General features: G+C 38.4%; 10 protein-coding genes and 1 long non-coding RNA gene across 12 annotated transcripts in view; 8 read left to right on the top strand and 3 right to left on the bottom strand.

The window, feature by feature from the left end:
- The first annotated feature begins 8,545 nt into the window (after positions 1 to 8,545).
- On the top strand, positions 8,546 to 10,707 carry LOC115925543. The gene is made up of 2 exons (XR_004064778.1): positions 8,546 to 8,942; positions 10,019 to 10,707. It is a non-coding gene; the product is annotated as an uncharacterized LOC115925543 (long non-coding RNA).
- An 11,224-nt stretch (positions 10,708 to 21,931) lies between these two features.
- On the bottom strand, positions 21,932 to 48,411 carry LOC105445051. Of its 2 annotated transcripts, none has more exons than XM_030989635.1 (9): positions 48,310 to 48,411; positions 44,135 to 44,446; positions 41,802 to 42,648; positions 40,901 to 41,008; positions 40,179 to 40,322; positions 30,665 to 30,864; positions 27,503 to 27,578; positions 27,041 to 27,166; positions 21,932 to 26,618 (listed from the first exon to the last, which is right to left on the bottom strand). In XM_030989635.1, exons 2-9 carry the CDS (start codon positions 44,431 to 44,433, stop codon positions 26,517 to 26,519), a joined length of 1,902 nt encoding a protein of 633 aa, XP_030845495.1. In that variant the 5' UTR covers positions 44,434 to 44,446; positions 48,310 to 48,411; the 3' UTR covers positions 21,932 to 26,516. The 2 variants fall into 2 exon arrangements, with proteins under 2 accessions (XP_030845495.1, XP_030845496.1); XM_030989636.1 differs by having other exon boundaries at positions 44,135 to 44,437.
- Positions 48,412 to 48,695: 284 nt separating this feature from the next.
- LOC579912 (serine--tRNA ligase, mitochondrial) lies at positions 48,696 to 59,486 on the top strand. The gene is made up of 15 exons (XM_780003.4): positions 48,696 to 49,171; positions 49,755 to 49,856; positions 50,286 to 50,360; positions 50,878 to 50,952; positions 51,652 to 51,743; positions 52,755 to 52,902; positions 53,406 to 53,441; positions 54,065 to 54,131; positions 54,549 to 54,594; positions 55,047 to 55,084; positions 55,691 to 55,737; positions 56,713 to 56,822; positions 57,890 to 57,983; positions 58,351 to 58,464; positions 58,942 to 59,486. The coding sequence occupies exons 1-15, from the start codon at positions 48,797 to 48,799 to the stop codon at positions 59,026 to 59,028; spliced, it is 1,506 nt and encodes a 501-aa protein (XP_785096.3). The 5' UTR covers positions 48,696 to 48,796; the 3' UTR covers positions 59,029 to 59,486.
- A 1,224-nt stretch (positions 59,487 to 60,710) lies between these two features.
- On the bottom strand, positions 60,711 to 84,036 carry LOC579852. The gene is made up of 16 exons (XM_030989634.1): positions 83,814 to 84,036; positions 78,375 to 78,653; positions 77,783 to 77,988; positions 76,524 to 76,854; positions 74,816 to 75,013; positions 73,741 to 73,861; positions 72,884 to 73,149; positions 71,817 to 71,976; positions 70,159 to 70,817; positions 68,425 to 68,565; positions 65,943 to 66,146; positions 64,967 to 65,031; positions 64,617 to 64,755; positions 63,979 to 64,173; positions 63,273 to 63,363; positions 60,711 to 62,319 (listed from the first exon to the last, which is right to left on the bottom strand). Exons 2-16 carry the CDS (start codon positions 78,630 to 78,632, stop codon positions 62,168 to 62,170), a joined length of 3,186 nt encoding a protein of 1,061 aa, XP_030845494.1. The 5' UTR covers positions 78,633 to 78,653; positions 83,814 to 84,036; the 3' UTR covers positions 60,711 to 62,167.
- Positions 84,037 to 109,622: 25,586 nt separating this feature from the next.
- Positions 109,623 to 139,597, top strand: LOC105437152 (probable GPI-anchored adhesin-like protein PGA18; the record flags this gene model as incomplete). Its single annotated transcript, XM_030989633.1, has 11 exons — positions 109,623 to 109,906; positions 116,832 to 116,949; positions 117,315 to 117,506; positions 121,224 to 121,330; positions 128,766 to 128,988; positions 130,132 to 130,167; positions 130,754 to 130,885; positions 135,042 to 135,148; positions 137,448 to 137,673; positions 138,879 to 138,914; positions 139,497 to 139,597. Coding segments are annotated over exons 2-11 (1,227 nt in total), but the record flags the coding sequence as incomplete, so codon positions are not given.
- Positions 139,598 to 151,644: 12,047 nt separating this feature from the next.
- On the top strand, positions 151,645 to 166,654 carry LOC100892911 (mucin-2). Its single transcript, XM_030988892.1, has 13 exons — positions 151,645 to 151,741; positions 152,251 to 152,367; positions 152,837 to 153,045; positions 153,616 to 153,720; positions 154,350 to 154,511; positions 155,581 to 155,734; positions 156,356 to 156,535; positions 157,351 to 157,553; positions 158,093 to 158,273; positions 158,828 to 159,586; positions 159,825 to 160,088; positions 164,002 to 164,108; positions 166,394 to 166,654. The coding sequence occupies exons 2-13, from the start codon at positions 152,346 to 152,348 to the stop codon at positions 166,652 to 166,654; spliced, it is 2,607 nt and encodes an 868-aa protein (XP_030844752.1). The 5' UTR covers positions 151,645 to 151,741; positions 152,251 to 152,345.
- A 5,486-nt stretch (positions 166,655 to 172,140) lies between these two features.
- On the top strand, positions 172,141 to 218,209 carry LOC100890582 (mucin-like protein). The gene is made up of 39 exons (XM_030988891.1): positions 172,141 to 172,288; positions 173,623 to 173,799; positions 175,125 to 175,298; positions 175,555 to 175,773; positions 177,367 to 177,604; positions 178,098 to 178,253; positions 179,326 to 179,442; positions 180,677 to 180,882; positions 181,505 to 181,595; positions 181,868 to 182,071; positions 182,217 to 182,330; positions 183,583 to 183,831; positions 184,911 to 185,099; positions 188,204 to 188,388; positions 189,200 to 189,383; positions 189,924 to 190,049; positions 190,841 to 190,936; positions 191,807 to 191,938; positions 192,922 to 193,050; positions 194,218 to 194,321; positions 196,200 to 196,416; positions 197,079 to 197,201; positions 198,422 to 198,541; positions 199,835 to 199,960; positions 200,493 to 200,615; positions 200,947 to 201,072; positions 201,524 to 201,655; positions 202,389 to 202,448; positions 202,948 to 203,007; positions 203,399 to 203,458; positions 204,645 to 204,725; positions 206,128 to 206,187; positions 207,614 to 207,720; positions 208,926 to 209,148; positions 209,979 to 210,017; positions 211,991 to 212,126; positions 213,772 to 213,934; positions 214,629 to 214,673; positions 216,191 to 218,209. Exons 1-39 carry the CDS (start codon positions 172,226 to 172,228, stop codon positions 216,221 to 216,223), a joined length of 5,187 nt encoding a protein of 1,728 aa, XP_030844751.1. The 5' UTR covers positions 172,141 to 172,225; the 3' UTR covers positions 216,224 to 218,209.
- Positions 218,210 to 232,289: 14,080 nt separating this feature from the next.
- LOC105437904 lies at positions 232,290 to 233,452 on the top strand. The gene is made up of 2 exons (XM_011665053.1): positions 232,290 to 232,569; positions 233,223 to 233,452. Exons 1-2 carry the CDS (start codon positions 232,290 to 232,292, stop codon positions 233,450 to 233,452), a joined length of 510 nt encoding a protein of 169 aa, XP_011663355.1.
- Positions 233,453 to 250,413: 16,961 nt separating this feature from the next.
- LOC586054 (KICSTOR complex protein ITFG2-like) lies at positions 250,414 to 265,708 on the bottom strand. The gene is made up of 14 exons (XM_030988889.1): positions 265,549 to 265,708; positions 264,430 to 264,525; positions 263,718 to 263,759; positions 263,311 to 263,406; positions 261,882 to 262,020; positions 261,162 to 261,250; positions 258,845 to 258,907; positions 258,232 to 258,371; positions 257,191 to 257,297; positions 256,236 to 256,301; positions 255,652 to 255,740; positions 252,790 to 252,907; positions 251,492 to 251,662; positions 250,414 to 250,540 (listed from the first exon to the last, which is right to left on the bottom strand). The coding sequence occupies exons 1-14, from the start codon at positions 265,642 to 265,644 to the stop codon at positions 250,452 to 250,454; spliced, it is 1,401 nt and encodes a 466-aa protein (XP_030844749.1). The 5' UTR covers positions 265,645 to 265,708; the 3' UTR covers positions 250,414 to 250,451.
- Positions 265,709 to 266,011: 303 nt separating this feature from the next.
- Positions 266,012 to 282,933, top strand: LOC594228 (cytosolic non-specific dipeptidase). The gene is made up of 13 exons (XM_030989630.1): positions 266,012 to 266,165; positions 268,031 to 268,154; positions 270,474 to 270,644; positions 271,291 to 271,446; positions 272,642 to 272,722; positions 274,123 to 274,196; positions 274,788 to 274,862; positions 275,381 to 275,525; positions 276,489 to 276,588; positions 277,534 to 277,705; positions 278,050 to 278,135; positions 280,197 to 280,363; positions 280,840 to 282,933. Exons 1-13 carry the CDS (start codon positions 266,134 to 266,136, stop codon positions 280,882 to 280,884), a joined length of 1,428 nt encoding a protein of 475 aa, XP_030845490.1. The 5' UTR covers positions 266,012 to 266,133; the 3' UTR covers positions 280,885 to 282,933.
- A 3,140-nt stretch (positions 282,934 to 286,073) lies between these two features.
- Positions 286,074 to 288,358, top strand: part of LOC115925540 — an 8,830-nt gene continuing 6,545 nt past the window's right edge. Inside the window, exon 1 of the mRNA XM_030989629.1 lies at positions 286,074 to 286,242. The gene's annotated coding sequence lies outside the window, so the exon portion shown is untranslated. The remainder of the gene's footprint in view (positions 286,243 to 288,358) is intronic.

The raw sequence follows: 288,358 nt of genomic DNA, 5'->3' as shown, positions 1-288,358 counted from the left end.
AACATTATTTGTGTAGGTGTTTTGCTTCATGGGAAACGATATGGATTCAAATTTCATTGATATGAACAGTCATTTAACGACATGACATTAGTCGAGCCTACAAGCTGCAATTGCAACTTGACGTGCTCCCGGGCAAAGGGGAGGGGACAGTACCCATGCCGATCCCTAGGTCAGGAGTGCAATGACCGATGCACATGTGGTACCAAAAAAGAAAAATGCACAAACAAAGCTGCATCTGAATCAGGAAGTAAACGAATATGTATTTGTAATCAAGAACCGTCTTGGAAGTCATACATTCAGGGCCCTACAATGCCCAAGATCTCAAACTAATGAGCATCCAGAAGGTATACATAAGACCGATACAGAGGGATATTGAGATTGTATCAGATCAACCCCCTGCAACTGATAATTCACTGCCTTGCTGCAACTGTGGACAACTTATACCCACTAGTGAAATCAGAGCACACAGTAAAATCTGTAATTTTGTGGCACGTTTCTATAACACGCAGAGAGCCTGAGTTACCAGGACAGGATCCTTTGGAAATGAAGGATGGAAATGTTGGCCCCACTCGACACAGTGGCAGGACGTTCATGTCGCAAGCAAATCATCCTGCAACATCTCAGATTAATGTTAATTAATTTATTAATGATATTTTGGGACTATTGATAATGGAAGTATTTCTTAGGATAAGTTATATTTCCTAACCATGCTTCACCTAATATTATGAAGCAGATCTTTGTACATGTTTCCAAAAGAATGTAAGTGTAAAGTAAATATTTTTAATCATCATAATGTGTCTGCTTTTCCTTTCGAAAATTATCTCAGAAAAATGAAGAAAACAGTAAGAAAACCAACACAATATGCACTACATACCCTTGAAATGAGAGTAGAATCAGTGAATATATAGTAAACAGTTATTTCAGGTGAAAAATAACAAGAGTTGTGTTTTTAATACCCAGTATGAAGGTGCAAGGAAGTATGATTAATTGACCATTATTCCCTTCATCCTCACAGGTGTCTTTCTGAAAGATATCGGGGGGCCGGTCCGTGACGGACTGCGTCGCCAGGGTCCTGCTGGCTATAATCGAACCGACATTAGCCAAACGCTACAATTGGATGGGGCAGAGGGGGAAGCTGAAGCTTTCCATTTACTTCTATAAATAGATGAATAGCTACGTCAGAAAGATAATAGGTATCCAGATGAGGCCTGCACACTACAGGTGCAGGCACTGCCAGTATCGGAGCACGATACAAGAACTGCCACGGATACACAAGCTGGAAACACATAGGCAGACGAGGGGACCTCACACTCTGCCTACAGCCCCGAGGTACAAGAAACACCACAGACAACATCACAAGTCTCTAAAGTCTCTCAAGGATCTTCTGCCCGGGCGTCTGTTTGACCTAAAGCATTAGATATAGTACGAAAAGCATCATGGAAAGGTACTTATGAAGACCAGCTCTTGCCCTCTGATGAAGCTCTACGTTTACATTGGTTACGAAGCTGTTGGGTCAGCACTGTGTGGAGTATGGCTAGAACACATGAATTTGATTATCCTGATATTTCAAAATATGGATTTAAAGAGTGTCGTAATGATGGGGAAGTGAGTGTTGAATTTGAATGGGATTCAATTGCCAATATGCAACGTACAAAAGAAAATGTGTTATACCTCACATGTGGTTGCAATTGTTCAAAAAAGCAAATGTATTAACCGCCAATGTAAATGTAGAAAAGCTAATAATCTTTGTGGTCCAGGGTGTAGGTGTAAGAATTGTGAGAACATATCACATACTCATCCTGTAGAAACTGGAGATGATGATAATGCTGAAGACATGTATAATGTTTATGATAGTGATGACGACAGTGAGAGTGTCATGAATGACATCTTATCAGAATTGGATAATTCAGAAACTGAATATTTGTGATGCACATAGGCAGACAAGGGGACCTCTGACTCTGACTACAGCCCCGAGGTACAGGAAACATAGGCATCACAAGTCATCTTCAAAGGATCTTTTGCCCGGGCGTTAGCCAACAAGGGTGGTGTTGGCCACCCCAGGCAGGCCACCCCGCATACCAGTTCGTTTGTGCGGAGGGGTGACGAACTATATCGACCCTGGCCGTTTTGCGGATGTTAAGATTCCGGACAGCCCCCAGTTCCACATGGCGGTGGGGATCCATCCTAAACACGCATCCAAAGTGGGAGAGCGCGACGTGAATAGAGTGGCAAGCCTTGTATGTGGCAGTGGCGTGGCGGCCATTGGTGAGATGGGGCTGGACTTCACTGTTCGGTCTGACCGTTGGCCAGCACAGTTGTGTCTGGTGGGGCACGGACGAGTCCTTGTCCTCCATCTGGAAGGGGCAGAGGGGGAACTAAAGCTCTCTGCCTTGAAAGCCATTGTTGGCATTATCTTTGGTAAATATATAACTTGTCATACCTCCACAAGGTTCATTGTATCTCTTGAGGAAGGCATTGAGGAAAGCAAAACTCCATCACTAACAGGTTTATTATCATGGAAAGAAAAGGTAATTAACCCCAATTACAATTAAATGTAGGATATAATTTTCCAGTATTTCACTCGAGTACAGTGTCACCGCAGTGGAGTTAGGTGCAACGATTCAAACACCATTGTTGCTGGGAGACAGACAGTTGCACCACTTTTCTATTGTAACAACCACTTCATATACCAGAAGATACTACACAGATATCCAGATGGGAGCACCATAATTATTAAGTTCAGACCAACTAAGATAGTTAAGGTATATCTACCATTTATAATCCCTAGTTTATTATCTTTCCATCAATGGAAATTATACGTGTAAAGCACCAGAAGAGGAATACATTACATCTAATGAGTCGTTCTCACGCAGTGGAGATCCGTATCGTGGAGAGGGTGGTGATTTCATCACGGAGGCCGAAAACAGAACACTAAAGTCCAATCTTTCTCCAGGGATCCCAACTGTAAAGAGTTGGGTAGCGTCAAGTCGTTGCGCTAAACCCTTGGCCGATAACAGGAAATGTGTCTTACAAAGAACAGGGGTTCAAGATCCTGGCAATGAAGGAAGCTCGATCTTCAACCATGAGTTTGAGGTCCAGGCCATACGAAGACACATCAGAGAATCTGATGACCAGCGTATACAGCTCAATGCAGCATATCCATGGTATTTGCAACAAAAAACGGTTCATGGACAAGGCCAGACACATGAGATTTGAAAAGAACTACTTCTGATTCGAGAACCACACCTGGTGCAAAGCTGTTAATTAGGAGATGGGTTAGTCCATACTTTCCTAAAGGCTATCAAGGGGTTAGAATTCTATTTGATCAATCCGAGTCACAGGGTGTATCACCAAAAGGCATTGAAAGGACAAGGAGGGATAGAACTGAGCAAGAGGAAGATGTATATGATACAGTGCTTCTCCTAAGAATTGGGTGAACATTTTGAAAGTGAGGAAAACTAAACACATGCTTATTAGGTATCATCTACCCATATCAGTCTTTTGTCACATCAGGTGGTTTTCATGTTGGATGCGAATCTACAAGTGATTGGAGTGGAGCAGTTGTCAATGTGCATGGTGTAGAGAGGCACCACATTTTTCATAATCACAAGGAAACTGACACTCAGATCTTGCTGCATGTTCTTGATACTGTATGTACATGTGCTAATATTCTTGTGTATTCCATTGATCGTGACATTGGTATTATTGGCTTCCTTTAGATTTAAAGAACAAACATGTGACAGTACAATTCAGTGCGAGAGCAGGAAATGACAGATATCTGATGTTGAATAATTTGCAGTCGGCATGTGATAAAGATGCTGACTTAACTCAGTTAATTAACGATGTTATTGATGTGAAGAAATGTATTCAAGTGCTTTATATATGTAGTGGTTGTGATTTTGTGTCATATTTTGCAAATCTTGGCAAAAATGTCTTCTTTAAGGTTTTTTTTTCCAATATACAATTAGCATCACCCCCATCACAGCAAACTATGGCGGGTGAAGTTTACAACTGAAGAAAAGGATGCAGTCGTAGTGGTTGTGATTTTGTATCATATTTTGCAAATCTTGGCAAAAATGTATTCTTTAAGTTTTTTTTCCCTAAATGCATATTTTGTGTCGGGTAATATGAATGACTCAAGACCTGGACAGTTGCCACATACTTCACTTTCAGCAGATAAATGAATTGAAAGGTCAAGAAGAGATGAAGACTCTGGTACAGCAGTGGAAGAGAAGAATTGTCTCGTTCAACTTGTTTCGGAGAGAGTAAATGTCGTCGAATCTAAGAGGAGGGATTTCGCAATGGTGTCCCACAAATCAAGTGCCTGGGAAGAAATTTCCAAAAAGTTTTATGCCCAGATGATGATACTGTACTTCCTCAGAATTGGTCCAAATGTTTACTTGTCTCCCAAATCCTGGGATTGAAGAAGACTGAACAATTGGCAAACCACATGGGTCACCCCTTCAACCACCACCACCTCCAACCATGGACCTACAGGACTCCTTCGAAGAGGCCCGTTGGAGGCACCAACGGACTCAATCTACTCAGACCGACATCAGCATGGAGGACATGCTACGGCACTACAGGGACTAATTCCCTAATCATCTGTGGTGCCATGAGGGAACAGCTCGTTTGCAGGCACAATGTCCTCGTGAACTGCACTCCGGGTGGGACTTGCGCCCACGTGGACAGAGTACCACAGTGAAATGCCAGTTGTGTGGCAAAGTTTTCCATTTACTTATGCAACACCGAGCCCCTCCTTGGTAAATACAATAGCAATGTTGCTATGGGGTAATAAACAAGTTACAAACCATGTTTAATTGTTGTGTCAATTTAACAAAATATTGATTGTGTATGTTCCTCACACAATCATGGATCTCAGAAGGATATTAGTTGAACAGCGTTCAATCGGAGTTGCCCTTATTTATGGGAAGGATTACCAACTTTCAATGCTTCAATTGTTTTGTACTACTACTAATTTTTTAACTTACTTTGGGTTATTTACACAACCATGGAGGATCTCAGGCAGAGGGTGCTCCGTGGATTACATCGTCCAATCGGGATGGTCATTACTACCGAACAAAATCAATTTATTATCCTTAGATATTATTGTTTATTTCAACATTTTGTCATTTCTTGTTCAACCTATGAGGAATTTTTATTTTTTTATATTTTATTATTGAGCATCAGTTTAAGGTGTCTTGCAAAGCTTTCAGGGAATCCGACCCAACTCGGTTGAACTAGACCAACCCGTAGACGATACAACCGGCAATGAATCGGATATTGTCGCGGAGGTACCGTGAATGTTCCTCCCGCGAGGTATGGGTGAGCGGGGCGTGTCCCGCTCCCTGTTTACTCGCAGAGGAAAGTGACGAACTATTGGAGGACGAGGGGGTGCCGGGGGAACGCTTGTTATGCATGTTATGATCAATGAATCATTCGGTAGTGACAATGCATGGAAAAGAGAGGAACTTATTGGAGCGTCATGCATCTGACCTAGAATGATTAATGAAATGCTAGGATCTGATATGTTTTACTTCCTTTTTTGTAATGATAAATGTATCTCTAAGGCATGGCGTTCTGGTTGACAGCATATAGTATGAAATAAGTCTCCGCGGAGCAGAGGAATTCCTGTTTTGTGAAGGAGCTGGGGGTCCTGATATTCGGGTCGGACTGTCTAAGGACCAGCTCCTTGGAAGGAAAAGTCTGCCCCCGATTTAAAGATCGTCCAGTGAAGGCAGCACTGCCCGGTGCAGGACTCAAGGCCTTGTAAGGTGGGATGTTTGTATTTGTTGTACAACTTTTAAAAACAAATTTAATATCAACTGCTATCCAACCTAGGAAAGTGAATATGCAAGTATTCTAGTTCTTTCAGAAGATTAGGCAGTTTGCGTGCATTTATATTTTAAAGTAGTTCATTAGCATTAACATATTTCTTTTTCCTCAACAGATCCAGAGGTGGAAGGTCTCACTCTAGACGATTTCTTACAATTCTTTTGTGGGGTGAGGTGACCCCCTCTTGGAAGGTTCAACCCAGTGCCGACTCTCCTTTTTTATAACGAGAGGCTGCCTGCTGTGTCCACATGTGCACTTGAGCTCCGCGTTTCAAGGAAGTGCACTTCTGTTGGATCATTCATTGGCGACATGGTGTTTGGCATCAAAAATGCTCATGGCTTTGGTCAGGTGTAAAGTGTCTGTGTTGGGCCAGGGTTGGCTAAGATGGTATCAGCACTGACTGGTGCATTTAAGAACTTGTCCTCTTTAAGAGGAATGCCCTCAAAACTTCTGAAATTTATAGGAACTGCAAAAAGATCAGGTGATCTGACCTTAAGGGAATGGTTTGATGAGTTTGAGGACTATAGTCAATACTATAAACTGCAAGGGAGGGAGAAAGCAGGTCACCGACTTTACAAGGTTTCACTTTCTTCCATCGGAATGCCAAACTGTGGATGTCCAGACTGGCAACGGTCGAGGCTCCCATGCAAACACACGTTGATGGATATGCATGGGAGAAATTTCCTTGGGAAATATAGCCAGTCACCATATTTCACCCTGGATAGTACTGTAGGCAGTTTTGTCTCTGATACCGATGCCAATGAACCATGTCTTGGGATCGAGAAAGGTGCAAGGAAGTATGATTAATTGACTATTATTCCCTTCATCCTCACAGGTGTCTTTCTTGAAGATATCGGGGGGCCGGTCCGTGACGGACTGCGTCGCCAGGGTCCTGCTGGCTATAATCGAACCGACATTAGCCAAACGCTACAATTGGAAGGGGCAGAGAGGAAGCTGAAGCTCTCTGCCTTGAAAGCCATTGTTGGCATTATCTTTGGTAACTATATAACTTGTCATACCTTCACAAGGTTCATTGTATCTCTTGAGGAAGGCATTGAGAAAAGCAAAACTCCATTACTAACAGGTTTATTATCATGGAAAGAAAAGGTAATTAACCCCAATTACAATTAAATGTATGATATAATTTACAGTATTTAACTGGAGTACAGTGTCACCCCAGTAGAGTTAGGTGTAACGATCCACACGCCATTGTTGCTGGGAGACAAGACAGTTGCACAACTTTTCTATTGTAACAACCACTTCATATACCAGAAGATATTGCTCAGATATCTTTTGTGGCATTCTTCATACCTCTAGAAACAGCAAAAAAAGGAAAGATCGCCTAAGCAGAAGTTGTCCAGGTCAGGAACCACCACCTACAGTAGCAGAAATACACATCCAGAATGCCTCGAGGGGGGGGGGGGGGGGGGGAATCCCCGAGAAAATGACAGTGGCCGAGGCCAGAACTGGACGCATAGTCAATGATATGCTCGTTATTCAGGTGAGGTTTTTTCCAAGGGGAGAGGAAGCTTGTTGTCGAAATAACTAATTGCTTTCAAATCATTCGATTTCATTTTTATTTATTTATCTAGTAAATTTATTATCATTAACACATGCTTATTAGGTATCTCTCGCACAAGATTTTAGACCTTGTATCATCTATATCAGTCTTTTGTCACATCAGGTGGTTTTCATGTTGGATGTGAATCTAGAAGTAATTGGAGTGGAGCAGTCGTCAATGTGCATGGTGTAGAGAGGCACCACATTTTTCATAATCACAAGGAAAATGACACTCCGATCTTGCTGCATGTTTTTGATAATGTTTTTGTATGTTCCATTGATCATGAAATTGGTATTATTGGTTTCCTTTAGATTTAAAGAACAAACATGTGACAGTACAATTCAGTGCAAGAGCAGGAAATGACAGATATCTGATGTTGAATAATTTGCAGTCGGCATCTGATAAAGATGCTGACTTAGCTCAGTTAATTAACAATGTTATTGATGTGAAGAAATGTATTCAAGTGCTTTATAAATGTAGTGGTTGTGATTTTGTGTCATATTTTGCGAATCTTGGCAAAAATGTATTCTTTAAGGTATTTTTTCAATATACAATTAGCAACACCCCCATCACAGCAAACCACGGCGGGTAAAGTTTTAGATTTAAGAAAAGGAAGCAGTCATAATCCTATAGCAGGGGAATATGTCCTCTAATTTAACAAGTAAAGGATGCCTTAAAACAGAACAAATATTTGGTGAAGAAATGTATTCAAGTGCTTTATATATGGGTCATTCCATCGGGTTGGGTCTTTTCAGCATTTTCACGTGTTTGAATGTTTAGAAGCTATTTACTCAAATTTGAATGTATTTTTAGAAAAATAAAAGTATGTTATATTGAAGAGTAATGTAGTACAGAATAAATAAACATGAAAACAGAAACTTCTTCATATTTTTTTTTTGGTGAGAGTTTTACTACCGATGTCTCAGCGATTTTGAGGGTGAAAGTTGTGACATGAAAACATGTCATTTTCATGAACTTATTTCTGGAAAAAAGTTCATCATAATGCAATGTTTCCTACTTAAAACATGTCACCTTTAGTACCCCTACTATGTCTGAGAAGCTCAAGTGAAATGTGCAAAAAATCGGCAAGTTATTTCATATTGAAAAAACACAATACCTACGTTACCAACGATGTCCTAAGCACTTTTTTCGTAACGGCGGTAATTCTAGCATTTTACACAAATTTAGCAGGATATTTTCTCAGAAAGTTTCATCTTATTAGGAAGGTACAACCCCTCATGAACATATGTAGAAAGAATGATGATTAAATCGGTCGGTAAATATAAGAAAACAATTAATTTACCGCGAAAATCGGGCGCGATGTCCTTCGTAATTTGGTAACGTAGGTGTGAAATTACGGTGTTTGAGATATAAACCAGCCCGCTAGCTTCAGTTTTCGGTGTTAAAATGACCTGCTAGTTATTCACGAATGCGCAGAACATGTTTTTTGCTGGACTGCGACGACCTACCCCTACAGTGCAACCACAAACGTGAAGATGTCTTTGTAACGTGGTGCAGCCATTTTCGCCCGTCAGCGCCCAAATTGGTACGTAATATGTTTTTAAAGTTATTTTTATGGCCCGAATTATTATCATGGACAATGAAATTCCATGTTTTAAAAATGTAATTCCGTTTTAAATTGTGTTATTTTCAACTTAAACCGGTTTTCAAACCATCACATGTGAGTGAATATTTTACTGTTGTCCCACATACTGATATATGTGTTATAACGAAACATGCAAAATCAATGCCGGACTTTTACCCTTAAAAAGCTAGTTTCTTAAACAGAAATTGAATTTAGTTATAAGAATCCCGTAAATAATGATATTCATGATGTTCCTACACCTCAGATTTTTTCTGACAAGTTTTAAATTAATTAATATTATTTATATGGTGCCATTAATTGTCATTGAACAATGATGGCTAAGCCTAACGAAAAACACAAGTTATCGAACATTGCTTCCTTCAAGTTAGGAAGTTCAATCTGAGACCCGAAATACACAACTTTTTGGGCACAAAAGGGGGTTGAGGGTTGGGGTTGAGATAGAGAAGAATGGGTTAAAGGGGGAGGGCACCCCCCCCCCTCCGATTCAATTAAAATTGGATACATAATAATGTAATGAGCCTTTTTTTTTTAATATAATTTTTTTTTTATTTTTATTTTTTTATAAATTAAATAATCATTGATCTGGCTCCCCTTCCCCCTCATCCAAAGGTTGAAGTGAGGGATAAGGGGCTTCAACACCTTCCCCCCTCCAAATAATGATAAATAACAAATATAATTTTTTAACAAAAATTTATAATTCAACACAAATATTAAACTTAAAAGTAAAATCAAAACAAACAACCAATAATAATACCTACTTCTATTTGGGCATGCAACGAGCCAAAAGTGAGGAACTCCCTATCCATCTTGCAATCCTCTGTCTAGTTGTTCCATCCTTAATTCTTACAATTTGATTTTACAACAGATCTAGATAGAAGTACTTGATAATTGCAAACACAACACACGTTTGAAATGAAAAATCACAGAAACAGTTTACAGTTTTGTTTTATTTTTATCTCATTTAATATTCTTTACTCATTGGTTTTTATTTATTTCTTTTCATGCATATTTATTAGATTGCTGCATCCATTTCATTCATGGCTCCTATACCTCCCTTGAGGATTCAGCTCCGGCAGAGATCAAGAGAGCAGGCAAAATGACCAGTCATTGAAACCTTCCTGGAAAACAAAGATCTTTCCAATCTAATCACTATTTTGAAGAAGATATAAAGTTGATCATTGATATCTATCAATATACCTCTTGTATGAATACTGTTTTTTAATTTACTGATCAAGGGATAAAATATATTTCAGATGACATTTGATGTAGTCTGTCATTTTTCAATGAGTATAAGAGGATAGTTACTCTAATATCATACTGATGTTACTCGGACATGATGTCCGTGTAACATAGGTAACTGGAGGTGTTGAGGTGAATATAGACCATAAATCTTGCAGGTTTCCTTTCAATTGTGTTATCATCTCATTAAATATGTTTCATGCATCAATTAATTAGCACATTTCATGGAATGTAGCCAAGATTTTCTATGCAAGAGAAAAGATTACCCTTTAGAAAAAAACATGATCTGAAGATTGCTAGTTCCTCATTTGTTTCATGTTTATAAATTGATGTAATGTTGCTGTGTTCAAGTTTTAAGTATTCTAAACTATTGCTCCCATCATCTAAATGTTTTCCACACACAAAAAAGTGGAGTACAGACTGTGACAAAGTTTCAGATCAGAAAATAAATGAGCAAGTAAAAAAAGATGTCCTTGTAACGTTGGTTTTTTGGTGTGTCTGTTTTTTCATTTTAAATGAAAGTGTGCGAAGGAATACACACAATTCCAGTGGAATCTATTGAAGAATGGGTGTTAAAAACAGGATATAACAATAAACAAATTATTCAACAACTCTGAATTTTGAACCTTCATGTCACAATTTATGACCCAACCCGATGGAATGACCCATATATATGTAGTGGTTGTGATTTTGTGTCATATTTTGCAAATCTTGGCAAAAATGTATTCTTTAAGTTTTTTTCTCCAATATAAGTTTTTTGTGCTGGGCAATATGAATGACTCCACACCTGGACAGTTGCCACAGACTTCACTTTCAGCAGATAATAAATGAACTGAAAGGTGAAGAAGAGATGAAGACTCTGGTACAGCAGTGGAAGAGAAGAATTGTCTTGTTCAACTGGTTTCGGAGAGAGTAAATGTCGTCGAATCTAAGAGGAACGATTTCCAAATGGTGTCCCACAAATCAAGTGCCTGGGAAGAAATTTCAAAAAAGTTTCATGCCCAGATGATGATACTTTACTTCCTCAGAATTGGTCCAAATGTTTACATGTCTCCCAAATCCTGGGATTGAAGAAGACTGAGCAATTGGCAAACCACATGGGTTACCCCTGCCACCACCACCACCACCAAAGTCCTCAAAGGAATCCTTCTCACCACTTCTTTCTTTAACTGTGCTTTTGTTGATCTGTCTTCAAGCTATTGTACGTACAGTGACCTATATTTGAGTGATGGACTGCACCTCAATTTCTTCGGAAAGCAGATATTTGCAGAGGAAGTAAAGAAGGCAATAATTAAATGTATATACGTGCGCCGTTCAAGTTGTGCTAACAAGTATATTCCAGCGGAACTGAAGAAGTTGTGGACACCCCTACCACCACCATCAAAGTCCTCAAAGGAATCCTTGGAGGAGGCCCGTTGGAGGCACTTACGGACCAAATCATCCCAGACCAACATCAGCATGTAGGACATGCTACGGCACTACAGGGACTAAAGAGCACTAGTTGTTCCCGTAACAACTGCAGGTAAAACAGTATACTTCGGCCAACTTATGTCAAAAGTTAACAGACGAATGAGGACATACAAAGTGCCTGAGTTCCTTTGGGCCACCATTTAAAAAAAAACAGTGAGATTTTTTAATCAAAATTCATTTCAATATTTGTTAAGCCTCCAAGGAAAAGCTGATATGTAAAAGGAAGAAACTATGCAAAGGCCTGTCGATGGAAACTGACAAGGAGACTGAAACTGGGAGAGGGAAACGTAGGAAGAAGGCGAGGACTTATTCCTCATCAGAGTCTGAGATGGATGTTGACAGCTGAAGAGGAACGGTAAACCAACTCCAAGCCTAAAGACCAGAAGCCCCGCTCTTGACGTCACCCTCCGACCGATAGAGCTTTTACCATCTATAGCTGAGCATCTTTCATCTATAGCTGAGCATCTTTCATCTATAGCTGAGCATCTTTCATTTGTAGCTGAGCATCATCCATCTATAGCTGAGCATCGTTTATTATAGCTGAGCATCGTATATATATATCGCTGAGCATCCAGTCCGTATCCAGTACTTCTAATATAAGGTGAGTTAACGAGGTATAGTATACCGTTAATGCCCTGTGTATCCTTTCTGTCATTTCATACCATTTCATCGCCCCGTAAGTAAACGGTGGTTTAACTCCACCATCATCCATTATCTTTCACTAACCACTGATTTTACAGCAACCGTCCCAACAAAGGTGTGAATATGTGTAATATGAACAGCCCTAGCGGCCAACTTATGTCAAAGGTTAACAAACGAATGCGGACATACAAAGGGCCTACATATTTTTAAAAACACATACTGCTATGGATCTAATATCGAAGCAACGTAACTGAATTTTATTTTTAGACCAGCGAAACTCTTAAACTAAGAGAGTCTGAGGACCTTGCAGAGCACATGTCACATACACAGAAGGCCTATTACAAGGGGGCTCAGACAAGAGCAAAACACGTCAGGACGCTTTAGTCTACTTCTATTAAATTATTATATTATAAATAAACCCTTTAAACAAATATAATGATTTGATATGCAATAAGTTCACTTTATGATAAATGTATCTCTAGGGCACGGGGTTCTGGTTGACAGCATAAAGTATGAAATAGTCTCTGCGGAGCAAAGGAATTCAAGGTTCGTGAAGGAGCTAGGGGTGCTGATATTCGGGTCGGACCGTCTAAGTACCAGCTCCTTGGAGGGGAAAGTCTGCCCCCGATTCAAAGATCGTCCAGTGAAGGCAGCACTGCCAGGTACAGGACTCAAGGCCTTGAAAGGTGAGATGTTTGTATCTGTTGTGCAGCTTTAAAACAAAGAATTTAATGTCCACTAATATCCAACCTAGGAAAGTGAATATGAAAGTGAAGTATTCTAGTTCTTTCAGAAGATTAGGCAGTTTTTGTACATTTATATTTCAAAGTACCTAATTAGCATGAACATATTTCTTTTTCTTTTTATCAATAGGTCCTGAGGTTGAAGGCCTCACCCTAGAGGATTTTTTGCAGTTTTTTTGTGGAGCAAGGTGCCCCCCTCTTGGAGGGTTCAACCCAGGAGGCCCAGGAGGCTGCCTGCTGTATCAACTTGTGCACTTGAGCTCCGCGTTTCAAGAAAATGCACTTCTGTTGGATCATTCATTGGCGACATGGTGTTTGGCATCAAAAATGCTCATGGCTTTGGTCAGGTGTAAAGTGTTTGTGCTGGTCCAGGGATAGCTAAGATGGTAGCAGCACTGACTGGTGCATTTAAGAACTTGTCCTCTTCAAGAGGAATGTCCTCAAAACTTCTAAAGTTTAGAGGAACTGCAAAAAGACCAGGTTATCTGACCTTAAGGGAATGGTTTGAGGACTATGTATGTCATTTTGTTGATTGCAGGTGATATTTACTTCAGTTCTACATCGCCTTGATGCACTGTGGGGACATGTTGATGAATTCAACAATTTATTTCACGCTATCGTCCATGAAGAAGGCGGCAAATGGATTGACATATCATCGCAGATCGACCCTAATGATTTGTCGCTGTACAGCAACAGAGATAGTATACACCTTTCAAACGACGGAGTAGCAGTTTTCATGGCGCAACTGGACAAGGAAATTAGCAAACCTGTACAACCACGAGCAAACATTCCCACTTGTTTAATCCCGAGGCTATGGACGCGGCCAAAGGCACGACGCTCCAAAAAAGGTCTGTTTAAATTTTGTATAGGGCTTCACTTTGAATTAGTATGCATGATTTACACTTCAATTTACACTTTAATTCAAGAGAAACTGCAAAAAAGACCAGGTTATCCGACCTTAAGGGAATGGTTTGAGGACTATAGTGAATACTATAAACTGCAAGGGAAGGAGAAAGCAGGTCACCGACTTTACAAGGTTTCACTTTCTTCCATCGGAATGCCAAACTGTGGATGTCCAGACTGGCAACGGTCGAGGCTCCCATGCAAACACATGTTTGCTATCCTCACACACATTGATGGATATGCATGGGAGAAGTTGCCCGAGAAATATCGCCAGTCACCCTATTTTACACTGGATGATGCTGTAGACAGCTTTGTCTCCGATACTGATGCCCATGAACCATGTGTTGGGATCGAGGAAGTAGGTGAAGGGGACACTCCTTGCATTCCCCTGCCAACGAGGAAGTCGAAGTTACGAACAGCTGCAGTCGTGTGCAGGAAAAAGCTGCAACTGCTGACCAGCTTCACCTTCCTCTGCAAGTACGAAGAAATCTTAGAAGAACTGAGGCAGAAGACTGAAGATGCCCTCACCTTTATGCGCGAGAACGTTCCCATGGATGAAGAAATGCCGCTCTTGAGCTTCAAACCACATCAGGGAAAGAAACCCGACCGAAACAATCAGTGTACAAGAACATTCCAAAGAGAAGAAAAAAAAGAATGGAATGTGAATGGTGTACCAGACACGTAGCGACGGAACAGAAGAGACGAAATACGACATGGACAGATGGACCTTGTGTCAGCTACCGGTTGGACGCGGTGAAGAGACATGAAAGAGGGACCGTCCACCAACAGTTGGCAAGGCACGAAAGGGAGGTTGCGGTGATCGTCGACAGGGGAGAGATTGGCACCGCCTTGCAACTTCCCGTCTCACTGAACAGGAAGGCTTTCATTGCCGCACTACGAGCCATGTACTGGATCGTCAAAAATGAGATTACACAAGTGAGCAATCAAAACAAGAATTTGTTGATCTACTCGCTGAGGCCGTGCGTGCCCAGAGACTGGAGGAGGTCAAACGCAGCCTCTTTAATTCACTGCTGATACATGAATCAACAGACATGTCAAATTATTAGCACTTGATTATGCACATTTTGAGACATACAGCCTTGTTGACCAAGACCTTCCCGCGCTACATTGCAAGAAATGTGTACATAGCGCTAGTGTTTGACTCTGATGTAAATGAATCCTGTCTCCATGAAGACTTTAAGGAGTATGTCACAAGGGTGGAGAGAAGACTGATCTCCAAGGCCTTGTTAGACTTTGATTTAATGACAGCAGCTGACATTGACAACCTCATGCAAGTCTTCATGGCATGCGACTTCCATGCTATCCCCTCAAAAGGGGAGGTCAGGGCGCAACTGCTGGCGATTGCCGATTTGTTGTTCGTGTAGAAGCCAGGATCAATCTACCGCCTTAGAAGGCAAGGCATACCAGAGGAGCACATCCTGACCTTCTGGTCCCAACTGTCAATCGATGACATTTCAACATTACTGAAGGCTCAGAAGCCTACTCCCAGGAGAGTGTCTGCTGCCATCACCACCGGCGAATTAGACCTGAACGACAACCAGGACAGAGTGGTATATTTTCTGAGGCAGTACATCATTAGTATGCGGGCAGAAGAGTTGCAGGACTTTCTACAGTTCTGCACTGGATCAATCCCCATGCCACTTGATGGGATCAAGGTGTGCTTCAACAAAAGCTTTGGTTCTCTGAGGAGACCCATTGCCCACACATACAGCAATGTGCGATGACAGACATTTCAAATGGAAAAGCGGACACCATCTTCGAGGCCATCCAGGTCCTTCTAGAGCTGAAAGGCTTTCCATTAGACAAGCTAGCGGGCTTTGGGTCTGATGGAGCTAGCGTGATGGTGGGAAGGCAGAATGGGATAGGTTGATGGATTTGTCTTTTGCCATTAAAAAAAATTCAATTGACTAACCAAGCATGACGCTAGTACATTCATTGTGGACGTCATGTCAAGCAACTGCCAGAACTGTGGCCAGAGTTGCTCCTTTCTTTATTTGATATCAATATGATACAAAAGTGATGGATGTAAATGTAATTTTTGATGTCATTTTCATTACTCAGATATTATGCGACCACTTCCAAGTTCAACAACAAGACCTGCGAGCAGGAAACTGACAAGGAAACAGAAACTGGGAGACGGAAGCGAAGGAAGAAGGCAAAGACTTATTACTCATCAGAGTCCGAGATGTCAAAGGTTAACAAACCAATGCTGACATACAAAGGGCCTGAGTTTCTTTGGGCCACTGTCCAATTATGTTAATTCAACCAGCTGGAGTGGGATGGGTCACGTGTCCAGAAGAACAAGGTGAGAGTGGCTATACCACATATGCTGGATGTGCCACTATAGGATGGAAGTGTACAGGAGAACAAGCTTGTAAATGTGCTGATAAGGTGTCCGTCTCAGCCACTTAAGAGCTGAAGAAGATTCCATTCAACACTGGGGAGAGGAAATGCAAAATAATACCAGATTAGGTAACCAAAATAATTATACCAGTAGATAATTATGTTATGTTTGTTATGTATTTTTGTTTTGTGTTTGCTGTTGTTACTTTTAGTCATTGATAGCATTTTACATATATATTTTCTCTTCTTCATACCAGAATAGAGGAGTTGATTCGCATGAGGCCTATCCGATGCCAAGCTATGACCCTGAGAGGCCACCAATGCTCTCGGGATGGGAGAAGACGCCATGTCTTGATGTATTGCACACAACACTGTAAGTACAATCATACAGGGTTAACAAAATTTGTTTTGTGTTTGCTGTTGTTACTTTTAGTCACTGATAGCATTTACATTAGCATTTTACATATATATTTTATCTTCTTCATACCAGAATAGAGGAGTTGATTCGCATGAGGCCTATCCGATGCCAAGCTATGACCAGGAGAGGCCACCAGTGCTCCCGGGATGGCAAAAGACGCCATGTACTGGATCGTGAAAAATGAGATTACACAAGTGAGCAACAAAGCAAGAATTTGTGGAACTACTCGCCGAGGCCATACGTGCCCATAGACTGGAGGAGGTCAAACACAGCCCAAATCTCTCCTTAAAGAAAGTTCAAATGCTGTGTAACCACATAACAGTGAGTTCAAATATAATAATTCATCTAAAAATGTAATTATATCAGCTGATAATGAAAGTGATGTTAAGAAAGCATCTGGTAAATTTTTGTGGAGTGTTTCACAATGAAATTTATGAAACTATCGATATCGAAATATAAAGAATTCTTGCAAGAATTTTCTTTTGGTTTTCTTTACAGGACAGCCAGGAATTTCCAGACATTGATCCTGACATTGACATAGATCTCCTGGTACTTTAAATGGGACTTTTGAGAAAGGACAATTTGGAGTCAACTTTAGTGGATTTCTCGGTTGCTGTTGAGTTCTTATAAAAGTGGATTTCTGACTTTCAACTATCACTTTACGTACAACTTCTGGATCAGCTTGGCATTTCAGTCCCATGCCTTCTGTTTCATGTTTATTTTTCTACAATTCCTGTAAATAAGTCACTTGATTTAACCAACAAAACAGTTCAGACACTACTGAAAACACTCAGAGCTACATTCGAACATTCATTACTCAATCTTTCAAATAAAACTATTCTAATGATCGGGGGGGGGGGGGGGGGGGGGGGGGGTCATCTAGGCAATTTTCTTTGGTTTGGGTTTTACGTTGATACCGACACCAACATTGCAAAAAAAAATGGCTTCGTACCTCGAGAATTAAAAGAGAAAAGAAAAATAATTCCTTTGCAGGGAGCGGAGAGGTTTTGGTATAACGTCGACACCGACACAGCGAAAAATGCCTTCGTACCTCCAGAATTAAAAGAGAAAAGAAAAATAATTCCTTTGGAGGGAGTGGAGAGGTTTTGGTTTTACTTAGACACCGACACCAACACCGTAAAAAAATGCCTTCGTTCCTCGAGAATTAAAAGAGAAAAGGAAAGGAATTCCATTGGAGGGAGTGGTTTTGCGCAACACAGACACCTAAATCGGATCAACATGGCGGCGACACAGACACCAACATTGAATCCACATGGCGCTGACTCGAGCACAGGTGTAGCTTGATAGCTCTCTGCCTACACCCATTATTGTACTGTGAAGGATTTTGAGCCATACAGCCTTGTTGACCAAGACCTTCCCGAGCTACATTGCAAAGAGTGTCTACATAGCATTAGTGTTTAACTCGGATGTAAACGAATCCTGTCTTCTTGAAGATCGTAAGGAGTATGTCGTCACAAGGCCAGAGAGACTGAAGTCCATGATGACCTGGATGGTCAAGGTTTGTACACTGTATACATGTATGCAAGACTGTTTATAATTGTGAAGTGCATGCCCCAGTAGGCCCACATTATCCTGGCTAGATGATCGAGTTGTCCCCAGGAAGAGGTTTCTATACCTACGAGTCTGTGCTAAGGAAGGCAGACCGAAAAAAGAGTGCCACGGCCAGCTACCTCCTCTCGGCCTTTAAATCCCCAGAGGAGTTAGCAGGCCTCAAGTCCCTTAAAGATGTGGAGGAGATCTTGACTGACAGTATTGTGGGAGTGTGAAAATATCATGTTTTTAGAAGGAATTTCATTTCTAACACATTAAATGTTAATAATGGTTGGAGGGTTTAATAATGCTAAACATGATTTTTTTTTCTTAATATTGACCAGAGTTTACTAACATGTGTACAACCTGTCAATATTCATGCTTCCAATAGTACATTTAATTTGAATTTTATTATTATATATGAGGGATGGACTCTTGCATAAGGACTATACTCCTTTTTAGCTCATCCCTTCACTCTCATTATGTTATGGTTTTTTGTTTGGATGTACATTTATGTATGATATGTTTATTCTGTATTTGTTAATGTGACTATTGTATATATTCTGTATTTTTAATGATGAGTGTAAATAAAAGAATTTTCCAGGACGAACTGGGCATACTATGACAAAGATCCCTGGGGAAAACAAAGCTCTTCTCTTTGGAGGGTTATCACTAAAAGAGACACTGATTACAACAAAGTGTAAGTCCTGCAAGGATGGTAGATTTTACATCTTGGATTTTGAACCAATGGAAGCATACATGTCAAAGTTCCTCTGATCCAAGCCAAGGCGGACCATTCGGCAACCTTGATTGAAGAAGATATGAAATATTCTGTAGTGATAATTGGAGGGCTTGTGTTTGATGGCCCCTTCCTAACTCATCGTGAACCCCTTCACCATGTAATAATTCTATCAATGGACAAAGACTTGAGTAACTTCACATTGCAAGAAATAGAATTGGAGTCGAATACCCCAAATATAGACGTTTTCCTTTCATCATATGCTGCTGTGTGTACATCAAATAGAAAAGACATCATTGTTTCAGGTGGCATTCAATCTAGCAGCAAAAAAAATCACAGATATGAAGAAGCCTTGTATTGCATCTAGTGAAAAGTTCAGTTGATTAGATAGACAAAAATCTAAAAAGCCCCAAAATAACTTGGGTTTTGGAAAATGGTGCTCAAACTTATTTTGAAACTTTTGAATGGAAGCATGTCAAAGTTCCTCTGATCCAAGCCAAGGCATACCAGGTTTTGGTTTTATGTCGAGACAGACAGCAATTTTTGGCATATCTTTTGGTGGAACCATTTAAAAATTTTGCTCTAAAAGGGCTTGGAAAAACCCTCAAGCAACGTTCAAATATGCAAAAAGCTTGCCCGATCGGGCAGAGATCTTGCAAATCACAATTGCCCCGTGCTATCGGACAGGCGATTCATCGGAGCCTGCACAGATTTATGTGTACATTCATTCATTCATATGCACATGTATTTTCTGTGTGTACAGTGATAATGATTGGTGACTCACATTTTCCATTTCATTCGCAGATTGTAAAGGGAACAACAAGAGGCAAACAACAAGTCAAAGTAATGTTCCTTGATAATTTAAGAGAGGAACTATTTGTAGAGACTGACCAAGTGACTAAACTACCAAGAGCCATGCCGAAAGGAGAAAAAAGGAGGAAAAAGGAGGCATTCCGACAGGCCAAAGCAGAAGAGACCAGAAGAAAGGTAAAAATTACTTTTATCCTATGTCTGTCACAGAATCCCGATTGCTCTAAACTCTGGGAGAAATCCATCAATAAATAAAGCTGTTAGAGCGCAAAAAAGAATGTCAGCCAAAAATGACCTTTGACCCTAAAAAGACAGAACACTTGGGGTAGCACCACCAAAAACTCTACGCAGGTATATATCACCAAGATACACCATCCATCCCAAATTTGGGAGAAATCCGTAAAGAGTAAGATGAATGAGTACATTTAGACTGTGGAAAATGAGACATACTTTTCAAGCTTTTGGCAAACAACCGTACAATTCTTCTATTACTGACCATGTGCAATTATTTTCCACAAATCAAATCACTTTTAATTTAGACTTTCTCATGAATTTATGTCTGATTGTCTACTAAACTTCTACAGTGAGACAACAGGGGTGTAACTCTATGTTTGTTCAACCAAAATCATGATTTTATATCTTCCTTTTTTCCAAGTCATGTTCTTTGATGAATTCAACGAGGTTGTGAGCTTACACATTGACAAAATTACTGCACTCCCTCGAGCCTGGTGACTGACATTTTCCATTTCATTCGCAGGTAGTTGAAGCAACATCAAGAAAAGTTAAAGTCATATACTTCCTGAACTGGATGAGGTTGTGTACTTAAACATTCACAAAATTGTGCCACTCCCTGCAGTCTTGCCAAAAAGTACAAAGGCTAAAAAAAAAAGGGCATTCAAGCAAGCAAAAAAAGAACTTACAAAGACATCAAAAGAAGAAGCACCAGTGATGTCAGTAGAACCTGCAGAGATGTCAGCAGAACCTACAGAGACGTCAGCACCAGGGACGTCAACAGAACCTACAACGGAGTCCGCTAGGGCACTGGAAACTATTCTCTCAACCAAAATTTCAGGTCTTCTAGAGGAAGAACTGCCCTGTCAGAAAACATGCATTTCATTAAAAATTAAAGTGTCAGCGGCCATAGCGGACTAGTCTTCCGCAGACCCAAATTTTCCTTACTCCATCATATATATGCCCTACAATCCATGGGGGGAACTTAAAACGGAACTTAAAACGGAACTTAAAACCACGCGCGACACACTTCCAATGCAGAAATGTCCATTCATCATGCTGTTTTTTCCATACAAGCAGAAATTTTTTTTGGTGGTTATTTAGGTAGTATCAGCATTTCATTGTTTTAGAGAATATTTTCTTTTCAAGTATGTTTTAAATTTAGTTTTCTTTTGAATTTGTGATCAAATCACCATTTTAGGGCAGCTGTTTGACGTGCAGTATGTAAAAAAAAAAAAAAGAAAAAAAAAAGTATTTTATGAAGAAAAAACGTTATACCGTAATTAGGAGGAAAAAACGGAGTAATTCCGGCAAAAACAGAATCGTTGGCAGCTTTGGTCAGTGTCCTAGATGATATCACCAACACAACTACCAGTGGTAGTCCACCTCAACCACCTACTATGAGACCGTCACAGTCAGCAACACTGAACATGAGGAACCAGCAAACAGTGCAGCCGCAGTACATATTTCATAGCTGTACTGTTAACATTTACCACAACTAAGAAGGAGTGAGAAAAGTCTTGTACATGCGTTATTGTTTTACATTTTCGTGTTTTAAATTGTTGCTGCTGTTAACTATTTGGTGAAACTTTCCTTGGAAAACCTTGTTGAACTTTAGGATGAACTCCTTGAAAAAACTTTCTTGAACTTTTGAATGTACTCCTTGAAAACTTTCTTGAACTTTTGGATGAACTCCTTGAAAAACTTTGTTGAACTTTTGGATGCATCAGGATCAGTGATACATGTATATAGACTAGACTAGGTATAGGCAATAGGTAAGTTACAACTTTTTCTTTTATTTTTTTAATTTCTTTTTGAATGTGAATGTGAATGTCCAAGGAATAGTACAGGTGGAAGGGATATAAAACAAATATACAATGACTCATTCTCGGAACAAGCTAAAACTAATGCACTCAGGAACATCAAAAGTACTATTTCCCTTGGGCCGATGGCCCTCGGGAGAATAATACTATTTGATGTTCCTTTGATGCGAATAGCTTCAGCTAGATCCTCGATTGTCATTGTATATTTGTATAATATTGGCCTCTCTCTCTCTCTCTGAAGAGACAAATAAAAGGTTAGAATTATCATCATGGCATTTTGGGTTTAAATATTGTCTGTTTGAACAATTCAAACATTCAATTGCGTTTGCCATATGAAATCATGCAAACAACAAGAAAAGGAAATTATTATCATTTTAACGGTGCAGAATAGAGGAAACGCCAGGACCGGAAACAATAGCCACTTCTGTTCTGAACTGAACTCTGTGGTACAAAATGTTGAGCGCCTCGGGACATACGAGAGACTCAGAGAACGTATGTTACGGGTATCCGCATCAGTGAATGCATTATTACTTCATTTAAACACATAGAGACCTGCACCACCTCAAGTCACATTGTGTCATCGTGTATTGCTAAGTTTGTGGGAAATGGGAAGAACCGGGTCGAGAACTTAGTGGCTCTTATAAATCAGGACTTTCGTCCGAGCCGCCCTTTCATTCCGCCGGAGGTGGAGAGAGCCATTAGAGCTCAAATAGAGTTTGAGGGATAGCCAATGCCGTCTTCTCTTTCTCAATAACTGAAAAACAGCTCCGTTTTGTCGTGGAGAATCGGTTTGGAATTGCCGATATGACCACTATATTTCGGCCGGCATCCAGAAGAACCACCAACCGCTGTTTAGGAGGATTAAACCTCAGAAGAAATATATTTACGCAATTAAATAATGAAGAGTTTGATATATATGTCAGATATCATTGGCGCTTTCCAAACGGTGGTTGGAGAACAATGCCGTCATTGGTAAGAAGGTTACTAAATATTTAAAAAAGTGTAAATGTTTCCCCTACATCCCCCACCCCGCTCTAGAGACTGATACAGAGGTTTCTGATTTTTTTAAATTTGTTTGTACTTTCCTTTCGAATCTCCTCATGTGGGGGCAGGCCTGCCGGGTACAATTATTTATGTTTGTAGTCATTTATACTTGATGTTTCAGATTAAATTATTTTATATGCAACAAACTTATAACATTGTGTATTAATTTTGTTCACATACCTAGCTGCTTCCATATAAAATGGTCTTCCTTATTCGTTTTTACCCCAGATGTTGTGTGGCACGCAGACATGTATGTCGATCCAAGCCACTTGATAACAGAGAGGAGAGGGCAAATCTGCCAGGTATTGGCCAATTTCTTCATCGGTGTGAAGTAATTATTTTGATGGTCCAGAGGAGAGTAGAGGAAGCTTCGGGACCTGACGCAATAGCCACCTCCATCCGTGATCTCAACAATGTGGTTCGAAATGTTGAGCGTCTTGGGACGTACGAGAGACTTAGAGGCAGTATGTTACGAGTAACATTATCAGTAAATGGTCTTTTGGCGACTATAAACACATATACAATGTAAACCTGCTCCACCTCAGGTCACTTTATGTCCTCGGCTATCAGATGGTCGGAGAGGTGCCCCCCCCCCCCGTTATAATATAACTCAAGTAGAAAATCAGTTTAGGATTGCTGACATGACCAATATTTTTCATCCTGCATCCAGACGAACCGTCAACCGCCGTTTAGGATTAAACCTCAGAAGAAATACATTTACGCAATTAAATAATGAAGAGTTCGATATCCATGTCAGAGGATATCATCGGCGCTTTCCAAACGATGGTTGGAGAACAATGCTGTCATTGTTAAGAAGTCTTTTCTTTATAATATCCAGGATTGATGGAATAGTTTTCGCATTCTTTTGTAAAAATGGGAAATTGATTTTTTTTTGTAACTCTATATATATACAGAGAAGTAAGGTTATGACATTTTATCTTTTATCGATTATTCATACCAACTGTTCAAGAACTGTTCTACGTTCGAAATTGGGAACTTCAGCAATTCTTGGCTTTCTTGCTTTTTTTCCAATTTCATTAAATGTTCAGTTATGTTTGTAATAATTTGTTCTTTCTTTGAAAACAATTAAAAATTCTTGTGTAGACTTGGCATCTAAGAACTAGTTGCAGAATTTTAGATCAAATGCTGCGTTTTGTATCAAACATGTTGGTGTTTTAGATGTGTAGTCGAGCTATTGTGCGAAGTCATTGTAATACTTGCCATTTTATGGAGAAACAGATTGGTGTTATCTATTTTGTTGTTGCTGTTTGTTGACTATAGTTTATTGTTAATAAAATGTATTTTGTGAAATACAAAAAAAAAAAGTATATATGAAGCTCGCGAGAGAGTGAGAGCATCACTACGAAGAATAGACCCAGCTGGAGTGGCACTACGCTGAGGCAGGACGGTTCAAAGAAAGAGGTACCGTGTACCTGGAGCCAACTGTTTGTGGCACATAGGGTATTGGAATTGTTATCTTAGTCGTCTTAATAAACTTCAACTTTCCTGATTTAGCCTAAATGTTAACTAATGCTAAAAGTGCAGGTCTGCATCGCATGATTTTTGAGATGTTCATTACATCCTTAACAGGACATGTGGAGTTGCTATTGCCCCAGGAACTGAAGAAGTAGTCAAGTAACTCATAAAACAAATGGAGGAGCACCAACAGATGCGAGGCCTCAATCTCACCATTGATCGGCTGTACACGTCAATCCCAATCGCAGAATGGTTAATTGAAAAAGGAATAACAGTCACAGACACAATACAAATAAAGAGAAAGGGGTTACCTCAAGAAATGAAGACGACTGATGGACGAGAGGAACACATGCCGAGTAAATGGAAGCAGCACCATCGAAGATGAATTCACAACTATAGGGTGATCTTTCCATTTCACTATTGATTTAGGCATTTATCTATTAGGGTTACTATGTATTCCTAACGTCAATTGCAAAGATTTTCTTGAATGGTCCACGTATACTATGGAGTTTGGGGTCTTCTTCTCTCTCTGATGGGAGGAAGGAGAAATGTCATTCTCACTAAAGAAATTTCACTTTAATTTTGAATTTTTTGTTTCTGTTATGTTTTTCCTGTTATAATTTTTGATATTTTCTTATAATATAATAATGTATATGTTATATGTAGAATTGTTAAGGGTCATTTTCAATAAGCCAATTAGTGCTTTTCATGATCCTGCCACTATTATTCATATGTTATTGATTTGTAAATTGTTTTTAAAGTGGAAATAAATTGAATTGAATTGAATAGAACCGTACCTCTTCTGAGAGAACTCCACTGGTTGCCAGTCCGTCAACAAATTTCATTCAAATCTTGTTAATTGTGTATAAATCATTAAGTGGTCAAGCTCCTAGTTACATAACAGAATTACTTCAACTGAAAGTCCAGTCACACAGTCGTAGCCTGCCCAGTTCCACAGATAAATTATTGTTCCAGATTCCTGATGGCAAAACTTAAGTAACTCTTGGGGACGCCATAGCTGCCCCCACACTACGGAATAGCTTGCAAATAGAAATACCAAGCTCTCCATCTGTCAATGTCTTCAAATTAAAAACATATTTGTTCAATTGAGAGAGTCTATTTTATAGAATTTAGTAAAAAAGGAGCTCTAAACCAGCACAGCTGAATATGTATCGTATATAAGCTGCGCTATATCTATGTCTCAAAGTGTCGACCCTCTGCTTTCCTCAGGAGATCACGCAGCTCCATTCCATCAAGCCTGTTCATTGGATAGAAGCCTCCGTATTAACTTGACTTATATGAACGCTATGCCGCAAAGATCACAATAAATTATTATTGATTGCAACATTCCATATTCATTGATGAGCGGACAATAAACGACTGGTCTTAATCTGTCAATAATAACATAAATCGAAGTTTATATAACTTGTAAATCATTCATATTGTTGTGTGAACCATAATTACAGCACAGACTATTATAAATACCCGGATATAGGGTTATTCAAACAAGTGCTTTCAAAGTACAATAACCTGTCTGTGTCATTTATCACTGTGTAACATTAATTTAAATACGAACCTGGTATTACACAAGTTTAAACACCAAGACAATTGTTTACATGAAAATAGATCTACGGATCAACAGACTTGCTTCTGGCTGGCGTCACTAGCTGTTTTTTATTTTCAGATCCTTGTTAGCATTTCAAATCATTATCACAGACGCATCTTAAATATTGGTGTTACAGATAATGTTAACATAAAACCAGACATTTACACAAGGCTACAGGAGGTAAGATAAACAAATATAAAACATTGAGAAATTGGTTTCATTAGATCTAATAGGTCTATGGATCAACAGACTTGCTTCTGGCGTCACTATTGGTTTTGGTTTTCAGATCCTCTTGTACATTTCAAATCGTTACCACCGACACATCTCAAATATTGGTGTTACAGATAATGTTGACGTAAAAACAGACATTTATACTGAGAAAACGGTTACACATATATAAAACTATAGCTCTATGAAGATTTATAATCTTTTAACTTCACCAGCTGTTTACGTTCTCAGGTCTTGATCTTCTTCAGGGCCAGTTGACAAGCTTTCTTGAGGAACGTCTGATTGACCTCAACTGACCTCTGCAGGTGGATCACATGATCAGGAGTCATCTGCAATGACATAATCACAACAATGGCATAATGAATATAGAATTCATAAGTTTTCGGTTTCACTATGTGTGTAGCCCTGAAAAGAATTGTTGGGTTTGAAAGGGGATAGAAAAGAAATTTTTGATGGAGAACACTCCACCCCCCCCCCCCTTAAATTAATATGGTGACACCCTTTATATAGCTGCAACTTCTACCATCATTGTCTCACTGTTTAATTCTGGTACATGCCCTGTTAAAATAATATGATACCCATTCCCAATGTAGCGAAAAACACCAGCATCATTGCTTCATTTGTTTATTGTAATTGACGACAGCCAGAAACATTTATCCCTCCCCCCCCCCCCTAACGCAAAGTAGTCTTGTGACACCAACTAGCGATGTTATTATACCAAGCTTAAATTACACAGCCATGAACAGCTCACCTGTGTATTGCACTTATTGATGACAGCCAGAAGCAATTTGGCAAACCTCTTGCATTTTGACTGGGATGTTCCATTCTGTCCAAGGGATGCACACAGAAGACCAAGGAGGGACGAATCCAACTCCAGCTAAAAGCAATCAAACAATTGTTGTGGTTCAAATTATTTGGAGTCATCACGTAACTACTTTCCACTATCTAGCAACAAAAAAAAAGCAAGTCATTGGCCTTTGCTAGGTCCCTCTCAGTGCATGTCACAGTTCAGTAGATGGAATTTGGTAAGTGTAGAAAATCTTCTTTACCTCTAGGAAGAAGAGGGCCATTATATCAATGGCTCTGAATAAAGCGTATCATCCGTATTCTTTTTGAGTAATTATCATTAGCAATTATTGCCAGAGCATGCATAATAAAATCTGAACATTAAATGATATTGCTCATTGTTGCACTGGCTGGGATCAGTATTTACCTTCATATCCAGCAGATTTTGGACGAAGCCACTGACCATTTCTGACCAGACTAAGTCAGGACAGACGAGCAGACTCCTGAAATAACAAAAGAAATAAACAAACAAATTTGACAATGCTATTTTACATGTTCACTCTATGATTCTCTTATCATTTGAATTTAATCTCTTACTTTCATTATTTATACATTTGTTCATCTAATTTTGAACCTTAAAGACAATAGTTTGTTATACCAATTTCCACAACATCGTCAACCATTTAATTATAGATAATAACTAAATATCACATGTAGGAGACAGCAATAGTAAGCAGGATTTCAGGCGTTTTCACATTACTGTAAATCTCCGTGTATAAGGCGCACCTGTGTATAAGGTGCACCCCTATTTTGAAGACAAAAAAAAAAAAAATCTGTCATCTTTAGTTTTAAAGAGAAGGTTGAGTTCTGGGAAGAGGTAAAAAATAATTTGTGAGCGTTATCATTCTTATTATGCAAGTGCAGGGCGCGACAAACCCGCTTGCCCGACGTCCCGGGGCAACCAAATTGAGCCGTCGGGCAAGTAAATCAAATTATCACTTGCCCGATTCGGGCAAGTGATACTTTTACAGTAATTTCCTAGTGTCCAAGAACTCTACCATTCACCCGTCAACTTCTTACCCGTCGTCAAAATCCAGAAGCAAAAAAGCGATCGTTCCGATTTCGAAAAAACTTCACAGACAGCTAGCCAGCTCAGCTAGCTCAGCGCGCATGCAACAGTGACACTTCAAGCCATGAATGCCGCTCCGCCTCCGGCTCCACGCACGGCCGGCCGTGAGCTAGCTAGAGACAGCTAGCGCGATCGTACCAGCTGCGAGCTTATTCGCGCTCTCTCTCTCTAGCTCTGCAGGCCGCACCGACAGGCCTTTGCTATTCTCTGATTGCCGATTGGTTGAATCACGCCAAATATGACGTCATTATTCTAGGGAAATGAACACGTGCGAATCGGAATGGAATAAACAACAGGGATTTTCTAGTAAGTACAAAAAGTCAAATGTTTGATATTTATTCATAATGACTGTTAATGATTGTGAACATATTATTTAAAACTCGCTGCTCATATAAATCAGATGAATGTTTTTGTCTCGTTTTCAATTTATTACTGCGGTCTCAAGATCCGACCGAGCGAGTCATTTTGATAATAGTATCGAGACCCCCAGAATATAAGCCGTTGTTGTTTTGTTTTCATGGTTTTAGCGACGTTGTTTAGTCTAGTTTTCGCATACTTATCCGAGATTTATCGTAAAATATCTTCAATATTATTATTTAGTAAGAATTTACAAATTTTGGCATGATATTTATAGCAGTGAATGATGAAATAAAAATGTCCGTACTTTATTAAAAATAGTTGATTACCCATTATTTACATGACGTTTCTTGATGGAAGAGTTGACCCAAATTATTAACAGCTGAAAATTAGCCTACGTTTCCAAATGACAGCGGCTTGCACAGACACACATGTGATGTTGCACCATGGTACATGTGGCTACCATTAATGACATGTTTGTATCATATTTTTTACAACAGGGTCATTATGCTTTTTTACATGACTGAATATTAAAAACTTAAACCTGCTTGAACCATTCTACCTTGCCGAGATTCATGTGAATCTGATTATTTATGGAGAATCAATAAAATGCGTTTTTTAAACCTTCAACCATCCTTTGTTGACCATTTTCTTTGACAAATTAGGTTATTATTCAGTACAGTTACACTGTACATGTATGTGCATTAATTTGCTATCTAAAACACTGACTTATCATTACGAGATAATAAATGCTTTAACCTCGAGTCCTTTTTCGCTTTAAAGTTTTGGGCAAGTGGAAATATTGTTTGGGCAAGTAAATTGAAAACCCACTTGCCCGACAGGGCAAGTGGTGAAAAAAATTCTTGTAGCACCCTGCAAGTGTGGAAGAACATTAGATAAGACATGTTCCCTGAAAAGCATGGCTCTTCAAATGCCTTCATATTCTAAATATGTCATGTAACATCGTAAAAATCGGGGGTAGGTTTTTTTTCGCTACGTGTTCGCGTAGTCCCATATACATCTTTCTGTGTACGGTGTTTGTAACTTTACCAAGACTTGGTCAAATTTCTTATCATTTTGATGATTCCAGAACCTTGCAATACACACAAATTCTTATATGCTAGATGATCAACCTTTTCTGATCGATTCCACACCGTTTCTTTCACAATGCAATCGCATGACCAGAACTCAACTTCATCTTTAAAACCAACATTATTAATAGGTCTAACTTAGTTCCAATCGGCAAGGTTTTGTTGCCACTACGGAGATCTAAAAACAATAATTATCTGCAAGGTTTTGTTGCCCCTCCGGAGATCTAAAAACAATAATTATCGGCAAGATTGTATTGCCCCTCCGGAGCTCTAAAAACAATCATAATCGGCAAGGTTTTGTTGCCCCTACGGAGATCTAAAAACAATCATTATCGGCAAGATTGTATTGCCCCTACGGAGCTCTAAAAACAATCATTATCGGCAAGGTTTTGTTGCCCCTACGGAGCTCTAAAAACAATCATTATCGGCAAGATTGTATTGCCCCTACGGAGCTCTAAAAACAATCATTATCAGCAAGGTTTTGTTGCCCCTACGGAGCTCTAAAAACAATCATTATCGGCAAGGTTTTGTTGCCCCTACGGAGCTCTAAAAACAATCATTATTGGCAAGACTTTGTTGCCCCTTCGGTTAAATGTTTGGCACAAAAAACGTAATGACTCGGGCTTATAAAACACCACTAAACAGTAGCATTTTGAGGACTCAAAATATCCTGTACCTGTGTATAAGGTGCACCCCCAACTTTTGATTTTTTGCAGACGGAAAAAAAGTGTGCCTTATACACAGAGATTTACGGTACTCTCTTTCTGAAGACTTAAAAATAAAACTCTGTACTTCAGTAGTGACCAGACATTTGCTCCTGTGACAATTGCTCTTGGCTTTATTTATTCAAAGATATAGGGTTAGGGTTGTAATTGGGTTAGGGTTGTGGGTTAGGGTTGTAGGTTTAGGTATAGTGTTAGGTCCAGGGTTGAAGTTCAGGAAAACCGAATATTGAGTGATTGTTGCAGGAGCAAGTGTCGTAAAACAACTTCAAAACCGAACGGTTGCTCACCGGAGTAGATACGCTCTGTGGTCATTGACCAAAGCCTCTTTGGCCACTTTGGACACAAGGTCATACTGGACGGAAGATGCCTCAGAGTGGACGATACAAGGTGCTAGGGCTCCCTCTACAGCTGGCTTGGGAAAGGCTTGGGTGAAGTTGACAACAGCCGAGTTCAAGGCTCTTGGTGCCCTCTGTGTTAAAGATGTCATCTAGAAAAATATTAAAGCAAAAAAGAAGAAACTAGATGGAATTTTGACTGCGCGCAGTCGAAAATGATGCCTCCGCCATAGAGCAATTTAAACAAGTTTGGAGTTTAAATCTCCAGTGGTTCTTGAGATATCATAACAATCTCAATGTATGGAATTTCATAAGTTGACCTCTGTGACCCTTGACCTTTGACCTACGTGCTCCAAAATCTAATCAGATTGTCTTCCTATGGTGATACACACTATCATTAAGTTTGAAGTTTAAATCTCCAGTGGTTCTTGAGATATTATGATATGGTGATACATACTATCATTAAGTTTGAAGTGAAAATTCTCCAGTGGTTCTTGAGATATCGCGATAACGATCTCAATGTATGGAATTTCATAAGTTGACCTCTGTGACCCTTGACCTTTGACCTACGTGCTCCAAAATCTAATCAGATTGTCTTCCTATGGTGATACACACTATCATTAAGTTTGAAGTTTAAATCTCCAGTGGTTCTTGGGATATTATGATAACAATCTCAATGTATGGAATTTCATAAGTTGACCTCTGTGACCCTTGACCTTTGACCTACGTGCTCCAAAATCTAATCAGATCGTCTTCCTATGGTGATACATACTATCCTTAAGTTTGAAGTTTTTACATCTCCAGTGGTTCTTGAGATATCATAACGATCTCAATGTATGGAATTTCATAAGTTGACCTCTATGACCCTTGACCTTTGACCTACGTGCTCCAAAATGTAATCAGATTGTTTTCCTATAGTGATACACACTATCACTAAGTTTGAAGTTTAAATCTCCAGTGGTTCTTGAGATATCATGATAACAATCTCAATGTATGGAATTTCATAAGTTGACCTCTATGACCCTTGACCTTTGACCTACGTGCTCCAAAATGTAATCAGATTGTTTTCCTATAGTGATACACACTATCACTAAGTTTGAAGTTTAAATCTCCAGTGGTTCTTGATATATCATGATAACAATCTCAATGTATGGAATTTCATAAGTTGACCTCTGTGACCCTTGACCTTTGACCTACGTGCTCCAAAATCTAATCAGATCGTCTTCCTATGGTGATACATACTATCCTTAAGTTTGAAGTCTAAATCTTGAATGGTTCTTGAGATATCGCGCTAACAAACTCAATACAAGGAATTTCATAAGTTGACCTCTGTGACCTGTGACCTTTGACCTACGTACTCCAAAATCTAATCAGATCGTCTTCCTATGGTGATAAATACTATTCCCGAGTCTTAAGTTTAAATCTTAAATGGTTCTTGAGATATTGTGATAACGGTCGAACGGGACGGACGTACGGACGGACAACCCGAAAACATGATGCCTCCGGCACCACCTTCGGTGGCAGAGGCATAAAAAGAGCATCTGTCTGGGCATGCCGTTCACCTACAATTTAAGGGGCAGGCCCAGTAGGCTCATCATTCACAGGTCACCATCTCCCAGCCAAAAATTAACTAAAATAAGCCCTAAACTACATACATATAATAAAAAAGAGCATCTCCTAGCCAAAAATTAACTAAAATAAGCCCTAATCTATATACAGGTACAAAAATTTAAAAATTAAGAAATAAAACGGTTGTCTGGGCCTGGTTGGCTCTTCATTCACAAGCCACAATCTCCCAACTAGGAATTAACATTAATAAGCCCTAACCTACATACACTGTACATACAATAAAAAAGTGCATCTGACTAAACATGCCGTTCACCTACAGTTTAAGGGGAGGGACCCGGTAGGCTCATCATTCACAGGTCACCATCTCCCAGCCAAAAATTAACTACAATAAGCCCTAGTCTACAGTACATACATACAATAAAAAAGAGCATTTGACAGGGCGTGCCGTTCACCTACGGTTTAAGGGGCAGGACCCGGTAGGCTTATCATTCACAGGTCACCATCTCCCAGCCAAAAATTAACTAAAATAAGCCCTAACCTACATACATACAATAAAAAAAAGAGCATCTACACTGTAACTGGGTGTGCCGTTCACCTACAATTTAAGGGGCAGGCCCGGTAGGCTCATCATTCACAGGTCACCATCTCCCAGCCAAAAATTAACTACAATAAGCCCTAGTCTACAGTACATACATACAATAAAAAAAGAGCATTTGACTGGGCGTGCCGTTCACCTACAATTTAAGGGGCAGGCCCGGTAGGCTCATCATTCACAGGTCACCATCTCCCAGCCAAAAATTAACTACAATAGGCCCTAACCTAAATACATTCATACATACAATAAAAAAGAGCATTTGACTGGGCGTGCCGTTCCACTGCCGTTTAAGGGGCAGGCCTGGTAGGCTCATCATTCACAGGTCACCATCTCCCAACCAAAACTCAACTACATCATCATCATCATCGTTTAGAGTCCATTTGTCCCACTTAGTGTGGTTGGACATTTCATTTCTTTAATGGCCGCCTGCCAAGCTTTCCTGTCTGTGGGATCCACACGACCGACACCCGATGTTTTGGCATCCTCTTCGATGGCTTCCTTCCAAGTGTTCCTGGGTCTCCCACGAGGTCTTCTTCCGGTGACCGGGAAGTTTAGAGCCCTCTGGAGCCAGTGTGTTGCCTTTCTTCTTGCCACATGTCCAAACCATCTAAGTCTATTCATCCTCATAACCTGTGCCACCCCCATCAATCCCATTGATTGAAGGAGGACTTTGTTCTTCTTTCTCTCATGAAGTGATACCCTGCGCATCCACCTCACCATCCTCATCTCAGCTTTCTCCATTCGCTGTTCACTGGATGATTTCATTGCCCATGTTTCGTTCCCATACGTCATGCATTTTCTAACACAGGCATCATACACCTTCCCTTTCACTCTTAACGGGGTCGCCCTTGAGGTGAGGAAAGGAAAGAGTTCACGAAACTTTTTCCAAGCACTTTGGATTCTTGCAGTCACAGTACAATAACTACGATAACTACAATAACTACAATAAGTCCTAACCTACATACATACAATAAAAAAGAGCATCTGGCTGGGCATGCCGTTCACCTACGGTTTAAGGGGCACGGCCCGGTAGGCTCATCATTTACAGGTCACCATCTCCCAGCCAAAAATTAACTACAATAGGCCCTAACCTAAATACATTCATACATACTATAAAAGAAGAGCATTTGACTGGGCGTGCCGTTCACCTACAATTTAAGGGGCAGGCCCGGTAGGCTCATCATTCACAGGTCACCATCTCCCAGCCAAAAATTAACTACAATAAGCCCCAACCTACATACATATAATAAAAAAGAGCATCTCCTAGCCAAAAATTAACTAAAATAAGCCCTAATCTACATACAGGTACAAACATTTAAAAATTAAGAAATAAAACGGTTGTCTGGGCCTGGTTGGCTCTTCATTCACAAGCCACAATCTCCCAACTAGGAATTAACATCAATGAGCCCTAACCTACATACACTGTACATACAATAAAAAAAGAGCATCTGACTAAACATGCCGTTCACCTACAGTTTAAGGGGCGGGACCCGGTAGGCTCATCATTCACAGGTCACCATCTCCCAGCCAAAATTAACTACAATAAGCCCTAGTCTACAGTACATACATACAATAAAAAAAGAGCATTTGACTGGGCATGCCGTTCACCTACAATTTAAGGGGCAGGCCCGGTAGGCTCATCATTCACAGGTCACCATCTCCCAGCCAAAAATTAACTACAATAAGCCCTAACCTACATACATACAATAATAAAAGAGCATCTACACTGTAACTGGGTGTGCCGTTCACCTACAATTTAAGGGGCAGGCCCGGTAGGCTTATCATTCACAGGTCACCATCTCCCAGCCAAAAATTAACTTAAATAAGCTTTAAACTACATACATACAATAAAAAAAGAGCATTTGACTGGGCGTGCTGTTCACCTACAATTTAAGGGGCAGGCCCAGTAGGCTCATCATTCACAAGTCACCATCTCCCAGCCAAAAATTAACTACAATAAGCCCTAGTCTACAGTACATACAATAAAAAAAAAAGAGCATCTAACTGGGTGTGCCGTTCACCTACAATTTAAGGGGCAGGCCCGGTAGGCTCATCATTCACAGGTCACCATCTCCCAGCCAAAAACTAACTAAAATAAGCCCTAAACTACATACATACAATAAAAAAGAGCATCTCCTAGCCAAAAATTAACTAAAGTAAGCCCTAATCTACATACAGGTACAAACATTTAAAAATTAAGAAATAAAAACGGTTGTCTCGGCCTGGTTGGCTCTTCATTCACAAGCCACAATCTCCCAACTAGGAATTAACATCAATAAGCCCTAACCTACATACACTGTACATACAATAAAAAAAGAGCATCTGACTAAACATGCCGTTCACCTACAGTTTAAGGGGCGGGACCCGGTAGGCTCATCATTCACAGGTCACCATCTCCCAGCCAAAATTAACTACAATAAGCCCTAGTCTACAGTACATACATACAATCAAAAAGAGCATTTGACTGGGCGTGCCGTTCACCTACAGTTTAAGGGGCAGGACCCGGTAGGCTTATCATTCACAGGTCACCATCTCCCAGCCAAAAATTAACTACAATAAGCCCTAACCTACATACATACAATAAAAAAAGAGCATCTAACTGGGTGTGCCGTTCACCTACAATTTAAGGGGCAGGCCCGGTAGGCTCATCATTCACAGGTCACCATCTCCCAGCTAAAAAATAACTAAACTAAGCCCTAAACTACATACATACAATAAAAAAAGAGCATCTCCTAGCCAAAAATTAAATAAAATAAGCCCTAATCTACATACAGGTACAAACATTTAAAAATTAAGAAATAAAACGGTTGTCTGGGCCTGGTTGGCTCTTCATTCACAAGCCACAATCTCCCAACTAGGAATTAACATCAATAAGCCCTAACCTACATACACTGTACATACAATAAAAAAAGAGCATCTGACTAAACATGCCGTTCACCTACAGTTTAAGGGGCGGGACCCGGTAGGCTCATCATTCACAGGTCACCATCTCCCAGCCAAAATTAACTACAATAAGCCCTAGTCTACAGTACATACAATAAAAAAAAAGAGCATCTAACTGGGTGTGCCGTTCACCTACAATTTAAGGGGCAGGCCCGGTAGGCTCATCATTCACAGGTCACCATCTCCCAGCCAAAAACTAACTAAAATAAGCCCTAAACTACATACATACAATAAAAAAAGAGCATCTAACTGGGTGTGCCGTTCACCTACAATTTAAGGGGCAGGCCTGGTAGGCTCATCATTCACAGGTCACCATCTCCCAGCCAAAAATTAACTACAATACAAAGGGTACATGTAGGCCCTAACCTAAATACATTCATACATACTATAAAAAAAAGAAATTTGACTGGGCGTGCTGTTCACCTACAATTTAAGGGGCAGGCCCGGTAGGCTCATCATTCACAGGTCACCATCTCCCAGCCAAAAATGAACTAAAATAAGCCGTAAACTACATACATAAAATAAAAAAAGAGCATCTAACTGGGTGTGCCGTTCACCTACAATTTAAGGGGCAGGCCCGGTAGGCTCATCATTCACAGGTCACCATCTCCCAGCCAAAAATTAACTAAAATAAGCCCTAAACTACATACATACAATAAAAAAAGAGCATCTAACTGGGTGTGCCGTTCACCTACAATTTAAGGGGCAGGCCCGTTAGGCTCATTATTCACAGGTCACCATCTCCCAGCCAAAAATTAACTAAAATAAGCCCTAAACTACATACATACAATAAAAAAAGAGCATCCAACTGGGTGTGCCGTTCACCTACAATTTAAGGGGCAGGCCCGGTAGGCTCATCATTCACAGGTCACCATCTCCCAGCCAAAAATTAACTAAAATAAGCCCTAAACTACATACATACAATAAAAAAAGAGCATTTGACTGGGCGTGCCGTTCACCTACAATTTAAGGGGCAGGCCCAGTAGGCTCATCATTCACAGGTCACCATCTCCCAGCCAAAAATTAACTAAAATAAGCCCTAAACTACATACATACAATAAAAAAAGAGCATCTAACTGGGTGTGCCGTTCACCTACATTTTAAGGGGCAGGCCCGGTAGGCTCATCATTCACAGGTCACCATCTCCCAGCCAAAAACTAACTAAAATAAGCCCTAAACTACATACATACAATAAAAAAAGAGCATTTGACTGGGCGTGCCGTTCACCTACAATTTAAGGGGCAGGCCCAGTAGGCTCATCATTCACAGGTCACCATCTCCCAGCCAAAAACTAACTTAAAGGTAAAGACCAGTAATGGTCATGCGATTGCATTGTGAAAGAAACGTTGTGGAATCGATCAGAAAAGGTTGATCATCTAGCATCTAGCATCTGCAAGGTTCTGGAATCATCAAAATGATAAGAAATTTGGCCCATTCTTCGTAAAGTTACAAGCACTATACACAGAAAGATGTATATGGGACTACCCTATCTCTCTCACCAGACCATGAGAGAGATAAATTTACCAAATATATGAATTAGTAGGCAGTTTCCCGGCAAATTTTTTATCATCATGTATTAGTCAAAACATATTCTTTCACATGATTGGTAATGAGAGCTTCCATTTCATTTTTTGAAATTGGGGCGTTGCCAATACTGGTCTTTACCTTTAAATAAGCCCTAAACTACATACATACAATAAAAAAAGAGCATTTGACTGGGTGTGCCGTTCACCTACAATTTAAGGGGCAGGCCCGGTAGGCTCATCATTCACAGGTCACCATCTCCCAGCCAAAAATTAACTACAATAAGCCCTAACCTCCATACATACAATAAAACTAGATGGAATTTTGACTGCGCGCAGTCGAAAATGATGCCTCCGCCATAGTGCAATTTAAACTAGAGAGTTACTTGACCTATTGTGACCTAAGGTCAAGCCGAAAATTGAGAAACTTGTCATTTTGTGTACAAAATGAATGGCAAAGTGAAGTTTCTAGTTTGGTCTATAAATCAGCATAATTTTACTCTTTAGAGTTTAGTTATCATTTATTCAAGCAAAATATTGATACGTAACAACCTCAAGTATCAGAAGTCCTAAAACAATACAATACATAAGATTAAGAATTAATAACAATAGAATACAAAAGAAGTTCATAAAACAATGAAATACATAAGAATTGAAATAGACATGGACAATTTTTTTATGTGATAATGCCCGATAGGCTTTTTAGAAACTTTTTGCCACAAAATCAACTCTGTAAAAGCTTTATTTATGTAATTGTTAATAAAAATCATTATTCATGAATTTGATTTGCATAAATTAGCATAATTGATAAAATAAGTAATTTTCAGCAAAATTATAGTGAGGTCTCTTCCTTTATGCAATTGCATAAATTAGCATAATTGATAAAATAAGCAATTTTCAGCAAAATAATAGTGAGGTCTCTTCCTTTGCGCAATTTCTCAAGACGCGTGCCAAATTTCGAGGCATTCAGCCCCTCCCCCCCCCAGTCAGGGAGGTGCTCAAAATAGCCCAGTTAAGTACGGGTTAAGTAACGGAACATATTTCAAGTGGTTCTTGACATATTATGACAAGTCCTATACATGTAGTCTGAATTTTTCAAGTTGACCTCTATGACTTTTGACATACATGTACTCCAAAATCTAATCTGATCGTTTTCCTATGGTGATATACTATCCTTAAGTTTGAAGTTTAAAATCTCAAATGGTTCTTGAGATATCACGATAACGAGCTGAAAGACATGGAATTTCACAAGTTGACCTCTGTGACCCTTGACCTACGTGCTCCAAAATCTAAACAGATCGTCTTCCTATGGTGATACATACTATCATTAAGTTTGAAGTGAAAATTCTCCAGTGGTTCTTGAGATATCGCGATAACGATCTCAATGTATGGAATTTCATAAGTTGACCTCTGTGACCCTTGACCTTTGACCTACGTGCTCCAAAATCTAATCAGATTGTCTTCCTATGGTGATACATACTATCCTTAAGTTTGAAGTTTTTACATCTCCAGTGGTTCTTGAGATATCATGATAACAATCTCAATGTATGGAATTTCATAAGTTGACCTCTATGACCCTTGACCTTTGACCTACGTGCTCCAAAATGTAATCAGATTGTTTTCCTATAGTGATACACACTATCACTAAGTTTGAAGTTTAAATCTCCAGTGGTTCTTGAGATATCATGATAACAATCTCAATGTATGGAATATCATAAGTTGACCTCTGTGACCCTTGACCTTTGACATACGTGCTCCAAAATCTAATCAGATCGTCTTCCTATGGTGATACATACTATCCTTAAGTTTGAAGTTTAAATCTCAAATGGTTCTTGAGATATCGCGCTAACAAACTCCATACAAGGAATTTCATAAGTTGACCTCTGTGACCTGTGACCTTTGACCTACGTACTCCAAAATCTAATCAGATCGTCTTCCTATGGTGATAAATACTATTCCCGAGTCTTAAGTTTAAATCTTAAATGGTTCTTGAGATATTGTGATAACGGTCAAACGGGACGGACGTTCGGACGGACAACCCGAAAACATGATGCCTCCGGCACCACCTTCGGTGGCGGAGGCATAAAAAAGTACTTAGCATATAAATCATTCAAGTTCAAGTGTATCTTTTTATTTCCACACATCTCAATTTTTTTTAAAAGGTTGTAAGTGCGAAACATTGTACAATTGAAAACACAAGTATTAATGTCCAGGATTATAACATCTTAATAACCATATGCAATATAGCCTGTATCATCAAATGATGAAAAATAACAAAGTATTCTTGTTTGTTTCAAGCTGAAACATCATTAACAATTATTCAAGGAATCTTTACCTTCCAAATCTCCTCTGATCTTCTTCATGTCACTTTTCTAATCCGAATCATTTTCTTTGGAACTACAATCTATTCTTACATGGGCTACTTTGAATGCCCTGCATGCCTCTCCTTGATTTTAGGTTTAGCCACGAAGCCATTTTACTGTTGAACATATCATTGATGATTGTATTACACTTCTTATTATTTTTGTTGCTCATATCGAGGGGTCAGTGACACAAAGACTTAACTCCATTTTGAGAAAAAGTGGTTTATGTGTCACTGAGCACTTGGGCCTTGAGAAGTCAAGTCTCTGTTTTACTAGCCATTGACTTCAATGGGGTGTTGGGTGGAGTTAAGTCTTTGTGTTTCCTGAACATTTTGATATCAAATACTCATTTTGGCAAAATATGGAGTTACGTCTTTGTGTCACTCAACCCTCGATATGTAGTTTTTTTTTAAAGTCACATTTATATGATCGTTTGTGAAATAAAGATACAATAAAATGAAATGGAAATTTACCTTGTCCAAGAAAAGTTCCTTGGCCAGAATCCCTGTAGCTGTATAACTGAACAGATCGGCTTTTGGGGTGATACTCTGACATACGACAGGCAAGGTTGATAGATCAATGGCACTCATATCTATGTAGACACATACCTCTGAGAGCTGTAGAGGATATAGAGAGAGAGAGAGAGAGAGAGAGAGGGGGGAGGGAGGGAGGGAGGGAGGGAGAGAGAGAGGGGGTGAGGGAGAGAGGAAGAGAGGTAGAGAGAAAATAAGAGAGAGAGGGGAAGAGAGAAAGGAAGAGAGAGAATGAAGAATGAGAGAGAGAGAGAGGGGGAGAGAGTTGTCATTTTTTAATGGTAATGGAAAGCAGAGTAAGACCTTCAAGTATCTTCACAAAATGACAAATGGTAAAACACGAAAGAATGGGCGCTCACAATTTTTTCCCCAGTTTAGTTCTATAAACCTCAGATGGAAAACACTGGATTCCCCTGAATTGAAGGTCCCATGCATAGAAGAGTATACACTTTACATATAAAAACCAATAAATTCTTTGTACAAGAGAAAGTTATAAATCCCAAGTATTCGTCAAAGAATTACACAACTATATCAACATGTGTAGGGTTGCCTGTAATTCTTTTTAGATATTGGAAAACTGAACCAGTCTACCAGAACCTTTTTTTCTCTCGCAGAGATGCAAGAGTAAACAAAGATCAGCCAAATAACATTGACTAAATTACCTGAGCTGATGTACAAGTAGCCATAAACCTGAGAGCTTCTTTGCAGAGCTCTGTATGTCCTGTACTCCCTTCGCTGTGCCATGCTGACTTCAATGCATCTAGCTGCATCTGAAAAAGCAAAACAAAAATGATGATGTTGTAACTGAAGACTAATTCTAAGAAAATATCATTATGGAGGAACATAGTAGTGGGCTCTCATGAGGAATTTGACACCATTCAGGTGTCAATAACTAGGATCAGCTTTTAGTTTTATGACTAACAGGCCTTATGTCATACTTTGCATTTTCAACCAATCGCCCCATATGGAAAGTCATTACCTTACATTTCCCTCAACCGAAGACTCTTAGATAGCCCGAAGGAGATTTCTACGGGAAGACTTCTACACCCATTAATGGTATTTCCACTGAGTATGGTCTCGGCGAATTATGACCCACTGCAAATGGAAACTGACGACCATCTCCCTTTAACATTAAAGGGATCGCTTAAAAATGCAATGTTAAATCTGAGATGCATGGCCCTACGTGTTATCAGTGTCTGTGATATGGTGTTACATTGAAGCCCTAAAAAAAATTCCGCTTCAAAATGACCAAGAAGTGCCTCAAAGGTAAAAACCTTTGAGACTGGTTATACCATACTCGTTTTCCCCAATAGACTGTAGTGTTGTGAAAGCCGTTTGGCAAACGCAAAATTTGATTTTGATTTTCAATCATAAATATCTTGATAATCAGACAGGTGATCGGCTTGTAAAAGTCATGAGGTTCCTGACTGGCCTAAAGGTTTACAATTATCATTGCAGCATGTTCTAAATCAAGAATTTTGTTAAAGGATCTGAGACAAAGTTACCGGATCCCTTTAAAGACACTTATCTACCTTTAACTGAATAGCTTGGTACTAAACAAACCTTTACGTCAGGACCAAGTTCTTTGATGAATTTCATTTCTTCACTGTCCACAGGGATACCCTTGGTAACATCATCATCTGCATTCACAGCCTTTTCCTCCCCCTCCATGACATCATCAACATGGCCACTACCACTCCTGCTCTTCACTCTACTACCCTCCCCTCCCTCATGAAGTTCACACTCTTCTACTATCCTATCTAGCACTTGATCATCCAGTACAGGGGGAGGTTGAACAAGGGCCTCCTTGGCGTTTCCTCCACCAGCATCTTGCTTCAATCTCTTTGGTCTATGGAGGTCCGGCCCAGACTGATCTTGTTCGGCTAGCAAGTCAAATGGATGGTTTGCTTGATTCTGCTGAAACTCATCCTTGGAAGTTCTTTTGGGAAGTTTTGTCAAGTTGCCTTTGGCCTTAGTTCGAATCCCATCTGCAATGCCACTCTCTCTGAAATGTTCCACGAAGCATCGGAACCCGCTGGACCCTGGTGCCATATTTGACAACAATCCTATACTGTCATTGCTAACAGCCCCATCCCCTTGCCGACGATTCTCCACCTCGGAGACCGACTCGCAGACTTTCCTGAACAGTCCTTTAGACCGCTCCGACAAGAACCCTGCTTTCATTGGTACGACCTTTGATCTCTGGCTGTGAGGTTTGGGGAGGAATGTTGCAATGTGATTTTGCAGTTCATGTAGATGGAACTGCATCCAGTGGTCAGTGAGGCGGCCATCTTGGATGCACCTGGTCAGCTTCTGTAGAAGAGGAAGTGGTATTTCTGATGCATGATGGGAGATCACAGCTAGGAGAGTTCGCTGGAGCTGCATGGGTAGTCGGAAGAATCTGTAGGTCCTTCAAGTGAATTACAGCAGGAAAAAAAGAGGGATAAGCAACTCCATAAATTAAATTGATAAAGAATTGACTGAACCCTATGTTAACTGGGGGGGGGGGGGGGGGGTCAATTTGACCCCCCCCCCCCCCGTAGAAATTTCGAGACTACTCCGAAACCGCGGCAGATATAACATTTTCCTTTCATGACTTTTTACTTTCGAGTCTTACGCATCTTTTAAAACAATTTTTTGGAAAATCGGACCTACGGTTACAAGGTCACGTGACCTTTTGTCTTTGCATGTCAGCCCGAAAATCGCTCATTTTCGTGATTTGTGTACAAAACATATGTAAAAGTCATTTTTCCTAAAACTAGATAAAACATTGGTTATTCAGTCTTGTTTAAAGTGTAGATGTTTTTTGGGGGGTCAAAATAGTTGAATTGTAGTTATAAATGAAATAAAACAACAAAAACAATAAAATACATAAGTTAAAAAAACAATGAAATACATAAGAAATTATAAAAACAAGAGATAAGGAATAACCTAGCTCTTCCAATTTTTTGTGTTATATTATTATTCCAAATGGTGTAATAAATATATATAGTGAAAAAGAATACTTAAATATGAATAATCTATGATTTGTGGGCAGAAATGTGGATTGTATGACCTTATTTGCATAAATAACCATAAATATGCAAATGAGTGAATTTTTCAAAAATTTGAAATTACCATAGTATTCTATACACTTCACTTGACATGCATGCAAATTTTCGCGGCGATCGGCGGTGAAACGGCCCCCCCCCCCCCAGTAAAAACCTGGTCTGAAATAGCCCAGTTAAGATAGGGTTAAATGTCTCAACATAAAAAACAAACATCCAACAGAAACCTTTGAATAAAAGATTTGCTCATTTAATGTAAAACTATAACATCATAAAGAAAGGATAAGTACTGGTGTTCCCAAGTTGAAGTAAAGCTTATTTGTTTATAGCAAATGAAGAAGTAAAAAAAAAAAAAAAAATCAATTTTTAAAATTATCTTAACTGTTTAAAATCACTCACGACTTCACCAGTCCCAGACCTGCCAACCTCTGGACTTCAAAAACTGTATTCTTAAATCCCTAAAGTTGTATTTTACTGACAAAAGTTGTATTCTTAAAAATAAACACGGACTGTTACGCGGATCAATGCCTCTTACAGTTCCTACATACAGGAAGAAATTTGTTTTAATGGATCATTGGTTGAATATGCATGATTTCGTCACGACTGGTGTGGTCAATGAACCACTGAACATCCCCAAATTGCAGATGTGAGATGCTTGTAGGATACTTTACAGGAGAGAATGGGCTATTTGCCATTGAAAATGGCACACAAACACACAAAAAAAAAATATATATATTAAAAAAAAAAAAAAAAAAAAAGAAAAAAAACACTTCTAAAAATCGTACGAAATACGATAAAATTGTACTGGTTGGCAGCTCTGAGATGTACGACCTACAAGATAAATCTTACCCTTCTAACGATGTTGCCCCATCCTGCCTTGTATCATCCACTGCTACCAATGAGCCCAGAAGCCCAAACCAATCCGGGGCCGCCTGAATGCAAGGAGAGGTTGATGGAAATAACGTCTTTTCGCCATGGCAACTGCCTCCTTCCATTTTCTGGAGCCATCTTTCTGCTCCCTCCGTTCCGCAGCTGTTGAAATCCGGCTGTTCGGCTGTGAGGAGGTCATGCCAGTTAGGAGGGAAGAGGTGTAGGACATCTCTAGTGTTCATCTCAACAGAGTTCTTGCTTTGGGTTGTATTTTTCATCTGGCTGCATCATCTGATAAACAAACAGGATATTGAAAACATTTATTTTCAACATGTATCAACAAAAGATATTTTGCCTTGAATGAAAATAATGCAAAAAATGAGAATTCCCTCTAAATTTTTCTCAAGTAGATATTACCATCTAGTCAGGACAGATCCAGAGACAAATTGTAAAATATTACACATTTTACAATACATAATTAAAATCATATTTCTGATTTAAAATATAAAAAAATGTCAGCGGCCATCTTGAAAAATAGCCCGACTGTCAGGGGAAATGTACAGAGCGGCCATTTTGAGCGGCTATTTTGAAGAAGAAGAAGAAAAAAAAAAAGGGCCTCCTCCTTCCTATTTTTCAAAAAAACAGGACGATAAACATGTTTTTGTTCTATTTGGTTTAAGAAAGATAACGACTTTCAAATGATGACCAAAAGGCATTATCTGAACAATTGAAAAGATGAGTTCATTTTTGTTATGTTTACAACTGTAAGTAACAGGGGTGATATAGAGCACTAACCGGTAGACCCTACATAATTTTTTTTTTTTTTTCCCCCTCAACCACGCCTCCCCAATCCCCCCCACCCTAGCCTCTTGTCGATGCCCTCGCGCTGTTGGAGTCTCTAAATTCTGACGAGCGAAGCGAGTCAGAGAAACCGAGGCGCTTGCGCGGAGGGCCTCTTGACAAGTGATCTGAATTATATATTCATGAGACCCGATTTCCTACTGAATTATGCATGTCTAGATCGCAGCGATTGTGTGTGTGTACGTGTGTGTTCGGGATTGCCCAACTAGGCTAGTCTGCAAGCACAGACCCTAATTTGACACTTTATCAAAAAATCATTGTGCCTTGAGAGAAGCCTAGCCCAGTTATCTACTGGTACCTACTGGTTGTACCAATATAGGTCAGGAGCAGCTATAGTACGTGGCATATGGTAGTCTTATAGTGCACACTCTCTTGTACGACTGACCAGGGTTTGTGCTTGCAGACTACAACTAGGCGGCCAGTCTCGCTCTCACAGAGGGAATTCGCACGGAGCGGTAGATATTACGTCATAGTAGCTCTCTCTGATTGGATGACTTTCACCGAACTCTGCTGGGTCGGAATATTCGCCAAACAAAGTAAAACATAAGAAATTCAGATCACTTGTCAAGAGGCCCTCCGCGCAAGCGCCTCGGTTTCTCTGACTCCAGGCCTTCCAGGGAATAATTTTCCTCAAATTTTTTGATTAGCAATTTCAGCCGATGGATAAATATTTCAAATGAAACTCTGTCCATTTCTATGGAAGAAAATTGCTACACAAAAGATATTTTGTATAGCAGTCATGCAAAAATGCATAGCAAATTGCGATGCGATACCAGGAAAATTATTCCCTGGACTCGCTTCGCTCGTCAGAATTTAGAGACTCCAACAGCGCGAGGGCATCGACAAGAGGCTACCCCCACCCTTGAGTAAAAAAGTAAAAAAGAAAAAAAGAAGGATTTGGAGGGAGGGGGGGGGGGGGAATGGCATCTAACAATCTTCCCCCTTTGGAGTAAGACAAATTGGGAAATACTAGGGAAAAATAGAGAAAATAAGGGAAAAACAGAGAAAAATTGGGTAAAAAAAATCAGGATAAAATCAGGAAGATAAAAGAAGAAAAAAAATTGGGTGAAGAAAAAAAATTGGGTAAAAAAAAAAAAACTGCTTTTTAAAGGGAAAGTCCACCCTGAAATTAAGTTAGTTTTAATAGGAGTAGAAAAATAAGAGAAACAAGTCAGTGAAAGTTTGAGCAAATTCCGATTAAAAATAAGGAAGTTAGGATATTTTAAGTTGTGATCAATCAAACACAAATTGGCAACTCTATGACGTAAAATGCGAGCTCAACTTCCATTTGCTTAGTACTAAAAAAATCTAAAATTTTCATTTTCCCTCAAGAAAAATTTTAACCATACATGCACCCTAAATATGTTTCTATACTCCCCCTGCAAGGAACAAATATATATTCCGTCATCAATAACGAAGAAAACATGATTTTATGGAATATTATGCACAAAGCAAATGAAGGAGAGCTCGTATAATACGTCACAGAGTTGCCAATGCCAATTTGTACTTGATTGATCACAACTTCAATAATTCATAACTTTCTTATTTTCATTCAGAATTTGCTCAAACTTTCACTCACCTGATTTTCTTATTATTCTGCCTCTATCGAAACAAACTTATTTTGGGGGTGGACTTTCCCTTTAATTTTATATAATAAGTAGGGAATCTCAACCCTGGAGTTACGGGTAAAAGCAGGTGCGTACGCAGGGTTAACCCCGTCCTTTGGTATTTGTTATGTGTGTATTTTGGAGGAAAACCTCCCCCCCCCCCCCCCCCTTTAGTAATTTAAAAAAAAAAAAAAAAAATTATACCAATGGCTGACCTAAAAAAGTTGACCTCCCCCCCCCCCCAACGGAGCAAAATGTCAAATTTTCAAATTTCGAGACCCCAAAAAAGTGGGCGCTAGTGTAGTTTCGTATCCATTTTTTTAAGCAGTTTTTTTACCAGTTTAATATCCATTCTTAGCAAAGGAATTTTAGCCCAATTTTTTCCTCATTTTAATCATAATCATATATTGCATTTACCACCTGAATTTGGATCACATCCGACATCGGAAAGCCTCCGTTTAGGGCTTCGATGTCGACGTCGTCGCTCAGTACCGTCTCCGCGCTATAGCTTTGCAACGCAAACTTAAGCTATCAGTCTAAAATTATGCAAACTTCGCGTATGCTTTATGGTATTACGCACATGCACGATACCATAAATTATACGAGAAGCTTGCATAATTTTAGACTGATAGCTTCAGTTTGAGTTGCAAAGCTATAGCGCGGAGACGGTACTGAGCGACGACGTCGACATCGAAGCCCTAAACGGAGGCTTCCCGATGTCGGATGTGATCCAAATTCAGGTGGTAAATGCAATATATGATTATCAGGGGATTATGATTAAAATTAGGAAAAAATTGGGCTAAAATTCCTTTGCTAAGAATGGATATGAAACTGCTAAAAAATGGACACAAAACTACAGTAGCGCCAAAAAGTGTCCTCTTACCCTCCCCGCTTATTCAGCGGCTGGCCGAGTTGTGCGAAATTTTCGGCCCGATTTCAAAATGTTAAAACCCCCCGCCTTGAAAATATCCTGGGTACGCGTCTGGATCAAAGTCTTGATATAATTCAAAATTAGCGCCACTAAATTCTAAGCCCTCGACTTTCTACTAATTTCTATTTCCTAATAATAGACTATTTTTTTCTTTCTATTTTGTCAAAAATCTATTTATTGCACATGCAGCATGCATCATTTCCATTCAATGAAAATGGCAAAAACTTGCAGAAAAAAGCAATTCCACAGAATTTCAACATGAACTAGCCAAGAACTTGTGCTCACCATCTGACCATCTAAGGCCTAACTTAGAGTCTACACAAATAATAAATCACTGAACAGAATTCAATCAATTCACAAGTCCACTTTCCTGCAAACTCTCACTAGTTTCAGCCAGCACAGTGCACTACCACCACTGGCACCAGTAATTAGCCGCAACGCAAGGGCAGCTCTCGCCCGAGGTTCCGCTTGGATGCCGAGGCACAACAACAAAAACAACGACCACGTGCACAAAATCCTGCAGAGTCAGCGGATCTTCAGCGCAAGCAAGATGACAGTCTTTCATCGGGCAACGCGAGCATGGCCTATTGGGTAGCTGAACGCTGTGCTACACGTGCATGCTAGGGATCCTCACACACTGACATCTTCACAAATTTTTCAAGCATTCACACTGATATAACGAAATATTGCAATATTAAACATGCAAGATATGTAAATGAAAGAATGGAGAGAGCCTTGATAAAAGACTTACTTACCTAAATTTGATAAATCAATTACTGAAAAGTGTAATTTCTGCAATTTTATCTCTCCGACTCGACGGCGTGGTTTGAAAGTTAGCGCCGCATCAATCCAGGTATAACGTAGCTGATCGAGTGCTAACAATATTTAGTGCATTCCTCCGCCCGCTGCTTTTCCTACGCCTAGCTAGCTAACCTACAAAGTAGTTCTAGACTAGATATATCTACCCCCCCCCCCCCCAATAAACACATTGAGAAATGGCTCACAATTCATGAAATATTTTCCATGAATCGAATATCTCATTGCTTAATGCTAACTAACATTTGGAAAAATAAAGTTCAAAAACTAATTTAAAAAGAAGTAATTTGTACATGTATTATCACTTCCTGGGTAATCTGTTGAGTGTTGTGTAATCATCCCCGGCAATCATCCACGACTCGAATCTAGGCCTAGTTCACAGTCAAATAACATTTTATTCATTACATTTATATTCATTCTTTAAGGATGGAAATGTGTGTAAAGCTTAGATCTTTTGATGTAGCACGACGAATAAACTCATACATGCATATTCGCAAGATGCACTATTCCGTCATGTCGGTCAGGAATTCTGCTCCTTCTCAACGGAACGACGATAGACTGCCATGCCTGGAGGTTCGGCGACATCGGGGAGCTGGACTCCGTAACGAAAAGGGTGTGACTGTAGCTCCTCGTCGTTGTTCGTCCACTTCTTTATACACTCCTCCAGCAGAAGGAGAAAATGTTCCATTTGTTTTGAAACCTGAATTAGATTTTAACGCATTGCTTCGAGACGGAGAGAAGTTCGAGAAGAGTATTGAAGCAAGGAATATGGAGCTGGAGGGCATCAATATTCCAGAAATGGTGTGTTTATTTACTTCTGAATTTAGAATTGCAATTGAATTTCAACCGAGTTCTGTAACAAAAGGAAAATACATGGTGTGATGATGTATGATGCCTGGTGATGATGATGAATATAATGGAGATGAGATGATGATAATCATACATTTTAATCATATGATAATGATGAAGATGATGAATTATAAAAGATTAGGAAGAAGCAGCAGAAGGAGAAGGAGGAGGAGGAGAAGAAGAAGAAGGAGGAGGAGGAGGAGCTATAACTATAAGAGGAGGAGGAATAATTACAAATAACAAGAAGAAGAAGATGAATGAGATACAAAGAGAAAGGACTGATTTTATAACGAGTAATATAACTTTCTTAGACTAAAAATTAAGATAAGATCTGTATTCTTAATATACTGACACATTACATAATCAATAATCTGATGATCTAGAAACATTCAAGATCTAATAGATAGAAATTTCCAAATTTAATTCTGTGTCTTATGAAAAGGATCATAATTAAAATAAACAGTTCAGTAATTAATAATAGTTCAATAAAGCTCTGGAAAACATTTTTGTTTTAATTCTCTTTTGTATTTTTTAGATTTCTATCTGGAAGGAGGTTTGTGATCTTGAAGAACAGAAGAATCAGATGGAGAGAAAGAAAAAAGCCCTCAACACAAGAGCCAAAGAACTCAGTAAACAGGTGACGGCTGGTGTTCTGGCATATCCAGGATTAGGTTTAAAACTTTAAAAAAACATGGGGGTGGGGGGGTAATTTTAAGTGTTTGTGAACAAATAAATTTGTCTAAACAAAATCTAAACTTTTTGGGAGAGGGCATATTTTGGTATGTATTATAGCTATGGCGCATATAGGGTTGTAAAGAAGGGGTTGGCACTAGTTAAGGCTAGTTGTGTGCCCCCCCCCCCCCCATCCCCAAAAGGGGGAGGGGTGGGGAAGGGGGAGAGTGAGAGAGAAGAAAGAAAACAAATCTCTACTCCTGGGTTTAATGGGTTGATGAATGATCAAAGCTTCACATTTTTCTACACACTATAACTTAATTGACTATGCATTTTCAATCTAATGTGAATGAAAATGAAAATAAAGTATTCTCGATTTGTGTTTCTCTTTCAGAAAGGGGGATCTGTGACCAAAGAGAAAGTCCAACTAGAGGGCCGGAAAATCAGAGAGGAAGTGAAAAGTTTAAATGTAAGTTGCTAATAACTCAGTGTTATTTAGGGTACGCATATGCGTGTTCCCAGCACCCCCCCCCCCTTTTCAGCATAAGTTCAGTGTAAAGTCAATACGGGTAGATCTTTTTCTTTGTTACGATCCAGAGATTTTGGGAACCCGCATGTGGTCCCTCCGTTCCCGGAATGGGGGGGGGGGGGTGGGGGGTCGGGGCTAAAACTAACTTGTACCTGTTGATCATGCAGATAATCTGCTCATCTAGCAGCATTTGTGAGAATAAAACTTTAATTTCTCTCTGGTAAACCATGAGTTGTATTAGATTGTATTCCAGAGGTTTAAAGTAAATTATTACACCAGAATCATATTCAATTTTAATTTGTTTATGTTAATTCAAAAATTTGTTTTTGTGGCCCTGACCATATATTTGCTTTGTATGTACTCTATTTTTATTTTTGTACGTTTTGCCTTGACATGTTCATGGTTCAATAAATTCAATTCAATTCAATGGATGACCATAATTTTTGTTAATTCGCAGACTTCCCTGAATGGCCTGATGAACAGATTATATCCTCTAGCCCTGGCTTTGCCCAATTCTCTACACAATGCCGTGGTGAGCAAATGATTAACATATGATTTAGCTTTGTTACAAATTCCTCTTCTTCTCTTCTATTGTTAATCTTCACAGGGCTATGCAGCCTATCACAAAGATCTGTAGAAAGATTACCAATTTTTTTAATTTTTTTTATTTATTTATTTATTTATTTTTTTTTTTTTGGGGGGGGGGGGGGGTTGATGGTTTGTTTAACCTGTTTAATCTGTGAGGCAAAACGCTGAAAAATGACAACGACTCAGGTTTTTACGGGAGTGTCAGTTTATTTCAGAGTCATAACCATCAAGGGCAATGCACTCTGTCTTTGATGAACAAATCTTTACTCCTTCCACAGCTCTATTCCGTTCTTCTTTCCTAGACTCCGTGAAAACTGTACATGATAAAGCATAACAGGAATGCATGATAAGTATGTGTTCATGAATATAAAGTTCACAATATTATAGCTATTCTATTAAATCAAAAGCATTGTCTGAATTCAGTGTCTAGCTCCTTTCCATGTTTGCTTGTAAATCTTATATTTTACTTCATAATTCTCGTTCGAGAATATATGAGAACGCGCATGCGAAGACCATCGAAATCCAACAATGATGATCTATTATAAATGTACAGCATAAAAATCCTTTCAATGACAGATATGGTCAATGCTAAATGACATCATACAATACCTTTTCTGAATGGTTTTACTTCTTTTTCATTTAGCCTGTTGGTGATGAGAATGTTGTGAAAGAAACAGTTGGAGATGGACTTGTATCACTAGAGTCTAGAAAAGAACACCCGTCTATCTCTACACAGTAAGTATTCAATAGAGATTACACAACTCAATTTGTAAGGTGGTTAGTGTTGAAAATGGTATGCAATAAAACGAGTTTTAACTTGCTGATAGACAGTAGTTTGCTATTGTTATTCACAAACTTGTATATTCAAAATGGAGTAGTAGACATAATAACTGCAAAAGTAGTTGTAGTAGAAGAAGTAATAGTAGCAAAAAAGGTGGGGGTAGTCGGCACTATACTTCATAATTTTCACCTTTGCAAATTGTATGGACACTTGCTGTAAATAACAGGGAGGTAATGTGGAGGGTGGGGGAGGGTGGCAAAGAGTTATGTATCAATTGTAAATACAATTGTAAGTGTTCCCAATGTTCTGCATGTGCTCTATATTTTCATTGTTTTTGTAATGCCCTTCTGTTTTTTTAAGTCTTTATGGAACCACTCCTGCATTAGTTTAACCCATGGAATACTGAACTCTCTCGTCATGAAACTTATAAGCTATTGAAATCATTGCATTTGCTTGGCTATTAGTAACTTTGTCATAGAAGTCAATTGCCACAGTTGTTATTGGTAAACAGTTTATGAAACGGGGCCCATGTTCCCATGCAATATGGCTTAAAGGGATTGGGTATCATTGTCTCAGATTCTGAAACAAAATCCTGGATTTAGCTCATGCTGCAATGATAATCATAAACCTTTAGGTCAGTCAGGAACCCCATGACTTTTCCCAGCTTATCTTCTGTCTGATTATCAAGATATTTATGATTGGAAATCGAAGATTAAAAATTTGTTTTCCCAACGGTTTTTATAACACTACAGTCTATTGGGGTGAATGAGTATGGTAAAAACTGGTCACTCAAAGATGTTTAATTTTTTGAGGCACTTCATGATCATTTCGAAGCGCAATTTTGTTTAGGGCTTCAATATTACACCATATCACAGACACTGATAATACATAGGGCCATGCATCTCATATTTTAAATTGTTAAAGAATGCCTTTAAAGAGTAATGTCACTATTTCTTTCCTTACAGTCACCCTATGGTTCACCCAGGCTACTGTTACACTGAGGGAGAGCTGGTCATCAAGGAATTAGACCTCGTTTTATCGGCTGCATCTCATCTCACATCCAATGGCTTTACTAGATTCGCTATGCCTGATATGTATAAACCACTTTTAAGGGTAAGCTTAATGATGATAATAATAGTGATACTGATTAATAATGACCATACTAAGCCCATAGTATCAGCACTGTCCCAGGCTGACAATGTTCTTGTATTATACCCGCCGAACAGCCAAGCCAATTGACAATCTAGTTTAAAAGAGTACATAATAATAATATGTATCTTGTTTAACCAGGATAGCCTCATCATTATTAATACTGTTCCGTGAGGGCCATATTATTACCCTGGCTTTAGCTGAGCTACCATGATATGGTGCTCAAGCATTCAAGGAGCTTCTTCCTACCAGGTACCCATTTACAACACCTGAGTGGAGAGTGGCAAATGTAGATTAATATCTTGCCAAAGGCATTAGCCCGGGATGGGATTTGAACCCTGTACCTTGTGATCTACAGTCATGTGTCTTATCTACTAGACCCCTACACCTCTGAACACCTCTTTGTATGAAGCTTATGTGTTCTCATAGTTTTTTAATTTCTTTTTAATATATTCCTTTATTGACAGGAAGCTCTAGGCTTGAATGCTGAGGAATTTAATGAGGTAAGAGTATTATTGAAAGTGTTTGGACCAGAATTTGTCATTATCTTGAGATGCAATCTGGGGTTGAACTACACAGTTGCATTGATCTCGCAACATTAGATGTAGGAGAAATTACAAATACATTTCATAAAAGTAACATGATTAATATTTGATTCATTTTGTGATAAGTAGAGGAAGTTTACAGTCAAACATATCTTAGTAGACACCTGTCTGTAAAGACCACCTGTCTGTGGTGGCCACCTACACTATCTTGCTCTATGATTTATTGTAGAACACATCGTAGAACCTGTCTAGAAAGACCACTCGTGTCAAAGGATAATCATTTCTGTTTCTGTTGCATAGCTGTAATGACTGTATCGTACTATTCAACAGTGGAACGCCCTCCCTCTTGAGGTTGTCCTGGATCCAAGACAGGGGGGAAGTCATTTCCGGCAACATTTTTAATGGCACTATGTACACCTTTCACCTGCACATCTTGGCATCCCCATGTCCCCACGCATATACACTTACACATCTGTAAGAATCTTTAGCAGTGAAGGAGGCACATTATCCTTCACTGACCTAGCCCTTATTATTTCAAACACTGATTGCTTTCCTTTGACTTTACTTCAAATTTTGTATAGACATATGCGATTCAAACGCGTGAGAACCTCATGCACCTGGCTGGTACATCACCCATGGGCTTCCTAGGTAAGTTAGCAACATCTTAAAGGAACTGACCACCTCATGATTTCAAAATATATATCGGTATCAGATATTTGTTCATTAATCTTTCGTCATAAAAAGACTAGGCTTTTTTCAGAGGTTAAAAGGCTGGATGGGGGAATAGGTAGGGGGTGCATGATTGTCCTCTCAAGATCTCGGCCATAGAAGGATTGATCGCTACTACATTTTGCCCAAGTTACATCAAGAGCAAGAGTGTTTCGTAAGGGGTTACATTAACAATACTGAAATTATAACATTTCAATTTAGTCTTAAGTAAAAAGCAATAATTTGATGACAATTGTTTTGAAACGATCAAGATTTTTGGTTGTAAAGCAACAATTTGAAATTGGATTGTCCTTTCTAAAATGTTTCATCAATCTTACTGCTTCATCCACTTCACAGCTTACTACATGAACTCAGTACTAGAAGCCAGCGATCTCCCTCAAAGGTTGGTATAAAACATTTTTCTTTTGTGTGTGTATGTTTGGGATTTATTTTCAAAAATTTGGCCAGAAACATTTTATTTGCACTTCTTAGGGATTGGTACTAATTTTATGAAATATGAAACAAAGTATGATTCTTTTCATTTGGGATGTACTGTTATCTGTATGATGATGTGGGCTTCACGTTTGACAAACATGCAAGAATATTGAAAACATATTTTGTAACTTTAGAAATGCACTAATTAACAAGTTATAAAACTATATTGATATGACACACAACGCTCATATATCATTTTTTTTAATCCAAGCTTTAGAAAAAATACATTTTAGGTCATAAATAGTATTTTTGACTGCTGAACATTTTAATATTTTCTACTGCTATTAAACAAAAGTGCATTTTATGGAATTAAAAGTATGACTAATTGGTTGATTTGGTTTTTCTTTTCATGATCTGCAGGTGTTTTGCAGTGGGAAGACATTACAATGCAGCTGCAGGTTAGTATTTGTGGTGTATAAAGGGTAGCTTGGCGAAATGTAATGGAGCGAAAAGACAATTCTGTAACACAAAAGATGTATATGGGACCAAACTTGTGGCATAGAAATCGGGCCTCATTTTTAAGCTGTTGTCATATTTAAATATGAAGGCATATGAAGAGCCATGCTTTTCAGTGGACATTTTAACTCTGATGTTCTTCCACACTTGCATAATAACAATGATAATGCTCACAAATTATTTTCACCTCTCCCCAGAACTCAACCTTCTCTTAGATGTTTGAATATTGTTTATGAAATTAATTAGAATACTTGATTCCAAATCTGTACATGTAGCATTGAGAGTATTTAAAGACCGTCAATACTACTGGGCCAGAAGGGATTAGACCACCCAGCGAGGTCACTGACAGCTGGCTATCTTATTGACTCAGCTCTCAACTAACATTAGAAAAAGAGGATCATGGGGGACCAAGAGGCACCGATAGGGGAAGTTTTCTGTATAGAGGGAGCAAGTAGCTACAAGTAGGACAGTAGGGCTTTAAGACATTCATAACGACTACATTAGCCGAAATATGTGTTAAAGATTATTTTCTCTTCACTTTCTCCCAGAATCTGCAAAATTTCAGGGCCTTCATCACCAATACCAGGATTCCAGGGTGAGTTTATTAAAATTGTTGAACTTTATCAAATTTTCATTTTTTGTTAATTTTTTTCACATTCCAGTTAAAAAACATGCAAATACAAAATAATGTACTGTTGTACATCATAAAGTACAAATGAATACATACATAAAGAGAAAAACAAGTAAGTGACAAAGGGGAAATGATGACTATAGATGACAAACCAGTATGAGGAGGGGGAAAAACAAAAGCAAATTTGCTAGTCAGGGTAATTAATCCCCCAAATAATTATATTTAATGATTTGTATTGCCATAGTTTCTTCCAGCTCAGTAGTACTCAAAATTCCTTAGTTTGCGCCTCCTCAATCAACTCATTTCAAGAACATTTTTTCCTCCAGATCTTTTTATCACATGCTCATCCAGTCACTTTTATGACTTCATCTATCTACTGAATTCACTGTTTATGATGTGCAAAAAAGATTTAGGGCCCTGTTTTATAAAAATTGTTTTCAATAACAAATGCTGAATGTCTATGACAAATTAGCTCTCAGCCAATCAGATGCCACAATTTCAGTAGCTTTTAACAGTTATTGTTACTTGTTATTGATAACATGTTTTATGAAACAGGAACCTGATAATACCTGAATATGTCAGGCATTTGTAACATGAATTTTAGCCAGATAGATGATAAATTATAGGTATTGGAGATTCAGAATATGACATAAACTTCTTAGCTCCATCACCAAACGCCAGTTTTTGCTATTGTTGCAAATATGTGACGTTGTCATGGATTTTATGGCAATATGATGTCTCATGTTTCACTGGACAAAGAAACAAACACATAAAAATACCAACAAATATGCAGTCAATCAACAAACAATCAAACAAACAAACAAATAAACAAACAAACAATCAATCAAATAAACAAACACAAAAATAACCGTAAACAAACACACACATGAACGAATAAGGTAATGATTATTTATGCTGCTGCTTTCTAATTCTTAACAGCTTGAAATCTTTGGAGTGAGTGAAGGAGCAGAGGATTCAAGCAACGCTCTCTTATTTCAGTATCTCCACATTGTCACTGATCTCATCTCGACCTTTGACCTTCCATTCAGGTTAGTGGCTTTCTAAAAATGGACGTTAAAGATAAACTCCAGTACTGGTAAAAAATAAATGATAATTCTCACAGAATCAAACGAAACTTACACTGAATGTTCAAGATTACAAATAAATGACATGTGCCAAACAATTTTGGAAGAAAATGTATACTGGCTGAGTAATGAGCATAGAAAGACAAGGAAGTCAAGGTAGTACTAGCCCCGACACCATGTGTGTTGTCCCATATATAGCTTTCTATGTGAGTGCTTGTTACTTTACCAAGACTCGGTCAAATTTATTATGATTTTGATGACTCCAGAACCTTGCAGTGCACAGCAATACTTACATGCTACATGATCAACTGTTTCTGATCCTTTTTACACCTTTTCTTTCACAATGCAATCGCATTACCAGTACTAAAGTTTATCTTTATCCACCCCCTCCCCCCTCTTACTGATCTCATCTCAATATTTGTTATTCCTTTCAGGTCTTGAAGTGTTCTTTATCCAAAAAAGGGGGAGGGGAGAAAATACAAAAGGCATTCACAGTGTAATGTGTAAAAAAAAGGCTATTTCTGTTGAACGTGTGCCCCTTTGTTCACTGTAGATTACAGACAAAAATCTCTCTCTCTCTGTCTTGATAACTTCATATCTTGTTAAAAATATCTTGTTAAAGCATGATTCAATTTTTTTAACAAAAGTCATTGCAAAAAATGTAAAGATTGGAGATTAGATACAAATTTATATGATGTTTATATTTTGAACAATTAGTGGTTTGATATTTTGTATAATTAATGGTTTCATTTAGAATTTTAATGATTATTTGTCCAGATTCATGGTTCGAAATGGATTAGATTATTGATTTTTAAATTTGATTGAGTAATTGGTAGAGATATAATATGTTAGAAGTGTTCCCATGCCAAGCCTCTTCAGTGGATTCTGTAAAACAGTGTACATAGCAATTTGCTATTCTAGTTACTGTCATAATCATCATTTCTATTGTCTATAAAAAAAATATCATTATTTCACTTTAGCTAACAAATGCATTCAAACTCAAAGTAACAATGGATTGTTTTTTTTAACAGGGTTGTGGAGGTGTCTAGTAGGAATCTTCTCCCTTGCATGCATAGACAGATGGCAGTAGAGCTCTGGATACCCAGTGAGAGAAACTATATTGAGGTATGTCAAATATTCAGAAACGGTAATTGTTCATTGTAATTCTTAATCCTCATTCTATTAGTACCTCCACAGCTCTTTACTTTAAATGAATGCCAAGTGGGTTGAAAATTGACAAGGCAAGACAAGGTTCAAGACTGGAAATGGAGGAAAAACACCATTACATATGAATACCGGTACTCGTACAATATGTACATGTCCTTGTAAGTACGAATAGTTAATTTATATTTTGTGTTCTGGGCCTGGAGCCAGAACGTCTTAACCTTTATTCAAAAGCGTGTTTCTCAACAGATGATTTGTTAGTTAATTTGGTCAGGATATTTCTGTATGAAGTCTGGCATAATCTGTGTTGACGTTCTCACGATTTCAGGTAGCCAATGTGTGTAACTGCACAGATTTCATCAGCCGTCGTCTGAAGATCCGCTATCCCACCAACCCAAGAGAGAGCGCTGCGCAGAGCAGGAAACGCAGCTTTGGACATACAGTGAGTTATTTCATGTTTTATTATCCAATACAGCAATTATTCATGGATAAGTCGAGAATTCATTGTTGTTCATGTGTAAAGCTTTAACATTGGAATTCTCGTATTTACACATTGCCTTTTGAGGGATGATTTGATGTCTTCTAACAAATTATTTTGAGTGAAAGTGCAAGACCCACCCCCCCCCCCACACACACACATACCATCCTCCCCCCACACACACACATACCATCCTCCCCCTTTCATAAATGTTGAATATCTGAACAAAATTATTGTACAGTACTTAAAGTTCATATTTCCAAGGATGCTAACAGCTTTCCATAATTGTTAAGTCCAACTTAGAGACAAGTTCAACTTCAGATCTTTGTGAAACGCCCTCCTTGTATAGCACTGTAGTAGCTCAGTGTGCTCTATGAATACTTTTTGGTTGAACTTGTTGCTTCTGGTCTGACCTCTTCACAATTCTTTGTTTACTTTCAGATCCATGGCACAGCCTTGAAAACATCCGTGCTCCTGTCGGCCATGTTGGATTACGGGGCACTGGATTTGAAAGAAGCAAAGTCATGATGCTAACACTCGGGACCTGTTTCACAAAGCCTTTATTCAATGACAAATGACAAAAATCAGTGACAAATCTGTTGGTAACCAATCAGAAGCAAGGATTTCACTAGCTTATAACAGAAACTGTCATTTGTCACTGATGACAAGTTTTGTTAAATGCCCCCCCTGGACTGCATCCTCCTCTGCAGTCTCTGTGGAAGATTTGATAACTGCATATGTACATTTATATATTTATATTTTTATATGTACATTGTAAATTTTTATAACCCGTTTTTTTGTGTTTTCTTTTTACTGAAATAAAATGGATCAATCAATCAAAATATAGAAGTAAGTTGTAAATTCATTGTTGCTCTGTTTTGTTGTTATCTCAGGTTTAAAGCTAAAGACCAGTTATGGTCATGCGATTGCATTGTGAAAGAAACATTGTGAAATCGATCAGAAAAGGTTGATCATCTAGCATAGATGTACTGCAAGGTTCTGGAATCATCAAAATGATAAGAAATTTGGCCAAGTCTTCATAAAGTTAGAATCACTGTCCACAGAAAGATGTATATGGGACTACACACACGTGCGCGACACGTGCATTTGTATCTCTCAACAGGCAAGAGATACACTAATTTACCAAATATATCAATTAGTAGGCGGTTTCCCGTCAACATTTTTATCATCATGTATTATTCAAAACATATTCTTTCACATGATTGGTAATAAGAGCTTCCATTTCATTTTTTTTTTAAATTGGAGCGTTTCCAATACTGGTCTTTACCTTTAAAGGCAAGAAAATATATTATTGTTAGATTTTCTAACTACTGGGTCAAGTCAATATCAGTGAGTCGAGATGTAGAATTTACATTTGTTATTATACGCTAGTAATAAGTAGATCATATTTTCAATTGAATTGTAAATTCTTTGTTGCTCCGTTTTGGTTGGTTAACTAGGTTAAATGGCAATACTTATATTGGTTTGACCACCTGTATTTTGGTATTTTTGGAAGTTTCATGTATATCTCAAAACTTATGATTGTTTTCAAAGGTTGGCCTGAAGTAATTGAATGAGCCGTGTCATCATTTCCATTTTTGTACGAAACAAGTTGCTCACAATTCAGTGCAAGATTGCGTGTAGTGACAGAGCTGAAGAATTGCCATCACATTTAAACCAGGAAATAAATATTGCCTTACGCACCATGGTGGTGGAGACATAAAAGAGACTGAAAACTGTACTGTTATCTGGCATTATATCCTCAATGAATTTGGTTCTTAATATCAGGTATCGATGATCACAAGCAGTGCCACGCGAATGAGAGAAAGAGAGAGAAAGAGAGAGCAAGAGAGAGAAGAAACAGATATAATGAAAGATACAGGAGAGTGCTAGAGAGAGAAACAGAGAGCGAGGTATAAAGAACGGTTGGACTTTGAGACTGGAGAGAACAGGTGATAAAGAACAAAAGAGAAATAAAGAGAGGAAAGTTAAAAAGAGAGATTGAGAGGAGACAGAGTGAGGAAAAGAGAAATGAGAGCAAAATGAGGAAATCTAAAGTAGACCTCTGACAAAACCCTCAAATAATATGACACTAGCTTAAAAAAGTCAAACAGGACTAAAAAAAATCCACTCCTTTAAAACACTTGTCATCACTATAAACATTTTCTCACAACATATTTTTAAGAACAAGAAGACAAATGAGCCAATAGTAATGGTTTATATCAAAGTGACATGAATACTTATTTAATAGACATCAAAATATCCTTTACTGTACAAAATGACGTTAGAAATATATCCCTGTTAAAATATCCAATAGAAAATGAGGTTGCCTAGGAAATGTTAGAGAAAGTGTCACCGCTCGTCATATAGTACAAAAATTAGAGGTGCATGTATATTGAATGTCATTTACAACCAAATTAATTTTTGGGTGTTTCATCAACATTTGTCCACCGACAACTGTCAGCACTGATTAAAAAGCTCTATAACGAGCTCTGACAAATTGTCAGTGGACTTTAAAATACTGGCTGTGAGTCAGGAATTTCAGCTCCCATTGTGTGTATGCCTTTTCTACATGCACATACATTGTATTTGAGTGGTAATATATCAAAAAGTGTGCTATAGAAACTCTTCTCATTATTATTATAATTAATGCTATCATCATCATTATCAATTAAATCCAGAATAATAAACAAGTGTGGATTAGAACTTAATTTTAATGTTATAAAAAGCTTTCAGTAAAACAAGTAAGTTTAACTGGTCCTACTTCTTTGCATTCTATTGCAGCCTATTTGAAATAACCTAATTACAATATGCTCAGAATGATGAGAGGACCTAAAGCCGTCGACCGTCTAGTTGCTTACTTACAAGCATTTATGCTTTCTTAGCAGTCAGGTAAAATAACCACCATCACCACCACCACCATATGCAGCGTTTTTTTATTTCAAGATGCAGAAAATTCAACCACATAACCCCTACACTTATTGCACTACTCTGGCTTTATGTAAAACAAAGAATGGAATACAATTGAATTTATTACCATAGAAGGCAATGCATGGATCTGTCCCCTATGTATATTTCAGACATGCCAACCCCTTATACTGCCCTTCCTCGACAAAACAGCATAACTGACATTTTAGTGCTTTAAAGATAGGAAGAAACATGCATTTCAATTTGCTATTAAAAGTGTTTTAACGTTTTTATTCAGTGTTGACTTATCAAAATAGGCCATTACAGGATGTTTTATTAAAACCCTGAATTTTGGTTTAACATGTGGAACTTGAAGTTCTGAGTCACCCACACTAAATAACTCAATTTTGAAAGAGATGTCAGTAATGCCGTTTTGTCATGGAAGGGCAGAATAGTCCTTGAGCGAATCTGCGATCAACAGGTAAATATCTTCTTGAGAGTCCTTGAACAAGTTCTCTGCTTGGCGATAAACAATTCACTGCTTCTGCACCTAGGTTGTGGAACAGTCTTCCTCAGTATCTTCGCTCTTATTACCTGCTATCCACTTTCAAAACCCATCTAAAGACATACCTATTCCACAATGCTTACAACTAGCCACTACCCCATACCTGCAAACATTTGAATATAAGAATTAGGAATTTCTAGCAGGGGTCTGCCTAACCCAGTCTTTCCCATTCCGTTGTTTGTAGTGGAATGGAAATTAGCAGTACACAATCTCAGAAGACATATTGTCGAGAAGACCTGCATCGTCTGAGTCATCGAGTAAGGCAAGTTCAGCTTTCACAATGTGCAGCAGATCTTCACGTATCAGGTTTTCATTGAATCGAGTGATGGCTTTGTCAAAGTCTGGATCTGGGGGGAGCAGATAAAACGGAAGTGAAGGAATGAAAGAAATTAGAAATAGAGAAATTTGACACAAACACAACAAATATGCTAAACTATTATTATATTGAGGTTTATTCAATTGTATTTCTACAGTGTAGAAATTATGGTTCATTCCTGCTGCAGCAAAAAAAAGGTATAAAAGGTAACATCATCAACTGATTTATTTCCCAGCACTTAAAGATATTATGTCCCTTATGCAGCCAACATCAAATCAAATTCTATAGAACTTTGCAGGAATTATGAATATGTCATGTATGTCCTATCTGTGAAATTTAAACATTAGCAGTGTCCTAGTATTCAAATTATGCAAGGAAACCCATTTACTTTCTAGACTTCACTGTCAGACACTATTGAGTGACTGACTGACATCTTTTTTTCTTTGGTAATATCATACATAAAATGAGCTGTAACTGGTACACGAGCATTTGTCTACATCAATAACCCACTACTTGCAATGGCCAAAATTAAACTGATTTAATCTATGTGCAGCATAAAACACATGACCATTCGATACAAGAGTCTGAAACCAGATTACCGTATTACTTACTGGCTCTATAGCTCCTAAGTCGATTTGACAACTAATAGTCATTATTTTCCCACTTGAAGACATTTTCAAGCCCCACCTTTTTTAGGGAAGTTCTAAATTAGCATTATCTTTCAAATGCCATTGGAATTTAACCTTTTCATTATTTTGACCTGCAAATGGGACATAGTACCTTTAAAGATGGTTTGAAAATCTAAGATTTGTTCTTTTAGAAGCATCTATCTTAAACATCACAGAATACATGTTAATCTGGTCTGTTTGGAATTGTAATACACCCATAGCTCAGCAATAATTATTGAAAATTATGATGATGATCAAAATGATGATGACAATTACAAGTTCAAAGCAAAATGCTATGTATTACAGGAGAACTTACTGAACAGGCTCAGCATTGGAATGAATCGCAAAACATCATGGCTGCCTCCTTGGTGAAGCTCCTTCATTCTCTCATACACCCTCTGGAAATTCTGAAATTAAGTGAGACACACACCGGCACAACAATAATTACCAATCCTTTATTTAAATAATGTTATTGTGGTACAAAAATTACAGGTACATGTATATTTAATGTCATTTATACCCAGTTTCAAGTTTCAATGCAAATTTTAATTTTTACTTGTAATATGAAAGTGAAAGGCTTGCCTTTTTTTGGTTACAGATTTGCTTTTACCTCTATCTACCTACTACTATGGTTATTTCTTTCCCATGGCATCTAGGTGTACTTCCATCAATAAACCAAAAACTTACTATACTGCATTATTATAATACAATTTTTATATTCCTTTCATTTTAAACAAAAATTTGCAGTATATTGTCAAAAAACATTTCCGTTGGTATTTCTGACATCAAGTTTTGCAATATCCATGAACAAAAATGTATAATCAAGTGAATTGCTCTTCAAAATTATTGTCCTTTTTACTGAATAACATCTATGACAAATGTAATAGATTCATTATGTGTGTAAGAGAAGAGAATTTGTTAATAGGGGAATTCCAAAACAAAACTATCAGGAATTCTCTTGTTAATGCCTATCTTGCTAGACTCATGACAAATTAAGACTTACCTCCCCAAACTCAACATACCTGTTCTATCTGAGGGTTAGGATGAAACCCAGCGCAGTTGATTAGAACTCGAGGTGCAGTCAGCACATCCGACCTTTGACCCCTGACTAGGGTCAGGAGGTCAAAGGCCTGTGACAAGATGTAGACGATGCATGCAGAGAACCTTGTGAGCAGACCAGGCACCCATATGTGGAGGGACCCACCTGCTTGGAGCTCCTGTCAAATTCAAGTAGAAAGGTTTGTAAAGAGAAGGGAATTTGTTAACAGTTGGAATATTTAGGATCTGCATGTGTACACGGATCCCCTGTTTAAAATTCAAATTTTCTGGGGGTCAAAAGTGAACATTTAGGAACAATGTCATCCCAGGAGCCAACATGTTTTGCAATACGTAGATTTAGGGTGAACGTCTGATTGAAATATACATTAAATAATTTTTTTCAAGTAGAGGGCAAATGGGAGGGGACCTCGCAAGATACCTCACACAGTTGCCAATTCATGTTTGATTGATCACGATTGATCGCCCCTTCAAATATCTACAATTTTCTTATTTTTAATTGGTTGTTGCTCAAACTTTCACAAATTTGTTTCTCCATTTTTCTCCTTTTATTAAAACCAACTTAATACCAGGGTAGACTTCCTCTTTAGACTGATAATCATACCTTGATAGCAAGCAGGCAAGCAGAAATGAAATCTTGCTTCGTCTCCAGTTCACCCGCAGTAGGTTCCGTCTCTCTGGCAATGCATGATGGGAGCAGCTTGAAGAAAAAAGACTTGAATCTTCTCTTTCCATCAGCCTCCCTATTGAATACGATAACATAAAATGGAAAATAAAAAATGTTTACAAGTAATATATAAATGTGCAGGATAATATTCAAACAAGAATAGAATACAGTTATAAAATCACAAAGTTTTTAAAAGTTGATCTATACATTTTAGCTGTAAACAAATATTTCTGTTAGGTGATTGGTACATTTTAAATGTCATATTTGAAGAAAAAAAGGTCTCTTACCTTTCAAGCAAGTGTTGGATATCCCCAAACATCTCTCCTCTGGGGTTATTATCTCTGCAGCTTTTCTGTGAACAAATTAGCATTAATAGAATTATTTTGACAAATCTAGAGCAAACATATGACATTTTCTTGTTAAATAGGAGGGCATTAAGGATGACTGTCATACCAATTACAGAATACAGAACATTGTTGAATATAAATTGATAATAATAGCTCACCTACTATAAGTATACTCTACTTGCTACTGTAATGGCGCTGTGATGAAAACAAATTCCTAACAGTGCTAATTTACAGACACACAGTAACAAAAATATTCAAAAGCCCCTGAAAACAAGTGCATCTTCAACAAAACTTTGAAGATATCAACAGATGAGGCTCTTCTTATGTCTAGTGGTAGGCTATTCCAAAGCTTTGGAGTGGCGCAACTGAAAGGGCAATCTCCAAGAGTTACTTTTATTTGTTTTTGTGTGAGGTAGCTTTAGAAGGAGTTTGTCCTCTGTACCCTGTAACTTATGCACATGTAGACGTGATTTAAAAGATAATAATATTTTTGAATCAGACATTGTACATTGAATGAGAAAATGTACAGACAACAAGTTTTCTTCAAATTACAATTTCTCTTAACAATGTCCAAAACAATGTCTAAAACATTATTCCTAGGTAAGTTGCCTCCAGTCAGTAGCTGAATATATGTACAAGTCATATTCTTTGTATGTTGGCTAAAGGCTTGATCAGATATGGCGCGGTAAACCACCACAAGAAAGCCGCCACGATTCATTTACATGTAAATGAATGGCAACTGCGTGAAACAAAGGACTTGCATGTATTCACTGAGCTCTGTGTTTAGTATAAGATATATACAGAAATTTGAAGCATATAAACTTCATAAAAACGATAAAAAACGCCATGGTTTTTTCTTGTCATATCTGAACGAGCCTTAAAAAGCAAATAGATAAATACATATTTAAACAATTACAATGACTGCGTTGTGGGTGGATGCCAGCTGATCGAGCAAGTCCAGTTCCTGTTTGTTCACTCCAGAGCAGCACCATGATTCCTCTTGACCTGAGCTTGGGACAGGTCGCTTGGAGAGGAGACCTTCAATGACTTCATATATTTGGGGTGAAAGGTCACATTGAGGATGACCTTTTACATTGTGTCCAGTAGACTGCTGAAGAACCTGTACATAAGAATCAGAACGAATATTTAAAAGGTAATCGGGAGTACAAGTACAGTCAACCTGTATATAAAGGCCACTCAAGGGAGAAAGTGGTCTTCATAGGCAGGTGGTCTTTATGTAAAGATTTCTGTAATACAATATACATGTATCTATAGCATTTCAAGTGTAACTAGATGGAATTCGACTGCGTGCAGTCGAAAATGATGCCTCCGTCATAGAGCAATTTTACAAACCGAAACGGAAGAAATTTTTCAAATTCAAGTTCAATTGTAATCCATTAACATGTTCTCAGAATATCGTGATTACAAGCAATTTCTCATATACATATATGACCCTTTGATCTTTGACCTCATGACCCTAAAATCTACTCAGTTCATTGGCTCTGCAAGATTTCCTGAGTTAAATAGTAATCCATCTGTCAGTTCTAATGAGAATATGTCCACAAGCTATTTTGGCATACATAATGAGCCCATGACCTTTGATCTTATGAACCATTCATTGGCTCTGCAAGATACATAAATGATCTAAGTTTGGCAGGAATCCATCAATCTGTTCTAATGATAATACGATCACAAGCTATTTTTGCATACATAATGAGCCGCATGACCTTGACCTTTACCTCATGACCCCAAAATCTAATCAGTTCATCAGCTCTGCAAGTAACATACATGACCTAAGTTTGGCAGGAATCCATCAATCGGTTCTTGAGATAAGGCGATCACGAGCTGTTTTGCATACACAATGTGCGCTGTGACCTTTGACCTCGTGACCCCAAAATCTAATCAGTTCATTGGCTTTGCAAGATACATACATGACCAAAGTTTGGCAGGAATCCATCAATCGGTTCTTCAGATAACGCGATCACAAGCTGTTTTTGCATACATAATGAGCCCTGTGACCTTTGACCTCGTGACCCCAAAATCTAATCAGTTCATCAGCTCTGCAAGATACATACATGACCAAAGTTTGGCAGGAATCCATCAATCGGTTCTTCAGATAACGCGATCACAAGCTGTTTTTGCATACATAATGAGCCCTGTGACCTTTGACCTCGTGACCCCAAAATCTAATCAGTTCATCAGCTCTGCAAGATACATACATGACCAAAGTTTGGCAGGAATCCATCAATCGGTTGTTCAGATAACGCGATCACAAGCTGTTTTTGCATACATAATGAGCCCTGTGACCTTTGACCTTTGACCTCGTGACCCAAAATGTAATCAGATTGTTTTCCTTATAGTGATACACACTATCACTAAGTTTAAAGTTTAAATCTCCAGTGGTTCTTGAGATATCATGATAACAATCTCAATGTATGGAATTTCATAAGTTGACCTCTGTGACCCTTGACCTTTGACATACGTGCTCCAAAATCTAATCAGATCGTCTTCCTATGGTGATACATACTATCCTTAAGTTTGAAGTTTAAATCTCGAATGGTTCTTGAGATATCGCGCTAACAAACTCAATACAAGGAATTTCATAAGTTGACCTCTGTGACCTGTGACCTTTGACCTACGTACTCCAAAATCTAATCAGATCGTCTTCCTATGGTGATAAATACTATTCCCGAGTCTTAAGTTTAAATCTTAAATGGTTCTTGAGATATTGTGATAACGGTCAAATGGGACGTACGGACGGACGGACGGACGTACGGACGGACAACCCGAAAACATGATGCCTCCGGCACCACCTTCGGTGGCGGAGGCATAACAAACAATGTGATCTTTATAAACAGGTGGTCACTAAAGCAGGTTTTACTGTATTGACAGATAATGAAAGGCAACCTAATTGGCAAAATGTATATGAGAATAAAAATGGTGAAGACAGATGGTGGAAAAGAACAAGGAAGGAATTGAGGGTGGTAGAGAGGGAAGGAAGAGAGGGAAAGGGAAAGAAAGAGGGCAAAAATCACAAAGGTGGGAGAAAGGAAAGAAGTGAAGGGAGAAAGGGAAGAAAAGAGAGAGAGAAAAGAGGAAGGAGGTAGAAGAGGAAGAGAAGGAGGAGGGGAGAGGGAGATGGAGGAAGAAGATACAAAGGAGAGAGATGCAAAATATAAGGGGAGGAGGGAAAGGAGTAGGAGGGAGGGAGGAACGGGGAGACATAGAAGGAAAAAGAGAGGGAGAGAGAAGGAGGAGACAACTTAAAGGATACACAAAAAGGAGCTAAAAATTATTTAACAAGATCTTCATGATTTCGGTATCAGTGAATATGATGGCTAGTGTGTTAAACACAAATAATGACAAAGTAAAGATAATTTAGCAGAGAATTGCCAAACCTGAGCGTTGGTCCGTACACTCCTCCACTTATCCAGTAACGGCATCTGACAGAACGGCGACATGAATACTGCCCTCACTGGGTGACCTGTCACTATTTTCCATGACCCTAGACTATCTAAATCATGTTTTCCTGGTGTAATCTGCAAAGTTTCAGAACAGGAATTTCATGACGTGTAGCTGTTAGGCAAATATTAGCAAAAAATTAAATAGCACATATTCATGTTGTCTTTCTTACCACACACACACAAAAAACACACACACACGTACATGTACACCCCCCCCCCACATACACTCACACAAAGAAAAAACTAGATGGAACTTCGAATGCGCGCAGTCGAAAAAGATGCCTCCGTCATAGAGCAAGTTTACAAACCAAAACAGAAGAAATTTTTCAAATTCAAGTTCAATTGTAATCCATTAACAGGTTCTCAGAATATGGTGATTACAAGCGATTTCTCATATACATATATGACCCTTTGACCTCATGACCCTAAAATCTACTCAGTTCATTGGCTCTGCAAGATGTCCTGAGTTAAATAGTTATCCATCTGTCAGTTCTAATGAGAATGCGTTCACAAGCTATTTTTGCATACATAATGAGCCCATGACATTTGACCTTTGACCTCATGACCCAAGAATCTACTCGGTTCATTGGCTCTGCAAAATACATACATGATCTAAGTTTGGCAGGAATCCATCAATCTGTTCTAATGATAATGCGATCACAAGCTATTTTTGCATACATAATGAGCCGCATGACCTTTGACCTTGACCTCATGACCCTCAAAATCTAATCAGTTCATCGGCTCTGCAAGTAACATACATGACCTAAGTTTGGCAGGAATCCATCAATCGGTTCTTGAGATAACGCGATCACGAGCTGTTTTTGCATACATAATGAGCCCTGTGACCTTTGACCTCATGACCCCAAAATCTAATCAGTTCATCGGCTCTGCAAGATACATACATGACCAAAGTTTGGCAGGAATCCATCAATCGGTTCTTCAGATAACGCGATCACAAGCTGTTTTTGCATACATAATGAGCCCTGTGACCTTTGACCTCGTGACCCCAAAATCTAATCAGTTCATCGGCTCTGCAAGATACATACATGACCAAAGTTTGGCAGGAATCCATCAATCGGTTCTTGAGATTAAAGCGATCACGAGCTGTTTTTGCATACATAATGAGCCATGTGACCTTTGACCTTTGACCTCGTGACCCCAAAATCTAATCAGTTCATCGGCTCTGCAAGTAACATACATGACCTAAGTTTGGCAGGAATCCATCAATCGGTTCTTGAGATAACGCGATCACGAGCTGTTTTTGCATACATAATGAGCTTGTGACCTTCGACCTTTGACCTCGTGACCCCAAAATCTAATCAGTTCATTGGCTCTGCAAGATACATACATAACAAAAGTTTGGCAGGAATCCATTGATCGGTTCTTCAGATAACGCGATCACGAGAACGGGACGTACGGACGGACGTACACTCGGACGGACGTACGGACTGACGGACGGACGGACAACCAGAAAACATAATGCCTCCGGCTACTTCGTAACGGAGGCATAAAAACTTGATCCTGAACTGCTTACAGGACAACTAAATCAATCCAAATAAATTTTCCACCATACTATACATACATTTAAATCTTCAACATGTAAAACACAGAATGGCTAACAAATGAAAGGGATGAAATCCTCTAAATGTTTCTGTATACTACACTTACCCATGGAATTTGTACAGTGAATATTTCAGATGACCTGCCCTCTGTAGTCTCATTTGTAGTTGACCTTTGACCCCCAACTGCACCATCCAGCACATGCTGTTTCTCACCACCAACATTTGGGTCTTCACTTAACTCCATCTTCGAATGAATACAGAGAGCACATACTGTTTTAGCAATTCGACTGTAGTCTGAATGACTGACCCTAACACTAGCATCTTCGGCAAGGTGTGACCAAGCACATTCTTGTAAGGAAGTAGTGCTTATAGTTGGAGTTGTTTCTGGAGAGCCTACATCCATTGCTGCAACGTCCCCCACGATCCCCGCTACACCAACACTTGCTTGCACCGATGACGTTTGCACTGGATTCAATGTCCTTTGTTCATGATCACAGACCTCCATTGCACTTTCATGCCTTCCAACATGGCCGCCATCCCCATGACAACGCACAGCAGAGCTTGGCTGGTCACAATGAATTGCTTGTATAGTTGGACCAGTGTTCTCTGGCCCTGGTCCTGATCCTAGTCCTAGACCATCTCCACCTCCTCCGAGTCTTGCATCGCCTGCATTGGTCTGGTGGGAGTCACCTCCTTCAAGTTCTGAAGAATCCAGTTGGTCGGAAACAGAGACTGAACTACGCATTTTCTTTGGACTGGACCCTCCTAATAAAAGAGAATAAAACAAAAGAAGCAATGTTTTCCAGACTTAATCAGCAAAACCCATTAAATGGAGGTGTTTGAAGTTTGGGATTGTTATTTTAATTACTACGATACATGTGTTGTAATTCATAGTTTCCCTACATTTCACAAGATTGAAGCAATTTTCAGAACACCAAAGATTTGTAAGTTGACAAAAATCAGTCACAGTACAGTGAGTTCAAGAAGGAGATTTTGAAATAAGAATTTGATGAAAATGACCAACTTTACTATTCAGAAGTGACAGATTGAGTGATAGACAAACTATAGACACATATTGGTGCCTTAAGGAATTAAAAAAAGAGATAAACCAAGGCAGATAATTCCCAAGTCACACCATGAAACTTGACTCCAAATATATATCACGAGAACAATACAGAAATTGAATAATCAGTTGATTGATTGATTATTTGAACTGATTTATTGATTAAAATAGCGGCCAGAGGGTGAAACAAATTAAATTTACAACCAACGAAATTTAAAAATACATCCGTATATAATACATTGAAAATTGGTTCAATAAAATACAGTAATAAGCACAGTAATATACAAAATATGAATGATATTGCACACAAAAAAAAATCAACAGGGAAATGATGGACAAGACGAAGCTTGAAATAAAAGAAGAGTAATAAAAATCATTTAAATCCCCACTGCATTGCTAATTAGCTACTTGCGCCCTCTTTATACCAAACAATGCCTAAGCGGTGACAGTTGGTCCCCCATGGTCCCCTTTTTCTTATGTTAATTCAGACTTGATTTGATGAGATAACCACCTGTCAGTGACCTTGCAGGGAGGTCTAACCCCTCCTGGCAGAACTAGTGCAATGGGGCTTTAAAGAAAAAACAATTTCAAATTTTATTTAGACAAGTATGAAAGTTAAAATAGTCAGGTGTTCACAGTTCAGATTCATTGGCAGTACATTTACATCAATCAGCTTTGGATGAAAGGTTTGGAGGACTTACTCTGACTATCTCCCCCTAGACCAGCCTTGTATCCTTGTTGCTGGAGGTCCCTAAGGATCGACTGGAGATGCTCCTTCCATGACCGATGCCCTACCTCCCCCCTATCATCAAGGCTGCCATGGAGACGGTGCCACATGTTCTTTTTAAACATCGAACAGGCCTGATCATGGCAGGGAGAAAATGAATATCAGAACAATATAATTTCAAGGCCGTAGGCACTTTACAGGTATAGACCCGTTTTGGAAACGCCCCCCTCTCAAAAAATGAAATGGAAGCTCTTATTACCAATCACGTAAAAGAATATGATTTGACTAATATGTGATGATACAAATTTTGCTGGGAAACCACCTACTAATTGATATATTTGGTAAATTATCGAATACACTTCAATATTGAACATTTGGGCATATATTTCTGTTTTTTGGCAAGTTTAGATTGAAGTAATATTGCCATCTAAACCTCTGAAGGCAATATTTAAACAGTATTGAATGGATATTTTGCAGCCAAAACCCTTGAACTGCAATTTTGCCACTTCCGGTCTATATCTTTAAGCTGCAAAATTTGAATATTTTCGAATTTTTAGATACAAACTAGCTTGTTCTTTCACTTCAAATTAAAAAAAAATTGTTACTCAGGGAATAATTTTCCTGGTATCGCATCGCAATTTGCTACGCATTTTTGCATGACTGCTATACAAAATATCTTTTGTGTAGCAGTTTTCTTCCATAATCAAAAAATTTGAGGAAAATTATTCCCTGTTACTTGTGAAGATAGATGCCGCGCGATGTTTGCTAGCAGAACAATGAAACAAAGTGACATAATTGGAAATTTGCCACACAAAAGAATGCTTGCGATACAAACTGTAGCTTTGATGGCAATGAAAGGGGGAAGTTAAAATTGACATTTATTTTTTATAAGCACACAACCCCAACAAACATTAGTTACACAAATATCCTTTGAATTTTAATGATATTCAAGTATGACCCCTATTACAGTGTATGTAGATCTTCTACTGGATCTAGCCTCACTAATACATGAATGCACATTTTAAATCGTTTTTTTTTTACCTTTGAGCCATAATTTGGCATGAGTTTCTGGTGTTTCCTTGCGACCCTCAGACGACATCTCTTGATGAACATCTCAACGCACTGCGCCCTCACCCTGTCGATGCGTTGCCGTGACGACGGGTCCATATTAGGGTAAAGCTGCAGATTCTCTTCGATGGCCGCCACCTGATAGTTGGTGAACTTCAGGCTGCATTTCTCCAGCTGGGTCACAAAGGACTCGGGAAGGTGGGCGGGGCTAAAGAGGGGTGTCTTTCCAACATCGGGTCCTGCAGCCGAGACAAGAGAATTGGGGCTAAAATGAATAATGATGGCATTTGATTTAAAATCATATCTTAGTCTTTTGGAGTATAGTGGCAAACTTCTAAGTAAATTCTCAAAATTTCTACTACAACTACTACTACTTCTACTACTACTACTACTACTACTACTACTACTACTACTACTATTATGACTGCATCCGACAAATACCTGTGAAGTATGGAGTAGCTCTCTTTGCTTTTCTGAGTGTAAACATCTGTTTTGTGGAGTATACAACAAAAAGTATTAAAAAACAGCAGGGCAGGCAGACAGGAAACAGATAGAAATGTATAACATGCCCTGGGACCGAGAAAGAGAGAGGGAAAAGAGGAGAGAGAGAAAGAGAGATAGAGAGAGAGAGAAAGAGAAAGAGGAGAAAGAGAGAGAGGGAGAAAGAGAGAGGGAGAAAGCGAAAGGGAGAAAGAGAGAGGGAGAAAGAAAGAGGGAGAAAGACAAAGAAAGAAGGAACTGGTATAGGAGAGAGAGATAGCAGAGAAAAAAAATGGGGGGGGGGGGGGGAGAAAAGGCTATGGTAACACAATATTTCTTGTGTTTCTTACCAAAGTGTTGTAGCAGTGTGTCCAGCTGTGGCTGCAAGTGATCTCTGCCGAGATATGATTTGCACATGACATACACCTCAGAATTACCTGCTTTACTACAGGCTGGCTTCAAAACGGTGACCTGAGAGAAAAAGATGGAGATTAACACAAAAAAAGAGAGACCGAAAGATGTAAATTAGATAAAAAGATGAAGTTGCAGTCTGTGCTCTTTAAAGCCCTTTTGCACTACTTATAGCTATTTGCACCCTGTATATAGCAAACAACGCCTAATCGGTGCCTGTTGGTCCCCCATCATCCTTTTTTTTTAATGTTAATTGAGAGCTGATTTGATGAGATAACCACCTGTCAGTGACCTTGCAGGGAGGTCTAATCCCCTCTGGCCAAACTAGTACAGGCGGGCTTTAATATTAGAGGTCTGTCTAGAGGTGTCATAGTCAAGGGGATAAATCAATGGACTATGAACCCTGTGGTACATGACTTGCATCTTTGTCATGGCAGGAAACTTCTTTGGCAAGACATTGATCAAAATGTGCGACTCTCAACCCCGGTGAGGTAAATATGTAATAATAATAATAATAATAGCTCGTTCTTATATAGCGCTTTTCAGGACCGGAGGCCCTCACAAAGCGCTTTACAGATAAGTATATTATTACCCCAGTCATTGGATTCAGGCTTACCCGCACACAATGTATGCACATTCTCCACTCCCTGGGGAGCATTCCAGCCAGGCGTCATTTTTACATGCGCACACTTGCTAATCTAACCACATTAGCTTTCGCATCCTACCGGGTACCCATTTAACACCTGGGTGGAGAGTGGTACCTGGTAGGAAGAAATTTCTTTCAGGTTTCCATACCTTTTTAGGGTAGCTCAGCTATTAAAAGCTGATATGGTAATATGATACCTTGTGAAGCGCAGGAGATAATACCTTTGTTTAATAGGATGACTCATTATCATCATTCACAATGAAACCCTGAGAAATCAACATGTATGGTTATGAAAACAATTATTGATCGAACACAAGGAGATATTTTACAAAATGATACATAAATGCATAACAGGTACATGTCGATACCTCTTTGAAAGCGATATTGAGTAGGTTCATAAGGCACGCTGTATTGGCATTGTACATGGTGAACATCTTGACGAGGAAAGCGCCCTCTGGTGCCAAGAGTTTGAGAGCTGTAAGGGACTGGCAGAAGACAAGCGGAAAGACTCGGTGCTCCTGGTGTTCAGGATCATCCTGACAGTTTACACTGCCATCGGCCGTCACCTAAGAGGGAGACAAACGAAAAAGAGGAATTGAATTAAATACATAGATTGAAGTTGGCCTTAGTTGCATTTACTCCAAATTTATTTCATCAAAGACATGGATATAGGGTTGGGTAAAGGGTTATGATCGAGTTTCCAGAGTTTAAGTGTGTGTGTATGTAATTTGGTTTTTACAGACATGTATCAATCAGATATTGTTACTTATGTCTTTGGAGCGACCTTTAATGTCATCATCCATAAGACTCAGTTTCAAACTGGGATCCACCTGAGCCACTTATAGGCAAAGAGAAAGAGCTGACCAAGTGAACGTACCGCTAGACCAACTCGCATCCCCTAGGTTAAGGGCTAGATTTAGGTTTAACGTTAGGTCCAATTTAAGAACGGGTTAGTGTACTATACTACCTTCAGAGTACCTGTCGCCGGTACTATTCTGGCACCATCTAATTCACAATTACACAAACCTCCCAGAGATCAGAGAGCAAGTAGTTTGGCTCAAAAGATGTAATTTGAAGAAACATCCCTCCTGCGGGTCAACATAAGACCTGTCTGCCATAAAGTTGGTTTTTCAAGGGGTTATCTTGTCATCTTGAAAGGACCGAGTTTGAACAGGCTTAGAAACTTTGATTATTTGCACAGCAGCCTCTAAGTGTCTATAAACAGAATCTAACTGAGCATCTCCTTGAACTTTCAATTGTTCCTGGAGACCCTGTAATTTCGACTCCACATTTGCCTTTGTGTTCTATGTTGAAGTATGCCTATTATGCGAAGTCAAGTCTTGTACGATTTCCTCTCATTGTCAGACTGAACATCCCTATCCTGCCTTTTGCTTAACGCCCTAACCACAAGGTGCACATGTTTCACTAACCGCCTCATCTACACTCATGCACACATACCTGACATTCCTTGCATGATAGAGGACATGCAGCTGAACGAGTCTCACTCTCTTCTTGTCTATCCACGACATATGAACGGTTCCTATCAGAAGAAACCCCTCCCACCTCTTTGCGTGAAGCTCTTTCACATCATCGCAGCTGAGTTTTCTACTGAACCAATGCCTGCTATCAGTGTCATTGATGCGTCTAGTTTTTTAAACCTTTTTTGCAGTTTCACAAGTCTATCAAAAGTCTTGTTTTTCACATATTGCATGAGAAGAGTCGAACATTTGTCCACCCTACGATTAGCAAAGCCTTTCATGTAGATGTACTTCGGTACTTTGTGAAATGCCTCTACATTGTGTTAATCCGAGAACCCTTTCTATAGCACACCGCCTATTGTTGCTTTCTCTCTGCATAGTCTCTGAAATACGCCCCAAACCGACTAGTAGCATCATCCAAATTCAGGTAATTTGTTACCTGCTCTAACAATTCACTATAGAGAACATTGATGGAGAAGCTCACCATAAACAGAGTTTAAATGAGAGATACACCCCTAAAGAACAATTCTCACAAATTCCTTGATCCGAGTAGTACTGTGATCTGCATAAGAAAAAGTGGTATTAATTAGATACTTACAAGATGAACGGTTCCATTCATCTCCTGCTGAATTAGTCTTTCCAGTCCAGCCAAATTGGCTGCACTCATCACATCGCCCGTGTTGTCATCTCCAAAATACCAGCAATCAGGAGTCTGGAGAATGAGTCTATCGTCCACTATGGTGCAATCGGCTGTGTTGGTCTCACAGTGCGGGTTTAGACTTGTTCCCAGCCACTTCCACTGAATAATCTCCTTGTCCTTGTGAGTTTTGATGTAGTGGTTGAGGCTAGAGATGAAAGCTCCTGGTGCCTCACATATATGAAGGGAGTGAAGAGTACCAGAGTTCAAGGCTGAATCCGGGATAAGATGTCTACAAAGCAGAATAGCAAAAAACAAAAAAAGGAAAAGATTGACAATCTTATAAATTGGTGAAGGTTTTTGGCTCTCATAGGAGGGTTCCTGTATTCAAAACTTGCTTGGACAAGGTATTTTATGTTGATTTGTCCCTCTCGACCCGGGGGTATTAAGTGGGAACCTGCCAATTATGTAACAATGCTGGTGTGAAACTGATTGCAAATTTTACAGAAAAAGCAGTGTCATTACTGAATCTATCCTGGGTATTGAAATAGGACCAAATTCAACCAGTCCACCTTTCATTCTTGAGTTTTGAAAAACAAAAACAAACATTAAATTTACGAGGGCAATTAATAATTTAGTTGTTGATTATACCTAAAAATATGATATCGTTTCTTAAACTCTCATATGACAAGAAAAAGTATGCTTGGTAGTCTTTTAAAGCCTATCTGCACGAGTTTGGCCAGGAGGAATTAGACCTCCCTGTGTGGTCACTGGCAGGTTGTTATCTCATCAAATCAGCTCTCAATTAACATAAGAAATAGGGGACCATGGGGGATTAATGGATACTGCTTAGGCATTGTTGGCTATATAGAGGGTGCAAGTAGCTAAAAGTAGTGCAGTCCCATTTTAAGAAGTGAATTGGTTTAAATACCTAGTAGCCAGTATCTCAAGAAACTTGCTCCATCATGCCTATGAGTACCAAGCTCAATATAAAACTGATTCTTAATTAAGCTCCACTATTTTTCTGTTGTTAATAATAATAATAATAATAGTTTGTCCTTATATAGCGCATTTCAGGACCGCAGGCCCTCTCAATGGGCTTTACAGATATATATTGTGCATTTCGCTTTGATTGGCAAAAGCTTACTGACAAATGGATATAATGAGCTAGATAGAGTGTGATTTAATAGTAGTCTTTTTAGAAGTGAATTGGTTCATACCTAGTAGCCAGTATCTCATGGAACTTGCTCCATGCCTGGGTACCAAGCTCAATATGAAATCGTTTCTTCAGCTCCGTGATCACGAGACCACCTCGGTGTGTGGATCCAGTATGGGTATGCCACTCCAGGATCTCCTTATCGCTAAGGCGTTCCTGGGTCAACCTCAACTTTGACCTCAGGTCGCTCAAACCTTCATTCCAGTCATCCTGGGTTTAAAAACAAAAAGAGCGTCATCGATTTTGATTCTCTTGAGGACAACAATTTTGTATTTTGTATTATTCAAATCTTTTAAAAAGAGCAAACAATGACAAAATGAAAGACAAAGAACAGACTTTATGATGATCTAATATAAATTAAATCTCATAATTCTTGTTATCAAGGAAATTGATTTCTTATTGACAAGTAAAATCGTTCCCCTCGTAAGAAAATCAACATTGTTTGTCATAATCAGGCCAATTAATCTTAACAGCTCTGTACAAATGTTTGAGGGGTATAACTCTGAGTCAAACTCTGCAAACAATTTAATAGTAGCCCTTTGTTTTTCTACTTCGTTAAAAAAGAATCTGCCTGGGAAACAAGGAATCAATTTTACCGGCGATGCAGATTCCGGGGAAAAGAATAAATTCTCTTTATTTGGCAGTGTCCATGGGGGTTCCGTCTTTTGAAAAGTGAATGCTTTGCTGAAGAGTGCATCGACCTCACTCTGCTCTGGGTTTGTTTTCTGATTACCCCTTCCACGACCTCTGTTGTTATGACGATAACCCTGGCCACGCCTGTTGTGATGGTGCTCTGGATGTTGCTGATGACTTCTTTCTCCTAACTGAAGTGGGTTGTGCTCGTTGCTAGACATCTTATATTAGAACATCAGATTCTGTTCAGAATTGAAAGACTATGTTTTAAAGCAGGCTTGGACAACATATTGAAAAATATAACAGCGCTTTCGTTAAATAGGAAACCATTAAATGATACGCAAATTAGCAGTTCATTGCGTCGCACGCATTACAAGAATATCGATCAACATGATTAATGATCTACAATAACAAAAATACAATTAATTGCAGAGAAATTCAAGTGAGGTACCATGTCACGAATCAAACTCCATGACAGTCTTATCTATCCACAACCAAGCAATAAGTTTAAAATAAATTTTCATTTTTCATAGACGAACTTAAAGCCCCACTGTACTATAGCTACTTATACCCTATATAGCAAACAATGCCTAATCGGTGCCTGTCGGCCCCCATTATGATCCTCTTTTTCTTTTGTTAATTGAGAGCTGATTTGATTCTAGGATAACCACCTGTCAATGACCTTGCAGGGAGGTCTAATCCCCACTGGCGAAACTAATCTAGTACAGATTAGGCTTGGGCGGTTCCCTTGTTGATGAGAACCGACTCCGGTTCCCACTCTCGGCCTCGGTTCCAAGTGGAATCGACTCCCGCTGGCTGCCATATACAGTACATGCTGTAAAGGCCACACACACACACACACACACCAGGGAGGTGTTTACACACTGTATGTTATGTACTGTGCATGTCGGCTCCACTCAGCAGTGGCACCGATAGCAACAGATGATTTTCTGAGATATTTTTTTGGAAAACTTTACTTTTAAAAATGAGTATCAAAAGTATGAATGTATGTGTGACTTGTGTGTGTAAATTGATGTTTTGTTTATATCTGTTTCGTCTCATGATATCTCTACAATTACATGCAAACAATATATAAAGAAGATCAAAGTGCAGACCTTCATAAACAGTTATGAAATGATTTATTTTACTACTTTCGATCAAATCGAGAAAAAAACATTACCACTGCTAATAAAGTAATTAATTATTTAATAACTCATGGCAACTTGGCAACAATGTAAACAAACAAAAACATGTTAGGTCTAATTTAAATTCTAAACTTCAACATAGAATGATGGAATAATCAACTCGTACTTACACTGCTAAAATGTAAGAAATGCAGAACAATTATTTCCAATATTACGGTAAACAATCCATTATGTAAAACTAAAGATTCTGATTCCCTGCCTAAAATAAATGGAATGTATCCGAAACATGCCTGGTCCGCTGGCTCTCCTCCCAGGGACCAACCTTTATCTGAGAGCTAAGTGTAAATAACTCATGCTCACATGGCCGCCCGCCCGCCCAATGCCACCCAAAAACTTTAATGACCCCAGCCCCAGCTCGTGGCACTCCATTCCCATGGTTACTACTAACCACGTGCTTTCTAAACAACAGATAACAGCGCTAGATCTTAGTTTCAGAATAACTAGTCTGCATTTTCAGCCACTATTAGAGATTGCGCTAATGCCACAGCGAGAGGGGACACTTGACTTGCCTGAATTATTCTTATTTGTTTAAATACCCCCAAAAAGAACACAAGACAAAGAGATGTAGATCTGCAAAACTTATTCTTGAGACGAAAATAATAACAGAAGGGGATGCTAGAGGGGGAGAGAAAGGGAGAAGGGGGAGATGTTGACCTGCCACATTTATTCTTGTAAGGAAAACAAAATAACTGAAGGAAACAAGATAAAGGGGGAGGGGGAATGTACATGTAAATTGTAGACCTGTCAAACTTATTTTTAAGAAGAATAAAACTTGATGAGGAGAATTCAAGGGAGAGAAAGGAGGAGGAAATTGTGAGTTGTGTGATTTAGTTTATTTGAGGAAGAAAACTAAACGTCTGATGTCTAGGGGAAGGGGAGACTAGGGATAGAGAGAGAGAGAGAGAGAGAGCAAACACAAAGTCACATAAATCAGTGTGCGCACGAGAGAAAACATGAATCAACTCCTTGATCACACGCTCCAAGAGGAGAGAAAATGGGGCCATTGTTCCAAGACTCTTGCGCAATTCACCAAAGGTCAAACGTTCAGCTGGGGGGGGGGGGGGGGGGGGGGGGGCAGTTACAGACAACATGCAGCAGTGATGCACAGTACTACGAAGGAGGTACACACACAAATGTGTGTATCAAAACAGCATGCTGCTAGTGCGCCCATCGCTCGCATGCATTCTGCTTTGACAGAGCTGATTTTGTTCATTCTCTGTGCTGTGGAATCGACACCAGTTCGTTCGGGCAATGTTCCTTCGTTCACTTTTGCAAAGTATCTCTTTGAATTTTGGTGCTGTGGAGTCGACTCCAGCGCTAAAGACTCGGTTCTTTTCTTGGAACCGAGTCTCCTTTTCTCGGAACCGACGTGCTCGAGTAATCGACTCTCTAGAGATTGGAGTCGACTCCTCGGTTCTGGATTTCAGAATCGGTTAGAGTCGGGTACTCGGCTCTCGCTCCCAAGCCTAGTACAGATGGGCTTTGAATTAAACTTTAAGTTGAAATTGAGATTAGTTGAGACTTGAGTCTTGAGATTACTCATCATGATCATAATACGACAGGTTTGGAGTCGCGACAGATGGTTTTGTGAAACAGTTTGTCACTGAGCGGACAGGTCAAACAGCAGCGTTGAAAATGAAATGTTGTTGATTTTGTAGTTGTACTTATGATGGTTTCATGAACGATAATAATTGATTTCTTAACTGAAATTTTAAAAGGAACATGTTGATTGTTATAATAGTTTTAGTAAAATTTAAAGAAATAAATAACACCCATTCAATATCATCACATTCATGGCAGTTACTTCACATCTATTTCTCCCAGGCATTGGTAATAATTATACAAATCATTGCATTGATTTATATGTTTTCCAGAGCCACAGCCACAGCCAGGCGCGGATCCAGGGGGGGGGGGCGAGCGGGCCTTGGCCCCCCCCCCCCCCCCCCCCCCCGCAAAAAAAAAAAAAAAAAAAAAAAAAGAGAGAAGAAGGAAAAGAAGGGAGAAAGGGAAAAAGGAGAAAAAGGGAAAGAAAGGAGAGGAAGAAGAAAAGTAAAGGGGGAAGAAGGAGATCGGGGGGGGGGGGGGGGGGGCCGAAAGGGCATTGCCTCCCAGGCTGTTAACCCCCCCCCCCCCCCAATCAAAAAAAAATAAGAGAGAAGGAAGGAAAGAGAAAGAAAAACAAGGAAAAGAGGAGATACTGGCGTACTGATAGAGGGGGGGGGGGGGGGGGGCTTGGGGGAAATCAAATTCAAACGTGGTTGATTTCTGATTCCACAACGGTGTATTACAAATAATGCTGAAATGACATAATTTCCGAAATTTTTCCTCACTTTTTAGTAAATTATACGTTTGTATGTGTTTGTTGGAAAATAAAAAAATTCCTAAATTTACAACCAGGCAAAAAATATGATTCTTGAGATTCCTACATTTCAGGGCCCGAGGTACGGCGGGGATCGAGAGCTTCGAGGCATCAAAATATGCTTATCTGACCGTGATTAAATGCCTAAAACCCCTAAGCTTCAGGGGGGTTTGCCCCCTGGATTCCATCTAGGGCCCTACGGCGGGCCCTTAGATGATCATCTGACGGTAATTTAATGCCTAAAACCCCTGATTTTTTGGGCTCCGCCCCCTGGACCCCACGCCAAATAGTGACTTGCCAGTGTCACAAAATAATAAGGTATACACAAAAATATCATTAAACGCCTAAAACCCCTGAGCTTCCGGGGCTGGCTCCGCCGCCTCGACCCCACCTCTTTGAAATTCAGACAAGGATTAAAGAGTATAGAGAACGGTACAACGCATTGTTTTCTTTCTCTAATAATAAAACGTCAAAGCCTCGCGCAGGAGGGGAGGAGGGGGGGGGGGGGACTGAATTGAGACGAGGATTCAGAGGCGAGAACGGTAATACGAATCTTTAATTATTTGATGAAACGTAAAAGCTTATGCACTTCGCGCGGGATGGAGGGGGAACTAAATTCCGATGAGGATTATTTTTGAGAACAGTACAATGAATCGTCTTCTTCTCTAATGATTAAATGAAACGTAAAAGCTTCCGCGCTCCGCACGGGAGGGGGGGGGAACTGAATTCAGACGAGGATTAAGAGTCGAGAACTGTACAACAAATCGTCTTCTTTCTCTAATGATTTAATGAAACGTAGAAGCTTCCGTGCTTCGCGCAGGAGGGGGAGGGGAGGAACTGAATTTATACAAGGATTAAGAGTCGAGAACTGTACAACGAATCGTCTTCTTCTCTAATGATTAAATGAAGATTAAAAGCTTCCGCGCTTCGCCTTCGTACAACGAATCGTCTTCTTCTCTAATGATTAAATGAAGATTAAAAGCTTCCGCGCTTCGCGCAGGAGGGGGGGGGGAACTGAAATCAGACGAGGATAAAGGGTCGAGAACGGTACAACGAATCGTCTTCTTTCTAATCTTTCTAAAATAGTTTAATAAAACGTCAACGCTTCCGCGCTTCGCGCAGGAGGGGAGGGGGGGAGCTGAATTTAGACAAGGATTAAGAGTCGAGAACTGTACAACGAATCGTCTTCTTTCTCTAATAATTTAATAAATCGTAAAATTTTCCGCGCTTCGCGCGGGAGGGAAAAACTAAATTCAAACGAGAATTATTTTCGAGAACGGTACAACGAATCGTCTTCTTCCTTTAATAGTTTAATAAAACGTCAAAGCTTCCGCGCTTCGCGCAGGAGGGGGAGGGGGAGCTGAATTTAGACAAGGATTAAGAGTCGAGAACTTTACAACGAATCGTCTTTTTCTCTAATAATTTAATAAATCGTAAAATGTTCCGCGCTTCGCGCGGGAGGAGAAAAACTAAATTCAGATGAGAATTATTTTTGAGAACGGTACAACGAATCATCTTCTTTCTCTAATAATATAATGAAACGTCAAAGCCTGGGAGGGGGAAACTCGCCCCCCCCCCCCCCCCCCGCAATACGTCACTGTTGGTCACCATAACGTACCAATATTTGGCTCTCATAATTTCAAATTTGGGCCCCCCCCCCCCTAAGAAATCCTGGATCCGCACCTGGCCACAGCCACAGGATATCGTTTGGACTTGAGTTTGATCATATCGTGTTGATCATCGTAATTGCAATGCCAAATGCACTGGCGCTGGCAATGCAGCACAGCTGCATGCACTGCACTTGTCTTGTAATATGCCATGCGAGATCAGATCCTCACCTATAATTTAGTATACAACACGGCACCTTGACTTTGCATCCTTTTCCATCAACTAGAGAGTTTGAGTTCAATTTCAGCAGTATCAAGTTCGGCAGGCCCTCAGCTTATCTCATCCCTCCGAGTACGAGTTATGTCGAGGCTAGTAACTTCTTGGTCGAGGATAGGAAGGGGATTTCCCTCCATGCACGCAAATCTAGACGACGCATGCAGTAGATTTGTTTTAACGCAGAGGGCTCACTAGCAGTATTGCATTATTGTGTGCATGTGAGCTGGGGCCGGTGTAGGTCATCGTTCCCAAATTGTAAAACCATTGAGACGAATATACTCGTATCGTGCTCATGAAAGTTATGTAATTAGTATTCATTTATGTACCGACAATACATTTATCTGATACACAGGTTCTTCTCAAGAGGGCAAACAAAAGGTATTCATGAAGCACCTCCATCACTTCGACAGTGATTATTCTAAAATGCACAAGTGCATGGGACGTATCCATAGTGTAAAAGATCTGTGGCTTATTGATGACCAACAAAGCGTCCGACGTGTCTAACTGGTGACACACATATTATAGGCAAGTCATAAAACACAGTCATTTCTGCATAAATTTGTTATACGTTTATGATTTCTGGGACTGAAATTGATAATCTGTTTGAGCTTATTAATTTCTTCCCCACCCCACGTCGACTTAATTTCGAACCCGGGTGAACGAGTAGAAATCCCACACTGTATTTCCACCCCAACCACTCTGAACATGAGATGACAAAGAAATTATTCTACAGGGGCATATATAAGCGTAACAATCCATTAGCAAAGGTTAACAAATTACCGATGTTACATGCAATATCACGGAATAATACATGCATTAGGATCGAGGATTCGTCTCTCTACAGCGACAAGTTAAGCCCCATTGGTGAAAATCTTTGCCTGCATGGGCAGTATACAGGCAATATTTAATTATTTTGTTTTCTTCGTAGGCACTATTCCATGAATGCTTGAATGTATAAAGAAAAAGAATAGATACAAAAATGGGCGAGGATTCGTTGGTTAATCATTTTGTCCGATACAGAAAAGTGCCCCTATAACATGGACTTTGCCTTTTGCCACAAGCCTAAATTAATTTGCATTGGCGAAGTGGCATATTTAGGAAATTACTAACACAATTAAGAATAGGTCTTATTTTCCCTGAGGATACTTCTTTTCTCGTTTAGATTGATATCTTGTCAGCAGACGTTGGTCCGGGGCTCGGATTCGAACCCTCAAACCTTGGATGTTGTCCTAGGGGGTATTTGTCCTAGAGGGTGGTTACCCTAGGGGCGGTTATCCTAGGGGTGGTTGTCAAGGGGGTAGGTGTCCTAGAACCGCTATTAATGTACACAAAGTGACAGTTTCCGCTTTGGGGGGGGGGGGGGGTTAAGTTTGTTTTATTTTTATTTTTCATCTTCCTTCTGTCCGTCGGTCTCTTCTATGAAGAAAAAACACATACACCAACAGCAGAAGGATTCACAGAGCATCATTTGGGGCGCATTGTCTACCGGGGTCGCCCATATTTACAGAACTTTAAGCTATGCTTACCTGAATCCATGGACCCAGCCTACTTCTGCTACCCATTGAACGTCTCCTCTCTCTCTCTCTTCTTCTCTCTCTCTCTCTCTCTCTCTCTCTCCCTCTCTCTCTCTCTCTCTCCCTCTCTCTCTCTGTCCCGGCCCCTACATATTACATTGTGCTCTGATTGATTGACGTTGCTACTTGTTAAAAACATCGCACGATATTTAAAACGATATTATCATTAACCGCATGGTTGATCATGTCACAGATCTTTTGAAAAGTGAGTGACATTATGCGGAATGTAAATTCACGCTCCCCCCCCCCCCCCACTCTTTTGAACCGAACAATCCTTTACAAATTATGTTTATTTGCTCGTGCAAGTAAATTCTTATCGAACGGAAACATGATCCTCATTGTACGTGTATAATAATTGTCTGTTACACCAGGGACTTGGGATACAACTAACAACTAACAAGTCCCTGGTTACACATATCTTATAACACCCACGCCTTCAGAGACAAAAAGGCATTTACTGTAAGAGAAAATATATGAATCTAATGCTTTACTGGCTCCAACCAGATGTATCGTTTAAAAATTCAATTCATCATGGCGCCATATAAACAGGCACGTAGCCACGGGGGGAGGCACGTGTCCCCCTAAAATGTCCAAGATCGGTTGAACTTTTTTAGACCCCTCTTTTTACCTCGATCGATTACATGTATGTACACAGGGGCGGCGATTTCTTTTCATGACCGGGGGGGGGGGGGGGGAAGACGAAATGCGAGGAAAAATTTGTATTCCATTGGTATCACCAGTGGCATAATGAGCAAAATACTTTTTTTTTGGAGGGGGGGGGGGGGGCAGAAGACAAAAATCCGCGTCACCACCACTCTTACGCGTTACATGCAGGTCCCGCGAAACGTTTTTTCAAAGTGGGGGGGGGGGGGGGGCTAAAGTATTTACGATCAGGTAGGGTGTAGCGTAAATTGGCGTGGGATCTAGGGGCAAAAGCCCAGGCGGAGGTCAAGGGCGGAGCCCCCGGAAGCTCAGGGGTTTTAGGCATTTAATTACGTTCAGATGAGCATATTTTTGACACCTAATTAGTGAAACTGGAAGGTCATTAATTGTGGGGTTCAGTCGGCTGAGCCTCATGAATCTAATGGGCTTTAGGCATTAAATTACGGTCAGATGAGCATTCAGGGACCCACCCTGAGGCCCTTGGTGGGGTCCAGAGCCCCCGGAAGCTGGGGGTTTTGGGCAGTTAATTACAGTCAGATGAACATATTTTGATACCTTATTTGTGACACTGGAAGGACAATAATTGGCGTGGGATCCAGGGTGCGGAGCCCCAAAAATTTCAGGGGTTTAGGCATTAAATTACGGTCAGATGAGCATCCAGGGTCCCGTCTATGGCCACTGCAGGGGACAAAGCCTCCGCAAGCTCAGATTTTTTAAGGCCTTTAATAGGTCGGATGAGCATATTTTGAAACCTTATTTGTGACACTGGCAGGCCACTGTTCTTTCTTTCTTTCTTTCTATTTATCTTTGGAGGGGGAGGGGGGCTCGAGCCCCCGAGCCCTGCCGCTCCGTGGGCCCCGACATGTAGGCTTCTTAATAAGCATATGTTTTGCCTGACTGTAAATTTGGGAATTTTTCGTTGTCCAACAAACCCAACAAAAACGTATAATTTACACAAAAGTGAGGAAACATCACGAAAAATCATGTCATTTCAGCAACATTTGTAAATCACGGGTATCGAATTAGAAATAAAACAAGTTTGAGTTTTATTCGAGGGAGGCAAATGCCCCCTCCCCATCAGTACGCTAGTGGGTATCACGGTGATACCAACGGAATACAGATTTTCTACAATATTTACTTGTACATTCTAAAGGATATTATGCGAAGGTCGCGTAGCGACTGAGCTAGAAGATTTTTGCATTTTTATAAGTCTAAACGCTGCACTCTTGGGCCCTCCAGAGCCTAAAGTGTGTTGCAGTCTTTAGTTAGTATTCGCAATACATTTTCTTTATGCACTTTTTCAAATTTAAGGGGGGGGGGACGATCCCCCCTAAAAAATTGAGGGGGGGGGGACGTGTCCCCCCGTCCCCCCGGGATCGCCGCCCCTGTATGTATGATATAACTGTATGTCACCAGCATTAAGATGATATTTAATACCATGATGTCAGACGATATCTCGAAAAGGAAGAGTATAGATTGAGTATCATATAGGTCCTATTATTGATCCATGACGGAGCCAAATTCGAAGGCTGTGGGATTTGCCGGCAATGCCAACATAGACGTCATTTTGTATTTGTCCGTCTGTTGTCTGTTAAGGCATTGTTTCACGAAATCGTCATAAGTACAAGTTCACCGATATCCCAGTGAAACGATTGTTATTTTTAATATACGCGTTTCATTGGGATGTCAGCGAACTTGATATTATGACGGTTACGTGATGATAAGTGTACACTTGACAATTTTGTCTCACAAAAATGTCGATCAACATCATTCGGAGCACACATAATAGGTAACATTCGAAGTCTTTAAGACAGATCAACCACCGTACTATTAATTCATGCTTTTGTTATGTGCCATTTTGATTTACGTCATATTTTGCTTTCTGGTCTCCCTTCTTCACAAATTCAAAGACTACAACCTAATCATCCAGAGCTTCAAGAGAATATTCGGATAATAGAGTTACATGGACCATGTCAGCTTACCACGTGAATAACTGAATAGAACACCATCAAAATACAATTATTTTTTAACTGGGGTAAACTGGGAACGCCTAGTCAGAATAAGAACATAAACTAATGAATACCTTGTGCTTGCGGTGAGGAGAGCAAACAACAATACGTCGCGAGAGTCATGGATTTGGCAAGTTTGAACTGTTTGAACTGAAATAAATATCAATTACTAGCAGCTGTATTAATATATATATGAATATATATATGCCAATATATTTTGGAGTGCTGCTGATCTCTTTCAGAACAGGGTTTTATTTGTTTAGGATTAAGCGATCTTTGTTTTCCCTTTACATCGGCAACTGTTCGAGTTTTTATGGATGATTATTGAATGTTAGATTTTGCATGGTGGTTTATGGTTTCATCATGTTGAAAGTCCTGGAAAAGAATATTGGGTTTGATAGGGAATAGAAAAGAAGAAAGAGAGAGAGAGAGAGAGAGGGGGAGGGGGGAGAGGGGGGGGGGGGGGCGTGGGTATTCTTTTGGTTCCTCCTACTACACGCGACACTGCCATTGAATCCATGCATTTATTTTGTTTTTGAAAAGAAAAATGATAATAGCATGAAGAAAAAATGCAGGACAGAAAAAGAATGAAATGTAGAATGTAGAGTCGGCTATTAAACTGTTCTTGGGGACAAGGGGATGCATCTCTTCGGAAAATGTCTAACATTTTCAAAATATTAGTCAGCCCACCCCCCCCCCCCCCCTTTCCCCTCACCACAGGGAATGTTATGTCATAAATTTTAAAATGGAAAGGAAAACATATATGAAGATATCAAATTAGGTTAAGAAGGACCTAATATAACAATATACATATGTTCAAGGTTATATTATGTGTTTACAAAGTCACTGTGTGCGTGTGCTTCAGTGTATGTTCGCGTGCCTGGGCAATGTCGGTGCCTGGTAAAGACCACCTCCTACACGCCCCCTTTCCCCCTCGTCATTAGGGACTTTTAGATTTGCGTGGACTGATACGTAAGACGTCCATTCAAGGCAGTGCATTAAAAGGACGTCGATCGTAGCAATCCCCATTGTCTTCGTGCGAATCTAAAAGTCCCTAATATGAATAGTGCGGGCACATACGAAAGGGGAGGGATTAACGCCAATTATGGAACACTCTACAAACTTCAGCGCGATACAAATTAGGGTTGGAGCTAGCACTGAATTCGAAAGCTCATTTAAGGTTTGTGCTGTACAGGATCTAGCGGGATTTCACTTAATCTACATGCTGACTCTGGTTTTAGAATTTTTGGGGTACTTGTTAAATTTCCATCATCAGTGCATGCGAGGAAAGCTTTGGACGTGCCTTTACCGTGGGAAGCATTGTTTTGGAGGCATCCTCTTAAAGTAGGAATTGGTAAGCATCACAATAATTAAAATAATGATAATGACGATGATGTTACTATCATTATTACTACTATAGTCAGACCTGTCTGTAAAGATAAATACTACTACTACTAATACAATATTGATAATTATATTAGATATGTTAATAATTGTACTACTACTACTACTTATAGTAACAATGTTGATGATATAAATAAATTAATAATACTTTTAACGATAGGTATTTTTATAGTGCGCATTTTTGACAATTTGTTTTGTTATACTACTACTACTACTACTACTACTACTATTCGTTGTTTTACTACTACTACTACTACTACTACTTCTGCTACCATTTCTCCTACTACTATTACTGCTACTTCTACTACTACTACTACTACTACTACTACTACTACTACTTCTACGTACTTCTGAAACTTGCTGTACTTATTCAAGCTTTGTTCTCAAATGTACTTACTGCTTATTACATGGAAATCATTGTGTATATTTTTAAAAGATTCTCATTTACTTTTTAGCTTTTAGTCTCATTTATATATATGAATACAAAAGAAACAAATGAAAATAAAGGATATTTTTCTTCTTAGAACTAATTTAAAGATGTTAAGTGATTGTAAGAGACGATTCTGGAATAAAAGTATAGAGATCAGAGATTAAAACAACAGGACATTTCAAGCGGTATTTTAAGAGAAGAAAAAATAAGGCGAGTCAAAAGAAAAAAATAAAGATAAACATGGAATTTTGTTAAAAATAAAGACGGTATAGAGAAACTAGAGGGAGAGAGAGAGAGAGAGATGGCGAGGGTAAAGAACTAATATTAATTTTTTCCTTCATTTTCTGTTATTTAAAGAAAGTAAGAGAGAGACGATACAAATACGGGGTTAATAGGATAGAACAACCGCGAACTGGAGAAAGGGAGAGAGAGGTGAGAGAGCAAAAGAAAGACCAATTCTTATTTAATAATTTCGGTACAGAATATTGTACAGGCTGGTAGCAGGCAGCGAGAGTTTGAACGACCGATAAGATAGATAGTGGTGGTTATTTTACATGAAAGATAAGAAAGCAATGAATGCTTGTTAGTAAGCAACCAGAAGACCGACGGATTTAGGTCCTCTCCGAGGGACCTGGTAATGAGGATTAATGCCTTACCAAAGGGCACTAGCGCATTGCCTTGGTTTCGAACCCGGGTCACCGGATTACGAGACCACTGCTCTACCAACTGAGCTATCGCGCCTCCTAAGAGTGGCAATGACATAATACAAATGATTTTGCAGATAATTAACAAATTAAAAAGTAACATTTAAGCCCACGTCTGTAAAGATATTAAAACAAAAAGAGGAAGGAAAACACATTATGTTTCTGGATTTCTTATTTTGGATTATAGGACAATTACCCCCTGAGGCCCCCCTCCGTTTCGAAGACAATTCTCCGCAGGAATATTACCCCCATGAACAATTACACCCACTCGAACATTACCCCCTCGGACAATCACACCCCTCCCCGAGGACAAATACCCGGCGAGGAAAATTACCCCCCCCCCCCCTCAAAAAATTATTTTCTTGAACATCACCTCACGATGATACAGCTCCGAAACTGGGTTTTTTCTGAGCGTTCTGAGTCGTCATTTTTTAAGCTAGATTCCAGAATTATTGATGATTTCTAAGAAAATGCATTGTCATGTTTGGAATCTCCGTCAAAAATGATTCTACATGTCTTTTTTCCATTTTTTTTCAGCCCGTTTTGCTTACAGTGTCCCTTTAACTGTCTCATGCAAATGCCTTTGTGTAGAAAATGAAAGGGGTAAAAGTGGGTCAGATCAAAGTGTGTCAGGTAGGTCAGAAAGAAGTGATAAAAATGGAAAACCCATCATTATATAGATAAGTATTTGATTTCACTCTGTCTTTTTTTTAAATTACAATTGCAACACCTCGTGCGTTGTTTATGCCATGATTAAAGAATATCGTACTTTTCTATTCATTTCGTTTTATGTGCTCTATGTCTTTTCCCAGGAATCGTGTGATTCGTGCTTTTGCATCGCAAAGGTTTGGTTCGCTGTAACTCCGCGATCGAAACTCAGACAAAATCTGAACTAGCTCAGCATTTTTCTTTGCTTGCTGTTTGGGACCATCTGCTTTCTTGTCGCAGATCTCCCTCCCCTTGCATATAGTGTCAGTGAGGGCACTTTCTGTACAAGAAAAGAGGCATTTACAAAGGAAAATATAAATTTAAGTGACATTTTATTTTTCTCGACATTGGAATAAAGTCCTAGATTGTCAAAATGATGATTACACTATCAAGAATGATTTCAATATTTTTTCTCTCTTTTCATGGTCAAATATATTGCTTAAACATCTTATTTTGCATTTTAGTGTAATGGCTTGAATATTCATTATATAGAGGGAGGAAACGAAATACCAAAGGGTTTTAAGGACAATCTAATAATGAAATTCTGGAAAGGCCTTTAATGAGTAACCCCATTATATCAACTATGACTCCGAGCGAGCGTAGCGAGCTAATCTTCGGGGGGGAAAAAATCGCTTTGAATGGAAAACAGGGATCATATCAGAAGGAAAAAGGGTACTTAATATGTCGGGAACAGGTCACTGCTCGCACCTGAAAAGAGGCACTCATAACAGAACGAAGCACTCATTTATAACATTGGAACAGGGGCGCTTATTTAAAGAAAAGGGACTTTTGTTGAGGGTAAAGGGCCACCTATCAGATTTTGATAAGAGCATTTATTCATGGTGAAAAATGAAATTTATGAGAAGGAGAAGGGGCGTTTATCAGAAGGGAAAAGGGCAATGAATTGAAAGGAAACTGAGCAGCTATCAGATTTGATATGGGAATTTATCATAAGTGAAAGGGGCATTCATGAGAAGGAGAATTGACTCTTATTAAAGCCCCACTGCACTATTTATAACTACTTGCTCCCTAATCGGTGCCTGTTGGTCCCTCATCATCCTGTTTTTCTTATGTTAATTGAGAGCTGATTTGATGAGATAACCATCTGCCAGTGACCTTGCAGGGAGGTCTACTCCCCTGGCCAAACTAGTACACGCGGGCTTTAAGAGAAATGGTGTTATTTATATTATGTGTATACAAAGTCACTGTGTGCATGTGGGTGTGTGTGTGTGCGTGTGTGTGTGTGTGTGCTTCAGTGTATGTTCGTGCGAGCAATGTCGGTGCCTGATAAACTTACCAAGAAAAAAGGGAACGCATCGAAATAAAACGGGCACTTATCAAAAGTGAAAAGGGGCACTTATTAAAAGGGGAAGGGGCACTTCATACAAAGGAAAATTGGCACTAGTCAGAGTAAAAGGGGCTACTTTACTATGTAAAAAAGGGTCAATTTAAGGGTTCTTATAGCGCCGCGTCTTTATAGTATGTATGTATACTGTACATTGACGCGTGTGGTGTGAGCGCTAAAGTAAGGCAATGAAACTCGGATTTAATAGTCAATGGTAATGACACGACACAATTTGTAATAAAATCAAGTTCCAAGGATCTAGGATATGTGATTTATATATCAAATTATGCTTTTTTTTAAATTCATTCACTGATTATTATGCATCATTTGTTAATTTTCCACGTCAACATTTATAAATTTTACACAAAGGAGGGTATAACATTAAAAATCCCTCGCATTCATAGATAATCGTTGTTGTTGTTTTAATACGCCGCTTTCATTTGTAATTATTTACCCAAAAAAAGACACTGGTAGAAATCAGGGAGTTGGAAGGATTTTCCTGTGGAAACACAGCGAAACAGATATACATACACTTAAAGTAGTCTTGTAATGATTAAATACTGTAGCTGAAACAAAAACAAGTCTGAGATCCTACTCTACAATTCTACTAATGGCGATCATTTCAAACTTACTATCTTCAAAAAGTCTTACCTGCTCACAAACTCATGTCCATCATCAAAACCTAAGTCCATAACATTAGGGATATTTAGATTGAGTGGACGAGAACGGCGTGAACGTCCACTGGTCGTGCGTGTCCATGGGAAGCCGTTTTAACATATATTCCTAAAAATTAGATTCCTGATATAAAGAAATGATATTCTGTAAAACAATGGTAACTCTTGATATCAAGAAATGATTTTCTATTGTATAGCAATGGTAATTCTTGTTATCAAGATATATGAGTAAATGTTAAAACGACTTAAAGGTATTACAAAGTTTTAGTATGGGGTCATGAATTTGGTTCAAATGAACACATTGGAAGCATATGCGTTCATACAATATTAATTGATCGTTGTCGTAGTTGAAATCGAGTCTAAAGTTATGAAATTGTAAATAATAAACTCTTTATGTTGTATAGCTCCCTCTCAAGGTCAAGATATTAATTTAGCTATGAAACAATGTTTCTTGACTAAAATCGACAGATTAGCTATTCCCGTTTAGATATTATATATCACAACTACATATTCTGAGATTTTCATGGTCGCAGTTACCATTGTACGGCCGTAGGCGCTATTTGAAATTTCACAAAATTTACCGGGAGCACCGGTAAAATTTTATATTTAATTTTTCTCGAAAGCAGAAGTGTTTTAGGGGCTAATTTTTGTAGTGCTTATAATACATCCACAGGGGCATTCAAATATATCAAAATTGTAAAGAATCACTACCCACCCAATTTTCAAAATTTCCCAAAACGTTGTATTACCTTTAATATAGACACGCATGATCAATGGACGTTCACGCCGATATCGTCCACTCAATCTAAAAGTCCCTTTTGAACAAAAACGAGTTGACCTTGTTCATTTTATATACAAGGAAAGTCCAATCATAAGGTTCCGAGATCACTTTGAGCAACAGTTTTAGCTGCGTGTCCCTCAAAGCAGTTAATATTTGAACATCCAGACAGTGTGTGTCTGGATAGTTTATGTATCCGGGCAGTTGATTTAAAACAGCAATTTGAAGAGTTTACAAGCAATATTTCTTAAATCTTCTACGACTTATGTTTGAAAATATTATGAAGGACAAATATCATGAAGGCTAGTGCTATTTTATGAGAACTTTCGGTAAAATCCGAAGGCAAAAGAGAGGTCTTTATGTACGTTAGGTGACCGGACACTTGTTATTTGGTTATATACCCCTATTTTGTATGGTTCAAGGCATGGGCACACAGAAGATTTTTTTTCTCTCTAGGGGACCGGGGGGAAATTCAATGAATTATTGAAAATTTATTGCATTTTTTATTTTTTATTTGTGGGAACTACCCCCTACCCTAGCCCCCGCTGCGTACATGCAGTCATGGTTCAGTGGCAAAGCAATGGCCTCGTAATTGTGAGGCCCCAGGATCAAAACCGTGTCGATATGTCATATTAGTGCCCTTTTATGGGGCATTAGTCCTCATTATTGTCATTTATGACTTAAGGGCGTAGGTCCCCTAGTTGATAAGCATATTAGCATACACATGCTTTAGCAGTCACGCAAAACAAACACTGGCAAATTATTATTCAATAAAATCTGAGAATGTATACTAGTATTTGGTCCATTAGGAATAAATCAGCCAATTGTTTACGGAATTTTGTAACAAAATTGACACACCTTTTTGCCGAAAAAAATATATACCCACAAACAATATGTTTTTTTTCTATTGATGATTGATGAGCATGGGTGGATCTTAAAGAAAGTTAACAGTAATCTGAATTAACTCCTGTATTTTGATGGAACAGTGCAATTGAAAATGGTATTTCGGACGTACAGTAACATTTTCCGTAAACAATGTGAACCCTCATTTAACCCACCAGAACAATAAATTAATGAGATTGTTTATGGTTTGAATAAGCTTATTAGTTACTCCAAGTCATTAAATTAAAAGAAAATATAATTTTATTGTAGTAGCGCTTATATTAGATATATACTCAAAATTTGAAAAAGTTGTCTCATTTTCCGTAAACAATGTTGTAACGTCCGAAACAACTTTCAATTTGAAGTAGCAGAAAATATATGAACTGCAGGACCTATCTTTCATAATTTTTTTAAAACATTTCATGGCGCCTACCCACCCCAAAAAAAAAAATTGCAATACATCATTACAATACTATTTTATAGTTAAAACCATTTTTCCGTTAACAGTTGTAACGTCCGAAACAAAAAATACCAAATAAATGATGATAATCCATATTTGAGGGTATCTGGAGTAAATAAATCATTATGAAATAAGTTATTATAAGTCTTAACACAAGTCAAAACACAAATCAGGTCTTTCAAATCCAATAATTTTGTGTAAGCTCAAGAAAAGTGTTTCGGACGTTACACTATTTGATTGTTAACACAAAGTTTGCAAATTTCAACTAATTTTCGATCATATGTGCAAGTTACGATTTCACAATGCACATTCCGGTTAAAAACACTATTTTGATAATTTCATTTAGATCTAAATATACAAATATGAAGAAATATGATTTAAAAAAAAAATCAAATTTCCGTAAAATATCTGAATTTTCTGCAAAATTGACTTATAAAACATAAAATATTGAAGCCACACATAGTGATGCAAGGCATGGCTGGCTGCTTTAGTATATCCTTAATTGTAATTTATCAGAAAAAATCTCAATTAAAGTGACTCATACAAAATATTCAGCCATTTTAACAGCACTTTCTGGTATGCTGTTAGCACGTTTCGGATGTTACATTAAACTGTTAACAGACATTTCATAATTTAATTAGTTCAAATGAGGGGCAAAGATAGATGCGAGAATAGCAAATTTCAATTTTTCAACCTCACCTCTTGCTATTTACATTGCTGCTTGTTTGCAAATCATCAGGTTTTCATTTTTACAGAGGTTGTTCCAAATTATGTCATATAACCAAAGATTGTATGGTCCATCTAAACTATTTCGTAGGTTACAAAAGCTCAAAATCACCCACTTAAATAAGCAATACCCAGTGTACATGTACCATGACACAGGTATGATACAGGTATATAAAGTTGATAAAATCAAGCAAATTAAAACGTTTTTCTAAAAATGTATGGGAAATATGGATTTTCATTTGAAAATACCTTTTAAAAAGGGCACTCAGTACACGTAACTAATCCGTGTAGAAAGTACATACACTGTACATGTATAAAAGAAAACGACATTACCATTAATACCTTATTTAATGATCCTAAACATATACATGTAGTATATTCCTCAAATGTATGCATACATACAAAATGTATAAGCTAGTGTGAATTAAAAATGGGCTGTCCGTTTGTTGTTGTTTTGTTCCCCCCCCCCCCCCTCTACGAAATGTCAAATTTGGGGTGCGGCTCTGCGGCCTTATCGCTGGCAAATACGGTACATGTTTAACCTAGACTGTATATTGTTTGTCACCTGTGATATCGGCACAGCAAGAGTTAAGATCAACCAACCAACCAACTAATCAATCCATCCATTCATCAATCGGTCATCAAGTAAATAAATAAATAAATACTTATTTAAGAGCATTAAAAAATGTTGTCGTTTGAAACGGCCTCCTAATACAAATAGTGGTAAAGGAAAATGTCTCTTTCTCAAGATGTACATGAATTAGGATTCACATATTTCTTGTTACAATAGCTTGCGTTGCCATAAAGCAGCATTTGTTAACCGGGGTGTCACATATATCTATAAGCCCTTAGGGTACCCTGAGAGAATTTAAGGACGTTTTTAAACAAATGTTTTTATTTTTTAATACAGACGATTCCATGAAACCCAACATTAGAAACTGCTAGAGTACAAACTATTTCATGAGGAAATAGCATTTAATAGATTATAAAATGTATTCATTCCTCGCTCAAAACCTTTAGAAAAATGACGATTTCAGGCATTGAAGTGCCTGAATACCTCCATTTTTTTTGAGCAACGAGGTGGCATAATTTATATTATATCTCTTCTATCGAAAGTACAATTTTACCATGCTCGTCCTCTTTATCGCTTTCAACATTAAGAAACAGGGTAATAAGCCAGTTCATAGTTGCAGTTTGAGCTTGAGCAGATAAAGGTCATTGCAGACCAAACTGTGAAACACACGGAGACAAAATACCGGATTCGTGCTCTCAAAAGTTATGTAATCATTATTCAATTATGCACACAGTGCAATCCATGATACACAGGTTGAAGTATTCTTTGAAGAGGGGGAAACAAGGGCTATTTTACAGTCATGTAGCACCTCCATTGCTGTAGGAGTGATTATTTCAAATGTACGAAGTGGGACCTTATACATAACGTTTTTAGAAGGAAACTAGATGGAATTTGACTGCGCGCAGTAAAAAATGATGCCTCCGTCATAGAGCAATTTTACAAACCAAAACAGAAGAAATTTTTCGATTTCAAGTTCAATTGTAATCCATTAACAGGTTCTCAGAATATCGTGATTACAAGCAATTTCTCATATACATATAATATATGTATATGACCCTTTGATCTTTGACCTCATTCATGACCCTAAAATCTACTTAGTTCATTGGCTCTGCAAGATGTCCTGAGTTAAATAGTAATCCATCTGTCAGTTCTAATGAGAATGCGTTCACAAGCTATTTTTGCATACATAATGAGCCCATGACCTTTGACCTTTGACCTTATGAACCAAGAATCAACTCAGTTCATTGGCCCTGCAAGTAGCATACATGACCTAATTTTGGCAGGAATCCATCAATCGGTTCTTGAGATAACGCGATCACAAGCTGTTTTTGCATACATAATGTGCGCTGTGGCCTTTGACCTTTGACCTCGTGACCCCAAAATCTAATCAGTTCATTGGCTTTGCAAGTAACATACCTAAGTTTGGCAGCAATCCATCAATCGGTTCTTGAGATAACGCGATCACAAGCTGTTTTTGCATACATAATGAGCCCTGTGACCTTTGACCTTTAACCTCGTGACCCCAAAATCTAATCAGTTCTTTGGCTTTGCAAGATACATACATGACCAAAGTTTGGCAGGAATCCATCAATCGGTTCTTCAGATAACGCGATCACGAACTGTTTTTGCATACATAATGAGCCCTGTGACCTTTGACCTTTGACCTCGTAACCCCAAAATCTAATCAGTTCATCGGCTCTGCAAGATCCATACATGACCAAAGTTTGGCAGGAATCCATCAATTGGTTCTTCAGATAACGCGATCACGAGAACGGGATGTACGTATACAGACGTACGTACGGACGGACAACCCGAAAACATAATGCCTCCGGCTACTTCGTAACGGAGGCATAAAAAACAAATAACAACGTATCATTGGTGTGTATTCAAAATTACAAATATGAAGTAACATGTCACTTCTTTCTAAAAAATACCCTGACCCTAGACACATGTAGCAGCTCCGTGCCCAGCCAAACCTCAAGGAATACTTTTTGTCTTGGTTTCAATTGAGTGGAGTCTTTATGTAGAATCGCTCTAGCTAGCCCCTCTTCTCACGACATTAAAGTTGATTGTTCAATAAATGAGAAATTCCGATGGCCTTGGTGCAAAAGATGGTTTGAATCAGGGACTATTTCAGATCAAAAGAATATTTTGATAATAGAGACACAAGGAAAAATGTACTGCATACCCCAACACCTTGTCAGCTTGAGATATGAATGACTTATTTGTTCAAAAATCAATTGATCATCATCAACTAACTGGGGCAAACTGGGAACACCTAGTCAGAATTGTGATATACCACATAGTTCAATGAATACCTTTTGGCCCGAATTCACAAAGCAAGGTTTGAGCTCAGACCAAGGTTTGAGCTCAAACCTCCTTTTGTTTCGCCAAACCTCTTTTTGTTCTTTACAAACCAGGTTTGTAAACAACGCGTAAAACGAGTCATATGACGTACGAAAACCAAGGTTTGTCGACAAACCTCCTTTGTGAATTCGGGCCATTACGTGCATCCGGCGTGGAAAAAAAGTACATTGTGACCGATTTGGGAAGGTTTCGAGTGTTTACCACCTGTACCACCTCTGGCATTAAGCAATAGATATTTATGTATGTGAGTGTTGGTAAAGCATGTGTATGCTTGAAGTAAGCAACATGGGAACCGAGGGCTTCAAGTCCTCCTCGAGGGACTTGATATTGACATTGGATTGTATGCCCTACCTAATAAGACCCCTAGCACCGCGACCAGGTTTCGAACCCTGAACCTCCCGGTTAAGAGAGCATTGTCTAACCATCTGAGATGCTGAGACTTGAGCGAGTGGGGAAAGGGCAAGTTTTTAGGGTAGTGAGGAGAAACATTTGCTAAGAAACGTGCTTTATATCTAATAACATTAGTGAGTTAGACTATTGCTGTTCTCTTATTATACCTCCTCCCTGCTCTTAAAGCCCCATTGTACTACCTATAGCTTCTTGCGCCCTCTATATTGTAAAGAGTGCATATTCGGTGACCATTGGTCCCTCATAGTACCCCCTTTCTTATGTTAATTGAGAGCTAATTTGATGAGATAACCACCCGTCAGTGACCATACAGGGAGGTCTAATCACTTCTGGTCTAACTAGTGCAGATTGGCTTTTAGTGCTGTCATCTCTGATGTATATCTGGATTTGCCCAACAAGTTTCAAATACTAACAGTAACAGTAATATCCATTTGCCAATATCTTTTGGAGTGCTGCTCATCTCTTTCAGAACACGGATTTATTTTAGAGCTGAAGTGCTTACTGAATGTTAGGTTTTGCATTGTGGTTTCCGGTTTCATCATATTGTTAGTCCTAAAAAGCAATGTTGGGTTTCAGCGTGAATAGAAAAGAAGAAAGAGAGAGAGAGAGAGAGAGAGGGAGAGAGAGAGGGGGTATTTTTCCGGTTCGTCCTACTACACGCGTTGCTGTTAAAAGGGTGCGAGCATAACAATTCGATGCATTGAAAATGTTTTCAATAGATATGAATAACGTGACGTTACTAGAAAGACAAATAAGAAAAGAAAAGAAAAACATGAAATGTGGAGACAGCTATTCAACTGTTCATAGGGGACGGGAGACGCCTCTCCTTGAGAAATTTAAAAAATATTAGCAATCCCCCTACCCTCCCCCCCTTCCTCCCCTCACCTTCACCACATGGAATGTAATGAAATAAGTGTTAAAATAGACAGGAAAACATATATTAAGATATTAACAATTAAAAAAGGTTGAGAACGACCTAATATATAAATATATATAAGTACAAGACAAGTCTTTATTATGTGTATACAAAGTCACTGTGTGGAGATGTGTGTATGGATGCGTGCGTGTGTGTGTGTGTGTGTGCAGGCGCGTACGCAGGTGGGGGTTTAAACCCACCCCCCTTTAACTTTTTTTGCTGTGTATGTTTTGAAGGAACCCCCCTTCTTTTATTTATTTTTTGAATTAAAAAAAAAGATAAAAAAAAAAAAGTGGTAATGGGTAACCCAAAAAAGCCGACCCTACCCCCCCACCCAAGGCCGATTGACCAAATTTTCAAATTTTTGGGACCAAAAAAAATAATATATATCCTCTTACCCACATTTTTAACCCCCCCCCCCCCCCCCCCCCCCCCCCCCCCCCCTTGAAAAAAATCATGCGTACGCGTGTGCTCCTGTGTAAGTTCGCGCGAGCAATATCGGTGCCACGATCCACTAAACCCTTTGAAATTTACACAAAGAAGGGTGTAACATTAAAAATTCCTCGCATTCTTAAAGAAAATGAGATTTGGTTTACGTTATTTTTAAGTTTTTACACACAAAAGAACACTGGTGGAAACAGAGCGAAACAGATATACAATCACGTACAGTAGACTTATATTGATTAAATACTGTAGCTGAATCAAAAACAAGTTTCAGATCTTAGTCTACATTTCTACCAATTGTGATCATTTCAAACTTGGCCCGAATTCACAAAGGAGGTTTGTCGACAAACCTTGGTTTTCGTACGTCATATGACGCGTTTTACGCGTTTTTTACAAACCTGGTTTGTAAAGAACAAAAGGAGGTTTGAGCTCAAACCTTGCTTTCAGGGGCGTCGCTAGACCTTTTTCAGTGGGGGGGGGGGGGGGGGTGTAGAGGCCAACGATTACCGACAAAACTAGCCACCAATTACCGACAAAATTAAATTTCCAATATCTACAAATTCAACCCTATAAACCTGGGGCCGAAGGCTAAATTGTTTTTCCTATGGACTATTTATAGTACTTGCATATGCGCAAAATGGTCATTTTCCTCAAAGACATAAATATACGAATTATTTCTTCAATTTAGTCAGCATCATAGCTATACATTTTAATGCAGGCGCGGAGCTAGGATCTTATTTTGAGGGAGGGGCGGTAGTGATCAAGAGAATCACTTAAAAGCGCGCTCATTAGGGGGGTGTGGGTGATGGGCCTCCCGCGCGAAGCGCGGAAGCTTAGACGTTTCCTAAAATTATTAGGAAAAGAAGACGATTAATTGTACCGTTTTCGACTGGTAATCCTTGGTTGAATGAAGTCCCCCCCCCTCCCGCGCAAAGCGCGAAAGCTTTGACGTTTTATTAAATTATTATAAAAAAAGAAGACGATTTGCTGTACCGTTCTCGACTGTTTATCCTTTTCTGAATTCAGTATCCCCCCCTCCCGAGCAAAGCGCGGAAGCTTTGACATTTCATTAAATCATGAGAAAAAGCAGACGATTCGGTGTACTATTCTCGACTCTTAATCCTTATCTGAATGAAGCTTCCCCTCCCGCGCGAAGCGCGAAAGTTTTGACGTTTCATTAAATTATTAGAGAAAGAAGACGATTCGTCGTACCGTTTTTGACTCTTAATAAGCCCTATTTATCTGAATTCAGTTTCCCCCTGTCGCGCAAAGCGCGAAAGCTTTGACGTTTCCTCATATCATTAGAGAAAGGACACGATTCGTTGTACCGTTTTCGACTCTATATAAGCCCTATTAATTTTGTCTGAATTCAGTTTCCCCCTCTCGCGCGAAGCGCGGAAGCTTTGACGTTTCCTTAAATTATTAGAGAAAGAACACGATTCGTTGTATCGTTTTCGACTCTAAATGAGCCCTATTAATTTTTGTCTGAATCCAGTATCCCCCTCTCGCGCGAAGCGCGGAAGCCTTGACGTTTCCTTAAATTATTAGAGAAAGAACACGATTCATTGTACCGTTCTCGACTCTTATTAAGCCCTATTCATCTGAATCAATTTCCCCCACTCGCGCGAAGCGCGAAAGCTTTGACGTGTCCTCATATCATTAGAGAAAGGACACGATTCGTTGTACCGTTTTCGACTCTAAATAAGCTCTATTAATTTTGTCTGAATTCAGTTTCCCCCTCTCGCGCGAAGCGCGAAAGCTTTGACGTTTCCTCATATCATTAGAGAAAGGACACGATTCGTTGTACCGTTTTCGACTCTAAATAAGCCCTATTAATTTTGTCTGAATTCAGTTTCCCCCTCTCGCGCGAAGCGCGAAAGCTTTGACGTTTCCTCATATTATTAGAGAAAGGACACGATTCGTTGTACCGTTTTCGACTCTAAATAAGCCCTATTAATTTTGTCTGAATTCAGTTTCCCCCTCTCGCGCGAAGCGCGGAAGCTTTGACGATTCCTTAAATTATTAGAGAAAGAACACGATTCGTACTACTGCTTTTGACTCTAAATAAGCCCTATTGATTTTGTCTGAATCCAGTTTCCCCCTCTCGCGCGAAGCGCGGAAGCTTTAACGTTTCCTTAAATCTTTAGAGAAAGAAGACGATTCGTCGTACCGTTCTCGACTCGTCTAGATGAAGTTTTCCCCTTCCGCGCGAAGCGCGGAATTTTTTGGCGTTTCATCACAATATAGAGAAAGGAAGACGATTTCTCGTACCGTCTTCGAATCTTATTAAGCCCTATTCATCTGAATTCAGTTTCCCCCTTTGACGTTTCCTCAAATTATTAGAGAAAGAACACGATTCGTTGTACCGTTTTCGACTTTTAGTAAGCCCTATTTGTTTGAATTCAGTTTCCCACTTTCGCGCGAAGCGCGAAAGCTTTGACATTTCCTTACATTATTAGAGAAAGAAGACGATTCGTTGTACCGTTGTCGACTCGTCTAAATGAAGTTTCCCCTTCCGCGCGAAGCGCGGAATTTTTGGCGTTTCATCACAATATAAAGAAAGGAAGACGATTTGTCGTACCGTTGTTGACTCTTAAACCTTGTTTGAATTTAGTTTCCCCGAAAATTTTAAACCTCTGATTTCTTTAGCTGATATTATAGGAAAGTGAAACTTTGAGAAAATACAAGTATTGTAGTTGTAGTCACTCTCGAAGTCGTCACAGCGGATAAGAAGTCACAGTTCGTAGGGAAAAAAACTTGTCGGCCGACCGACAATATACATCTCACCGACTTCAAACTTCTGCATTGATAAATTATAGTACACGAGGATCGAGCAAGAATACCGACACAGCTGACCCGACACAGCAACATATTTACCCGTGTCTTTCTTGATCCCTCGACGAGACGACTCCACCTAACATCCACCTTTTCTCTTTTACTCCCACTCCTCCACTCTCAGACTCTTACCTCCCCTCTCTCTCCTCTTTTTCATTCCCCGTTTCTTTTGTTTCCCTTTCACTCTTTTTTCTTCTTTTTTTTCCTTTTCTTTCTTTTCTTTCTTTTCCTTTCTTTCCTCTCCTCCCTCTTTTCTTTTTTTTCTCTTTCTTTCTTCTCTTTTCTTTCCTTTCTTTCCTTTCTTTCCTTTCTTTTCCTTTCTTTCTTTTCTTTTCCTTTTCTTTTTTTCTTTTCTTTCCCTTTCCCTCTCTTTTTCCCCTCTCTTTTTTTCCCTCTCTTTTTTTCCCCTCTCTTTTTTCCCTCTCTTTTTTTCCCTCTCTTTTTTCCCCTCCCCCTTTTCTCTTTTTTCCCGACGGCAGCGCAATTTTACCGACAATATCCTGACAGGTGGGGGGGTGTCGCACCCCCCACACCCCCCCTTTGGCGACGCCCCTGCTTGCTTTGTGAATTCGGGCCAATATCTTCAAAACGTCTCACCTGCTCATAAACTTTTCCGATGTCCATCACTCCTTCTGTTTACTACCGTGGAGAGCGCGATGGTGTCTGTGCGTTATGTAGGTACTCTATGTGCGTGTAGGGGAGGGGGGGGGGGTGTGCACGTTGCCCACGTTGCCCCCTCTCTCAGTGTTTAGGTTGATGTATTCAAAAGAACAAATATTCCTCATACATCAAAGCAGAAAATCTATCAGCATAAATTATAGTGCCAAGTGAATATAAAATCTAGTGTTATTTTTTTTCACTGCAGACTTCTATTAACTTATCAGTATGAATAAATAACTAATTAATATGTTGACTTGGTCGTTCAGGTAAACTAATACATGTGCATTTGTGTTCCTAGGAATATAAAAAAAGAAGTATCTCTTAAGAATTGAGAAATATCCTTGATATGATCAAAAGAAAATCCACCAACATAATTATAGCGCTATTGATAATGAAAACTAATTTTAATTCCCTATACGATACCGCACTTTTTGGGGGGGGGGGGGGGGGGGGGGCGGTGTTCGGAATCTGACCGGGTCTTATTTTATCGGTTCAATGTTCCCTACACTTGCTGCCAGCCGCCGAGGGTGGAGTGTTTTAGCATATTCGTACGCCTAGTCTAAGAACATAATTCAGTTTTCACGCTAAGCATACTAGGGACTTTTAGATTTGCACGTCGACATTTTTATGTACTCCTATTTTAAGAACATTTTACCAGATAGTTTTAATAATTATTTCACTTCAAATTGTACAATTCATAGCCATAGTACCAGAAATTCAAATCACTTAAGATTGCCGTTATATAAATATAGTTTCTCTCAAACAACAATTTCTTACACTGGTGTAAAATCCTGGAATTCAATACCTGTAGAGACTAGAGATTAAGAACAGTCCGACACTCTCTAATTTTAAACGTAAATTTAAACTGTATATTTTACATAAAAATGATTCACAAATGTATAGTGGTACAATATAATTTTTTTGTTTGCCTGTTTAATTTGCCAACTGAATTTTGTTTTATCATGTACTGTACGTCGCTATTGTTTGTGGGTTTTTTGTTTGTTTTTGTTTTTTTAGTTTGTTTTTTATATATAAAATATCCAAAATATCTACTATTGTTCTGGGGATTAGCCTCGACAGGCCCCTGGCCTTTGTTGGTCCCCCCACATGTTTTTTAAATTTTATATCTACATGTATTTAGTTGTTCTTTGTTTATAGATTTTAGATTTTGTTCGCTATTTGTTTCCCTTAATATTATTGTTTGTTAATTGTGTATTTTTTATATGTCTGAACATGTATGTATACTTGTTTTTTATGAACCACATGTGAAAATAAAACTTGAACTTGGACGTCACCTAAATGAACTGCGCATGCGTCACGTCGTCTCCTTGGTCGACTATCAGAATCGAGAGCTTGGTAGAGCTTGAGCTTCCCCTGAAACCCGATTATAACCGTTACTGTAACTGAATCAAAGCACATATATCGGCGTAATAAGATGAGCAATTTCATATCCGATTCTACATCCACCTCATTATCCATATATACAGTACTAGTAATCTGAAGAGGGAGAGGGTTGCAAAGAGTGCGATTGAACCCCCTTTTTTTCCCTTCTATTTGTGTTTTGTTTTGCCTTAGTGTAGGTCCATGCACGACGGTGCTGTTTAATAATTCAGATTTAGTTCAATACTTGGTTAAAAATACACTATGTAGAATTATAATAATACAAGCAAACAATTTCATGCTTGATTTCAAATGTTGACTTTCTCCTAGTTTCATTTGAAATGCAAAAATTGTCTACCCCATCGAGAAAAGCAAAGTTATCGAAATCACTCACACAATTGTTTACTTGTATTATATTTGAGTCTATATAGTGTATTTTGTTATCACGTAAATACTTTTGTAAAAAAATCGTGCACCCGGGCTTCGATGCATCATTTGGAATAAATAAACCATTATAATAGTACAATGTCTCTGATTTGTTCCAGCCTCCGGGCCAGAACCGCTGACAATGGATATCCGACGAATCACGCCAGCTCTTTCATGGGTCATGCTAGTACTCTTTATGGTAAGTTGAAATTTCAAAATATTTTTTTGATGCTTTAAGCTGCTAATTCCCAGTTTGTCTAATGCTCATTTTGTCAACTATCCATTTGGTCCAATAATCATGTAATCATGAATAATAATCACTAATGATTATTAGACCTTATAGATGGTAGACGAAATGGGCATTAGACATACTGGGAATTAGACTAACTGGTTATTGGACTAAATGAACAATAAACCAAATGGGAGGTAGACTAATTTGATATGGGACCATATGTGAATTATTACAAATGACTATTAGTCTAAGTAGTCATTAGACCGAATGATAAGTAGACGAAATGATTATTAGATCATGTGGATAGTAGACGAACTGGTTGTAGACCAAATGGGATTCCCCCCATTAAAGTCCTCAGTCGTGAATACAATGGTATGTCGCAGTAATCGCCATGTAAGACATCTCCTCGGAATATGTGAATGGGACTGTGAACGCAACCTTTCATGGAATTAATCGACCGTCTACTTTCAAATCAAGTTTTTGGGCGGGTCTGAATATTGATTTTGTTTACTGGAAGCAGAGTATTGTTAACAAAATTTGACTTGTATAATTTTAATATTTTTATTACGGAATAATTCTTACTAGCTTATTTTGTCATTAAAATTTGTTTTGAGACTGACTTTGTCCTGGAAAGCAAGTTTCCAGATTAATTTTGCTGTCTATCTTCCAGGTAGTTTGCAAATTCTGTCAGTTTGAAAATGAAGGCGTGGTTCTTTATTGTATATACCTCTATTATGTGTGTGGGGAGGAGGCTTTGGCGGGTTCGAGATTTTTGCTTTCTTTTTCTACAATTACTGTACTTAAGTTCACCATGCAATATTTGAGAGCTTGAAAGAATTAAGAAAAAGACACGAAAACATTGATAGCACTGTTTAATGTTATGATTGCGTTCAATAATCTTATCTCGTAACATTATTTCCTTTCTGAGACTAATCTCTCATTTCTTTCTTCTCTCTATAGTGACATTTCTTTCACAGTCTCTCCCTCTCTGTTCACTTTCCGACCTTCTCTTTCTTTGTAAAAAAATAACAGGATCTTTTATGCACTTGATATGTGTTATTAGTCAATTTTTTTTCTTTATGTGGTGATTAGTCAATTGTTATGGTTTGCATGGTTAATTTTGGTGCTCTTAAATGAATTAAAATGCATGCTGTTTTCCAACAATTTTTCTATTGCTTCTTACTATTATCTTTATTACTAGAAATGATCTTCTGGTGATATGTGCCTCAAAAATATATTATATAATAAAGTATATTATAATTATAGTTATCACATAAAACCCTGGTTTCATCAACCTCACTTGGAACAAACAAGTTATTCCATTACCTCCAATCTTGAAATCCCAATTTGCGATTTAAAACAAAAATATGTCTACTCTTTTCGAACTGGGCCGTGTTTCATAAACCTGTTATCCCAAAAATATATGATAATTGTTAAAAAAAGCTACTGATATCCTCGCATTTAATTGGCCATTAGCAGATTTGTGATAGCCCTGTGGCAGTTGCTATTGACAATAAGCAAATAATTACCGTTGGTGAAGGTGATGGGACAAACTATCACTTCCGAGGCGATCTGGATGTAGCTATCTTTCCGAAGCGAAGCTGAGGAAAGATAGCGTATACATTCTGATCGACGAGGAAGTGATAGTTTGCCATTGCCTGAAACCAAAAGGGGATTATTTGTATTATATTCCACATCTAAAACAATTTAACTACAAAAAGAAAAGAACGTGTATGCATCTACATAAAAGACACCGAGGCCCAAATTCACACAAAAAAAGTTTAAGTTTAACCCATAGAGATATATACTACTAAAATGAACTCCAAAAAATACAAAATCGGGCAGCTCGAATAATAAATAATACCCCTTGGGATTCATCGGGAAGCTACAACCTTAATAAACTTGGATGGGATACGCTTGAACAGAAAAGGAAAGAAAATATCGCTTTAATGACTTTCAATATACTTAATAAAAAAGCCCCTTCTTATTTAATTGATAAATTTTCGCACAGAGAAAAACCATATAATACGAGAAGTGGCAATCTATGTGTCAAGACAATCCAGCCTAAAACGGATAGTACCAAACGCACATTTGTGTACAGAGGCGCTTGCCTATGGAACTCACTACCACACGAAGTACAAGCTGCACAAACCAAGTACAGTTTCACAACAGGACTTAAAAGAATAACATACTATGCTCAAATATGTCTATGAACTTTCGAATGTTTCCTTAATATTTTTGATGTGTCCATTTATATGTTGTTAAAATTTATATTGTTGTGTATGCAGGCTAGGGTATTTTCAAATTTCCATATGATATAATGTAGTTTCATTTCATTTTATCCGGAAATAATTAAATAATAGAGTTTCATATGTTGTGTTTGTTATTTTTATTCACTTTCAAGTGTTCTTTTACTGACTGAAATAAAATAAAATTGTAATCATATCATAATGCAGTATCTTGACCAGCCACATTTAATTTTATTTGTTTATACATCATTTCTGGCAGTTTATATGCACTAGTAACAATTTGTATTACCTATTTTAATTTGAAGTATATTTACAGTACTTTTGTTTGATTATTGTTATTCATATAAATATACTTTTTCGGCAATACTATTCTATCGTTATTTTTTTAGATATTGGTTATATAATACATGCGCGCGAGCATGCGTTCGAGACTCGCCAAAAGACACCACAGTGTTCCATATGTTTTCTTGTTTATTTTGGTGATAAATAACACTTTCAGAAAATACATGATCAAACTATTGCTTGCTCGCTTCGCAGACTAGCCCCCCCCCCATCCCCTACCACCCCTCCCGCCCGACGTCAATGCTTATTGTACCAGTACGGCCTTGTCAGTATTGGTATGTTGAGTTGAAAAAACGTTCAGCGAAATTTCCGACCCCCCCCCCCCCCCCCCCCCTATTGGAAAATCCTGGATCCGCGCCTGGTATTTCATCCCCATAAATCAGTGGGTTCTACAGCGGTAGGAACACAGAACCGAACCAGGGATATTTAAACTCACATATCCCTGACAGAACTAAACCTCTAAACTTGTGAATGATGATCTTAGCCAGTTTTTTTTAATGCAATTCAGATATAACCAGGGCTGTCAACCCTCCCGCATTGCATTTGGAGGGATCGAGGCTCATGCACGCCACCACGCTCATTCTCCCGCCGCCCCAAAAGCTCGTAGCGGGGAAACTCCCACCACCACGCCTTCCTCCCGCTCTCCTGCCAGCGTTATTTTTTCGGCTGTATAACACCAAAAGAAGGATACAGAAGAAGAAAAACAAAAAAAGCTTACATGTTCGTTCAAGTCAATGCAGAACAGCCTTCGTGAAGGAATAATGTACGCAAGCACCGAGAAAAAGAAAAGAAATTACCGCATGGGTCTTACTTTTTCGTAACACAACGTATGAGCAATTTCTTCAACACATTCTCGGGTAAGTTAGCATCGTGCTTTGTAGACCGAAAGCTTCAGTCTCTATAATCGTCGGTTGTTCCACTGAGACTACGTCTGGCTCCACTAGACCTCCGGTTACAGAGACTGAACGATCGCCTATATATGTTGAAGATATCACGGCTAGATTTTAGCCGTTAAATTATAGGCCTCTCCCCACAAACATGACAAACTTGCCACGGCCGTATTGTTATGCCCCCAAAATCCCCCAAAATCCCCCAAAATGTCATTTTACCTCGTGTATATCCAATTTTAAATTAGGCCTAGGCTATACATTGGTTCCACTTACCGGGAGGAAACACCGTGATAACGCCATTACGAACGTGTAGATGGCGCACATGTGGAACAACCGACGATTATAGAGACTGAAGCTTTCGGTCTACGTGCTTTGCTGCAGTGGCATCAGTTGATGTAAGCCCGCTCGCCTGGCCTGCCAAAATGAGCGAGTGAGTGTGATCGTTGACTTCTGCATGTAGTCTACTTAGCCTGACTTTGGCTCGAGCATAGCATATTTTAATGTAAATCATTACACAAGATATGTTCTCAAAAGTGATTTCAATTCTTATATTCCATTGTCTTGATTGGCTTGGTTTAAAGGGTCATTCTTGCCATTCCAATTTAATTGTTGCAGTCAACAGGGGGGGGGGGGGGGGGGGGGTGGAGTGGATCTAACTCCAGGAAGCTCCGACGTGGACACCGAAGGTGTCGGAGCTTTAGAGGCTGCATAGGAAAACTATTCAAACAGCGGGTTGGCCGGGCGACGTCTCAAAATATGCAAAGGGATTAATTACAATTTTGACTTAATTAGGAGGTTGCTCGACTCCTCTGGGCATCTCGCAGGCCGCTTGAAATTATAATTTGAAGAAGTCTTCGATGGGAGTAATTCTTCGTCCTACCCCGACGATTCTTCCATGCATGTTGTATCGTCGATAGGCCTACTAGTCCGGCAGCCAAATCCAGATTATTGGCCTAACCTTGTTTTAGGGTCTATAGTTTTTTTTTCAATGGATTATGATTGCCTAAACCTTCTATTTGAAGAATCCGATTGCTGACACTCTGTCAGCCTTGAGCAATTTAAGATATGTGACGTCATACAAAATGGCCGCCAAAGTACATGATTTTTCTCTAAAAATGTATAATAAATATAAAACAAGGATTTTTCTACAATTTTGGGCTGCCAAATGTCTGTATCTCTCTAGGACCATCACTACAAATTGTTTCGTGATGTTGCACGGCCATAGATGACAAGCTAATTTGCATATTTTGAAATAGCGCCCTCTATAAATATATTAATTTTGCATAAAAATAGGTGTGCCAGCCAAATGCCAATTTCTTAGATCTACGTCACGTTAAACACATATTATATGCTTCGTATGCATGAAATAATTACGATTGTGCTGCATTTATCTTACATATTTTTTGGTCTAAATTAAGATACATGTAAAGAAACCAAGATCTACAAGAGAATCAGTGAAAAGTGATTTTACGGTACATTATTAATAATAATAATAATAATAATCTGGTTTTTTATATAGCGCTCAATACACCGATCCAACGATGTACCTAAGCGCTTTACAGATATATTATTACCCCGGTCATCGGATTCAGGCTTACCCGCACACAATGTGTGCACATTTTCCACTCCCTGGGGAGCATTCCAGCCAGTCGCCATTTTACAGGCGCACACTTGCTCGTTCAACCACATGAACGTTCGCATCCTACCGGGTACCCATTTAACACCTGGGTGGAGAGTAGCAAGTGCAGGTAAATATCTTGCCAAAGGATATTAGTGCCGTGTCGGGATTCGAACCCTCGACCTTCGCATCTACAGTCAAGCGCCTTAAACCACTCGACCACGACACTCCCATTGTTCCATTCATAAGCTTTTTTTTAGACCAGCATTGATCCAGCGTCAGTGAATGATGATAAAGCATTTGGCATCTGTACCGGACAGATGCATGAGTTTTAACAGAAGTTACCTGGTGGATTCTATGACACAATTTCCAAGAAAGTCTACAACGGGTACCTGACAGAAATTGTCAGCCCAGACACCAACTGTAAACCAAAGTGTTTCTGGAGTTTCATAAACGGCAAGCGATGCGATGCTTCAGGGTTGGCTCCATTGAAATAATCTAATGGAAAGACTTACTCAGATAGCCTCTCAAAGGCGAACATTCTAAGTAATCAGTTTTCATCCATCTTCAACTGCAATGAAGATATGACTAGTCTGAGAGACAAAAGACGAAGCCCCTACCCAACTATGGATCACATTACTATCTTGCCACCAGGGGTTCTGAAGATCCTGTCTGAGCTTGATGTTCATAAAGCCACTGGTCCTGACCAAATCCCAGCCAGACTTCTGACCACCAAACTGACATCTGTGTTCCCTCTATTCTTCCAAGCCTCCTTAACCAGAGCGTGCATACCTGATAAATGGAAGATGGCTATATATATTGATCCCATCTTCAAGAAAGGTGACCGTAGCAAGCCAGATAACTACAAAGCTGTCTCTCAGACGTCAGTAACCTGTGAAGTACTGGAGCACATCGTTCTTAGCAGCAACATGAACCACCTTGAAAGCCACAACATATTGTCTGATGCACAACATTGCTTTCGAAAGAAGCGATCCTGCGTCTCACAGCTTGTCCTTGCTGTCCTGGACCTTGCCAAAGGCATCGATGCCAGAGACCAATTGGACATGACACTCCTTGGTTTCTCCAAAGCATTTGACAAGGTTCCCCATGGAAGGCTAGCTGTTACACAAGCTCTAATTCTATGGAATCTGGGAACCCACACATGCTTGGTTTTCTGGCTTCCTGAGTTACAGGACCCAGCAGGTGTTACTGGAAGGACCCATCTCCAACACCAGCCAAGTAACATCTGGCATCCCGCAAGGCAGCGTTATCGGCCAGATGCTGTTTCTCCTCTTCCTCAATGATCTGCCACCGTACCTCTCCCCAAACCCAACAGTCAGGCTCTTTGCTGACGATGGCATGCTATACAGCAACATCAAGACATAGGAAGATGCCTAACGTTTCCAAGAGGATCTTGACTCACTGCAACGCTGGGAGCGTGATTGGCTGATGGAATTCATCCCACATAAATGTCAGGTTCTACATGTCACCAATAAACGCAAATCTATCATCAAATTCACGGACAGACCCTAGATGACAAAAATATAGCAAAGTATCGAGGTGTTGAGTCGCAGAAAAACCTCAGCTGGAACCCACATATCAACATTATCAGCAAATACTCCAACTCCACCCGTGCCTTTCTTCAAAGAAATATCCAACCATGTCCTAGAAAAGTTAAATAATTGTGCTACGATACTCGCCTTCAACCAATCATGGAGTATGCCATCATCATAATTATATGGGACCCTAACACTCAAACAATTAGCAATCATCAAGAAGCTTGAAATGGGTCAACGGCGCTATGTCCGCTCCTTCTGCAATGACCACTGCAGGACAAGCAAAGTAGAAGCCATCCTGAACCAGCTCAAGTGGCCAACATTACAAGAACGCAGGGTACAGGCTCAGGTGGTGATGATCTTTCGCATCAACAACCCGCTGAAAGACTTTCCACATACTTTCCTCACTCCATTAACATCCCTGCACAGAGGGCATTCCAAGAAGATTATTGTTCATTTTGCCTGAATGCTTGTCTAAAAGAGGAGCTTCTTCCCGGATACAATAAGACTCTGGAACTCCCTCCCTTTGAACACCGTCAATTGTACCTCTGTTTAACAGCTTCAAGCAAGAGTTTCTTGCTGTGCAGCTCCTGCTATGACTAAACAGTCAAATCCTAGAGAGGCAGTTGCAGACAAATTTCATGTGTGTCTGTGCTGTTGAAGCCGTGGCTAGCTGCCGTCTTTGTTGTCTTTTCTCCTCCCACTGTTCTACTCTCTTCTGATCACTCCTCTGTATACATGTCTTCACAGCGCATCTCCATTTGGGGCAGTCTGAAGCATAGGCTTCCCATTTTGTAGGGTTGATTTCACTGGCCTCCATATCCCTCTTGCACACATCCATGAAGCGAAGGCCAGGTCTTCTAACAGTCCTGGTTCTGGTCGCTAACTTTCCGTACAAGATGTCTTTTGAAATGCGGCCGTCTTCCATTCGACTGACATGACCAAGCCGTCTCAGCCGTCGTTGTGATAGAAGAGCGTAGATGGTCATCATCCCTCCTAATTTTTGAGGACATCCTTGTTTGGAATGTGGTCCTGCCATTTGATGCCTAGCTAGGATTCGCCTCAAGTAGCGGAAATGGAAAACATTCAAACGGCGCTCCTGACTTGCATACAGGGTTCACAACTCACTGCCATATAGGAGAGTGCTGAGCACATAGGCCTGGTAGATCTTCATTTTCGTGTCGGTGGTTTATAGTAAAGTGTTCTTCCAGGCCTGCTTTGAGTGTCTAGCCATCTTGGTTGCTGCCTTGCCAATGTGAACGTTGAGCTCGAGATCAAGGGAGAGGTTGCTTAATACATGGAGCCGAGGTAGGTGAAGTTTTCAACCACTTGGAGGGTGTAGTTTAATTAACATTGGAGGATTCGAAAGTCTATGACACCAAGTTGATCTACTCTAGAGTAATAGGACTGCAGGCAAGTTGAAGATATGTCAATATCAAGAATATTTTGTCATGGAAGCTTTCACCAGGTCAAAGGCGAACTTGAAGAATTTGACAAAGGTTGACGTGTCACTTGAACAACCTTGTACAGCCCGTTTGATGGTTGTGCTCTACTCTGTATCAAAATCTGATGATCTTTGGTTGGTGTGCCACCAGGGTTTCTAGAAGTCATGACGAATCGAGAGTCATCCAAAAGAGTCTTCCCACCTCATTGCTTCCCTCCCAGAAACTACTGACAACAAACTACAGTTGATCAACATCATATACCGGTATGCGTGATTCTGCAGAATGATGAGGTGTTCAGAAATAGGCAAAAGCACAAGCTGGTCATTACCGGTCAAGATGAGGTATCTGTTGAAATGATACCAGGCAGCGATGTCATGCCAAGGGAAGATCTTTCCATAACACATGAAGAAGCAGACAACATCATAGTACAGCAAGCGATTCAAATTGCTGCTAATGAGAAAAGGTATGTTAGGGTCGTGGCTGTTAGGGTTAGGGTCCATCATTATGTACATGAATAACTTAGAACGCCAATGATCATGGAGTCATCAAAGAGCGAACTGTTATTGACATTCCTGCCACTGTACACAAGTTAGGAGATATCATTCCATCGATGTTGGCAGGACATGCGTTGAGGGGATGCGACACTATTGGAGCATACTTTGGGATTGAAAAGGGTACATGCATTGCTGAAAGTGATGAAGCAGAAGATTTGACTCCCTTTGGACTCAGTTGGCAAGAGAGCTCATCTGCAAACATGTGTGTGGAAGCACGCCTTGCAGTCACGACCCACATCATTGGATCCTACAAAGTATGGCTATGCAAACGAAGAGGAAACTAAATCCCTGATCCCTGTCACAGTACTTACAAATGTACAACTCGCACCGGACAACATATTAAGGTTAATACGGTGCACTTGTGCGAGTGGAAGCCTATGTAAATCATCACGGTGCCAATGCAACAAAGCAAAACTAGCATGCACAATTTTCTGTGGTTTTCGCGCCTCTGTCGAGTGTTATAACGATCAAACTGAAGCAGCAAATGATAGCCATTGGAAGGTAACCATGTTTGGTCATTTTGGGTGGATATTTCGCTTTATTAAACTCATAAATTCCCTTGTAAGAGAGGAACCTTTTCATGATAGGTTCATATAAAAGTATGTATTACCTCAAAATACAAATCAAATTTCGGAATGCTGTCACTGAAAACGGGCATTTAACCATATGGCACCTCATATCTATGGGACAGAGAGCATGAAATTCTAGCTTGTTTTCTTCAAGTATTAAAGATAAAGACCAGTTATGGTCATGCGATTGCATTGTGAAAGAAACGTTGTGGAATCGATCAGAAAAGGTTGATCATCTAGCTTATAAGTATTTGTGTGTACTGCAAGGTTCTGGAATCATCAAAACGATTAGAAATTTGGCCCAGTCTTGGTAAAGTTACAAGCACTGTACACAGAAGGATGTATATGGGATAACGCGACACGTGCGCGATATCTATCAGGTCTAAATATATATAATAATTTACCAAATATATCAATTAGTAGGCGGTTTCTCAGCAAAATTTGTATCATCACGTATTAGTCAAAACATATTCTTTCACATGATTGGTGATAAGAGCTTCCATTTCATTTTTTGAGAGGGGGGGGGGGGGCGTTTCCAAAACTGATCTTTACCTTTAAAGTACAAAATAACAAAAAAATCACACCAAAATGTGGTGCACAATTTTTACTAATTGTATTCAGTGCGTGTGACTTATACAAAATTTTAATTTCATGTTAGAAATTGGCATTTGGCCATCATTTAAAATTTGCAAGTTAACGTGTCTATAGAGGGCGCCAATCTAAATTATGCAAATTTACATGCCATTTTTTATCATTCAACATCGTCAATTTTTATTTAGTGATGATCCTAGAAAAAAAATCAAGATATTTGACTGACATTTAATGTAGCAAAATACTGTAAACAATTTTGTTATCATTAATTTTGGTAAAAAAGGGTATTTTGGCGGCCATTTTGTGTGACGTCACATATCTCAAATTGCTCAAGGCTGACAGAGTGTCAGCAATCGGATTCTTCAAATTGATGGTCTAAGGAACTATAATCCAAAAAAAAAAAAACTATAGACCCTAAAACAAGGTATATCGAGATGGCTGCCGGACTATACGCACGGTTTCATATTTGCTGCGCCGGCCGCTACCGCGCATGAAAAGTTTATATTCTAAGCCCCGGAGCTGCTCGAAATGAATGCTTTTAACATTATTTTCTGTATAGGTACCATCATGTACAGCTCGATCTACAACACCTGGAACAACACCTGTCACAATGCCAGCTACAACACCAGGAACAACACCTGCAACAACTCCGGGGACGACACCAGGTACTACACCAGGTTAGTTCAAGTTTTGGTATGGGTATAAAGCTAGACACCATGGGCGTAGATCTGTAATTGATACCTATTGTTCAGGGGGGGGGGGGATGATCTATTCATTCATCCCCCCCTGAACAATAGGTATTACGTAAGGATTGACGCCCATGCTAGACACGCTATGGTACTTACAAGGATTGAGATTCTATGAATGTCATGTGGTTTTTGCCTCTGTAAGCAGCTTTGAGTATATTTTACAACTAATATATGGAATTTCCGATGCCACATGGCAACTAATTATCAAGTAAACTTAGCGCAGAAATTTTGACTATAGGATGTATAGTTCTTTTATAGTATTGCGTTTAACATCCCCCCCCCCCCCTTCTCAGGAACAACACTGGGAACAACGCCAGCTACAACACCAGGAACAACGCCAGGAACAACATCCGGAACAACTCAAGGAACCACACCAGGTACTACACCAGGAACATCGCCTGGAACAACAGCCGGAACAACCCCTGGAACGACACCTGGAATAACACCTGAAACAACACCTGGAACAACTCCGGGAACCACACCAGGTACTACACCAGGTAATTTCAAGTTTTTTTGTGAGTCTAAAGCTAGACACACTATGGTACTTACAAGGATTTGGGTTCTCTGTATATCATGTGGTTATTGCCTCTGTAAGTAGCTTTGAATATTTGTTACACCTAATGTATGGAATTTCCGATGCTACACGGCAACTGATAATCAAGTAAACTAAGCGCAGACAATTTACTATAGGTGTGTAGTTCCTTTATATTATTGCGTTTAACATATTTTTCCGTCTCAGGAACAACCCCAGGAACAACACCTGGAACAACGGCTGGAACAACATCCGGAACAACCCCTGGAACGACACCTGGAACAAATCCAGGAACCACACCAAGTACTTCACCAGCTACTACACCAGCTACCACACCAGCTACTACACCAGCTAGTACACCAGGTACTACACCAGCTAGTACACCACCTAGTACACCAGCTACTACACCAGCTAGTACACCAGCTAGTACACCAGCTACCACACCAGCTAGTACACCAGCTACTACACCAGCTAGTACACCAGCCACTACACCAGCTACCACACCAGCTAGTACACCAGCTACTACACCAGCTAGTACACCAGCCACTACACCAGCTACTACACCAGCTAGTACACCAGCTACCACACCAGCTAGTACACCAGCTACCACACCAGCTAGTACACCAGCTACTACACCAGCTACTACACCAGCTAGTACACCAGCTAGTACACCAGGTACTACACCAGCTAGTACACCACCTAGTACACCAGCTACTACACCAGCTAGTACACCAGCTAGTACACCAGCTACCACACCAGCTAGTACACCAGCTACTACACCAGCTACTACACCAGCTACTACACCAGCTACTACACCAGCTAGTACACCAGCTACCACACCAGCTACCACACCAGCTAGTACACCAGCTAGTACACCAGGTACTACACCAGCTAGTACACCACCTAGTACACCAGCTACTACACCAGCTAGTACACCAGCTAGTACACCAGCTACCACACCAGCTAGTACACCAGCTACTACACCAGCTATTACACCAGCCACTACACCAGCTACCACACCAGCTAGTACACCAGCTACTACACCAGCTAGTACACCAGCCACTACACCAGCTACTACACCAGCTAGTACACCAGCTACCACACCAGCTAGTACACCAGCTACCACACCAGCTAGTACACCAGCTACTACACCAGCTACTACACCAGCTAGTACACCAGCTAGTACACCAGGTACTACACCAGCTAGTACACCACCTAGTACACCAGCTACTACACCAGCTAGTACACCAGCTAGTACACCAGCTACCACACAAGCTAGTACACCAGCTACTACACCAGCTACTACACCAGCTACTACACCAGCTACTACACCAGCTAGTACACCAGCTACCACACCAGCTAGTACACCACCTAGTACACCAGCCACTACACCAGCTACTACACCAGCTACTAGCTGGTGTACTAGCTGGTGTAGTACTACACCAGCTAGTACACCAGTTACCACACCAGCTAGTACACCAGCTAGTACACCAGCTAGTACACCAGCCACTACATCAGCTACTACACCAGCTACTAGCTGGTGTACTAGCTGGTGTAGTACTACACCAGCTAGTACACCAGCTAGTACACCAGCTACTACACCAGCTACTACACCAGCTACTACACCAGCTAGTACACCAGCTAGTACACCAGCTAGTACACCAGCTAGTACACCAGCTAGTATACCAGCTACTACACCAGCTAGTACACCAGTTAGTACACCAGCTACTACACAAGCTACTACACCAGCTAGTACACCAGCTAGTACACCAGCTAGTACACCAGCTACTACACCAGCTAGTACACCAGCTACTACACCAGCTACTACATTAGCTTCTACACCAGCTGCTACACCAGGCACAACATCGGGTTAGTTCAATTTTTGGTGTGGGTATAAAGCTAGACACACTATAGTACCTACAAGGATTTGGGTTCTCTGAATATCATGTGATTATTGCCTCTGTAAGTAGCTTTGAATATTTGTTACACCTAATATATGGAATTTCCGATGCCACATGGCAACTGATAATCGAGTAAACTAAGCGCAGACATTTTACTATAGGTGTGTAGTTCTTTTATATTATTGCGTTTAACATATTTTTCCGTCTCAGGAACAACCCAAGGAACAACACCTGGAACAACCCCTGGAACAACATCCGGAACAACCCCTGGAACGACACCTGGAACAACACCTGGAACAACTCCGGGAACCACACCAGGTACTTCACCAGCTACTACACCAGCTACTACACCAGCTACTACACCAGGTACTACACCAGGTACTTCACCGGGTTAGTTCAAGTTTTGTTGTGGGTATAAAGCTAGACACACTATGGTACTTACAAGGATTAGGGCTCTCTGAATATCATGTCGTTATTGCCTCTGTAAGTAGCTTTGAATATTTGTTACACCTAATATATGGAATTTCCGATGCCACACGGCAACTGATAATCGAGTAAACTAAGCGCAGACATTTTACCATAGGTGTATAGCTCTTTTATATTATTGCATTTAACATATTTTTCTGTCTCAGGAACAACACCGGGAACAACACCTGGAACAACGCCTGGAACAACATCCGGAACAACACCTGGAACAACGCTTGGAACAACATCCGGAACAACCCCTGGAACAACACCTGGAACAACTCCGGGAACCACACCAGGTACTTCACCAGCTACTACACCAGCTACTACACCAGCTACTACACCAGGCACAACATCAGGTTAGTTCAAGTTTTGTTGTGGGTATAAAGCTAGACACACTATAGTACTTCGGAGAATTTGGGTTCTCTGAATGTCCTGCGTCACTTCCAGTATTTGTTACAACTAATTCATAGAATTTTTGATGCCACACAGCAACTGATAATCGAGTAAACTAACCGCAGACATTTTACCATAGGTGTATAGTTCTCTTATAGTATTGCGTTTAACATTTTTTGTCCTCTCAGGAACAACACTGGGAACAACCCCGGGAACAACACCAGATACTACACCAGGCACAACATCCGGAACAACACCTGTAACAACGCCAGCTACAACACCAGGAACAACACCTGAAACAACTCCGGGATCAACTCCGGGGACCACACCAGGTACTACACCGAGTTAGTTCAAGTTTTGTTGTTGGTATGAAGCTAGACACACTATGGTACTTTATAGGATTTGGGTTTTCTAAATCGTTAGGGTGCGAAAGTTAATGTAAAAAGGTGACTATATATCTGAAATGATTCTTAAATTGATGTGCATTGTTATTTGCAGAATATTATTTGAATTCATATCTGGGGAAATAATGCTGTTAGCGACTTGATCGGTTGTGTGTGGGGTTAGGGTTTTGGCTACACTTTTGTCTCAGGTTAGGTTTAGAATTAAGGTTATTGTTTAGGTTGCAATATGGGTTTCTGCGCAATAAATTCAGTGACTGGGGTAATAATGCTGTTAGCGCCTTGGTCGGTTGGATGTGGGGTAGGGTCTTGGCTTCAGTTGTTAGGTTATGGTTTAGGTTGCAATTAGGGTTTTCGGGCAATTATTATTATTATGATGATGATGACGATGATGATGATGATGATTATGATTATGATGATTATTATCGTTGCCATTATATCTACTAATCATTATTACTATTATTCATTATAATATCATTATTTACTGATTTCTTCCTTCAATTTCAGATGTTGTGATTTTTATGGTCATCACCTTCAACAACACATACCAGATTGATCTCGCAAACTCATCGTCTTCTGCGTTCATCAATTTGGCCAATGCTCTGTGCGACAGCGTGAGTTTTATAACACATTTTAACCTCTCAGTTTCAGTTTATTGTTACATATTTCATATACATTTTAAGTTAAGCAAACCAAATGGAGACAAAAATCAGAAAGTGAGTACCTCATATCAATTTGTCTGAATGCATTGAATAAAAGTTTGAACTAAAAAAAAGATTGAATTGGAAAAGAAGAGTGAAATATGGAGTGGCCAATGTAGAAAGCCATGCCTGTGTGTTTAATATAGGCCCCAAATTGTAGTAAATTTCATCCCAAAAATTGTTTGTTTTAAGAGACGAGTAATGAATGACAATCACAGCAATATAATTTGTGTTCGAAAAAAGGGCAATGATAAAGTCTTTTTTATCACAACAATGTAACAAACTAGACTTTAATTCGTCACTTTGACGAATTAGGTGATACGTATGCTAATGGTTTACATAATAAAGAATGCATTACACGATATCATATTATTTCATGAAATGCTTCATCCATTAAGATCTATCCATATGTCAAGTTTAAATTGTGTCCCCTTGATCATTATGGATCTAGGGAAGATAGATTGAAAAAATATGACCATTGACCCTGCGCAGTAACCAGTTACACCTTTGACTCTAATTTACATCATGAAGATAACATTTTGACGATTTTATCTTATTCAAAGAAATGAAAATGTAATTGATAAATGATTATCATCATTATGATAATGATGATCATGATGATCATGATGAAGATCATAATCATGAGCGGGATCCTGACATCTTATTGACAAAATGAGGGGTGATTTAGATAGCACATAGTCTTAGCTACAGCATACTCAAAAATCAACAAAATCCAAGCAGAAATAACGGCGATATTGCTCGCAAAAGACAGGAATGTAGAATCCAGATTTGAGAAAAAATTATCTCCCACAGGGATTACACGCAAAAAGTAATGGATTAAGTGAAAATAGGGAAACAATAAAGTAAATAGGGTTGTTTATTACATTATTTGCGATTCTACGTGTTCGAATAATTAAAGGAGATGGTACAGTGAAAGGTCAACAAGAAAAAAAAAGTTCAGAATTTTTTTTTGGGAGACACCCGGACTCGAACCCGGGATCTCAAGGTCGGAAGTCAAGTGCGTTACCGATATACCAAAACATTTCCCATAGCGATTACACGTAAACGAAAATGGAATTCTAAAATCCCACTTTGCAAGTAAAATATGAGCATGATCCCGGCATATGATCGAAAAATGAAGTACACATTGGAGATAGCTCATTGTCTCAGCTACAACATACTCGAAGCTCACCGAAAAAAAAGTCAAAACAACGGAGATGTTGCTCGCGAAAGACGGAAATGTAGAATGCAGTTTTGAGAAATAGTCATGTCCCATAGACAATACACGCAAAATGTGAAAAATCGACATGCCTCCTTTAATTGCAAAAATACGCCATGATACCTTTGTCAAACAGGAAAATTGTGTACACCATATTTGTAAGAAATTATCTCAGCTACAACATATCAAAATTTTGAAGAAAAACAATCAATATTTTTAGAGATACAATCAATTTTCCAAAAATATGCAAACGTCATAATATGCAAATTTAAATTTTGAGTTCGGAGGCCATTATGATGACATCATGAGTTAATTGAGGATCAAATGAGACATGAAATCATATCTCCAACTCATGATCTATCAACATATGAAAACATATTGGGAGTTCATATCTATTCTGAAGAGTTACAATGAATTTTGTATAGGTATGTTTTTGCCCATATATTGTGGATAAAGATAACGCAGATCTGCGCGCGCTGTCAACTTTGACGGACGCTCATTGCGTTATTAAAAGGTGAACAAATTATCAAAATGCTTGGAAAAATGTGCCAAATACGCTGAAATAGAAAATTTGGCAATTCTATGTTACAAAATGCTAGTGCGCAGAAAAAACGCGCGCGCATGCGCGTGTGCATGATTTTTTGTCAAATACTCCAAAAGACCTAAAACGTATGCAAAAAAAATTTGAGATGATTTAGAGCATTTTTAATTTTTGCGCGCGCGGACGAACGCGCCCGCGCGCATTTGCGCACGTTTATTGACCTGAAATTGACCGGACGAATATTGATCTTATTCATGATAAATATGAATGAAAAATTACTTTCCGTTATGAAGATATGATCATAAGTTGATTTTCACAAAATGGCGCCTAGATGACGTCATAATGAATTTGAGTCTTTGAAAAGTCACGCAGTTCTAAGTTAGACTAAGATCTATCATCATGGCAAGTTTCATGATAATGGCTTTATTCAGTCTTGAGATATCCTGCGAACAAATTCGAGGAAGAATAATAATAAACTAGATTTGTAATACTTGTTTGGAACAAGTATAGGTGGGCTGGTCCAACTAAAATTTGAGACAAAATGAAGGGCACATTTGAGATATCTTATCGTCTCAGCTACAACAAACTCGAAGTACAGCGTAAACGAAGCTAAAACGACGTAGATATTACTCGCGAAAGACGGGAATGTAGAATCGAGTTTTGAAAAAAAGTCATGTCCCATAGAGAATACACGCTAAATGTGAAAAATTGACATGCCTCCTTTAATCGCAAAAATACGCCATGATGCCTTTGTCAAAATAAAGAATAATTAGAACTGCATCTGTAGAAAATTGTCTCAGCTAGAACGTATCAAAATTTGTAAGAAAATCGATCAATATTTACAGAGATACAATCAATTTTCTATAAATATGCTGACGTCATAATATGCAAATTGGAATTTTGAGTTCGGAGGCCATTATGATGACGTCATGAGTTAATTGAGAATCAAATGAGACATGAACAAATATCTCCGAATCATACTCTATTAAAATATGAAAAAAATTGGCGTCACCTTGCATTCTAAAGAGCTACAATGTATTTTGTATAGGCATGTTTTTGCCCATATATGCTATGTATTACAAGAGCTCGCGCGCACGGAAATTTTGTTTAACGGTCGATCATTCCGTTTTTAATAGTCATAAAGAAACAACCATGGCATCTATTTGTTTGTAAAAATATGTAGAATATTATGAAGAAAAAAAAATGGCGATTCTATGTTGTGTAATAGTTTTACGCGCGAAAACGCGCGCGCATGTGCGTGTGCGCGATTTTTTATAAAATGCTTAAAATGGCCTCAAACGTATGCAAAATGATTTTGAGACGATTTTGAGCATTTTAAAATTTTGCGCGCGCATTGACGCGCGGACGTATGCGCACGCGCGCGTTCTTTGACCTGAAATTGACCGGACGGATATTGACCTTGATCATGATAAATATGAATGAGAAATAACTTTTGGTTATGAAGATATGATCATAAGTTGATTTTCGTAAAATTTTACAAAATGGCGCCTAGATGACGTCATCAGTAATGTTTAATGTTGAAAACGTTATTGTGCTTTGTACATATGCCTATACATATGTGTGCTAAATTTCAAGGCTTTTGATTGAGCCATTTTCAAGTTATCCTGCCAACAAAAAAGTGGTTAGAAATAAGAAAAATAAATAATAAATAAATAAATAAATAAAGGCAATTCTAACGAAATTATAAGGTGGTCTGTACGTTATACAGCCCACCTGATAAACTAGACTTTAATTCGTCACTTTGACGAATTAGGTGATACGTATGCTAATGGTTTACATAATAAAGAATGCATTACACGATATCATATTATTTCATGAAATGCTTCATCCATTAAGATCTATCCATATGTCAAGTTTAAATTGTGTCCCCTTGATCATTATGGATCTAGGGAAGATAGATTGAAAAAATATGACCATTGACCCTGCGCAGTAACCAGTTACACCTTTGACTCTAATTTACATCATGAAGATAACATTTTGACGATTTTATCTTATTCAAAGAAATGAAAATGTAATTGATAAATGATTATCATCATTATGATAATGATGATCATGATGATCATGATGAAGATCATAATCATGAGCGGGATCCTGACATCTTATTGACAAAATGAGGGGTGATTTAGATAGCACATAGTCTTAGCTACAGCATACTCAAAAATCAACAAAATCCAAGCAGAAATAACGGCGATATTGCTCGCAAAAGACAGGAATGTAGACTCCAGATTTTAGAAAAAGTCATCTCCCATAGGGATTACACGCAAAAAGTAATGGATTAAGTGAAAATAGGGTAATAATAAAGTAAAAAGGGTTATTTATGACATTATTTGCGAATCTACGTGTTTAAATAATCAAAGGAGATGGTACAGTGAAGGTCAAAAGGAAAAAAAGTGAAGAAAAAAAAAAGTGTTGGAGACACCCAGACTCGAACCAGGGATCTCGAGGTTGGAAGTCAAGTGCGTTACCGATATACCAAAACATCTCCCGTAGCGATTACACGTAAACGGGAAATGGAATTCAGAAATCCTACTTTGCAAGTGAAATATGAGCATGATCCCGGCATCTAATCGAAAAAAAAAAAACACTTTTGATAGCTCATTGTCTCAGCTACAACATATCCAAAGCTCAGCAAAAACGAAGCTAAAACAACGGAGATTTTGCTCGCGAAAGACAGGAGTGTAGAATCCAGTTTTGAGAAAAAGTCATGTCCCATAGAGAATACACGCAAAATGCGAAAAATTGACATGCCTCCTTTAATCGCAAAAATACACCATGATAGTTTTGTCAAAAATAAAAATTGTGAATATTACATTTGTAGAAAATTGTCTCAGCTAGAACTTATTAAAAAATTAAATTAAAAAAAGAAAATTGATCCATATTTACAGAGATACAATCAATTTTCCAAAAATATGCTGACGTCATAATATGCAAATGAAAATTTTGAGTTTGGAGGCCATTATGATGACGTCATGAGTTAATTGAGGATCAAATGAGACATGAAATCATATCTCCGACTCATAATCTATCCAAATATGAAAAAATATTAGGAGTTTCTATCTATTTTAAAGAGTTACAATGAATTTTATATAGGCATGTTTTTGCCCATGTATTGTGGATAAAGATAACGCAAATCCGCGCGTGCTGTCAACTTTGACGGACGCTCATTGCGTTAATAAAAGGTGAACAAATTATCAAAATGCTTGGAAAAATGTACCAAATATGATGACAGAAAAAAATCGGCGATTCTATGTTGCAAAATGCCAGTACGCGCGAAAACGCGCGCGCATGCGCGTGTGCGTAATTTTTTTATCAAATGCTCCATATGGCCTGAAACGTATGCAAAAAAAATTTGGGATAATTTAGAGCATTTTTAATTTTTGCGCGCGCGTAAACGCGCGGACGAGCGCGCACGCGCGCATTTACGCACGTTTATTGACCTAAAATTGACCGGACGGGTATTGATCTTAATCATGATAAATATGAATGAAAAATTACTATTCGTTATAAAGATATGATTATTAGTTGATTTTCACAAAATGGCGCCTGGATGACGTCACGATGACTTTGAGTCTTTGAAAATTCACGCAGTTCTAAGTTAGACTAAGATCTATCATCATTGAAAGTTTCATGATAATGGCTTGATTCAGTCTTGAGATATCCTGCGAACAAAATCGAGGAAGAATACTAGGAATAAAAATCTTGACGAAATCAATAGGTGATACGTAGACTTCGTTACGTATCACCTAATAAAAATCTTGACGAAATCAATAGGTGATACGTAGACTTCGTTACGTATCACCTAATAAATAAATAAATAAATAAATAATAATAATAAAAATCTTGACGAAATCAAAAGGTGATACGTCTACGTACGTATCACCTAATTAATGTGTTATAATAAAACTGCATTACCTGTACAAACTTGCATTACCTACATACATTTGCATTACTTGTACATGAAAATATTGCAACAGAACTTATCTGACGTATTTTGATTTGATTTGATTTGATTTTGTTCACTATGTCCATATCTATCATCATAGGTTTATGAATTCACATGACATTATATAGGATGACCCCACCTCCCCCAAAACGCACATGTGATCTGTAATTTATTTTTATGCCTCTGTTACGAAGTAGCCGGAGGCATTATGTTTTTGGGTTGTCCGTCCGCCCGTCCCGTTCTCGTGATTGCGTTATCTCAAGAATCGATTGATGGATTCCTGCCACACTTGGGTCATGTATATCTGGCAGAGCTAATGAGCTGATTAGATTTCGGGGTCACGAGGTCAAAGGTCAAAGGTGACAGGGTTCATTATGTATGCAAAAATAGCTTGTGATCACATTATCAATAGAACTGATAGACGGATTACCGTTACCGTCAATCTCAAAACATGTATTTATCTTGCAGAGCCGATGAACTGAGTAGATTTTGGGGTCTTGAGGTCAAAGATAAAAGGGGCATGAAAAATAGCTTGTAATCACGATATTCTGAGAACCTGTTAATGGATTACAATTAAACTTGATTTTTAAAAATTACTTCTGTTTTGGTTTGTGCAATCGCTCATTGGTGGAGGCATCTTTTTCGACTGCGCGCAGTCGAAGTTCCATCTAGTTTAATTTTTTTTTTATTGGGGGGGGGGGAAGATTTCCAAATGAAATGATAGCAAGATCGTCAATTTGATTAAGGTATTTTGTTGTTTTGGGCACTATTTGCTACTTTGCAACAAAAGTGATGCTAATACAAAAAAGAAAGGTGCCTATATGACAGCTTCCCACACAATCAGCTGTGGTGTTAATGTTGTCGTCATGTTTTAACCGTTAGTGAATAAAGACATATCATTTTCAGGGGACATTTCTACTATGAGTTTCTTCTAAATTGACATACTAAGAAAGAATGAGAAAGTAAAAAAAATATTTTCCACCTTTACCAGAAATCAAAATTCTCTAAAATAAACTTTCCTTGGATAGAAATGGAACTCGGTGTAAACAATAATGCAAAAAATAAATCGGCTACCATGCAATGAGCATGCTGTAATAAAGTTTAGTAGCGTTCTTCAAAAAATGAAATACATTTTCATTCTCACTCACTCAAAGTCTAAAAAGTTGCCATTCACTGCATGATGAATATTAATAATCATAATACAATTTTTAGACCTTATGTATGGTAGACAAAATGGATGAACTTGGAATTAGACTAACTGGTTATTAGACTAAATGGAGATTAGACTAACTGATTATTGGTAGATGGGCCGGGTGTAGATCATATGGGAAGAGACTTATTGGGGAGTAGACGAACTGGCCCAATGGCAACTCAACGCTCGCCAGCCTGATGGCATGGTATTGAAATGCACAACCCGCAGTTTTTCCTTCCCGACCAAGATAGCTCAACCTGGCTAGTAAATATTAATACTTGTTGTAAATACATGTACTATACAAATATATGAAACTGATAAGAAATGGAAACATAACTCTTTAACTTAAAACAAAAAGATTATGAAATATCGGTCATGCAAAACTTTAGTGACTATTGTATAGCTTTTGGGGTGTTTTTTTTCCCTATACAGTTGATCGATTATTTCCAGAGCCTGACGAATGGCGTTATCATATGCGAAGTATTACGGTTCACAAGTAGCAGTATAGTGGCAGAAGTTAACTTGACCTTCCCTGCTAACAGCGCCTCCCAGGCACAGAACATCATGACTAATGTCGGAAACGTTACCGCGATGGATATAGGAAACATTATAGTCAACAATGAAACATACTTCACAATCGCCGTCAGCTCAAATGGTAAGATCGATTTTTTAAACCTATTCCTCACTTTTTGATCTTGGAAGAGTATTTTGGCAGCTTTTTTTTTCTTCCTTGTAATAATAATAACGCAAGTGTTTGCTTCAAATTTTCGCTATCTGATAACACAGAGCTAAGTGAATTACGGGTAGGACATACGTTTTGCGCAGTTATATATCATGTACACGTTAGTGTGAGAGACACTGTCACGGTTTACCTCTTCATACCTGAACGAACCTTTAACGACTGGGGCATTGTGTCACGAAACCGTCATTGAAATGCGTGTAGATTTTCAATACACACGTTACGTTTTAATGGCATCTCGTTGAACTTGTACTTATGACGTTTCATGAAGCAAGGCTTAGTATGATAATTCAAATACTGAACTTCTTTTTATTTGTACCTGTATAATACTCACTTATCTTACAATTATAATACATGTGAAAGGTAAATTAATATTTTGTTCCCAATGTAATCGTTTGGTGACTATAATATACTAATCAGTAATTGATTAATACGACTGCCAATCAATGTGAATGAATTTGAACCATTATTGTTATTATGGGTATTTAGCGCCACCTGTGCCAGAGAGGCGTAAGGCGAACTGAGTCACTGCACTCGGGTCTCTCCTCCCACTACAAAGGGGTTTTCCCCTACTCTTATACGAATAGTGCAATGAGTTCTTTTCTTGTCAATGTGGCAGTTCTCCTCTACACAGGGCCTCCATTTAAAATCTTATTCGAGAGACTAGAGTACTTTACGCATTAGTTTGCGTCCATGAAACAGGGGAGGTGCACGTTAACGTGTTATTTATCCACCTGCCTGGAATGGATTGGACCTCCTAGATCTTTGGTTGGACCGGCATAAGCTTTACCGACTGATTCAGAAGAAGAAGTAGTTGTTATTATTAGTATATATAGTTGCTGTTAGTATTTGTGATCATCTGTGCCAGGGAGGGGGAAAGCACACTATATAATAATAGTTAGAGTAGTAATTGGAGCGCCTTGAGCACCATGTATTGTCGATATGTGCGCTATATAAATATCCAATATTATTATTATTATAAGCTTATCTGAACCTCGGCTTCTTGGTGTATTCTTCTCATTGTATTTATCCTTTTTTTTTCTTCTTTTCATTCAACAGTTGAGCCTACTACCATGCAAACAGAGACAACAACAGGTAGGCACACTAAATGTTTTTTAGCCTTCTATTTTCTATTTTCTTCTTTTTTTCTTCTTCATCTTCATCTCCCTCTTTTATTTTTTATTTTTCCTTTTCTTATATACCGTATTTTCTTTCTTTTTTTCCCCTTTTTTTTCTTCTTCTTCAACTTCTTGTATCTCTTTTTCTTTTCATATTTCTTCTCACTTTCCTTCTTTTTTCCTTCTTGTTTCTCTTCTTCTGTCCTACCTTTTCATAATTTCGCCATTTGTTTTTTTCTTTCTTCTATTTTCTTCTTTAGATTCATCTTTGCACTCTTTTCACTCTTTTATGAGTCTTGTTATGGTTCATACCAGACCATTAGTAGTAATAGTATTGGAAACAGTAATACTGGTATAAGTGGTAGCAGTTGTTGTAATGGTGATAGAAGAAGAATTTAAAAAGAAGAGGTAGTATAGTAGTAGTAGATGATGGGGTCGTGGTACAAGAAGTGATAATAATCGAAATAAACGGCAACTGATAATCGAGTAAACTATGCACAGACATTTTACTATAGGTGTATAGCTCTTTTATAGTATTGCTTTTAACATTTTTTCCCTCTCAGGAACAACACTGGGGACAACCCTGGGAACAACACCAGGAACAACGCCAGGAACGACACCCAGAACAACACCTGTGACTTTGCCAGATACAACACCTGGAACAACACCTGGAACAACACCAGGCACAACACCAGGTACTACACCAGGCACAACACCTGGTACTACACCAGGCACAACACCAGGTTAGGTCAAGTTTTGTTTGGGGTTTAAAGCTAGACACACTACTGTACTTTCAAGGAGTTGGGTTCTCTGAATGTCATGCGGTCATTGCCTCTCTAAAAAGTTTGAACATTTGTCACACCTAATATATGTCTTTTCCAATGCCAAACAGCAACTCATAATCAAGTAAACTAAGCGAACAAATCTTGAATATATTTTAGTTCTATATTAATACATATAACTTTTGATTTTTTCCCTCAGGAACAACTCCAGGAACAACGCCTGGAACGACACCGGGAACAACACCTGGAACAACACCTGTGACAACGCCAGCTACAACACCTGGAACAACACCTGGAACAACACCAGGCACAACACCAGGTACTACACCAGGCACAACACCTGGTACTACACCAGGCACAACACCAGGCACAACACTAGATACTACACCTGGCACAACACCAGGTTAGCTCAAGTTTTGTTTGGGGTTTAAAGCTAGACACACTACTGTACTTTCAAGGAGTTGGGTTCTCTGAATGCCATGTGGTCATTGCCTCTGTAAGAAGTTTGAACATTTGTCACACCTCATATAAGTCATTTCCAATGCCAAGCAGCAACAAATAATCAAGTAAACTAAGCGCAGAAATCTTGAATATAGGTAGAATTTTTTTTAGTAATGAATAAAACAATTATTCTTTCCCTCAGGAACAACTCCAGGAATAACATCTGGAACAACTCCAGCTACAACACCAGCTACAACACCAGGAACAACACCAGGAACGACACCCGGAACAACACCTGGAACAACACCTGTGACAACGCCAGCTACAACACCTGGAACAACACCTGGAACAACACCAGGCACAACACTAGGTTAGGTCAAGTTTTGTTTGGGGTTTAAAGCTAGACACACTACTGTACTTTCAAGGAGTTGGGTTCTCTGAATGTCATGTCGTCATTGCCTCTGTAGGAAGTTTGAACATTTGTCACACCTAATATATGTCAGTTCCAATGCCAAACAGCAACTGATAATCAAGTAAACTAAGCGCAGAAATCTTGATTATAGGTGGAAAGTTTTTTAGTAATGAGTAAAACAATTATTCTTTCCCTCAGGAACAACTCCAGGAACAACATCTGGAACAACTCCAGCTACAACACCAGGAACAACGCCAGGAACGACACCCGGAACAACACCTGGAACAACACCTGTGACAACGCCAGCTACAACACCTGGAACAACACCTGGAACAACACTAGGTACTACACCAGGCACAACACCAGGTAAGTTCAAGTTTTGTTTGGGGTTTAAAGCTAAACACACTACTGTACTGTCAAGGAGTTGGGTTCTCTGAATGTCATGTGGTCATTGCCTCTGTAGGAAGTTTGAACATTTGTCACACCTAATATATGTCTTTTCCAATGCCAAACAGCAACCAATAGTCAAGTAAACTAAGCGCAGAAATCTTGATTATAGGTGGAAAGTTTTTTAGTAATGAGTAAAACAATTATTCTTTCCCTCAGGAACAACTCCAGGAACAACTCCTGGAACAACTCCAGCTACAACACCAGCTACAACACCAGGAACAACGCCAGGAACGACACCCGGAACAACACCTGGAACAACACCTGTGACAACACCTGTGACAACGCCAACTACAACACCTGGAACAACACCTGGAACAACACCAGGCACAACACTAGGTTAGGTCAAGTTTTGTTTGGGGTTTAAAGCTAGACACACTACTGTACTTTCAAGGAGTTGGGTTCTCTGAATGTCATGTGGTCATTTGTCACACCTAATATATGTCATTTCCAATGCCAAGCAGCAACTGATAATCACGTAAACTAAGCGCAGAAATCTTGAATATAGGTGGAAAGTTTTTTAGTAATGAATAAAACAATTATTCTTTCCCTCAGGAACAACTCCAGGAACAACACCTGGAACAACTCCAGCTACAACACCAGCTACAACACCAGGAACAACGCCAGGAACGACACCCGGAACAACACCTGGAACAACACCTGTGACAACGCCAGCTACAACACCTGGAACAACACCAGGCACAACACTAGGTACCACACCAGGCACAACACCAGGTTAGGTCAAGTTTTGTTTGGGGTTTAAAGCTACACACACTACTGTACTTTCAAGGAGTTGGGTTCTCTGAATGTCATGTGGTCATTGCCTCTGTAGGAAGTTTGAACATTTTTCACACCTAATATATGTCTTTTCCAATGCCAAACAGCAACCAATAATCAAGTAAACTAAGCGCAGAAATCATGATTATAGGTGGAAAGTTTTTTAGTAATGAGTAAAACAATTATTCTTTCCCTCAGGAACAACTCCAGGAACAACATCTGGAACAACTCCAGCTACAACACCAGGAACAACGCCAGGAACGACACCCGGAACAACACCTGGAACAACACCTGTGACAACGCCAGCTACAACACCTGGAACAACACCTGGAACAACACTAGGTACTACACCAGGCACAACACCAGGTAAGTTCAAGTTTTGTTTGGGGTTTAAAGCTAAACACACTACTGTACTGTCAAGGAGTTGGGTTCTCTGAATGTCATGTGGTCATTGCCTCTGTAGGAAGTTTGAACATTTGTCACACCTAATATATGTCTTTTCCAATGCCAAACAGCAACCAATAATCAAGTAAACTAAGCGCAGAAATCTTGATTATAGGTGGAAAGTTTTTTAGTAATGAGTAAAACAATTATTCTTTCCCTCAGGAACAACTCCAGGAACAACTCCTGGAACAACTCCAGCTACAACACCAGCTACAACACCAGGAACAACGCCAGGAACGACACCCGGAACAACACCTGGAACAACACCTGTGACAACACCTGTGACAACGCCAGCTACAACACCTGGAACAACACCTGGAACAACACCAGGCACAACACTAGGTTAGGTCAAGTTTTGTTTGGGGTTTAAAGCTAGACACACTACTGTACTTTCAAGGAGTTGGGTTCTCTGAATGTCATGTGGTCATTTGTCACACCTAATATATGTCATTTCCAATGCCAAGCAGCAACTGATAATCACGTAAACTAAGCGCAGAAATCTTGAATATAGGTGGAAAGTTTTTTAGTAATGAATAAAACAATTATTCTTTCCCTCAGGAACAACTCCAGGAACAACACCTGGAACAACTCCAGCTACAACACCAGCTACAACACCAGGAACAACGCCAGGAACGACACCCGGAACAACACCTGGAACAACACCTGTGACAACGCCAGCTACAACACCTGGAACAACACCAGGCACAACACTAGGTACCACACCAGGCACAACACCAGGTTAGGTCAAGTTTTGTTTGGGGTTTAAAGCTACACACACTACTGTACTTTCAAGGAGTTGGGTTCTCTGAATGTCATGCGGTCATTGCCTCTGTAAGAAGTTTGAACAATTGTCACACCTAATATATGTCTTTTCCAATGCCAAACAGCAACTGATAATCAAGTAAAGTAAGCGCACAAATCTTGAATATAGGTATTTGGTTCTATATCAATGCATTTTGAATTTTTTCCTCATGAACAACTCCAGGAACAACACCTGGAACAACTCTAGCTACAACACCTGCAACAACACCTGCAACAACGCCAGCTACAACACCTGGAACAACGCCTGGAACAACGCCAGCTACAACACTTGGAACAACACTGGGAACCACACCAGGTACTACACCAGGCACAACACCAGGTTAGGTCAAGTTTTGTTAGCGCTATGAAGCTAGACACACGATGGTACTTTATAGGATTTGGGTTCTTTAAATCATTAGGGTGCGAAGGTCAATGTAAAAAGGCGACTATATCTGAAATGATTCTTAGGGAGTGGATGATGTGCACTGTTATGTGCGAAATATTATTTGAATTCAGTGACTGGGGTAATAATGCTGTTAGCTCCTTGGTCGGTTGGGTGTGGGGTTAGGGTCTTGGCTACAGTTGTTAGGTTATGGTTAAGGTTGCAATTAGGGTTTCCGGGCAATTATTATTATTATGATGATGATGATAATGATGATGGTTATTATCGTTGTCATTATATCTACTTATCATCATTACTATTATTCATTAATATCATTATTTACTGATTTCTTCCTTCAATTTCAGATGTTTTGATTTCTATTGACATCACCTTCAATAACACATACCAGATTGATCTCGCGAACTCATCGTCTTCTGCGTTCATCAATTTGGCCAATGCTCTGTGCAACCGCGTGAGTTTTTTAACACATTTTAACCTCTCAATTTCAGTTGCAGTTTATTGTTACATATTCGATATACATTTTAAGTTAAGCAATAATTTCACAAACCAAATGGAGACAAAAATCAGAAAGTGAGTACCTCATATCAATTTGTCTGAATGCATTGAATAAAAGTTTGAACTAAAAAGAAGATTGAATTGGAAAAGAAGAGTGAAATATGGAGTGGCCAATGTAGAAAGCAATGCCTGTGTGTTTAATATACCGGTAGGCCCCAAATTGTTGTAAATTTCATCCCAAAAATTGTTTGTTTTAAGGGACGAATAATTAATGACAATCACAGCAATATAATTTGTGGTCGAAAAAAGGGCAATGATAAAGTCATTTTTATCACAACAATGTAACAAATTAATTTGTTATAATAAAATTGCTTTACCTGTACAAACTTGCATTGCCTACATACATTTGCATTACTTGTACATGAGAACATTGCAACAGAACTTATCTGACGTATTTTGATTTGATTTGATTTGATTTTGTTTACTATGTCCGTATCTATCATCATAGGTTTATAAATTCACATGACATTATATAGGATGACCCCCACCTCCCCCAAAACACACATGTGATCTGTAATTTATTTTTATGCCTCTGTTACGAAGTAGCCGGAGGCATTATGTTTTAGGGTTGTCCGTCCGTACGTCCCGTTCTCGTGATCGCGCTATCTCAAGAACCGATTGATGGATTCCTGCCAAACTTGGGTCATGTATGTATCTGACCAGTGGCGGATCCAGGGGGGGGGGGGAAATCATGTAAAAACAGGTGATTTTTACCCTTTTTTGGGGTTGGGCCCCCCCCCCCCCTCTGGCGCTCAAGGGGGGATGCAAGCTTTTAAATTTTCGAGGACCAAAAAATATAAAATGTGCTCACTACTACCCCCCCCCCCCCCCCCCCCCCCCCCCCCCCCACTGAGCAAATTTTCGGCCGGCGCGATTTTCAAATTTTCGGGAGCAAAAAAAAAAAAAAGTTGGGCCCCCTCCCCTAAGAAATCCTGGATCCGCGCCTGTATCTGACAGAGCTAATGAGCTGATTAGATTTCGGGGTCACGAAGTCAAAGGTCAAAGGTGACGTTGTCATTATGTATGCAAAAATAGCTTGTGATCACATTATCAATAGAACTGATAGACGGATTACCGTCAATCTCTAAACATGTATTTATCTTGCAGAGCCGGATGAACCAAGTAGATTTTGGGGTCTTGAGGTCAAAGATAAAAGGGGCATACATGTATATGGAAAATAGCTTGTAATCACGATATTCTGAGAACCTGTTAATGGATTACAATTAAACTTGATTTTTAAAAATTGCTTCTGTTTTGGTTTGTGAAATCGCTCTATGGCGGAGTCGAAGTTCGCAGTCGAAGTTCCATCTAGTTTAATTTTTTTTTATTGGGGGGAAAGATTTCCAAATGAAATGATAGCAAGATCGTCAATTTGCTTCTTTGCAACAGAAGTGATGCTTAAACAAAAAAGAAATGTGCCTATATGACAGCTTCCCACACAATCAGCTGTGGTGTGAGTGTTGTCGTCATGTTTCAACCATTAGTGAATAAAGATATGAGTTTCTTCTAAATTGACATATTAAGAAAGAATGAGAAAGTAAACAAAATATTTTCCACCTCTACCAGAAATCAAAATTCTCTTAAATAAAATTTCCTTGGATAGAAATGGAACTCGGTGTAAACAATGATGCAAACAATAAATCGGCTACCATGCAATGAGCATGCTGTACTAAAGTTTAGTAGCGTTCTTCAAAAAATGAAATACAATTTCATTCTCACTCTCACAAAGTCTAAAAATTCGCCATTCAATGAATAATGAATACTAATAATCATAATACAATTTTTAGACCTTATGTATGGTAGACAAAATGGGCAATGGATGAACTTGGAATTAGACTAACTGGTTATTAGACTAAATGGAGATTAGAGGAACTGATTTTTGGACCATGTAGATAGTAGACGGGCCGGGCATGTCGATCATATGGGAAGAGACTTATTGGGTAGTAGACGAACTGGTTGTAGACCCAATGGCAACTCAATGGTATTGAAATGCACAACCCGCAGGTTTTCCTTCCAGACCAAGATAGCTCACCCTGGCTAGTAAATATTAATACGTGTTGTAAATACATGTACTATACAAATATATGAAACTGATAAGAAATGGAAACATAAAAAGATCGTGAGATATCGGTCATGCAACACTTTAGTGACTATTGTATAGCTTTTGGGGTGTTTTTTTCCCTATACATGTACAGTTGATCGAGTATTTCGAGAGCCTGACGAATGGTGATATCACATGCGAAGTATTACGGTTCACAAACGGTAGTATAGTGGCAGATGTTAACTTGATCTTCCCTGCTAATGACGCCTCCCAGGCACAGAACATCATGAATAATGTCGGAATGGTTACCGCGATGGATTTAGGAAACATTATAGTCAACAATGAAACATTCTACTTCCCAATCGCCGTCAGCTCAAATGGTAAGATCAACTTTTTAAACCTATTCCTCACTTTTTGATCTTGGAAGAGTTTATTTCGTTTAGGTGTGACGCGGTTAACAGCAGCGGTATTTTTTTCTTCCTTGTAATAATAATAACGCAAGTGTTTGCTTCAAATATTTGGTATGATAACACAGAGCTAAGTGAATTACGGGTAGGACATACGTTGTGCGCAGTTGCCATTCATGTACACGTTATTGAGAGACACTGCCACAGTTTACCTCTTCATACCTGAACAAACCTTTAACAGCCGGGGCATTGTGTCACGAAAACGTCATAAGAACAAGTTTGCCGATATCCCATTGAAATACGTGTAGATTTTCAATACACACATTACGTTTCAATGGCATCTCGTTGAACTTGTACTTATGACGTTTCATGAAGCAAGGCTTAGTATTATAATTCAAATACTGAACTTACTTCTTTTTATTTGTACCTGTATAATACTCACTTGTCTTACAATTATAATACATGTGAAAGGTAAATTAATATGTTGTTCCCAATGTAATCTTTTGGTGACTTTAATATACTACTCAGTAATTGATTCATACGACTGCCAATCAATGTGAATGAATTTGAACCATTATTGTTATTATTGAGTATTTAGCGCCACTTGTGCCAGAGAGGTGTAAAGCGAACTGAGTCACTGCCCTCGGGTCTCTCCTCCCGCTACAACGGGTTTCCCCTACTCTTATACGAATAGTGCAATGGGTTTTTTTCGTGTCAATTTGGCATTTCTTCTCTACACAGGGCTTCCATTTAACATCTTATTCGAGAGACAAGAGTATTTTCCGCATAAGTCTGCGTCCATGAAACAGGGGAGGTGCACGTTAACGCACAACGCAGGCTTCATTTTTCCACCTGGGTTGGATTGGACCCCCAAGATCTTTGGTTGGACAGGCATATATAAGCTTTAATTACCGACTGATTCAGAAAAAGAAGAAGTAGTTATTATTATTAGTATAGTTGCTGTTAGTATTTGTGATCACCTGTGCCAGGGAGGGGGAAAGCACACTATATAATAATAGTTGGAGTAGTAATTGGAGCGCCTTGAGCACCATGCATGGTCGATATGTGCGCTATATAAATATCCAATATTATTATTATTATAAGCTTATCTGAACCTCGGCTTCTTGGTGTATTCTTCTCGTTGTATTTCTCCTCTTTTTCTTCTTTTCATTCAACAGTTGAGCTTACTACCATGCAAACAGAGACAACAACAGGTAGGCACACTAAATGTTTTTTAGCCTTCTATTTTCTATTTTCTTCTTTTTTTCTTCTTCATCTTCATCTCCCTCTTTTATTTTTTATTTTTTCTTTTCTTATATACCGTATTTTCTTTCTTTTTTTCCCCTTTTTTTCTTCTTCAACTTCTTGTATCTCTTTTTCTTTTCATATTTCTTCTCACTTTCCTTCTTTTTTCCTTCTTGTTTCTCTTCTTCTGTCCTACCTTTTCATAATTTCGCCTTTTGTTTTTTCTTTCTTCTATTTTCTTCTTTAGATTCATCTTTGCACTCTTTTCACTCTTTTATGAGTCTTGTTATGGTTCATACCAGACCAGGAGTAGTAGGTGAATTAGTAACAGTAATACTAGTATAAGTGGTAGCAGTTGTTGTAATGGTTAATAGAAGAAGAATTTAAAAAGAAGAGGTAGTATAGTAGTAGTAGATGATGGGGTCGTGGTACAAGAAGTGATAATAATCGAAATAAACGGCAACTGATAATCGAGTAAACTATGCACAGACATTTTACTATAGGTGTATAGCTCTTTTATAGTATTGCTTTTAACATTTTTTCCCTCTCAGGAACAACACTGGGGACAACCCTGGGAACAACACCTGGAACAACGCCAGGAACGACACCCAGAACAACACCTGTGACAACGCCAGATACAACACCTGGAACAACACCTGGAACAACACCAGGCACAACACCAGGTACTACACCAAGCACAACACCTGGTACTACACCAGGCACAACACCAGGTTAGGTCAAGTTTTGTTTGGGGTTTAAAGCTAGACACACTACTGTACTTTCAAGGAGTTGGGTTCTCTGAATGTCATGCGGTCATTGCCTCTCTAAAAAGTTTGAACATTTGTCACACCTAATATATGTCTTTTCCAATGCCAAACAGCAACTCGTAATCAAGTAAACTAAGCGAACAAATCTTGAATATATTTTAGTTCTATATTAATACATATAACTTTTGATTTTTTCCCTCAGGAACAACTCCAGGAACAACGCCTGGAACGACACCTGGAACAACACCTGGAACAACACCTGTGACAACGCCAGCTACAACACCTGGAACAACACCTGGAACAACACCAGGCACAACACCAGGTACTACACCAGGCACAACACCTGGTACTACACCAGGCACAACACCAGGCACAACACCAGATACTACACCTGGCACAACACCAGGTTAGCTCAAGTTTTGTTTGGGGTTTAAAGCTAGACACACTACTGTACTTTCAAGGAGTTGGGTTCTCTGAATGCCATGTGGTCATTGCCTCTGTAAGAAGTTTGAACATTTGTCACATCTCATATATGTCATTTCCAATGCCAAGCAGCAACTAATAATCAAGTAAACTAAGCGCAGAAATCTTGAATATAGGTGGAAAGTTTTTTAGTAATGAATAAAACAATTATTCTTTCCCTCAGGAACAACTCCAGGAACAACATCTGGAACAACTCCAGCTACAACACCAGCTACAACACCAGGAACAACACCTGGAACAACACCTGTGACAACGCCAGCTACAACACCTGGAACAACACCTGGAACAACACCAGGCACAACACTAGGTTAGGTCAAGTTTTGTTTGGGGTTTAAAGCTAGACACACTACTGTACTTTCAAGGAGTTGGGCTCTCTGAATGTCATGTCGTCATTGCCTCTGTAGGAAGTTTGAACATTTGTCACACCTAATATATGTCAGTTCCAATGCCAAACAGCAACTGATAATCAAGTAAACTAAGCGCAGAAATCTTGAGTATTGGTGGAAAGTTTTTTAGTAATGAATAAAACAATTATTCTTTCCCTCAGGAACAACTTCAGGAACAACATCTGGAACAACTCCAGCTACAACACCAGGAACAACGCCAGGAACGACACCCGGAACAACACCTGGAACAACACCTGTGACAACGCCAGCTACAACACCTGGAACAACACCTGGAACAACACTAGGTACTACACCAGGCACAACACCAGGTAAGTTCAAGTTTTGTTTGGGGTTTAAAGCTAAACACACTACTGTACTGTCAAGGAGTTGGGTTCTCTGAATGTCATGTGGTCATTGCCTCTGTAGGAAGTTTGAACATTTGTCACACCTAATATATGTCTTTTCCAATGCCAAACAGCAACTGATAATCAAGTAAACTAAGCACAGAAATCTTGAGTATAGGTGGAAAGTTTTTTAGTAATGAATAAAACAATTATTCTTTCCCTCAGGAACAACTCCAGGAACAACACCTGGAACAACTCCAGCTACAACACCAGCTACAACACCAGGAACAACGCCAGGAACAACACCCGGAACAACACCTGGAACAACACCTGGAACAACACCTGGAACAACACCAGGCACAACACTAGGTTAGGTCAAGTTTTGTTTGGGGTTTAAAGCTAGACACACTACTGTACTTTCAAGGAGTTGGGTTCTCTGAATGTCATGTGGTCATTTGTCACACCTAATATATGTCATTTCCAATGCCAAGCAGCAACTGATAATCACGTAAACTAAGCGCAGAAATCTTGAATATAGGTGGAAAGTTTTTTAGTAATGAATAAAACAATTATTCTTTTCCTCAGGAACAACTCCAGGAACAACACCTGGAACAACACCAGCTACAACACCAGCTACAACACCAGGAACAACGCCAGGAACGACACCCGGAACAACACCTGGAACAACACCTGTGACAACGCCAGCTACAACACCTGGAACAACACCTGGAACAACACCAGGCACAACACTAGGTACCACACCAGGCACAACACCAGGTTAGGTCACGTTTTGTTTGGGGTTTAAAGCTACACACACTACTACTTTCAAGGAGTTGGGTTCTCTGAATGTCATGCGGTCATTGCCTCTGTAAGAAGTTTGAACAATTGTCACACCTAATATATGTCTTTTCCAACGCCAAACAGCAACTGATAATCAAGTAAAGTAAGCGCACAAATCTTGAATATAGGTATTCGGTTCTATATCAATGCATTTTGAATTTTTTCCTCATGAACAACTCCAGGAACAACACCTGCAACAACGCCAGCTACAACACCTGGAACAACGCCTGGAACAACGCCAGCTACAACACTTGGAACAACACTGGGAACCACACCAGGTACTACACCAGGCACAACACCAGGTTAGGTCAAGTTTTGTTAGCGCTATGAAGCTAGACACACGATGGTACTTTATAGGATTTGGGTTCTTTAAATCATTAGGGTGCGAAGGTCAATGTAAAAAGGCGACTATATCTGAAATGATTCTTAGGGAGTGGATGATGTGCACTGTTATGTGCAAAATATTATTTGAATTCAGTGACTGGGGAAATTATGCTGTTAGCGCCTTGATCGGTTGTGTGTGGGGTAAGGGTTTTGGCTACACTTTTGTCTCAGGTTAGGTTTAGAATTAAGGTTAGGTTATGGTTTAGGTGGCAATATGGGTTTCTGCGCAATTAATTCAGTGACTGGGGTAATAATGCTGTTAGCTCCTTGGTCGGTTGGGTGTGGGGTTAGGGTCTTGGCTACCCATAGGAAAGAAATGAGCCTGCCGCATACTCCTGCGGCAGACTTGCCGCAGATCTGCAGCAGACCTGCCGCAGACAGTCATCTTTTTCACATGCAAATTAGTTTTGCCGCAGACTTGCCGCAGACTTGCCGCATACTCTTTTAGTATGATGAAGAGTCTGCGGCAGGTCTGCCGCAGACTTGCTGCAGACCTGCCGCACACTCTTTCAGTATGATGAGGAGTCTGCGGCAGGTCTGCCGCAGACTTGCCGCATACTCATTCAGTATGATGAAGAGTCTGCAGCAGGTCTGCCGCAGACTTGCTGCAGACTTGCCGCATACTCTTTCAGTATGATGAAGAGTCTGCGGCAGGTCTGCCGCAGACTTGCCGCAGACTCTTCATCATACTGAAAGAGTATGCGGCAAGTCTGCGGCAAGTCTGCCGCATACTCTTTCAGTATGATGAAGAGTCTGCGGCAGGTCTGCCGCAGACTTGCTGCAGACCTGCCGCAGACTCTTCGTCATGAATATTCATATGTCATATAGACCTGCTGCAGACCTGCCGCATACTCTTTCATATCCATGAAATCCCAGTACGTGGCAATAAAGTATGCATGTAGAAGAACCAGTGATAAACTGATTGATACTTCATAATCGATATTGGCAATATCGATATTACCAATTAGGTAATACCAATAGATATCGACATTACCAATTAGGTATATTCTATTCTCAATTGTATTAACTTCATCACATTGATCATTTGAAGTGTATTCAAGAGTAAGGTGACACAGGCTCGTACACATATATATACTAAATATGTATATTGTTTCTTGGTTAGTAATCATAGTTTCTTCGTTAGTAATCAATATATCTATTGCTTAAACGTGAATGTAATTGTAACATGATCAGACAAAATAATCTATTGGTTAATAATGGCAAAAGGAAAATAGAAATCACAAAAATGATGTGCATTGTCTTAATTTGCTTAACAAATCATGATAAATGTATTTTTCTGTCACACGTGTAAAGTAATAATGAATATGCATGAGATGATTGGTTTCAATTGGCCCTATTAGACTTTAATGGGATTTCCTGTGGCAGACCTGCCGCAGACTGTTCCTGTGGTGTACTGGTATGCGGCAAGTCTGGAGCAAAGTTTCGCCCTGCCGCAGATCTGCCGCAGACTGTTCCTGTGGCAAGGTAGTATGCGGCAAGTCTGGAGCAAAGTTTCATCCTGCCGCAGATCTGCCGCAGACTGTTCCTGTGGCATACTAGTATGCGGCAAGTCTGCAGCAAAATTTCATCCTGCCGCAGATCTGCCGCAGACTGTTCCTGTGGCATACTAGTATGTGGCAAGTCTGGAGCAAAGTTTCATCCTGCCGCAGATCTGCCGCAGACTGTTCCTGTGGCATACTAGTATGCGGCAAGTCTGGAGCAAAGTTTCATCCTGCCGCAGATCTGCCGCAGACTGTTCCTGTGGCATACTAGTATGCGGCAAGTCTGCAGCAAAATTTCATCCTGCCGCAGATCTGCCGCAGACTGTTCCTGTGGCATACTAGTATGCGGCAAGTCTGCAGCAAAATTTCATCCTGCCGCAGATCTGCCGCAGACTGTTCCTATGGCATACTGGTATGCGGCAAGTCTGCAGCAAAATTTCTTTCTGCCGCATACTTCGGCATACTCTTTGCCGCAGACTAAAAGTCTGCGGCAGGTCTGCGGCAGATCTGCGGCAGGTCTGCGGCATACTTTTCACTTTCCTATGGGTACAGTTGTTAGGTTATGGTTAAGGTTGCAATTAGGGTTTCCGGGCAATTATTATTATTATGATGATGATGATAATGATGATGATTATTATCGTTGTCATTATATCTACTAATCATCATTACTATTATTCATTAATATCATTATTTACTGATTTCTTCCTTCAATTTCAGATGTTTTGATTTCTATTGTCATCACCTTCAATAACACATACCAGATTGATCTCGCGAACTCGTCGTCTTCTGCGTTCATCAATTTGGCCAATGCTCTGTGCAACCGCGTGAGTTTTTTAACACATTTTAACCTCTCAATTTCAGTTGCAGTTTATTGTTACATATTCGATATACATTTTAAGTTAAGCAATAATTTCACAAACCAAATGGAGACAAAAATCAGAAAGTGAGTACCTCATATCAATTTGTCTGAATGCATTGACTAAAAGTTTGAACTAAAAAGAAGATTGAATTGGAAAAGAAGAGTGAAATATGGAGTGGCCAATGTAGAAAGCCATGCATGTGTGTTTAATATAGGCCCCAAATTGTAGTAAATTTCATCCCAAAAATTGTTTGTTTTAAGGGACGAGTAATGAATGACAATCACAGCAATATAATTTGTGTTCGAAAAAGGGCAATGATAAAGTCATTTTTATCACAACAATGTAACAAATTAATTTGTTATAATAAAATTGCTTTACCTGTACAAACTTGCATTGCCTACATACATTTGCATTACTTGTACATGAGAACATTGCAACAGAACTTATCTGACGTATTTTGATTTGATTTGATTTGATTTTGTTCACTATGTCCATATCCATCATCATCATAGGTTTATAAATTCACATGACATTATATAGGATGACCCCACCTCCCCCAAAACGCACATGTGATCTGTAATTTATTTTTATGCCTCTGTTACGAAATAGCTAGGAGGCATTATGTTTTAGGGTTGTCCGTCCGTACGTCCCGTTCTCGTGATCGCGCTATCTCAAGAACCGATTGATGGATTCCTGCCAAACTTGGGTCATGTATGTATCTGACCAGTGGCGGATCCAGGGGGGGGGGGAAATCATGTAAAAACAGGTGATTTTTACCCTTTTTTGGGGTTGGGCCCCCCCCCTCTGGCGCTCAAGGGGGGATGCAAGTTTTTAAATTTTCGAGGACCAAAAAATATAAAATGTGCTCACTACTACCCCCCCCCCCCCCACTGAGCGACTTTTCGGCCGGCGCGATTTTCAAATTTTCGGGAGCAAAAAAAAAAAAAAAGTTGGGCCCCCTCCCCTAAGAAATCCTGAATCCGCGCCTGTATCTGACAGAGCTAATGAGCTGATTATATTTCGGGGTCACGAAGTCAAAGGTCAAAGGTGACGTTGTCATTATGTATGCAAAAATAGCTTGTGATCACATTATCAATAGAACTGATAGACGGATTACCGTCAATCTCTAAACATGTATTTATCTTGCAGAGCCGGATGAACCAAGTAGATTTTGGGGTCTTGAGGTCAAAGATAAAAGGGGCATACATGTATATGGAAAATAGCTTGTAATCACGATATTCTGAGAACCTGTTAATGGATTACAATTAAACTTGATTTTGAAAAATTGCTTCTGTTTTGGTTTGTGAAATCGCTCTATGGCGGAGTCGAAGTTCGCAGTCGAAGTTCCATCTAGTTTAATTTTTTTTTATTGGGGGGAAAGATTTCCAAATGAAATGATAGCAAGATCGTCAATTTGCTTCTTTGCAACAGAAGTGATGCTTAAACAAAAAAGAAATGTGCCTATATGACAGCTTCCCACACAATCAGCTGTGGTGTGAGTGTTGTCGTCATGTTTCAACCATTAGTGAATAAAGATATGAGTTTCTTCTAAATTGACATATTAAGAAAGAATGAGAAAGTAAACAAAATATTTTCCACCTCTACCAGAAATCAAAATTCTCTTAAATAAAATTTCCTTGGATAGAAATGGAACTCGGTGTAAACAATGATGCAAACAATAAATCGGCTACCATGCAATGAGCATGCTGTACTAAAGTTTAGTAGCGTTCTTCAAAAAATGAAATACAATTTCATTCTCACTCTCACAAAGTCTAAAAATTCGCCATTCAATGAATAATGAATACTAATAATCATAATACAATTTTTAGACCTTATGTATGGTAGACAAAATGGGCAATGGATGAACTTGGAATTAGACTAACTGGTTATTAGACTAAATGGAGATTAGAGGAACTGATTTTTGGACCATGTAGATAGTAGACGGGCCGGGCATGTCGATCATATGGGAAGAGACTTATTGGGTAGTAGACGAACTGGTTGTAGACCCAATGGCAACTCAATGGTATTGAAATGCACAACCCGCAGGTTTTCCTTCCAGTACAAGATAGCTCAACCTGGCTAGTAAATATTAATACGTGTTGTAAATACATGTACTATACAAATATATGAAACTGATAAGAAATGGAAACATAAAAAGATCGTGAGATATCGGTCATGCAACACTTTAGTGACTATTGTATAGCTTTTGGGGTGTTTTTTTCCCTATACATGTACAGTTGATCGAGTATTTCGAGAGCCTGACGAATGGTGATATCACATGCGAAGTATTACGGTTCACAAACGGTAGTATAGTGGCAGATGTTAACTTGATCTTCCCTGCTAATGACGCCTCCCAGGCACAGAACATCATGAATAATGTCGGAATGGTTACCGCGATGGATTTAGGAAACATTATAGTCAACAATGAAACATTCTACTTCCCAATCGCCGTCAGCTCAAATGGTAAGATCAACTTTTTAAACCTATTCCTCACTTTTTGATCTTGGAAGAGTTTATCTCGTTTAGGTGTGACGCGGTTAACAGCAGCGTTATTTTTTTCTTCCTTGTAATAATAATAACGCAAGTGTTTGCTTCAAATATTTGGTATGATAACACAGAGCTAAGTGAATTACGGGTAGGACATACGTTGTGCGCAGTTGCCATTCATGTACACGTTATTGAGAGACACTGCCACAGTTTACCTCTTCATACCTGAACAAACCTTTAACAGCCGGGGCATTGTGTCACGAAAACGTCATAAGAACAAGTTTGCCGATATCCCATTGAAATACGTGTAGATTTTCAATACACACATTACGTTTCAATGGCATCTCGTTGAACTTGTACTTATGACGTTTCATGAAGCAAGGCTTAGTATTATAATTCAAATACTGAACTTACTTCTTTTTATTTGTACCTGTATAATACTCACTTGTCTTACAATTATAATACATGTGAAAGGTAAATTAATATGTTGTTCCCAATGTAATCTTTTGGTGACTTTAATATACTACTCAGTAATTGATTCATACGACTGCCAATCAATGTGAATGAATTTGAACCATTATTGTTATTATTGAGTATTTAGCGCCACTTGTGCCAGAGAGGCGTAAAGCGAACTGAGTCACTGCCCTCGGGTCTCTCCTCCCGCTACAACGGGTTTCCCCTACTCTTATATGAATAGTGCAATGGGTTTTTTTCGTGTCAATTTGGCATTTCTTCTCTACACAGGGCTTCCATTTAACATCTTATTCGAGAGACAAGAGTATTTTCCGCATAAGTCTGCGTCCATGAAACAGGGGAGGTGCACGTTAACGCACAACGCAGGCTTCATTTTTCCACCTGGGTTGAATTGGACCCCCAAGATCTTTGGTTGGACAGGCATATATAAGCTTTAATTACCGACTGATTCAGAAAAAGAAGAAGTAGTTATTATTATTAGTATAGTTGCTGTTAGTATTTGTGATCACCTGTGCCAGGGAGGGGGAAAGCACACTATATAATAATAGTTGGAGTAGTAATTGGAGCGCCTTGAGCACCATGTATGGTCGATATGTGCGCTATATAAATATCCAATATTATTATTATTATAAGCTTATCTGAACCTCGGATCTTGGTGTATTCTTCTCATTGTATTTATCCTTTTTTTTTCTTCTTTTCATTCAACAGTTGAGCTTACTACCATGCAAACAGAGACAACAACAGGTAGGCACACTAAATGTTTTTTGGCCTTCTATTTTTTTTTTTTTTTTTCTTCATCTTCTTTTTTTACTTTGTCTTTTTCTTATATACCGTATTTCTCTCTCCCCCCTTTTTTTTTCTTCTTCTTCAACTTCTTGTTCTCTTTTTCTTTTTATATTTTTTTTCACTTTCCTTCTTTTTTCCTTCTTGTTTCTCTTCTTCTGTCCTATCTTTTCATAATTTCCCTTTTTGTTTTTTCCTTCTTCTATTTTCTTCTTTAGATTCATCTTTTCACTCTTTTCACTCTTTTATGAGTCTTGTTATGGTTCATACCAGACCAGTAGTAGTAGTAGTAGTAGTAGTAGTTACAGTAATACTAGTATAAGTCGTAGCAGTTGTTGTAATGGTAATATAAGAAGAATTTAAAGAGAAGAGGTAGTATTAGTAGTACTTGTAGTAGTAGTAGTAGTAGTAGTAGATGATGTGGTCGTGGTACAAGAAGTGATAATAATCGAAATAAACGGCAACTGATAATCAAGTAAACTAAGGGCAGACATTTTACTATAGGTGTATAGCTCTTTTATAGTATTGCGTTTAACATTTTTTCCCTCTAAGGAACAACACTGGGGACAACCCTGAGAACAACACCTGGAACAACGCCTGGAACAACATCCGGAACAACCCCTGGAACAACACCTGGAACAACACCAGGCACAACACCTGGAACAACCCCTGGAACAACACCTGGAACAACACCAGGCACAACACCTGGAACAACCCCTGGAACGACACCTGGAACAACCCCTGGCACAACACCTGGAACAACACCTGGAACAACACCTGTGACAACGCCAGCTACAACACCTGGAACAACCCCAGGAACAACACCTGGAACAACCCCTGGAACGACACCTGGAACAACGCCAGGAACGACACCCGGAACAACACCTGGAACAACACCAGGCACAACACTAGGTACTACACCAGGCACAACACCAGGTAAGGTCAAGTTTTTTCTGGGGTTTAAAGCTATACACACTATTCTACTTTCAAGGAGTTGGGTTCTCTGAATGTCATGCGGTCATTGCCTCTGTAAGAAGTTTGAACAAATGTCACACCTAATATACAGGGCGTATCATAATAAAGGATATTGAAGTTTAATGACGATTTATATGAAAACTACTGATTTCATAATCAAGCATTTTATGTCTGTTGTAAAGGACAGAATGTCCCCTTGTTAATGACACCCCGATCATACTACTACTGTCACAGTTGACTGAATAACAAAGCATTGCTGTCCACCATGTGAAAGGTGCACTGTGACAAGTTAGCATTCACAGATAAATTCTAAAGATTAGTGCTTGTGTCAGCCCAGACATATTGAAATGCTGAACAATGAGTGGATTATGTGTCTAAGAAGGAAATGCTTTGTTATTCAGTCAACTGTGACATTAGTAGTATGATCGGGGTGTCATTAACAAGAGGACATTCTGTCCTTTACAACAGACATAAAATGCTTGATTATGAAATCAGTAGTTTTCATATAAATCGTCATTAAACTTCAATATCCTTTATTATTTGTCACACCTAATATATGTCATTTCGAATGCCAAGCAGCAACTGATAATCAAGTAAACTAAGCACAGAAATCTTGAATATAGGTGGAAAGTTTTTTAGTAATGAATTATACAATTATTCTTTCCCTCAGGAACAACTCCAGGAACAACACCTGGAACAACTCCAGCTACAACACCAGCTACAACACCAGGAACAACGCCAGGAACGACACCCGGAACTACACCTGGAACAACACCTGTGACAACGCCAGCTACAACACCTGGAACAACACCTGGAACAACACCAGGCACAACTCCAGGTACTACACCAGGCACAACACCTGGTTCTACACCAGGCACAACTCCAGGTTAGGTCAAGTTTTTTGGGGGGTTTAAAGCTAGATACACTATTCTACTTTCAAGGAGTTGGGTTCTCTGTATGTCATGCGGTCATTGCCTCTGTAAGAACTTTGAACAAATGTCACACCTAATATATGTCATTTCCAATGCAAACAGCAACTAATAATCAAGTAAACTAAGCGCACAAATCTTGAATATATTTTAGGTCTATATTAATACATACAAATTTTAATTTTTTCCCTCAGGAACAACTCCAGGAACAACACCTGGAACCACTCCAGCTACAACACCTGCAACAACACCTGCAACAACGCCTGGAATGACACCTGGAACAACACCTGGAACAACACCTGTGACAACGCCAGCTACAACACCTGGAACAACACCTGGAACAACACCAGGCACAACACCAGGTACTACACCTGGCACAACACTAGGTTAGGTCCAGTTTTGTTTGGGGTTTAAAGCTAGAAACACTACTGTACTTTCAAGGAGTTGGGTTCTCTGAATGCCATGTGGTCATTGCCTCTGTAAGAAGTTTGAACATTTGTCACACCTAATATATGTCTTTTCTAATGCCGAACAGCAACTGATAATCAAGTAAACTAAGGGCAGAAATCTTGAATATAGGTGGAAAGTTTTTTAGTAATAAATAAAACAATTATTCTTTCCCTCAGGAACAACTCCAGGAACAACACCTGGAACAACTCCAGCTACAACACCAGCTACAACACCAGGAACAACGCCAGGAACGACACCCGGAACAACACCTGGAACAACACCTGTGACAACGCCAGCTACAACACCTGGAACAACACCAGGCACTACACCAGGTACTACATCAGGCACAACACTAGGTTAGGTCAAGTTTTGTTTGGGGTTTAAAGCTAGACACACTACTGTACTTTCAAGGAGTTGAGTTCTCTGAATGTCATGCGGTCATTGCCTCTGTAAGAAGTTTGAACAATTGTCACACCTGATATATGTCATTTCCAATGCCAAACAGCATCTGATAATCTAGAAAACTACGGTAAGCGCACAAATCTTGAATATAGGTATTTAGTTCTATATCAATACATATAACTTTTGAACTTTTTCCTCAGGAACAACTCCAGGAACAACACCTGGAACAACTCTAGCTACAACACCTGTGACAACGCCAGCTACAACACCTGGAACAACACCAGGCACTACACCAGGTACTACATCAGGCACAACACTAGGTTAGGTCAAGTTTTGTTTGGGGTTTAAAGCTAGACACACTACTGTACTTTCAAGGAGTTGAGTTCTCTGAATGTCATGCGGTCATTGCCTCTGTAAGAAGTTTGAACAATTGTCACACCTAATATATGTCATTTCCAAAGCCAAACAGCAACTGATAATCTAGAAAACTACGGTAAGCGCACAAATCTTGAATATAGGTATTTCTATATCAATACATATAACTTTTGAACTTTTTCCTCAGGAACAACTCCAGGAACAACACCTGGAACAACTCTAGCTACAACACCTGCAACAACGCCAGCTACAACACCTGGAACAACACCTGGAACAACACCTGGAACAACGCCAGCTACAACACTTCGAACAACACCGGGAACCACACCAGGTACTACACCAGGCACAACATCAGGTTAGGTCAAGTTTTGTTTGCGTTATGAAGCTATAGACGCACTATGGTACTCTAAAGGATTTGAGTTCTCTAGGGTGCGAAGGTCAATGTAAAAAGGCGAATTTATCTGAAATGATTCTTAGGGAGTGGATGATGTGCACTGTTATGTGCGGAATATTATTTGAATTCAGTGACTGGGGAAATAATAATGTGTGTGTAGTTATGGTTTCGGCTGATATTCTGTTTCTGAAAGACCTTCTTTCTTTTTTTTAAAGAAAAATATAGCTTGTTTTTTCATGTGCCACGGTTTGAGTGTGTGTATTGCGTACGTTGAATGGCTGCAAGATCAAGCAGCTAATTTGTATTCACATTTTGTACAGATATTCCGCGTATTGCACTGACGCTGCATACATTGCCATGGTAAGGCCGTGCGAGCGCCTGTTAAGGGTACAGATTTATATTTTCAAATGTTGGCAGGTATAAACAAAATAATTTTATTGGGATATTCTTTCTCATGATTGCACTCACAGAGGAGGTGAATCCTTGCAGTGATGTTCCATGTCTGAATGGAGGAACATGTACCAACCTGATAGAGACCTACACCTGCATCTGTGGGGGATCCTTCATGGGCAGGAACTGTGAAATAGGTAAGTGCTAGCTATCAAATAGAAATTTATTGAAATGGTTTCTAATCGGTGATTTCCACAATTACAATATTCTGATAGACATTTTTTTTTTTTTAATTTTGCATAATTGTCAAAAAATACCAATGCTGTAACAAAACTAGTGGATTTAATAGTTTGCTTTTTTTATTTTCCATTTGGAGAAATATTAGCTAACTATTTAAATTGTTTAGTTGATGCACCTCTGCAGTGGGTTTTCAACATTTTCTACTGAAGAAATGCAGCAGGTTCTTCCACTCGACAAGGGTGCACAGTTAGTTCTTATATGTATACAAACTACATTACATCCTTTTATAGGGGCAGAGCATGTGAAAAAACTCACAATTCGATATACGAAAAGCCAATATTAGAACTTATGATCTTATACACTCAGAATCCAGATCATAATGAAGTACTGAAAATTCACCCAACCCTCTTTTATTTGTATTTAAAGAGTATGGCATCTGCTACGCATCTGGTGATCCTCACTACAAGACATTTGATGATCTTAGGTATGACTTCCAGGGCAATTGTTCCTACATTCTCACTCAAGATTGCTCCACAGCTGACCCACTCTTCAAAGTGATCGTCTCAAATAGAAAGATATCCCAAACAGCTTCAGTGTCAATCACGTATGATGTTACAATCATCCTGAATCAAACGGTGTGTACTCATGTCATGTTGTTGTCTTGGAGCATTTGCTTTATGATCCTTCGTTTGTTGTAGATTAATTGGGTTGTATACATTTTTTTCAGGCAAGTTGTGGCAGAGTTTAGACTACACAATATTACATTAAGATAAACATATACACTGGGCATGCAAATCTGGGAATATCATCATATAAATAACAGTATATCATTTATTCCTATTCCTAGTGCAGTCTAAGCCGATACCGCCAAGTATGTGGCATATAGCGCCTTTTCCAAAATACTATTCAATTTGCTCCACTGCATTGTAATATTCTTTTAAATAAAGTGTATCTCTTCTGTACGCACATTTCTATGACCTACTCATAAAGGTGAGAAAAAAAAATGTATAACTGATTCCTGTATTAATATCATGCAAATCTTCCAGATTGTTTTCTCTACACCATGATTTGACTGTGGAGAAAGATTTGTGAACATAGCTCTTGAAGCGCCCCAAGCTTGTCGATAAAGTGACTACCGTTTAAAGATTACAGACATTATTTTGATTACGATTCATGCTTTGACTCTAAATGAAATTGGTTTTCAGGAGATATACTTAGGACCCGACCTTGCTGTAAGCGTGGATGATGTCATTGTCAATCTCCCATCTGAAAGACCTGGCATCAGGATTTCTCTTAGTGGCATCAATGTGGTAAGGCAACCGGCACCAGTGGAGTTATCTTAAAACTTATTCAACTTCTAAGTTTTATCCGTCTCTCTCTCTCTCTCTCTCACTCTCTAACTCTCTCGATCTCTTTTTAATGTTGAGTCTTGTGCATTATTTGAGCTGTCCCCCCTGTGCGGTATTTTCTTCCAAATTTGTTCAGATATCTATTAGATAAATGAGGGATTCGATTTTTAAGAACAATAAAATATTGAAAGTATCGATTATTTGACATCATATTATCAGGTCCTGCTGTATAGTAAAATTTAAAGAATGGATAGAAACTTTAATTTCTAATCTGCAAGTGATAATTTCATTTCTATATACCGGTAGGATGCCTATTTTCACTCGATAACAGTATTGAGTCGATGACCTGAGAGTTGCCCCCAGGACACACAATTGCTTTGGCTTCATTTCAGTCAAGATCCAGGGTTAGGATACAGGTTCTGATTTGGTCTTATATTAGATTCAGAGTTAGGCCTAGAATTAGTAATAGTTTATGGTCCAAGGTTGGAGTTTGAAATTCAGTTTGTGTAAGAAATCGATCCTGGAGCAATTGTCTCGGAAGCATGTGTCATAGAACCATGAAAACAATTTGTTTCAATGTCACATTACAGCAAGTAGTAGCAGATGTCGGCCTTTATGTGCGATGGGATGGTAACAGCAGAGTGGAGGTCAAAGTGACATCCGACTTCAAGGACAATACCTGTGGTCTATGTGGAAACTACAATGGAATTGGTACCCAAGAGGATGAGTTTCTTACACCAACAGGAAATTCGGTAAGTAAATGGATGCTTCCATAGTTGCCATACATTATGTGCATGTATAAATTAAGCCAGAAAGAAAACTAACAATTAAAACTGATATTATAATCTCAGATTGCAGTTTCCTTTCTTGCTCTCCTTATGACCTGTTGTATTATTTTATGAACAAGCTGTATTGCAGATCTTGAATTCCATTATGAGGATACACAAACGAATGATATGTTGAATCAGAGGGAACAGAGTTAATATTCTTGTACTCCAGCCCCTGTTTTAGTGATGGAATATTAGCAAAACCTTCTCGGATATTTTTCACACATGTGTTGTATATGAATTCAATATCTTGATGTATTGCTTTGTGAGATTATGTTCTCATTATGGAGAATCTATTGTTATCTTTACTTTTCAATGGTTTATACACCTGATACTTCTCTTTCAATATTGGTGTTTTTCTGAAAAAATGTCGAAAGTATATAACTAAGAATTTATAAGCCTTGGTTTCCAACGAGGCAGCATTGGGGATTATCTGGGAAGCTCACAATGATGCACTTTGGTGTTCTGGATTTTATTATTCAAATTTCAAAAAATGTATATTATTGTTATTGTTTTTTTAAAAAACTATATGTGTTTAATGTGCCAGCAGCTGGAAGCGATTTTAGTTTAAGTGCTCCAAAGAGTCTAGTTGTTATCATAGTTTATATGACTTGTGGTGATAGGTGTCAAAGGAGGCAGACATTGGAAACAGCTGGGAATAGCTTGAGTGCTAAACAGTTTGTGTTTTTATCTTGTTTTATTTACAATCTACAAACCCTAAGTATTCACAGAGGCAGCATTTGGTAAAAGCTGGATTACAATGATCCAGAGTGTGTGCCTCAGGAAGATAAAACAGACACATGTTCGCGCCTTCTTCCTTGTAATACAAGTTCTTAAATTATATTTATTTTCCTACCTATCAGTAAATTGTATTGTTTGATCAGATGCCAAATATGTTGTCAAATTGAAAGGAAGAAAATAAATGGTCATTTGAATTGAATTGAATTGAGTGCTTCAGAGTTTTTATCATATTTCATTTGATTTCTGAACATAGGTGTCCAATGAGGCGGCATTTGGCAACAGCTGGGAGGCTTGCGATGATTCAGATTGTGTACCTCAAGAAGACGAAACCAATCCTTGCTCAAGTGCTACAGAGTCTGTGGTTCTTGGAGCCGAAAGCAAGTGTGATATCATCAAAAGTGCTGCAGGTAAAGAATAAAACAAATTAAAAAATGGTGTGAACAAATAGACTTTATCATTGAATTAATGCCCTGTTGGCACTCGAAAGATGAATTATGGATACATTTTGCTATATTTATACTTTCGATACCCAACGGTGCTATAATGATTTTTGGTAAAAATATCAACAACAAAAAGAAAAATAATGATATGTGAGAAAAAAATGATACAGATGTGGCATTGATTGTTACACTTATTCTAATTGTGATTGTAAGCATTTTATTTGCAAAATCTATTATTCACATAGTTGGATATAATGCTGTAAACAAGAAAGAACCAGTATTCAGTCAGGTTTTCCGATATGTTATTACAATATTCCTGTTTTCATTGCTTTTAATCTCCAATACAGTTTGATATAACTTAATTTGTCTTCATTGCTGTAAGTACAAGATACTGTATGATGGATTCTCATATTCTTGTAATGTGATGAAGACATGATACATGTATGGTACATCTCAATTTATGAAGATGTGTGCTGTTCTGAATTATGAAATTGAGACATGTACAGTTTCTCAACTTAAAATACTTATTTTTTTGTCAGTAGTATTACTTAAGTGCTATTTCGTCACCCTGTCCTCTGAATCTTGCAGGTTTTACCGAGTGCTTTGCTGTATTAGATCCCACCCCATACTTCGGAGACTGTGTCTATGATGTCTGTGCGTCCCCTGATGACGGCGATACTGCACTCTGTAACGCTTTGGCATCTTACACTCAAGCATGCAGATACCTCTATGTTGATGTCCCTTCTTGGAGGAATGAAACACTTTGTCGTAAGAATCAAGACTTTAATTGTTGAAAAGTTACTCAGAAAGCAATATTTGTACACTCCTGATAGTTTTATCGAAGTTACTTCTTAGATATGGTGGAATTAGGTATTGATGAAAGCAAACAAATCTCCTACTTTATCAAAATTGTCTTTGGCATGATAAGTATTTTATAATAGGCAATTGAATTCATTTAGCAAATTTCCATGTATGATTTATGGATAGTAAATTATTGAATTGAATTGAAAAGAAATCACCTTTAGAGATCCAAGTGAAGGCAAGCTGTAAGAATGATGGAGCAAGTGATGAATCCTAAATGTGCAAATCCCAAGAAGACAAACAGGCTCAATAATAGTAGGGGTCTCAACATTTCCTGTCCAACTTATAGATGTCTCTGCAGGGCCAAGATTAGCCTTCCATAAATGAGACTCTCAAACCAACTTAAGGAGTAACTTGATATCCTGAAAAATGAGATGACAACCACCAATCATCTATCCCAATCTGCTTTTTTCTCTGCATGGTTGCTTTCTTGCCACAGGTGCAATGTTGCACAAAAAACAATAAGAACCAATTTACAGAACGATGGATTTGTGCAACACATTGGCTTTGCAAAATTACCTATTTCTAGTTGGTCTTGATTTGCTCAATGACGACCTTTTTAACACCGGCATTGACTAATCTTACACTGGAAACAGTAAGATATTCTTGAAGCATCTATCTCATGATAAATACAATCTGGCATAAGGATGAACATTTTGTGCCATATAGAGACAATCCATGTCTAATCTTTATCCCTATCCTTTCTTGCTATCCCTGTCCAGCCCTGACCTGTCCATCAAACAGTATCTACGGTAACTGCATCTCCGCCTGTCCACGCACCTGCTGGGATTACCAAGACCCTGATCCCCCCTGTCACGACCTCTGTGTTGAGGGGTGTGCATGTGATGAGGGATTCGTCCTGGAGAATCTGCAGTGTGTACCAGAGAGCCAGTGCGGATGTGTAACAGATGGATTCTATCTCACAGTAAGTTAATCTTGGAATATTTTAATCATGTTGTGTATTTTTTTTGTTTTACCTACCTCTAGTTTATTTACAGTTACAGTAATACTGTGAATTGTTTGATAGATTTCACTGTTATGTATATAAGGATATCACTACTAAAATCGAATTACAAGTGTTTTTTATGTTTTGATAATGATGTAATGCAACTGATCTGCATAGAGATAGTATATTAACGCCATGTCATTGGCTTTTGTGATAAGTGTCATTGTCTCTTACTATATAGATTATAATTCAGGTTGACATCTACCCAAAATATATATTGAATTGAAAGTGAAACCTTATTTAAAAATTGAAATAACTGCATGAAATATAACAGGAGAAGCTGCATTCATACTTTTTACGGCCTACGGCTAATACTCATTATCAAAATGCAATTTCACTTGTGACATTTTGAGAATGAAAGCTAATGAGAAAAAAAATCAGTGAATTCCCTGTTTGCTGACTTTCTCCCTTTCTCTCTTCCCACTCCATATCCCTGCTTCTGTGTTTCCTGTAAATAGGTTGGCAGTAGTATGCTTACTCCAGACTGCACAGAATACTGCGAGTGCAACGCAGGAGGTAGTATCAACTGCACTCAAGTATCCTGCGATCCTAGCGCATCTTGTGGAGTGGAGGATGGAGAAACAAGCTGCATATGCAACGCTGGCTATGAAACTGTGGGCAATGCATTCGACTGTACAGGTAGGTTGTTTTCTGTTTCAACACTTTTACTTTAGACTGCACAGGGTGACCTGACGTGTGCTCCCATGGCACTCGCTCCAGGTTTCATTCAATCAGAAATATAGGGTTAGGGTTGCCATTGGTTCGTTCTGAGGTTCATGTGGTTATTGCCTCTGTAAGCAGCTTTGAGCATTTGTCACACCTGATATTTGGCATTTCCAATGTCAAACAGCAACTGATAACCCAGTAAATTAAGCGCAGAAATCTTGAATATAGGTATTTAGTTCTAATTCTATATTAATACATATAACATTTAATTACACCAGGTACTACACCTGGCATAACACCAGGTTAGGTCAAGTTTTATTTAGGGTTTAAAGCTAGCCACAGTATTGTACTTTCAAGGATTTGGGTTCTCTGAATGCTAGTGGTTATTGCCTTTGTAAGCAGCTTTGGGCATATATCATTTCCAATGTCAAACAGCAACTGATAACCATATAAAATTAATTGCAAAAAATCTTAAATATAGGTATAAAATTCTTTAGTAATGAATATAACATTTATTTTTCCCTCAGGAACAACAACTTCAATGGGAATGATGACTTCATCTGACTTATCTTCTACCGTAGGAATGATGTCTTCATCTGAAACGTCATCTTCAATGGGAATGATGACTTCATCTGAAACGTCACCTTCAATGGGAATGATGACTTCATCTGACTTATCTTCTACCATGGGAATGATGTCTTTATCTGAAACGTCAACTTCAATGTTAATGATGACTTCATCTGACTTATCTTCTACCGTGGGAATGATGTCTTCATCTGAAACGTCACCCTCAATGATAATGATGACTTCATCTGACTTATCTTCTACCATGGGAATGATGTCTTTATCTGAAACGTCAACTTCAATGTTAATGATGACTTCATCTGACTTATCTTCTACCGTGGGAATGATGTCTTCATCTGAAACGTCACCCTCAATGATAATGATGACTTCATCTGACTTATCGTCTACTGCAACAACACCACTTACAACACCAGTTACAACACAAGGAACAACCCCTGGAACGACACCCGGAACAACACCTGTGACAACGCCAGCTACAACAACTGGAACAACGCCTGGAACGACTCTCAGAACAACACCCGGAACAACACCTAGAACAACACCTGTGACAACTCCAGCTACCACACCAGGAACAACGCCTGGAACGACATCCGGAACAACACCTGGAACAACACCTGTGACAACGCCAGCTACAACACCTGGAACAACACCTGGAACAACACCAGGCACAACACTAGGTACCACACCAGGCACAACACCAGGTTAGGTCAAGATTTGTTTGGGGTTTAAAGCTAGACACACTATTCTACTTTCAAGGAGTTGGGTTCTCTGAATGTCATGCGGTCATTGCCTCTATAAGAAGTTTGAACATTTGTCACACCTAATATATGTCATTTCTAATGCCAAACAGCAACTAATAATCAAGTAAACTAAGCACACAAATCTTGAATATAGGTATTTAGTTCAATATCAATAATCAATTTTGATTTTTCTCCTCAGGAACAACTCCAGGAACAACACCTGGAACAACTCCAGCTACAACACCAGCTACAACACCAGGACCAACACCAGGAACGACACCCGGAACAACACCTGGAACAACACCTGTGACAACGACAGCTACAACAACTGGAACAACGCCTGGAACGACACCCGGAACAACACCTGGAACAACACCTGTGACAACTCCAACTACAACACCAGGAACAACGCCTGTAACGACACCCGGAACAACACCAGGTACTACACCAGGCACAACACCAGGTTAGGTCAACTTTCGTTTGGGGTTTAAAGCTAGACACACTACTGTACTTTCAAGGAGGTGGGTTATCTGAATGTCATGTGGTCATTGCCTCTGTAAGAAGTTTGAACATTTGTCACACCTAATATATGTCATTTCTAATGCCAAACAGCAACTAATAATCAAGTAAACTAAGCACACAAATCATGAATATAGGTATTTAGTTCTATATCAATTATCAATTTTGATTTTTCTCCTCAGAAACAACTCCAGGAACAACACCTGGAACAACTCCAGCTACAACACCAGCTACAACACCAGCTACAACACCAGGAACAACGCCAGGAACGACACCTGGAACGACACCTGGAACAACACCTGTGACAACGACAGCTACAACAACTGGAACAACGCCTGGAACGACACCCGGAACAACACCTGGAACAACACCTGTGACAACTCCAGCTACAACACCAGGAACAACGCCTGGAACGACACCCGGAACAACACCCGGAACAACACCTGTGACAACGCCAGCTACAACACCTGGAACAACACCTGGAACAACACTAGGTACTACACCAGGCACAACACCAGGTAAGTTCAAGTTTTGTTTGGGGTTTAAAGCTAAACACACTACTGTACTGTCAAGGAGTTGGGTTCTCTGAATGTCATGTGGTCATTGCCTCTGTAGGAAGTTTGAACATTTGTCACACCTAATATATGTCATTTCCAATGCCAAACAGCAACTGATAATCAAGTAAACTAAGCACAGAAATCTTGAGTATAGGTGGAAAGTTTTTTAGTAATGAATAAAACAATTATTCTTTCCCTCAGGAACAACTCCAGGAACAACACCTGGAACAACTCCAGCTACAACACCAGCTACAACACCAGGAACAACGCCAGGAACGACACCCGGAACAACACCTGGAACAACACCTGTGACAACGCCAGCTACAACACCTGGAACAACACCTGGAACAACACCAGGCACAACACTAGGTACCACACCAGGCACAACACCAGGTTAGGTCAAGATTTGTTTGGGGTTTAAAGCTAGACACACTATTCTACTTTCAAGGAGTTGGGTTCTCTGAATGTCATGCGGTCATTGCCTCTATAAGAAGTTTGAACAAATGTCACACCTAATATATGTCATTTCCAATGCCAAATAGCAACTGATAATCACGTAAACTAAGCGCAGAAATCTTGAATATAGGTGGAAAGTTTTTATGCCTCCGTTACGAAGTAGCCGGAGGCATTATGTTTTCGGGTTGTCCGTCCGTCCGTCCGTCCGTCCGTCCGTCCGTACGTCTGTACGTACGTCTGTACGTACGTCCCGTTCTCGTGATCACGTTATCTGAAGAACGGATCAATGGATTCCTACCAAACTTTGGTCATATATGTATCTAGCAAAGTCGATGAACTGATTAGATTTTGGGGTCACGAGGTCAAAGGTCAAAGGTCACAGGGCTCATTATGTATGCAAAAACAGCTCGTGATCGCGTTATCTGAAGAACCGATGGATGGATTCCTGCCAAACTTTGGTCATGTATGTATCTTGTAGAGTCGATGAACTGATTAGATTTTGGGGTCACGAGGTCAAAGGTCAAAGGTCACAGGGCTCATTATGTATGCAAAACGGCTCGTGATCGCGTTATCTGAAGAACCGATAGATGGATTCCTGCCAAACTTTGGTCATGTATGTATCTTGCAGAGCCAATGAACTGATTAGATTTTGGGGTCACGAGGTCAAAGGTCAAAGGTCACAGGGCTCATTATGTATGCAAAAACAGCTTGTGATCGCGTTATCTCAAGAACCGATTGGTGGATTCCTGCCAAACTTAGGTCATGTATGTTACTTGCAGAGCCGATGAACTTATTAGATTTTGGGTAACGAGGTCAAAGGTCAAAGGTCACAGCGCCCATTATGTATGCAAAAACAGCTTGTGATCGCGTTATCATTAGAACAGATTGATGGATTCCTGCCAAACTTAGATCATTTATGTATCTTGCAGAGCCAATGAACTGTGTAGATTCTTGGTTCATAAGGTCCAAGGTCATGGGCTCATTATGTATGCAAAAATAGCTTGTGAACGCATTCTCATTAGAACTGACAGATGGATTACTATTTAACTCTGGATATCTTGCAGAGCCAATGAGCTGAGTAGATATTAGGATCATGAGGTCAAAGTTCAAAGGGTCATATATGTATATGAGAAATTGTTTGTAATCACGATATTCTGAGAACCTGTTAATGGATTACAATTGAACTTGAATTTGAAAAATTTCTTCTGTTTTGGTTTGTAAAATTGCTCTATGACGGAGGCATCATTTTCGACTGCGCGCAGTCGAATTCCATCTAGTTTAGTAATGAATAAAACAATTATTCTTTCCCTCAGGAACAACTCCAGCTACAACACCAGCTACAACACCAGGAACAACGCCAGGAACGACACCCGGAACAACACCTGGAACAACACCTGTGACAACGCCAGCTACAACACCTGGAACAACACCTGGAACAACACCAGGCACAACACTAGGTACCACACCAGGCACAACACCAGGTTAGGTCAAGATTTGTTTGGGGTTTAAAGCTAGACACACTATTCTACTTTCAAGGAGTTGGGTTCTCTGAATGTCATGCGGTCATTGCCTCTATAAGAAGTTTGAACAAATGTCACACCTAATATATGTCATTTCCAATGCCAAATAGCAACTGATAATCACGTAAACTAAGCGCAGAAATCTTGAATATAGGTGGAAAGTTTTTTAGTAATGAATAAAACAATTATTCTTTCCCTCAGGAACAACTCCAGCTACAACACCAGCTACAACACCAGGAACAACGCCAGGAACAACACCCGGAACAACACCTGGAACAACACCTGTGACAACGCCAGCTACAACACCTGGAACAACACCTGGAACAACACCAGGCACAACACTAGGTACCACACCAGGCACAACACCAGGTTAGGTCAAGTTTTGTTTGGGGTTTAAAGCTACACACACTACTGTACTTTCAAGGAGTTGGGTTCTCTGAATGTCATGCGGTCATTGCCTCTGTAAGAAGTTTGAACAATTGTCTCACCTAATATATGTCTTTTCCAATGCCAAACAGCAACTGATAATCAAGTAAAGTAAGCGCACAAATCTTGAATATAGGTATTTGGTTCTATATCAATGCATTTTGAATTTTTTCCTCATGAACAACTCCAGGAACAACACCTGGAACAACTCTAGCTACAACACCTGCAACAACACCTGCAACAACGCCAGCTACAACACCTGGAACAACGCCTGGAACAACGCCAGCTACAACACTTGGAACAACACTGGGAACCACACCAGGTACTACACCAGGCACAACACCAGGTTAGGTCAAGTTTTGTTAGCGCTATGAAGCTAGACACATGATGGTACTTTATAGGATTTGGGTTCTTTAAATCATTAGGGTGCGAAGGTCAATGTAAAAAGGCGACTATATCTGAAATGATTCTTAGGGAGTGGATGATGTGCACTGTTATGTGCGAAATATTATTTGAATTCAGTGACTGGGGAAATAATGCTGTTAGCGCCTTGATCGGTTGTGTGTGGGGTAAGGGTTTTGGCTACACTTTTGTCTCAGGTTAGGTTTAGAATTAAGGTTAGGTTATGGTTTAGGTGGCAATATGGGTTTCTGCGCAATTAATTCAGTGACTGGGGTAATAATGCTGTTAGCTCCTTGGTCGGTTGGGTGTGGGGTTAGGGTCTTGGCTACAGTTGTTAGGTTATGGTTAAGGTTGCAATTAGGGTTTCCGGGCAGTTATTATTATTATGATGATGATGATAATGATGATGATTATTATCGTTGTCATTATATCTACTAATCATCATTACTATTATTCATTAATATCATTATTTACTGATTTCTTCCTTCAATTTCAGATGTTTTGATTTCTATTGACATCACCTTCAATAACACATACCAGATTGATCTCGCGAACTCATCGTCTTCTGCGTTCATCAATTTGGCCAATGCTCTGTGCAACCGCGTGAGTTTTTTTAACACATTTTAACCTCTCAATTTCAGTTGCAGTTTATTGTTACATTTTCGATATACATTTTAAGTTAAACAATAATTTCACAAACCAAATGGAGACAAAAATCAGAAAGTGAGTACCTCATATCAATTTGTCTGAATGCATTGACTAAAAGTTTGAACTAAAAAGAAGATTGAATTGGAAAAGAAGAGTGAAATATGGAGTGGCCAATGTAGAAAGCAATGCCTGTGTGTTTAATATACCGGTAGGCCCCAAATTGTTGTAAATTTCATCCCAAAAATTGTTTGTTTTAAGGGACGAATAATTAATGACAATCACAGCAATATAATTTGTGTTCGAAAAAAGGGCAATGATAAAGTCATTTTTATCACAACAATGTAACAAATTAATTTGTTATAATAAAATTGCTTTACCTGTACAAACTTGCATTACCTACATACATTTGCATTACTTGTACATGAAAATATTGCAACAGAACTTGCCTGACGTATTTTGATTTGATTTTGTTTGATTGTGTTTACTATGTTCATATCTATCATCATAGGTTTATAAATTCACATGACAATATATAGGATGACCCCACCTCCCCCAAAACGCACATGTGATCTGTAATTTATTTTTATGCCTCCGTTACGAAGTAGCCGGAGGCATTATGTTTTAGGGTTGTCCGTCCGTACGTCCCGTTCTCGTGATTGCGCTATCTCAAGAACCGATTGATGGATTCCTGCCAAACTTGGGTCATGTATGTATCTGACCAGTGGCGGATCCAGGGGGGGGGGGGGAAATCATGTAAAAACAGGTGAATTTTACCCTTTTTTGGGGTTGGGCCCCCCCCCCCTGGCGCTCAAGGGGGGGATGCAAGTTTTTAAATTTTCGAGGACCAAAAAATATAAAATGTGCTCACTACTCCCCCCCCCCCCCCCCCCCCCCCCCCCCCCCCCCCCCCACTGAGCGAATTTTTCGGCCGGCGCGATTTTCAAATTTTCGGGAGCAAAAAAAAAAAAAAGTTGGGCCCCCTCCCCTAAGAAATCCTGGATCCGCGCCTGTATCTGACAGAGCTAATGAGCTGATTAGATTTCGGGGTCACGAAGTCAAAGGTCAAAGGTGACAGTGGTCATTATGTATGCAAAAATAGCTTGTGATCACATTATCAATAGAACTGATAGACGGATTACCGTCAATCTCTAAACATGTATTTATCTTGCAGAGCCGGATGAACCAAGTAGATTTTGGGGTCTTGAGGTCAAAGATAAAAGGGGCATACATGTATATGGAAAATAGCTTGTAATCACGATATTCTGAGAACCTGTTAATGGATTACAATTAAACTTGATTTTGAAAAATTGCTTCTGTTTTGGTTTGTGAAATCGCTCTATGGCGGAGTCGAAGTTCGCAGTCGAAGTTCCATCTAGTTTAATTTTTTTTTATTGGGGGGAAAGATTTCCAAATGAAATGATAGCAAGATCGTCAATTTGCTTCTTTGCAACAGAAGTGATGCTTAAACAAAAAAGAAATGTGCCTATATGACAGCTTCCCACACAATCAGCTGTGGTGTGAGTGTTGTCGTCATGTTTCAACCATTAGTGAATAAAGATATGAGTTTCTTCTAAATTGACATATTAAGAAAGAATGAGAAAGTAAACAAAATATTTTCCACCTCTACCAGAAATCAAAATTCTCTTAAATAAAATTTCCTTGGATAGAAATGGAACTCGGTGTAAACAATGATGCAAACAATAAATCGGCTACCATGCAATGAGCATGCTGTACTAAAGTTTAGTAGCGTTCTTCAAAAAATGAAATACAATTTCATTCTCACTCTCACAAAGTCTGAAAATTCGCCATTCAATGAATAATGAATACTAATAATCATAATACAATTTTTAGACCTTATGTATGGTAGAAAAAATAGGCAATCGATGAACTTGGAATTAGACTAACTGGTTATTAGACTAAATGGAGATTAGACAAACTGATTATCGGACCATAGACGAACTGGTTGTAGACCCAATGGCAACTCAATACGCGCCAGTTTGCTGGCGTGGGTATTGAAATGCACAACCCGCATGTTTTCCTTCCCGACCAAGATAGCTCAACCTGGCTAGTAAATATTAATACTTGTTGTAAATATATACATGTACTATAAAAATATATGAAACTGATAAGAAATGGAAACATAACTCTTTAACTTAAAACGAAAAGATCGTGAGTTATCAGGTTATGCAAAACTTTAGTGACTATTGTTTAGCTTTTGGGGTGTTTTTTTCCCTATACAGTTGATCGAGTATTTCGAGAGCCTGACGAATGGCGATATCACATGCGAAGTATTACGGTTCAGAAGCGGCAGTGTACAGGCAGATGTTAACTTGACCTTCCCTGCTAACAACGCCTCTCAGGCACAGAACATCATGAATAATGTCGGAATGGTTACCGCGATGGATATAGGAAACATTATAGTCGACAATGAAACATACTTCCCAACCGCCGTCAGCTCAAATGGTAAGATCAATTTTTTAAACCTATTCCTCACTTTTTGATCTTGGAAGAGTATATCTCGTTTAGGTGTGACGCGGTTAAGGCAGCGTATTTTTTTCTTCCTTGTAATAATAATAATGCAACTGTTTACTTCAGATTTTCGGTATCTGATAACACAGAGCTAAGTGAATTACGGGTAGGACATACGTTGTGCGCAGTTGCCATTCATGTACACGTTATTGAGAGACACTGCCACAGTTTACCTCTTCATACCTAAACAAACCTTTAACAGCCGGGGCATTGTGTCACAAAACCGTCATAATTAAGAACAAGTTCGCCGACATCCCATTGAAATGCGTGTAGATTTTCAATACACACGTTACGTTTTAATGGCATCTCGTTTAACTTGTACTTATGACGTTTCATGAAGCAAGGCTTAGTATTATAATTCAAATACTGAACTTACTTCTTTTTATTTGTACCTGTATGATACTCACTTATCTTACAATTATAATACATGTGAAAGGTAAATTAATATTTTGTTCCCAATGTAATCTTTTGATGACTATAATATACTACTCAGTAATTGATTCATACGACTGCCAATCAATGTGAATGAATTTGAACCATTATTGTTTTTATTGAGTATTTAATTAGCGCCACTTGTGCCAGAGAGGCGTAAAGCGAACTGAGTCACTGCCCTCGGGTCTCTCCTCCCACTACAACGGGTTTCCCCTACTCTTATACGAAAAGTGCAATGGGCTCTTTTCGTGTCAATTTGGCATTTCTTCTCTACACAGGGCTTCCATTTAACATCTTATTCGAGTCGATGAACTGATTAGATTTTGGGGTCACGAGGTCAAGGTCAAAGGTCATGCAGCTCATTATGTATGCAAAAATAGCTTAGAACTGACAGATGGATTACTATTTAACTCAAGACATCTTGCAGAGCCAATGAACTGAGTAGATTTTAGGGTCATGAGGTCAAAGATCAAACGGTCATATATGTATATGAGAAATTGCTTGTAATCACGATATTCTGAGAACCTGTTAATGGATTACAATTGAACTTGAATTAAAAAAAATTCTTTTGTTTTGGTTTGTAAAATCGCTTTATGACGGAGGCATCATTTTCGACTGCATGCAGTCGAAGTTCCATCTAGTTGTCATTGAAAAAAAGCTTTGTGAAATGGGTCCCTGATGTCACTATGTCAAAACAAAGAGATTCAAGAACAACAAAGACATTGGACAAATATTTCTGGTACAATGGCTATTTCTGGTTTCCCTTATTTTATTTCAAAAATTATTTTTGTATTTTTATTCAATGGCAAACTTTAGCAAGATCCTGTAGATGGGGTTGTGCATTTGTATTACCCTGTATTAAACTTCTAGATGTCATTGAGTGTTTGAAACCTCCTGTGGAAGAAAGGTTTTAAGAAAAGGTTGAGTTTTGGGAAAGGATGACAAATAATTTACCTTTTACATTCTTTTTATGCAATTGTGGAAGAGTATCTTGAGAAGGTGTCCTCTGAAAAAGATGGCTAACAATATTCTCTTATTGAAAATGTGACGAGTAATTACGGCTAAGAGTTGCGGACCACATGTTTATGTAGTCCCATATAAACACTTCCGTGTACAGTGCATGTGACTTTTAGCAAGACTGTCAATTTCTTATCAATATGATGATTCCAAAACTACTCAATATACACCAATACTTATTCTGCTACATGATCAACCTTTTACAATCACTTCCACATGCTCTCTTTTGCAATACAATCGCATGTCCAGAACTTAACTTTATCTTTAAATCAAAGATTGCCCGCTGTATTCTTTTTCATCATCCACTGAAAATGAATTTAACCCTTGATTATGTATTATTCAATCACATCTACAATACGTGTAGCCCCGCCTGCACCAATAGAGCCCCTAGTATGTCCCGGGGACCGCGTCTACCTGGAGTGCAACTCTGCATGTCCTGAGTTCTGCGGCCAGTCCTCTGAGATTGCTCTTTGTATTCTGGTCTGTGAGCCAGGCTGTGGCTGCCCAGCAGGAACCGTCCATCTAAGCGAGAACTCCGATGAATGCATTGCTCCAGACGCTTGCCCAGGTATTGATTCACTTAAAGCGGGACTGAACTACTTGTTTCTACTTGCGCCCTCTTTATAGAAAACAATGCCTAAGCGGTACCCGTTGGTCCCCAATGATCCCCTTTTTCTTATGTTAATTGAGAGCTGATTTGATGAGATAACCACCTGTCAGTGACCTTGCAGGGTGGTCTAATCCCTCCTGGCCAAACTAGTGCAGATGGGCTTTAAAATTGGTTTTGATAACCCCATCAAAGTACCCAGGAACTTTTTATTATGCCTCCGTTACGAAGTATCCGGAGGCATTATGTTTTCGGGTTGTCCATCCGTCCGTCCGTCCGTACGTCCGTACGTCCCGTTCTCGTGATCGCGTTATCTGAAGAACCGATTGATGGATTCCTGCCAAACTGTGGTCATGTATGTATCTTGCAGAGCTGATGAACTGATTAGATTTTGGGGTCACGAGGTCAAAGGTCAAAGGTCACAGGGCTCATTATGTATGCAAAAACAGCTCGTGATCGCGTTATCTGAAGAACCGATTGATGGATTCCTGCCAAACTTTGGTCATGTATGTATCAGTCAGACCGCAGCCGGTGCGAAAACCCTCTATTTTACTCAGCACGTATGCAAGAATTTACGTGTCTTGCATACGTAATGAGTAGTGCAGACGGTCTTCCCGATCGGCAGTTTTTGCCTTTATAATTGTTCATTTCTCATGAAATGGGTCTTATTTTAAAGATAAGAAGTTGCGCTCTCTATATACTTATATGACAATCATGTTAGATATATTTTGGAAACAGATATTTCGCCTTGAAAATGGGGTTTTTCGACGATAAATCTATCTAAAGAGTAGGGCTGATTTTCACATAGAAATCATTCTTGCGTCAAGAAGATGTTATAATCAGCATAAAGCATAAATATTTTTCTTTACAATGATATCAAAGTTATTATATTTTACGCTGTACCAAAGTCAGGAACCAAGAAAAATCACGCGAATGTTCATGAATAATTAAAAGAAGTAGTAAATTTTGCCAATGTGATAATAGAGAGTTCTGATTGGTCAACTACGTCAACTACGTCACATATGTTTCGCTTTGGTTTATTAACATTCTGAATACCACATTTTGGTAACCATGCGTTGTGGCGTGCACCTGTAATGCACGTGCGCGCAAGCCGTCTTGACAACAATCTAAGGACCCGAGATCAAATACCTCACCTGCCATGTAGATGATTCTTTTCTACTATATTTCTTTTTTAATCATTTTTCTACTTTTTTTTCGGCTAGTCGATGGCGCGGCGGAGCTCCCTGGAGTTTAATAATCAGTTATGCATTGCCATTGCTCAGACGGCGAGCGTGCACGAGTATGAAATCACACAATTTCGCGCTATCATAAAAAGAACAAATTGGTAATTTCCGGGTTTTTAGGGTCTTAATTACTATGATTATAAAAAGAACATGATTTTGCGTCAATTAGGTTTTGACATATTTTTGATCAGTGACTTTTCATCTTTCGAACGAATCTCGTGGACAAATTGATTTTGTACCAAAGTCAGGAACCAAAAGTGAAATTCCCGGGTCAAAACAGCAGTTGAAATGTTACAAAAATAACGTCAATAAAAGTTGTGAAAAATGATTGTTTACAAATTGCGAAATATGGCAAATTACATATCAAACTGATGCTGAAAATCTCGAGAGTGACTTTCCGTTGCATGCTGCCATGTTGAATGAAGTTAACGACCAAAAACGCAGCTACATGTACACCCCTACAAATCTCACTGAAAATCGCATGGAAATTCAGCAGACGTAAATGTTATGTGATCGCCAGATATCGCTGAATAAAAATCAGCTTTCAGCCTCATTAACGCGTGTGCTGCGATCTGACTGTGTATCTTGCAGAGCCGATGAACTGATTAGATTTGGGGGTCATGAGGTCAAAGGTCAAAGGTCACAGGGCTCATTATGTATGCAAAAACAGCTTGTGATCGCATTATCATTAGAACAGATTGATGGATTCCTGCCAAACTTAGATCATGTATGTATCTTGCAGAGCCAATGAACTGAGTAGATTCTTGGGTCATGGGGTCAAAGGTCAAAGGTCATGGGCTCATTATGTATGCAAAAATAGCTTGTGAACGCATTCTCATTAGAACTGACAGATGGATTACTATTTAACTCAGGACATCTTGCAGAGCCAATGAACTGAGTAGATTTTAGGGTCATGAGGTCAAAGATCAAAGGGTCATATATGTATATGAGAAATTGCTTGTAATCACGATATTCTGAGAACCTGTTAATGGATTACAATTGAACTTGAATTTGAAAAATTTCTTCTGTTTTGGCTTGTAAAATTGCTCTATGACGGAGGCATCATTTTCGACTGCGCGCAGTCGAAGTTCCATCTAGTTTCCTTCTTCTATTTTCTTCTTTAGATTCATCTTTTCAATCTTTTCACTCTTTTATGAGTCTTGTTATGGTTCATACCAGACCAGTAGTAGTAGTAGTATTAGTAACAGTAATACTAGTATAAGTGGTAGTAGTTGTTGTAATGGTAATATAAGAAGAATTTAAAAAGAAGAGGTAGTAATAGTAGTACTTGTAGTAGTAGTAGTAGTAGATGATGTAGTCGGGGTACAAGAAGTGATAATAATCGAAATAAACGGCAACTGATAATCGAGTAAACTATGTGCAGTCATTTTACTATAGGTGTATAGCTCTTTTATAGTATTGCGTTTAACATTTTTTTCCCATCTCAGGAACAACACCTGGAACAACTCCGGGAACGACACCTGGAACAACGCCAGGAACGACACCCGGAACAACACCTGGAACAACACCTGTGACAACACCAGCTTCAACACCTGGAACAACACCTGGAACAACACCAGGTACTACACTAAGCACAACACCAGGTTAGTTCAAGTTTTGTTTGGGGTTTAAAGCTACACACACTACTGAATATAGGTGGAAAGATTTTTAGTAATGAATAAAACATTTATTTTCCCCTCAGAAACAACACCAGGAACAACACCTGGAACAACTCCAGCTACAACACCAGCTACAACACCAGCTACAACACCAGGAACAACACCAGGAACGACACCCAGAACAACACCTGGAACAACACCTGGAACAACACCAGGCACAACACCAGGCACAACACAAGGTTAGGTCAAGTTTTGGTTGGGGTTTAAAGCTAGACACACTACTGTACTTTCAAGGAGTTGGGTTCTCAGAATGTCTTGTGGTCATTGCCTCTGTAAGAAGTTTGAACATTTGTCATGTCCAATGCCAAACAACAACTGATAATCAAGTAAACTAAGCGCAGAAATCTTGAATTTAGGTGCAAAGTTTTGTAGTAATTAATAAAACATTTATTTTTTCCCTCAGGAACAACACCAGCTACAACACCTGGAACAACGCCAGGAACGACACCCGGAACAACACCTGGAACAACACTGGGAACCACACCAACCACTCCCCCACCAGAACTCTATTTCCCATATAGAGATTCTATCCAGGAAACATCTTTCCAGACACCGCTCGATTTCATGACTGTGGAAATAGAAACTGGAATACCTATAGGCGAGAATTCATTGTACTCCTTCCTGACGGTAAGCTCAACTTTTCATTCCTCTTCAATCAAGCCTCATTCAAATATGAAGCGGTATGTGATGATGCATGCAAAGTGTAATCCGCGCTTTAAACTTCTGTATGCTTTGACACATGACTAAGTTAATTCCTGTTTGACCATTATTGCCATTCAATTACATGTTTTTAAAAAACATGCGGCAGTTTATTTTGAGTGGGTTTACCCCGCCGTATCTTAATGAGCCTAATTTACTTTATAGTAATGTAAAAACGTTATGTTGATCGCTGTGTTTGTATATTACAGGGTGCAAAAAAGAAATCTTTAACTTGTCATGAAACAGATTCTTTTTTTGAATAATACCTCCATGCTTTGTCATTCTTTTTCTTCTTGTATTCGCTGGTTGTTTTCAAAGTTAAGGTATAACTCAGAATCAACACTGAACTGGGCTGATTATTAAGGGTATAAACCAGCTTGGAGATAGTTCATGTTTAAAACAAATTACTAAAATATCCACAGATCTTTTAAAATTGAGAAGTCAAGCTTTGTGTAATTTAGAATAATCAAAGTTAAGAGAGGTGCTTGATGAAGTACCTCAATAATTTTCAATTTCAAATTTATTCATGTTTCCAACAAAACATTACAAATCAATTATAAGTATTTAAAACAAATTTAAGAAATACATGTTTGAAACAGAGGGGTCCACTAAAAAGCAATGCTTGTACAAGTGTGAACACCTCAAATGAAACTTAGGAATAATGAGTAATTAAATTAACTAATCTGTAACTACAAAAGGAACTACAAAATAGGGAAAGAAAAAGGGGGATGCCAACAGAGACGAGAAAGGGACAAGACAATACTTTACACGACAAAGATAGAATAATAATAATAGTTTTTTTTTTTTAAATGGTGCTTATAAAGCGCTTACCATGCATGGAAGTCTCTAAGCGCAATAACAAACAAAATACAATGATAAACAATTGCTTATTAAATAAAACAAAAAAGTGCAAATAAACCTACAAATTATAATACATATGAAATATACATCAGTGTGAACAGAGTAAGTTAATCATCAAAAGCAATTTGAATAAATGTGTCTTAAACAAGTTTTCAATTGGTTAACAATCTGACAGTTTTTTAAATTTAAAGGTAATTTGTTTCCAATGTATAGATGAAATTCAAAATATTGGGTTTTATATCTTTAATTATTGTCTGATTTCTGTCTTCTGTCCATCCTTGCGTTTTAGTCAGGTGAGTGCGAGACCTGAAGCTCCAGTATGTACTGAATTTGCTGCTATATTTTTCAATTTGTAGTACCGACCATCTCTTTCATTTTTTTTTTTTGTGTGACAATTTTAGGCCACAACGACAGGAATTATCCATTTTTCCAAGCAACGTCCTACAAGAATGATGCTGACTCAATTTACAAATCCTTCCAGATTCGAGTTAAGAGATCTATACGTATCGGATCCTGCTATTGCCGTGTTTGGGGCACCTGTTGACGCTTATATTGGCAGCCCAAGTTTATATCATGAGGTATGTATGCAGCCCGAGTATATATTATCAGGTATAATATCAGGTAATTCTTTGTGCCACACAAATAAGCTCCCTTCAACGCAGATATCATGAGACATTCATACCAAAAGGCTTGTAGATTTTTTAACTGTCATTATGGAATTGCAAAGCCATTATGTTGCAAAAGGCAATCCTTCTCTCAATTTTGTTTGGAATAGCACATGTGTCAAATGAGCAACTGTGTATATGAGGCAAAGAAAGCACACTATGCGACCCCATTTTTAACACTTTATGTGCCAAGTGGTTTCTTCTCATTTCGAAATTTTATCAAAACATGAACGATGCTTATTCTCAAACAGCTGCATATGGGTTATTATCACAAAGTGTGAGTAAAAAAAAGGTGAACGGTAGGTAATTCATCACCATTGCTAATGATATCTACAATGCCAAATTTTATGTATGAAATTATTAAAACAAAAATTGAAATGTGTTTCCATTTATTCTTCACGTTTCAGTTCCTAATTTTATTTTTTACTATAAAGTAAATTCGAGATCCTGTACAAAATCTACTATTAAAGGCAGCATTTATATTGTTAGATATTTAGAAAGCTTGTTTATAAACATTAATTGGCATAAATTAAACCTTTTTATGCCTCCATTACGAAGTAGCCGGAGGCATTATGTTTTCGGATTGTCCGTCCGTACGTCCGTACATACGTCCCGTTCTCATGATCGCGTTATCTCAAGAACCGACTGATGGATTTCTACCAAACTTTGGTCATGTACGTAACTTGCAGAGCCAATGAATTGATCAGATTTTGGGGTCACGAGGTCAAAGGTCACAGGGCTAAATATGTATGCAAAAATAGCTTGTGATCGCGTTTTCTTAAGAACCGACCGATGGATTCCTACCAAACTGTGGTCATGTATGTAACTTGCAGAGCCAATGAATTGATTAGATTTTGAGGTCAAAGGTCACAGGACTCATTATGTATGCAAAAATAGCTTGTGATCACATTATCATTAGAACAGATGGACAGATTACCATGAAACTCAGGACATGTATGTATCTTGCATTTGGGGTCATGAGGTCAACGATCAAAGGGTCATACATGTATATGAGAAATAGCTTGTAATCACGATATTCTGAGAACCTGTTAATGGATTACATCAAACTTGAATTTGAAAAGAATTCTTTCATTTTGGTTTGTAAAATTGCTCTATGACGGAGGCATCACTTTCGATTCCATCTAGTTCTAGATGGAGCAAAGTGTGATCGAAATACCTAGTCTGTTTGTCATGAGTCTTATATCTAAATGTTAATGCTCATTTTCATGTTTTTCAAGGTGTTCGAAAGCAGAACCCATGCAGGATTTTTCTCAGCACTGAGGAACAGACTAAGAACATTAGAGGCAAGCCCATGGGGCGCGGATAACAATGATGTCATTAATACGCTTAGCACTGCTGTGATGTTTACCTGGAAGGACTTTCAACCTCCCGGTTCAATTGCAGGAGAAGAGGTGAGATAATTCGATCATACGTCAAACTGAATGTTACAAATTCCATGCAAAGTCCATACAAAGGTTAATATCAAAAGTTCATACAAGTTTATCTTTTTTTTCTGAAACAACCTTTTATCTTACACATTTCACATCTGTGTCAATGCGTCAAATACATTAAAAATTGAGAAAAATAGATTTTTATATTTATTGACCCAATGACCTATTTTTCTTTCTCTATTCTGGCTACCTCCTTCCAATTCACTCGGCATTGCAGATGGCGACGTACCAGGCAATAGTATTTACTAACGGAGCAAGAACAGGCGTACTGATGTTCTATGAGCAAGGTAGTTTCAGCTGGGATCCCCAATCGAAGGCGGTTCCAGTTAGGATTGGTTACAATTCTAAGTATACATGGGTGAACCGGTTACTAGAATCCGATCTTATTTCAAGCTACAAACCAGACCAGTCTATTGGATCACAGTCGGGGACTCAGGTATATACAGTAATTATATGATGTTGAATGGCTTTGAGTAGGTCCAGGGTAAATCTCACTAGCTGATGAGCATATTAATTAGAGCTCACAAAAGAGGGTCATTCAATATTATCATTATATGGAGTCTAGTTTCTCAATTTTGCCCATCACATTCCTCTGTTTTTGTATTGACTTAGACATTAAAACCAGAGGGCAAAACATATTTTGTCCTAGCTTATATAGGTTTTGTGCACGTGCATCAATTTTATTTTATTTTATTTGATATCTATATTTATTATTCAATATACACTGTCGCTCATAAAGTTGGAATATTTTTGTTTTACCCCAATTTATGGAATTATTTTAAAAATCTAGATAATAGTATACATTCTCAGATTCTATTGAATAATAATTTGACAATGTGTGTTTTGCGTGACTGCTAAAGCATGTGTATGCTACTATGCCTATATCAACGAGGGGACCTACGCCCTTAAGTCATAAATGACAGTAATGAGGATTAATGCCCCACCAAAGGGCACTAATATAGCACATCGACACGGTTTTGATCCTGGGGCCTCACAGTTACGAGGCCATTGCTTTGTCACTGAACCATGACTGTACGCAGCGGGGCTAGGCCGGTAGGGGGCACTTTCCATAGATAAAACAAAAACAAAGAAAATGCAATAAATTTTCAATAATTTATTGCGTTTTACCCCGGTTCCCAACATAAAATATCTTTTGTGTGCCCATGCCTTGAGCCATAATGCATGGCCGTCCAGAGGATTTGTTTATGCTGGGGACCGGGGTAAAATGCAATAAATTATTGAAAATTTATTGCATTTTCTGTTTTTTTTAAATTTATGGAAAAGGCCCCCTACCCTAGCCCCCGCTGCGTACAGTCATGGTCCAGTGACAAAGCAATGGCCTCGTAACTGTGAGGCCCCAGGATCAAAATCGTGTCGATGTGCTATATTAGTGCCCTTTTGTGGGGCATTAATCCTCATTACTGTCATTTATGACTTAAGGGCGTAGGTCCCCTAATTGATAAGCATAGTAGCATCCACATGCTTTAGCAGTCACTCAAAACACACATTGTCAAATTATTATTTAATAAAATCTGAGAATGTATACTATTATCTAGATCTATTATTTTTAAATTATTTTTAAAATAATTCCATAAATTGGGGTAACACAAAAATATTCCACCTTTATGAGCGACAGTGTACATCAACATACTTACCGTTACAATATTATGATTTTAGATGTATGATAATGACATTGTATATACAGAAAATGGTTTGCCATAAACATACGTTTAAAGTGACCCTTGTCTTAGGCCTATGGCTATGCTTCACATTTCTGTATATCATAGCCCACAGCTAAGTTAGTAATTAGTATGCATATGACCTTATGTAACACGCAATTGCCATTTCACATTTTATACCTTTCCCCTTAAAAAACAATTCAAATATTGTGGCTGTTTTTTGTTTTATTGGTTGAGGGGACAGGGGTTGTTTAATTTGTTTTTGTCTCTTTTTGTTGGTGCCGATTAAAATCGTAAAATCTGAATGAATATGTATACATATCCAATTTCTTTCTCCTTTGTAATTGCAGGGAATACTGATTTACAGACTCGACAACAACCCAAGCACGTTCGTTAACTCAGGTCTGTTCTGCTCTAACTGGTACATGGAAGACCAAGCCACCCTCTGGCCACCCTTGTGGATACGACTTTTATTTACACCTCCATGTCCGTGTACTGTTTGGCAGGCCATATCTGATCGAAGATATCGTTTCTGCAATTACCTGTTTGACCAATCAGAGCTGTCTGTGAGGAATAGTTTTTTTTTTGGTAAGTTTGCACAATTAAGTCCTCAAATCTACTATCCATTTGCTATCAGAGGTGCAATTTTTTCACGTCGCTCGCAAACAGCACTTTGAAACCGGCGTATTCAAGCTGTTTCAAACTTCACCGATACATCGATAACAAATACAAGATTTTCAATTAAAATTTGAACTGAAATATCCATTCATGTAAGCATCGTTTAGGCTTGGCCAACGTTTTTCAATAGGTACCGAGCATCATTATTGTTATTATTATTATTGTTATTATTACTTATTACATTATTATTATTATTGATATTGATATAGGACCTACTATTATTGTACATTTTCATTATTGTCACAATTGTTATTATTGTCATTATCAGTGTTATTATTATTATTGTTATTATCAGTATTTATATCATTGATATTGAAACTACTACTACTGAAACTGTTGTCATTATAACTATTATTATCATTATTATTATGCATGATCGGAACTACACTTTATCTTCATCAAGGTTTCTTCTTCCCATACTGCCAACAAAGCCGATGGCAGTTTTTCGGGGGTAGCTACCGATGTACATACTTCTTTGGGCTTCTACCGGGCTACATAATCGACTTATGGTGGAGTTCTCATTATGAGGCGTATACCTTCTCATTTCAACGGTGGCTTGGTAAGGACGAATCACACAGTTGTATTTTATATGATTTCAAAAGAAAATCACCTTTAAGCCTCGTTCAGATATGAGGCGGTATTAATTAAGTAAGCGTAAATAAGCTTTGCATTTTGTCGCTCAGTGAGCATGCATACCGTAGTTGTAGATAAATATTTCCAGGTTGTGAAAATTACAAATAAAAAAGAAAAATGAATAAATTTTAAATAATACATAAAAAAAAACTGGGTTACCTCTGGACTATTCGTGCTCATGCTATGTTAGTGATGATAATAGTAGTAATGGAATTAGACGAATACTGTACTACTACTACTACTACGCATTAGACTATTACTACTGCTACTACTAATTCCTAATACTACTACTGCAATTACTACTGCTACACTCCTACTACTGCTACGACTGTCTACTACTACTTCTACTACTACCATACTCCTACTACTATGCCCACTTCCAATACTATACTCTACTACTACTACTACTAATACTACTACTACTACTACTAATACCAATTCTACTACTAATACTACAATTAATACTCCTACAACTAAATTCTGCTACTTCTACGTACTACTTGGTTTGGCTTCATAACTTCAGAGCCCTTAAAGTTTATACCAGGGGCATGGGTAGAAAAGGGCAACATTTCTGCACATACCGCATCAATTTTGTTGCATGACCATATTTTGTTGATGCAGGGAATTTTCAAAAGGAAAATTGTCCTTAACTCTCAAATTAGTGACACATTGATAGCTGCTTGGGTTTAAGAATGAGACAAAAATTTTACCCATGTATATTGTTTTCAGAGACATTTATGGGCGATCCCACTTCACAGGTTTTCGCAACCTTCATGGAAAGCCCCGTATATAACCTTTGTAAACATAGTTAAAATTTACAGATACTTTGTATATATTTTTGATTTTTATATTGCGAAATAAAATTGAATTGAATTGAATTGAATTATATTTGATAAGAACAATGTAGCAACACAACGATACACAACGATTTGATGAATAATATATGTTGAAAGGAATAAGCAGTTCTGATCAAGATTTATCTTATTTTGTTCATACAGCAAATGATGTGCTCCCAAGGTATCACTGCTGCCAAGTAGCTGGTGGAGATTTCTGTGATTTGTACGAGGAAAGACGCCCTCCTTCGACATGCTCACGATATAGACCTCCGCGATCTGGTAAGTTTTTTTAATTTAATTTTATATGTCTTATGTTGAAAATAATAATTAGTAAGTATTAAAGCTTCATGGTAAACAAAGTTTCTAAAGTGCATAAAAATAGGCGTTTTGTTGTCGTTCCATATGCATTTACATGTGTTATAAATAAGAAATGCACAAAAGTCACCAATTCAAGCTGCTACAAAACAGCCATAAAACAGGATTTTCACCAAAATAAACAACGAGTCTAAATCATGGATTGCCAAAATAGTCATAAATGGCAAGAAAATAGCTAGAAAACGGCTAGAAAACAATGAAAAAATACAGGTATAACTGATTTTAGCTTACTATCTTTGTCATTTACGTATCTGAAAATCTGATCAGGTATAATCTCGGCAATATATCATCGTAATTGTTTTTGTTTTTCTTTGTATAATGTTGTAAATGTTGAGGTGTTGCTATCTGGACGATGATTCAATAATTCAACAAAGCAAATGATGAATATTTTCATTTGTTCTATCCGGACTTGCTCAGGCTGTTTATACACCTTTCATCAACTTGAGTGCGGATAGATAGTATATAATGAACACAATTGCATACACCATTTGTATACTATCAGTTATATTAATGTTGCATGAGATATCATTTGCCTGGTGTAGGACCATGGCAGCAATTGCCACGGTTGTTTACGTGGCATGACCATGATTAGAGATCGTAGAAGATAGGAACGTAAAATGAATAGTGCAGTCGCTAATGACTGTGAGTTGATTAGATGAAAGGGAGTCACTCGTCAGTTTCCATGTGCAGATCGGAGGCCATAATTTGCTGACATCAGATTTGGTGGATAAAAATCATTAACGTGTGTACAGGTATTAGGTCTGCACACAGCGAACCCGTAGGCCAATCAAGAAATATACCCCCTCGTCTCAGAGATCTCTGGGTGTGGAAAAGTGATATAATAACTTTACCATGTGGGGGAATGGGTGGAAAACGCAGTACGCTACATGGGGCTGCTGGTCATAAAACTGAAGGCCAATTCTGGTGACTGACAGCACCTCTTATTGGGTAACACCCGAACAGTGTTGAATTTCCCATGAGAGCTATAACTACTGAGTGTCTTTAACATGCATGATATTAACCAGGTCAAAAAAGAAACGTCAGGTGTTATGGGCATTAATAATAATTATAGTGATGATGATGATGATGATTGTCAAGAATTACTGCAAGATTGCTTCTATCCTTGTCATATGAACAGCATGGTTCTGGGGCGACCCCCACATCAACACATTGGATGGAAGAATGTATTCTTTCAATGGTCTTGGGGAGTACATTATGTTGGAGTACAACAATAACGATACATTCGTTCTGCAGGCCAGGACTGGCAAAGCCTTCAACAATAGCGAGCCTGTCGAAACAGGAACTGTTTTTACCGGTTTCGCTGCTACACAGAGCATCACAGTGGTAAATCTCGGTTAACACTTGTTCATAGATGCAGCGGTAAACTGCATCGTTTGACCAGATTAAATAAAACAATGGAAGGCCATTCTCGTAACTTAAGAATATGCGTACCCTACCAAATCGTAGTATGTCCGTTGGTCCTCCATTGAGCCAAGGAACCCTAGCTATATTGTAGTCCCGTCTGTTAGTATTTTAGACAAGTTTTTGCACTTGCCAATTTCAATTTATTCATGTTTCCAACAAAACATTACAAATCAATTATATGCATTTAAAACAAATGTAAGAAATACATGTTGGAAACAGAGGGGTCCACTTAAAAGCAATGCTTGTACAAGTGTGAACACAACCGATAAATTTGATGTTGTTATTTCTTTGCCTCTACTTGTTCTTGCCCATCAAACTTTCAGAATATCTTTTTGTTAGTATGTAAAACAATACTTTTATACTTTTTTGGTAATGATCGATTCTTAAAATCTCTTGAAAATTGTGATAAATAATTCTTATTACTGTCGAAAATAAAGTACACAATTCATTTTATATTTTTTTCTTATTATACATTTTCATTTTTTGGGTGATACGTGTGTGTATGCTGAATGTGTTCTCTTTTAAATGCTTTAATAAACAGGTGGAGTTTTCCCTAAATGACAACAGAACGGACATGAGGATTCTCGTTAACAGAACCGACGAGATTACCGACTTGACCGAGTTAGAAGGAGGTGAGAGAGGTGCAATCCAATTCACTTTTATACGTGTCTCCTTGCAAACCAAGATTGTTGTATTGCACACTTGTGAAACAATGAAATGTTGGGTGTCGCGTGATATCTTCTCAGCCAATAGGATGATCCCTAACTAGTTATTTTTGTGTTCATCAAAAATAACAAAAAAAATAATATTTTGGGTTTAAATAGCTTTAAACATATAGAATCAAATTATAACAATTAAATGTTATCATTATACTCCCTCCATTATTCTCTCCGTCGTGACTAAGACGGCTATGCCTCTGCAGATTCTTCGTTTTCATTGACGCGTGAGAATGGAACTACTGCGGACGAAATCAAGGTCAATGCTTACTTTCAGGTTGGTGACACGCCCGCTACGTCTTTCACCGTGACCTTTTCTAACGGGATTCTTCTTGTAACCATCGAAGCACCGCCGGAATACGAAGAAGATGGACCTGGCAGAGGTCTTCTGGGTAAGTAGTCAGTTTTTACACTCATCACACAGGCAATGCATTCCAGTAACTGGTGAGTGAAATAATTATAAAAAGAGGCAAAAGACAAAGACGAAAGCATTCAATTTTATTAAATATTAAGAAAATTGTCATTTCGTTTCTCCAGGCAATATGAACGGCGATAGTTCAGATGATTTCTTGCTCCGAGACGGCACCACTCTCGAGGATTCACTAGCCACAAATCTTACGGACAAGGAGATATTTGACTTCGGACAGTCATGTAAGTTGATCTTTACTGTGTTACGATTGAAAATTCTCAGACTTAACCCTATTTTGACTGGGCTATTTTAGACCAGGTTTTTACTTGGGGGGGGGGGGGTCAATTTGACCCCTCCCCCAAGATCTCAGCCGTTTTACGGCCGATCACCGCAATATTGTGCATGCATGTCAAGTGAAGTGTATAGAATACTATGGTAATTTCAATTTTTTGAAACATTCACTCATTTGCTAATTTATGGTAATTTATGGAAATAAGGTCATCAAATTCACATTTTTACCCATGAATCATGTATTTTTCATATTTTAGCATTCTTTTTCACTACATATATTCGTTAGACCCTTTAGAATAATAATACAAAAAAAAAATTGGAAGAGCCAGGTAATTCCTCATGTTATCTGTTGTTTTGATAATTTCTTATGTATTTCATTGTTTTTTAACTCATGTATTTCATTGTTTATGTTGTTTTATTTCACTTCTAACTACAATTCAACTATTTTGACCCCAAAACAAACACCTAATCTTTAAACAAGACCAAATAACCAATGTTTTATCTCATTTTAGGAAAAAATAATAGTTTCATATGTTTTGTACACAAATCACAAAAATCAGTGATTTTGGGGCTGACATGCAAAGACAAAAGGTCACGTGACTTTGTAACTATACGTCCAATTTTCAAAAAAATTGTTTGTAAAGATGCGTAACACTAGAAAGGAAAACTTTATATCTGCCATGGTTCCGGAGTAGTCGCTAAATTACTACAGGGGGGTCAAATTGACCCCTCCCCCCCAGTTAACATACGTTAAGCCTCGTGCAGATATGGAGCGGTTAACCGCAGGAATTTTGTTAACATGTAAAATTGGAAACAGCGCAACAAACGTCCGCGTATTCACTTGAATTATCCCATATATAGTTAATAAGAATTCCAGGGTAAATAAGCGAGGATAAAAACTTGTCATTTTTATAATTATTCATATGATTATCATTACTAAAACAGTAGTCGAAAAATCTGTCTTTCCTAAAATGAAATCTCCTCATTGCAAACCCCAGAAAAAATAAACGAGGATTAATCCCTGTTGTCCTAAACATACTTTTTGTTAATCATTTATAATGAATTTCTTGTTTTTCCATGTTGTCAAATTATCCTCATTGCTCCTACTATACATTGGGTCAATGATCACCTCTCAAACTATTGCCAAAATAGCCTTTTATGACCTTATCCCAAATCACCTTATTTCTTCATTGCAAACTTCAGGGCAAGTCAGCGAGGCCGAGTCCCTGTTCGAGTACGGCGAGAGGAACTGGACCTACTACAACCCTGCTAATTTCACACCAATTTTCCTGAGTGACCTCAAGGCTCAAGACCCCGAGCGGACACGTGCTGCAGAGGAGGCATGCGGTGATGATGAAATGTGCTTGTTTGACTACCTTGCCGTAAGCCCAGAACTGGGAGCTATGACAATGGAGGCCGGGAATACATTTGATGACAACCTTGCCAACCTAGGTATCGATTCAAGCTTTGCCTCCCATTTTGTCTCGTTTACATAATTTGCAGCGGAAAACCGCAGTGGCTTAAACAACAGCGTTTCTCTTTTTATGCACTAAATAATGAATTGCACGTACGTGGGAATAAATCAGTTTTGTAGATTCACAAAACAAACGTCCAATGCGTATCTGTGTGTCATACAAAGAAATATACAAATACAATGCAGTATGCTCTTAAACATTACCAAAAAAAAACCTTCATAACACAGTAAACTGCCATGTTTACAGCAGCCTATGAGAACAAGCTTCTAAGATTCGGGAATAACTATAACCATTGAATCTATAGGTCTAAGCCAAGAAGGTATTGTATATAGTCTTGGTTAGCATGATTAGCATAGATCTGTGAGCAGCAGGATGTTTAATATCCTTTCTACAAGTATAGAACGATTTCTGTATAATTTGTTGCACAATAATATAATTTTTAGAGTAGGCTATAGTCGTACGTCTAAAAAATGACGCCTCGTTGGCACCTGACATAACATGTAGGAGTCATCGATCATCATCATCATCATCATCATTCATCGATCATCATCATCATCATCATAATTTATTGAAATCACATTTTCCTTCTTACAAAGGATTATCGGTACTGACTTTCCCGCCATGATGACATTCCTTCCCTCCACTTCTTCTTGTCTCAAGCATCCTCTTCATTTAGACAAACCTTTAATACTGCTTTCTTTCTTCACCGCATCTGTCCATGATATCCTCGGTCTTCCTCTCTCTCTCTTATGCCATTCATTTTCAGATCCCAAGCTCTTTTCACAGGTTCATCATCATTTCTTCTCAACACATGACCCATCCATCTCATTAATCCACTTCTCTTTACCACTTCTACCACTGTATCTTCCAAACCCAACCTTTCATATGCCCATTGTGTCCTTTCTATTGGACGGTTTCACACCACATTCCATATGAACATTTTGGGAACATGCCATCTTCTTTGGCTTGCAGCAAGTTTGGGGGAGATTGTGGTGGTGGAGTTAATAAAAGATTAAAGTGTCAACTTCTTTTGTTATCTTCCTAATTCTTTCTCAGAAAATTTCCCGCCGAACGTAACTATGATCACTGATACCAACAATGTTCTTCAGGAAAAAGAGAAAGTACTATGTGTCACAGTTAACGAAACTGTTCAGCTGATGTTTACGGCTGAAGATCCTAATGACGGGGATATGGTCAATTTTACTTTAGCCGACTCTGTTCCAGATGGTGCAACTATCAGTTCTGGTAAATACAAAATATTTTCAATAATTGTAAGGATAAGTAACTTGAGAGAAAAATTAATTTTATTTTTGTGCATATATACGGGAGAGTTCTCCATAGCTACCGGTATGTTACAATTAATCCACTGACCATTTTGCCACTTTGAGATTCACAGATTACATGGTAATCTCAAATTTCTAACGTTTTAACTTTCTTATCAACTTATTATTAGTCAGATTTATTGCACTCATTTGGAATTCTGTTTCTCTTATGCTAGGAGTCCACTGGGCCGTGCCAGTTGGCGCCAGTTTGCGCCAATGCAATTTACTGTGGCGCCTAGTGTCGCCAATAAGGTGCCTAGTGGCGTGTAGTGGCTCAAACTGCCTCCCAACTGGCTCGTGGTGGCCCGTAACGGCACCAAATTTGAATGTGGCGGCAAGAAAATTTCAAAATTTTTGAAATTTTCGTCGCGCCACTTGCATCGAGCAATCAGCGCCAAGTGTCCGCCAAGTGGCACCAAATGGCGCGAACATATCACCCTTTGGCGCAAACAATCCGCGTATTGGAATCCACTGGAATGTAATGGCGCGCGCCAAGTTGCGCCAATGAGATTTCGCGCCACATGGCGCCACTTGGCGCCAAGGGGCACCTTGTTTGCGCCACTACGCGAGCCAAACGGCACCCGATTGGTGACTACTTCGCGCCAAATGCCACCTGATTGCCCGCCATTCGGAGCCACTTGCCGCCTATAACAGCAGGGCGGCATCGCAGGATTTTCTCAGTGATGGCGGCAGTTCCCCAAGCTCTAGGGATGAGGTTGTGCTGGGCATCCTCCTGGTCCAACATGCGGACGTCGCATGCCTGATAGTGCTTCCTGATGACGTTGTGCAGCATGACGGCAGCTTCAATGAGCAGGCGGACTGTGTCTGGTTCCTGTCTCATCTGGCCAACGAAGCACTGGAACCGCCGAGCCAGAATACCAAAGGCATTTTCAACCACACGCCTTGCCCTGGACAGCCTGTAGTTGAAGATCTTCTGCTGTTGGTCCATGTTACGACGGCCATAAGGCTTCATTATGTACGTCCTCATGGCGAAGGCATAGTCTCCCACGAAGTACGGCATAGGGTGCTCTTCATCATCATGGGGAAGAGGAGCTGGATCTGGGATGCCTAAAGTGCCAGCTTCAATGCACTCCTTCAGTTCACTGTTGTTGTAGATCTGGGCATCAGACTGATGGCCAACCCCACCCACATCGATCCACAGGAACTGGTACTTTGAATCTACCAGAGCCATCAGGACAACCGAGAAGAACTGCTTGTAGTTGAAGTAAAGGCTGCCTGATTTGTTGGGCTTCTGGAGACGGATGTGCTTTCCATCATAGCCTCCCAGACAGTGAGGAAGATTCCATCTGGCTTCAAAATCACCTGCAACCTCAAGCCAGCCTTCATTGGTTGTGGGGAGGGAGATGACTTCTGCAGCATACTCATCCACTACCGCTCTGGCTTCATCAGGGACAAACTTCTGGATGGTTTCCTTGCCCATTCGGAAGTTGAAAGACAGCTCGGCATAGGTGGCCCCATTGGCGAGATGGCGCAGGAAGACGGACATCTTGAGACCAGGGGAATGGCCTTCCTGATGTGGGTGTCCTTTTTCTGCAAGTGGGGTGTAAGCCTGACCAACAGGTCATCAAACATCTCTGGGGACACCCTGGTGTAGTTCTTGAACTTCCTCCTGTCATTCTCACTCAGCTCTTCTATCAAAGTGTGGTACTGTCCACGTTCGGCCCTCAACTGTAGGTGGAGCATGGGTCTAAACCACCAGTTGTGCTTCCTTTTCTTCTTAGGAGGCTCTTCTTCTTCAGGATTGGCCAGCATAAGTTGATAGGCAGTGGCCACCTCAGCATCTCTCATCATCTTCTGATGGAGCAGCATCATCACTCCAACATTATCAAAAGCCTCAGACATATCAAAATTGTAAATATTTAGTAGAGATGTTGTTCATACAGCAGCTGAGGAGGGTCTGAACCAGGTAGCCAATGGCCGGTATTTATTTAGTCGGCAAGTAGCGCCAAGCGGCGGCAAGTTCAAACCAATTTGGCGACCTTTGGCACAAACTAATCACCAAGTGGCGCAAAGTAGCCGTCTATTGGCGCGAATGGCGCCAACAGGGTGAATTTTGGAATCAAATGGCCGTGTAATGGCGCAAACTGGCGCGAACTGGCGCAACATTTTGGAGCAAGCCGGGTGGCATTTGGCGCAGGCCATATGGCACCCAGTTTATTCCACTTGGCGACACATGCCGAGCGGACATTAATTCGGCGCCACAGCGAGCCACTACGCGCCAATCACATAATCTTTGGCACGAACTGGCACCAACTGGCGCCGGCCCAGTGGACTCCTAGCATTATATTTTGTTTTATGAACTTATTAATTACAAAGGTTGGGTTAATGACCCTTTGAAGAAATACTGAACTAAAAAGATATTGCCCTAGCATACTGTTTATTGCACAGTACCATTTCATGGTCAACTTGCCGACAGTGCGTAACCCAATGTTAAATTCCCACTTCGCAAACAGAGGACTCGATGCGAGAACCAATTAGAGGAGGCGAGTTGGCTCAGTCGGTAAAGCATCTGCCTGTCAAACCAAAGATCGTTGCTTCAAATCAAACCCAGGCGGATGAATGAAGCCTGTGTTGTGAGTTTAATAGCATGCCCCTCCCCTGTTCATAGACGCAGGCTATATGTTAAGTGTAAAACGCTCTGTTCCGTTCTTTGGATATGATGTTAAGTGGGGGCACTGTGTAGAGGAGAGTCACCACCTTTGCACGTTAGGAACCCACTGCACATTTTGTATACCAGTGAACTAGCTGGCCCACCTACACATCCCTAATCAGTTATACCAGGATGAGAGACCAAAGGGTTACAATGATCCAGTATGCTGTTCGCCTTCAAGGTAGAGGTAACACCAGATATTTAATAATGATAGTAATAATTAACAGGGCAGCTAGGGAAGTAGCGAATTACAGGACCATACTGCTACAGCTGACCTGAGATATGCCAGAGAGGATTTTACAGTATTGGCTCTGTATTGGCTGTATTAACAATTACTGTCTTGTCTTATCTTTCAGATGGCTCTTTTGAGTGGACACCATCGAGTCTCAATGTATCAAGGATTGAGGTCATGGTCAGCGATGACCGAGGTGCGCAAACAGTGGTCTCCTTTAAGGTCAAGATCTGCGAATGCATGAACGAGGGCGTATGTGACTTCCAGACCCAAGCCGTAGGCCAGAATCTCAACGCTAATGGATACGCGGTGAGTTGATTGGTATTTGCATACACTTAACACCGAAGTGCTAATGTCATATTAGCTTGTCGTCCAGATTACGTTAATTTTTTAAGGTTGTCACATGCAATTGTAAATGTGAACAACAGCCATTTCAGGTATCAACACATTTTTTAACCTTAACTTCTTGGAAGGAAACCCCATTCTCACTCACTTTGAAAGTGGTCTTAGTTAGACCGCTCCAGAGGAAGGGTCTTGAGGAACGGTTTGCGAGCATACACACTCCGAGCAGTTTTTAATGGCTCAAACCGCTCCACGAGTCAAAGTGGTCTTGTTGCTATGGCAGCTCAGGTCAGCAGGTCAATTTTTTCACGCGCGGAATACAAACCGTATGTACTGTACTACATGTTTCGCACCGAAGGTCACTAGCTCACTTCCGTTCAAAGTACGCTTTCCGTTCACATTGCACGTTAGAGCGCTCCAAACCGCTCTTAATAAGACCCGCTCCTCAAGACCACCTCGGAAGGTGGTCTTCTGGAGCGGTCCAGAAGTCCACTTCCTGGACCACTTTGACCGTTCTCACTCACCTAAGAACCGCTCCTGAGGAACGGGTCTTACTTAGAGCGCTCCAGAGCGCTCCAACGAAGTGAGTGAGAACGGGGTCGGAAAGTCCCAAAGACGGCAATCAAATTGGTTCTTTGCAGCTCAGATAATGTTTAATGTTTCATTAATCTACTTAAAAACAGAAGTAACAAGTCATTTGTTACACATGTAACATACAAATTTGAGGACTAAATAATGTAGGAATGTATACACTTATTTACATTTGTTAAACATTCAGGTTGTCACGTGCAATTGTACCATCGGGTGGTCAGGTGACCATTGTGAAGTAGAATTCGACGCCTGTGCAGGGTCTCCCTGCTACGAGGCGGTACTATGTATGGACGAACTCGCTGGGGTAACGCCTGAATTTCAGTGTGGTGACTGCCCGCCAGGCCTGCAGGGGGACGGGGAAACATGCTATGGTATGTGGTACCAAATCACTATAGCTTTGTTCTAATTTTGAAACGGTGAACCATTTTATTTAAAAAATTCCTCCCCCCCCCAAAAAAAAAGATAATAATAATTAAAACATATGCCTGAAGCAAAAATCAGAGAAGAGAGAGATAGAGGAAGATGAAGAGAAAGAAGAAGAGGAGGAAGAGGAGGGGGAGGAGGAAATGGTAGTGAAAGACGAAGCAGAAGAATATGATAGCTAGTGACTGGACCTCTGTAAGCTTTCATTTCACTTTATAAGATGTGTAAAATGACATATTTGTATTGGTAAAAACTAAATATTAGCAAAACATATATGTGTATTTCATTAGTCCATATTTGCAACTCTTAACCCAATTGTTAAATGGGTACCTCTCAGGAGTACTCATTGCAATTACGGCTGCCAGAGCTAAAGCCACCCTCCAAACTTCGGAAGCACATAGGAATGGTATTTCAATATCAATATGATAGGCGCTACTCAAAAACAGTTTATTATCATCATTATCACGATTTCTCTTTCGGAATTTAAGATGTCAACGAATGCCAAAGCAACACGACCAACGACTGTGATCAGACCTGCCACAACATCCTCAATGGGTACTACTGTTCTTGCGACGATGGATTTACTCTTTCTCTGGATAAACATTCGTGTATAGGTATGAAGGCAGGAAGACCATGGAACCTAGGGCTCCTGCAGGGCCCTGTTTCATTAACATTTATTATCAATAACAAATGCAAAATTTCTATGGTGTATTTGCTCTCAGTCGATCAAACGCACTAATTTCAGTAGCTTATATTACAGCTACTGTAACATGTCTTTGAGAACAAGTTTTATGAAATAGGGCCTTGGTCCGAGCAAACCATAATTATACTAGTAAATATAGTCCTTTGGCGGTTGATGAAAAATAGACAAGAAAAGAAGAAAAACTAGAACAACCAAAGGAGATACAAAATATATAAATTTTTATTTTAAAGCGTTTGTTAAAAAATGACAAATTTATTAAAATCCAGCGTTCTTCAAAAACTTGCGAGAGGGGTTCAACAGTTACTAAGTGCGTAATATCACTTCTTCTAATCTTATATAAGAACTGAATTATTCATATCCCTTGTATATTTGATGTTTATCATATGTTATTCGTAACTCAAGAAAGGTGGACTAGTTGAATTAGAGCCATCGTTGGATTCTCAAGAAACATTATCATAGGCATGTCAAACATTAACTGAAGTTCATGTGCATGGTGTATACACTATTTTGAATTCACAGGAAATTGTTAATGATCTATCCGCGAAAATCAGAATGAAAATAAGAATGATAAAAGTTGTCATAAGTCTTCCTATCTTTATGAAGCATAAACATATGTATGCCTCTTCAGAATCCTGATGAAACTAATTTGTAAGTGTTTTTATAACATATATTGTATTCCTTTTTTCTTAATTTTTTAAACAGACAACGCAGGTTGTACACCTACTGCAATGAACAATACTGGTTCTCCAAATTGTACATGTGACCCTGGTTACGAGTTTGATAATGGAACCTGTTCAGGTGAGATTTCTTGAAATACATGTGTATACATATAAGTTATGTAAGATTATATCTATATACGCTTCATCATCCAGATGTTATAAAACCATAAATTACAAACACGATAGCAACTAAGTTCGGAAACTCAACCTAACACAATTTCAATAGCTGTGTGCATTGCCTATGGAAATGTGCGAACATGACAGTGACTTACCTATTCCGATTATGATTTCTGAGGATTGAAAGCACATCTTACTACTTGAAAGCAGAATACATTTAGCCAACCCTTATTCATGCAAAACTGATGAAAAGTATCTGAAGTAGAACATGTATCTAAAAACATATATATTTTTAAAATATAACTGCACTATAACATCCAAATACAACGAATGTGGGTAATTTTATTAATGTCTGAACAAAGTGATGTGTATTATTTGTTTTATAAGATGATATTTTATAACATGATTTTACTAATGACCGGTCATTAGTAAAATTATATGTCAGGCAAAAACATGAGTATGCTCTCAACCAATCAATTGATAAGGATCCGCTTCATCATCTTATAATTCTTTATAATGTTCAAGCGCTGTGATGGTAGCCATGCTAAACCCGAGGTAATACAAATTGAGCGCCAGGAGTGGCAATGCATGTGCCAGACATGAGCACTATACAAGACTTTACTATCATTGTTATTATTACAACATGCCTGGAGTTAGATATTGTAAAAAGAAACATATATTTGTATTAGATGCTGCTTATAAGTATTTGCATGCATGGTGATACAGTCAATAAAGAAAGATTACAGACAATCCTTTTCAGGACTCCCCAATCCACCCCCTCTCTCACATGGTGCAACCTATAAACCTTTAAATGTTTTTTATGTTTATGCAGATTTTGATGAATGTTCGGAAGGAGTTCAGAATGACTGCCCTGAAGTTTCAACATGTATAAATACAGACGGGGACTACTTTTGTAACTGCATGGATGGATATAATACAGTCAACGAAACAAAGTCATGCGAAGGTAAATACAACCATTACATGTCATAAACATATCGTATTGAGAGAGATAGTTGTGACATGCCCACGCATATGATCCTTGAGTGGCGTATGCGTGTGCTCGTCACAACCTTCTCTTAAAATACGCTACAGTCATAAGAGTTTGGCGACATTGATTATAATTAGTAGTAGTAGTAGTAGTAGAAGTAGTAGTACATGTAGTAGTAGTAGTAGAATTAAAAACATGTGTTATTGGATTCCCATTCTGTATTTAAAAAAAACATGCATTTTTATATATTGATTATAGATAATTGATGATTAAGTTGTTGATTTTTATATCATCTTTTAAAACTTACAAATTCATGTGCATTAATATTACATTTACATTTGATTCATTTACATTCAATAAAATTTATACAATGCAATACATGACATTGTGTAGAAAAGGAAAGCAATTTAAAAATATGCTTGATTTATATATGAACAAGATGAACATGATATTGCAGGGTTACAGCATATATCAACATGAATCTTGATGAGCTTGCAGCCTTCAGTTAAGCTAAAGATTAGATATAAAAGGTCGGGAGTGACTTGCTGTTATAATAAAAATATTAAAAAAGGGGGATGAACGCTTGTTTTCTAACTACAATAACAACACCTGTTGATATAATGAGACGACTTAATAAAGTGAATGATTATAGGGGTTAGCCTACATGTTGCTTTGTAGTAGTTAGGCTATTTGCTGTTACCTATCTGATAATCACATACCAGCATTATCTACATAGCTTTGGCTATTTTAGGCATGTTTAATTCATTAATGTTTCATCCCTTGATTATTATTTTTTGTATGTTATCATTTTGTATCTGATTCACATTTGCTTTTTTATCTGGTATTGATACGATTATGTCTTTTAACTGCAAGACCAAGATTCGAAACAGTGCGGCAACTGATCTTATTGCTAAATAAATGTGTTTGAATAAATGTAACATTTGATTTGTCCCCATTAGATATCGATGAGTGTGCTACTGGCAACCACATGTGTAACGGAAGTTTGAATCGTGTGTGCATGAACACCGTGGGGAACCACACCTGTATCTGTAACACAAGTTATGCCCTTGTCGACGGATCATGCGAATGTAAGCTTTGATATAGTACAATATTTTCACATTTATTTAGGTACAAATATTTAGATTCTGGCTCAGTTTACACTTATTTAAAAAAAACTTTTATACATTAACCATGTAATTGATTTCATGCAAACAAAAAAAGGCTAGAAACATAGGTCAGATTCCAGGAGTTAAACAAAAAATCAAGGAGTACACAATGTCAGTGCTTATTTATCATAGATTTTGTTAGTAAGTCAACTCCCTGTCTAACCTAGTGTGTGCTTGTCTGCATAGAAACTTAAATCTCACCATTTAAGGGATCCGGTAACTTTGTCTTAGACCCTTTAGAAATAATCCTTGAGCTCATGCTGCAATGATAATTATAAACCTTAAGGTCAGTCAGGAACTCCATGACTTTTACAAGCCGATCGCCTGTCTGATTATCAAGATATTTATGATTGGAATTACAAATATTGAAAAACGTTCGCTGAACGGTTTTCATAACACTACAGTCTATTGGGGAAAACGGTCACTCAAAGATTTTTACTTTTTTGAGGCACTTCTTGATCATTTTGAAGCGCGATTTTTTTAGGGCTTCAATATTACACCATATCACAGACACTGGTAACATGTAGGACCGTGTATCTCAGATTTAACATTGTTAAACGATCCCTTTAATCGGGAGGCGGGTATCAAGGAAACACATTCCTGATAGAAAAAATGTTAAAGCACCTTTAAATTGCCGTCCTTTCCAAAATATCTCCCGGCTATGCTTCTTAATATTATAGTACCATGCCTAAAGAACGTTTGACACGTTACAAAAAGGAAGGAAGGAACTTTAGAATATAGCCGTAGAGTAGCATTAGTGTGTGTGCATGAGGTGGAGAATAGAAAAACGTAGATCGCGAGATTCCTGTAAAAAAAAAAACCTTTCCGTCTTTTGGACTCCGAGCTTCAGGTCCCTCAGGGGTAAAACCTGCGTGCATGAAGTGCATGCGCTCAATCATTTGACTACCTCGTTCTTAGGTCAACAAGTTGCAGCTTTTCGCAACACAACGTTTTGCTAATCCATCTAAAATTCATTCAGCTTTCATTTGATATTTCTCGTGTATTTCCAATAATGCTTTCGCTTTGATATCAACTAATGAGGTGAGCTGACTGCTTTAAAATGTATTTCATATAACTTTTTACTGATAGCTGCTAACTCGTACACTCTGGAACTGAGGTTTGACTTCATCAATGACATAGCAATCCAGCATTATACAGACACTGAACAAAACCGGAACCGACTAGCTGAACAGGTAAGACACATTATCACATAGTAGTTCTTGGCATCTACCCGATTGCTAAACTTGTTGCAGGCGCCAAGCAATGTTAGTGTGTTTGTATTTGGATTTTTGCAGACGCAAATCAATCAGATATGATTTTTTTACGTCTGGAGACCAACTTTTAACGTCACCAGCTGGAAGACGTGACTCAGTTTTGAACCAGATTTTAGGTGAAAAAAGTGAGAGCTGACCAAGTGAATATACCACTAGACCAACGCCAATCTTTATCCTGTCATATTAAAGGATATTTTCTACACACCTTCCTTCGTTTCTTTTTTTAAACAATGATAAATGCCAAATGTGAAATTTCTATGACAAATTTGCTTTCATGCAATCAAATACCATGACTTCAGTAGCTTATAATTATACAAATTATTGTAAGTTAATTATTATTGATAACAATTTTTATGAAAAAATATGGCCTAGTAATCTTTATTAAATTGATATTGTATTTAATTAAAAAAATGAATTTAAACCAACCTATAATATAATGTTAACCTATTGAAAAGAAAATAACAGGTATAATTTAAGCTTTCTTTTTAAATAATTTAGAAATGAGATTTCTTTTAACGAGGAGGACAAAGAATTCCATACAAACACTTAAAAAATGGCAAAACGATTTTTATGCCTCCGCTACAAAGTAGCCGGAGGCATTATGTTTTCTGGTTGTCCGTCCGTCCGTACGTCCCGTTCTCATGATCGCGTTATCTCAAGAACCGATTGATGGATTACCGCCAAACTTTAGTCATGCATGTATCTTGCAGAGCCAATGAACTGATTAGATTTTGGGGTCACGAGATCCAAGGTCAAAGGTCACAGGGCTCATTATGTATGCAAAATAGCTCGTTATCGCGTTATCTCTAGAACCGATTGATGGATTCCTGCCAAACTTGAGTCATGTGTGTATCTCGCAGAGCCAATAAACTGATTAGATTTTGGGGTCACGAGGTCAAAGTTCAAAGGGCTCATTATGTATGCAAAATAGCTTGTGATCGCGTTATCTCTAGAACCGACTGATGGATTTCTGCCAAACTTGAGTCATGTATGTATCTTGCATAGCCAATGAGCTGGTTAGATTTTGGAGTCACAAAGTCAAAGGTCACAGGGCTCATTATGTATGCAAAATAGCTCGTGATCTCTAGAACTGATTAATGGATTCCTGCCAAACTTGGGTAACGTATGTATCTTGCAGAGCCAATGAACTGATTAGATTTTGGGGTCACGAGGTCAAAGTTCAAAGGTCACAGGGTCATTATGTATGCGAAATAGCTTGTGATCGCGTTATCTCTAGAATCGATTGATGGATTCCTGCCAAACTTGGGTCATGTATGTATCTTGCAGAGCCAATGAACTGATTCGATTTTGGGGTCACGAGGTCAAAGTTCAAAGGTCACAGGGCTCATTATGTATGCACAAATAGCTTGTGATCACATTATCATGAGAACCAAAAGACAGATTACTATCAAACTCAAGACATGTATGTGTATCTTGCAGAGCCAATGAACTGATTAGATTTTAGGGTCATTAGGTCAAAGGTCATGGGGCGCATTAAGGATGCCTATAAATAGCTTGTGAATGCATTATTAAAGACGACAGATGGATTACAATCAAACTTGAATTTTAAAAGTTGCTTCCGTACGGTTTGTAAAATTGCTCTATGGCGGAGGCAACATTTTCGACTGCGCGCAGTCGAAGTTCCATCTAGTTTATTTTTTTGGATGACTGGATGTTTATTTCCTTTTTTGAAATTTCTATGAGTATTAAAGTTATGAACTTGGTGGTTTAAAGAAAACTTGTTCAAGAAGAAACCCTTAGAATATGTCTTGACTCGAAATACTTGACCCATTACAGGTGTTTGACCAGCTTAACAGTACATCTGTTATAGGAGATGGGAACCTTGCAGATGTTATTGTGACTAATTATACCGTGGTCGGTGGCAACGCTTTTGTAGAGTTCCGGATCGACTCGTTCAACTCTGAACTGAACGCTACCTTCTTAGATTCTGTGTTTACTGACTCCCTTCCGCCTAACCGAGTATTTGGTTTGAATAACCGGATCGTTGAACAAGGTGAGATATGTTATTATGCCTCCGCCACACATAGTGAGCACCAGAGGCATTATGTTTGGGTTGTCCGTCCGTCCATAATTATTTTTGTGAATGCGGTATCGGTATTAAACTTAAGAACGAAGCAAAGTATCGATCATAGCAAAACTTTGTGAGAGTATGTATGTATTACCATTTTCGGCTCGTTTTCTGTGTAAAAAATCAACGGGTCTGGCAACAGAGCTTTATTAACATGTCACAATATGGCATACCGCCCTCTCCTAATTTTTGGTTTAAGGTCATTTTTCTAAGGAATTTTATCTTTCCAACCATATGAAACTCGTTTTGATTGGTCAATGTTATCCCCCGCAACTCCAAGATGTAAGACCATCACATCTTTGCCGAGTGAAAGCGATTTCAGAACCCAATTGTATGTCCCTCAGAAATCATGTTCGGATTTGTAATACAACATTATCATGTTTAAATAGTTGACAAACAGGCTTTTGAAATTGCATTTATTGTAATAGGTTGATTTTTTAAAAGTAGTTCTTATCCTGTTTATACATTTGAACACTGTAATTGCCAATACTACCGGTACTTAGAAATGTACTTACAAACGGTAGAGAAAACCATATTATTATAATCTATATTCTTGATACTTTTTTCATCTCACACGTATGTTGTAGACGTCAACGAGTGCTTAGTGTTCACTGATGCTTGCCGTAATGGGAATTGTACGAACACCTACGGGAGTTTCTACTGCACGTGTAACGAAGGCTTCCTAGGAACGGGAACAGATTCTTGCGAAGGTAGAACATTTTTTTTATAATTGTTACTGGAGGTATAATGAGAATTAATCTCCTTCAATTGAAACCCTTAAAAATGAAATCGTTTATCTCTTATCTTGCATCTAAACAGATGTCTTGCTTGTCATGATTACTCAATTATACATCCCTTGTTTCCCATGCTATTTGAATTTGCATTATTACTTATTGGCTTCGCTTAAAGAACTAAAGTTTTTTTGCTGACACTTTTGTATGATAATTCTTAATAATAGAATAATGAAAATATATATGTAGTATTATATCAACCAATTAATTGATTACAGATTATATTTTTCCCGATTAGTTCCTGTTTGTAAAGCTGCATTTTATTATTTCAGTGTTTCTTTAAATCCAAAGTACAATTATGATTTTACCCAACTCCCCAAATGTCTAGTTGAATACCTACATTTTGATAGTATGTTCTTCTAATAGTGTTTGTGTACCTATATGTTATGATGTTCGTGATGGTATACAAGTTATATTTAAGTATTTAACTATTTAATTTAGTTTATTTTAGTTGGGTAATTAGTTTGCAATTTCGCAATTGGCCGAGATGAAATGTTACTAACAACATATTTCAATTCAATTCGACTCAACGTCAACATGTTCTGAAGGAAAGAAAATACTGAAACAAACATATTTTTTATAAATATATATATATATAGTGTACATTAGCCTTATTATGAGGACTGAGTAATAGATAAGCACAGCTCTGCTATAACATGAGAAAAGCATGGGAAATCGATGTATACTTTAATGTTTCAGAATCAAAATGATGAGTAATCGACTAAAATCTAGCTAAAGGTCTTACACACATCATGCACGTGTGCAAGCAGAGCCCCGTTTCATGAAACTAATTATCAAGAGCAAGTTACAAATAATTGTTAAAATCTATTGAAATCGTGCCATTTTATTGGCTGAGAGAAAAATTGTCATAGAAATTTAGCACTTATTTGTTTATGAAATGTGGCCCAGAACGAAAGTTTGGTCCAAACATTCTTAGCTTTTTAGTGTCATATAGTGGTAATAAAGGCATCTCAATATCAATCTTTGTCAGTGGATATTCATTCAATGATATTCTTCCAAATAAATAATAAAAAACTCACAAATTAATTTGAATCTTTATCAAAACTCAATTTTCTCTTTAAATCTATGACAATTTTTGCAAATGCCTTTGTAATATACTTTGTGTTTTTGATGAACAGATATAATAGAATGTCTGGGGGAGAATGACTGCCAGCAAATATGTTACAACGAGGAGGGTGGATACTCATGTGCGTGCTGGGATGGATACGAGATGGATGGTAGCGGATTTAATTGCACGGGTAGGTTCAATGAAGCAAAAATTTACTGTGAATGTGTTTACATGCTCCATTGCTAAAAATGAAATCTTTTGAGTTTTAAAAGTAACAGTACTATGGGCATAATATATTCACCATTATCACTGTTGTTAAGAGATTTCCCAAGTTTAAATACACTGTTAAGTATATAAAAGCAAGTTGTGAGTAAATTACCTGACGCACTCGTCCACGCTAGATTAAAAAAAGAGCTCGAACGGAATCCAAGTCCAACTTTGGTTTCGGGTGCGAGGTTTAATATTTATATCCTTTATTTTCTTCGTACTCTTTGTATGTTTGCCATATAATTGTTGAACTTTCTGAATATACACGAGTAGAAATCCACTCTTTGCAGAGTCTTATTTGTCGATTTTCACTCACTTTGTAGTGGAAATCAACGTTAACAATAGTGTAATCCACACTCACAAGAATACTTTATAGGCGAAGGCCACTAAAAAATAATTTGCTTTAAATAGATGCACAAAAACACGAGATACAGAGAACAAAATAATAAGTAAAATCGGATAACTAATAAAGAAGTTATGACCTTTATTCAAAGTATGAAAAACTATGGAACTTTTTTGAAAATCACTACACAAATTGCTAATTTGGTTATCCGTTTGTGACGTCATTGTCTCACTTTTTATCAACTGCTCTAGTTATTTTTATCACATTCATTTCCCTTTTTATCCCCCGAAACTTGATTACCCCCGCCTTTACCCAGGTAATATGATGTGTATCATCTTTCAAAAAAATCATACTTTTTTCTGAATATTTGTCATTCATAATCATTGATTTTTATATAAATAGTTTATCAACATTCACATTTGTCATAATTTTAACTAAAACAAATTACTCTTTATTAGTGCATCTACACAAAAACATATTACTATCATAAACTTGGATGCTGGTGTGAGGAAATAATATTTTTAGGGGGGAAATTAGAATTTTATATAATCAATATAAAGAACAAAATTGGTGGATAGTGAGGCATTGACGTCACAGACTCATGAGTGAGTTGCCAATTTATCTTGTGTTTTTCAAAGCTTTCATGTCATTAACAATTCATAGCTTTCTTATTAGTTATCTGAATTTGCTCAAACTCTTTGTATTACATGGTTTTGTAATAATTCATTGTAACGATCGCACGTTGCAATAGGTGATGGTCAAGGCTAGTGAAATCATCTTGGGGTGATTTTTTAAAAGTCTTTGTGATCTTGAAATCACAATACGCAAATGTCAGATTGCCAAATTCAAAACAAGAATGTTTACTTCTCTTAGATATTGACGAATGCTCCAGGAATTCATCTGCCTGTGAAAATGGAATGTGTATGAACCTGGTCGGCTCTTTCAACTGTTCATGTAACTCTGGATATGAATTAAGCAATGACAACATTACTTGCAGTGGTAAGGATTTAATGGCTTATTATGTACCTATATGTTATAATTGTCATGATGGTATATAATTTATTTTTTAGCATGTAACTATTTAATTTAGTTTATTTTAGTTGGGTAATTAGTTGGCAATTTGGCAATTGGCCGAGATGAAATGTTATTAACAACATATTTCAATTTAATTTGACTCAACGTTAACATGTTCTGAAGGAAAGAAAATACTGAAACAAACATATTATTTATAAATATATATATATATATATAGTGTACATTAGCCTTATTATGATGACTGAGTAAAAGATAAGCACAGCACATGAGAAAAGTATGGGAAATTGATGTATACTTTAATGTTTCAGAATCAAAATGATGAAGGCATCAGAAGATCAATTCTTGTCAATGGATATTTCTTCAATGATATTCTTCCAACTAAATAAAAAGAAACTCACAAATTAATTTGAATCTTTATCAAAAATCAATCTTCTTTTTAAATCTATGGCAATTTTTGCAAATGTCTTTGTAATATACTTTGTGTTTTGATGAACAGATATAAACGAATGTCTGCAGGGGACGAATGACTGCCAGCAAATATGTTACAACGAGGAAGGTGGATACTCATGCGCGTGCTGGGATGGATACGAGATGGATGGTAGCGGATTTAATTGCACGGGTAGGTTTGATCAAGCAGAAATTTACTGTAAAAGTGTTAATATGCTCCATTACTAAAAATGAAATTTTCTGTGTTTTAAAAGTATCAGTATGGTCATAATATATTCACCATTATTGCTTTTGTTAAGAGATTTCCCAAGTTGAAATACACTCTTAAGTATATAACTCATTGTAAAGGTCGCACATTGTAAAGGTCGCACGTTGCAAGAGGTGATGATCAAGGCTATTGAAATCATCTTGGGGTGATTTTGTAAAAGTCTTTGTGATCTTGAAATCACAACACGCAAATGTCAGGTTGCCAAATTCAAAACAAGAATGTTTACTTCTCTTAGATATTGACGAATGCTCCAGGAATTCATCGGCCTGTGAAAATGGAATGTGTATGAACCTGATCGGCTCTTTCAACTGTTCATGTAACTCTGGATATGAAATAAGCAATGACAACATTACTTGCAGTGGTAAGGATTTAATATAAAATTAGTGTCACCTTTTCATCGCATATTTAAAATCTGAATATGAAATGAACACTGACGGTTTTGCGTTAAAAGGTAAGGATGTAATATCACCTTAATGTCACCTTTAGGAGAAGCCGGAACATTTGATCCGCTTCTGTTACGTTTTGCATTTATAATAAAGAGCGATTTGATTAAAACTAATCATTACACTCTCTCTAAATTAGTAATGCAGAGTGAAACTTATTAGCACTATTTTCGTGAACAAATCTGTAATTTCTTGTTGATTTTTCGTTAACAAATTTCACGAAATTTCATTTAACTTTTTTGTTTAAACTATGAAAGAGTGGAGATAAAAGTAAATGTTGCCAATTTAAACGGAAAAGCCGATTTATCTAGATCTTTATAAAACTCTAAACTGTTGTTGGTGAAGAAAAAACATGTTTGCTTTTCCTAGATATTAACGAATGCTCTGCAAGTCCATCTGTCTGTGATTCTGAAAATGGAGTGTGTACGAACTCAATTGGCTCTTACAACTGTTCATGTACCCCTGGATATGAATTAAGCACTGATGGTATTACGTGCAATGGTAAGGATGCAATTTCAAATCAGAGTCACCTTTTGGAGATACTGGGAATTTAGATCCAATTCTGTTCATGTTGTCGTTCATGAAAAAGAGCAATTTAATTAAAAGTAATCGTATAACTTCCTAAATTAGCAATGTCGGTAGGGATGTAAAGAATTTGAATTGATTTACAAAGATTGTAGAGGGGTTCAACAAAGCTGTTTCCACACAGATTATCATTTCTGCATTCAGAAAATAAAGAAAGATAATACTTTGAAAGATTTTGTTAAATTTGTTGTCTCTCAAGATTTGTGAACTTTGGTCACACCACTTACAGGTGTTTGATTAAGAATTAGAAGGATTGTTCAAGTTTTAGTAAAACACTTGGCACAGCAAGAGTAAGAGGGCGATTTGACAATGGGACTTTACCCATTTGTGTGAAAAGTATTGGAGAGATATTGAGAAAATTATGAATGTTTGAAATATGAGATCATTAAGTCTATGCAAACCTCAAATTGGCCATTTGGTCGGTGGATTGTGATGTATTCAAGATTTACAATCAACTGCAAAGAGCTTTGTCCTTTTTAGGGAAGGAGTTTGTCCTTTATAGACAAGGTTGCTTCAAAAGCTAACTTACAATTGTGTAATAAAATGTATTTATCGTGGAAAACGATACTGTATAATTCAGATGTAAATGATGTGAATAAATAGTTTTGTATTATGTAGAATAATTATATTTTTGGGGTCTCTTTTCCAGTGACATCAGGTGCCACAACCATGCAGCCAGAAACAACACCTAGTGCCACCTCACAGCTTGGTAAAAGAATAAGTTTAGTAAACACATTTCACAATAACCAGTGTCTTAAATGATTAGTACAAAAAATGAATCAAGTAATGATGGCATTCTTGCCATCAGTAAAGGTTTTAATGAATTTGAATTTGAAACCATGTGAATATATGGTGGTATATACTGTAGAATAACTATACCTTCTTTGTCTGTTTTCCAGCTTCACCAAGTGCCACATCCATGCAGTTTGAAACAACACCTGGTGCCACCTCACAATTTGGTAAATGACTGATCGGTACATATAATAAATCAAGTATAAATGATGGCATTCTTGCCATCAGTAAAGATGTAATGAATTCGAATTTGAAATCATGTGAATATATAGTGGTGTATAACTGATCAGTACAAATAATAAATTAAGTATTGATGGCATTCTTGCCATCAGTAAGGATGTAATGAATTTGAAATCATATGAATATATAGTTGTGTATAATGTAAAATAACTATACCTTCTTTGTCTCTGTTCCAGTTCCATCAAGTGTCACATCCATGCAACCTGAAACAACACCTGGTGCCACCTCACAACTTGGTAAAGGAATAGGTTTAGTACTAAACAAATTTCATAATTACGGGTGTCTTGACTAATTAGTACAACAAATGATTCAAGTAATGATGGTATTCTTGGCATCAGTAAGGATGAAATGAATTTGAATTGATTTACAGAGATCGTAGAAGAGGCCAAACAAGCTGTCTCCACACAGTAATCATGGCATTCTTGCCATCACTAAGGTTTTAATGAATTTGAATTTGAAATCATGTGAATATATAGTGGTGTATAACTGATCAGTACAAATAATACATCAAGTAATGATGGCATTCTTGCCATCAGTTAGGATGTAAGAATTTGAATTTGAAATCATGTGAATAATTATAGGTGTATATAATGTAAAATAACTATACCCTTTGTGTTTATTTTCCAGTATCATTAAGTGCCACAACCATGCAGCCACAAGCAACACCCAGTGCAACCTCAGAACCTGGTAAAGGAATAGGTTTAGTATTAAACATATTTCACAATTACGGGTGTCTTGACTAATTAGTACAACAAATGATTCAAGTAATGATGGCATTCGGGGGATTGGTAAGGATGTAATGAATTTGAATTGATTTATAGAGATTCTAGAAGAGGCCAAACAAGCTGTCTCCACACAGTTTACCATTTTTGCATTCATAAATTTAAGAAACCATGCTTTTTTGAATTATTTTAGATTCTTTGTCTCTCAAGATATGATGTGCTTGCATGAATATCATAGGAGTTTTAACTCTTGATGTTACATTTATGAGAGCCTAGTAATGTATATTATTGATGTTTTGTATTGTATGTATGTTTTGTAAACTTTGTCTCAGGCCTCAATCTGCATGTAAACGAAACAAATATCCCTGCTGAAGGAAAATTGGACAAATAATACATTGAATTAGATCGTTTAGGAAATAAATGAAGCGTTCTTAATATCTAAGATTTATTATATTGTGATATATAATTTTGTTGTCGTGCAAACTGCAAACTTTGCTTTTGGTTATCCTCAACGGTATAATTTATTACTTGTAAACAAATGATAAATTAACATGAAAAGCACTAAACAGATACTCACTTTTTCACAATAATGATATTAAGTGTGGTTTTCATTAGAATGGTAAAATATCTTTACTACTTTTGCACACATAATTTTGTAATTTAAGACTTAGTACATGAAGCATGGTGGAGTTACCAAAGTTCGCGAAGATAAATCATATTAAGAAATGTGTTTTTTGGTCAAAAGTCTTTCATATTCTACACACATTTATGTAGTTCAATCTTTGCCTAATGGTCTTCAAAGTTTCTTACTAAAAATTGGTGTAATTAGGAAATGTTTCGTGAAAAAAATACGAAATTATCGCGATCTAAGAATTCGATGTCGGACAAGAATGCGCTGAAACTTGCGAAAAAATCATTTAAAAAAAGAGACTCTAATTCTCGGACGGGAGTTTACAGCTTATTTGTCACAGAAAGACATCATAATTGCAATCATAATTGCCTGTTTCGTGAGGCAGAATATCATAGATGACCTGTGTAATAGAAATGAAGTCATCGTGGATTACAATATTGCGAAATTCAGATGTTGATTATGTAACAATGTACTATTGTATTATGTAGAGTCAGTATACCCTTTTGTGTTTCTTTTCCAGTGTCATCAAGTGCCACAACCATGCAGCCACAAGCAACAACCATGCAGCCACAAGCAACATCCAGTGCCACCTCACAACCTGGTAAAGGAATAGGTTTAGTACTAAACAATTTCATAATTACGGGTGTCTTGACTAATTAGTACAACAAATGATTCAAGTAATGATGGCATTCGGGGGATTGTTAAGGATGTAATGAATTTGAATTGATTTACAGAGATCGTAGAAGGGGCAAGACAAGCTGTCTGCACACAGTTTTCTATTTTTGCATGAGAAAAAAAAGAAATACGTGCTTGTTTGGTTTCGTTTAGATTGTTTGTCTTTCAAGATCTGTTGTGCCTTGCAGTAATATCAAAGGAGTTTTAACTCTTTACTTGCCGATGAAACATTTATGAGAGCCTTTTAATGTAAAACGTTGATGTTTGGTATCATATATATTTTGTGTAAACTTTGTCTCAGCCCTTAATCTGCATGTGAGCGAAACAAATATCCCTTTTGAAGGAAAATTGGACATATATACATTAATATAAATTATTTAGACCATTTAATAAAGCATTCTAAATATCTAAGTCTTACTTTATATTGCTATATAATCAGTGGCGTACGCAGGATTTTTTCAAGGGGGGGGGGGGTTTAACATTTTGAAATTTGGTCCCAAAAATTTCGCAACGACTCAGCCAGCCGCTGAATAAGCGGGGGGGGGGGGGGGGGGGGGGGGTTTAACATTTTGAAATTTGGTCCCAAAAATTCCGCAACGACTCAGCCACCCTCTAATAAGCGGGGAGGGGGGAGTAAGAGGACATACTTTATTGGGGGGGTCCCGAAATTTGAAAATTTGACCGATCGACTTTTTTTTCTTCTGAAAATCATACACATAAAAAACTCAAGGGGGGGGGGGGGGGTTTAACCCCCCTCCCCCTGCGTACACGCATGTATATAATGTTTTGGTCGAGAAAACTGCAAACTGTGTCTAAGGTCATACTACCGTTACATTTATCAGTTGTAAACAAATGAGGAACTAACAGAAACTCGCTTGTTCACAATAATAAATTAAATTTGGTTTGCATTGGAATGGTGAAATATCTTTACTACTTTTGCACACATATTTTTGTAATATAAGACATGGTAAATGAAGCATGATGGAGTGACCGAAGTTTACAGAGATTAACAATTCTAGGAAATGTGTTATTTGGTCCATAGTTTTTCATACTCTACAAACATTTATTTAGTTCAATCTTTACCTAATACGGCCTTCAAAGTAGTTGACTACAAATTAGTTGGTGTCATGAGAAAATGTATCGTCAAAGAATTCCGGAGTTATCGCGATCTCAAAATTTCGATGTCGGACAACAACGCGCTGCAACTTGAGAACATAAATCATTGAAAAATCGAGGAATATGATATTGCAAAATTCCTGTGTTGATTATTTACCATTTAGTATTGTATTATGTTGAATACAAGTATTCCTTTTGTGTCTCTTTTCCAGTGTCATCAAGTGTCACAACCATGCAGCCAGAAACAACATCCAGTGCCACCACGCAATTTGGTAAATGAATAGGTTCAGTAAATTTATTTCACATTACCAGTGTCTTGACTGATTCGTACCAAAAATTACAATCGAAAATGAATGTCTTTTTATTGGAACAACAAGTTGTAAAATCAACAGGGGTGATTAACATTATCATACAGTTATAATTGAATATGGTACCTTGATTCAATGTATAATAATTTGCATCTGCTCTTTTTTTTTATTGGGATTAAATTAAAATGACCTTGAACCGGAACTTAGTTAATATGCACTAACTGACTAATGGGGGAGATTGTATTGATGTTCTAGTCGAGTGGTCTAATCACTTGACTTGAAGTCCGAAGGTCATGGGTTCAATCCCTGGCACGGTAGCTTTGGCCCAGAGCAAGGTATTACATGTGCATCGCTCCCTTTCACCCAGTTGCTAAAGGGTAGTTTGTAAAGGTCAATGTAAAAAGGCGACTATATCCGAAAGGATTCTAAGGGAGTGGACGATGTGCACTATAATTTGTGAAATAGTAATTGCATCCAGTGACTGGGGTAACGATATTGTAAGCGCCTTGGTCGGTTGGGTCTGGGGTTATGGTCTTGGCTACAATTTGGTTTCAGGTTAGGTTTATAATAAAGGATGGGCTATGGTTAAGGTTGCAGTTAAGGTTTGGGGGCAATTATTATGATGATGATGATGATTGTGATTATAATTATTATTATTGTTATCATTATTTCCCCTAAAATCATCATTATTCGTATTTTTAATGGGCAATCCAACCCTTGTAATAATTGTATTCATAAACAAGCAGTAAAATAACAGAAACAGAATGGCACAAGTTTGAAATAAATCGGACCAATAGTAAGAAAGTTTTGAATGTTTAAAATTTGAGATCACTAACTCTATGCAAATCTCACTTTGGTGTTTTTATTTTTGGTGGGTCGATTGTAATGTATTCAAGATTTAAATCAACTGCAAAGAGCTTTGTTATTTTGGTAAGTAGATTGTGACGTAGGACGTGGATAACTCTCAATTTGCCATTGAACAAAAATATCACTAACTTCTGTTTTTCTCATAAGTTCCTTCTGTCTTGGGGCACTAGTCAAAATATATTATAGCTAGCATATTGTTATAGATCCTCTAAAAAGATTAGGCCCCCTAAACCATGACCTTTTGAAAGAAATAAGATTTATTCATTATATACGTAGGAACAAATTGGAAAGTAGTACGGTACTATCTCACATTGACATTAACGCTTTAGTCAATTTGAAGCGCCAATATGTATAGTGTTTACAACTTTCAAAAAATCATAACTTTCTTATAGTTGGTCAGTTTTAATTGAAACTTTCATCAGTTTGCTTTTCTGATTTTTCTGCTTTTGTTTAGGGTAGTTGTCTATTTGGGTTGGATTTCCCTTTGATATTGTTATTTAATGATTTCTTCATTCAATCACAGATGTTGGCATTGTCCTTGAGATCATCTTCGAGAACACATTCCAAAACGATCTTGCAGACCCATTGTCTACTGTGTTCATGGATTTGGCAAATGCTCTCTGCAATCGTGTAAGTCTTTTACAACAGTTTAGCCTCTCAGTTTCAGTTTAATTGTATTGTTTTATATTTCACATACATTTTACGTTTAACAATAATTTCAAAAATCAAATGGTCCAAATAAAAATAAATCTTAATTACAGAGACAAAAAAAATTAGTGAAATATGGAGTGGCTTTAATATGGAGAATACTATGCCTATTTTACAGTTAATTTTACGATAGGCTTTCCTTCTAAAGGGACGAGTAATTAATGTCAATCACAGCAATATAATTTGTTTAAAAAAGCCAATATTAGAGTAAGTTCATTAAAACAATGTAGCATATTGCATTATGTTAATGATTTTTGCATTACCTACATACATTTGTATTACCTGTACATGATACTTGATTGCATCAGAACTTACCTGATGTAATTGGATTTGATTTGAATTGAATTAATGTTTATCTATGTTCATATTTATCATCATATTTATAAAGTCAAATGACATTAAATAGTATGACTCATCTCCCCCCCCCCCCCAAAAAAAAAATGCACACATGTGATCTGCAATTTCAACTACACAATTTCATTGTTTTTAGTCTTATTGGGTGGGAAAAAATTTCAAGTTATTTACTGATACCACGAATTTCTATTTGTTAAGGCATTTTGATACTACGGCACTTTTTTAAGGGTAATGTTAACTTTGGCACAATTTGGTATTTTGCTACCGTAGTCATACTTGAGAAATGTGCCTATGGCACCTTGCCGCATACTCCGTTTAATCATGAATAATGATTATCATAAAATGATTAGTATACCTCATGGACGATAGATAAGCCGGGCATTAGACAAACTAGGAACTAGACTTAATACCGGTTATGAAACAAAAGGAACATAAAACCAAATAAAAACTAGACTAAATGATTATTAGCCTAAATTGTCAATAGAACAAATGATAATTTGACAAAATTATTATTACAGACGAATTGCATGTAGACCAAATGAAAACTCGTTAGGTAACCAGGGTATTGAAACAAAACAACTAGCTGATTTTCCTCCTTGACAAAGATAGCTCAACCTGTGTAGTAAAAAATGATACTTGTTGTAAATACATGTAAAAACAAATATGATACTTTTTTTCTTTTTTTTTGCTGAGATATCGGTAATGCAAACGGTAGTGACTAACTGACTATGGTATGGCTTTCATCATTTTTTCTTCTTCTTTTCTCTAAACAGTTGACCGAGTATTTCAGGAGGCTGACGAGTGACGATATCAGATGCGAAGTAATACGGTTCAGAAACGGTAGTGTAGTGGCAGATGTTAACTTGACCTTCCCTGCTAACGACGCCTCCCAGGCACAGAACATCATGGATAATGTCGGAATCGTTACCGCAATGGATATAGGAAACATTATAGTCAACAATGACATATACTTCACAACCGCCATCAACTCAAATGGTAAGATCGAATTGTACCTTTTCATCACTTTATGGTGTTGGGAGAGTTACCCTTTCTATATGGGCGCAGTTGCCATTCATTTACATGATATTGAGATACACTGCCACGGTTTACCTCTTCATACCTGAACGAACCTTTAAAGGGATCGTTTAACAATGTTAAATCTGAGATACACGGCCCTACGTGTTATCGGTGTCTGTGATATGGTGTAATATTGAAGCCCTAAAAAAATGATCAAGAAGTGCCTCAAAAAACTAAATATCTTTGAGTGACCGGTTTTACCATACTCGTTTTCCCCAATAAACTGTAGTGTTATGAAAACCGTCAGGCGAATGTTTTTCAAAATTTGTAATTCCAATCATAAATATCTTGATAATCAGACGGGCGATCGGCTTGTAAAAGGCATGGCGTTCCTGACTGACCTAAAGGTTTATAATTATCATTGCGTCATGAGCTAAATCCAGAATTTTGTTTCAGAATCTGAGACAAAGTTACTGGATCCCTTTAACAGCCAGGGCATTGTGTCACGAAACCGTCATAATTAAGAACAGGTTCGCCGACATCCTATTGAAATGCGTGTTGATATTAGATACACATGTTACGTTTCAATGGGATTCCATTGACCTTTTACTTATGACAATTTCAATGCCCAGTTTGAGCCAAAAATAGAAGAAGTAATTATTATTATTATTATTTGTGTTGTAAGTATTTTTCACCTGTGTCAGGGAAGGAAAAAGCAAACTTGATGTATATATAAGCTTATCTGAACCTCGGCTTCTTAGGGGATGCTAAACATTGTATTTCTCCGTTTTTTCCTTTTCATTCAACAGCTCCTGAGCCTACTACCATGCAAACAGAGACAACAACAGGTAGGCACACTACATCTTTTTGTTGTTGCTTTCTTCTTCCTATTTTTCTTCTTTTTATTTTTCTTCTTCTTCATCGTATTCTTCTTTTTCTTCTTCACCTTCTCATTTTTCTTCTTCTCCTCACTTTTCTTCTTCTTCCTGTCCTACCTTTTCTTAATTTCATCCTCTCTTTTTCAATTCCTCTTTTTAAACTTTTGTTTCTTCTTCTATTTTCTTTTTTACATCCATCTTTTCACTATTCTATGAGTCATGTTAGGGTTCATTCCATAGCAGTAGTAGTAGTAGTATTAGAAGTAGTAGCAATATTACTAGTCCAACTGGTAGTAGTAGTAGTAGTAGAAGAAGAATAAACAGAAGAAGTAGTAGTAGTACAAGTAGCAGTAGGAGTAGTTGAGGTGGGTGATGAGAAAAGTGATAGTAGTAGACAGCAGTAGTAGTCTAGTAGTAGTAGTATAGTAGGAGTAGTAATAGTATAGTGCAGTAGTAGTAGTAGTATAATATAGTAGTAGTAGTAATAGTAGTATAGTAGTATTGGTATAGAATTAGTAACAGTAACATCAGTGGTAGTAGTCTTAGCAGTAGCAGTAGTAGTGAGTTAGAAGTGGTAATAGTAGCATTGATAGTAGATGTAGTAGTAGCAATAGTAATATTAGCAGTAGTAGTATTAGTAGTAGCAGTAGTAGTATTAGTAGTAGCAGTAGAGTAATAGTAGTAGCATTAGTAATTGATCTACATTTGCCACTCTCCACCCAAGTGTTAAATGGGTACCCGGTAGGATGCGAAAGCTAATGTGGTTAGATAAGCAAGTGTGCGCTCGTAAAAAAGACGCCTGGCTGGAATGCTCCCCAGGGAGTTGAGAATGTGCATACATTGTGTGCGGGTAAGCCTGAATCCTATGACCGGGGTAATAATATAATCTGTAAAGCGCTTTGAGAGGGCCTTCGGTCTTGAAAAGCGCTATATAAGAACTAGCTATTATTATTATTATTAATTGTTATCAATAACATATTCTTCAGTTCTATGACAATTTTGCTCTTAACCAATCAAACATTGGGATTTCAGTAGCTTATAACAATTATTGTATCTTATTATTGATAGGGCAGCGTTTAGGGAAACTGTCCTAAGTACAAATTTATGGACATACTATTGAAACCTGTGTATTAAAAATTCTGCATGTTTCAATCGAAAAGTTGGCAAACATGTAATTATGACAGTTTTGTGAAATGCTGCCGTGTTTACTAATGTATTTTTAATTACCTGTATGTATGTTTCTCTTACAAACCCTTGGTTACCAACTATGCTATGCACAATTTCAGTGTTCTTAGTTGTGATTTGTCCGCCAAACTTCAGGCAATCGTTTCAGTCATAAAAGGAAACTTTTTTTAAAAATATGCATAATCATTACTTTAAAATAGGTCTATATATTCCTATAAATTATAAAATAGACATTTAAAAATAAATTTCCGAAATAATTTGAAATTAACATTAAAAAACTAACAAATTCATAAATTGAACTAAGAAATACACATAAAACTAACAACTCTTTACAAAATAGGCATAAATTTATCTCTTTTGAAACTGTATATTCCAATTAATTCATTTATTTATTTACCATGCACCTGATTCGTGATCAATTAATTTTATTGTGTAGAAATCTGATCAAAATGGTCATAAATTCATCTAAAAATTTAAATTTGAAACTATCCCATTTTATTTGTTTGTTTACTATGTAAATATGTAAAAAAAAACCTTCCAAACAAAGTTTTATTGTTCAGAAATCTTATGAAAAATGAGCATCAATTCATCTCAAATTAAGATTTAAGACTAACAAATTCACAAATTCATCCATAAAAAGCATGCAGAAGTGACAAATTCATCCAAAGATGTTATTTAAAACTCACAATTCATAAATTTATCTAAAGATAAACATTAACACCAACTAGTTTTATTCATTTCTTCATCTCATGCTGCAGAGCCACAAGCACTGTCTAATGGAGCGATCATCGCTATCGTGCTAGGTGTGTTAGCAGGTCTTCTTGTCATCATCGTCTTCACGTGTGGTTTCTTGATACAGGCATCGCGGAGGAACGCAGCTAAGTTTGCTGTAGGGTAAGCCAATTACCACTGTGAATCCAGGGGGTGGGGAGTCTGCAGGCACAGTGATACTTTACCACAGTGCGTAGAGCCATGAGTAGAGCCTAGCTCAGCCAGTCTCTGACTCTGTCAAATACGATCCCGAGCAGCTAAAGTACGGAATCTACGCAGTATGCCGTCAGCCTAGTCTGACAGTCCAGACACTGTTACGCACAGCGAGTGACAAGGGATTGTCACCCTTAGAGGACATTATTCATTCCCACGGTTTCTCCTCGATGATATATGCCGACGACACCCAACTATATATTACTGTTAAGTCTGGTCAAATTCTTCAAATGTTACCGAAGCTGGAAAATTGTCTACATGCCATTCGCTCCTGGTTGACTGAAAACTTTCTGCTCTTGAACGACAACAAGATGGAAGTGCTACACCTTTTTTCTCACCGAAGAAGAAATACAATAGAACTCCCTCCGATTCAAATAACAAATGGTGTTGTAAATTCCTCCAAAACAGTTGTTAACTTAGGTGTTACGTTTGATCAAAACCTTTCAATGCGCCCCCATGTCAATAGTATCTGTCGTAAAGCATCCTTCGCCCTGAGAAAAATTCGTATTATCAGTTCACTCCTTGACAGTTGTAATAGCCTGCTCCATGGAATTCCGGAAAAAGATATGGCCAAGCTCCAAAGAATCCAAAACTCTGCAGTACGTCTAGTTTCTCTCACCAAAAAACATGACCATATTACACCAACCCTTAAACATATGGGCATATGGGCTATCCAGCCGTTTATTTTATCTTGTTATTCATTATTCTATTTGTTATTATATTACTGAATGCATGATGTCTTTTATACGGAAATGAAACAAACAAACAAACAAACAATTGCATTGGCTCCCCATTCAATTTCGCGTCCAGTTCAAAGTTCTTCTTTTAACCTTCAAGTCTCTACATGGTCATGCCCCAAATTATCTTTCTGAACTGATTCAATTATACACACCCAATAGGCCCCTTCGTTCTGCAAATCAAACTCTCTTGACCGTTAAAAAAGCAAAAACAAAATACTTTGGTGATAGGTCCTTTTCATGCTCTGCTCCATGTTTGTGGAATTCTCTTCCAGCCTCCATTCGTTGCATCTCTGATATTACTCTGTTTAGATCAAAATTAAAAACCTATCTAATGGAAAATGCATATTCAACCTAGTTCTTAAATTGTTACCTAGTTCTTAAATTGTTACCTTACCTTGTTATCTTATGTTTCATAATTTCACTTCATATTTGTTCTCTTGACATTACTCTGTCTAGTTTTAATTGTATCAATATTGTAAAGCCCTTTGATATAAATGTCTTATGAACAACGCTATATAAGTAAAAGTTATTATTATTATTATTATTATGACTGTGCCTGCACACTTGGGGATGGACTAGGGGAAATTTATATAACATTTTTTTTTTTTTTTTTGTCTTTCTTTTTTCAGAATGGCCAAAAATGACAAATCTAATATTATTATCATTACCATTATTATTATTATTATTATGATCATTATTAAGATTAGTTTTATCATTATTATTATTATTTTTATTCTCATTATTATTATTAGTTTTATTATTATTATTACTATTTTTATTTTTTGTTATCATTGCAATTTTTTATCCTTTCACAGAGAGGCGTACCATGGTCCATACAGCAGGCAAACCCCTGCCCCTTCTTTCTACGGTGATGATCCATGGGAGGATTCGGCGAGCTATAATTCTCTCGATCGCCGTGAATTTGCAGTTAGCCGAGCGGTAGAAAGACTCGCACACGACCGTGAACGCAGACAAGAGGTTAGTTACTTGGATAATTCTTTACTAGAAAATTAAATTTAGAGGAAAATGGCAGGTGTTTTTTTTCTTGTGGGTGACTTGGATAACATTTTACTAAATAATTAAATGTTTGGGTGGAAAGATTGTGAAAGCAGCAGATAGGCTGACAAGTCATATGACTGTGGCCGTGAATGCCGAGAACATGCAAGTCACTTTAGTCCTTATTAAGTAACCAACAAATATGATTATTAACGAATTTAGAAAATCGATGCCCTTTCCCCTAGTCTCTGACTCCTTCATTGCAAGTTGCTCTGACTCTTCTTATTTTTGTCCTTATACAAAATAGGGCTTCAAGAATATCAAGTTCCAGGCTTAGGCTCTACCCTGCTTATCTACTTTATATTTAGTATGGATTCAGAATGTTGACTTTATTTCACATCTTCAAATTACGTATACCTGTGCTGTACTAGAAAAAAATTGTATTTCAAATTTACCTTCATATACATGGAAACCTCTCTGAAAATTGATATAAAAAACAATGAATTCAAAAATGAATTCAAATCCTTGGATAAAATTAAAGGCTAGAAAATTAAATGTTTTGGGGGAAATATGGTTAATATATCGTTCATTAAGCTGTAAATAGAATAGGCTTAAGATCATTACTTTTTCTTTGATTGGCCGTTTCTAAGTTTTCATGTTATTTTCTTTTTTTCAGAACGTTCAATTCCAGACACCATACGTCGTAGGAGGAGATGACAATGTGAGTATCTTAGAAACACCATCGACTTGTTACATAAAAATCATCCGGTAGAGGCTAATTGCGTGTAAACTGTAACATGATCGCAAATAATTTTTTACAAAATCATCCTTTTCGATAGCCTTATCTATCACCTAGTGAAGGGGTAGTCCACCCTGATAGTTAGTTGGTTTTAATAGAAGCAGAAAAACGTGAGAAATAGGTCAGTGAAAGTTTGAGCGCATTCCCATTCAAAGTAAGAAATGTATATATTCTGAAGTTGCAATCAATCAAACACAAATGGGCAACTCTGTGAAGTGTCTTGCGAGCTCCCCTACTATTTGCCCTGTACTAAAAAATTAAAAGAATCTATATTTGCCTAAATGTAATTATTGAAAATATGTTTTCTTTCATCCTCAGTATAAAACAAATCCATTCTGTAATCAATAACTAAGAAAGTGAAAGTTTACAACATTTTCTATACTTTAAAGATTGGAGAGGGGCCCACTAGATACGTCACAGTGTTACCAATATGTGTTTCACTGATGTCAACTTAAAAAATTCATAGCTTTCCTATTTCTAATCAGATATTGCTCACGCTTTCACTAATTTGTATCTCTAATGTTTCTGTTTTATTTAAAACCAACTTAATATCCGGGTGGACTCCCTCAGTAAATGTGCCAACATTACAATAAAGGATTTGAACATGACATATTGGGGATAACAAAAGGGTATTGAAATTGCCCTTGGGTAGATTTTTCCAATTTTTCGCGATCATGTTAAAGGTTCAACGAGGTGCAATGCAAAGCAATAATTGGACAATAGCATAGTCATAGGCGCATAGCTATGTGGGACAACGTAGACTATTGACTGGTGCACTGGTGTAAAATAAGCGCCTAAATCAACGTAAGCAGGTTTAACTTACTTTACATTAGCTAGATGATATCATTCAGGGACTTTTCAAGTGTACTGTGCTGTAAGTTTGGGGTCTCTCTAGATGAAACGGCTGTCAAGCAGTCATGAAAATGCCATAACAACTCACAATAGATTGTTTTTCGGCTGAATGCACTAATTATGGCATTGAAGTTCTTGGGATAGGTTATTTCAAAGATAAACTATCTGAGTTGCATAGAATTTTAGTTTAAAAACAAACTCATTAGTTGGAATTCAAATTTGCACATGAACTTGAATTACATGTACCTTGCATACATGAATCTTAAAATGTAATAAAAATACTTAAAATCAATGGCAGAAATTACTTTGACTTCAAACTAACCTATTAAATGGCTGTGTTTAAGTCTGAATCATTTATGAGGATATTTCCACTTGCAGAGTAATTTTAGGCATAGAAGTAATCATGACACAAAATTGAAAAACCTTAAATGTGCTTAAACCATTTTTTATTTTTCTCCTTCTTGTTCTCTTTATCTTTTTTGTTCTTCTTTCTTTTCGTCTTTCACCTTTTCTTCATTTTCTTCCTCTTCTTCTTTTTCTTTTTTTCTTCTCGTTCTTAAATATCTCTTCTCCTTCATGTCTAACAGCGCGGTGTTGAACGGAACCCTTTCTACTACTGAAGAAAAGTTTCAGACGCTGGATCAGGAAATCAATGATTTTTTTTTTCTTTTTTAGAAGGCTCTTGTAAAGATTAAGAAATTGTTAATTAGCTGTAGGTAGGAATATTCTATGGAAAAAATTGCCTCCTGAAACAAATTCATTTAAAATGCCTAAATATTCAACCTAATTTTGACCAAAAAATTCTAAAGTTTTGGGACTTTCAGCAATACTGAGGCAATTTGTTATCATTTTGATGATTCTAAAACCTAACAGAAAACACCATTCTTATATGCTAACTGCATAACTTTTTTTCCAATCGCTATCACTTTCTTTCACAATCCAGTCACATGACTAGAACAGAACTTTATCTTTAAGTAGCGTAATTTTGTTACTTGTATCGCTCATTTTGCATTTGCATTTTTTTTCTTAATCTGATTATCAAATCAGCTTCCACTGAATGATTTATTCTTTCATTTGTTTCATATATATATATATATATGTTACTATAATTATATGTAACGCAATGAATACTTACTTTCGGGAGAGACAGGGTTTTGTCTGTTTTTTGGCTAAGAAATTTATAATCAGATGAAAACTATGACGATGTCTAGTTATGTTATTTACATATAATCTGGTAGTATGTGTATAATGTTAATGTACTGGGCTTACAGTGGTATTAGTAATTTAAGTGCAGCTGTTTATTTTTAATCACTTTGAAAAAAAGTAAGTAGTTACCGAGTATTCTACGAATGAATGGTTCAGAAGTATTAAGATAATATTTTAGGACAACTTAAGAAAATGCCTTCGCACAGCACCTAAGACGTACATAAGTCGTTGTTGTTCTTTATCTAGAAGTAGCGCTATTTTGTTATTTATAACACTCATTTTGCGTCATTTAACTTAAGCATTTTGGGGGTAATCTGATTATCAAATCACCTTCCACTGAATAATTAATTCATTCATTTATTTCATATATAGATTTTGCTATGATATTATGTTAGGCAATGAATACTTGCTTTTGGGAGAGACAGGGTTTTGTCTATTTTACCTAACAAATTTATAATCGGATGAAAACTATGACGATGTCTAGTTATGTTATATATATAATCGTGTAGTACATGTATAATGTTAATGTACCAGGCTTACAGGTGTATTAGTAGTCTACGTGCAGCTGTTTATTTTTAATCACTTTAAAAAGTAACTATAGTTAACCAGTATTCTATGAATGAATGGTTCAGGAGTATAAAGATAACATATGTAGGACAACTTCAGAAAATGACTTCGCACAGACCCTAAGAAGGACGTAAGTCGTTGTTCTTTATCTTGAAGTAGCGCCATTTTGATATTTGCATCACTCATTTTGTGTTAGCATTTTTGTTGGTAATCTGCTTATCAAATCACCTTCCACTGAATAATTAATTCATTCATTTCATATATATATATATATATATATATATATTGCTATAATTATGTGTAAGGCAATGAATACTTGCTTTTGGGAGAGACAGGGTTTTGTATTTTTTATTTAACATATTTATAATCGGATGAAAACTATGACGATGTCTAGTTATGTTATATATATTTATAATCTGGCAGTACATGTATCATGTTAATGTACCGGGCTTAAAGATTCACTAGTAGTTGAAGTGCAGCTGTTTATTTTTAATCACTTTAAACAAAAAAGTTGTTACCCAGTAGTCTATGATTGAATGTTTCAGGAATATAAAGATAAATATTATACAGGACAACTTTAGATAATGCCTTTGCACAGAACCTAAGAAGGACGAAAGTCGTTGCTGTTATTTTTTGTTTGTTTGGCAACCAGTCTGCACTAATTATATTTGCCACAAATGGTCTTTTTAATATAGATTGATGGCTTATTTTTACCTGACGTCTAAGAAAGCATGTGTATGCTTGTATTTGTGACCAAAGAGCACTAGTGCATCGACTTTATATCGAACCCGGGACCTCCCGATTACGAATAAAGGACTATATTTTGCATCATACTTAAAATATGGTAACGTGTAGTTTGTGCTCCGATCGTGAGTTTTGTACTACGGAATGGTTGTCATGGTTATACAGACATTGATAATTTTTCACGACTACGCAATGTATCAGGAAGTCAATTTATAGAGCATTCATATTTCTCCACATTCTCTGTAAGTGTCATTGTTTTACACTGAATAGATCAGGAGCAGACTTACCTGGTCGAAATGCACTCATTTAGCATCAGGATGCACGTGTTTGAGTTAATAGTGTAAAAGTGATTCAGGGCAATTCCACGGTAACGGAAGGACACTCAGACAAGATTTTTGAACTTCAGGTTCATACTAAAAAAAATGTTTTATTAGTATGTATTAAACTATGGGGAACAAAATGTGTTTCAGTCAAGTGGAAAGCTTCATCAACTTCACAAAGTTTGGATAAACACTAATTAACTGGAAAAACCATGTCCATTTTTATGTCCTTCCGTTACCGAGATAATTAATATGCACATTCTTAAACTACTTAACTATAATGACAATTTTTTTTGGGAGAATTAAAGGCACTTATATAGGTATTATATCTGTACTGTTTCACATCTTATACTAATAAAACAGTACTTTTAGTATGAACCTGAAGTTCAAAAATCTTGTCTGAGTGTCCTTCCGTTACCGTGGAATTGCCCTTCACAGTAATGTTGTTGTGAGTGACTGCGTGTGTGTAATTTTACAACTTATAATGATTTACAAAATGCTAATTTCGGGTGGTACCAAATCAGTCACTATTTTCTCAAAGCTCTTTCTACACTGTCCCGTTGATATTATACAAAGTCATACATTATCATGGTAAACAGGAAAAAGTCATGCATTATCATGGTAAACAGGAAAAATCCAAGCATTTCTATCCTCCCATTCAGATAATATGTTCTATATTTCATTGGTAATTATTATAGGTGACGTCACTACATTTGTTCTTACATCGTTTCAAATAAACTTGCAATTAAATTACTTTTCGATTTGAATCCTCGCGATAATTCAAACAAAGGTGCCATAAACGCTTACGTTTACTACCCTATACTTTAAAACCCTATACTTTAAAGCGAACCCTTAGCTAGGAAAGTGCCAATTTTGAATAAAAACTGATTGCGCATTATAAACAGCTATTAACCATGTAAACATGCGAGGTGTTACAGTTAGTAGATAGAATTTGTCATGAAGACTTGAAGAGAAATATTTCAGTGAAGATAAAAGAAAAGAAAATGGGGGAAAAGGCGGTTTATTAATCCAAAGGTGTGTCGGTTCGGACAAGCATATCAAATTATTATTATTTACAGCGTATGAAGATATATTCGAGAGGGGAAAGAAATCGTTACAGAGAAAAGTTTATCATTGAATTCAACCACTACCTAATAAGAGAGAGAGAGATATGGTACCGAGAGTGGGTGTAATGGAGAGAGAAAGATGGAGAGGGGGGTATTGGGAGGTGGGGAGATTTAAAAGAGAATGAGAGAGGGGGTATAAAGGAGACGAGAAGAGAGAGATAGAGACAGACAGAAAATTAGAGGGAAGAAGGAAGAGAGAGAGAGAGACAGATGGGAAGGGAAAGGGAGGGGATGGGATAGAAATACATAGGATGTTGAGATGAAAAAGAGTTTACTGGCTATAAATCCTTCCGTCACCAAACATTTTACCTTTTACGAAATGAGAACAGATGAAAAAATGCCAATCAAAACGTCAGACTCAAACTACAGGCGAGATAAATATGACAATTGTGTGAGAGCATACAGAACAAAAGACAAAGTAGTCGGTTTAGGTGGTGACAGATCAGTGGTGGATCCAGGGGGGGGGGGGAGCTTGTCCTCCCAGACAATGACAAAGAGCCTCTTCAGTAGGTTTAGGGACAATACATCAACATAATGCGTTCATTGTCGCAATGTCAGGAATACTATTATTACCTCTTTGGTAATCTTCGCATTTGACAAAAATAATCGTTCAATGAAGGGAAGTTCAGGTTTTTTTTCAATTCATTAATTGATGCCATGTCAGAAAGAGCTGAGTAGTTTGTTACGTAACTATTCAAACATTGCAGGTGCAAGCTATTGAAAACAAAGTCGAATAGCCAAGCTTCCCTATTCATTGGTGCCCTGTTGTAGAATTCGTAGCATATACTGAATTGAATAGACCTGTGTTCTATTCATTATGCTATGTGAGGGCAGTGGCCTATTGCCAGCTAGCTCCTTTTTTTTTTTTGTGCTACATCTACAACAATTAGTATAAGTATGACAAAAATACATTGAGATTAGCAATGTGACACTTTAGTCTAGTGGGTAGGCAATTGCCTGGTAACTGGAAGGTATCGAGTTCGACCCCCAGCTAGTGCTTTTTTCCCCTTCTTTTTCTACATCTACAACAATTAGTATAAGTATGAAAAAATACAGGAATTAGCAATTTTACACTTTAGTCTAGTGGATAGGCAATCGCCTGGTAACTGGAAGGAATCGGGTTCGACACCCAGCAACTGCTTTTTTGTTGTAAATCTTTGAAAATGAAAAACTGATGTTAAACCCATTTTCATCTCACTCAAAGTCCATATTTATTGCTATTCTCTTAATTAGTGGGCACTCATTTTTTTTTTGGCCCTCGAAAATTTGAAAAGCCAGGGGGGGGGGGGCCATCTCCAAAAAAAGAAAAAAATAAGGCGTGTTTGTATACGTTTTTTCCCAGGGGGCGGGACTTCCGCCCCCCCCCCCCCCCCCAGCCAGCTGGCAATCGTCAGCTAGCTTGGGTAAAGAGGTCCATTAATTGTTTGTTTATTTAGTTATTTGTTTTAATTGACAGTATTCTATTAAATATCAGGTATACTGGATGCTCTGTTTTAAATACGGTCAGGACTGCCGAGCAATAAATTACCTACTGCTTCTTGTCCTCAAACCATTTCAAAACGGTATCATTTGAATTAATTTTCATTTCCCAGCATTATTTTGAACTGTCCCGAAATTGTTTTCCTTACTTTAAATGAGACTACATGCAGCCCCAGTCTATTTTTTTCTATGGGGATGTTGAAAGAGCTTGTCCTCCCAGACAAGGACAAAGAGCTTCCACGTAATAGACTACGCTATTTGGTATGAATATCATTTGTTGTATTTCGATACCATTACGTCATCTTTACTACGCCTGCCCGGCATGCATTTCGCACGTTTCTATCGGTAGCGTATGAAGGTGTTAGGCTGGATGAACATGAATAAACATGATTATATGACGTCACGATACGTCATCTGCTTGTCTGAACTTGCGTTGTGCAATGCAATGGACTACGTAACATTAGTTATGTAGCATCCTTATGTATTTACTGATCATTTTCGTAATATGTTTCATTTTCTAGAACTTCCGTCAGTGTTCTTGCTCCAGCATTACACAAGCCTATATAACAAAAAGATTATATTGAACTGTGAATGACTTTTAAAAAAAATCATAGAATTAATGATAGATGTGATGTGATTCTATTGATATATTATTGAGGTAGAAAATCTAATGACAAGCTTGCTCTAAATAATAAAATAGATGTTTTTTTCTGCAGAGAGAAAGACATGTAAAAAGTTCCTTGGTGTATATATCAATGAAAAACTTGACTGGAGCGACTATGTAAAACACATCGTTACATCAATCTCCAAAAATATTGGCATACTGTATACAATAAAATGTTTTGTTTCTGAATATTACTTATGCTATATAATAGTCGCCAAGCTGATTATCGTGACCAAGCTACCCACTATCTGTTACACTGAAATGCTTAAAGGTTGATGATATTTACTTCCTAAATTGCTATATTTTGTGTGCCGGGGGTCTCAGTCATGTAGAAATATTGTAAACATGCGTGATCCCGGGTTTTCCAGACACCCCCTAAACGAGGATTTCTTCTGAAGCCAAAATATACGCTAATGAGGATTTTGCGTGGTTTTTTCCTGACTTCACATCCTAAACTGGTATTTCAAAAAGTGTACTCCTAAACATCACAACTCCTTTCTTTGAGAAAAATAACAAGTTTCATATTTCATCTATTTCATATATTTTTTTTTTTTTTTTTTCCATCTTTATTTCACAATTCACAAGTTTTACATGTCAAGAAAATAATTACATGCATGAAACATCAAAATTAAATCAATCATAAAATATGCAAATATAGAAAACAAACATTCAGTACAGGAGAGATTAACAAAAAAAATGAACACCTACTTTTTCAGTCTCTAAACACTTGCCATTTTTTCTCATGGAATTCGAGACGATTCTTTTTGAAAGCAATAATACGTTCTGTTCTTTCTAAATGTCTAACAGAAACTAGGAAAGGCTGAAACTTGGGAATCGTGTTCTGTATCTTACAAGAGAAAATGAAATATTTAGCATGGAGTATAACTGTGTTTACTAAATAAAAATTATTAATCATTAAAGTCCCAAAGCAAATTTCTTCCTCAGAGAACATGTTTTGTCGAAATTGTTTATCTTTAAGCCAAGAAAATATTTCGTTCCAGAATTTACACACAATCTCACACTTTAAAAAGAGATGTAATAAGGTTTGTGGATAGGTTTCACAGAAATTACAATCAGGAGATTCATGAATCCCCATTTTACATAGCAAATATTCAGTCGCAATTTTCCTGTGAATGAACTTAAATTGGAAATTTCTCATTTTATTTTCATTTGAAGATTTGTAAATCAAAGAGAAACGATTTTTCCATATTAACGAGCTGTTCAAATCAACTGATAAATCAGATTGCCATTTATTTTGGTGATCTGTTTCTGATATTGAAATTGTATGTTTTTTCAAAAAAAGAAGGTAACATAATTTTGAAACTTTTTTCAGTCTTAGGAAGTCATTCAAAAGAATATCGCTTGCATTCAACAACAATAAAACATCATGTTTACAGTCACCATGCTTTATAGTATCTTTCCAATTCTTAGGAATGGCAGCTAATATTGAAAAATAGGTTAGAAATGAATCTGAACCATACTTCTGTAACACTTGATCAAACGATATGAAGGACCCATCATGGTTTAATATATCTTTTATATATATCATATTTTCTTTAAACCACCTTTCAACAAAAATCGGTTTACCATCAATCAAAATGTGAGAGTTAAACCATAAGGGTTGTGAAATGATTTCTTTAAACTTAACTGGATTATAGTACTTGTAATGACACCACGCAGTAAGAACATCCTTCCAAAATGGATCTATGTTTTCATTAAAAACCATGTGCTTTGAACAAATATTCCACTTAAAAAAGTGGTCTCCGCCAAACTTTTTGAGAGATGATTTCAAAAAGATTTTCCATTTACTTTCATTTTGATAATCAAGGTATCTTTTAACCCATGTAATTTTCATTGCATCATTAAAAGATGACAAATGGAGCATTTTTAGACCCCCTTCGTTATATTCATTGTAAAGTAGGGAACGTTTGATCTTGTCATTTTTGTTACTCCATAAAAATTTGAATAATAATTGCTGAATTTCCACAATAAAGGACGGAGGAGGGTTGGGTATAGTGCTCAAGAGATAGGTCAGTTTTGGAATGATAAGGGATTTTATAATAACAATTTTTCCATAAAGCGTAAGGGTTCTGCAGTTCCAAATATTTAAGGTTGTTTTAATATCCTTAAGTTTGGGTTTGAAGTTGAGTTCATAAAAATTCAGGCAATTGTTGATAGGGATATTAACTCCTAAGTACATGAAATTATCCGACGGCCATGTAAATGGGATATCACGACACAATATTTGTTTAAAATCCCCCAATCTTATTATATTACACTTTTCAATGTTAATTTTCAACCCAGACATATCTCTAAAAACATCCAAGACTTTCATACAACGTTTAATATTTAGTTCATTTGGCTCAAGAAAAATAGTTGTGTCGTCTGCATATTGACTGATTTTGATCTCCATATCGTGAACTTTCAAACCTATAATGTATTTATTTTGTCGAATTAAAGAGCCGAGGAGCTCGACCGCTACGATGAACAAATATGGAGATAATGGGCACCCTTGTCTTACTCCTCGCTGTATTTCGAAGGGGTTTGAAGAAAATCCATTGTTTATTACACACCCATCAATATTGAAATATAACAGTTGAACCCATTGGATAAAGGCTTGATCAAAACCAAAAATGTTCAAAGCGTAATATAAAAATTCCCAGTCAATCATATCGAACGCCTTTTCGAAGTCAATACTCAAAGCCACGCCTTCGATATGATGTGCTCTACAGAAATTTTGAATGTCAATGAATAGACGTATGTTTTCTCCAATGAAACGGCCTTTGAGGAAACCATACTGGTCATTGCTTATCAGTTTTGGTAAAACCTTTTGAATACGTAAAGAAAGAAGCTTCGCTAAAATTTTATAGTCACTGTTCAGGAGCGATATTGGACGCCAGTTCTTAAGAGATAACAGGTCCTTACCCTTTTTTGGAAGCAACGTAATAACACTTCGTCGCATTGAATTAGGGAGAGACTTTTCCGAAAAAGAACTATTATAAACGGAACATAACAGTTCCTTTATTTCGGGCCAAAAGGCTTTGTAAAATTCAATAGGGAGACCGTCAGAGCCTGGTGACTTATCGTTAGAAAAAGTTAAAATAGATTCAAAACATTCCTTTTCCCATATCTTTTCACCCAAACAACTTTTGTCTCTCAAATCTAATACAGGCAAGTTCAACTCGTCTACAGGCGCAAAAGATCTAGCACCTGTGATATTTGATGAATACAAACGATTATAAAAAGACCTTTCTTCCTCAAGAATACCTTTTGCATCAGTTACAACGCCGTTCTCAGTCCGTAGTCTTGAGATACATTTTTTCTGAAAGTTTCTTTTTTCTAGATTGAAAAAATACTTAGTGTTGCGTTCACCCTCAGCAATCCACTTAGCCTTGGTACGCACAATGATACCACGCACAACTTCTTCTTGTAATTCTTCAAATTCACTCTTTTTACTTTTTAGTTCGTTTAGAAGTTGCTGGTCATTGACAACATTGTTTGCATCATTCAACTTATTTATTTCTTTTTCTAATTGCTTTAATTTTGTCTGGCGATTGTTTTTCTTTTCTTTTGCAATTTGTGTAAACTTTTGTCTTACTTTGAACTTTAAAAACTCCCAGGTCTTTTTTGGCTCCTGATCTTTGTTTTCTAATAAAACTGTGTTAATTTCACTCCTGATCTTCTCCATATTATCTGAATTTGCTAATAAAGAAGTATTCAATTTCCAAAATCCCGGTCCCCGTTTAGCTACTGATTTTATTAAAAACAGAGAGATCAGTGAGTGGTCTGTTTTGTAACCAAAGTCAATGTCACATTTCAAAACTGATGTTATCAAACTTTGTGAAATTAAAAAGTAATCTATGCGGCTTCCAATTTTAAAGTCATGGGACATCCATGTATATTTCAACTGTGTGGAATGACAAGATCTCCATATATCAATCAATTCAAAGTCGTTTATTATATCAGTAATGGCTTTAAAGCACTTAGGGTGATTTTGTAACAATTTGGGAAATTTGTCTAATTTGGCCTCCATAACTGTGTTAAAATCTCCACCAATTATATACGGTTCTTCCCCGTGTTCTGATAATAGGTTATGTAAATCAATGAAAAAGCTGCCATCGTCATTGTTTGGGCCGTATATATTTGCGAGAGTTATCATGGTTTCATTGACTTTTAAAGTGACCAATAATATTCGACCTTTGTCATCTCTAACAGTATTCAAAACATCAAAGGTAGCTGAAGGTTTTAATAACATACACACTCCTGCACTATCGGATCGACCATGGTTAAAAATGATTTTATAACCCCACTCATGACTCCATATTTTTTCTGAATTTGCTGTGGAGTGCGTTTCTTGTAAAAAAATAACGTGAAAATCTGTGTTTCTTATCCAATTAAAAATACAACGTCTTTTAAAAGAGTTCCCAAGTCCTCTTACATTAAGAGAACAGATTTTAAAGTCAATTTTCTCATCCATTAAACACGTTAGATACAATTGTATGTTCTTTTATCATGACAGAGCAATATTTGGGGGGAAAGTTAGCATGAATTATCTTCCTAAAATACAATTTACACAAGTTCAACAGTCTTTGTGAATTGTTTTTCTGGCCTATATTTGTAGGCAAATAAAAAACAAAAAAAAAACCAACGGCATTCAACAAAATAAACCTTTAAAAACGAACATTGCTGTTTTGCAATAGTTCGTTCGCCAACATACATTCCTATGGCGTAATAACAAAGGAGCATGATGTAAACATTATGGCTGACTAGGTCTTACAACATCAGTCAATCATCGCTTAGTGTCGGTTCAACATTAATTATTATGTTGATGTTGCTGAAAGGCTGGACCGTTGCTATAGTTATGAATGTCCTGTAACTCCATCATAGTAATATTATAGTTCATGTGCATTTGTTTTTATCAGTTACTATTATTATTCATGTGTTGTCGGTGGTGTTGATATCTGACAATCTGATCGTTTTCAAGGGACCGGGGGCGTCTTTAGGGCCGTTCTTGTATTTAATCACTCGGGGCACAGAATTTGGTATAAACGCAAATTTGTTTTCCTCCCGTAGTTGCTTTACTTTCACCATCAGTTGCCTATGCTCATCTCTTGTATCTTTGTGGACGTCATCACTGACTCCCACCTTCGAATCTTGGATACGAACTTTCTTTAGAGCCGAACTACGCTTCAGAATTGCTTCTCGATCGTTGAACCTCAGAAGCTTGACGTGAATGGGTCGTGGTCTCGGGCGGACGCCTTCGTTCCTTGTCGGAGGCTTTCCTCGGGGGGTCCTGTGCGCTCGCTCGATCTCCACCTCATGCATATTCAAATGTGTAACAAAGAATTTCCGAGCGTATGTTATGCAATTCGGTGAACCGTCTGGCGCATTCTCCTCCCCTTCTGGTATCCCATGTAGAATTACGTTGTTGAGTTTGCTTCGGTTAACAAGGTCAACAACAGATCGTCGAATCTCATTTACATAATCAAAACCGGCCTTAGTTGCACGAATTTCTCCCACATCCTGCTTAATTTCACTCATTTCTGTCTCCAAGAATTCAGTTCCATGTTCTAGGTCTGAAAGTCTAGTATCTAGACTTTCAAGATTAGCCTCAATTTTCACCACTTTCTCAGAGATAACATTCACTTTCTTACACATATCGTCAAGCACGGACACCTTCTCGAGTATGTTACGTAACATGGCTTCCATATTTTCAGTACGTACCTCAGTACATGGCGGTACAGTGGGAGTGGCACTTTCACTTGATATCTTCTGTTGGTCCATTTCGTCGGGTTTTTCTTCTGAACTCGATTTCCTCAGTCTCTTGAAGCTCAGCATGTTACACTCTTTCAGCCAACACTTTCAAAATCTCAGTCCAAATGGAATTAGGCCGTCAAAACTAAGTATTTATCACACAGCTCCAAGGTATCCGTCCTATCTAGCTAGACATCAAATTGTATTCTAGGCAATACTCCTATTTCATATATTACATGTTACAGTAGTGTTTACAAAAAGTACACCATGAACAGTGGATAGTTACTATTTCACTATGCAAAACAAAATTTCAGTGACCAGCTATAGGCGTGAGACTTGGTAGGTCTAGGTCGGAATCGTGGGCATCATTCTTGATCTACTGAAGATCATACCAGCCGGCGCAGGCGGCGGTCGGTATAGTCTTGCCAAAGGGCGATTATTGCCCCTTTATAGTATTGCAATAGTCAGAATGCAAACTGCATATATTAAGTGTTGCTGGGTAGGTCAAGTCATAAGGTTTGTCCCCGCCCCCCCCCCACTCAGTGTTATTTAGGGTACGCATATGCGTGTTCCAACCGACCCCCCCTTTTCAGCAAAAGTCCGGTGTGTAAAGTCAATACGGCTCGACCTTTTTCTTTTGTATACGAGCCTTTTTCAGCATCACCCCCCCCCCTTTTCAGCAAAAGTCCGGTGTGTAAAGTCAATACGGCTCGACCTTTTTCTTTTGTTACGAAAAGGACATTTTGGCAACACGCATGCGGTCATTTTGAAACCTGAGTGGGGGGGGGGGGGGGCGGGGGGTTGTCCTACCTGGCAACAATTAATGTATGCAGTTTGGATTATGTCTAATAATAATAATAATAATAATACATTACATTTATAAGCGCTTAATACAATGTTTCTAAGCGCAAGAAGAAAGGAAATGAAGGAAAAGTGAGAAGAACCAAAGAAACATGATAAAAATATTGCATGAAAGTAAACGCCAAAGAAGAATATGACATAACGCAAAATAAGGACTACATTAAAATTGATTGATAAACCAGATATGGACTCAGCATTGAAATACTATTATTCTTATCAGGCCGGTGAATGGAATAATTTGTATTGAGGCACTTCACAAAGACTTATGCATTAAATTTGGTTACATTACGAAAATGGCATATTCAGAGAGTCGCTTGTTATATAGTTGTAGATGGAGCAAAAGAAAGAAAAGAAAAGCACTAGCTTGGGTGTCGAACTCGATACCTTCCAGTTACCAGGCAATTGCCTAAAATAATAATAATACATAACATTTATTAGGTGCTTAATACTGGTGTTTCTAAGCGCACAGTGTTCTGATTAAGAGAAGACTATAACCCGTAGAATTAAATTAGAAGAAAAAGCAAAAATACAAAAGTAACATAGATAAGGTAAGAAAAACAGTGGCAATCAACTAAATAAAGACAAATATCCACTATCCACTAGACTAAAGTGTCACATTGCTAATCTCCATGAATTTTTTCATACTTATACTAATTTTTGTAGATGTCGCAAAAGACGTATTCTAACTAATTCAGAGAGTCGCTTGTTAAAGAAAGAGTATCACATTTTATTTTCTTCTTCGATGACGAGGTGCGGGGGGGGGGGTGTCCCATTACAACAACAAAACGAAGAGATGGACAGGTCAATATCATGGGGTGAAGACAAAAAGATACAAATAAAATGGGGTATAAAGGCGTAGCTGGGAATCGAACCGCGTATCTTTGCATTGTGAAGCGATCAGTCTTCCACAAGACCACTTTGCCTCACTGCTATTTACTGGTTCGCTTCTAGTTGTTTACACTTTCTGATGTTAATGACTTCACAAAATATGCTCATTTACTGATTTTACGCTTTCGGGATACACAGTTATTATTATTTTTAAGGTCCGATTGCCCGTAAAAAGGGCCCTTTTGAGGAATGACCACGCCCAAGGCTTTTTTCTACACTGCCCACCCCATCCCTCGCAATAGGTTCCTATTTTCTTTTATTTTTAGATCAACAACAACAACAACAGTGGCGGATCTAGCTTTTTGCCAAGGGGGGGGGGGGAGGGGGTTGACCCAGTGGCGCATCCAGGATTTTCCAAAATCGCGCCGTTTTACTGTTTTACTTTTCCCCCCCCCCCCACACTTGGCCGCCCAAGGGGGGGGGGGGGGTGGTTAACCGCCGAAACATCCCCCTAGATCCGCCCCTGATCAACAATAATTATGATATAACTCAAAAATTGGAAATTCAATATTTGGCTTTCCCGACAAATTAGTATATGAATTAATTGTAAAAAAGTGGATTAAGATTCTCAGACTTGATTTGATAAATGGGGTGTAGTTGGAATCTCTTCTCTTGTCTCTTTCTGGCTCTCCGATTCCTTTATCTTTCTCTCTCTCTCTCTCTCTCATTCGGACTGAAAAAGTATTGAATGTAATTATGTTTGAATGTTTGATGGATAAAACAGAATTGATGTCCTTTGTGTACTAATATATATATATATATACCGCTGTCGCCTATAATATGCATACCCCTTCCCGCCCCTCCATGAAATATCTCGATCTCTCTCTCTCCCTCTCTCTTGTACATGAAAATATCAGATTATAATTTGCCTATCCGTCTGCACAATATACAAAATAAACAATATGCAGGGATGCCAGTTAGAATTGATCAGAGGGCCTGAAAATCACCGAGAATGAGCTATTTGGTACACAAAAATTCCTTAACTATGGTCTGAAAATAACTCGCCAGGGCTTGAAAACTGGCATCTCTGAATATGACATAAGGTGAATATTCTTTTTTTTCATCTTATCAGATTAGCCCTTCATTTCTTGTCTCCATTCTGCATTCTCTAGTTCCTCCAGATTGGATCTCTGTTGATGATTCTCTCCATGTCTCTCTCTTTCTCTCTCTCAATTTATATTCATTGATTTACCCTTTTGCAACTACACTTCCAACAGCAAGCACATCTCTAGCGAACTATATTCATCTCTCTCTCTCTCTCTCTCCCTCACATTTCTCCTTCTTCTCTCTTTCCCGAATCTCTTTCTCCCTTAATGCTCCATCAACCTCCCTCCCTCTGACTCTCTCTCTCTCTCTGTCTCTCCCCTTCTTTCTCTCTATTCCTCCCTCTCTTTCTCTCACTTTCTCTCTCTCGCCTCTCTCTCTCTATCTCTCTATTTGAAACAGGTCTACTGAGCTTGTTCTCAGTATTTATCCCGAACTCGCCGAATTTCTTTTTATATCTCTTTTTCACTTTGTTTTCTAATTACAATAGGTAATAACTATACAAAAACAATTCTCCTATCAAAAGAGTTTTATTACATAATTTATTCATGTCTTTTCCAATAGTGAAATATATGACTGAAAAATAGGATCAAATACATTTGATAGACGATAATTTTCACAACCTACTATCAAAAAAACAAAAAAACACTTGTGGTTTAAGAAAATAGGATTTGTTTGTTTGGTTAGGATTCTGCTTTATTTTACTTTAACATGGAATTGTCTGGATTTTCTTTTTTAATTCAGCAGATATTTAAATCACTGTATTTAAGCTTATACATTTGAATTTGCTAATGGGCCATTCAGAATTTTCAGATCAATGACAATGATATTTGTTCAATAATTGACAGCGAAGCATCTGTCAACTTCATCAGTAAGTCAGAGTTCACGAAATTTTGCAATCATGAAAGCAAAAATTAGGAATCCCTCAAGGCAAAATTAGAAAGGAAATACAGTCATTTTGTATACTTTTTACACAGAAGTTTTGACAAAAGAGAGGAATCTAGGACCCATAACATTTGTTTAAGGGCCAACAAGTACGAATAATTCCTCAAAAGTAGAAATGACTGGCAGTACTTTTAAGTGAAAGTGAGATACAAGGACACTGTGAAATTTCACTTTGTTGCAGGTGAAGCTGAATCACTAATCAACCGAGTTGAGGACGACTCCTACCGATCTTGTCTTTTGGTAAACAGAAAGAAACCAAAAATGTTTGAAGATGTAATAGATCCTCGCTATCCACCCACCTTCACACCTTCTCTGCCTCACAATAACCTCTGTAACAAGTCCTAACATAGACAGTGCCTGCTTTTGATGCTGCTGAGAGCACAGGGGATGCTCTGCCTCCATCGAAGCTGTTATTCAACCCTTAGACAGGAGCAAACTTCCTGCCAATTATCTACCATCCAAACAACTTTGTACCGTGAGCTACTAGCAACGGTATAACTTCAACACTGCATCAAATACCTTGATCAAAACTGTTATTCAACCCTTAGACAAGATCAAATTGCCTGTCAATTATCTACCATCCTAGCAACTTTGTACTGTGTACTAGCTAGCAACGGTACAATTTCAACACTGCATCAAATACCTCAAACAAAGTTATGTATGGAACCAAGTTTACGCTAGTTTTCCAGAAGCACAAAATTGGGTCTGGTGGTTTTCTCCACTCAGATAAAATATACAGACTGAAGAAACATTGTCTTTCTGCATCCAGTCCTGCACTTTTTTGTGAAGAGACCCCAGAAAGTTGAAGATTAACCCTTAACAGAAGAACCAGACTTATAGAACTTATTATAACATAGCAGCCACTATTGGAGATACAAGATGATATCGTTACAAATCTTAGTTATTGTCCAGATTCAAAGCATTGTGCAAGTTACATCTATTCAAATCTTTAAATAATAGCGATCTCTCTTAGTAGCTCTTTATCATGTATTTTTTTTCCCCTCTTATATCTTTGCTCTATCATGTCGGGTGTGTACGTGTTTGCTTGTGTGTGTGTGTGTGCATTTAAATTCATATTTCTAGATCAATGACAAAGAAGGTGGAGGAGAAGAAGAGAGAGTTAGAACAGTCTTCAGAGAAGGCTGGTTCAGATGATGTGTCCTTGGATGACAGTTTTTTCTGTCGGTTGGATGATGGTAGTGTTTTCTGTCAGGTAGATCGTGGCAAACCATCTGAGAAGTGTAGCACAGTTCAACAGGTTGATGAAAGTAGGATAGGATTGAATAAGGAGTCTTTGATAGACGCTCAGGGGAAAGATTCTGAGTTGGTAGGAATAAGAGATAGTGCTCTGTCGGAGGAAGAGGCTGGTAAAGAAAGAGTCTGTTTCTATAGGAAGGGAGAAGTATTGATGAGGAAGTGGAGACCAGTGGAGGCCTCACTGGATGAGGATTGGAGTGAAGTTCACTAAGTGGTAGTGCCAAAGGTGTTTCATAGACAGATCTTAAATGTGTCTCATGATGTTGGACTTAGTGGGCACCTAGGGGTGAACAAAACGAGCCAAAGAATCTTGAAGCATTTCTTTTGGCCAGGGTTGAGACGCGATGTTTCCAGTTTTTGTAGAACATGCCGAGTCTGCCAAATGGTTGGATGAATGCAATTATGACAGTTAAGTGTCCCACTGTCTTTATAATTTTTGTAGTTGTGATTGGAACTCTCATGAATTGAAAAAACAATAGTGTTATCATGCTCTTTGTTGAAGACAGGATTTTTTTTTTTTAATAGGGCAGCTTCAGTTCTCTGCATTCCAACCATTATGCACAGGGAGAAATGTGTTTTGGCTCAACTTGAGTTAAAACATATTTCCTTATTTACATGTATACGTGGCCATTGTTCTTGTCTATCCCATCTCTAATTCGGAATTAGAAAGGGCATTTTCAGCCATAAAGCTCGTGCTTACTGACTGGCGAAAAATCACTCTCCACAAGTACCACTGACGGCCTTCTCCTAATTCAACAGTAAGGCGCTCCCCTGGGTACCTTTGAGACAAAGCAAGCTGTGAAAGCATGGTTACATAGCAGCAAGCGTCGTCCTGTTCAGAGGAAAACTAAGAGCAGAGACAGCGGCAGTCAAGATAGTGGAGAGCAGGACGAAGAAGAGGTGGATGTGGAGGATGATGAGGTGGAGGCAGAGCCCAGCTCTGAGTCAGAACTTGAGATCAATAAGGAGGACAACATAATGATCATTGACTGAGATTTAGTTAAGGAAACCTGGGAAGAACTTATCACAGAAGACGATGCCACTTAAGTGGAAATTAACGTAACAGATCAATAGACCGAGACCGACCTAACTTTAAACGATTTGTTTAACTCAAGAAATTCTTCAATCAAGAAGACGGGGACAATTGTAAGTGACATCAGGAGCCAGACAAGTGGACAACGAATGACCCACACAGTAGAGACTGTTGAACTTCCAGATGGAACCAAATATACCTGTTGTTCTTGATCAAGAGAGGGAACTCGAGAAACAGGCACCAACATTTCTGTCCTGTCTTAAGGCTGCTGCCATCCGTCCCACGATTGCTACAGGTACACAGGTACTGCAAAACCATCTGCACGAAAAACATTGAAAGCTTTGATACCAGATCGGGGCAGTGCATTCAGAGGAAAATCTGTTCACAATCAAAGGATTGAAAGGCTGTGGCGAGATGTGTTCACAAAAGTTTTAGAGATATTTTATAAGTTGTTTTTATCATTTGGAAGACTCACAGGCCCTTGATATCAACAACCCCATACATATGTTTGCTCTACATTATACATATCTTCCTCGGACTCAAGATGCTCTAACGAATTGGATGCATGTTCACAACAATCACGGTATAAGAACTGAGCAATTTAAAACTCCTGAACAGTTGTGGTTTACCAATATGATTAAACAACGTTGCACACCCCAGGCAATTCAGGAACAAGGACCTGGACATGGGTCAGTACAAAGACCATCAGTAGCAGTGGCTAGTGTCCTGGATTTTAACTTGGAGGATTTCACAAGGGATATTATGAATATGTTTGATATTGATTTATCCGACACTCGCAATGATACTGTAGGAGGCTGGCTTCTGACCTCACCCTTACTGAATGAACAAGAGCTGGCAGGTTCTTTGCTCTACTGTAGGAATGGAGAATTATGGTGGAGCATGAAGATAAGTTGTCTGGCTTGATTGAAGAGATGATGGCACGTCTCCATGATTTCGAAATTGACCATGATAAGGTGGAACTGATCATCAGGCCTACAGTGGTGAGCCTTGGCGTGGCTGTCACCAGCCCAAACAACAAGAGACTGCCTGTTCGTGGGACAGTTTCAGAGATTGGATCTTTGGTGTCGACACCCACATTCAAGAGGCGTCGCCTGATGCACAAAGACTCCAACATGGAGCGATCACTGGGATTAAAACAAGAGACTGTCTGTTCGTGGGACAGTTTCAGAGATTGGATCTTTGGTGTCGACACCCACATTTAAGAGGCGTCGCCTGATGCACAAATACTCCAACATGGAGGGATCACTGGGATTAAAACAAGAGACTGTCTGTTCGTGAGACAGTTTCAGAGATTGGATCTTTGGTGTCGACACCCACATTCAAGAGGCGTCGCCTGATGCACAAAGACTCCAACATGGAGGGATCACTGGGATTAAAACAAGAGACTGTCTGTTTGTGGGACAGTTTCAGAGATTGGATCTTTGGTGTCGACACCCACATTCAAGAGGCGTCGCCTGATGCTCAAAGACTCCAACATGGAGGGATCACTGGGATTCACTTTGTGGCACGTCTCCATGATCTTGAAGTATCCGTTGACGCAAAGCTTCATGAATTCCATCTTGTGTCGCAGTCGGTGGAGAGGGTCAAAGATGAGAAGTGTATCCCGTGAAATGAATAACTTGGAGCAGTATTCAAGAGGAAATAATGAACGCATCATTGGGATTAAGGAATCTCCAAATAAGGAAATCGTTTGTGATATCGCAAAAAGCATTGGAGTGAGCGAATGAATGCTCATCAGCTGATGACGGCTTTGACTGTAAAGAGAGGAGGATGCGGGGACAAGGCAATATCTCGCTTGCAAGGAAGGGATCTTTCTGGCCCGAATTCACAACAGTGGTACAAAACCCCCTGGGAGTTTAACCCCCCCCCCCTAGGTTTTTGAGACCATGGATTAAACCCCCAGGGGGTTTACCTCTCTCTGATTCACCAACGATTGTTTCCTTTGTACCATGGGTTTAAACCATGGTACAAAACCCCTTGGGGGTTTAAACCATGGTACAATCTTAGACCATGGTACAATCTTAGACCATGGATTGTACCATGGTTTCTTTCTACTGAGCATGCTCAGTAGATCAGATGCCGTCTGCTACATCTAAAATTGAGGCCAGGGGTAATGCAGCTACTGTGAGTGCAGGGAGGGAGAGAACCAAAGGGAACTGGCAAGTGGGTGAAAGAAACTTTCTCCTAGAGATGATCAGCAAGAGGAAGGACGTAATACTCTCCACAAAGACAGATTACCTAACCAACTCAAACAAAGCAGGTGCATGGGAGACCTTGGTGCAATCTTTCCATGCCAAATTTGGAAAGAGATGGAGCGCAACTCAAATCAAGGACCAATGGAAGAGGATTAGAATAAATGCCAAAAAGGACTACTCAAACTTCGCCAGAGAGTCTAGAAAAACAGGAGGAGGGCCACCTCCACCTGAACCAAGCAATCTAACAATAATAGTAAAGGAACTTTGCCCCATGACTTTGTTCAGCTAAGGAATCCATTTGACGATGATAATAACCAAGAGGTGGTGTTTGCGCACGCGCGGGTTTTTTGTACCACTCTTTGTACTACCCCTAAGGGCAGACTAAAATCTAGACCAAATGATGACGTAGTCAAACCCCCCAGGGGTTTCAACATCCTTTGTGAATCAGAAAATCAGAGGTTTAAACCTCAGAGGGGGGTTTTGTACCACACCCATGGTACAAAACCTCTTTGTACCACTGTTGTGAATTCGGGCCTCTGTGTCTTACCCAACTGAACTGAGACACCAGGTAGACTTTGGCAGCAATTACAACAGCAAAGCAAATAAGTGGAGAGAGTCCCTTGAACAAGACATGAAGAAAGAAAAAGAACTAGCTAACGATCCAGTCGCCCTGGATGCCCACAATAAATCAAGACATCTCGGATACATGGTAAATGGGGACAATGTTAATATGTGTATAACCTCAAGGCAAATGTCCAGGAGTGAAGGACATCTCGGATACATGATAAATGGGGACAATGTTGATATGCGTATAACCCCAAGGCAAATGTCCAGGAGTGAAGGACATCTCCGATACATGATAAATGGGGACAATATTGATATGCGTATAACCCCAAGGCAAATGTCCAGGAGTGAAGGACATCTCGGAAACATGATAAATGGGGACAATGTTGATATGCGTATAACCCCAAGGCGAATGTCCAGGAGTGAAGGACATCTCGGAAACATGATAAATGGGGACAATATTGATATGCATATAACCCCAAGGCAAATGTCCAGGAGTGAAGGACATCTCGGAAACATTTTAAATGGGGACAATATTGATATGCGTCTAACCCCAAGGCAAATGTCCAGGAGTGAAGGACATCTCGGATACATGATAAATGGGGACAATATTGATATGCGTATAACCTCAAGGCAAATGTCCAGGAGTGAAGGACATCTCGGATACCGGTACATGATAAATGGGGACAATATTGATATGCGTATAACCCCAAGGCAAATGTCCAGGAGTGAAGGACATCTCCGATACATGATAAATGGGGACAATATTGATATGCGTATAGCCCCAAGGCAAATGTCCAGGAGTGAAGGACATCTCGGAAACATAATAAATGGGGACAATATTGATATGCGTATAACCCCAAGGCAAATGTCCAGGAGTGAAGGAGATCTCTGAAACATGATAAATGGGGACAATATTGATATGCGTATAACCCCAAGGCAAATGTCCAGGAGTGAAGAACATCTCGGATACATGATAAATGGGGACAATGTTGATATGCGTATAACCCCAAGGCAAATGTCCAGGAGTGAAGGACATCTCGGATACATGATAAATGGGGACAATATTGATATGCGTATAACCCCAAGGCAAATGTCCAGGAGTGAAGGACATCTCGGATACATGATAAATGGGGACAATATTGATATGCATATAACCCCAAGGCAATTGTCCAGGAGTGAAGGACATCTCGGATACATGATAAATGGGGACAATGTTGAAATGTGTATAACCCCAAGGCGAATGTCCAGGAGTGAAGGACATCTCGGATACATGATAAATGGGGACAATGTTGATATGCGAATAACCCCAAGGCAAATGTCCAGGAGTGAAGGCTCCAAAGATCTGCACTATTTTCAACTCATTGCTGTGAAAAATAGAACAACAGACTATTCTCTTTCACCCGAGGCTCCTGCCAAAGATGATGAAATTAACATTGTATGTTTGAGCTTATTTAACTTATGTAATTGGTTGTTAATAAATATCTGTTTTCAGAAAATTGCACCTAGTTCTGGCTAAACCCCTGTTAACCAGAGGCGACTTTTAAAAATAACTTGACTCTGGTTCCTGGCTGCTTATTTCAAGGCTTGGGAGGAGATGAAGAAAAAGACAGAGCTATCTTAGGCCCATTTGATGAGCCATTCCCAACAGTTACTGTTGATTGCAAGATTTGTGGACTGACTGATGTAGAGATCAAAGAAATGTGATCATCATTTTTTAAACTTTTATTCATAGCGAATGAACCTTTTTTCAATGCGAAACTGGACAAGGAGAGCATTTCTAAAATCTCTGTAGACATAACAAACGATGCCTCGGGCAAAGCGCAACAAGATGCCAAGTTTGGATTGAAATGCGAGTATGGACATAAAGTCAAGGAAATTTCCCACCAGATATTAAGTAGCGATAATTGAAGGCTACAGACAAAACATCATTACAAAACAGGTATTGGTTACATTGTTGGTTGACATCTTATTACAAAATTAACTGTAAGTTTTGATTTTTTTTAAATGTTGTTGTGACTGTCACTGTGCTATTTGAGAACAGTGAACCGTATGAGCAATGATTCAATTTATACTATTAGACTGATGAACCTCTTTAATGACCCCCTCATCATTTGAAGACGACAATTTGCAAAGTTGCTGAATCCATTCATGCTGATGGAGAAGCTATTAGAAGCACGGTTCAAGAATCAACATGGATGGAATTTCATCGAATATGGAGTGATGTAGACATCAAAGGAAAGCGATCATCCTTCTTTACTTCAAAGTTAAGGAGAATCGACCCCCCCCCCCCAGATCTTTACCTGTGTCTAGAAAGAAAAAATGACCTGTCACAACTCTTTCTTTCTTTTCTTGGGGAAAACTGACTATAAGGTCTTTTGCAAGGCCTAATCCATACCAGACGCTGCTATCCGAGTGGGGCACGCCAGGGCAAAAAGTTCAGCGTCAAGTCATATAACTCGCTCCGTTCCCTTAAGTTTAACATGATGGAATCACAGTTACACGTGGTCGAATTAGCAGCTCTGGGCTCAATGAAGACAATGAGACTTGCCGCATATCAAAATTATATTGAAAACTTTCAAAAAAAATTAGCAACAGATCACCACTGACAAGTTCGTGCTAAAAACGATCCATAACGGTTATTCAGATAGACTCAGCTAAGGTTTTCTCCGAAGAGAAAAACGCAAAGAGTCTGTGAACACAGACTAAGTCTTCTTGTGACATCAGACTCCGTCGGAGACAATGTAGGTCAGTAGTATATAACGCCCCGCGCCTAATATCACTTCGTCTTTCCAAGAAGTCAGAACGCAAATGATGGCAAATCTTCCTATCCATCGTGTTACACCATTCACCTCACCTTTCTATTACACATCTACTGATCACTTTGGCCCATACAAGGTGAAGCTTTGAAGAAATAAGACGGCAAAATACTATGGCGTAATTTTCACCTGTCTGAACACCAGAGCAGTCCACTTGGAGCTGGCTAGTGATTGCTCCACGATGGAGTTCATGCTAACACTTCACAGGGTTTTTTTTGCAGTCAGAGGTCAACCAGCATGCATAATGAGTGATAATGGTGTTGCGCCAAGCGATTGATTGAAGCGACTTCATTTTCATGCAATAGGATTTTCCTGATTTTCCTAGCTGCCATCAATAATAATAATAATAATATGTCTTGTTTACCCAGGGTAGCCTCATCAATTGACTTTAATAGCCTACGGGGCGGTATCCTATCTAGTAATGAGGAATGGAGAAGAACAGGTGCATAGCAGTCTCATTATGGCTAGAATTGATGGCAGCTACACTCGCTGTGAATATGGATGTCATGATTAGAGGAGAGCTTGACCTGCTTGTCAAGAAATCATACTTTTGAACTGATAGTATGATAGTTCTGACACTGCGAAGCATCAGGTGATCTTGCCCAGAAGGTATCATGTGTTAGCACTGTTGGCATGACACATGCACGAAAAGGCTGGACATCGAGGCCAGAATCATGTTTTGGCAGAACTCAAGCAGTACTACTGGATTCTGGGAGCTGGGGTCCTGGTGGGAGGCTTGGTAAGAAAGTGTATAACTTGTCGTTGCTACCAGGCCAAGGTCGGCAAGCAGAAGATGGCTGATCTACCTGCCTTCCGAGTAGTAACTGATAAGCCCGCATTCACACATGTCGGGATGGACTTCTTCGGCCCATATGAGATTAAGTGTGGGTGCTGAATGTGAAAAAAGACTTATCGAAACTAAACTGATCACTCAAACGAACTACAAACTGCCCACATAAGAGGTAAACCGGGGCAATTGTTGTTGAAAAGCTGTGTGCTTTGTTGAGGAAAGGATATGGTGTGGTATTCACATGCATGACAACTACATCAAGGTTGCAAACTCTCTTGACACCAGCTAATGTATCGATGCCATCTGATGGATGATAATCAGCAGAGGACCAATAAAGAGGTTTGTCTTGGAGGCTGTTCACACCGCAAGGGGGACCGTGGGCGGACCGTGGATCGCGCTATCGTAGCGCCACCCACAGTCCGCCCATTGGCATTCGCCGGATTCACACCGCAGTGAGATAGCGCGGTCTATCGTAGCACCCCCTTTTTTGAGAGGTCCTGTTGCCATGACGCGTGACGTCATGAGGTCAGAGCGGTCAAAGATTTCGCGTGCTATTATGAACCCCTAGTTGAGAGCTCGATATCGCTGTACCCATATGCTAGCCGGCCTATGTTTATTTCATGGCGTTGTAGTTACATTGTGCATGTATTTCTAATTTGATTTAACTAGACTCTTGTATTTTAACTGTGTTTGTGGAAGTGATCACAGCAGGATTGTGGATGTACCGGTAACTTTAGATATACAACAGTGGATAGAAGCGAACTCCCAGAAGAGACGACGAAAGTTTAAAAGGTTGCTTTTTGAGCGTCGTTATCGGGTAATTCAGAGCCTGATGGTTTTGATAATGGGGACAGTGATCGATCGTGGGTTGTGGTCGAAGCCTCGTAGTGATGGCTTTTAGAATGTAGTACTGAATAGCTTCACCGACCTGGACTGGAAGGAGAATTTCAGAATGAGTTTCAATCCCCAAATCCATCTTGGGATGCATGAGTTTCAATCCCAAAATCCATCTTGGGATGCATGAGGTTCAATCACCAAATCCATCTTGGGATGCATAAGGTTCAATCCCCAAATCCATCTCGGGATGCATGAGGTTCAATCCCCAAATCCATCTTGGGATGCATAAGGTTCAATTCCCAAATCCATCTTGGGATGCATAAGGTTCAATCCCCAAATCCATTTTGGGATGCATGAGGTTCAATCCCCAAACCCATCTTTGGATGCATGAGTTTCAATCCCCCATCCATCTTAGGATGCATAAGTTTCAGTTTAAGATTTAATTTAAGTTTATATGTCGCAAACTTGGAGAAGACTGGAGAGACAAAACACTGTGCTTCGAGGAGCCGTGTCAGTCGAGAAGCGTGTTGCCATGACCATTTGGAGGCTAGCAACAAATGTGGAATATCGGACAATATCACATTTATTTGGAGTTGGCCGATCAACTGCGTGCATGATAACCCACGAAACATGTTCATCCATAGTTAAATATTTGGGAAAAGTGTGATATCTTTCCCTAAAAACGAAGCCCTGCAAGAAGTGATTACTGGTTTTGACAACCGATTTAACTTCCCTCAATGTGCGGGGGCCATTGATGGGACTCACATTCCCATTACTTACTATATTTCTATTTTCACGATGTTCCGACGCGTTTTACTCCATAAAATTAGGAGTGTTGAGTTGTACCGATTCAGATTCAGATCACACCAAAATAGAATGAGTATAAAATTCCCAGCGTGTAGAACAATGACTTCCGGCATGCTATCGTAGCTCCGGTTCACATCGGCAGAGATCTTTCGTGGACCACCCCCAAGACGTGCTCCAGTGGTATGCCGTTTTGGCTCGCCGTGGCTCCCTGTTGGGCGGACCAAAACGACGTTGTACCTTCCACACCGCAGAGATAGTGCGGTCTAGCACGTGCTAGACCGCGCTATCTCTGCCAGTCTGAACAGCCTCTTAGATAATGGCATAAATTTGGTAGGGACTAAAGCCGAGGTGAGGAAGGCGCTGAGGGATTGGAACAACGTTGAGATTTGAACTTCACAGCTAATTGAGGTAAAGAGTGGAGTTTCCTGTGCTCCTTCTTGTGGATGGTCATGCCAGCCACGTCGACCTGCATGTAGCGGAGTATTGCCAGCAGAATGAGATCATATTGTACAGGTTACAGGCACACACCAGCCACATTATTCAGCCGTTAGACCTGTCCGTCTTTGAACCTCTAAAGAAGGCCTACAAGAAGGGGGAAGGGGAATGGAAAGATGCCCATCCTAAACAGTTTGTGACCAAGGCATTCTTTGCTGGCGTGTTCGCCAAGGCATGGGGGGCATTAAACCTGAGTTGGCCACAGCAGGCTTCAGAGCAGCAGGCATTTTCCCTTTTACACAGGGATATTGCCGGGATAAACTTGCTCTGTCGCAGGTGTTTATCACCAAGCTCCACCAGCCGCCCCAACACAGCCACCAGCCACTCCAGCACCACAACCAGCTGCCCCAACAGTCATTCCAGCACCACCACCAGCCGCCCCAACACAGCCACCAGCCGCTCCAGCATCACAACCAGCCGCCCCAACAGTCATTCCAACACCACCACCAGCCGCCCCAACACAGCCACCGCTCCAACAGTCATTCCAGCACCACCACCCGCCCAAGCAGTAGCATCAACCTCAACCGCCATGCCAAGAAGACCCACTGCGTATCAATATCGGCCACCCACCTACGTGTCCCCAGCTTTCGAGAAGTATCTAAAATTTCCCGAAGCAGTGAGGAGTGCTCCGAAGAGGAAGACCGGCGATGAGCTGCCGAACGCCATCTCCGGTTTTGACTGGATAAGGTACCAGACCAAGAGGCGCAGTGACAAGGAGGCAGAAGAGGCAAGGAAGAAAAAGAATAGGGAAGAAAGGGAAGCAAAGAAGGCAGAAAAGGCAGAGAAGGAGAAGAAGGGAGGGAAAAGATCCAGGAAGGTACCAAGGGAAGACGAAGTCGATGAGATGGTTTGTAGCGAGTGCCAGGATGATTTTGACAATGACGACAATGACAACTGTGTAGTCTGCAACTACTGCCCACGATGGTTCCACGTTGAGTGTGCAGAGTTGGTTTGGCTCACTAGGAAGTGGAAGCAACCGATTTCAAATGCGGAGTTTCCGATGAAGAGTAACGTTTTCAGTAATTTGTATTGTTTAATAAATCTTCCGTCCACTTATTTCTTCCCTTTTTAAATCAAGCAGGCATTTTAAACACTGATGTGGTTCCGGTCTGCACAGTTGTCGTTGCTGTCGTCTTTATACAGGGTGGCCCCTGAAAAGAGAAGAACTGATTTCCAGTCTTTCCAATGAAATAAAAAGTGACCAACTAAAATTAGAAATCTTGACATTTTTTAAGATGTTTTCCATTTTTCGATTGTCAATAATTCATATTTCTGAAATACCAGTATGACAAAAAGCTACCGTCTTTTATGGGTCACTTTGTATAGGTGTAATTTATTCACAAGTTATCAATGCTGCTGTATGATAACCATTGTTCTTTCTTATTTCAGAGTAATGAGGTCAAGTCCAGCTATCATATGGAGATGGAGGGCTTCTAGCCAGCAATGGACTAGATATTGGGAAGCTTATCACTGACAGACATCGGCAGCTTGCCAAGTACGCGAGGGAAAACTCACGGACTAGATATTGGGAAGCTTATCACTGACAGACATCGGCAGCTTGCCAAGTACGAGAGGGAAAACTCACGGACTAGATATTGGGAAGCTTATCACTGACATACATCGGCAGCTTGCCAAGTACGTGAGGGAAAACTCACGGACTAGATATTGGGAAGCTTATCACTGACATACATCGGCAGCTTGCCAAGTACGCGAGGGAAAACTCACGGTCTAGATATTGGGAAGCTTATCACTGACAGACATCGGCAGCTTGCCAAGTACGCGAGGGAAAACTCACGGTCTAGATATTGGGAAGCTTATCACTGGCAGACATCGGCAGCTTGCCAAGTATGTGAGGGAAAACTCACGGACTAGATATTGGGAAGCTTATCACTGGCAGACATCGGCAGCTTGCCAAGTACGCGAGGGAAAACTCACGGTCTAGATATTGGGAAGCTTATCACTGACAGACATCGGCAGCTTGCCAAGTACGTGAGGGAAAACTCACCAACCATCCTACACACGTGTGATGTCTGGCATTTAGCGAAAGGTACGTTGTTGTGTTTTTTCAGGTCTTTCAACTCTGAAAACAAGAAGAGGCTTTGAAAGCACACAAGTATGGGGTGTTTTAAAAATCTCATACATATTGGTACCACAAACTTAATTTGATAAGACCTGTTTTGTTTCTTATCAACAGGTGTCCAGAAAAAGGTCCACGCTCTTGCCAAACAGAAGACTTTGGAAGATCTTCTAGTCTGGGAGAGGAGTATAACAAATCATGTTTACTGGGTGGCATCATCAACGAAGGATGAGGAAGGTGACCTCAGGGAAGCAAAGTGGACTTCTCTTGGATTTGAAAAGCTGCAACTTCTAGGCGATTTTCAACACAATCTGTCGATTCTTGATAAACAACAAGGAGAATGGTTTGTTCTCAGGAGGTGGACAAAGCTGAGAGTAGTGGAGGATTTTCTTCCCTGCATCCACTGCCTTGGCTTTGTCAGCCTAGGAGAAATGTGGAGGCACGTAAGGAATGGCCGTCAAGCCACATCGACAAATACCACCGAGTCAGAGAATACTACATCAACATGTACAATTGCACAAGCAAGAATGCTGCTTGATGGAGCCACAAGCCTCCCAGGATACTCCTCCTTGGACACAACCGAGAGAGTAAGAGGCGTAATAGTGAACAACATGAGGGAGAGAGGAGATGAGCGCATTGTTGACAAAGTCAGGAAGAATGCTCTCATATTAAGATTTGGGGCGATGCTGTCAGATAGGAGGAAGTGGCGCAAGATATCCGTGATATCTTGATCAGTCTCCCAGTTAAGGATCTGCATGTTCTGTCTAAAACCTGCGAGGACTGCAAGGCGTGGGACTGGATGAACCCAACAAGTGAAACTTACTTGGCCTGGAAACAAGAACACGAAGCGAGCGGCAAGTGTCGTTCTAATTACTCAGGCTCCAGTCCCGCCATGGAGATGAAAGCGGCTGAAGTGATCTTTAGCAGATCACTTGAAGATGGTCTGAGGTACGCCAGCGTAGTGAGTGATGGGGACAGCAAGACGCTAAGTAATCTCAATGACCAGGTGAAGCCTTACGGAGATTTCATAATCAAGAAACTGGAATGTGTCAACCATGTGCATAAGAGGCTGTTCACAAATCTGAAAATTTTGAGACTAAAAAACCCAGCCATCAAAGGAGGGAGACATGGTTTGAGCGATGCCTACATCAAAACCCTCAGTAGGTACTACAGGAACACTGTGTATCGGCATCAAGAAAAGAGCGACAGTGTTACAACAGAAATGGTCACAAGTCTCCAGAGGGGTCTCCTGGCAGGGCTTTACCACAATGTCCTCAACAACGACCCCGAGATCCAGCATCAGTACTGCCCAGATGACCAGTGGTGCAAATGGAAGAAGGACAAGAAGAATGGCACAAATAGCTACCAGGACTCCAACAAGTTGCCAGCAGATTATCTGCCACACATGCTTCCGATATACACTCGACTCTCGGACCCCAAGCTACTGGAGAAATGTTTACCTGGATTCACACAGAACCAGAATGAATCCTTCAACAAATTGGTGTGGAGCAGGAGGCCAAAGGAAATGCATGTGGGACCCAGGGCCATTTGGGCAGCAGTAGCTTCAGCCGTTATCCACTGGAATGTTGGTGCGAGTGGTAGGGAGCGAGTCATGACCAGAATGGGCGTTCTTCCGGGGCAACACTCCAAATCATTGCATGATGCAAAGGACACGTCAAGAATAAAACGTTCTCTTGTATCAGCACAAGAAAGTGAGAAGAAGAAGAGGAAGGCAAAGAGTTACATGCAAGTAGTTGAAGAAGAAAAGTGTGCTGAGACAGAAGGTGTTACATATGGATCAGGAGCCTTATGAAAAGAGACTAAGAAAGACATGAGCAGTGACAAATGAAATGCAATCGCATACCAAACTATTGATTCGTGAATATTTTCTTATGTTATCTTTAAACGCAAATTACAGAAAAACTCATTTTTGGCATATAATTTGTAATAACTTTTGATTGAATCATTCAATTTGGCTGAAATTTGGACAGTGTGTGCTGAATGTCACTTACTTCAAAATAATGATGGCTTTTAGTGATAGGGGTAGCCATTCTTACATTATTTGAGAAAGATGAAGTGAAATCTGCAAATTAGCATAATTAATTAATTAATGAATCTGAGACACAATATCACAAAAATCTCTCATTACATTATAGAGGAACCCTTTTTACATATATGTGCCATATTTTATATAAAACGGATGATAGATGGCAGAGTAGATAGGATTTGAAGTTTGCTCTTTGTTTTTCTTTGTTTTTTTTATTTCCGTCTAATTATGCAAATTTTATGCATGTAAACTCATGCAAAACTGTCAAAACTGATGTAAATCAAAGCTTATAATATATCTTTCAAGAAAAAAATCATATTTGGTTTGAATTTGCTTTTATTCATGTGTCAATGGCCTCTCAAATGCAACTATGTAGTTTTCACTCTGTTTTACCAGTACTACACCCTTAACCCTATCTTAACTGGGCTATTTCAGACCAGGTTTTTACTGGGGGGGGGGGGGGGTCAATTTGACCCCCCCCTAAGATCTCGGCCGTTTCACCGCCGATCGCCGCGAAAATTTGCATGCATGTCAAGTGAAGTGTAAAGAATACTATGGTAATTTCAAATTTTTGAAAAATTCACTCATTTGCATATTTATGCTAATTTATGCAAATAAGGTCATAAAATTCACATTTCTGCCCATAAATCATAGATTATTCATATTTAAGTATTCTTTTTCACTACATATATTTATTAGACCATTTGGAATAATAATACAACACAAAAAATTGGAAGAGCCAGGTTATTCCTTATGTTATCTCTTGTTTTGATAATTTTTTATGTATTTCATTGTTTTTTTAACTTACATGTATGTATTTTATTGTTTTTGTTGTTTTATTTCATTTATAACTACAATTCAACTATTTTGACCCCAAAACAAACATCTAAACTTTAAACAAGACTCAATAACCAATGTTTTATCTATTTTTAGGAAAAATGACTTTTACATATTTTTTGTACACAAGTCATGAAAATGAGCGATTTTCGGGCTGACATGCAAAGACAAAAGGTCACGTGACTTTGTAACCGTAGGTCCGATTTTCGAAAAAATTGTTTTAAAAGATGCGTAAGACTCGAAAGTAAAAAGTCGTGAAAGGAAAATTTTATATCTGCCGCGGTTTCGGAGTAGTCGCGAAATTTCTACAGGGGGGGGGGGTCAAATTGACCCCCCCTCAGTTAACATAGGGTTAAAGCTAAATTGATTGCGCGTGTGAGCGCTTCAGAACAGCGCAGGGTTCAAATGCTCCTCACGGAGGAAGAACTAGGCGATCGAAAGCTATCGCAGCTCCTGCGAAGGATGGAGCAGTTCTTAGGGGAGCAGAAGGGAATACTGAAACAACTCTTTCTCCAACGGCTACTGGTTAATGTTCGGTTCATACTCGCTTCTACAAGTGAAGCATTGTCGCTCAGCGATTTAGCAGAGTTGGCCGATCAAATTATAGAGGCACAGCCAGACTCTCCCGGCGTCATTTTAGTCATCGCACCGGCAACGGTTGAAAAACCTAAACCTGCGAGCACTCTCGAAAGTCAGGTGACTGATCTCGCCAGATAGCGAGGAGGCAGAGAGGACGGACCTCATTGCAAGCCCTGCCTGCCGAGCCTTCAAAGAGAGGGTCTTCTCTCGTTTTGCTTAAATATATTCAGTTTAGCTTGGAGAATCAAGTAAAGCAATAGTTTTTCACCTACGTCATATTTTTACGCAGGGTCTACATTTTGGACTGATAGCCTGCCTGGTGGACAGCAAGAAGATGCTTGTACTACAATGACAAATAACTCCTGGCGTTCGTAAGGCTTTCGTAAGGTGCTTGTAACGTGTCTGTACACAATTTATGCAATTGTTATGTTTTAGCGGTTATAAAGCCAAACGTTCAAATCCCTTGCTCTGTTCATGGTGTTCGTCTCCTGTCGAAGAAATATGGGACCAAAAGGGAAATCTGTTAAAGGGAAGAGAGGGAATGGAAAGAAACGTAAGGAAAAATATGTGGAGGAAGGAGAAAGAGGAGGAAAGCAGCAACAACAATATCCAGAAATGATGGCCATCGTAAGCGACCGGGAGAAGGCGGTGAGAGATGACGACGAGGAGGAGGGAGAAGTATAAAGACAGCAGTTTGATAGCGATGAAAATGAGGTAACAGGGAAACTAAGAAAGGAGAAGTATGAATTTGATGCTCCAACAGAGCAAAGACTTGTAGAGTTCTTCGGAGATCATGACTGCTTCTATGATAAAGGAAGTAACAGATAAGCTAACAGCAAGTTCAAGAAACACCTGATAGAAACCTTGGCCACAGAGCTCAATACCTCTAGTGAGTAATCATTCCTATTCTTATAGTCTATCATTCTTACTTCTTAATCCTTACAGTAAAAAGCTCTTATAATTATTAGTAATTCTGTCCATTAACACGTTTCCTCCAAATGAAGAATAAAAATTAAATATTTAAATAAAAGAAGTAAATAATATAAAGGAGATACTCATTTGAGGTAACAGTTACCAGCCTTCTACCTAGTCACATACCCTAATTGAGTAACTGTCATAAAAGGAATTTTTGTCCAGACTAGACAGGATTTGTTTCGTTCAAGAACTAGCAGGAAATGTACTGCTCAAAGGTTGTTTAGAGTTAGTCATGCAATATTGCATAGATTTGCATTTACGACACAGAGTTAATCTGTTTTTTGTTAATGCATGCTTCTGGCTGCCCATTGAATGTTTCCTTTTGTTAATTGTTATCTGGCAACCTGTTGGTATATAAAAAGAAATATGAACCTATTGAAAGTAAATTGGTCTTGCATACCTTGGATGGTTTGATGTTAATGACCGGGCAAGGAAATGGAATAAAGGGAGGTGGTGGTTTTAAAAAAAATCAAGAGAACCCTTTAGGTTAGTGTTAGGGTGCAGAAGTGATTCACGAGCTAGATTTCAGCTATTAAGGCAGTAGAAACATTTTCACTGAGAGATCTTCACATCGAGGCGAGATGCGAGCCCAAGCTGCCATGTTTTTTATTAAAGTATTGGACACTCGTCAATAAGGAGCACGTGGTCATAAAGTGGGGAGTCAGCGAGAGGGACATTACAGAGCTGAGCTGCCCAGTCGATGGCGTTGTCTACCAAGTTTAGAGACTGGCCAAGCGACCCGGAGCTTATGTACTTGTAAATTAGTTTATGTTCTGTTCATCTTGAATGCCACAATTTGAAGGCTGAAGATTAAAACTTCATTATACCTCTATACATTTGTGTTCTGTTGTGATTTCTGATAAAAAAGTCCCTCATATGACAGTATCTTTTTTCAGGAGAGGTTGTTAATTTCAAAGCAGATATTTTTGGCCTATCACTTGAAGGGGAGACAGAAGTTTTCTTTTTTTTGAGGGGATTTTATCATAATTTGTATATCTCTGTTTCTTATGCTTTAATTTGAAAGTACAGCTCAGAGGGGGCAAATTAATAGAAGATAATAATCACCCTTAGCCCCTGTGTATTTTTTCCTGATATATATACAAATATACCAAATTACATTCTCCATTATGGTCCCCATTTTCTCAACTTCTCGCCCTTGCGACTTTTGTCTCATTTTGACATGACGGGCATTTGTCAATCATTCAGTCTCCTTTGTTTATCATAGTCAAGAGACAAATTTTATACTTTATACTGTCTTGTAGGTTAAGAAATTTTAATACCAGTTTGAAAATCTATCTTCAACAGAATGAAATAATATGGAGAATCATATATTCAAGCAGTTTCACTCGTCTCACTCACTCTATACAAAAAAAATAAAGATCTTCTTACAAATGACTTATTGCTGTGAGTTAAACGTACGACCATCTTGCGAGAACAAAAACTTGTAAGATAGCCGTAAGTCTGACGTGAGAAAAACTCGAGGCATTCTTACGAAAAACGTACAAACTCTAGGGCCATTGTATAACCGAGAATCACTGCGTTTCTTTAGAAGTTCTTAAGTTGTTCTTGCAAATTAAACGGTGTTCGTATGAACTCCGTAAGAAGGACGTAAGAAACTATGCCCATCTACAAATCTCTACAAACTCTGGAATTTGTACGAACAGGGAGATTCTTACGAAAGCATCGTTCGTACAAACCTTTGTGACCGTAGTTTAATACAAGAACCACAAAGTTTCAGTAGGCTACGGGTTAATTCCCTCTGTCTTCCAGTAAATGCATGCATTCAAGAGACAGAAAAAAGTTTAAGAGGATTGTGCTCTTCGAGCATTACACGTTGTAAGCCCATGTGCCCTCGAGGTACCAACTGCCACCTGTAGAGTCCAATCAGTCTGTTGCTTTGTACTGCGAGTAGCTCCCTAGCTGATACCTTCTGTCTTGTCCATTGATTTCTTGGATCCTCCGTAGATCAGCCGTTTGAAGAGCTCTCTCTTTTCATCCTCTGATTCTGTGTAGAGATAAAGGAAAAGAAACATTAGATAAAATTGCCTGGTAAAACTTCCTTTATATTCCTTCATAAACAAACTGTGATTGGCAAATTTGCAGTAAATGAGAAAAATCCAGAGAATTCTAATATTACAATTGTAGCGTGTACTGTGTGTGTGTGTGTATTGGGTTTTTACAGACGTGTCTGGGGACCGACCTTTAAACGTCAACATCCGAAAGACGTGACTCAGTTTCAGACCTGCGTCAGTTTGTAACTTCCACTTTTAGCTGGATTACAGTCGCACGCCACAACGCCTAGTTATTTATATAACGCCTCATCTGCTGGATACAGGGCACTTTGAGATGCCATCCTTAAGTCGGCGTTATAGTACCGATATATATAAGTTTCCAAGCAGTGACAGTGTGAGTTCAATGAATGTATATTAGACCTATTCTAGAAACGTCTCCAAACTCTGTTTGAATTGTCCCACTGTTGGCGATGATTTTAGATGAGGAGAGAGACTGTTCCAGAGTTTGGGAGCAGCACGACATACTCTCGATATAAAGTTGCAACCATTAGGGTAAAAAACAAGAATGAAGCAAGGCTCAAATTCCAACTGTAGGAACAGGTTGATTTGCATAAAGAGTTGTGTTTAAACAAAACTCTGAAAATAACGCAACTTTGCAATGCCATTCCATATAGAGTTGCGTTTGATTTCAAATGCAACTTTCAAGCGCAACTTTCCAGATCAAACGCAACTTTATGATAGGTATATGACCAAACGCATAGTTGCGTTTGATTTCAATCGCAACTCTCTGTATCCAATGCGCAGTTGCGTTTGATTGCAATTTGCGTATGATATTTGCGTTTGATCTGAGTTGCAATCAATCGCAACTTGACTTGTATGCAAGAGGTCCCAGAACTAATTAGGGGAAGGAGACAAAAATACTACAATGCAAAACAAAAACTTACTTATTCCTAACTTGTCTAATCTTTCCTGAAGCTCCTCGTTTGCGGATGCGACATGGATGAGATTGGCCGAGCGTATCCTGGGTAGCTGAACATTCCAGTAGATATAGATCTTGTTGTTAAACGTGGCGTAGACAAGGCATGGCGTGTTCTTTCCGTTGGTGCTGTAAAGACCTAATTGGCATGGATAAAAAGCATATGTTGAAATAATGCTTGAATGACTCATAGATTGAATTATTGATCGATAGATAGGTTTGTTGAATGTTCATGGACTGAAGATGTACATCTATTTGTTGAAGATAGCATACACAAGGCATAGGATGTTTTTACCATTGGTGCTGTAAAGATCTTAAAAAGTAGTTGAAAAATTGATAAAATGATTGAATGAAGTACATTTCTTAAGAGTAGATATAGATCATGGGTGGTATTCTGGAGCAAGTTTGACGAAACCGTCATAGGTCAAAATTCTTGAACATCATAGAAACAAGTGTTATAGAATTAACACAGGTTTCAATTAGAATTGACATCTGCAGGAACTTTGACTAAGGACAGTTTTGGTAAACTGGCCCCTAATTTAATTTGAATCGGTTTATTGGTTTCTACATCTCCTTAAAAATACATTTTCAAAAAAATATTTTCATGAACATATGAGCATAGATCTGATATGATTTATCAAATAAATACATTATACATATGAAATGTAAAATTAAACGTACTGAATGCATAATAAACATAGAGTAGACGCAGGAGGGCTATAGCATAACCAAGTATGCACCTGCAGCCCTTAGGAACACCTAACCTACAAGTGAAACCCAATTGCAACCCTAACCATAACGCTATCCTTTTGGCGAAAGAAAGCCAGGGGTGATAGTGAGCACTAAAAAAAAAATAGGTTTTTTGTTTTCCCCTCAACCACGCCCCCCTTGAGTAAAAAAAAAAAAGGCGATTCGCGGGGAAAAAACGGCATCTAACAACATTCCCCCCTTTCGAGTAAGAAAATTGGGAGAAAAAAATTGGGCAAAATAGGGAAGAATAGAGAAAATAAGGGGGGAATCAGGAAAATCAGGATAAAAAAGGAAAGAAAAAAAAATCTGGTAAAAAAAAAAAAAAAAAAAAAAAAAAAAAAAAAAGTTTTTTTTTTTTTTTTTTTTTTTTAAATCGGGAAGAAAAAAAAAATCGGGAAAAAATCGGGAAAAATAAAAAAAATCGGGAAACCGATTTAAATCGGGTTTTTATCAGGCCTGGAAAGCAGAGAACACTTGTGCCAGAGCAAATATCGGATAACCAAATATGTATCTTACCTGCGGTGAAAGCACAGACATTCTCTTTGAGATGGAATCGGATAGACTGCTGTGTATGGTCAATGATGTATGTCTGACCGTCCCATGCACAGGCTACCACCTCATCCCAACCGTCACACTGTGAAACAACCAATCAGATCATTAGAAATTTGAAATTAGCCAATCAGTACACTACATTAGTTATAACAAGATAGATGGCAGTGCGTGGTCTATAATGCGTCTGGCCATCCCACGCACAATTAAGCTTCTACCTCATCCAACCCATCACACTGTGAAACAACCAATCAGATCATTGAAAATTTGAAAATATCCAATCAGATCACTGGAAATACAATTCTTGCCCCAGTGCCATGTCACTTGGGTAGACAGCAACTCAACCAAAAAATTACTTTTTTTTTTACGAGGGCTCTTTTCAGATTTTCCCTTAAAAAAATAGCCCCCCTTAATTATTTTGCGGTGGCTATTTTGGAGCTCAGGGGGGCTTTTTTTTTTTAAAGGTATTTTTTTTAAATGCGGTATTACCTAATTAAATTCCAAGCAAAGGCAAATATAGATACAATTGTAGCGTACATATGTCATGTAGAGTATTGCAGACATTCAGATACCCATGATTTATTCACTTTGTGTTAAACGTGTGGCTTTATGATTTACATATACATGTAACTAAAACTTGTCAAAAGGAGTGTTTTGTTTAACTGTTCGTTTTTCATATCCTAAGAAAATATTATCACTGACACGCGGGCTAGGAATTAATTTTTTTATGGGGGCTACTTTTCCCCATTGCCTAAAAAAAACCAAGGGGCTACTTCCTTAAAGCCATATTGTAAGCTGTAACAATAAGTTGTGTTTTTCCTTAGCCATCATACTACTAGCAACCAAATTGGTAGGTAATATGTTATTTAGTCTTTTTTTCTGTCCCAAATTTAATTGTTATCATGGACAATGCAATCCCATTAAAGGGGAAGTCCACCCTGAAATTAAGTTAGTTTTAATAGGAGTAGAAAAATGAGAGAAACAAGTCAGTGAAAGTTTGAGCAAATTCCGATTAAAAATAAGGAAGTTAGGGTTTTTGAAGTTGTGATCAAACACAAATTGGCAACTCTATGACGTATCATGCGAGCTCAACTTCCATTTGCTCAGTACTAAAAAAATCTAAAATTTTCATTTTCCCTCAAGAAAAATTTCAACCATACATGCACCCTAAATATAATAATTGCAAATATGTTTCTATATACTCCCCCTGCAAGGAACAAATATATATTCCGTCATCAATAACGAAGAAAACATGATTTTATGGAATATTATGCACAAAGCAAATGAAGGAGAGCTCGTATAATAAGTCACAGAGTTGCCAATTTGTATTTGATTGATCACAACTTCAATAATTCATAACTTTCTTATTTTCATTCAGAATTTGCTCAAACTTTCACTCACCTGATTTTCTTATTATTCTGCCTCTATCGAAACAAACTTATTTTGGGGGTGGACTTTCCCTTTAAAAAAAAATGTAGACCAACTCCCTTTAAAATTGTGTTATTTAGACCATTTATAACCATTAAATGTGAGTAAATATTTTCACTGTTGTCCCACATACCGATGTAGGGTCTATTTGTTATGCCGAAACATGCAAAATCATGGCCTTATTTTTTTTTTATAGACTCTAATTCTAAAGGCCAAGCCAAAGCTAGTTTCATTTCGTAGACAGAAATTGATGTCATCATCACTCATGACAATTGGCCTGGCATCGATCGTATATAAATAATTTAATTTAATTAAACAGTTGTAAGAAAGATTCTGAGTAGTAGGAACATCCTTTATATATTTATTTACGGTTTTTTTATAACAAAATTCAATTTCTGTGTACAAAACTTGCTTTATACCGATTTTACAGGAAAAAATCCGGCATTGATTTTGCACGTTTCGTTATTACAAATATATCAGTATGTGGGACAACAGTAAAAATATACTCGCATTTAATGGTTTCAACTTATAAATAACACAATTTTAGACGGAATAACATTTTTTTTAATGGGATTGCATTGTCCATGATAAAAATTAGGGCCAGAAAAAACACTAAATAAACATATTACGTACCAATTTGGTCGCTAGCAGTTGAGCTCTCGTCACTCGCAAATACTTATTTGCTTCATACAAGGAGCGTACGGGCGCGCGCTGGAGCTGAGCTAGTACGTTTCTGTGTATTGTGAACGTGTGCGAACTGCGTATGCATTCATGCTGTGCACGAAACTACATCGGGGCCGGTGGCCTATCCGGCCGCCGGGAGCTTAGGCGCAGGCAGGCGGATACCGCTGTAGATCTAGCTACAGTAGGTACGACCGCCGATCCGCTGCAACTCACAAAACTTTTAAAATGTTGATGGAAGTTTCTAGTTTTGGAGTTGGTAGTTGGAACGGAGATTTCACTCAGACACATCAATAAATTGGTTTATTAATTCATAGGGAATATTAATTTATGGCGGGGGCGATTTTTCAAGATATATTGATTTTTTTTCGCCCTCGTCTTGATTTTTACCGTGGCGATTTCAGAGGTTTAGGGGGCGAATCGCCCGTCGCCACCGTGTATTTTTTTCGTTGCAGCAACTCACATTAGCCATTCTCCACCCAGGTGAGACAAATGGGTGCCCAGTAGGAAGAGATTCCATAAACACAAAAGAACTTTATACTGGAGGCTCTGCTGAAGCCAAGGTAATAATATGATACTTTGTGTAATGGAAAGTAAAGTGTACTTCTGCAGCAGAGAGTAAATTTTACTCTTCCAACTTCTTGTTGACAGATGGTCAAAAGAGAGTCGCAAAGAGAGGTAAGAAAGTTTTAAGACTTGATAAATATTCTGAATGCTTACCATAATGTCCAGCTTGGTCAATGCAAACAACTGATGGTCAACAAGTCTTGACCACAGACTCTTATCCTTTTCAATTAACATCAGAGTTCCTGGTACGAAAAAGAAAAATGAAAAAAGAAATATAATAAAGCTGTACTTATATGGGCACTCATTAACATAAGTCATGGTAAAAACGGATATTGTAGCATAAGCTACCCTCTATTTTCTATGACCACATGCAACAAGGAAATGCAATACAATGGTATCAGAATGAAGGCATTTCTTGAATGCTGTTTAAGCACTGTAATTGGTATCCTAGCCTAGCTGGGGAAAAATATTGGAGGATCTTGAGCACCTTGCCTGGTGGATAAGAGTGCTGTTTATCATTCTTTTATGATTACTTTTTTGAAAAGCCAGAGCAGAGCACATCGCGTGACACCCTTTCACCTCTATGAAGAGCGCCATCTACATCTCACCAACAACAACAACAGATGTGTTTCATCATCACAAGAATTGAACCTCTTTAATTCACAGTCCGCAGCTTCATTCTACAAGACAATGGCTAAAAGAAACTGTTACTTTCGATTTTGCTAATAATGTCTTACCATCTAGAGTACACATTGCTATTCTGTCTGGTTCTGGCTCGATATCTTCCCCTCCTTCTTTCTCTCCTGAAAAAGACAACAACACAAAACAGAAACAATAATAAATAAATAATCAAAGTCACTGACAGGGCTCTAAACTCACCCGTTTGTAGGGGGTCCGAATTTAAAGGGAGATGGTCGTCAGTTTTCATGTGCAGAAGGCCATAATTTGCTGACACCAGATTTGGTGGAAATCCTATTAATGGGTGTACAAGTCTCGCACACAGCAAACTCATGGTCCCATAAAGAAGTACCCCCTAGTCTCTCACAGAGTCTTCTGGTAGGGGAAATATAAGATGAATTTACCATATGGGGGATGGGTGGAAAATGCAGAGCATTACATAAGGCATGTTGGTCATGAAACTGAAGGCTAATTCTGGTGATTGACAACACCTGTTATTGGGTAAACACCTGAATGGTGTCACATCCCCCATGAGAGCCCACTACTATGCGTCTTTAACTTTTAGGGTCTATATGTACATGTATGAGCGAAGCCCCCCTGTTAAGTTTTGAAATTGTAGTAGTCAAGTCTAGACTAAGATTTGTCACGGGAGCCTGATAAGTGTCCGTCAATAAATTAACATGCCCAAACAAGAAGAAGGCATATATATGATAAATAAATGAATAAATGACTAAATTAATGTATGATAAATAAATAAATGAATTTATGATAACCAAATAAATAAATTTAGGATAACTAAATAAATGAATTTATGATAACAGAATTTATGATATGTTAATAAATGAATTATGATAAAGAAATAAATGACTGAATAAACAAACAAACATTTTTGATACATCATTAAGAAAAATTAGATAATATAAAAATAAAACAAAATACACAAAATCTGTTGACAATAAACAAAAACAATACAAAAGATGAATATTGAAAAGTATCTCAACAAACAAATGTAACCTTTTGATAAACCAGCAACGATTTCTGTGGACACATCTGCATGTCTGGCCCTGAGAAAAGTGATGAGATGCATACTGACATAGGGATCCTTGCTTATAGCACTGCAACTAAGGGAAGATAAATATGGATAGGATAGAATAATGATAATCGTATAATAGTAACATCTTGTTGTGGTCCAGTCTCCGGACTGTGAACCACAAGGTATGGGATTTAAATCCCTGCCACAACAATAAAGTTCTTTGGCAAGACGTTACTCTACATTTGCCACACTCGACCCAGGTGAGGTAAATGGGTACCTGGTAGGATTATTCCTTGAAATGCACTGCGCTGATAACGGCTGCTAGAGCTAAAGCTAGGGTAATAATTTTCTAAGCTCTTTGGAAGCCTATAGGGACAATATATCATGATGTGTTATGCACCATACAAGAACGGAATATTATTATTACTATGCTCATGGTATTAATGATATTTTGTATTAGGACAGCAAATTATGCACTCAGTGCTTTGGCCTCGGTTTGAAAACTACAGGAGACACCATCACTTTCAAGATTCTATTAATGATTTGCACCAAGATCGAAAGTGGATGGCTTTGAAGTATTTTATTTGTTTGTGATTTGAAATAGCATAATCATTAAATTACAAAAACTCCATGAAGAACTTCTGAAGCCCAATCCAGCCTAGAACAGTCTAGAAATAGCAAAGAAACATTATTTGTGATTTTAACGGAAGTTCACATTTTGAGTAAATTTGCATTTCAAAAATTACAGCATCATCTTGTGATTTTAAAACCAAACGAGTACATATTTACACAGCCTGTTTTATCATCCCTAACTAAATTTAAATTATAGAAGTAAACAAATATTATCTCCATGGATACCTTTGATCTTCTACATTGTCATCTTCGGCACCTTGTTTCATCTATGTGATTTTCACCAAAGTTGACATTTTTAGTAAATTTGCATTTTAAAATTACAGCATCATTTTGTGATTTTAATAGAAACAGGTACATTTTTTATAAACAGATATTATTTCCATGGCTACCTTTGATCTTCTGGGTTGTCATCTTCAGCCCCTTGCTGCATGACCCAACTGCATTTGAGCTCAGCGTAGTTACAGCCTGGTTGTGAGACTACAAGCATGGGGGAGCCATCTGTGTCCTTACTCAATGAAAGAGAACCCACCTAAACAAAACAAAATGAAAAATAAATCAACAAAAATAATCTCAAATAGCGTAGGCCACGATAGATCAGTTAATGAATCAATGCAATGTTCATCACTCATTACAATATAAATCCAACTTTATATTTCATTTGTAATCATATCAATCTACCGGTATTTGCCTGCCTCTACTACAGAAGCAAATTGTGACAAAGTTATTCTTTCTCCTTTATAAAACTTCAACACCAAACCAAATTGACAGCAAATGTATGTTGTCAATCTTTTTCAATCGAACAACAAACGTTGTTCCACATTGCAATTAGCACTAAAACAATTTTAGCATAGCAAAAGATCTGTTACATTTCTTGAACGCCAACACCACTCTCTGGTTCCTCTATATTAACATCTAACAAAGGCCACTAATAATTCTATACCAACTAAAGAAGCACACATTTGTAATGAAGCAGCACACATTTGTAACGAAACAATGCCATACCTGACCATCAACATTCCATCTTTGAAGAAGCACAAACCCCTTTTCTCCTGAACCTTCAGCCTCCTGCAACAAAAATGAAATAGAATATATGTAAATTCAGTTCTGGCTCCATCAATAATAATAATCCATTCTTGTATAGCGCATTATGATATAACATCCTATGCACTTCCAAAGAGCTTTGGATATGATTACCCTATTAGCTCCGGCAGATGTTATCAGTACAGTGCATTTCAAGGAGTGATCCTACCAGGTGCCCATTTACCTCACCTGGGTGGAGTGTGGCAAATGTAGATGAACGTCTTGCAGAAGGACGTTAGTGTTGTGGCAGGGATTCAAACCCCATACCTTGTGGTTCACAGTCCAGAGACTTATCCACTGGACCACAACACCTCTCCATTGTATCATAAATAATTCAATTTTTCGCCATGGTATGATCAAATGATGGAACTGACTAACGGTTATTACAGTGCACTAATGTGGGGTACACATACAGTGTACATTCAAATCACTACTGGTACTACACTTGTAAAACAACACCAAACTCTATGTTAGTATGATCGCATTTACCTAAAAGAGTTTGTCAAATGTTTATCCTTAATAAATCTGTTCATTCGTATAATACTCGTTCCTGTATCAAATATCATTATCCAAAGGTCTCTACCCAGTTAATGCTTTACTCTTTTAGACATATTGGTCCCCGTATTTGAAATGATTTAACTGATAAACTTACATTATGCACAACTATATCATCCTTTACAGTTCTATTGAACAGATAGTTGGTCTCTTCTTATTTCCCTTAACTCTTTCTTTTACCTTTTTCTACCTTGCAATGTACCATGCATGTGTGTGTGTGTGTGTGTGTTCATCTGTGTGTATCTATAATGTGTAGTATCTTATTTATATATTGTTATTGTTTTGGTAACGTGTACGACCATATAATCTTGTTATTTATTATTTATGTCAGGTGACTATTACTTACAAGTTTTTCAAACTTCCTTTTTAGTCTCCAATTTCTTAATTCCAGAATTGTAAGATTATGATTGTTTCATGTTACTTTTGTATATATATATTTTTTTACGGTTTTATAATTGAAATAAATGAATTGAAATATTAAAATTTTATTTAATGGACACCGCTCCATGACATGATATCACCCTGCTACAGATATGGGATTTCCAAGATGAAAATGACGTATTTGAATGCTATTTTTTTTTCCTTCCACCAAATGCTTCTCAAGACCAAAGCTTGATTCTTCTAAATTGCAAACAATATACCTTTTATGGTATGAGGTTTTGTGTTGTACATCAAACTTACGACTGATACTGGTGATGATTATGTACTCTGTAGGAATGAATGATTTTACAAACATACATGTATTTATCCTTGACAAAGTATGCCATAACCCTTACTGTACTGGGGGGGGGGGCCTGGGAGGCCCCCCCCTCGACATTTTTGGAGTTTGCGCCGCAACCGCTTGGAATTTTGAATTGTCGTTTCATGACTTTTTTCCCTCAAGTCTCACGCACATTTTGATACCATTTTCGTCGAAATCGGATATACCTGTAAGGCGTTACATAACAATTAGTATGCGCATGTCATCAAAAAAAAAAAAAAAAAAAAAAATTGCATCAAAATTTGCATAAATTATCATTATTAATTACATTAAATTAACTTTTTTGAGTTAAAAAAGAAGTTTCATATGAATAATGAGTTTCAACATTCAAAAAGTGGAGTTTGAAACGTTTTCTGTAAAATGCATAAAATTAGCATTTTTGCATAATTAATTAGGCTAACGACAAAAATTTGCATATTCGGAAAAAACTAATTATACCATCTTGTTCCTTACGTAAATATCTACAAACGTGCAAATTTTCGTGTTCATCGGACAATCGACGGCCGAGATCATAGGGGGGGGCCTCCCAGGCCCCCCCCAGTCAGTGGGTGCTCAAAATAGCCCAGTACAGTAAGGGTTAAAGGGAGTGGGTCGTGTGCAGAAGACCATAATTTGCTGACACCAAACTTTGTGGAAATACAATTAATGTGTTTACAAGTCTGTACACAGCGAACCCGTATGTCCATCAAGAAATCCCCTTTCGTCTCTCGGAGAGTCTTCGGGTGAGGGAAAAGTGAGATAATGACTTTACCTTGTGGAGGAATGGATGAGGAAATACAAAGCATTACATAAGGCATTTCGGTCATAAAACTGAAGGCTGATCCTGGTGATTGACAATGCCTGCTATAGGGTAAACACCTGAACAGTGTCGAATTCCCCATGTGGCCGACTACTATGCATCTTTAAAAAATCCAAAGCTCTTACTTCTGGAAGCATTGTCTTGTCTTGCCATCTGTACGCTTGGACTACTCTATCAGTGTATCCGATTACTAGCTCTAGCTGCCCATCGTTATCTGTGTGGAAAGGATGATGGTAGGCATTCAGTTTGTCAAAAATATAAAGCAACATATTTACCCCATGATTTTGATTAACTGTTTACACAAAAATCATTGCAAGAAAATAATGGGTATCAGTTTTAATACAGCAATGGGCCATACCTAATCTTTATCTCCCCACTCCCCCTCAATCCAAAAAAGAAAGAAAGAAGAGATTTGGAAAAAATGTAATGAACTTTACTTTTAGACATTAGATAACAATTTTGAAGGTTTTATCTTCAATAATTTGCCCTGTAACTTTAGATGCAATGTATACATTATGAAGAATAAAACCAAATTTGGCATGATTTACAAGAAATATATAAGAAATACACATTATATGTATCTTGTATCTTTACACAAACACAAATGATAATTATCACACGCTAACTAGTTACATTTATAACTTACAAAAAATTCTTCATTATGCTTCACGAAAACATGAAATATTACACACAGTTTGCATGGACTAACTACTATATTACATAGAGAAGACATTCTCCCATCTACCTTCTTCTGGTGATAAACCCTTTCCTTACCAGAATCAGGTGGTTGTATATATAAAACGTATGGGGAATATGCAAACTCAGTAGTATAGGGGTTAACTTACCGATGTCTGCCACCAGCACAACTTTAGAATTGGCAGGTAGGTGCTGGGTGTGGAATGGAGTTAGGGCCAAAGGTTTTCTTGTTTCTTGGGGAGTTTCTTCAGCGCCTTGGCCGTCAGAGGTATTGGGAGCACTTTCTGCCTATCAAGCAAAATTATAAATAATAGCATTACTTAATATCACCTCCATTAAGGTTATATAAAACCATGCATTTTTAGAGGTACTCATATTGTCACTTACTTTATGATGCAGAAAATGGCATCTTCTAAAGGAAGGTGTCTGAACCACTCAGACATCAAAACAGTCACAGGAAAAATACATTTTTGGTGTGCCATCGGACCTATTCCAAATTTCTTCAACTTTTACTGAGTTCCTTTGTTTATTACTTTATTCAACTATAGTTGAATTTATCTTTGAAGCCACATAGTAGTCAGTGTCCATATGTATTGCATCACCAGATTTAGTTGAATTATTAATTAATAGGGCCAAAGGTTTTTATGTGTCTGTGTGTGCAAGGTCTGAAGCAGCAAACCCATGGTCCCACCCAAAAATACTTGCCTTCATATCTTGAGGGCGAGGGAAATTATGAAATTATGATGAGAATTCCATACGCCGTAGGCTAGGGCACAATGCATTACACAAGACCTGTCAGTCACAAAAGTGAAGTCCACTCTTGGTGTTTGACAACACCTGTTATTGTGTAAACACCCAAATGGTGTCGAATTCCCCATGAAAACCCACTACTATAATCCTTTAATATCATAATTCTAGTTTCCAATTTCTCATGGCGCTTTACACATATTACCCTGGTTATAGCCGAGCTGCCAAAGCGCTTAAGCATATATCAGGTACCCATTTACACCTAGGTGGAGTGTGGCAAATGTAGATTAACGTCTTGCCAAAGGACGTTAGTGCTGCAGCAAGGACTTGAACCCAGAACCTTGTGATCTACAGTTGGGTGACTTATCCACTAGACCACAACACCTCTACTTGTCAAAGTTTTTAAGTGTCAAAAACTGTCAAACTATTAACCTATTCAAAACTAGTCTTTAGACACATTTATTCAAAATTGCTTTTGATGATTAATGAACTCTGTTCACTTTGATGTGCATTCCATATGTATTGTAATTTGTAGGTTTATTTGCACTGTTTTGTTTTGTTTAATATGTAATTGTTTATCAGTCTATTTTGTTTGTTATAGTGCTTAGAGACTACGGTGTTAAGCGCTTTATAAGTAAAGTTTTTATTATTATTATTATAAGCATATCAGGTACCCATTTGCACCTGGGTGGAGTGTGGCAAATGAAGATTAACGTCTTGTCAAAGGACATTAGTGCTGCAGCAAGGACTTGAACCCAGGACCTTGTGATCTGCAGTTGGGTGACCTATCCACTAGACCACAACACCTCTACATGAATAATAATGAATTACCTGTTTCCCTTCTTGGGGTTGCCTGTCTGCAAAGCTCTGCTTGTCAATTGCATAGAGGTAACACAGCCCATCCGCACATAGGACAACTGCCACATTCTAATTACCAGAAAAGGAAAGAATGAAGTTACTTTCTTCTCCATAATAAAAACAGTCATGTATACTTTTGTTCTGATTGGCTGGTCAGGTTAGAATTCATAACAAAGGAAGAAGGAAATGTTTAAAAAATGACCAAAAATCAGGCGTGCAGAAAGAATAAAGTAATAAGTATCAATTTTTTAAATCCCATGTCAAGATTCTAGGCCTCTGATTAAGTGATTGTTCAAATTACATTTAAGAGACTCACAATTTTTTCTTCAAAAAAAGAAACAATACAAACTTCATTTGTCTATCTTGCAAGATTTTCTTACCTTATTTGTATTACACACATCTGCGATTTCTGTACACACAATCTGGAATGAATAGAAAAGAAAATTAGTAAATTTTAAAAAAAGGTGAAATATTTTCTAGAAATGCCTTAAAATTGAATTTAGAAGTATGTTTATACTACTTGACACTGTTCTGTGAACTTCTGTCTTTGCTAATTATTTCATTAAGAAACATTGAAAACTTTCTATTCAAATTGGCTTCAGTGATACTGATATTACAGCTATAAAGCATCTTTTCATAAGATACAAAGCACATATTAAAACCAGAATACTTACAACCAAAGTAATACAGAGAGCATTATCTTACAAAGCTTAGATCAATCCCAAACAAACAGGAAAATCAAAACAAATTAGAAAAGATGTGTTTTCAAACACCTCTTGAAAGCTGTGAGAGTAGCGCTATTCTTTAGTACAAGGGGTACTAGTAGTATTAGTTCCAAGTTTTGGGGGCAATAACTGAGAAAGCCCTATCACCTATCTGTTTACTACCGGTAGTTCAAGGGACGGAAAGTGTATCATACATAGATGTGTGTGGATCATCTAACCATAATGGGGCCTGATTATCAATACGTTGGTAAGTGAGATTATGTATCTATTCTTACCATCATTAACATTTAGCCAGTGAAGATCACCTCATGAGAGGGGAGACATTCACAAAGTTCGGTTTACAATATAAATGATCTGTGCCGCTTACCATTCCAAGGTTAGATGCTGTTGCAAAGGGTACAGTGTTATCTCCTTTGTATATCCATAGCTCCCCATCCACACTACCAACCATCAGTTCATGAAGCTAAAAAAAACAAAATATATAATATAAATACATTAATTGATGAATTCTTATGGGCATGTAATATTTCCCTCTTTTCATGATTCTTCATTTCTCATTTTCACTTTCTTTCTTGATCAATGGTGTTCAGATAGAAGTGATCACTATCATAGCATCTCTGCATGCAGTACTGAAGCTGCGACATCATACAAATCCATTTTTGGAATTTCTCAATTGTTTTCTTCATTTTCCGAAGGAGCATAAAAAATGTCCAGATGTCGAAAACCAATTGAATGTGGCATGTAATATTTCCCTCTTCTCAGCTTCTTCTTCAATTTTCATTTTCACTTTCTTTCTTGATCAATACTCAGGTGTTCAGATAGAAATGATCACTATCATTATCATATTATCTCTGCATTTAATATCAGGAGCAACACAATCAGTACCATCACCATCATTATCATAATAATTTCATAATCATCATTATCAGTATCCTCCTCCTCCTCGTAATCAATCCATCCTCATCATGCTCATTCTTGATTTTCCTCATCCTCACTCTGCTCATGATAATCATATTATTATTAGTCATCATCGATCATGATCAATACCAACAAGAATTATCTTCATGTATTAGTAATAGTACCTCAATTCAACATCATCATCATCATCATTCTTGATCCTCTTCCTCCTCCTCCTTTCATAATCCTGGCTTATCATCTCCATCCTCAATATTTACATTAATTTAAGTTATTAACACTTCCTTAAAAGTCACAAAACTCAGCTCAGCCACACCCACAAGGCTCAAAGCTTATATACAAATGTCACTGTGACACTGCACACTTCACTCCAAATCTACATGTCTGAGTTCACTATCACTACCATGTACACAGCACAGCCTCGCAGTACGTTTATTGTGGTAACTCCAGGGAGCTCCGACGCCGACGCCTTTGGCGGCGCGCATGCGGCGGAGGTCCCTGGAGTTACGTTTACGGTTGCAAAAAGTCAAAGAAGTTAAGAAACAAAATTGAATTTCAAATTCAAATTTACCGAATCATTGTCCACATCACCAAGAACCAGTGCATTGGCAAAGATGTTGCCAGAGAAATCCAGCTCTATCTTTTCAACAAAAACCACAGACCTCATCTTTTACTTTGATTCTAAAACTAAAGACAGTCTAACTTTTTTTAGTCTACCCGATCCGAGTCAAATTGAATTCACAGTGCGTTGGACTGCCGCATATTTATTTTGTTAAAATATATAGGTCTAAATGCACTGCCATTGAAATTTCTCTTATCCAATTTAATTTTTGTTTAGCATAGGATTAATTAGAATTATTTCTTATATATTTAGCCTGCAAGAATTCGGAATGTTCAGATATTTAAGTGATAAAATTGTATGAAATTCGATTATCAAATTGAATACAATTATTACAATGCAGCTTTCCATAAACAGGTCACATGATATGCTACAAGTCAGCTGACATTTCACTGTTCACTGCATGCGTTCACTGTTCACTGCGTGCCAACGCAGAACTGCCCATCCCATCACCGTTACGTGTTAATCGAAATTCTCTTTCTCTTTTAGTTTTTACACTTTTGGAACAAGTCGCTGTACAAGCTACTACGATTAAAGATGGCAGATGAATTCCTACCCAAGTTGTTTAGGTAAAAACTTCTTCATTTGTCTCTCCCTGGGCCTTGCTTAATTAACACACTAGATCTAACTTTTACACAGTAACACATTTCTTCTTCTTGATATTAAATATTAATGTTCTAACTAACTTTTATTTTCACCAGATTGTCAGGCTTTTATTCCCTCCTCGCCTCCCTGCTGTCTTGTGCCCGCTGTGAATTGTGTGCTGTAGGCTACCTATATTGTTGATGTGCTGTAGTCTTTTAGTTTGATTATTTCTCATATTTTCTCACTTTCTCCCGTCTTGTCTTGTCTAGTCTAGTCTCCCGATTTTGAGTACACTTCTACTAGTTCTTGTTTCTTATACCACCTTTTTCTTTATCTTAGCTTAGTTAGGTAGTCACAAATATTTACTCCCATCATGTTTCTCTAGACCAGGCCTTCTCAACTAGTTTATTAGAAGCGCCAAAACAAAAATGAATTGAGGTTGAAGTTGCAACCTGTATGTTTGGTGACTGTGTTACGAGGGAGCGTAGCGACCGAGCCGATACCGGGTGGGGTCCAGGGGGCAAAGCCCCCAGAAGCTAGTGGATTTTAGGGCTTTTTTGAGGCCCAGATGTGGCATTTTTAACACCTTTTTGTTCCATAAAACATCAATCATAATTTCATATTGATGTGAATTAATTAGTACAATTCCTGGCTAAAATCTACACTGGAAGTTAATTTATATGTACATGTAGTTATTTTGGTGCAATAAACACGGAAAATGTCAAAATGAAGTGAAAATCAAACAAACAAAATGGCTTGCTTACATTTTGGGCTCAACTTCGACTGCGACTTTTTGATTTTTCTGAGTTTTTTTATTTTAAAATAAATTGTTTTAATGTTGTTCTTTCTTTAATTTTTAATTTTTATTAATTTTTGGAACAGCCGCGCGCCACTCTGACTGACCGCAAGCGCCGCCAGTTGAGAAGGCCTGCTCTAGACTCTTGTTGCTAATTTCTGTACCAACCAATTATTTGGTCCAGAAGGGGCCCTAAAATTTACAAGCTCTGCTTTTGCCAGGGTCTCCTGACTCCTCGTCTTTCTTTTGGTTCACTTTGTTGTTATCATTGCCATAATTCTTTTCTTTGCATTGTAAATGTATGATGATCAATATGCTCTACTTTGAGATATTTTACTTGCACTATTCATCTGGGCACTCGACAAGCACAAGTACGATAATACACCAATGCCAGTCTGTACTTGACCAGAAGAAGAAGAAGAAATATCTTTACCTTTACCTTTACCTTTATCGCAAATACTGGAAGAATGCTGAGACAGCAGTCGAGCTTTCAGGTCTATCTTCTTATCTCATACTCTTTAATAATAATTCTCATTATATACAAGTCAGGGAGGCAGAGGGGCAAGAGGTTGCATCTTGACTGGACAATGTACCATGTACAATGTCCCAGGAGCAAAGAAATTAGATTTCGCGAGTGCGAGAGCTGCATTTCCTCCGGCCTCCCAATCCCTGGCGTCGTGCTTTAGTAGACTTTAATAGGCCTCGCGCCCAGCTCAAGCGTAACACATCCTTTATTTGAAATCATAAGGCATTACAAATTCATGTGTTGAGGTGCTGATCAATAGGGAAACTATTTGAGAGAGAAGGTGTTGCCCATATTGGAGATTTAACAAACAAAAGGACAAAAGAAACAAACAACAAAGCTATTATTCCTGGCCTTAGTTGTAGAAAGCCTTGGCACTGTCCAATTTATTTTGAAAGACAATAATTGAGAGCCGAGTTAATGAGAAAGCCACCTGTCAGTGACCTTCCTGGGTGGTCTAATCCCTCCTAGCCAATCTAGTACAGATCATGGCCTTTAAATGAGATTTTTTTTCTATTTAATTTTTCCAGCTACATTGATGAGCATCAGGAGGACTATATCAAGAGGCTAGCTGATGCGGTAGCGATCAAGAGTGTATCAGCATGGCCTGAGATGAGAGGGGAGATCACCAAGCAGATGCAGAGTGTAGATGCCGTAAGTCTCTCAGAAAATCCCACATTTTACCATATCATAACGTTATGTTATACCCATACGTTAATGTTCTTCAATATCTATTTTGATATTTGAATGTAGAGTTTACTTGATTGATCTCTGCAGCTTTTTCACCTTTTTACCAGTACTTTCTTTTCTCCTCTCTTGCTCCCTTTTCCTCTCTATTCAAGTTTATGTTGTTTCCTTTTTTCTTGTCATTATTTACTTGTAATATGATATACCTGAATGATTTGTAATGTTCTTGTATTAATGATCTACATGTATTCATATTCCTAATTTACCAATTTCATTGTACTCAATTGAATAATGTTTATAATCATGTTGAAAATGTATGTATTATATCAATCCAACTCTTTGGTTGCTACAAATAAATAAATATATATTATATCAATTGTAAGAAATTTCATCTGAATTATTAATTTCCAGGAGAAAACATCAGAGCTGCCTCTAAATATAGGACACATTGAAAAGTGGATGACTTAACATTTATAATGATCCTTTCCATTGATTACAAAGATAGTATGTTTTATAATTCATATTTTAATCTCAGAAAAAGTGCATCAGGTGTAATACATGTAAGCATGCCTTGTAAGTTGTGACTCTGAAACAAAGATAATTTTACTTGAGTGATTACCCTCTTGATCAGTTTTTCCAAGATATATATCTTCCAAACTTAGAGCACAATTTTCAACTTTCAGGTTGCCAATTTGCATCCTGACCCATTACCTACCATACATATAGCAAATGTGTAACCTTCAACTTTGCAACGTTTATAAACAAACAACATGTGAGAGAGTGCAATGAAATGTAATTTTGTAATGTAACCATTTGTATGTACAGTATTTCAATCAAGCATCATATTTCCATGATTTTCTACTGGATTCTGTTGTTTAACCTCCCTTTGTATGCAAATGAACAGAAAAATACCTTGAAAATATTTACCCTGGATCTGGGTCACATGCCTCGACTGTCAACACAAAATCACAGGATTTCCAGGTCATATTTCCACTCACTGTTCAACAAGTTGAGTTCTTTGTCAAATTGTCAAGTGCTTTTTCCACACACCCTTTCTGCACTTCATAGCACTCCTTGCAGTCATTTGCCTCAGCTACCATCCCAGTATAGCTTCCTAAGTGAGCTGCCAAAGGGATTACTCCACCAAGTACCAAACATTACAATTCAGGGGGGGGGGGGGGGATCCTGGTTACAAGGTGTTAAATTGCTTCGAGGGTATCAGTGGGGCAATAATTCACAGCTTTATGAACCAAAAGAGAAACAAATCCAAATATTTCAATTAAAAAATGTGAATCAATATACGTTTTGCCTTCTCAAAATGTATTGATTGATTAAAAAGAGAGTAGAGCCCTTGGTTTCTAAATGCATTGCAGATCAAGTGAGTGTTAAAAACGTGCCTAAAATCCCTTCATTTTATTTATTTATGGTTCATTTAGCAATGATATACCACCATATACCGGTGTGTTGGCTCAGTCAGTAGAGCAACCGCCTCACAACCGGGAGGTCGTGGGTTCAAACCTCGGCTGCGTCATACCAAAAGACGGGAGTTGCTGCTACCTTGTTTGGCATTCAACAATAAGGGATAGAGCAACGTCGATCTGGCACTGCTCAGTGGCTGCCGGGCTCACGATCAATTGGGCAAAAAGAATTTCCATTTTGGTCTAACTTAATAAAATTTGGAGTGGACTTTTAAAAAAAAGATTATTATTATTAAATACAGGGTAGGTATACAGGGTGTATCATAATAAAGGATATTGAAGTTTAATGACGATTTATATGGAAACTACTGATTTCATAATCAAGCACTTATGTCTGTTGTAAAGGACAGAATGTCCTCTTTTTAATGACACCCCAATCATACTTCTACTGTCACAGTTGACTGAATAACAAAGCATTGCTGTCCACCATGTGAAAGGTGCACTGTGACAAGTTAGCATTCAAAGATTAGTGCTTGTGTCAGCCCAGACATATTGAAATGCTGAACAATGAGTGGATTATGTGTCTATTAAGAAGGAAATGTTATCAAACTTGGCACAGTGCACCTTTCACATGGTGGACAGCAATGCTTTGTTATTCAGTCAACTGTGACAGTAGAAGTATGATTGGGGTGTCATTAAAAAGAGGACATTCTGTCCTTTACAACAGACATAAGTGCTTGATTATGAAATCAGTAGTTTTCATATAAATCGTCATTAAACTTCAATATCCTTTATTATGATACACCCTATATACTTGGTAAGAATAATGCTTTAAAAGTGCATCCTGTTTTTTTTTTGTTTCTTCTAGATGTTGAAAAAGCTTGGTGCAACGACAGAGATGGTACCAGTAGGTACCCAGACCCTGCCTGATAAGAGTACCATCCCTCTCCCCGATGCTATCCTTGGTTACCTTGGAAACGACCCAGCCAAAAAGACTGTCTGCATCTACGGTCATTTGGATGTCCAACCTGCTAAGCTGGTATGAATTTAAACTCAACTTCAAAACAAAATTCTTTGTCTGATCTTTCATACTATATTGGTTGATTATGTCATTACTTAGTTTGTTAACAATGCTCTTTCTTCCTATAGAATTGATTACTGTATATGAAAATTGGAGGGGGGAGAGGGGGGGGGGTAGCAGTTTCCCCCTACATTTACAAGAAAAGCTTGGTATGCTCATTGGGCAACCGTAATATCCACACTTTCAAAATGGAAATCTTGTTAAAAAAAGGAAAGGAAAAGAGAAAGGAAAATGGTCAATCAAAAGACTGGTGCTTTATGACTTATGTGAATTTATTTTTGTATATATATTTATTAATATTTTTTATTCATTCATTTCTTGATATATTTGATCATTCATTTCTTTATTGTATATACATTTTATTTATTCATATTCATTTATTCACTAATTCATTTATTACTTTATTTATAAATCATGTTTATCTCTCTATTTTTTAATTTTTTTAAAAAATCTATCTATTTGTTTATTTATTTATTTATCGTTTATTCATTCAATTCATTTCATCATGAGAGGGTAGAGGGGACCATGGGCGTTAAACTGTACCTCTCCCAAATATTCATCCAATTATGCTATAATAAAACAAAAATTGTCATTTTATCCTCAGGAGGATGGGTGGGATACTGAACCCTTCATTCTGACAGAGAAGGATGGGAAGCTGTATGGACGTGGATCAACAGATGATAAGGGACCCGTCCTGGCTTGGGTCAATGTGATTGAGGCATACAAGGCACTCGGAAGGGACATTCCTATTAACATTAAGGTAAGACAAGAGAGAGAGAGAGAGAAAGGGGGTAGGGATCAACGGATGATAAGGGACCGGTCCTGGCTTGGATCAATGTGATCGAGGCTTATAAGGCTCTCGGAAGGGACATTCCTATTAACATTAAGGTAAGAAGAGAGAAAGAGAGAGCATATAAAGGGAAAGAGTGAGAGAAATAGAAAGGGGTAGGGAGCAATGGATGATAAGGGACCGGTCCTGGCTTGGATCAATGTGATCGAGGCTTATAAGGCTCTCGGAAGGGACATTCCTATTAACATTAAGGTAAGAAGAGAGAAAGAGAGAGCATATAAAGGGAGAGAGTGAGAGAGATAGAAAGGGGTAGGGAGCAACAGATGATAAGGGACCGGTCCTGGCTTGGATCAATGTGATCGAGGCATACAAGGCTCTCGGAAGGGACATTCCTATTAACATTAGGGTAAGAAGAGAGAAAGAGAGAGCATATAAAGGGAGAGAGTGAGAGAGATAGAAAGGGGTAGGGAGCAACAGATGATAAGGGACCGGTCCTGGCTTGGATCAATGTGATCGAGGCATACAAGGCTCTCGGAAGGGACATTCCTATTAACATTAGGGTAAGAAGAGAGAAAGAGAGAGCATATAAAGGGAGAGAGTGAGAGAGAGAGAACGGGGTAGGGAGCAACGGATGATAAGGGACCGGTCCTGGCTTGGATCAATGTGATCGAGGCTTATAAGGCTCTCGGAAGGGACATTCCTATTAACATTAAGGTAAGAAGAGAGAGAGAGGAGAGGGTTATGAGAAAGAGAGAGAGAGGAGAGGGGTGCATTTGTCGATGGGTCATATAGATAGATACAGAGAGAGAGAGAGAGAGAGAAGGAAAGAGAGAGAGGGGAGCGGAGACTTCATGTAGCCAAATAAAAAAAAGGAGATAAATTAAAAAGAGAGAGGGGTGGAGATGGCTAGGGAATAATCTTTGCCTGGATCAATATAATTACATGGTAAAATATATGGACAGGGATATTCCTAGTTTAGAGATAAGATGATAACACAGGGATGAAGGGACTGCCAACAAAACAGAACAAAAGAGAGAGAAAAAAACAGAAAGCAGAGAGTCAGTGAGATAGAGCTTGAGAAGTGTCATTGTAAGTATTGTTGCTTTGAACATTTATAACTCTCCTTAGTAGTTTTATCTTTTATTTCTTCATCTTTATATCCCAGTTTTGTTTTGAGGGAATGGAGGAGAGTGGATCAGAGGGTTTGGATGAGCTGATTGCAGCACGGAAGGATACATTCTTCAAGGTAAGCTCATGTTTGTTTCTTTGTTTGATTTAACCGACTGCTAAGATTTAGCATGTGTGTGCTTGAAAGTAAGCAGCTAGGGGACACATGGCTTTAAGTCCTTTCCAAGGGACTTGGTAATGAGGATTAATGCCTTACAGAAGGGCACTAGCACATCGACTTGGTTTTGAACTCCGGGACCTCCGGTTACGAGATCATTGCTCTACCACTGAGCCATGGAGTACCAACATTTTCTGCAACTTGTGAATTGATAGGTCATCTTTCAAATGATAATTTGTGCTGTGTTAACATACAATTATAAATCCTGTAGATGTTATGCTTGGCTTCATTATCTTTGAATATTTGCACTCAATATTATTCAGCACTTTTTGCAGACATTTTGAACTGGTGCTGTAAGTCAGACGCTATGTTCGTGTTCGGTTCGGTTTGGCAAAGTTCGGCAATTTTTCACCCGAACTTGGTTCGGTTTGGGGTTCGGTAATTTAAAAGCAAGCAGCGTTATAGCCACGGCGGTCGGGACTGGGCAGGCCGCCCGCCCTGCCGGGCCTGACCGGCACGGAGGACTTCTGCACACTGCTTCCGACCAGCACAAATTTCACATTAAAAAACTGCTCTAAACGTAATTATTTGTGAAGAAAAATACTACTTACATTCGTATTTCCGTCTTGAATCGTGTTTTATTTTCAATTTTAAAAGAATCATGTTTTCAATTTGTCAATAAATGATGTTTTTAAAAGATTTTCCGAGACGGTTGTTGTCTAATGTTAGAGTCATAAAAGGTGCCATCTTGAATATAGACTTTCAGGCTTGCCAAGAACTGTTTTTTATAATTTTTTATTTTCATTAGGAAAAATATAAAATTCCTATTTTTCCTGAATAAATAGATACCATGCTATAATATATATTTATTTCATTTTTTATATTGTAAAATTTGTCCGATATGGTTACAATTAAAATATTAATATTTTGTTCAATGGGTTTGAGCAAATTGAGCTGAACTTGTTTTGATCACGCACATGTATTCTTGTTTATGGCTTGCGATCGCGACGTAGCGTGGTCAGGATTTGGGATTTAAATGGCGCCAGTGAAGTTGCGCCCACCACTGGATAGGCATAAATCACAAGGGCGGAAAATGGGAAAAAAGTAAATATAATATGAGCAATCATAACATGAAAATTAGGTACAAAATGAAAAGTTTATTAGCTTGCAAAAACGTTTACATTTTTTTGCCGAACATCCGAACCAGGCCTTTGTGTTCGGTTCGGTTCGGTTCGGTTCGGTTCGGAAGTGCCATGTTCGGCGAACTTCCGTTCGGTTCGGCGGTTCGGCTACAGCTAGCACTATTTTGAACTTTGGCTTAATTCTTTGTAATTCATAACCATGTTTTTTTTTCTCAATAGGATGTGGATTATGTGTGCATCTCAGATAACTACTGGCTTGGCAAAACGAAGCCATGCATCACATATGGTCTCAGGTAAGTTGCATATAGAGCAGTAACATCACTCTTTGAGGTATTTTAAAATGTACCGTACATGAATTTGTAAATATATTAAAAACTAGTATGTCGATTCAGAAGGACATGTTGCTGCCTCAGTATTTTTTTACCCTGATTAAACTAGTGTTTTCTTTTCAACCAATATCAAGATTTGTAAACAGTTAATTGTGTGTGAGGAAGTATATTTTGAATGTTTTAAATCATTATTCTTTTAAAATAATGTTATTATGTATACATAACAATTGCAAAAAACGTACTTGGAAAAAAAGTCTGTTGAATTTACATACATCATTTGATCTTGGTTTTATGAAACTTGCTCAACTTTTTTTCTTTTCTTTTTAAACTTTCATTTGAAATATGAATTGCCTCACTCTTTGGTATCAATAGTTGTTTTTAAATATGCTTTTTAAATATACTCCAATATTTAATGTCACGTATGATTGATGTCAGTATGTTGTTTAATTTGGAAAATGTCAAAAATACATCAAGACCTTGAATGTGGGAAGAATATTAGAATTTATACTTTTTTTTAATGCTGATTATATCTTTGTATGTCAATTCATTTTCTAGAGGGATCTGTTATTTCTACATTGAAGTGGAGTGTGCCAAGAGGGATCTTCATTCTGGTGTGTTTGGAGGCTCCGTGTAAGTACACTTATTTAGAAGCGGTTCAGGGCCTTGTTTCAAAAAACATAATTTTTCTCAATAACAAGTTACATTATAATGTCATAAAAATTTAGCATTTGTTATTGATAACTAGTCTTTATGGAACAGGGACCAGTAGCTTGGTTTCGAATTTTGTACTCTCAATATTACCATTCGTATTCCCTCTTGAAACTTCCATCAAGTATACATTTCTTAATATTATTTCTTTAATATTTCTTCTCATGTTCCACATTTGCAAATTCTTATGGTGGTCACGTAAACGAATGGACTTGATTAACTGCGATACAGACCAAAATTCTCATCATGCTTCAATTTTGCGAACTGTTGCACGCACGTGAATGCTGCGGTCGCGTCGTCCGTAGTCGTATTATACCCTATTGGCCCCGGGTAGGGCCACAGGAAAGACACATAGTCTTGTCACACTCCCTTTAACTTATCCATCTTATTTGCAGCACTTAATTGGTACCATGATTCTTCTTTATTCTTTTTATGTGCAGGCACGAGGCCATGCGAGATCTGGTCACTCTCTTCGGCAGTCTCCAGGACAACAAAGGCAAGATCCTCGTTCCAGGGATCTATGACTCTGTCGTAGAAGTCACACCAGAGGAGGAGGCCCTCTATGGTCCGATTGATTTCTGCCTGGTGAGAATCATCAATCGCATTGCCATCGTAACTCTATTAATCATTCGTACCTCCCATTTTTTTATGCTGATGCTAATCTGCTATAATCTTCTTTTCCTCTAAATATGCCTTTAACTCAGGAAAGGGGCTTCAAATGCGTTTCTTCTTGTGATTACCATGACAAAATTTACAGACTGGTACAATATCAGAAAGACAATTTAATTTTTGATAGACAATTTAATTTTTGATAGACAAGTTCCGTGATAGATGAGATTATTAATGTATTCTTATTTTATGTATACTTAAACATACAATTTTATTTTTAATGTCCCAGATATTTGCCTGACATTGCAGCAGTTAATAATCCAAGGTCATTGTCATGTTGAGAGATATCTGTTCTGTTCTACACAATCAAGTTTTTAACCCAATGCCTCTGGGAACCGGATAACTCGTGTATAAAAGCCTGGGAACCGGATAACTTGTGTATAAAAGCCTATTTGAATGAGAGAATTCAGTAGTCAATGGTTTAACTCATTAATTCTTATCCTGCCATAATGAATACATCCCAGTGCCACAGGGCTAATCCCCATTGTGCCAAGCCACAAGTCCCCCCTGTGCCAAGTTTATTTTGAGATAATCTGATGCACGCGATGGTTTGATCAATAGGATGTGCGAAGCATTCAGCATGTACAGTACAATGAACATGAATAATAACTGCTATTACGAATGTGAGCATGCATGCATAAAGCAGCTAAGCTGTTGCTCGCTCGTGTGAATTAAGCAGCCAATCGATAGCTCGCGTGTACAAAGCACCATAACTGTAGCGTGCATTCGGCCTTATGGCAGGATATGAGTTACGTATGGAACTGGATGGCTCCTGATACAAGCCTATGGTATAAGATAATTCATTAGTCAATAGGTTCAGTTGATGGGTTTTTGTTCATACAAGAAGTGAAATAATCTTTAACTTTTAACCCTTGACAGGAGGAGTATCGCAATGACATTGGTGCCAAAAAACTGCTACACGACTCCAAAGAGAAGATTCTACAACACCGATGGCGCTTTCCATCTGTCTCCATCCATGGTAAGAGCAAAGAAGAAATTCCGTATTCCCTCGTTCAATCACGACGCTGTAAAAATACTTTAAAATAGACACATTTTTGCATTTTACAGTATATTAAACAAAATGAATGAGTACATTCAATGCCTGTCCACATATGTCATGTTAACTGCTGCAGTGTATTGCATGGATTTCCCCTAGCATACTGCGCTTTACGCTTTTTGATCTTATAACACACAGAAGAGGGAGTACACATGGATGCAGCTAGCTTTCTTATCCCAACTTGCCATCAGCAGTTCTTGTATTCCTTTTAATTTTAGAACTTTAGAACTTGCATGCCTTTACGGTTGATGGTTATGCTCTGGTGACAATCATTCTATCTTTATTATCCTACAAAAAACAGCTAATTATTTTCTACGAAAAACAATATTCTACAACTAACCCCAACCCTAAACCTAACCTGAAGCAACACTGAACCTAACCCTACAGTAAATCTTTGATCTCACATTCACACTCATATTGTCCGAACCTCGCGAGTCTTCTCATTCTATTATATCCCAAGTTGGCCACTCAATATTTAAATTTGCATCTTTTAAAAATCTTTATATAACAAGTGCTTCCCTCTTTCTTTTTTCTTCTTTTTTCTGTCCTTTTCCCCTTTTACCAATATTTTGTTCCTCCATATTGGTATTATTATGTATCCTTTGAGGGTAGTCATACTATCAAGCTTTGCTTACTTTGTCAACCCTCCTGTTTGATGTTTTCAATTAGTTACAGCCAGCTTTACTTTATTCTACATATATTCTTTTGTCATGTGTAAATTTGCAATGTTTGTTTGTCATATATTTGTAAAAATGCAAAAGAAAAAGAAAATCAAACAGAAATAAATAAATCAAATCAAATCAAATGAACTTGGAGCAATTGTCTCCAAGCTATTTGTTTCATCATATCAATCATTACTTTGTATAGGGATCCAGGGAGCCTTCGATGAGGGCGGGGCTAAGACCGTCATCCCTCGCAAGGTGACAGGAAAGTTCTCTATCCGCATCGTCCCCAACCAGACACCGGAAGAAGTCACCAAACTGGTCGTTGCTCATCTCAACAAGGTCCATGCAGAGACTGGATCTCCAAACACCATGAAGTAAGTCCATTTGAGATTATGATAGAGTGGGGAGGGATTAAGGAAGAGAAGAAGAAAAGTGATGATGATGATGATAATGGTGATGATTGTTGTGATGATCGATGGTGGTGGTGGTGATGGCGATAGTGACGATGGTAATGGAGATGATAGTGATGACGATTATCAGTTTTTCATTTTTCAGTTGTTACATATCCATCGTGACTCTAATAACTTAAGTAGTCATCCTTTCCCTGTATATATGCACAGTTGCACACTGTAGAAGTTACTCAATCTAGCCAGGCAGAATCTGCTGCTTCTCTCGTAATCTAATTTCTCAAATTCTCTCTCCTCCAATCTATCCTCAGTGCATCATTGTACCATGGTGGTGAGAGCTGGCTGAGTGATCCAACCCATCCTCATTACCAGGCTGGAATCAAGGCTACAAAGAGAGGTTAGAGGTCATTTAGAGTAGAATACTTGGCAGTCTTTCATGAAACCAGAACATGTTCACTGACATCCCATTAAAATGTGTGTGAAATTAAATACCGGTACACGCATTTCAATGGGTTCTCTGCAAAATTGGGCTTATGGTGGTTTCAGTAATCACTGCCAAGGGCCCTATAGCTGTTTCATAAAAATTGTGATTAAATTAAAGGAAACCAAAACCTTCATACTAAGTTACTTTTATTGTAAAGTTTAAGATATTTGAAAAATATCAGTGAAAATTTGAACAAAATCGGGCAAGAAATAAGGAAGTAAGAGATTTTTTTAAATGACTAGTCACTAGAGGGCGGTATTCAATTTGATGACATCATCTGTGGACAACTCTCCATGCCTTTTGTACATCAAATTTTTTTCCTTCTTTCTTGTGATTGAGATAATGTACTCCCCTGAAAGCAAGATATAGAATGCAAAATGATATTCTACTTCACATGTTATGAAGTCGGATCAAGAACACAAATAAATACAAAGAAAACAAAAAAATTGTGAAATTTTATGTACAAAAGGCATGGAGAGTTGTTCACAGATGATGTCATCAAATTGAATACCGCCCTCTAGTGACTAGTCATTTCAAAATGCTCTAACTTTCTTATTCCTTGCCTGATTTTGTTCAAATTTTCACTGATTTTATTCAAATCTTTCAAACTTTACAATAAAAGTAACTTAGTATGAAGGTTTTGGTTTCCTTTAATATCAAATGATAACATTTTATGGCAAATTAGCTCTCGATCAGCTAATCATATGCCATGATTTCAGTAGCTTATATAACTGCTATTGTAACTTGTTATTTGATAACAGTTTCTTAAAAACAGTGCCCAGATTGTGTAGAACTATAAATAATTATGATAGATAATAATGAATACACTATTCCTATGTACATTTTACTATGTTAATTCATTAATGTTAAAAACCCAGAAATGTATCAAATTAGTGGACTGTGATTTAGTCACCAAAACGTATGTGTGAAACCTGCTTTAGTGACCACCTGTATAGAAAGACCACCTATCTGTGAACATACTCAGTATCCCTTGAAAAACAGTTTTCATTTAAACCTGTACTAAAGGACTTAAAGCCCACCTGCCTATAAATACCACTTTTCTTGTCTGCCTTGAGTGGTCTTTATATATGTAGGTTTCACTGTATTTGGTCAGACCATTGTACTAACATATGCAAAAAAATACAGCTAACAACTAAATTATTCATACCACTTATAAATTTGATAGAACTCCAGAATGAAAGTTTGACTGGTGACATTAGTGCCTTTGTTGAATACTTCTGGATGTAAGCTTTAATATGTCATATTTTAAAGAAATATAAGTGGGGAAAATCAATTGTTCACATACTTAAGAAATTGCAAAACTTGGTTAAGGTATTAATAGTTCAGTTGTTAACTGTATTTTTTTTAAAATAATTATTTCTAACATGTGTCAATATACATGTACATGTTGAAATACCTTCTTGCCCTTCTATAAAGCAATGTATTGTATGTTTGTAAGAGATTGGCATGAGAAAGAAATACATCATCATTTCATTTCAATCTATAGAAGGATCATCTCATGTTAATCGGTGCTTTTCCAGGCAAATGATTTAAAGGGATTGGGTAACTTTGTCTCAGATTCTGAAAAAAAATCCTGGATTTAGCCCATGCTGCAATGATAATTATAAATCTTTAGGTCAGTCAGGAACCCCATGACTTTTTATAAGCCGATCGCCAGTTTGATTATCAAGATATTTATGATTGGAAATCAAAATCAAATTTTGCGTTTTCCTAACGGTTTTCATAACATTACAGGGGAAAATGAGTACGATAAAACTGGTCACTCAAAGATTTTTACTTTTTGAGGCACTTCGTTTTTGAAGCGCAATTTTGTTAAGGGCTTCAATATTACAGCATATCACAGACACTGATAACACGTAGGGCCGTTCATCTCAGATTTAACATTGTTAAACGATGCCTTAAAGTTTGATATTGGAGACTCATTTCTCCCATTTTATATTATCATACTTGTAGTGCATGGAGTTACACCTGATATGACACGAGAGGGCGGTAGCATCCCTGTTACGCTCACTCTCCAGCAGGCGACAGGCAAGAATGTCATGCTCCTGCCAATGGGGGCAGCAGACGATGGGGCTCACTCGCAGAATGAGAAGTTTGATCGGTCTAACTACATCAATGGCGTAAGTTTGAAATTGAATGAAATTGAATCAATTTATTCTATTAAAAACATGTATTGGGCCAAAAAGACTACCGGGTACTTTTCAGCAAGTCTGTTTGATTATTATTGCATATCATTATTACAGAGTGATAAAGTTGATACATACTGAACTACTCAGCTCACAGATTTACTAATTTAATTTAAAAGTAATTCAGTAAGCATTCTGGATCATGGCTATAACCAAATTTGATGTAAATAATTGAAAATGATTATTTTGTAGCTGCAAATGAAACAAGAATTTGAACGGATTGTGTGTGTGTTGTTATTGGGGTTTTACAAACATATATCAATTGTATATGATTCTTTATGTGACTCTGTTTCCAACCTCTCTCTGATCAAAGTCAGTTTGTAGGCAAAGACAGAGAGCTGACCTTACCACGCACATTTCCGCTAGACCAACTTACATCCCAATCTCATCTTATTTTGTTTTACCTACAGACCAAGCTCGTGGGTGCTTATTTTGAGGAGGTGGCGCTTTTGTAGAGGATAACAGTTACTACGGCAACGGTTCTATCTTGATCAGCAGACTCCTGCTTTTTTTTTCTTCCCCCAAAATAACATTTGGAAACTAAATGAGGAACGTTAAGGTCAAACAAACAAATAAAAGCGGCCACTTGAACTGTAGTTTGAGTGAAACCCCATCACCATTTGGGGGGAATACTTTCGGTACTTTATGCCAGGTTGGCAATGCAGCCAAATCTTTAGTTTTCACCAAACCATCACTCCCTCCTCGATTGGACCAAACTTCTGTAGATGTTGGCTATTGTGCTAAATAACCAAGAGACACCCATTGCAATATCACTTTCTATAATTCATTATGCATGTACATGAACTTACATTTTGTTGAGTATCAAACCCTGATTTGTAATGTTTGTATTTTCTAAAAATGTGATAGCTTGTGTGTTTGACATTTCTTTAAAGGCATCGTTTAACAATGTTAAATCCGAGATTCACGGCCCGACGTGTTATCAATGTCTGTGATATGGTGAAATATTGAAGCCCTAGTTGAAGTGCTTGAAAGTGATCACGAAGTGCCTCAAAAAAGTAAAAAATCTTTGAGTGAGCTGTTTTACCATTCCCATTTTCCCCAATAGACTGTGTGATATAAAGACCGTTATCATTTCATAAATATCTTGATAATCAGACAATTATCACTACAGCATTAGCTAAATCCAGGATTTTGTTTCAGAATCTGAGACAAAGTTTCACAAACCCTTTAAACAATGGCCATGCAGGTACTGAAGTAGAATCATGTGTCTAAAACGTTAGTCACTGTAAGATAAGTTTAATGCTGAATTAAATATTGCTTATTTCTGTTACCTATATCGGTGTATGTATTTTAATATATTCATATCTTAAGGACATATTGGGATTACTAATATAATATTTTTATAATTTTCCCTTTGTTTTTCGTGTATGCTTTTCAAAATATTTTCTTCTTTTTTTCCCTTTATCATTCCTATACCTTACAATTGATTTGTACATGTATGATATGTTGTTGTACGTTTCGGTGTTGTCCAGTGGATAAGTCTCTGGACTGTGAACCACATCACTAACATCTTTTGGCAAGACATTAATCAACATGTGCCAGACTCGATCCAGATGAGGTAAATGGGTACCTGGCAGGAATTTATTCCTTAAAATGCTAGAGCTTCGTAATGACAGCCATGCCAAAGCAGGGATAATAATCGTGGAGCGTCAGGAGTGTCAATTAAGTCTGACAGACATGAGCGCCATATAGGAATCCATGATTGATATATGTGTGCAGACGGACACACAATATTACTTTTAATATAAAATGGTCTGAGATCATGCTTATCATCTGCTAAATGAGAAATTCCAGTTGTTTCACCTAAAAGATAGTTGTACGAATATACACTTGGTTTTCTTTTTCTTTTTCTTTGTGACCTTTGTACTATTTTGTAATACCCTTTGGCTTATATGGAAATACTTTCTTGTACAGGTACTACTCCAAGATTTGTAATCATGTAAAACTCAAGTGCAATTCTTTTGTAACTTGTTTCCTCAGAAAAATACAAGAACCGACTATTGATATTATTATGTATGTGTGCAGAAAGACACACTATATTACTTTTTATATGAAATGGTCTGAGATAATGCTTATTATCTGCTTTATGAGCAATTCCAGTTTTTCTACATAAAAGTATGAATACTGCGGTTTTCTTTTTTACTTCTTTTTGTGTAATCTGTACACTACTTTGTAATATCCTGTGGCTTATATGGAAAAACTTGCTTGTACTATGTACTGTGATTCGTAATCGTGTAAATACAAGTGCAATTCTGTTATAATTTGTTACCGGCTAAAAAAAAAAAGAGTACTGAAGAATTTTGTTGTTAGTCCAGATATTGAAGAGTTGCAATGTAAATTAGAATAATAGCATTTAATTGGATATTGATAACATTGTGTAATCTGGATATGAATATAATACACAACTTTAAATGTGTGGATAATATTGTTTGTTTGTTTATTGAAATGAAAGGTAGCTAATAAGATTGTTTTACCATGTCTTATATTATGTCTGAATATTATGGAATTATTTTTACAGAAATATTTGAAGTTCTGAAGAAAAAAGAGTACATTGTCTATTATTTCTTTCAAAAGTTGATTTTTTTTTTCCTCCTTGTGCATTGGAAATTGTGGAAAGACAAAATAAAATGATGTACTAATTTCTTCCTTTTTTAAACAAAATGATTTCTAGTTATTTGTTTATTTAGTTTAGTGTTTTTTTGTTGTTTTTGACAGGTATATATATATATATATATATATATATATATATATATATATATTTCTATTGTAGCTGCACCTAGCTAGGCCTACATGTATATATAACGTGAAAGAAAATGAGTGAATAATGGTAATGTTGGTTAAATTAATAATCCCCACTCCTGTACGTCCTTCATGGATTTTTTTCTTTTTTTGTACCATGTAGGGTTATATATATATATATATATGCATATATTTTTCCCTGAAGAAATTCATTTTATGCCAACTTTGTAATAAATTTGGCATAAAATGCCTTTCTTCAAAGTGTTATCTCTACGAACACTTCCACAAACACACACCCTACACACACGCACGCACATATTAATATACACTCTCAAAACAGAAAAAAACAGGTGACACTATAATTTAAATATACAAATGGAATAAAGTTATTAACTCACGAGTGTGCATAGCCAACTAACAATACATAAATGATTCTCTATAAGAAAATTGCAAAAGTGGGGATTCTGGCCATTCAAATGGTGATGAGCATTTCCAGAGTCAATTTTTTTTTTTTAAAGAAGTAGAAGATATCATGAAAAACACAATGAGAGGCATCTTGACCGTGCTAAGACTGCAGTTGACACCCAAAGCTCAATCCTCCTTATTATTTATCATCTCTGTTGTCATTTTGAACATTGTTCAACATAATTCAGGGGGTATCTCACTGAGCGGCGAATGCTACGAACGTAGCGAATTCTGGGTTTCGCCAAGGCCGGTTTGTAAAATGTTGCAAGAAAGTTCGCAAACGGTTTACATTGTCGAAAACAGTTTTTCTTGTCGCAAACAGTTGCAAGCGTTTGCAAAAGAGTCTTAGGCCTTTGCAAACGGTTGTAAACGGTGTCGCGGACTTCTTTTTAATTCGACAATGCTAGCGACCACGTGACCACATATGAGACCGTAATTCTGAATGATGGGAAAGGTTGGGGGTTGCTCACCCTTTTTGTATAGCGTTTGGTCCATAGATTCGCCTGGTACTTTACCAGGAGTTAGCAAAAGGTCCCAAACATTCACAAAGGATTGGCAAATATAGTCGCCAACTGACTTTCGCAAACACTTTCCCAACATTCGCTTCAAATGTTGCTAATTGTCGCTAATGGCAGATCAGGCGAACCCTGATTTTTGCCAACATTCGAGTCTGTAAAGTTGGCGAATCCAAATTTCGCAACGTTCTTATACAAGCATTCGCCGCTTAGTGAGATACCACTTTAAGCCCTATCTCACTGAGCGGCGAATGCTTGCGAACGTTGCAAATTTGGATTCGTTTCTGACAAAATGTTGGCGAAAATCAGGGTTCGCCTTTTTGTAGGTCCAAAATTTCTTTGCGACAAGAAAAACTGAACTTTCTTGCAACCTTTTATGAACCCTGGCGAAACCCCATCCAATTGTGAAAGTTAAAAACTTGATCTTAATAGAGGTTGGTACGTAGAGAGTATTTATTTTCATTGAATTTGATATATATATATATATATAGTTCGTTTTATTTTATATGAACAATTCGAGCAATAAAGATTGCCCCCTAAAAAATTGCTGAGTGTACATTCAGTGCGTATATAAAAAAGAGGTTTACCAACTTTGGTAGCTTCTAATTTAAAAGTCAGTATAATCTGTGTGACCTTGAATCATATTGTAAAGGAAAACTAACATTCTGTCTCATGATATCATTTTCTAGATTGTGCTGCCAAGGATATGACTGAACAGCAGGATTTTCAAAAAGTATATTGTCAACTGAAAACCTTCTTGTACCAATTTTAAGTTATAGGGCTGAAGCAATGAATGTGGGTCAAAAGCCATTGTGTGTTAGTTATCTCAATTTAAAGCAATTGTTCTTTTCTTTACATTGGTAATTATAGGCAGTTGGTAACAAAAAGTGTTAACATCAACTCGAACTCAAGAGAAATGCTTATTACAGGCATCATGTTCTTTTCGTTATGCGTGATTAAAATCTAATTCATTCGCAATTATTTTCATTAAGTGATAAAAATGGAGAAAGTTTATCTGGGATGTTTAAACAAAATGAAAGTCTGCTATCAATTTATTTGATATTTAGGATCATCATAAATGTTCTTGCTTGCATCAGTTGGGTTAATACAGTAACCTTTGAGTTTTCTATCGCTATATTCGAGATATTTAAACACCTTATGCTCCGTACGTGTGTGAAATAGTGCAGTGGGTAAGTGAGCAGAGAGAACTTAGATATCATAAGACAAGAAGTGAGTAGATATATAGGCTGTCCAAAATAATTAAAGGTGATTATGTCGATTGAAACAAGGTTCTGTGAGAGCCTATAACATTGCATCATTTTAAACAAAGAAGCACGATTCAACTTGTAAAAGGATTTGAGACTAAAGAAGCATATGCATATAAGTGTTAACATAGTGCAACGCGGTAATCTTATAATCATGCTTATTCGGGGTTTTTTTTCCAGGTATGAAACAGGCTTAATCTTTTAAGGTTTAAAAGTTATAGGGCTGTAATTCCCTTCCCCGGCCGAAGAAGAAGAAATTAAGAAAAAGAACAAAGCCATATGCACGCGTCGTACAAAAACGATCTGTTTATTCCATTCCTATTGATCATAAACTAGTATAAGCCTACACATGTTTTGTTTCTAAACACCTCGACTATCCCAAAATTTACTTTTTACCTATGACACTAAAGTTTGCCTCTGACACATGTATTTTGGCTTCTGATACATGTATTTTGGCTTTTCTGACACTTATATCTGTATGTAATGTATGCCAGCCTATTCATTGCAAACTGACTAAAAAGCATGTTTCGACGACACTATAGCTTGCTGCATATGCGCCCCAACATCTGGCGGTGATTTCACATAACTCCAATGGCATGTACAGGATCTGCAGATGTAAAACATTTTCGCCACGAAAATTTAAATAAGACTCGATTATAAGAACAACCAGTAAACATTTATGTCAGTAATATGATTTCTTCGACTTTTGGTATGCACCGGTCTCTTCTTCCTTTTGATACAGTTTGCTGAAAGCACACAACTAGCTGCTGCATTTGGAAGACGAAGCGAAGGAGCAATTGACGATGGCGTACGTATGGAATAGTTTGTTTACACAATGTGATCGTGCAGCATCCCAAGCACCCCCCCCCCCCCCCATTGACGTCACTTCGAAATAGTCTTATTTGCAAGACCTATTTAATATCTCCACTTCTCCACCTGCAACAAATATATAGCCTACTACTAAAGTATCAATTAAACTGCATCATTATATTTAGAAGGCAAAATAATTCAACTTGGAGAAAGCTACATGAAGATTTATTGAATAGTCTACTTGAATTTTGTCTCCCGATTCGGTTGTAGCCTAGGCCTAGGTTATAAATTTGTTGCACGCTGGAGAGGTGGAGGTAAATTTAATAGGTCTTGCACAAAAGACTATGTAGAAGTGATGTCAAGGGGAATCCCCGGCCCCTTTCCGCCATTTTTCTTTCTCCTAGCCATAACTTTTGTAATTGGCGACAACGTCGCTTCAATTCTAATGCAATTGGTTTACTAATTTTTCAGTAACACCCTTGATCCAACACGGAACGTGACTATATATCGTGGTTTTGGAAATTACAACTCATTCGTTATATTGTCCCGGTATTGTCCCGGTATTGTCCACAGCCTAGACTGTTTTTGTGTCGCGCTCCCAATCAGCTGGAAACAAAATGATTGTTTTGGGGGGATCGCGTGATAATTATATAGAGACATGCACCGCCGCGCTCTATGTGGGGCGCGTGCAAATGAGGATGACAAGCATAGATAAGTGAAGGATAACAAATATACAAAAACGGACAGAATCTGGACTACTCATTCGTCTTAGCTGCAAAAACAACAATACACTACTAATATTTGCATAGCTTTATTGCGTCACACGCATTAATATGTCAGTACCATACTCTCCACACAAGCTTTTTACCCGGGCTTTTTATGTCTCCGCCAACTGGCGGTGGCGCCGGGGGTGAATATTTAAACCGCAGGATGGTAACCGAAGGTTCATGAATTATGCATTAGTTATCGTAGTCCACTGCCTGGACTGTTCTCTACATGATCCGTGCGCGCTCACATAATACTAGTACACCATAATATACACGTACGGAAACAGAGCCTTTTTTTCGGGGAAGGTGAATTGGTGGGGAGTACGCATTTCATACACGCGCGCGCATTTGGGAAAGGGCGAATGATTAAAACGACCATCAGCTGGTCTATAGTTATCGGTGCGAAGGCCGCTCCACTAAATTTTCTATTCTACTATAAAATGCCTAGTTTTATCGTGCACGCTTATTGTCATATTTGTCACTTTAATTTGTTCCTTTTCTTCTTCTCAATATTAGTGATTTTTCTTTCCTGTATATTGTAAAAGAAATGTAATCATAATTTATGGTCCAATAACTATCATGTAAACTATTTGATTAATCATTTATATTGAATATTCAAAGGCTGCTTTAAGCTTATGACTTAATTGAGTTTTCAAGGCGCAATCTCTAAAATCACACACGGTTGTCATTCCTGATTTATGCGAAGTTTAATTTCTATGTGACGTGCGTGTATTAAGGTTTATAATGCAAGAACTATACTTGATGTATCGAAGATACCTGCACTGCATTTTGTTACACCTTAAAGCTCCACTGCACTACTTGTAGCTACTTGCTCCCTCTATTCTTAAGAAAGTGAAGAGCAAAACTTTATAGACTGTGTCGAGATGAGATTTTTGGGGTCGCCCACAAACTTTTTCAGGGATAGCTTACATGTTTGTGTTCACTCTTTTCATCTGACAAATGTTTAAACCGTTAGGATGGTCACTGAATGTTTGTGAATTGTGCATGTAAAATTTAAATTTGGGTTAAATTTATCTGAATGTCTCTTATTTGTAAAACATCTCATGTTTGATCAAAACTCAGTAGTAAGGACCATTCGGTAAAGGAACTTTAATAGCAGAGTATGATGATGATTAGGTACATGTACGTTCAGGCGACACTCATAATAGTTCATGAGCGATCTTTAAAAATGATATTGTCACACTGTTTGTCTTTTAATTTGTACTGTAAACAGAGCAGTAATGCATGTATTATATTTTGTTAATGGTTGTTTTACACGAGTGTTTGTTTATAGTTAGTTTTACACCAATTAATAGTAGTTATGTGAGCTGACATGACTAGGTATGA

Source organism: Strongylocentrotus purpuratus, unplaced genomic scaffold (genome assembly GCF_000002235.5).
Source record: "Strongylocentrotus purpuratus isolate Spur 01 unplaced genomic scaffold, Spur_5.0 spur5_scaffold_18, whole genome shotgun sequence".
Lineage (NCBI taxonomy): Eukaryota > Metazoa > Echinodermata > Echinoidea > Camarodonta > Strongylocentrotidae > Strongylocentrotus > Strongylocentrotus purpuratus.
This window is presented reverse-complemented; position numbering and strand designations above follow the sequence as displayed.

Bases quoted from the DNA above. Each gene is read 5' to 3' on its own strand.
- LOC105445051 (XM_030989635.1), bottom strand. From the start codon at position 44,433: ATGAAAAATACAACCCAAAGCAAGAACTCTGTTGAGATGAACACTAGA. The intron at 42,649-44,134 runs GTAAGATTTATC...ATTCACTTGAAG, and splicing joins GGGGCAACATCGTTAGAAGG to GACCTACAGATTCTTCCGAC. The intron at 41,009-41,801 runs GTTTGTTTAGTA...TTGCTTTTTCAG, and splicing joins AACTTGGTCCTGACGTAAAG to ATGCAGCTAGATGCATTGAA.
- LOC579912 (XM_780003.4), top strand. From the start codon at position 48,797: ATGGAAATGTGTGTAAAGCTTAGATCTTTTGATGTAGCACGACGAATA. The intron at 50,361-50,877 runs GTAAGTTGCTAA...GTTAATTCGCAG, and splicing joins AGGAAGTGAAAAGTTTAAAT to ACTTCCCTGAATGGCCTGAT. The intron at 55,085-55,690 runs GTTAGTATTTGT...ACTTTCTCCCAG, and splicing joins ACATTACAATGCAGCTGCAG to AATCTGCAAAATTTCAGGGC.
- LOC579852 (XM_030989634.1), bottom strand. From the start codon at position 78,632: ATGTCTAGCAACGAGCACAACCCACTTCAGTTAGGAGAAAGAAGTCAT. The intron at 71,977-72,883 runs GTAAAAAAAAAA...TGCCATGATCAG, and splicing joins TGCCAAATTATGGCTCAAAG to GCCTGTTCGATGTTTAAAAA. The intron at 63,364-63,978 runs GTATGTTGAGTT...ACTTAATTTCAG, and splicing joins CTAACCCTCAGATAGAACAG to AATTTCCAGAGGGTGTATGA.
- LOC100892911 (XM_030988892.1), top strand. From the start codon at position 152,346: ATGGGCAGGAACTGTGAAATAG. The intron at 152,368-152,836 runs GTAAGTGCTAGC...TTGTATTTAAAG, and splicing joins GGGCAGGAACTGTGAAATAG to AGTATGGCATCTGCTACGCA. The intron at 159,587-159,824 runs GTTAGGTCAAGA...TTTTCTCCTCAG, and splicing joins CACACCAGGCACAACACCAG to GAACAACTCCAGGAACAACA.
- LOC100890582 (XM_030988891.1), top strand. From the start codon at position 172,226: ATGACTGTGGAAATAGAAACTGGAATACCTATAGGCGAGAATTCATTG. The intron at 191,939-192,921 runs GTAAATACAACC...TGTCCCCATTAG, and splicing joins CGAAACAAAGTCATGCGAAG to ATATCGATGAGTGTGCTACT. The intron at 197,202-198,421 runs GTAGAACATTTT...TTTGATGAACAG, and splicing joins GGGAACAGATTCTTGCGAAG to ATATAATAGAATGTCTGGGG.
- LOC105437904 (XM_011665053.1), top strand. From the start codon at position 232,290: ATGACAAAGAAGGTGGAGGAGAAGAAGAGAGAGTTAGAACAGTCTTCA. The intron at 232,570-233,222 runs GTAAAGAAAGAG...TTCAACAGTAAG, and splicing joins TCTGTCGGAGGAAGAGGCTG to GCGCTCCCCTGGGTACCTTT.
- LOC586054 (XM_030988889.1), bottom strand. From the start codon at position 265,644: ATGAGGTCTGTGGTTTTTGTTGAAAAGATAGAGCTGGATTTCTCTGGC. The intron at 263,407-263,717 runs GTAAGAAAATCT...TCTGGTAATTAG, and splicing joins ATGTGTGTAATACAAATAAG to AATGTGGCAGTTGTCCTATG. The intron at 256,302-257,190 runs GTTACATTTGTT...TGTCTTTTTCAG, and splicing joins CGTTGCTGGTTTATCAAAAG to GAGAGAAAGAAGGAGGGGAA.
- LOC594228 (XM_030989630.1), top strand. From the start codon at position 266,134: ATGGCAGATGAATTCCTACCCAAGTTGTTTAG. The intron at 266,166-268,030 runs GTAAAAACTTCT...TAATTTTTCCAG, and splicing joins TTCCTACCCAAGTTGTTTAG to CTACATTGATGAGCATCAGG. The intron at 280,364-280,839 runs GTAAGTTTGAAA...TTTTACCTACAG, and splicing joins GGTCTAACTACATCAATGGC to ACCAAGCTCGTGGGTGCTTA.